General features: G+C 42.5%; 5 protein-coding genes, 2 long non-coding RNA genes and 2 other non-coding genes across 13 annotated transcripts in view; 4 read left to right on the forward strand and 5 right to left on the reverse strand.

Annotated features, from left to right (window-relative positions):
- Positions 1–22,593: 22,593 nt before the first annotated feature.
- LOC132210747 (uncharacterized) lies at positions 22,594–28,378 on the reverse strand. The gene is made up of 3 exons (XR_009446917.1): positions 28,008–28,378; positions 23,566–23,679; positions 22,594–23,283 (listed from the first exon to the last, which is right to left on the reverse strand). It is a non-coding gene; the product is annotated as an uncharacterized LOC132210747 (long non-coding RNA).
- edem2 (ER degradation enhancer, mannosidase alpha-like 2) lies at positions 28,092–67,040 on the forward strand. 2 transcript variants are annotated; one of them, XM_048550582.2, is made up of 11 exons: positions 28,092–28,302; positions 34,624–34,734; positions 37,405–37,444; positions 40,041–40,146; positions 44,222–44,347; positions 47,674–47,885; positions 50,957–51,098; positions 56,497–56,621; positions 60,554–60,698; positions 63,954–64,075; positions 66,483–67,040. In XM_048550582.2, exons 1-11 carry the CDS (start codon positions 28,199–28,201, stop codon positions 66,969–66,971), a joined length of 1,722 nt encoding a protein of 573 aa, XP_048406539.1. In that variant the 5' UTR covers positions 28,092–28,198; the 3' UTR covers positions 66,972–67,040. The 2 variants fall into 2 exon arrangements, with proteins under 2 accessions (XP_048406539.1, XP_048406540.1); XM_048550583.2 differs by lacking the exon at positions 28,092–28,302 and adding an exon at positions 28,338–28,468.
- Positions 67,041–72,951: 5,911 nt separating this feature from the next.
- trnam-cau (transfer RNA methionine (anticodon CAU)) lies at positions 72,952–73,024 on the reverse strand. The gene has a single exon. It is a non-coding gene; the product is annotated as a tRNA-Met (tRNA).
- A 1,086-nt stretch (positions 73,025–74,110) lies between these two features.
- Positions 74,111–74,183, reverse strand: trnam-cau (transfer RNA methionine (anticodon CAU)). The gene has a single exon. It is a non-coding gene; the product is annotated as a tRNA-Met (tRNA).
- Positions 74,184–82,530: 8,347 nt separating this feature from the next.
- LOC125461514 (microtubule-associated proteins 1A/1B light chain 3A) lies at positions 82,531–121,471 on the forward strand. The gene is made up of 4 exons (XM_048550377.2): positions 82,531–82,674; positions 86,119–86,174; positions 92,338–92,444; positions 120,413–121,471. The coding sequence occupies exons 1-4, from the start codon at positions 82,635–82,637 to the stop codon at positions 120,573–120,575; spliced, it is 366 nt and encodes a 121-aa protein (XP_048406334.1). The 5' UTR covers positions 82,531–82,634; the 3' UTR covers positions 120,576–121,471.
- Positions 121,472–133,155: 11,684 nt separating this feature from the next.
- pigu (phosphatidylinositol glycan anchor biosynthesis, class U) lies at positions 133,156–161,249 on the reverse strand. Its single transcript, XM_048550532.2, has 12 exons — positions 161,068–161,249; positions 156,431–156,495; positions 154,186–154,245; positions 154,034–154,096; positions 151,746–151,855; positions 146,955–147,055; positions 145,891–145,988; positions 142,385–142,539; positions 138,763–138,906; positions 136,840–136,964; positions 135,461–135,603; positions 133,156–134,100 (listed from the first exon to the last, which is right to left on the reverse strand). Exons 1-12 carry the CDS (start codon positions 161,195–161,197, stop codon positions 133,987–133,989), a joined length of 1,308 nt encoding a protein of 435 aa, XP_048406489.1. The 5' UTR covers positions 161,198–161,249; the 3' UTR covers positions 133,156–133,986.
- Positions 161,250–161,284: 35 nt separating this feature from the next.
- LOC125461606 (uncharacterized) lies at positions 161,285–171,816 on the forward strand. The gene is made up of 3 exons (XR_007249516.2): positions 161,285–161,461; positions 168,309–168,408; positions 169,139–171,816. It is a non-coding gene; the product is annotated as an uncharacterized LOC125461606 (long non-coding RNA).
- A 10,244-nt stretch (positions 171,817–182,060) lies between these two features.
- Positions 182,061–182,901, reverse strand: LOC132210762 (uncharacterized). The gene is given in 3 exon segments (XM_059652894.1): positions 182,061–182,422; positions 182,425–182,565; positions 182,568–182,901. Coding segments are annotated over 3 exon segments (837 nt in total).
- A 77,725-nt stretch (positions 182,902–260,626) lies between these two features.
- LOC125461196 (tumor protein p53-inducible nuclear protein 1) overlaps positions 260,627–288,358 on the forward strand; it is a 39,768-nt gene continuing 12,036 nt past the window's right edge. The window contains exons 1-3 of one of the 4 annotated variants that reach the window (XM_048549683.2): positions 260,627–260,924; positions 275,916–276,221; positions 287,136–287,481. In XM_048549683.2, the coding sequence (XP_048405640.1) occupies positions 276,104–276,221; positions 287,136–287,481 (464 nt within the window). In that variant the 5' untranslated portion in view covers positions 260,627–260,924; positions 275,916–276,103. Of the gene's footprint in view, positions 260,925–261,012; positions 261,040–261,607; positions 261,664–275,915; positions 276,222–287,135; positions 287,482–288,358 lie in introns of those variants that run through there. The other 3 variants (XM_048549686.2, XM_048549685.2, XM_048549684.2) reach the window with 3 other exon arrangements.

Here is a 288,358-nt window from a genome sequence, read left to right on the forward strand (position 1 = left end):
TATCCAGATTCGAAACTCTAGCTTGCTCTCTCTACACGGATGCTGCCTGACCCGCTGGGATTTCCAGAATTTTTTGTTCTCAGTACAGATTCCAGCATTGACAGAAATTTGCTCCTAACATTTTTAAATGTGTGCTGTACTCTTGAGGTATGGATAGTGATGATGAAGGCCCCAATGGTTTAGCAGAGCCCATGACACAGTCAGCATCACTCAGAGTATGCAGTGGCCTGAAAGACTGAAAACAGCACAAGAGGAGGTGTCTCTTCTAGTTGGCTGTTACTTCTGTAGAAGGGAGGAAGCTGATTTGAGAACAGTCATAAGGTTTTCTACTATTCTAGCTTGGAATCATTAGATTTTAAATTTGCTGGACGGCAGGTCAGTTTGGCCAAGTGGGGTGCACATCCTGCAACTTGTGCCAATTGTGCCAATCTTCACAAAATATCACTGGTTGCACAGTTTGAACTTCAGGTTTCGGAACTTGAATGGTGGCTTGAGTCAAGGTGTGCATCTGCAAGGCAGAAGATGGATCGCATGTTTACGGAGTTGGTTACACTGCAGGTTAAAAATGTACAAGGAATGGGTGACTTCAGGGTAATCTAACAGCACCAGGCAGCAGTGCAGGACACCATTGCATCTATGCTGCTTGGTAATCAGTAACGCACTTTGCATACTTTGGGCAAAGATTCCCCAGGAGAGTGCAACTAGAGCCAAGTTGGTGGCATTATGGGTGCCGGGGAGCAGCCTGAACCCAGAGCATCAGGCTTAGAGGCAGGGACATAGTGCATTTAGTATAGGAGTTGTGTTGTACAGGACATTAGTTAGGCCACTTTTGGAATACTGCATTCAATTCTGGTCTCTCTGCTGTAGGACAGATGTTAAACTTGAAAGGGTTCAGAAAAGATTTACAAGAATGTTTGCAAGGTTGGAAGATTTGAGCTATAGTGAGAGATTGAATGGACTGGGGCTATTCTCACTGGAGCATTGGACACTGAGGGATGACCTTACAGAGGTTTATAAAATCATGAACAGCATGGACAGGGGGAGTAGAAAAGGTTTCTCCCCCCTCTAGGGGAGAGAATTCCAAAACTAGAGGGCATAGGTTAAGTTGAGAGGGGACAGATTTATTTGGGACTTAAGGAGCAACTTTTTCACACAGAGGGTGGTGCGTGTATGGAATGAACTGCCAGAGGAAATGGTGGAGCCTAGTAAAATTACAACATTTAAAAGGCATCTGAATATGGGTACATGAATAGGAAGGGTTTAGAGGGATATGGACCAAATGCTGGAAAATGGGACTAGATTAATTTATAATCGATAAGGATATCTGATTAATATGGACAAGTTTGACTGAAGGGTCTGTTTCCTTGCTGTACAACTCTATGACTCTATGATTACACACTGCACCACTAAGTCTCTGTGTGGCAAGATGCCACAATATTAATCAGATGAATTGATTTGCTTTTGCTTTTGCTTTTAAGAAAAATGTTGGCTGAGATATTAAAAGAATTCCCAATGGTATGAGGTTCAAGCATAGAAGGAGGTCACAGCTTCTTGTATCCAGGCTGGCCCTCCGCAACAGCAACAATCCTGGTCCCATACCTTTGCCTTTTCTCTGTAACCCTGCAATAATTTGTTTCTATTCAAATAATTATCCAATAACTTTCTTGAAAACCACAATTGAATAGAGTATCACTGGCTGCACAGTTTGAACTTCAGGTTTTGGAACTTGAATGGTGGCTTGAGTCATGGTGTGCATCTGCAAGGAGTGGGTTACACTGCATGTTAAAAATGTACAAGGAATGGGTGACTTCAGGGCAGTCCAAGAGCACCAGGCAGCGAGTCCCTTGCATCTTTGGTGCTTTCATGCTCTGAGGCAGTGCATTTCGGTATGTAACTACTTACACCCTTATGTTGCTTCTGCTTCTTTGGCCAGCCTACCATTTGGTTTTTGACTCCTCACCATCTTTTCTATACATATGTTGCCAGGCTTCTTTGTTCTTACGTCCCTTTGAAAATTGTATTCTTTACTTTAAATTGTCTTTCCACATTCTTCTTACCAAAATGTATTACTTCAAACTTCTCTGCGTTGAATTTCATTTGACATGTGTACAGCCATTCCATCCACCTGTCAATGCCCTCTTAAGGTCTGCCTTCCTCACAGTTCACAATACTGCCAAGTTTAGTGTAATTAGCAAATTCTGAAATTGCACCCTGCACACCCAATTCAGAGTCTTTAATAAAGATCAAGTAAATAAATGGTCCTGGTAAAGATCCAGGGGACCAATGTTGTGCAGTCTGAAAAGCAACCATTCACTCAGTTTCACATCACTTGGGTTATTTTCATACCCATTTTGTGTTGCCACTGTCACGGTCCTTTCTATTCCATGGATTTTGACTTTGCTGGAAAGCCCGTTACTTGTCAAATGCCCTCTGGAAGTCCATATGCACCACATTAACCACGCTGCCTACATCAACACAAAAATCTCAATCAATTTAGTTAAATAACATTTCACTTTTAACAAGTCTGTACTGGCTTTCCCTGTCCACAATTATCCTTTCTGAAAGAGTTCCCACCACCAAGATTAAACTGTGCTTGCGGGGCTGGTCCATACAACCTTTCTTGAAGAACGTGGAGGTTAAAGGGAAGGTAAACTCAAGAGCTGTGGGACCCAAAAAGAAGGTGCAAAAACTGGCATCAGGTCACTTTATCCAAATGCTCGGAGCATTTGAAACAAGGTGGATGAGTTAATGGTGAAAATCATGGCAAATGGGTATGATTTAGTGGCCATCACAGAAGCATGGTTACAGGATGGTCATGACTGGGAGTTAAATATCCAGGGGGACCAAACTGTTCGGAAGGACAGACAGGAAGGTAGGGAGGTGGTGTTACTCTGATTTTTAAGGTTGATATCAGGGCAGTAATGAGAGATGATATAGGTTCTACTGAACAAAATGTTGAATCCGTTTGGGTGGAAATTAGGAATAGCAGGGAGAAGAAGCCACTGACAAGTGTGATCTATAGGCCACCAAATAATGACATCGTGGTGGTGCGGGCAATAAACATAGAAATAGCTAATGCATGTAAAAATGGTACAGCAATTACCATGGGGGATTTTAATCTACATATCGATTGGTCAAACCAGGTCGGTTATGGCAGCGTTGAGGAGGGGTTCATAGAATGCATCTGCGATAATTTCCTAGAACAATGTGTGTTGGAACCTACGAGCGAGCAAGCTATCCTAGATCTAGTCCTGTATAATGAGACAGGAATAATTAATGATCTCACAGTTAGGGATCACCTCGGAAGGAGCGATCACAGTATCATCGAATTTAAAAGGCAGATGGAGTGTGAGAAGGTTAAGTCCAATACCTGTCTCCTATGCTTTAAACAAGGGAGACTACGAAGGAATGAGGGAAGAGTTAGCTAAGGTATAATGGGAGCAAAAGCTTTATGGTGGGTCAATTGAGAAACAGTGAAGGACTTTCAAAACAATTTTTCACAGTGCTCAGCAGAAGTACATTCCAGTGATAAGGAGGAACTGTAGCAAAAGACAGAGCCAGCCATGGATGTCTAAGGAAATAAAGGAAAGTATCAGATCGAAAAGAAAACACATACAAAAAAGCAAAGAGTGGTGGGAGACTAGTAGACTGGGAAATCTTTAAAGGCCAACAGAAAGCCATAAAAAAAGGTAAAATAGATCATGAGAGTAAACTAGCTCAGAATATAAAAAACAGGCAGCAAAAGTTTCTATAAATATGTAAATTGTAAAAGAGTGGTGAAGGTAAACATTGGTCCTTTAGATGATGAGAAGGCCAATTTAATAACTGGGAATGAGGAAATAGCCAAGACATTAAACAGTTATTTTGTGTCGGTCTTCACAGTGGAAGATACAAATAACATGCCGAAAACTAATGGCAAGAAGATTATAGGATTCTGTTTTGCCCCCTCATCCTCACGTACCACCCCACCAACCTCCGGATCCAACACATTATCCTTCACCACTTCCGCCATCTGCAATCCGACTCCACCACCAAAGACATTATTCCCCACCACCAAAGACATTATTCCCTCCCCACCCTTATCTGCTTTCCGGAGGGACCACTCTCTCCATGACTCCCTTGTCCGCTCCACACTCCCCTCCAGCCCTACCACACCCGGCACTTTTCCCTGCAACCGCAGGAAGTGCTACACCCTCCCCTACACCTCCCCCCCCGACCCTCATCCCAAGAAGACATTCCACATCACATAGATGTTTGCCTGCACATCTGCCAATGTGGTATACTGCATCTGCTGTTCCCGTTGTAGCCTCGTCGACATTGGGGAAACCAAGCGGAGGCTTGGGGACCACTTTGTAGAACACCTCCGCTCGGTTCGCACTAAATAACTGCACCTCCCAGTCATGAACCATTTCAACTCCCCCTCCCACTCCACAGATGACATGTCCATCCTGGGCCTCCTGCGGTGCCACAATGATGCTACCCGAAGGTTGCAGGAACAGCAACTCATATTCCGCTTGGGAACCCTGTAGCCCAATGGTATCAATGTGGACTTCACAAGCTTCAAAATCTCCCCTCACCCTACTGCATCCCAAAACCAGCCCAGCTCATCCCCACCTCCCTAACCTGTCCTTCCTCACACCTATCCCCTCCTCTCACCTCAGGCCCCACCCCCATCTCCTACCTACCAACTTCATCCCGCCCCCCTGACCTGTCCGTCCTCCCTGGACTGACCTATCCCCTCCGTACCTACACGCACCTTCACTGGTTCCATCCCCACCTCTTTGAACTTCCTAACTCCTCTCCACCTATCTTATCCTCTATCCATCTTCTATCTGCCTTCTCCTCTCTCACTATTTATTTCAGAAGCCCCTACCCCTCCCCCATTTCTCAAGAAGTGTCTAGGCCCAAAACATCAGCCTTCCTGCTCCTCTGATGCTGCTTGGCTTGCTATGTTCATCCAGCTCTATACCTTGTTATCTTAGACAAAAAGCAGGTAACTATAAATCAGTTAGCTTAACTTCGGTAGTGGGGAAAATGATTGAATCTATCATTAAGGAAGAAATAGCAATACATCTGGATTTAAATTGTCCCATTGGGAACACCCAGCATGGGTTCATGAAGGGTAGGTCATGTTTAACAAATTTGGTGGAATTCTGCAGTGGGACTTGGGTGTCCTTGTGCATGAATTGCTAAAAGTAGGATTGCAGGTGCAGCAGGTGATTAAAAAAGCAAATGGAATTTTGTCTGTCATTGCTCTAGGGATGGAGTTTAAAAACAGGGAGGCTATGCTGCAGCTGTATAGGGTCCTGGTGAGGCCACACCTGGAGTACTGTGGGCAGTTTTGGTCTCCTTATTTGAGAAGAGATATACTAGCACTGGAGGGGGTGCAGAGGAGATTCACTCAGTTAATTCCAGAGTTGAGAGGGTTGGATTATGAGGAGCAACTAAGTAGACTGAGATTCTCCTCATTGGAATTCAGAAGAATGAGGGGAGATCTTATAGAAACATATAAGATTATAAAGGGAATAGATAAGGTGGAGGCATGGAGGTTGTTTCCACTAGCAGGTGAAACTAGGACTAGAGGGCAACACCTCAAAATAAAGGGAAGCAGGATGTAGGACTGAGGTCAGTAGGAACTTCTTCACCCAAAGCTGTGGAATTCTCTGCCCAGCGGAACGGTTGAAGCTACCTCGCTGAATGTTTTTAAGGCAAGGCTAGATACATTTTTGAACAGTAAAGGAATTAAGGGTCAGGATGAGTGGGCAGGTAAGTGGAGCTGAGTCTCAGAAAGATCAGCTATGATCTTATTAAATGGCAGGGCAGGCTATTCCTGCTCCTAGTTCTTATGTTCTCATTACATTCTTATGTTCATTTGAAATTCTGCATCAGCACAGCTACATCTAAGGAGGACTGGAAGATTATTGGCCGAAATTTCCAACCTTAATTCACTCAGTATCTTCTGATACATCCAAGCTGATCGTGGTGCCTTGACAACTTTGAGTATAGCCAGGCTTTTTAATACTTCATATTTCTCAATAATTTGTCCACCCAGTGTTTCAGTAACCTCTTCTGCAAAGACTTTGGCGCACCTTCTGTCTCAGAACAGACACATGACATATAGTACCTCGGTCATGTCCTCTACCTGTATGCATAAATTACCTTTTTGATTCCTGATCAACCCTAGCCCTCCTTTTTCTACCTTTATTTAAATTTAACTATCTATAGGTGAAATTTCAGGTTCCTTTTATGTTAGCTGCCAGTGTCTTCTACTCTTTCTTTGCCTCTGTTAATCATATTTTCACTTTCTTTCTGAACTTTGTTTACTCAGTCTCATTTGTGCTTGTATTAACTAGTGTTAACATATCATAAACAAACTTTTCCTGTTTCATTTTACTATCTACATAGGGAGCTTTCATTTTGTTTCTTCTGCCTTGAGGTATTTACCTCAAATGAATCCGAACTATCTCTTCTTTAAAGGTAGTCTACTCATTCCATTACAGTTTCCCTGATGCCAGTTTACTTGGGTCAGATCCATTCTCATCCCACGGAAATTGGCACCTCGTTATTTGGACTTTGGACTGCACCTTTTCAATATTTAACCAAGATGCTTATGGTGAAATGACCACTGTCATGCAAATGTTCTACGACTGACATTTGATCTGCCTCATTCTCCAAAACCAAGTTCAGCAATTCATCCTTCCCCATTGGAGGAAGTGTTCTGATCTAGAACGTTCTCTTGAACATATCTCAGAAACTTTGCCCTGCCTGCAACAGTAGTGGACTCGCCAACTTTAAGGGTATTTAAATGGTCATTGGATAAACACATGGATGACAATGGAATAGTGTAGATTAGATGGGCTTCAGAATGGTTTCATAGGTCGGCGCAACATTGAGGGCCGAAGGGCCTGTACTGCCCTGTAATGTTCTACGTTCTTCACATTTTCTTTGTCATCTACATGCAAACTATCCCAGTGTATATGAGGAATTAGAGTCCCCCGTCAACACTACTGAATAGTTCTTAAACCTCTGTAATTTCTTTGAATTCCTGTTCTTCTATATCTTTCCACTATTTGGTGGCATCTGGAATATGCACAACTAGTTTAATGGAACCTATCTTGTTTCTTAAGCTCTAACTATATAGATTCAAGCCTTAACTATCCCAAGTCATTCCCTCTCTGGAGTACTTTAATCATAACTGCCACTCATGCTCCTTCCATTCCGATCTCATTTTTACTGAACACCTTGCACTCAAGAATGTTCAATGCCCGATCCTACCTCAGGAAATAATCTTACATCCATATACCAGTGGGGCAGAACTGAGCCAAACAACAACTTGCATTTGTGTAGCACCATCAATGTAGTATATTGTACTAGGACACTTCACAGGAACAAACCTGGCCTCTGAGCCACAAAAGAAAACATTAAGTCAGATGATCCCATGCTTGGTCAAAGACATAAGTTTAGAGGAGGTCAGAAGGGAGGGTTAGAGGGACTTTTAGGGAGGGAATTCTAAAGACCAGAGACAAGGCAGGGCCCGGATCTGTTTGAACAGCAGAGGGTACATCATGATTGTCCTCCGCAGAGACGTAAAATCAGCAAAAGTTCCCAATCCTAATTATTATCTAGTAAAGCTGAAATGGGCAGTTTGCATAATTAATACAAAAGTCAACGTAGTGAAACAAACAGTTTGGGCACACACTCAAACGATGGTTCACTCGGCTAAGGAATGGAAGGACCATCCATCGTGAAAGAACTGTGCTCCAGCAAAAGACACCACCCGCAGGAGAAGAGGGGTACTGCGAGAACATTTTTGAAATGTATACTTTATTACTATTTCTGTGACAATGCAAAACATTGTTAGCATCTGCAAGGCTAGTTTGTAAACTTTTTCCACTTTGCAACCCTTATAGCTGTGTGGGTGCATTATAGTGCCTCTGAGTGGCTGTCCAATTTTCCTTCATATTTAATGGAGCTGATGGAAGATCACTTTTTGGTGTCTTGCTGAGATCAGAACCTTACCATTGAGTAAGGGGCCAGCTTGCTCACTGCAACAATTTATATCATAGAATCCCTGCAACAGAACTTTTATAATTGTCAAGGCTGCTTATGTTTACCCAGTGCTGAATAGTCGCCTGATGGACAGAATCCTTACCCATCATGGACCATCATCCTGCTTTTGAGCTTCAAAAACAACAACAACTGTTATTTCCCTAGCAGCCTTTAATGTAATTAAACATCCTAAGGCATTTTACAGAAGCATTATAAAACTAAATGTGACACTCAGCCAAATAAGGCAATCTCAGGTCAGACGTTCAAAGGCTTGATCAAATGTGGCATGTTTTAAGGAGAGTCATGGAGGAAGAAAGTGAAATAGAAAATCAGAGAGGGGTAGCAAGGGAATTCCTGAGCTTAAGACCAAGGCAACTGTACTTGCGGCCACGAAAGCTGAAACATTAAATTCTGCCCATTGAGAGAGATCAGAACTTGAACAGCCCCTAGGAAGTGGTAACAGTGGCACCAGTAGAATATTGAGGAGCCATGTCAGATGAACCATGAAGTGCCATCAGGAAATTTTAACCAACATTAGCAACAGGACTGATCAGGATGCCTACCCACAGACTGGGCAGCTAATTTAAATTCATAAAGTCATGTGGTTGGTTTGCAATGCACAGCAATGCCAACTGTGCGGGTTCAATTCCCATACCAGCTAAAGATTACCATAAAAGGACTCACCTTCTCAATCTCTCTCCTTGCCTGAGGTGCGGTCACCCTCAGGTTAAACCACCACCAGTTGTCTCTCTCTCTCTCTGATGAGAGAGGGTTCCTATGGAACATTGTGACGATGGTGACTTTAAGTTTACTAGCTAATAAACAGCCAGGGCAAACTAAAATTGTAAAGTTTTGAAGCCCCACTGGACTCAGGCTTTTGGCTCTGTTTCTCCCTCCACAGAAGCTGTCAGACTAGGTGAGTTTCTCCAGCACTTTGTTTTTATTTAAGATGGAAATGCACTTTTTGAGTAAAGAGGAGACAGAAATCCATTAAAAAGCTGGCCACACTTCATAGAATCCCTAGAGTGTGGAAGCAGGCCATGTGGCCCAATGAGTCCACACTGACTCTCCAAACGCCATCCAACCCAGACACATCTCTCTACCCTATCTCTGTAATTCTGCATTTACCATGGCTAATCCACTTAACCTGGTTTAGTCCAGAACACCTGGACTAAACTCACACAGATATGGGGAGAATGTGCAAACTCCACACAAGACAGTTTCGCAAGGGTAGAATCAAAGCCAGGTTCTTGGCATTGTGAGGCAGTGGTGTGAACCACTGAGCCACTATAGCACCCTTCCTCTGGACAGCTTGGCTCAATATCCACAACATTCTGGTTAGAGACAACACAGTGTGGAGCTGGAGGAGCACAGCAGGCCAGGCAGCATCAGATGAGCAAAGATGTTGATGTTTTGGTTTGGGACCCTTCTTCAGAAATGTGGATGGGGAAGGGAGCTCAGAAATAAATAGAGAGGGGGTGTAGGCCTGGCGAAGGTAGGTGGGATGGTGATAGGTGGGTGCAGGTAGGCAGTGGTGGGGATTGGTCAGTGAGATGGGAGGAGCAGATAGGTGGGGGAGAAGATGGACAGGTTGTGTCAGGTCAAGGGGATGAGACGGAGGGGGAGCGTGGGGAGATTTTGAAACTGGTAAAATCCACATTTGGGAGGCCTGGGATGGACATGTCACCCAGGGAGTGGGAGGGGCGAGTTGAAATAGTTCATGACTGGAAGGTGTTGTCGTTTGTTGCAAATAGAACACAGGTTATCGACACAGCTGTCTCCGAGCCTCCACTTGGTCTCATCGATGAAGAGGCCACTTCAGGAGCAGCGGATGCAGTAGACCAAGGCTTCATCCCATGACCAACCCTCCCTCTCATCTCTGCCTCCTTGACCTATCACAACTGGTCCATCTTCTCTCCCACCTATCCCTTCTGCCCAACTCACTGACCAATCCCCACCACTGTCTACCTGCACATAACCGATCACCATCCCACCTACCTTCCACAGTCCCACCCTTCCTCTCTCTATTTATTTCTCAGCTCCCTTCCCCCTCCGCCATTTCTGAAGAAAGATCCCGACCCAACGTGTCAGCTTTCCTGCTCCTCTGATGCTGCTCGGCCTGCTGTGTTCCTCCAGCTCCACACTGTGTTAACTCTGACTGTAGCATATGCAGTTCTTACTATCTTCAGTCAAAGTTAACACAGGTAGGTAAAAGCAATGCATTTCTTCAACCAGTCAGCCAGACAATGGAGTCTGAAGTTGAATCTTTGACAGGTGCAATTATTAACAACAGCAGTTCTGGGATACTCACCAGTCATTGCAGCCTGATGCAGGGCTTAATCGCAGTGTTTAAAACTGGATTATAATATGGTGCTCAGCACATTGTTCAAATCAAGCAAACAAACCAGATGGAACATTCAGCAAAGCAATTCCCCCAGAAGGCACGAACTTTCTGAGTAAACAAGGAGCAATCAGTAGGCAATTGGCCTAGACAGACTTGGGTGTACAGGGTTAATAAAGGAGGATGAGTTCTGTACATAAACAATTAAACACAAGGGATTTGAAGACAGAGTGCAGTAGATCTTCAGGGAAGCACTTGGAGTGTTGAAAAGAAATGCATTTATGTTTCATAGCTTCAATATACCCAAAAACATTTTACAGCTAATCAATGTGTAGTCATTGTTTGGAATGTAGGAGATTTGGCATTTAATTTGTTCACAACCAGCTCACTAACACAACATGGGTGATAATAACCAGGTAATCTGTTTAGTGATGTCACCTGAAGGCTATAGAATCCCTACAGTGTGGAAACAGGCCCTTCAGTTCAACAAGACCACACCAAACCTCAGAGCATCTAACCCAGACCCATTCCCCTATAACCCACCTAATTTACACATCCCTGAACACTCTAGGCAATTCAGCACGGCCAATCCACCTTACCTGCACATCTTTGGACTGTGGGAAGAAACTGCAGCACGCAGAGGAAACCCACGCAGACACGGGAAGAATGTGCAAACTCCACACAGACAGTCACCTGAGGCTGCAATCACATCCAGGTCCCTGGCGCTGTGAGGCTGCAGTGCTAACCACCGAGCCACTGTTATGTATTGGGATCCTTTGCACTGCTTTGACAGTTAGTTCTTTTATACATGTCATTTATATAAGTGATTTGGTTGTCAATATAGGAGGAATGGTTAGTAAGTTTGTAAATGACACCAATATCGGTGATGTAGTGGACAACAGAGAAGGTTACCTCTGAGTACAATGGGACATTGATCAGATGGGCTGAGGAGTGGCAAAGGAGTGTAATTTAGATAAATGTGAGGGGCTGCATTTTGGTGGGGCAGGACCTATTCACTTAATGGTGGGGAGTGTTGCCAAGAAAAGGAACCTTGGAGTGTAGGTTCATAGTTCCTTGAAAGTGGAGTCACAAGTAGACAAGTTATTGAAGAAGGTGTTGGTATGCTTGCCTTTATTGGTCAGTAAATGGAGTATTGTAGTTGGGAGGTTATGTTGCAGTTTTACAGAACATTGGTTGTGCCAGTTTTGGAATGCTGCATTGAATTCTGGCCTCCTTGCTATAGGAAATTTGTTGTTAAACTTTAAAGGGTAAAGAAAAGATTTACAAGGCTGTCGCCAGGATTGGAGGACTTAAGCTACAGGGAGAGGCTGGAGAGGCTGAATAGCCTGTGCCTATTTTCACTGGTGCGTCAAAGGCTCAGGGGTGACCTTATAGAGGTTTATAAGATCATGAAGGACAGGGTGAATAGACAATGTTTTATCCCCAGAGTAGGGGAGTCCAAAACAGGAGGGCACAGGTTTAGGGTGAGAGGGGAAAGATTTAAAAGGGACCTAAGCGGAGACCTTTTCACGCAGAGGGTGGTGTGTGTATGGAATGACCTGCCGGAGGAAGTGGTGGAGGCTGGTACAATGACAACATTTAAAAGGCATCTGGATGGGTACATGAATAGGAAGGGTTTAGAGGGATATGGACCAAATGCTGCAAATAGGACTAGGTTAATTTTTCGGATATCTGGTCAGCATGGATGAATTGGACTGAAGGGTCTGTTTCTATGCTGTACAACCCAATGAATCTATGACCTAACCGAGATGGCAGATACTATCTTTATTTAATGCCTTTCCCAGTGCTACGTTCTCTCAGGATTGCACTAAGTTGTGTCCAAAGTTTGTCTTCAAGCCCCTGGAACAGGCTTTGAACCCATAACCTTCATGAGTACAACCAACTGAGCCACAGCAAACATTGAAAGAGGAAAATAAGCTCACCTCCCAGGTATTTTGCTCTTTTAAAAATATTCATGCCGGGGACATGGGCACTGCTTGTGTGCCCCTCCCTACCTAATACACTGAGCTGAATGGCTTGCTCAACCATTTCAGAAGGTGGCTAGGCGTCAACCACAGTCATGTGGATCTGGAGTCACATGTAGACCAGACTGGGCAAGGATGACAGAGTTCCTTCTCTAATAGACAGATGTCAAACTGTTAATTCCAGATTTTACTGAATGAAATTGTACCCTTTGCCACGGTGGGATTCAGCTTATGCCCCCAGAATATTTGAAACGTAAGCAAAAATTGCTGGAGAAACTCAGCAAGTCTGGCAGCATCTGTGGAGCGAAAGCTGAGTTATTGTGACTCTTCTTCAGAACTGATTTGGAAGAAGAGTCACTGGACCCAAAATGTTAACTTTGCTTTCTCTCCACAGAAGCTGCCAGATTTGCTGAGTTTCTCCAGCAATTTCTGTGTTTCTTTGCCCAGGCCTGGGCCTCTGGGTTTTGAATTCAGTGACATTGATACAATGTCAATGCCTCCCCATCATTGGATACCTGTTAAGCTGAGAAGTCTTAATGGCCTGGCACCAATGAAGGAATCCCAGAATTAGCTTGTGCAGTTACCAGAGAACTTTTCCAAAACAGAGGTGCCCCCAGAGACAAATTCTTTCAACTGGTGTTCAGCAAATATGACATCATGCTGTCAATGTGCACAGGCTCAAAGGTTTTGTCACAGTATGATTCCACATCTGCCTGGTACAGTTCTCCAGCAGAGGCTGCAGAACCTACCAATTCTCAAAAAAAAACCCAAGGCTGGAATATCCATTGTGACCATGAGCAGAACACCATGGCAGGTTGGTGTGCTAGTTGTGAACTCAAATCCAGGGGTACAGAAACTTGAGGCTCATTCTTTTTCAGATTGAGAAGAAAATCACAGTTGAGCTGCATCTTGTCTCCATTATATGTGGAGACACCCACTCAGAGTCACAGAGGTGTACAGCACAGAAACAAACCCTTTGGCCCAACTTGTCAATATCCTAACTTAATCTAATCCAATTTGCCAGCAGTTGGCCCAAACACCTCTAAACCCTTCCTATTCATATACCCATCTAGATGCCTATTAAATGTTGTAATTGTACCAGCCTCCACCACTTCCTCAGGCAGCTCATTCCATACACACAGCATCCTCTGCATACAAAAGATGCTACTTCGATCCCTTTCAAATCTTTCACCTCTCACCTTAAACCTTTGCCCTCAAGTTTTGGACTCGCCTACACTGGGGAAAAGACCTTGGCTATTCACTCTATCCATGCCCCTCATGATTTTATAAACTCCTATAAGTTCAGCAAGGTGCTGTCAATAGCACTGAGGGACCTAAGCTGAAGCCTTCTCCCCCTCCAGGCTAGGGGCATGACTACAGAAGAAATTTAACTGATCTATCAGCTAATTCAATTGGCACAGTTATGATGCTTATGAGATTATTACAGTCAATTCCACCCATTCACAGGAGTTGGACAGATTCTATGATTTTATGAGTTGGATTCCTGGAAAATGGTGATTTTGCGATTAGCGTACATGTTTTATAATGGGAGTCAATTCATAAGATTCCAACCATTCAAAAGTAGAACATAGCTTTAATATAAAATTCAATTTAAGAAAATGTCTATAAACACATCAGGATGGTTCTTCCTGGAGGGAGATTTTCATAAGTGCTCCATCATATTTACTGATTCTAAGGCACACAACTAACAGTCGTGCAATGCTAAAGTAATTAGCATTTCTGCTAATGCTAACTGTACAGTGAGATGGGCCAACATGCAACCTGGCAGAGGACACAATTTCCACTCCTGGAAATAATTTCCTGTCATATCACGTCCATCTCTTAGCTTTTGTTTAGGCTTTTCACTGGCATATTCTGCAGGTTTCCTTCCATATTCTGTTTCTGAAAAGCATGGGGCTGCACTGCATGAAATAGTAAAAGAATGCTTTGCATAGATGAGCAAATTCATCAATGGCAAAGGCTCTAATTGGCGGGTCTTAACGGCATATTTTGGACCTTTGTCTTTATGCCATGTTAAAATGAAGGGAGGTAGTGTGATTATTCCAAATTCTGCCTGTCATCAAGCCTGGCTTAGTCAATGAACTTGCTGAACAAGGTGCAAAGTTCATGGACTAAGAACACAGGACAATGTGCTAACAGTAAATGGACTTGTTAGTTCAGTATTTTGGGGGCAGGAGGGAAAAAAGAGCAGTTGATATAGTCAGAGATAATGGGAACTGCAGATGCTGGAGAATCCAAGATAACAAGGTGTGGAGCTGGATGAACACAGCAGGCCAAGCAGCATCTCAGGAGCACAAAAGCTGACGTTTCGGGCCTAGATCCTTCATCCTTGATATAGTCAGCAGAGAAACAAAGCTTCGTGATCTTTGTGGCTTCCAAATCCAGATGTGTGAAGGGAGCCAGTCCCTTGTTAAAGAGATGTAACCCACAGCCATCTGAGTATTGCAGAAGATCCATTCTGGCATTCAACATGGGGTAAAAGAAGCATCCTCACTGCTGGCGGTGGATTTGTAGAATTCTCTGAAAACTAAGGAAAGTGCCTGGAGATGGTCATAACTCGGTGAGGTTGAAAATATTGAACACATTAGAAGCTGGAAGTGATTGTGGGCCCTTTGCTGTAAGGGTTGTAACTTTATGAACACTGTAAAATGTATTAAGATAAAAGGGGAATATCCCTTTCTGTAGTTCAAAGCATGAGTTGCCCAAAAACAACAATGACTGGTTAATAGTATTTTATTCTGATTTGTTATTATAACAATCTTTTATTTATTCACTCGTGGGAAGTGAGTGTCAGTAACTCGGCCAATGTTTATTACCCATCCCTAGTTGCCCTTGAGAAGGTGGTAGTGAGCTGCCTTCTTGAACTGCTGCAGTCCATGTGCACATCTTAAAATGTGAAACCTTGTTGCGTCATCATTTTCAGCCATTAACTAAAATTTAAATCTTATTTTTAAATGTTATCGGACTATATGCGAACTGAAACACAGCAATGGCTGCAATTTGAACCTATGATTATTTTTTAAAACTATTTTGTGTTTCAGAAATCCCTTACAGTTACCTGCCTGCTGTGCCTGGCTCATACCATCTGCTACCGGGTATTAGCATCATATAGCAGAAAATGAGACTTTTCCATCCAACATACTTCTGCTTAATCTTTGTAACAGTAATTCAATTAGTCCACTTCCCTCACATGCAAATTGTAAATTTTTAAGTATATAACTAATTCAATTTTGAGAGGTTCTATTGAATCTGAATCTACCACCCGATCAGGCAGTGTATGCTACATTATGAATGTTAGACTCTAAATGGGTAGTATGAAGGATAAAACTTTGCGGGGAGGTGATGGCCTAGTGGTATTGTTGCTGGACTGCTAATCCAGAGGCCCAGATAATGTTCTGGTGACCTGAGTTTGAATCCTGCTGTGGTGGAATTTGAATTCAATAAAAATATCTAGAATTAAGAATCGAATGATGATCATGAATCCATTGTTGATTGTCAGGAAAAATCCACCTGGTTCACTGATGTTCTTTAGGGAAGGAAACTGCCATCCTTACCTGGTCTGGCCTACATGTGACCCCAGACCCACAGCAATGTGGTTGATTCTGAACTGTCCTCTGGGCAATTAGGGATAGACAATAAATGCTGGCCCAGCAAGCAATGCCCTCATCGCATTAATGAATTTAAAAAAATGAAGCCAATCTTTGTTTAACAAGGATGTATTACAAGTATGCATCTCCTGCAGTTTCAGTCTTTTGGTAGAGTCACAGAGAGATTTTCTGATGGGTCCACTCAGAGATGTTATTGCACACCTCTGGAGCAAGTGGGACTTGAACCTGGGTTGAACCATATCAGCGACACTACCACTGTGCCACAAGATCCCTGTAGAGGCACTGATGAATCTCCAGTTAATCCATCGCATCCATACTTACAATAAATAGAATTACCCTTGCATCTCCAATCCTAATGCTTTGTGCATTTACCTTAAATCTGTTGTACCAGGTCTGAGGAAGGGTCACTTGACCTGAAATGTTACTCTGATTTTTCTCCTCAGATGCCACTAGACCCGCTGAGCTTCTCCAGCAATTTCTGTTTTTGTATCTTAAATCTAGCTACTTTGGACACGGTTTCTTGATAGCTATTCCATCAAAACCTTTCATGATTTGAGCTACGCTATTAAATCTCTTTTCCGCTCTCAGCAGATCAGTTCTGATTCTCTAGCCTTTTTATTTGTTCATAGGATGTGAGCAGCATTGACAAGGACTGCATTTATGCCCCATCACTAACTGCACTGCAGAAGCTGGTGTTAAGCCACCTCTGTGAACTGCTGCATTCTGTGCAGTAATGCTAGGAAGGGAGTTTCAGGTTTTTTGGCCCAGTGATGATGAAAGAATGTGATAGCATTCTAAGTCAGGACTAAAAACAGCAGTAAATCTTCCAGATTTAGTGGAATTGTGACAGCTTCATTAGTGACACGTAAACTTGTGCCAAGTTTCTTTTGGATTTTCTGAGAGCTGCAGAGAAGCAAAACTGAAGCTTGAAAGTCCCTTATATCACAATCAACCATCTTGTCTACATTTTGAAATATTTCCATCTCCTTTGGTGCTTTTGCTTCCAATTTTGCCTCAGTTATTTCCCTAAGGTCAAGAATTCTGAAGGTGGTGATTGATCCACCTCAGAGAAACAAGCCAAAATGATGACTGATCAGTGCAATATTAAACTGGGTGGGGAGTAGACATAGGGGAACCTTTCCTTGAAACCCTATCTCCATAGCAGACTGTAATTAACGACAACTAGCCTCACCCTGCGGGATTCCAAGACACATGGCACTAAATTGGGTCATAGTAACAGCTAAATTGGCTGATTCTGCTGACAGTAAGATTTCACAGATCTTAATTTGTCTCGTACATGGGATTGGGGCATTGGAATGTGGGGACATTAAACTCTGATACAGGGCTGGACAGATAGAAAACAGGCAGTGGTGTTTGACTAAAGGATAAGAAAGGCTGGTCAATCCAATTGTGCCATGACCCCTAACACGCTTCACTTACTTAGTCTCTCTCTCTCTCACTCACTCACACACACAGAGAGCAATTGATCCTAAAGTCTGTACACAGAAAAAAAACTTACATTTATTTAGCACTTTTCAAAACTTCAGGACACCCTACAGGGCTGTTGATGTAACAAATGCAGTGCAACCAACAATTCACACACAACAAGCTCTCACAAAAACGCAATACATTGTTAATCTGTCCCAATTACATTGAGAGATAAATATTGATTTGAACTCTGTTGCTTTTCTTCAAGAGATCTTTTGCATCCACCTGGGAAGGTTTTGGTTTTTGATCATATCTGAAAGAAAGTCTCTCACTTCTGCAGCATCAGATTATATTTTATACTGAACGCTCTGAAGTAGGTTTGACCCTTCAACCTTCTGATTTGGCAGCACTGTACCACTGCTGGTAACATCCTTAACTATGCATTGAGTCATCAGGTCAGCAATGTTCAGAATCCCCATTTACAGTCTGAGGGGCAGCAAATGTTTCAATACCTCTGTACCACATTATATATCCTTCATCGATTAATGTGGTTGTGGGGGGGATAAAAATGGGAAATACAGATGAATAAAAATGTATTCAATGTGTAAAACTAACATTGATATTCTTCCATGTTTCGTAGTGAATAATTCATCCTTTAGAAGGATGTCTGGGTGATAATGGGTATTCTTTCTGTGTCCATTTTACTGACTGCTGAGTGTAAATGTAAATATAAGGTCAGTCATTAATGAGAACATTGTCAGCCCAGAACCATTAAAAAACTAATATAAACAGGGATTAGGAATATTATAAAAGGATGTGATCCAAATATTTTTAAAAAGATTTTTGAACCTATAGAAATGTATATTGAATTTCAGACAACGGACATTCTGCTAAGGAAATGACAGTAGTTACAAGAGCATCAATGATGCACTGCAAAGAGCAGGAAGTTTGGACGGCGTCTTACATCAGAGAAAGGTTATATTGCCCGGTGTCAGAACAATAAAATTGCTGCATTGTTAAAGTCCCTGTGGGAGAATTTGAGATCTGCCTGAGAAGCAACAGCCCATTGTTGACAAAAGAAACCTGGCTGACTTGTTCCAACTCTGAACGTGATACAGTCTGAGATCCATGTAACTGGCAACATTGCCAATCTGGCTATATTTAAAGTTTGTTGGGATGTGTGGAAGAATGGGACCAGAAAAGGAAACAGTCATCCTGCCTACCTCAGTTGTAACAGGGAGTGAAGAACTTTACAAGCTCACCCATTGCTGTTTTCTTCAATTCTTGAGACAATTTCAGCTTTTCATTATTTTAAAGCTTCATCAACTCACAACCTGAATGTAAACCATGTGATAATGGGAACTGCAGATGCTGGAGAATCCAAGATAACAAAGTGCGAAGCTGGATGAACACAGCAGGCCAAGCAGCATCTCAGGAGCTCAAAAGCTGACGTTTCGGGCCTAGCCCCTTCATCAGAAGCATCAGAGACACATTTTGGGCCTAGACCCTGATTAGAGATAACTTTGTTATCTCTAATGTCCTGCGGACCTGGGTTTAAATCCTACCATAGCAGACTTTGAATTCAATTTGAAAAAATCTGAGATTAGGAACTTACTGATGACCATGAATCCATTGTTGAATTTTGCTCATTGCTCTTTGCCCATCTACCACCCTCACACCCTGAAATATATGATGCGCTTTAAGATATATTTTCTCATAGGATGTGGGCGTTGCTGGCTAGGTCAGTATTTATTGCCTATCCCTAATTGTTGGCGGGATTCAAACCCAGAAACAGGATTAATATTCCAGCGATAAAACCACTAGACATTGCATTTCTCCAGCATGACACCTGAATAGCCCCCTCTCCCCAGTGTGTGAACCTGATCCTCCTGTTAACATCTTTAAACCTGAGCCAAGGTTGACCTAATAGACTTGAAGCATCTGCAAGTTCTCCATCTGGAGTTTTCTTGGAAAATCTTCATGGTCACTGTCTCCTTTAGATTAATGGATCATCCAAATTCATCAAAAGCTAGTAAAAAGCTGGTGCAGAGTTATTTGAGCTCCACTTCACGCTTTAGATGAACACAGTAGTTTCAGTGAAAAGTGACTCTCCTATCAACGTGCTTGTGTTTCACTTGATTCCTTTACTCCGTCATGGGATTTAGGTGGCACTAGCTGGGTCAGCATTTATAGTTCAGCCATGGTAACATAGAGGCAATTAACAGCCAATCAAATCTTTGTGGCTCTGGTGCCATCACATGTCACCCAGATTAGGTAAGAACAACAGGTTTTTCTCCCTAAACGACATGAGTGAACCACATGAGTTTCTCTGACAAACAATGGTTTTGTGGTCATCATTGAGACTCTTAGTTCCAGAGTTTCACTGAATTCAAATGCCATTATCTGCTGTGACAGGATTTGAACCCAGGGTCGCCTGAATATTACCTACGTCTCTGGATTCATAACCAAATGCTAATGCCAGTACCTCCCCTTATTGTCACAGAGTCAGAGATATGCAGCACAGAAACAGACCCTTCGGTCCAACTCATCCATGCTGACCGGATATCCTATATAAATCTCTAGTCCCACTTGGCCAGCATTTTGACTACATCCCTCTAAACCTTTCCTTTTTATGTATCCATCCATGCGCCTTTTAAACGTTGTAATTGTATCAGCCTCCACCACTTCCTCTGGCAGCTCATTCCATACACACACCGTCCTCTGCAGGAAAAAAGTTGCCCTTAGGTACCTTTGAAATCTTTCCTCTCTAACCTTACACTGATGCCCTCTAGTTTTGGACTCCCCCACCCAAGGGAAAAGACCTTGTCTGTTTACTATATCCATGCCCGTCAGGATTTTATAAACTTTCATAAGGTCACCCCTCAGCCTTTGACGCTCCAAGGAAAAGAGCCCCAACGTACTCAGCCTCTCCCTGTAACCCTCAAACCCTCCAACACTGGCAATGTCCTTGGAAATCTTTTTTGAACCCTTTCCAGTATCACAACATCCTTCCCATGGCAGGGAGACCAGAACTGCACGCAATACTGCAGAAGTGGCCGAACCAAGTCCTGTATAGCTGCAACATGACATCCCAACTCTTATACTCAATGCACTGAGCAATAAAGGCAAGCACAGTGTTTAGTGATAATGGGAACTGCAGATGCTGGAGAATCCAAAATAACAAAGTGTGAAGCTGGATGAACACAGCAGGCCAAGCAGCATCTCAGGAGCACAAAAGCTGACGTTTCGGGCCGAGACCCTTCATCAGAGAGGGGGATGGGGTTAGGGTTCTGGAATAAATAGGGAGAGAGGGGGAGGCGGACCGAAGATGGAGTGAAAAGATAGGTGGAGAGGAGAGAATAGGTGGGGAGGTCGGGAGGGGACAGGTCAAGGAGGTGGGACAGCGTTTAGGCAATTTTTAAAAGAAGAGTTTTCCATGAAATGTTTTATGGACTAGTACACTCCCAGGAAAGGTCACAAAAGCATAATGAAAAATTAAAACGCGACTCTATAGATCTGGAGGGGAGCGTTAACGTGAAATATTTATAAACATTTCTGTTCAATCGAGCATGGCATTCTTGACACCACTTTTCAAAAGTTTTGAAGCCTGCTGAAAATCCACATGGTGTTAATTACATCCATGTAGGAAATGGCAGGATTCCGTGTGGAATTGCTCACAGCATGTCCAGCTTAAACAAGAAATGCAATGCTAAGAAGGTAAATGCTATTCTATGCACTCAATGCTGCAGAAGACTGCAGAACTCATGAATTATTAAGTGGAGCAAAGATAGGATTAGTTTCCCTCTGATATAATCATTTAACAACAGAGCTGTCTGATAAAAGTATTATTCATGCCAGTTCTTTCTTATATCCTCTCCCAGATTTTGTTTTGAATTCTCATCTGTTTAAGTAGTGAGCTTTAATTTGGAATGCAGTGTATTGTTTGGAATCTAAATACAGTTCATTCCAGGACTTTACAACTTATTTGGCTTTCACGGAAGGCCAGACAGGACATGCTGATTTACCATCCAAGTAATTTTCACTAAACAAAATTCTATTCCTTTGACAAACCACAGAACAACTGAAGCAACTGGGCCTATTGTTCCTACGCTGTCTGTTTGAATAAACAATCTAAATACCCGATTTACCTTGCTCTTTCCCAAAAGCCTGTTCATTTTTGGTCTTCAAGTCCACCTCCATTTTAAACTTTATTATTACTGAATCTGTTTCTACTGCCCTTCCAAACGGTCCCGGCCTTTCTTCCTGGCATTTTGCCAATTATCTTCAGCATTGGTAATGTGCAGAAAGAGGCCATTGAGTCCATCACATCTGCACCAGCTCCAAAATGAGCATTTCACACCATGTCATTCTCCTGTCTCCTCCTCATAACCCTGCACATTCTTCCTTTCAAAATAATAACCCCCTAACCCCTTCCTGTGATGATCCTTGCCTCCATCACAATTTTCGACAATACATTCCAGATCTGATCTGCTACTGAACACTTTACCTCATGGCTTCTTTGCATTGTTTGCCAACTACTTCAAATTTGTGTCTACTTGTTGCTGACTTTTCCATGATTGGGACAGTTCTTCCTGAGGAGATAGCAAGAACAGTGGATGCTGGAGCCAGAGTCAAGGCACTGTGGAGTTGGAGGAACACAACAGGTTAGACAGCATCAGAGGATTAGGAGAATTGATGTTTCGGGCTTGGATCCCCTACATCAGAGTCCTGATCGAGGGTCCAGGCCCGAAACGTCAATACTCCTGTTCTTCTGATGCTGTCTGGCCTGTTGTGTTCCTCCAGCTCCACACTGTGTTGACACAGTTTTCCCCTATATACTCTGTCCAGACCTCTCAAGGTTTTGAATAATTCTATCAAACTTACTTTCAACTATCTCTTCTCCAAGAAATGCAGCCTCAACTTCTCCAGTCTATCTACATACCCGAATTCCTCACTCTAGAATTATTCTAGTTAATCTTTTCTGCATGCTCTCTACTGCCTTCACAGCTTTCCCAAAGCTTGGCACTAAGAACTGGATGCCATATTCCTGCTGGGACCAAATTAGTATTCTTTACAGGATCCTTGCTAATGTATTTTCTTTTGCACAAAGTTTAAAAGTTTATTATAAAAAAGACAATTTGCAAAGATACAGCAAGGCCATTAAAACATTAGATTACAGGTCATGTATTATGAAAGATTTCATCTCATGTCCAATCTCATCCATCAACTTGAGCAGGCGTTCAAAAGATGTAATGTAAACAAACATAACGTAGATTGCAAGCCTTATTTAGCTGAGGGACCACCGGCCCTGGACCAAAATATTTATCCAGTAACATTTGAATTGGTCCAATAATTATGGCTTCTAATGATATTTAACTTTCTGTACAAGACAACTAAGAAATCCATACTACATAGAAATAGACATATGTACAAAAATACATGTCAAGGGAGGTCTATTCAAGTGGTAGATGGTCGTGGATAAGACATGTTCAGTTTTCTTTGTCTAAAGCAGCTTCCTCCAAATCATTTCTTGAAGCTTTGCTTGTTTCAGCCTTGCTGCTATTGACTTTATCTTCTGAGAGTTCTGTATTCTCCTTTTCAGGCTGTTTGGAAGGACCAAAGAATTCTCCAATCCATTTCTGCCTTTATGGGATAGGTCTTGGGCGCCGTTGATTCCCACCAGTACTTCCCAGGAGACGGCAGAGCGACACTAACTGTATTTGCGCACCCCAGTGTCTTCCTTACTGCTCTGGCAGCAACAGCTTTGCAAAAGGAGCTGGAGGGGGTGGATGGGCTTGGTGTGGACCATCACCGTCAAGAAGTTGGAGTGTCTTTTATAAACTGCATGATACTAAATGTACAATGCAATTACAAAAAATGCCAGCCATTGATAAACTGAAGCACAAACACTATTGCTATATGAAATGCAACGTACCATTAAAAGCACAACCATTGAACTAAACTGCACGAGATTGTTGCAATATGAAATGTGTCATGCAAATTACAAATTAATGCAAAACGATTGAAAAACTGCAGCTCATGCAAAGTTGCAATATGAAGTGGACCATTCAAATAAAGGAAGCACAATCATTGAAAAACTACACCATATCCATTGTTGCAACATGAAATATACCATGCAGTTGGACATCAGTCATCTCAGCTCCATGACATCTCTGCAGGGGTTCCTCAGGGTAGTGTCCTAGGCCAAACCATCTTCAGTTACTTCATCAATGACCTTCCCTCCATCCTTAAAATCAAGATTGCACAATGTTCAGCACCATTTGCAACTCCTCAGATACTGAAGCAGTCCGTGTTCAAATACAACAAGTTCTGGAGAGTATTTAGACTCAGCTGACAAGTGATAAGTAACATTCATGCCACACAGATGCCAGGCAATAGTGGAATGAACTGCCACTGGATGTGGTAGATGCAGGTAAAGTTACAACATTTAAATGACATTTGGATAGGTACACGAATAGAAAACGTTTACAGAGATAACATCACAAACAAATGGCACAAGTTTAGTTAAGACTTTATGACTCTATAAGAGGTGATCTAACCACTGCCTTTGACATTCAAAAGATGTCACTCCTAAATCCCAAAGCCTGTCCACTCTCTGCAAGGCACAAGTCAGGAGTGTGATGGAATACTCCCCACTTGCCTGGATGGCTGCAGTTCCAACAACACTCAAGAAGCTTGACACCATCCAGGCCAAAGCAGCCCACTTGACTGGCACCATATTCACAAGCATCCACTCCCCCCAACACCAATGCTCAGCAACAGCAGTGTGCATTATCTACAATAAAAACCACAAGAACTGTGGATGCTGTAAATCAGGAAGGTAAACAGAAGTTGCTGGAAAAGCTCAGCAAGTCTGGCAGCATCAGCGAAGAAAAAAATTAGAGTTAACGTTTCAGGTCTGGTGACCCTTCCTCAGAACTGCTTAGTCTTTCCATCAATTCTGTTTTTGTACTATCTACAAGATGCATTGCAGAAATTCACCAAAGATTCTCAGACAGCATCTTCCAAACCCACGACCACTTCCATCGAGAAGGACAACAGCATCAGACATAGGGAACACCACCACCTCCAAGTCACCCACCATCCTGACTTGGAAATATATCGCTGTTCCTATGCTGTCACTGAGTCAAAATCTGGAATTTCCTCCCTAAGGGCACTTTGGGTCAACCTACAGCAGGTGGACTGCAGCAGTTCAAGAAAGCACCTCACCTCCGCCTTCTCAAGGAGAACAAGGGACGGGCAGTAAATACTGCCCAGCCAGCGATACCCACATCCCACAAGTGAATTTAAAAAAAGTTAAATTAAAAGAAGCACAGCCATTGAGAAGCTTCACCATGTGCATCATTTCAATATGAAATGTATTGTGTAATTTCAAATTAATACACAGCCATTGAGAAACTGTACTACATGCAAGCTGCAGTGTGAAATATGAGAGGAGAAGGTTTTAAAGGGAACAGACAGGCAACATTTTCACACACAGGGTGGATCAGGCGTGGAATGAACTGCCAGAGGAAGTGGTCGATGCAGGTACAGTTACAGCGTTTAAAAGACATTTGACAGGTACATGAATAGGAAAGGGTTAGAAGGAAATGGGCTGAATGCAGGCAAGTGGGGCTAGGTTAGTTTGGGAAACTTGACAGTAGTATCGGCCTTCTAATCAATACCTCGTGGTGCTCAGATGTGGTGACCGTGGCGAGTTACTGTTCCCCGGGCCTAGAATATCCTCCAGTAAAGTGTCGTCCCTACTACCTTCGGCGTGAGTGATCTACATCCAAACCCATGTGCAAGCGAAGAGTGCAACTGACAAAATATGCAACTCTACAAACAGTCTTGAGACAGAATATCCCGAGGCCTTGTTCATCATAGTCGGTGATTTCAACCAGGTCAACTCTAAGAATATGATACCAAAAATGCCATCAATACATCTCCTATCCCATCAGATGTCTGAACATCCTTTACCATTGCTATGCAACTATCAAAGATGCCTACTGTTCCATTCCCCGCCCACATTTTGGAAAATCAGATCACAACGCCGGTGATCCTCTACCCTGTTTACAAGCAGAGATTGAAACGTGACGGGCCAGTACAGAAAGTAGTGCAGTTTTGGTCTTGAGGCAATGGAAGACCTGCTATGGGACTGCTTAGAGTTATTGGACTGGTCCATATTTAAGAACTCAGCAGCCAACCTAAAAAAAATGCCACTACTGTTACAGATTACATTAATAAGTGTGTAGATGACTGAATGCCGAAGAAGTTTATCCAGATGTTACCCAATTGGAAACCATGGAGATCCACTTCCTGCTAAAGTCCAGGTCTGGGGCGTACAAGTCGGGCAACGCTGACCTGTACAGGAAATCCAGTTGTGGCTTCCATAAGGCCATCAGAAATGCCAAGTGGCAATACCAAACTAAACTTGAGATGCAGACTAACCACACGGACACCCATTGTTTATGGCAAGGCTTACACAGCATAATGGGCTACAAATCTATGTCGGCCAGAATCGCAGACAGTAGTACAGCCCTAACTGACAAGCTCAAAGCATCCTTTGCTCACTTTGAACAGAAGGTTAGTTAAACAATGTCACCCTTCCCAACAGCCTCAGACGTACATGTACACACAGTCACTGCCATAGGTGTTAAATCAGCCTCCTGTGAACCACAGAATGCATTTGATGTGGATCGAGTCTTTGCTGTGCACTCAGGTCCTGTGTGGACCAACTGGCAGGAGTATTCATAGAGATCTTTAACCTCTCCTTACTGTGATCTGAATTCCCCACCTGCTTCAAGAAAACCACCATCATCCCGGTGCCAAAGCAAAACCATGCAGCATGCCTCAACAATTACCACCCGGTGGCCCTGACCTCCACAATGTCATGGCTCATATCAACTCCAGCTACCAAACTGCCTTGACCCTTTGCAATTCGCCCACTGGCGCAACAGGTCCACAGCAGACGCCATTTCCCTGGCCCTGCACTCATCCCTGAACATCTCGAAAACAAGGATGCCTACGTCAGGCTCCTACTTACTGACTACAGTTCCGCCTTCAACACCAAAATTCCAAACAAACTCATCTCTAAGCTCCGAGACCTAGGTCTCGGCTCCCCCTGTGTAACTGGATCCTCGACTACCTGGCTCATAGACCACAGTCAGTAAGGACAGGTGACAACACCTCCTCTCCCATAATCCTCAATACTCATGCCCCACAAGACTAAGTACTCAGCCCCGTGCTATACTCCTTACAGTCTCATGACTATGCGGCCAAATTCCCCCCCCAACTCTATTTGAAAGTTTGCTGATGACACAACCATTTTAGGTCAGATCAAACAACGACGATACAGAGTACAGGAAAGAGATTGAGTCCTTAGTGGCATGGCGTAAAGACAACAATCTCTCCATCAACATCAGCAAAATGAAGAAGCTAGTCATTGACTTCAGGAAATGAAGTGGGGGGCATGTCCCTTCTGCATCAATAGTGCTGAGGTGAAGATATTTGAGACCGTTAAGTTTCTGGAGTGATGTTCACCGTCAATCTGTCCCGCTCCACCCATGTCAACGTGACAGTCAAGAAAGCACAAGATCTCTACTTCATCAGGAGGCTAAGGAAATTCAGCATGTCCACAATGTCTCTTACCAATTCTTAGAGATGCACCATACAAAGCATCCTATCTGGATGCATCATAGCTTGGTATGGCAGCTGCTCTGCCCAAGACTGTGAGAAATTACAGAGTTGTGAACACAGCCTAGTCCATTACACAAACCAGCCTTACATCCATTGACTCCATCTATACTTCCCACTGCCTCAGGAAAGCAACCAACATAATCAAAGATGCCTCCCACCAAGGTCACACTCTCTTGCACCCTCTTCCATCGGGCAGAAGATATAAAAGTTTGAACGCACGTACGAAGAGATTCAAGAACAGCTTCTTCCCGGCTATTATCAGACCTTTGAACACATTCCTCAAATGTTAATCTTGATCTCTCTGTACCTTCTCAGCAGCTGTAACACTGTACTCTGCACACTGTTCTGCTACCCTGATGCACTTTCTAAGGTACAGTCCGCCTGTAAAGCACACAAAACAAACACTCCTCACTGCATCTGGTACGTGACAACAATCAATCAATCAAAACTTGTTCCGGCATGGACAATTTGGACTGGACGGTCTGTCTCTATACTGTTTGATTGCATGACTCTGAAACAGAGCCAATGAGAAACTGCACCATGTGCATTATTGCAATATGAAATATATCACGCATTTAAAAGCACAGCCATTGAAAACAGCTCTACACGCATTGTTGCAATAGGAAATGCATCACGTAATTAAAAGCAGACATTTAGAAACTGCACAACATATATTGTTGGGCTGACATGAAATGTATCATGCAATGAAAAGCAGACATTTACAGTTGCGCTAATATGAAATATATTATGCAATTAAAAGCAGACATTTAGAAAGTGCACTACATCGTTGTAAATATGAAATGTATCATGCAATTAAAAGAAAGGCCATTGAGAAACTGAACCACATGCAACGTTGCAACATAAAATACAACATACAATTAATACCAGCAATTGCGAAACTGAAACACAAGGACTGGGTGAGCGCTGCTGAGTCTGAGGCGCAGGCGCAGTGAGGTGTTTGCTTCCGGGTTTGCAGAGGGGCCGTGCGAGGGGACTGTGCCCCGGGAACAGCAGCTGTCAATCAAACCGTCCCGGGAAGAGCGGCGCCGCGGAATCAATACAAATCCATGTTCGGCATCTTCTATACCGCCTGCTTCTCCATAGTTGTCGGAGCGGGAGGCCATAATGCAAAAGGCAAAGAAATCCAGGCGGAGGAGATGGCTCAGTACAGGTCAGTGCTGCTGGCCTTGCATTGCCTGAAGGAAACAGGGCTGCAAAAGGGAGTTCCTGATTAGTCGTGGGCAAGATAAACCATGGCCGCAAATAAGTGCACCTCCTCCTTAAGTTTCCGGGGAGCAGAAGTTCTGCTGTGGCGTTTTTTTATTCGTTCACAGAATGTGAGTGTCTCTGGTTATTACCCACTTGCAGTTGTCTTGCAGAAGTTGGGACTTCAGCCTTTACACTGTCTGCCCTGGTGATGGGGAAGCATTGCATTACATTTGACACGATGGAAAGGTTTGAGAACTGTGCTTTAGCCTTTCACGTTTCTGAACAAGCGTTGGGCTGCTTAGACAAAGCACGATTGCAACCCCAAACCTCTGCTGATAAATAGGGGTTTAGTAGTTTGTTCTACCTTGACATCACTTTGCCTTCTGACAAAAAGTTATAGGTGGTGGTTGAGTTTAATTTCCTGGTGCATTTCTGAATTATGGTTCCCGATGCAACAGTAAACCTCTGGCACTTGAGAAGCTAACACAGAAAGATGTACAGTAAAGAAAGGGTAGTTTAGCCCACCATATCAATGTTAACATAGAACATAGAACATTACAACACAGTACAGGCCCTTCGGCTCTCAAATGTTGTGCCGACCTGTCATACTGATCTCAAGCCCATCTAACCTACACTATTCCATGTACGTCCATATGCTTGTCCAATGACGACTTAAATGTACCTAAAGTTGGCGAATCTACTACCGTTGCAGGCAAAGCGCTCCATGCCCTTACTACTCTCTGAGTAAAGAAACTACCTCTGACATCTGTCCTATATCTTTCACCCCTCAATTTAAAGCTATGCCCCCTCGTGCTCGCCGTCACCATCCTAGGAAAAAGGCTCTCCCTATCCACCCTTCCTAACCCTCTGATTATTTTATATGTTTCAATTAAGTCACCTCTCAACCTTCTTCTCTCTAACGAAAACAGCCTCAAGTCCCTCAGCCTTTCCTCGTAAGATCTTCCCTCCATACGAGGCAACATCCTAGTAAATCTCCTCTGCACCCTTTCCAAAGCTTCCACATCCTTCTTATAATGCGGTGACCAGAACCGTACACAATACTCCAAGTGCGGCCGCACCAGAGTTTTGTACAGCTTCACCATAACCTTTTGGTTCCGGAACTCGATCACTCTATTAATAAAAGCTAAAACACTGTATGCCTTCTTAACAGCCCTGTCAACCTGGGTGGCTACTTTCAAGGATCTGTGTACATGAACACTGAGATCTCTCTGCTCATCTACACTACCAAGAATCTTACCATTAGCCCTGTACCTTGCATTCCGGTTACTCCGACCAAAGTGCATCACCTCACACTTGTCTGCATTAAACTCCATTTGCCACCTCTGAGCCCAGCTCTGCAGCTTATCTGTGTCTCTCTGCAACCTACAGCATCCTTCGTCACTATCCACAACTCCACTGACCTTGGTATCGTCTGCAAATTTACTAACCCATCCTTCTACGCCCTCATCCAGATCATTTATAAAAATGATAAACAGCAGTGGACCCAACACCGACCCTTGCGGTATACCGCTAGTAACTGGTCTCGAGGATGAACATTTCCCATCAACTACCACCCTCTGTCTTCTTTCAGCAAGCCAATTTCCGATCCAAACTGCTATATCTCCCACAATTCCATTCCTCTGCATTTTGTACAATAGCCTATTGTGAAAAACCTTTTCGAACGCCTGCTGAAATCTATATACACCACATCAAGCGGTTAACTCTCATCGACCTGTTTGGTCACCTTCTCAAAGAACTCAATAAGGTTTGTGAGACACGACCTACCCTTCACAAAACCGTGCTGACTATCCCTAATCAATTTATTCTTTTCTGGATGAGTATAAATTCTATCCCTTATAACCTTTTCCAACACTTTACCAACAACTGAGGTAAGGCTCACTGGTCGATAATTACCAGGGTTGTCTCTACTCCCCTTCTTGAACAGGGGAACCACATTTGCTATCCTCCAGTCGTTTGGCACTATTCCTGTCGATAATGACGAGTTAAAGATCAACGTTAAAGGCTCTGCAATCTCCTCCCTGGCTTCCCAGAGGATCCAAGGATAAATCCCATCTGGCCCAGGGGACTTATCTATCTTCACACTCTGAAGGATTTCTAATACCTCTTCCTTGTGAACCTCAATCCCACCTAGCCCAGTAGCCTGTATCTCAGTATTCTCCTCGACAACATTGTCGTCTTCTAGAGTGAATACTGTTGAAAAATATTCATTTAGTGCTTCCCCTATCTCATCTGACTCCACACACAACTTCCCACTACTATCCTTGATTGACCCTAATCTTACTTTAGAAAGCCTTAGGGTTTATCCTGATCCTATCCGCTAACAACTTCTCATGTCTTCTCCTGGCTCTTCTGAGCTCTCTCTTTTCTTTGGCCAAACCTTTTCTATTCTGTGCCCATTTTGTCCATACTCCTGCTGTTTGCAGCACCTCAATTTGTAAAATATGATGAGGGTCTCTGCTTGTACCAGCCTTTCAAGCGGTGAATTCCAGATTCCCAACTACCCACTGGATGAACTGGGACCCTTCTAAGAACCTTCAGTTCTGATGTAGGGTCTCCAGACTTGACACGTTAATTCTGCTTTCTCCCCACAGATGCTGCTTGACCTGCTGAATTTTGCCAGCAATTTTTGTTTTGTTCCCCTGTAATCTGTGCCTGCAAGTTGTTGCTTTCAATGCTAAAGGAGATAGGTCCTTCCTATCCATTCTTATCTTGAATCCTTAATTTTCTACACCTAAATTTACATCACACCTTATCCTCATATTCGAAAGAAAACAAATTTAGCCTGTCCACGTGCTGAAATTCTCCATTCCTGGCAACATACTTGCAGATCTCTCTGTACTTTCTCTGTAGTGCACTCACACCCTTTGTGATGAGATGACCTGGACCGATGGGATATAATGTGCGCCCGTGCTATGATACAAAAGACACCTTTGCATTGTTTTGTTTAGTTCATTGTGCCACTTGTGAGCAACTGCTGATGACTGCTATCTGCTTTGAAAGGGCCGGATCCTGTGTTTGTCAGTAATTTTGTGACCAAGTTTGCCATTGAACCCATCTGATTTCATAGTGGCCTCTCTGCGGTCGAGGTGGCACTAAGATGGTCGATTTAGTTATGGAAGGTTGGAAACAAATTGAGCCTCTGTGGTAGACCATCTAACATGGGGGCCATATGTCCACGGTGTTGCAGAGTACAATTGGTGATTTGAGTAGACGGACATGGCTCATTATTGGAATCCAGGCTTTACTCCTCACTGTCCTCATAACCAAGGAGATCAGTGGAAAACTGTGGTGTTATGTGGTTAAACTAGAACAGGATCCCAACCCAAACCTCCAACCATGTGCACTTGGAGGACTTAGTATTTGCCAAACTGAGCAGGACTGCCTGGATGTAGCTGATCAGAAGAAGTAGGAGCAGAACTAGACCAATAGGTACATCATGCCTGCTCCCTCATTCAGTAAAATTATGACCGATTTAGTTTACTCACTCTTCCCCATGTTCCTTGATTTCTTCAGTATCCAAACTTTATCAGTCTCAGTTTTGAATATCCTCAGTGGTTAAGTACTCATTAAGTTTTTGGGATAGAGAATTCCAAAGATTGACAACTCTGAGTGAAGAAATTTTTTCTCATCCCAATCTTAAATGACAGGCCGCTCCTTCTGAGATTGTTTGTCTTGACTGGGATGACATTGTCCCAGTATCTAACCTCTGAAATCTCTCAAGAATTTAAATGCTTCAAAAACCTCTAATTCCTCTGAGCTCAAGAAAATTTAGGCCTAATCTGCTTGGTTTCCACATTGAAAAATTAATTCGTCCCCAAGTCAATCTTTCTGTCAGACAGTGTGACCCTTCCTTGGGTAAAAAGACCGACATTACACATAACTCCAAGTGTCACCTCACTGAGGCTCTATTTAATAAAGTAGTGCTTATTTTACCTATAGTCCAATCCCTTCATAATGAAGGCTAACAAATTATTGCTTGCCGCTTCTGCATGTTCAGTTACAGTCTGATCTGCTTGAATACCAACATATTCCAAAGTACTTGACAATGTTAAAAAAAATCAGCTTTTCTGATTTTCTAAATAAAGAGGATAACTTCACACTTCATCTTGTATTCTATCTGGTATATTATTGCCACTGACTTATCCAGTTTAATCCTTACATGTTGTGCTACATAATAGGTAGAAAGTGTACCCTGTCAGCCAGGTAACTGTTCCTCAATAGATTTATGCTGATATTTCGTTGTATTATTAAGGTGAAGAATCAAGAGATGGAGGGCACTGATTGAGCACATTTAGAGAGCAACTTCTGTGGTGATGGCTGTTTGTTTGGGTCGAGGAAGACATCTGTAATGTTGCATTTTGTAATTACATGAGGACGCTGATTTACAAGCATTTGACTTATGAATGCTCGTATTTATGAATTTGATCCCATGCGGGGATGTATTAATATTAATGTTAAAAGTCTAACATTTGAACATTGCCTTGGATTTATGAACAGCTATGTCCTGCATTGTGCCCTGATTTATGTAGAAACCTGTTTGCAATCTGGTGAGTAACTTGTAAATCCAGTTTTAGGTTAAAGCTGGTTTATGGTTTGCTGCTTCAGAGAGAATTAGTGTAGATTTCTTGGTAGCCTAGTTTGACATATCATGATGTTTCCATAGGTGTCAGACAATAGCTGATAGACATCAGCTATTGAGCGTATGATCATAAAGGAAATTTTTGCAGTGACCTGCTGTTGCTGTTTGGAATTTTTCTTTTATTCAGAGTATACTGATCAGGTTACTGTACAAGTAATCTAAAGACTTGAACTCCAGACACGTGAGCTAAAAAGATTGCCCTCGAGATGGAGTATGCTAGGCTTATATTCCCTGGAGTTTAAAAGAATGAGAAACTGATTTGTTTGAAACATCTAAAATTCTTGATTGGTAAAATTCAATGAATCATTTTCTGCCGTTTCCACCACCATCAGTATGATGCTGTGACCAAAATCTATCCTTGCCTTTCAGCACCCCAAGAGTACCATTCCTTCTCTGATTTCCTGGCCGTCTGGAATAAAAGGAAAGCCTCATCAATAATGATCATGAAACTACTATTTTGTCATACAATCCCACCAGGTTCACTAACCTCTTTTAGGAAAGGAAATCTGCCTAACCCTAACCCTAACCCTCTCAACGATTTCCATATCCCTGTAATAGTGTTGACCTGTTACAGGAAATCTGCCGTGCTTACCTGGTTTGGCCTGCATGTGACTCCAGACCTACAGCAATGTCATTGACTCTTACTTGCCTCTGAAATAGCCGAGGCAGTCACCCAGATGGGAGGTAGAGATGGGTAGAAAAGAACTGGTGGCATTTTCAGTGATGCTCACATCCCAACAACAAATTTTTTACATACTTGAACAAATTCCATCTGTGAGATTTGAAAAATTTAGCGGTGGACCAGAGGCACAAATGTAATTGTCAGAGCAATGTGAAGAAGTCAAATTACTGGCCGTGGGAAAGTTGGAGTCACACTTGCTAACTGAACGGGCCGGTTTATTAAGGTGGAGAAGGTTCAGAAGAGATTTACCAGGATGTTGCTGGGTATGGAACTTTTAAGTTATAAAGAAAAGTTGGATGGGCTGGGACTTTTTTCACTGGCATGTAGGAGTTTGAAAGATGACCTTCTAGAAGTTTATAAGATCACAGTAAGATGAATGGATGTATGGATAGGAAAAATCGCAGGTGTCTTTTCTGTAGGTTGGTGCGTTTTAAGACTGGGGTCTATTTTTAAGGTGAGTGGGAGATATTTTAAAAAACAAGAGAAGGGGGCAAATTTTTTTACACCGTGGGTGGTTCACATGTGGTATGAACTTCCAGAGGCAGTGGTGGATGCGGGAACAGTTATAACGTTAAAGACATTTTGATAAGTACAAGAATAGGACAGGTTTGGAGGGATATGGACAAGGAGCAGGCAGGTGGGACTAGTTTAGTTTGGGTTTATGTTTGACATGGACTGGTTGGACTAAAGGGTCTGCCTCTATGACTCCTCACCTCTATGGTCTCCCAGTCTGCCTTTGGTCTCCCCATTGTAGAAGAGACCACTTTGTGACCTTGCTAATTTAATTTCCTTCCAACATAAGCACTTCTATATTTCTAAGTGTTTGGGCTTTGTGCTTCTCTGGGGTTTGGTTGGAAAATTAAAATAAACTGCATGGAAAATCTCTAAGCGATGTTTGTTTTCTTTCCTCTCCCTCCCACATTCCCCATTTCCGGTCACAGACAGCGAGTTAAGGATATGTTTTATCATGCCTACAACAATTACCTGGAGAACGCTTTCCCTTATGATGAACTGCGACCTTTGACCTGTGATGGTCAGGATACATGGGGCAGGTAAGTTTTAATTGACCTCCAGCTGCATTCATTATCCCATGAATAAAGGATTTTTCAAAATAATAGATTTATACTAAATGTTTTGAAGTGGATGGAAGAACCCAATCCCAATTCAAGCTATTCAAAATCAGCAATCACTAAGCTTTGGATTAATTTACTTATATCTTTGTGTGAATATGCAAGCACATTCAGGGGACAACAACAACTGTGTAGTGAATACTTTTTGACAAGTTAAGGCATTTTGACGAGATAGCTCAGTTGAGGAAATGCATAGCAATTAGTTTGGCAAGTCCCAAGTTTAGTCTCTGTTTTGATAAAGTATAATGTGGGTAAATGTGAGGTTATCTACTTTGGAAGCAAATACAGGAAGGCAGATCATTGTCAGAATGGCAATAGATAAGGAAAGGGGGAAATACAACAAGACCTGAGTGTGTTGTACACCATTCTCTGAAACGAAGCATGCAAATGAAGAGAAAAATCTATGTTGGCCTTCGTAGCAATAGGATTTGTTCACTGGAGCAAGGATAATCTTGCTGCAAATTTACAGGGACCTTGGTGAGACCACACCCTGGAATATTGTATGTGGTTTTGGTCTCCTTAACAGAGGAGGTATGTTCTGGCTATGGAGGGGGTGCAATGAACTGATTCCTGGGATGCTAGGACAGACATATGAAGGGAGGCTGGATCAGTTAGGACTTTAATCACTGGAGTTTAGAAAAATAGAGAGGTGGGAGAGTGGTGTGGAGGGCGATTTATTTCATAGAAATCTATAAAGTTCTAACCAAATTAGACAGCAATGATCATATTGATAGCAGAGCAGGCTTGATGGGCTAAATGGTCTGCTCCTCCTATTTTCTATGCTTCTGTAGTTGAGTTGAGCTGCAGTTAACATTTGGAGTAAGCCAAGAGGTTTTGCATTTCTAATTGATCCAGGTTTTGCATATGACTATACTTAAAGGCAGTGTGTCCACACATATAACTGGAGATGCCTTTGCTTTGTACAGATGCGAAACAGTCATTAAATGCTAGCTCCATGTGAGCTGGAGCTGAAAATTTACACATGTAGCAGCTAAACTCTGTGCCATTACGCAGTGCTACTTACAGCAAATTGACTGTGTGCCTCTGAATGGTTAAGGTTTCTGAAAATCATACTTCTTCACCCATCATTGGGCCAGCGTATCCGTACTGTAGCTACGCATGCCAAAATTATTAATACATCAGCAAAGGCTGATATGCTCCACGCCGATTCACATTTATAGGAGCAGGAATTAGTGGAGTGGGGCCCACAGTAAATCCATGAGAACTGGAATTTCTAAGGTACAGGATTTAGAAGGGGTCTGTTAGGTGCTGTCTTCAGAAATTTTACTTTTAGCATCTTCTTCTGCTTTTTCATGTCATGGCTATTGTAGTTTTTAAGTTAATGTGGGTGTGTCAATATGGTTTAATTTAAAGCTGCTGCCTGTTTGCTACTTGAAAATATTATTTTTTCTTTCTTTCTTAAATTTGCCCTCGGTATTTGAGTAGCCAGGTTTTGGGGGCTTCCGAAACAGCACATAAGAGTATTGGGAGAACAGGGCATATATAAAGCCATTTGGAACAGTTCACAAATCATAGAATATTTACAGGAGAGAAGGTGTCCATTCAGTCCTTCATGTATGTACTGGGTTTCTGTAGGACTACTCAACAAGGTCCACTCTCTTGCCTTTCCCCATAACCCTGAAAAGCTTTAAAATAATTGGCAAAAGAAACATTTGCAATAGGAGAAATGTTGTCCCTGGCAGTGAATGAAGAATTTCTCATTGGGAGGGGCAGCACTGAAAAGATGGAGTGAATGTCTTCATTCTGCTCCATATCCATTTTGTGCTTCTTTACTCAACAGCAGCAACAACACCAGGTTTGTGCCACAGCAGCATTGTGGAAGTGTCATCCTCATAGAAACTGGAGTGGTTCAAGAAGGTATCTCACCACTGCATTCTCAGTGGCAACTAATGATGGGCAATGGGTTCTGGCCCTGCCAGTAACACTTCAGGGTTAATAGAAACGAATTGGGGTGGGTAGGCATTGTGTTTTAATTTGCAAACAGGAACCAGTCCCCAAGCCTAGAGAATGTCATGTATCCTGTAGTACTTGCCTTCTCAGCTTACAATAGGCTTTAATTCAGTTTCTCTCCCAGTTGGCTTTGCTGTCCTCAAGTGGAGGTTGTAAGGCCAGAAGTGAGGAATGACCAGTTACTCAAAGGCTGAAGAGAACTACAGTATCAGAATTCCGCGGAATTTGCACTTTCTCCCTGTGTCTGCATGGAATTCCTCCAGGTGCTCTGGTTTCCTCCCACAGTCCAAAGATTTTCAGGGTAAGTGGATTGGCCATGCTAAATTGCCCGTAGTATCCAGGGGTGTGTAACTTAGGTGGGTTGTAGGGGTGTGGGTCTGGGTGGGATGCTCCAAGCGTTGGTGTGGACTTGGGCTGAAGGGCCTATTTCCACACTGTAGGTAATCTATGAATTCATCCTGGTCAGATACCGTTTGGGAGAGAAAGTGAATAAAAATTCTCTGGAGGTTAAGCGCGCACAATTTATTTTATAGCCACTAATCCCAGCAGGTTAGCAGTCAGTTTGGTGGGTCAAACATCCATTGCTGTGCGAAAAGGTAATTTTATTTTCTGCATTTGCAGCTTTTCCCTGACATTGATCGATGCATTGGACACTCTGTTGGTAAGTGTACGTTCATGCCTCAGTTGATTGGATTGTCTGGACCCAACATGTTCAGTCCATGCCAGTTTTTTGCCAACCCTCCTTTTTCAGCCAATCTTTCTCCCCGCCAATGGTTTTGTTGCCAGTTAAAGAATGCAAGAGCAGGAGAGCACCATTGGGCCATACATTGATGACATCGTCAGTGCTGCTTCCCTCTCTCGTCCCAAATTGGAAGAGTTTATCAGTTTCACTTCCAGTTTCCATCCTGCCCTCACCTTCACCTGGTCCATCTTTGATTCCTCCCTTCCCTTCCTCATCTCTGTTTCCACTTCTGGGGATAAGCTGGCCACCAATATCTATTACAAACCCACTGACTCTCACATTTACCTGAACTATACATTCCTCACTCCCTGTCTCCTTTAAACACTGTATTCCATTCTCCCAGTTTCTCCGCCTCTGTCCTGTCTGTTCTGATAATGCCAGATTTTACATTTTGGAGCCTCCAAAATGTCCACTTTCTTCCTGACCAAGGATTCCCCCACCCCTGTGGTTGACAGGAGCCTCAGCTGTGTCTGACCCAACTCCCACACTTCGGCCCTCACTCCTTCCTTTCCCTTGCACAACAGCAATAGGCATCCCATGTCCTCATTTACCACCCCACCAGCGTCCAGATCTAGAGGATCATTTGTCACCATTTCCGCCACCTCCAGTGAGATGCCACCACCAGACGCACATTCCCCTCCCCTCCCTTGTCCGCCTTCTGCAGGGACTGTCCCCTCTGGGACACCCTGGTCCACCCCTGCTCCATTCCCAACACCACCCCACAGCCCCGTGGCACCTTCTCATGCAATTACAGAAGGTGTAACTCCTGCCTGTTTACCTCGTCCCTCCTCACTAACCAAGGACCCTTCCTGGTGAAGCAGCAGTTTAGGTGCATTTCACTCACTCTAGTGTGTGCTACTCACAGTGTGGTCCCCTCTACACTGGGGAGATGAAACATAGACTGGATAACTACTTTGTAGAATGTGTATTGACCACAAAAATGACCCTGACCTACCAGTTGCCTGCCACTTCAATACACCACCTTGTTCCGTGGCCAACATCTCTGTCTCAGGCTTGCTGCAATGCTACATCGAAGCTCAGTGTAAACTGGAAGAACAATGACTCATTTTCTGTTTGAGGACCGACAGCCACCTGGTTCACTAACGTCCTAGGGAAAGAAACTGCCATCCTTATCTGATCTGGCCTACATGTGACTCCAGACCCACAGCGATGTGCCTGACTCTAAACTGCCTTCTCGTTGATTAGGGATGGGCAATAAATGCTGCCTGGCCAGCAACACCCTCATCCTGTTAATGATAAAGAAAAAAAGATAATTAAGGATGGGCAACAAATATTGCTTTGCTGTTAACACTCTCATCCCATGGGGCATTTAAAAAGCGTGAAAATGTTATTGATTGGAATTGAAGCTTGTGCTTTGATGTGAAATGGATACTAATCTGATGCATTCTAAGTCAGGGAGGCTCATTACTACTGCTATTTTTTTTTCCAATGATTGAGGTCTACAGTGGTTCTAAAAAGGATGGGGAGACCCGTTCCCATGGGTCTTTAAAAATCAAGATATACATTTTTTAAAAAAGAGTTCATTCCCTTTTGGGCAAATGATGCATTCTTTTTCAAGAATGAGATTGAGGAATATTGTCGACAGAAAATAATCAAATTTAGCATTTCTTTTCATGGCATAAACATACTTTCAAAGTAAAAAAACTCTAAAGGAATGTAGTACAAGGACAGGAGTGTTGGTATGATGGAGTTAGCTTCCTATCCCTTCACTTTAAGAACATCAAATCCAAATCCAGCCAAACCTTAACGATCCCAAGTTAAATGAGACCTCCTGTTCATATAGAGAAATGGAGTCTAGCCCATTGAGTGCACCTGGACCTGCGAACAGTGGTTGAATGAGATCAGAATGTCTCTGAAAAATTAACAGTTTTCCCCTTAGGGGTCCAAGCAGGAAAGCAGCTGAATTGCATGAGGCCAAAGTTATGGTCACAATCTGTTTCTTGCTCTCACTGTTTTGCTGGGGAAAACATGCTTTGGAATCTTCTGTTCAAGATTAGTTTGCGTGTGGAAATCTGATCTACTGGTGGTGGGTGTGGGGTTAGGCAAGTAGACATGGTATCCTTAACTAACAAGCAATAAGAGGAATGATTCACTTGTGAGGGATTACGTGACAAACTGCCCCTTTTATCCATGATCTGCAAACCAGACTGAGACGACAGGCCAAATACTGCCTCTTCTTAATGTCTGGAAGGATCCTGCGTGAAGTAAACCTTGTGGGAGTCCTAATCCAGCTTCAGTCAGGTGTTGAGAATTAAATGGATGGGGAATGGCCCTCCTCCATCACCAACACCAACCAGTCCTCCATCGCCTCACTCTCAAAGTGGTTTGTGTGTTGTACAGCTCCACAATAGTAGTCACTCTTCCATACGTACCTCAAGTGGCAATTGCTAATGACTTCCCCACAGGTTTGCTGCCGTGATCGTGCTGATGGGGGAGGGAGGAGGTGCTGCATGGGCAGGTTCTCTCACACTGTCCCAATCTCTTCTGCATTCAGGTGCTGGGTAACGTTACCGAATTTCAGAGGGTTTTTCACGTTCTTCAGGAGGGAATGGACTTCAACATAGACGTTAACGCTTCGGTATTTGAGACCAATATTCGAGGTTAGCCTGCATTGCACACTTTAAGCTAATAACGTGTGACCCCTCCCTAAAAATACCCTACACCTGATAAAACATCTGAAGTACACCTGAAGTAACTGACATGGTATGAGGAATATGACAGTCTGTGATGCTGCCACAATAAAAGCAGAAGGCAAGTGGTACACAACAAGATCCCAAAAATGGCAAAGGGATTACAACAAGATCCTCCGTTTTTCTTCATGCTGTTGGCCAGGACATCAGGGATATCTTCTTGGCTCATTTTCAGATAATGTTGTATTTTATAGAAACCAGAAGAACTGCGGAAGTTGTAAATCAAGAACAAAAAGAAAAACAAAGTCGCTGGAAAAGGACCCCAAGGAAGGGTCACCGGACCCGAAACGTTAACTCTGTTTTCTCCTTCACAGATGCTGCCAGACCTGCTGAGCTTTTCCAGCAACTTTGTTTTTGTTTTTGTATTTTATGTTCGCTTGTGTTGACCTGAGAATGCTTTAATTTAATAAAACCATCCCACCAGCATTCACATCCAAAGGATCATTCCCAACCATTTCCGCCACCTCCAGAAGGATGCCACCAGCAGACGCACAATCCCCTCCCTTCCCTTGTTTGCCTCGACAGGGACTGCTGCCCCAGAACACCCTGGTCCACTCCTCCTCCACCCCCCAGAACCATCTCACTCCCTCATGGCACCTTCCCATATAATCACAGAAGATGTAACACTTGCCCAGTTACCTCCCATCTCCTCACTGTCCAAGACCCCAGGCACACCTTCCAGGTGAAGCAGAGATTTACCTGCACTCCACTCAGTCCAAAATAAAAACCGAAAGAACTGCAGATGCTGTAAAATAGGAACAAAGGCAGAAGTTGCTGGAAAAGCTCAGCAGGTCTGGCAGCATCTGTGAAGAAGAAAACAGTTAATGCTTCAGGTCTGGTGACCCTTCCTCAGAACTGATGGTGGGTGGGAGAACGTCACTTTATGTGCAGAAAATAAGGAGGTGGGTGGGGTAGGGAGAGGAGAGAGGGGACAGGATAGAGCCCAAAAAGAGAGAAGAGCAGTTGGATAGACAAAGAGTTGATAACGATCATGCTGGGAGGATGAATAGTTGTTAATGGGGACTATGTTTTTCTGCAGATAAACTGACATTTTCGCCCCCACCATCCGTTCTGAGGAAGGGTCACCGGACCCGAAATGTTAACTCTTGATTTTTTTCTTCACAGAGGCTGCCAGACCTGCTGAGCTTTTCCAGCAACTTTGTTTTTGCTCTGCTCAATCCAGTCTACTGTATTCACCGTCCCCGCTGTGGTTTCCTGTACAGCGGGGGGACGAAACGTAGACTGGGTAACCACTTTGTGGATCACCTACGTTCTGTTTGTGAAATATCCTTGCTGCCTGCCACTTTGACACACCACCCTGTTCCCTGGCTGATATCTCTGTCTCAGGCTCGCTGCAGTGCTCCAGCAAAGCGCAGTGCAAGCTGGAAGAACAGCACTTCATTCCAGGAGGAGGAGGAGGAGGAGTCCTGTAGCCTGCGGGGCTCAGTGTTCAGTTCAATAATTTTAAGGCCTGACCACTTTCTCACTTGACCTTACCCCAACCTCACGCCAAAGGCCTTCTCAAATTATGGGCAGTTTTCAGCACGGGCAACCCATTTGCACTTAACGCTGGCCCCCAGTGTTAACTTTTCTTACCCTCTTTCTTCCGAATAAGTTCCAAAGAAGGGTCAAGAGACTCAAAACATTATCTGCTTTCTGTTTGCTGACCTGCTGATTTTCACCACAAATTTCTATTTATTGTTGTTGCGTCAATTCAAGATCCTCTCCAAAGGAATTGTTGCTCGTGACGTGTAGGACTCCCTCAGTGCAGTGCTCCGAGACAGGACTTGATCTTACAGTCTTCTAATACAGAAACCAACCTAGACCTCCCAGGTCTGCTATAGCTCCTCAGTAGCAAAGCCTGAAAACTAGATTATTGCCCCATCTGTTGTGATGTCCAAGTCTGGTGTATCCTACCGACAATGGCTTACATTGCTTGTTTCTTTTTCATTACTTCAGCAATAGGAAAAGAGTCACCATATGACAGGATTATTTCCTTCTGTGAGCTGCACCATCTTTACAGCTGTTTTCTGAGCCCGTTCATTTAGAATTTCTGTCGACATTCACGGTTAGCACTGCTGCCTCACAGTGCCACGGGCCTGCGTTCGATTCCAGCTTTGGGCAATTGCCTGTGTGGAGTTTGTACACTTTCCCAATGTCAGCATGGGTTTCGTCTGGATACTGTGGTTTTGTGCTGCAGTCTAAGATGCACATGTTAGGTGTTCGGCCATGGTGAATTACCCGTAGAGTCCAGGGATGTGCATGCTAGGTGGGTTAGCAATGGAAAATGGAGGGTTACAGGAGTGGGGTGGGATTGGGTAGGGTGCTCTTTGGAGGTTTGATGTGAGTTTGATGGCCTGAATAGCGTGTTCCACTCTGTAGGGATTCTAAGATTTTGCTTACCTTTCCCATTTTCATAATCTTTCACTCCAAAACTGACTTTCGTCCGACACTTTACCCTGTTCCCAATCCAGTGGAAGTCCATGGTCACCAAACTGTGGGCACTATACTGTAATGAACTTCTGCAGCGCAGCTGACTGGGAAATTCACTTCCTACATTTGCTGCCCACCATCAGTTATTAAACTCTGTAAAAGGTCCCATTTTCAAAGAAGAACAGAGAGGTTATTGCCAGTGTCCTGGCCAATATTGATCTGTCAGTCAGCAAGGGGAGACAATGGCCTAGTGGTATTATCGCTGGACCATTAATCCAGAGATCCGGATGACATTCTGGGGACCCGGGTTCCAATCCCACCACGGCAGATGGTGGAATTTGAATTCAATAAGCTATTTGGAATTAAAAGTCTAATGATGTCCAATAATTGTCCATTATTGGGGAAAATCCCATCTGGTTCACTAATGTCCTTTAGGGAAGGAAACTACTATCCTTACCTGGTCTGGCCTACATGTGACTCCAGACGCACAGCAATGTGGTTGACTCTGAACTGCCCTCTGGGTAATTAGGGATGGGTGACATCAGCGACGTCCTCATCCCATCAACGAATGGAAAAAACCCCACAAAAACAGAACAGATTGTTGTCACATTGCTGTTTGTGGGAGCTGTGTGTAAACTCACTGTCGGTTTCCCATGTGCGTAAACGTCAGTAAGGTTGATGTACCTGCTTCAGCAAAGTCTGCCTATCCTTGGTGTAATGTTCAGCTTACTCAGCTTCTACTTGCTGAGCAGGCTGCAATAGTACTGCCATGTTATTTAATAAATAACCACCTCCCAGGAAAATCACAACAGAACCGCAGGGTCCGTGCTGTGTACTTGGTGTTCAACCAAACCGTGTGCTGCTACTGTACTACGCAGCGCTGAAACACGAGACCTTGCTGACAGCAACGCTGCTGTAAAAGCAATAGAATATCCGGCAAAATTCCTCCATTAGCTGTAAAGGTAAAGGCATTGGTGTATCGCACCAAGCGATACAGATCGGGCAAATGCTGCTTTAATTTGGGTTTAAAAATAATTATAATTCTATTCTTTAATTATAAATATAATTATATTCTTTACATAGCTTGTCTGTTTGAAAGGGACCCAAACAGAATTTTCCGTTTGCTCGTTATTGTTTCGTGTTTTCTCCTGTGTGTTTTATCAACACAGCATTATGTTGGATATGTGATACAGAAACAGGCCATTTGGCTTAACCAGCCCAAACTGGTCTTTTTATGCTGCACTTAAGCCTTCTCCCATCTAAATCTATCATTATAATTCTCTGTTCCCTTCTCTGACATATTCTTATCTAACTTCCTGTAAAATGCATTAATACAGTTTGCTACAGCCACTGCCTGTGATAGTGAGTGCCACATTTTCATCAAATAGTCAAGTGAAGAAGTTTCTTCTGAATTCCCACTCGGATTTCTTGGCGACTGTCTTGGCTCGACGGCCTCTCATTATGCTCTGCCCTGCAGGAGAAGACTTTCAGTCTCTGCTTGTTCTGTCTGCGAGTCCTAATGGTTTTGTTGTGTGCCTGTTCCTTTCTGCAGTGGTGGGAGGCTTATTGTCTGCTCACTTACTCTCCAAAGAAGGTGGAATCCAGGTCGAGCCAGGATGGCCCTGTACTGGACCTTTGCTCAGATTGGCGGAAGAAGCTGCTCGCAGGCTACTGCCGGGTGAGAGGCCCTCCCATGCCATACTGATATGGGCATGTTGGACATGTACCATCTTCCTTTCCTCTTGTTGCTGTTGCCTTTGTTTCGAAACACTCTTGCATTTGCAAACCGCACCTCACTATTCCAAACATGTGCTGTGCTTTACTAGGCTGGGGTATAGGGTATAAAAGCAGGCAGCTAATGCAAAGGGTGGCACACTGGTTAACACTGCTGCCTCACAGCACCAGGGACCCAGGTTCGATCCCACCCTCAGGCAACTGTCTGTGTGGAGTTTACACATTCTCCCCGTATCTGCATGGGTTTCCTCCGGGTGCTCCGGTTTCCTTCCTTCCACAGTCCACAGATGTGCAGATTAGGTGGGTTGGCCATGTTAAATTGCCCATTTAGTCCAGGGATGTGCAGGTTAGATGGGTTGGCCATGTTAAATTGCCCATTTAGTCCAGGGATGTGCAGGTTAGGTGGATTAGCCATGGGACATGCAGGGTTACAGAGATAGGCTAGGGATGTGGTATGGGTGGGAAGCTGTTCGGCGGGCTTGTGTAGACTTGATGGGCCAAGTGGCCTGCTTCCACACTCTATTCCAAACTGTGAATTGCTGAATGTAGCATCAATTAGAGAGGAGGCGCTAAACTCAGCCTCCATCCCGATCACTTACTTGTAAACTTTTCCAAAACCAGAATTGCACCTGATCTCGGAATTTCAGCTTGGCTATCATTCATAGAACATGTCACAGAGAGAGTCCAAGAGTCAATGGTAATGTGCAGTTTTCCTGAAATGAAAGCTGAAAGAACTGTGGATGCTGCAAATCAGGAACAAAAACAGAAGTTGTTGGAAAAGCTCGGCCAGCAGCTCTGGCGGCATCTGTGAAGAAACCAATCAGTTAATGATTCGGGTCTGGTGACCCTTGAGTTCTGAGGAAGGGTCACCGGACCTGAAACATTAACTGATTTGTTTCTTCACAGATGCTGCCGGACTTGCTGAGCTTTTCCAGCAACTTCTGTTTTTGTTGCACTTTTCCTGATGTGTTGTGGTTGGAGAAACGGAAAGTGATGGTAGAGGCTCCAATGTCCTTTCCATCGAACGGATCTGTCCCAATCTTACCTCCTGTCACTGGCTTGTGTTGGAAGGATTGACTATGAGCCTGATTGGTAGGATTGTTAACTCACCTTCCTCGAGTCCTGGAATGGGCCCTGAGCCCAGAGTTTCTGGCTCCAGGGTAGGCTTGCTACTCACTGTGCCACAAGATCTGTTCATCATGGGGTAGTAGTGGGCTACAAATGTGAAAACAACACCAGGAAATATGCATTTGCTTCTGGATGTTAAAAAGCTCCTCTAGCATCACCATGTTCGTCATTAAAAAAAGGGTGAAATACCATGTTAAGGGCTCTTTGAGCCACCTGGTGGCTGCATTTGTATGTAATTGTGAGCTAAGGTACACATGTTCTGATTCCATTGTTTATCCACCCTGTGAAAAGTAATCAAGTTCCTATGTATGACTGAGGAAAAAGAAATTGTTTCGTGTTAGGATCACCAGCAGGACCATGTCTTTTGCCCATTTCTGTATTTTTATAGCATCTTTCACAGAGCTGGGTTATCCCTCAAGTCACTTTAGAGCCAATAAAGTACTTGTAAAGAATTCAAAATCTTGAGTTCAGACAGAGCAGGTAGATTGAAACTGGTCGAGAAGCAGGGGACATTTATTAAAGGTGCATGATGAAGGAGTTTGTGGCAACGTGAAGGTAAATCGTTTCGTGTGGTGAGTAGCCAGGATCCGGAGTAGACAATGTGCGGGTGTGATGGAATCAGGATCAATGATCCTTTTCCAAAGTGGGAGTCGATAAGCGACTGAATGGAAAATATTAGTAGGGAATAAAAGCAGAGGATTGGGAATTAGCTAACCTGCCTTTACTGGGAGCCAGCAATAACATGACTCATCTCCTTTGCTCTAACCATTCTCTAGTTTTGTTTGTTCAAAAACATCAGCAGGACACAAAAGCAGAGGAGTGGGGATTAGCTCATTTTTTATTGAGGGATAATTATTGACCAGAACTCTCAGGATAACTTCTGTACCCTAAGAAGCTGGGTGATCAGACTTCCCTGACCATTACCATCATTATGTTGTTGATATTCCTCCAGAGATGTTGGGCCTGGAATTTGAGAATATTGATGTGCAGTGGTGAGGCAAGAATGTGTGACTTGGAGCAAATACTGAGTGTTCTCACAACATGGCTGCTGTTGTTCTTCCCGATGCTGGCGGTCGCAGGGGGTGGGGAGGTATATACTCTCAAAATAACCTTGGTGAGTCACTCCTGGGATTCTATATATAATCCACACTTCAGCCACAGAGTGCTCGTGGTGAGGTGAGTGAATGCTGAATCAAGTGGGAAGTGTGCCATTCAAACCAGGATCCACATTGGAAAGTTTCGAGCTTCCTCTCTGTTGTTGCAGCCACACCCTGGTGGACATTTTATCTGACCTGACATGAGGATTTGTGATTCATGAAGGGGTTTTGACGTATCTGGAAGTGAGCCACTAATTGCAATTGCTTCCAAGTTTCTCTCCAGGCCACACATTATCCCACCTTGTGTATATATTCTGTGTACGTATAAAACCCTTACTTTTATTAGTACGGCATTCACCCAGATCTATGCGTCCTGGTCAATATTTATCCCTCAGTAATTTATCAATAAAAATATATTATCTAGTTATTATCATATGACTGTTTATGGTGGTCTGCATTGCACACCTTAGCTGCCATCTTTCATACATTAAGATGATAAAATAAAACTAGAGAATGGTTAGAGCAAAGGAGACGAGTCATGTTATTGTTGGCTCCCAGCAAAAGCAGATTAGCTCATTCTCATTTCTCTGCTTTTATTCCCTGCTAATATTTTCCCTTCAGCTGCTTATCAAATCCCCATTGGAAAGGCATATTCACACTTACGAGCTTGAACTCCAGACCTTGATCACTCGCAGTTTACCCTCACATTGCCATGAACCCCCTTTATCATCTCTCTTTTATAAACCTCTCAGTTTTGACACAATTTCAAGCTACCTGCTCTAGGTCCGATTTTGAACAACGCACGAGTTTTTAAAAAAAAGTACAAAACAAATATACTTTGTGAGAACGTCAGTACAATCAGGATGGGATAATATTCTGAGATGGTGGGAACTGCAGATGCTGGAGAATCTGAGATAAGACGGTGTGAGGCTGGATGAACACAGCAGGCCAAGCAGCATCAGAGGAGCAGGAAGGCTGACGTTTCAGGCCTAGACCACAGTATTCTATCATCTTGAAGTAACCATGTTTGTATCTTTATTTAAAGCTTTCCAGACTTCAACGGGAATGCCTTATGGAACAGTAAACCTCATGAACGGAGTTAATCCCACTGAGACCCCAGTCACTTGCACTGCTGGTATTGGCACCTTCATTCTGGAATTTGCCACTCTCAGCCGCCTGACAGGTGACCCTGTATTTGAGGAAGTGGCAAGGAAAGCACTGGATGCACTGTGGAACAGCCGCTCGGACATAGGCCTTGTGAGTGTTTCTAGTTGCAGGATTTTAGCCATTCCCCGCTACCCCTTTCCCCCTCCTCCACCTTCGCCTCTTCTTCATGCTACCGCTGATCGTCAATATGTAATTACACGGAGGTTTAATTTCTCCCAGTAGGGGTGGGTGCTTTTTTGCTTGGCATCTTTGCCACGCATCTGTGCATGCTCTCGTTGATATCAGCACCCAAACACCGAACCAGCAGCTGCTGTGAATTCATTAACCTTCACACATTCGCTCTGGAATTTTGCACTCGCATTCTGACCTCTTATGCATCCCACTTTAAATCACTCCACCTGTATAACTGTATCTTCAGCTGCTGAGGTCTATAAGCTTTGTGGTACCCTCTGTGCTTCTCTTTTGTCCTTTTAAGATGCTCCTGGAAACTTGTCTCCTCATCCACCTGCGCAGATATCTCCACATATGGCTCTGTGTCACATTTAGTTTGACAACATCCTGTGAAGCACTTTGGGGTTGTTTCAGTAGATTTAATGCAATTTGTCATTTTTCTTCACATGATGTTGTCTCTGCAAGTTTGGCTCTCTGGCTTTCACATTCGGACGGTGATGAGCTAAGAGATTGTTGGTTGATCACCGTGAGGGTATAGGAGCAGAGGCAGCCCATTGAGTCTACTCTGCCGTTCAATTAGATCATCACTAATTTGATAATCCTCAACTCCACTTTCTTGCCTTATCACACAACTTTTAATTTCCTTTACTAAGTAAACGTTTATCTGTCTAAGCCTTGATGTGCTGAATGACCCAGCTTCTACAATCCTCTGTGGTAAAGAATTGCAGATTCAGAGAAGAAGTTCCTTCTTATCTCCGAGATTGTTAGAGCTAGGAGCAGAAGTAGGCAATTAAGTCCTGGAAGCCTGCTCCACCATTTAATATGATCTGGGCTGATCTTATTTTGGCTTCAACTCCATTTCTGGCCTGCGCCCCCATAACCCTTTAACTCATTAGTAATTATAAGATGATGTCCTTTGAGGCCCAGATTCTTCCAAACTAGGAAACAACCACTCTTATCTTTTCATGTTTCTTAAGAAATCTTAAATGTTTCAACAAGGTAACCCACATTCTTCCAAACGTCACTGAGTACAGACCCATCCTACTCAACCACTCAGTAGAAAATCCCTCCATATCTGGGATTATTCTAGTAAACCTTCTCTTGGGCTGCCACCAAAGCCAGTATATCTTTGCTTGTGCAAGCTGAGCAACAGTGGGTGGGATGATCTTTAGAGGTTCAGTGCAGACTCAGTGGGCCGAATGGCCTCTTTTTGCACTGTGGGGATTCTATGATTCAAAGCTGTTCGCAGGGTTCTAGGTGTGGTCTGACTGATGCCCTGCATAGCTTTAGCAAGACCTCGTATTTTTACACTCCATTTGCTTTGAAATAAAGGCAGACATTTCATTTGCCTTCCCAATGACCCACTAACTGATACAGTCCAAAGTCAAATACTGACATGCATTAATATACAGAGCAGCATGTGTACCACACACAACCATTTCGTTCCTGTTCCACAGCGAACTTAATTGTAAATACAAGTTAGAAGTGAACTATTCCAGAAATTACTGTAGGTTGGACTTTGGTCCACAAACAGCAAGTTATCAGTTGCAAAGTCAGATTTGTCATTAATGCGATTTGACCCTGTTTCTTTGCAGGAAAGAGTTGATTTTTTTTGTTTTTTACAGTTAATCAGCCATCCGTTGCTGCTGTCATGCCTTTACTGTTGCTGCAGTCGATGGTACTGACAAAGAATCTACCCCCTTTAAATTCAGGAATGGCACCCTCAACATTGCTCCCTCTGCCTCCACCTTGTCTATCTATCAAAGCTTACCTCTTGCACTAGTGCCTCCCTGAGCAACTCGGTGTTTAATTTTGTTCAGTGACGTATTTTTATTCATTCATGTCATGTGGGCACTTCTGGCACGTGCTTGTTGGCCATCTCCAAATGCCCTAGAGAAGATGGAGGTGAGTTGACTTACTGAGCCCTGGCAGTCCACGTTGTGTTGAGACATCCACAGTGATGTAGGGAAACACATTCTGGATTTTTGACCCTGTGACAGTGAAGGAAAGATGATGTAGTTTTTGTGAAGCACCTCAGGGTGTGTTATTATATTGTATAGGTGCTAAATCAATACCAGTTGATGTTGACCAATAGTTTTCCACAGGCTGGTTTGCCTTTGGTTTTAAGGAGCCAGATCTGGAGCTTTGTGTAAAGAGAATTCATTTGCTGTTTTTATAAAATCCGTACAGTGTGGAAGGAGGCCATTCGGTCCATCGAGTCCACACCAAACCTCCAAACCCCCTACCCTCTCCTTGTAACTCTGCTTTTCCCATGGCCAGTCCACCTAACCTGCACATCTTTGGACTGTGGGAGGAACCTGGAGCCTCCAGAAGAAACCCATGCAGATACAAGGAGAATTGACAAACTCCACATTGTCACCTGAGGCTGGAATCGAACCTGGGTCTCTGGCCCTGTAAGGGAGCAGCGCTAACCTCTGTGCAGCACCTTTGCTGAGCTGTTTCAAGAATGTGGAGCTGTGTAAGAGATGTTTTACAGAACTTTGTGACCCTGCAAAGAGGTTGGTCTGACAGTGCTGCAGGTGTTGCAGAGCCTTGTTTCTACAAAAGTCTACAAATAATGAGATACTTCGCTTTTAAATACTTGCAAAATATTCCTTGTCTTGGAGGGAATAGGCTGACTGGTACGTACAAAAGGGAGGGTACCACTGCCTGCAAGGCACATCCCACCCTGACTTGGAAATATATCACCATTATTCAGTATCACTGGGTTAAAATCCCGGACCTCCCTGCATAACTGTACCATGGGTGTACCCACAGCCCAAGGGCTCCAGTGGTTCAAGAAGGCATTCAGCACCACCTTCTGAGGGCAATTAAGGACGGACAGTAAATGCTTTGAACGAACAAAAACAAATCTCATTTCTGAACTTGCACCACTTCATTTGTTTCAGTGACTGTAAAACCCGGATGTATTGAACTGGATCTTGTCTTTCCCTTGCTTCGTCCACACCCACACCCCTCCTTTCTTATAGGTTGGAAACCATATTGATGTGGAAACATCAAAGTGGATAGCACAGGATGCTGGAATAGGTGCTGGGATTGACTCCTACTTTGAGTATCTGGTGAAAGGAGCCATCCTGTTGCAAGATGAGAAGTTGATGTCTTCCTTCCTTGGTAAGGATTGTTGTCTATTAACTGAGCTTCTGTCGCGTGATTTCTTCAGCCATTATTTGACGCTCTGGACAAAATATATGGGTGGCATGTTGGCTGTAAAACTCATGTCTTGGTTTATGCCCGTCTTACCGTGAGGCAGAGTAACACGCAGTTTTCCCCTCTATCCAACCTGAACTTTTATCTCACCTGATCAGCTCAGAAGCTTGATCAGACAGTAGATAGCTATTTACTCTTCAGTTGCACTTATTTGACTTGGATTATTGAGTGCTGTCCTTTTCCAAAACAAGAAGAAAGGCGTGCGGGATTGAATTTGAATGTGTTTTGTTCAGAAGGTCGAATGTGCTTTAACTCTGTGTGGATTGAAGCACGAGCCCGAGTTTCCTGGATTGCGACGTTTACATTGAACTTTATGTTGGCTGGTCTCTGTACCAATCTGGCCCGGATGAAACTTGCATCAAAACTTCTGGCTGATTTTCCTTGCATCCGCGTAGACAAAGCGTAGGTGCATTCCTGAGGGCAGGAGTAATGGTGAAGGCTGTGCTCTGATTCCCAGCACTCTCCCAGCCTCTTGCTTCTGCTGCACCTCTTCCAATAACTACATAGAACAGGAGCATTTCCGTTGCTGAAGGCCATTTCATCTGTACAGTCATTGAGTCATGGAGTCATTGAGATGTACAGCATGGAAACAGACCTTCAGTCAAACTCATCCATGTTGACCAGATGTCCTAAATTAATCGAGTCCTATTTAGAACATAGAACAGTACAGTACAGAACAGGCCCTTCAGCCCACCGTGTTGTGCCGGCCATTGATCCACATGTATGCACCCTTAAATTTCTGTGACCGTATGCATGTCCAGCAGTCTCTTAAATGACCCCAATGACCTTGCTTCCACAACTGCTGCTGGCAACGCATTCCATGCTGTCACAACTCTCTGTGTAAAGAACCCGCCTCTGACATCCCCTCTATACTTTCCTCCAACCAGCTTAAAACTATGACCCCTCGTGTTAGCCATTTCTGCCCTGGGAAATAGTCTCTGGCTATCAACTCTATCTATGCCTCTCATTATCTTGTATACCTCAATTAGGTCCCCTCTCCTCCTCCTCTTCTCCAATGACAAAAGTCCGAGCTCAGTCAACCTCTCTTCATAAGATAAGCCCTCCAGTCCAGGCAGCATCCTGGTAAACCTCCTCTGAACCCTCTCCAAAGCATCCACATCTTTCCAAAATAGGGCAACCAGAACTGGATGCAGTATTCCAAGTGCGGTCTAACCAAAGTTTTATAGAGCTGCAACAAGATCTCACGACTCTTAAACTCAATCCCCCTTTTTAATGAAAGCCAAAACACCATATGCTTTCTTAACAACCCTGTCCACTTGGGTGGCCATTTTAAGGGATCTATGTATCTGCACACCAAGATCCCTCTGTTCCTCCACACTGCCAAGAATCCTATCCTTAATCCTGTACTCAGCTTTCAAATTTGACCTTCCAAAATGCATCACCTCGCATTTATCCAGGTTGAACTCCATCTGCCACCTCTCAGCCCAATTCTGCATCCTGTCAATGTCCCGCTGCAGCCTACAACAGCCCTCTATACTGACAACGACACCTCCAACCTTTGTGTCGTCTGCAAACTTGCTGACCCATCCTTCAATCCCCTCATCCAAGTCATTAATAAAGTCATTTATCAGCATTATCAGCATTTGCCCCATATCCCTCTAAACCCTTCCTATTCATGTAACCATCTAAATGCCTTTTAAATGTTGTAACTGTCCAGCCTCGACCACTTCCTCTGGCAGTTCATTCCATAGATGGACTATCTTCTGCATTAAAAGGGTCCCTTTTATATCGTTCCATTAAATATAAGTCCTGACCTGATTTGCCCTACAAAAATATAGCACCTGGCATTTATCTAAATGTAATTCCACCTGCCACTCATCAGCCTATCAGTCCACGTGATCAAGGTCCTGTTGTACTCTAAGGAACCTTCTGCACTGTCCCCTAGGCCACCAATTTTGCTGTCATCTGCAAACTTACTAGCCATATCTCCTATAATCACATCCAAATCATTTATATAAATGACAAAAAGCGGCGGACCCAACACTAATCCTTTTTGCACACCGCTGATCACAAGTCTCGAGTCGAAAAAAAAACCTTCCACCACCACACTCTGTCTCCTAACTTCTAGCCAATGTTGTATCCATATGGCTAGTTCTGCCAGTATTCCATGTGACCTAACCTTGTTAACCAGTCTACCATGTGCCTTCTGGATGTATGGAGTTGGGGTGGGGAATGAAAATTCACTGCTACATTTATAGAGACAGCACCTTTGTTCAGAATGTAGGAAAAGGTAATTTTTGCTATTAAATTCTCAAAAACACAAACTCTCACTTAGGCCAATATTAGGTGCCTTTGAGCCACATTGCACCTGAATTGATAGATGTAGACCCACACTCCTGATTCTTCATGGGGAATTTCAGGGAATTTGCATGAACTGATATTGAGGTGCTAACAGAGGTTTTCAGTACAATTCTCTTGCAATTGATACACATGATTGAAGAAATGAATGCCTTTTGTCATTTCTGTCTCAATTGATTAAATGCACATTTTCTTCAGGAGCTGAATAGTTGCTCTTAAGAAATTGGAGGGTTTGAGCTACGGGGAGAGGCTGAATAGGCTGGGGCTGTTTTCCCTGGAGTGTCAGAGGCCGAGGGGTGACCTTGTAGAGGTTTATAAAATCATGAGGGGCCTGGATAGGTAAATAAGCTAGGTCTATTCCCTGGGATAGGGGGAGTCCAAAACTAGAGGGGCTTAAGTTTAAGGTGAGAGGAGAAAGATTTAAAAGGGACCTAAGAGGCAACTTTTTTGCACAGAGGGCAGTGCCTGTATGGAACGAGCTGCCAAAGGAAGTGATGGAGGTACAATTGTAGCATATAGAAGGTATCTGGATGGGTACATGAATAGGGAAGAGTTAGAGGGATATGGGCCACGTGCTGGCAAATGGGACTAGATCAATTTAGGATATCTGGTTAGCACGGACAGGTTGGGCCAAAGGGTCTGTTTCCATGCTGTCTATCTCTATGAATCTATGACGGTATAACAATGAGAACAAAAATACAGGCTACCAAGACTTTTTCAACTCATAATGCCTTTCTAAACTAAAAAACTTTTGCCTCTACGTGGTCCATATCCCTCTGTTCCCTGCCTAATCATGTATCTGTCAATATTAAATATTGCTATCTCCTCTGGCAGCACATTCCAAGCACTTACCACCTTCTGTGTAAATCAAAAACCTGTCAATGTCACATTTCCTTTAAACTTATCCCATTTTACCATAATCTTATGCCGGCCGGTAAATGACATCTGTACCCGGGAAAAAGACTCCTGACTCTACATTCTTCCTGTGCCTGTCATCATTTTGTATACTTCTGTCAGGTTGCCCCTCATCCTTCACTGCTCAAGTGAAAACAAACCATGTGATCGGAGCAGAGGAAAGTTTAAGGGAGATATGTGTGGTAAGTTCTTTACGCAGAAGGTGGTGGGTGCCTGGAACGTGCTGCCAGCAGAGGTGGTAGACACAGACACGTTAAGATGTGTCTGGACAGGTACATGGATGGGCAGGGAGCAAATGGACACAGGCCCTTTAAAAAATAGATGACGGGTTAGACAGGGGATCTCGATCGGCACAGGCTTGGAGGGCCGAAGGGCCTGTTCCTGTGCTGTAATTTTCTTTGTTCTTTGTCCAATCTCTCCTCATACCTAATCCCTTCCTAACTAGGCAACATCCTGGTAAATCATTTCTGTACCCTTTCCAAAGACTCCACATCCTTCTTGCAGTGTGGCGACCAGCACTATACACAGTATTCCAAATATGGTCTAACAAAAGTTCTGTGTCTTGCCACTCTCTCTGTCCTGACCAATGGAGGCAAGCATGCCATATACTTTCTTGACCACCTTATCCACTTGTGTTGCCATTTTCAGGAAACTGTGGACGTTATGCCTGGATCCCTCTGTACATTGATGCTACTGAGGGTCCCACCATTTATGCTACAAAGAGTCCCACATTAGATCTTCCAAAATGCAACACCTTGCATTTGTCCAATATAAACTCCATCTGCTGTTTGTTTTCCCAAGACTCCACCCTATCTATCTCCTGCTCTATCCTGTAGCAATACTCCTCAGTATTCTCACCTCCCACAATTTTTGTACAAACTTATTAATCAGGTTGCTTACGTTCTCCTCTGAATCATTTATGAATATGACAAACAACAGGGTCCCAGCTCTAATCACTGCAGAACACCACTGGTCGCAGAACACTACTGGTCACAGATCCCTAGCCAGAAAAACACCCTTCCACCACTACTGTCTTCTGTGAATAAGCCAGTTCTATATCCATCTTACTGCAGATCGCTTGACGTCACCCTCTGTATTAGCTTGCCATGAGGGGCCTTGCTAAAGTCGATAGACAACATCTCCAGCCCAACTCTCATCAATTATCTTTGTCACTTCCTCAAAAAACTCAATCAAGTTTGTGAGCACAACCTACCCCACACAAAGAGATAGCAAGAACTGCAGATGCTGGAGTCAGAGATAACATAGTGTGGACTTCAGTAGAAGGGTTCCAACCCGAAACGTCAACTTTCCTGCTCCTCTGATGCTGCCTGGCCTGCTGTGCACCTCCAGCTCCACACTATGTTGTCTGTACCCCTCACAAAGCCATGCTGCCAGTCACTAATAAGAGCATGTTTTTCCAAAATCTCTGAGAATCTTCTCCAATAATTTCCCTACCATTGACATAAGGGTCACCGGCCTGTAATTCCCCAGATTATCCCTGTCGTCCTTCCTAAACAAGGAGCAACTCCAACTATTCGTCAGTCCTCTAGGACCTCCCCTGTGACAAAAAATGTACTTCGTACAGTGCGTCTCTTTTTAGACATTCCACTCTGTTGTTATGCTAACTGTCTAAATGATCTCCTCATGAGTAACACACACATATGCAGGTTTAATGTAATATTATCCTCTGGTTAACGTGTGAAATTAGACAGGTTGAACACTAGATTAAAAATGGGTCACATTCGGTATAAAGAATTGTACTCCCAGGAGAGATTAAACCCCTTTGAGAAGTGGGCATCTGTACAATGCGTACTTTCAAAATTTTCCTTGTACAAGTTGGAACATTAAGACAGTGATTGCTGTCACAATGGTGGGACACGACGTTCTGGACTGAAATGTAATCTGTCAGTGCAGCCACTAAATGAGTGACTGTCATTCTTTGTGGTAAATACCAGTTGTCATGGAAATCAAGTAAGTTTTGTTCTGGGATGTCTCCCTCTTGTTCCAAGGGAAAAAAAACCCCATCAATTTAGCTCCTTCCTATAATGTATTTCTTTTTCTTTTGTAGACTATGAGAAAGTTATTGAGAATTACACAAAGTTTGATGACTGGTATGTGTGGGTTCAAATGTACAAAGGTACCGTCTCCATGCCTGTCTTCCAGTCTCTGGATGCCTTCTGGCCAGGACTCCAGGTCAGAATCACTGGGCTATCGGGTTTAGCTCAGTCCTCTCACCTCCTGTTTTACGGTTTTCTTTCGTGATTGTGTTTCCAATTCTGGTCACTGAGGAAGGATGAGAGAGTGGAGAGGAAATCTGTCTGAATGTCGCTGGGAAATAGGGAAATCAGGTCAGATTGGAGAGGCAGCAGAGATAGCAGGACCTGCAGATGCTGGAGAATCTGAGATAACAAGGTGTGGAGCTGGACGAACACAGCAAGCCAAGCAGCATCAGAGGAGCATGAAGGCTGACATTTTGGGCCTAGTCCCTCCTTCAGTAAAAGGGTCCAGAAGGGTCTAGGCCCAAAATGTCAGCCTTCCTGCTCCTCTGATACTGCTTGGCCTGCTGTGTTTATCCAGCTCTACACCTTAGATTGGAGATGCAGTGGCTATACCAGGACTGAAGGAAATAGAGGGGAGACTGTGAGGTGTACAAAATTTATATGCTTAGATAGAATAGACAACAAATGGCTGTTCTCATTAGCTGATCATATTAGTCTTAAAATCCTGTGCAAGAAAATCTGAAGGGAGGGAAGCAAGAATGTTCTTACACAGCAAGTTGCAATCACCTGCAACTTCCTGTCTTACCAGGGTGATGGAAGCAGTGACGATAAATTATTTAAAAAAGGGGATGGGCACTTGAGGGAAATTAAACTACAGGGATAGTCTGAAAAAATGGACCTGACTGTTTGAATTGCTCTCCAGAGCAATGGCTTAGACTCAAAAGGACAAATGGCCTCTTCCTGTGCGTTTATGACTCATTTTCTTTATTTCTTATCAGCTCTGAAGTTGGCTGTATTTTCGCTGCAAAATGCACTTCTACTAACTACAGCTTGGTACAGATATCAGATCTGTAGTCATGGCTGGCCCAGTCCAGACAGAAGAAGGCTTTTGAGGAGCGATTAGGGAAGCTTCGATTGCTCTCCTTTAAGTAGAGAAAGTCAAGGGGAGATTTAACAGCAGTGGTGGAAATTGAGGGATGGTGCTGAAGCTGAAAGATTCCTAATGGCTGAGGTTAGATTCAGCTCAGCTAAAAGAAAGACTTGCATTTATATAGTGTTTTTCATGACCTTCATATGTCTCTGAAGTGCAGCCAGCTCCAGCAAACAGCAGTATGACTGCCACCAGATAACTGTGTTTTTAGCAATGTTGATTAAGTGATTAATATTGACCAGAGTGATGGGATTAACCGCTCGGCTGTTCAAAACAATGCCATGGGATCTTGTACGTCAGTCTGAGAGGGCCTCATTTTAAACTTCCTTTGTAAAACGGCACCTCTGACAGTACAGCACTCTCTCATACTGAAATGTTAGCCTAGATACTTTTGCTCAAGTCCCCTCCAATGGGACTTGAGCCATCTTGATAACAATGCAGCTGAGATCATCACTTCCCAGACTGGGATAGAATCCATGCACCCACACCGCTCAGCAGGCTGGAGTTGTAGCAACATGAAACCAACAAGAGCAGACCAAGCTGGGAATTCTGTGGCAATAGCTCACCTCCTGATTCCCCAAAGCCTGTCCACCATCTACAAGGCACAAGTCAGGAGTGTGAAGGAATACTCCCCACTTGCCCTGGATGTGGACACCACTCCTGAAGTTCAACACCATCCAGAAAAAAGTGCCCGCTTGATTTGTAGCCAGCTCCATCACCTTAAACTTGTATTCCCTCCATCACCAAGCGGGACAGTGTTTCCTGTCTACATGAAGCACAACAGCAAATCAGCAAGGCTTTTCCAACAGCACGTTGCAATTCTGCAAACCAACTTGAAAGACAATGGAGCAGATGCTTGGGAACAACAGCCACTGGCAAGTTTCCCTCCAAGCCACGTGCCGTCCTGACCAATTTGTCATTCCTTCATTGCCACTGGATCAAAATCTCAGATTGCCCACCCTTAACAGCATCATGGGTCACTTAAACATACAGCCTATAGCAGTTCAGGTGACAGCTCCCCACTACCAGTTTTTCAAGGGCACTTAGGAATAGAATGGGCTGGTTTGGCCAGCAATGCCATGTCTAACAAACAAGGAAAAGAGAGAAAGATTATTCTATGAAACATTAACTTGTACAGGTAGTTCTCCTATAACACAGTAGTTATGTTCTTGTGTGACCTTGTGCTATAGAAAATTGCAGTATAGATTATAGGGAAATCGCTAGCCCTGTACAGCGGAAAGTTCATGTTATCCAAACAACCTCCGCTCTTCATCAGTTGCGTTACAGCCAATTCCCGTTAACAAAACACATTATAACAGAACTACCTGTCTTTATAAATAAAGCTTATGATGACTAACTCCATTATTGTTATAACATGCAACGACCAAAATGGTAGATGGCCAACATATTAAATATATAATATAGGAGCAATTTATTGCTGATGCTGGAATCTGTACTGAAAACAAAAAACGTTGGAGATCACAGCGGGTCAGGTAGCATCCATGGAGAGCACAGGCTAATGTTTTGAGTCTAGATGACTCTTCGTCAGAGCTTGTGTTAAATGGACAATAGCTTAGCATCTAGAAATTCCTAGATACCTGCTCCTTTTTCAAAGGGCTCCGTTGTAAGATGAGGAACGGGGTATTGGAGCAACCAATAAATAAACACCTTGGCTGTAAAATTTCTACTATGTGGCTTGTTTATTGTGGTACAGACTTGGCTTTTAAGGAACTTTAATTGTAGAGCTGGGCTGCCATTTTAAAAGGAAGAGGTTGCTCATTTAAGATAGCAATGAGGAGATTTATTTTCTCTGAGGGTCTGAGGTCTTAATGAGGGTCTTGATAGATTCTTCATAAACAAGGGGGTGAAACATTATCAAGGGTACATGGGAATGTGGAGAAATTAAATCAGCCTTGATCTTATTGAATAGCAGAACAGGCTGAAGGGCTGAATGGCCTGCTTTTGCTTCAAATTTGTACCTTTCTAAGAGTCAAGGAGTTCAATTATCATAGAATCCTACAGCACAGGAAGAGGCTATTTGGCCCATTATGTCTCCGTTTTTTGAATGAAATATCTAATTAGTTCCAATTTCCCAGAGCACTGCGTTGTTTTCTTTTCCAAACATATGGAAATAATTTCTAAATTTCTAATTTCAGTCTAATTTAAAAAATAATTATCTCCCAGTCTATTGTTTTACTTCCCACACTAATTTCCTCTCCTCCTTCAACTGTTGTCACTCTGCATTTCCTGGTTACTGACCCTGCTACCAGTCTCTCCTCCTTCACTTTGTCAGAGCACTTTGTACTTTTGAGCACCTTTTATTAAATTACCCCAGTGCTTCCTTGTTCCAAAATTCACTTTGTAACACACTCTACCTCTCTAGCCTGCCTCCTTGACCAGTGGACCCCTGTCCTACACAGATTTATGAAATGGATGCAGCAAAGCAGGAGGGTATTTTGGTGTCTGTTCTGGCCCCCCTACTCCCACCATGACTGAACCAGTCTGCACTATGCGCTCGGATCCCAGCCCCTCACTGTGTCAGGGAAGCTTTCCTCATAGCCCCATCAGCCAGTCCTCCTCTAGTGACCTCTGGTTTTTCCATCCTTCCACCAATGGGAACAGTTTCTCCCTCTCTGCTCTGTACAGCCCCCTCATAGTTTTGAATCTTCACATGTAACTCAGTTTCAATGTATGCTCCTATTAAGAACTGTGGGGATCATTCCATGACATTAAAGATGCTATATAATTGCAAAATATTGCTGCCCAGATGTAAAATAAGTGATTGAAGGTACTGTACCATGGATTAATTTGTCAACAAGGACGAGCTTGTCAGTCCCACTGGCTATTAATCTGTGCATCTTGATATGACTCTATGTTACTGCTGTAAAGAAATTAAGAGTCGTTTAAAACTCCTCTGTCTTATGCTAGAGCTTTGTTGCCTTTTAGTTGATACTGATACATTCTTTTGTTTGTAGAGCCTCATTGGTGATATTAACAACGCCATGAAAACATTCCATAACTATTACCAGGTCTGGAAACAATATGGCGGCCTCCCTGAGTTCTACAGCATCCCTCAGGGTTCAACTGTGGACAAGCGAGAGGGATATCCACTGCGACCAGGTGAAGAAAGAAAGAAAGCTTTCATTTCACTAGCACCCTTTCACGTCCTTGGAAAAGCACCTCACGACCAAGTGTGACCGTTGGTTTTGATGTAGGGAAATGCAGCACTTGTAAATGAGATAAATTAGCAGCTAATCTGTTAAATACTCGTAATATGGTCCCATGACAACCATTACTGACATTCCCTCCTCATAACTTTGTTGTGGATACATAATATGTTTTCTCGCCAACTTTTACCCACCGGTTCGAAATCATTGATTCCATGCATTTAGGATGTCATGTGATACTTTGACCATGTGGCTATTATTCTGTGGGAACTTGACAGTAGAGCTATTTAACTGCGAGGGGCAGTGCAGCTAAACCCTACCTTGTTCTTACTTACCAATCCACCACGAGCCTCTAGGTATCTCTAATTGGGGGTTAGCACTGCTGCCCCACAGCGTCAGGGACCTGGTTTTGACTCCCCCCCCCTCAAGCAACTGTCTGTGCAGAGTCCGCACGTTCTCCCTGTGTCTGGTGGGTTTCCTCCCACAGTTGGATTGGCCATGCTAAGTTGCCCATAGGTCAGTTCGCTATTGGAAATGCAGGAGTAGGGTAGGGGGTAGGACTGGGAGGGATGCTATTCAGAGGGTTGGTATGGATGCAGTTGGCTGAATGGCCAGCTTCCACATTGTAAATATTCTCCTGTTATTAACCAACAATTCTGGTTGACGTCTGCCTGAAAGGAAGGCATAATTACACCAATGATTGCAAGGTGATGGCCGCCTCCAGCTCTTTCAACTTTTGAGTGGATTTTTCATACCAATATGACACAGATAGGCCAAACCTACAGGGCTGTGAAAGGGGATATGGTGAAGCAATGGTAATGTCACTGCTAACCCAGAGGCACTACTCTTTAATAATAGTGACCATGAAACTATTGTCTTTCGTTACATACTTTTTAAAAAAATCAGGTTTGCTCATGTCTTTCAGAGAAGGAAATCTCTCATTTTTATCTGGTCTGACCTACACCTGAGCCCAGATCCGTAGTAATGTGGCTGACTATTAACTGGCCCCTGAAATAGCAACCAGTTAGATCAAAGGGCCACCAGCACGCACATCCTAGGGAATTGTTCTCAAAACTAAAAGAGAAGAAGGTGCTTAAGAGTTTGTGTGACACTCTGAACAAGAAGCACGCAACTGCCTAACTTTATTTTGGCTACTTCAGTTTTTCTTTGCTAGACAAACTAAAGTGGATTTCCTTGGGTATTTGTGGGGGCATCACAGTTGAACCTGATTGACGTGTCCCCACTTTTTCTCTAACTGCATGTCTTCCAATAAAGATCATTTCAATGGATGAGATAGCAAGTTGTGGAGCTGGATGAACACAGCAGGCCAAGCAGCATCAGAGGAGCAGTAAGGGTGACGTTTCGGGCCTAGACCCTTCTTCAGAAATGGGGGAGGGGAACGGGGTTCTGAAAGAAATGGGGAGAGAGGGGCAGGTGGATGGAAGATGAATAGAGGAGAAGATAGATGGAGAGGAGACAGATAGTCAAAGAGGTGGGGATGGAGCCAGTAAAGGTGAGTGTAGGTGGGGAGGTAGGGAGGGGATAGGTCAGTCCAGGGAGGACGGACAGATCAAGGGGGTGGGGACAAGCTGGGCTGGACTTGGGATACAGTAGGGGGAAGGGAGATTTTAAAGCTCGTGAAGTCCACATTGATACCATTGGGCTGCAGGGTTCCCAAGTTGAATATGAGTTGCTGTTCCTGCAACCTTCAAGAGGCATCATTGTGGCACTGCAGGAGGCCCAGAATGGACATGTCGTCTGAGGAATGGGAGGGGGAGTTAAAATGGTTCGTGACTCTGAGGTGCAGTTGTTTAGTGCGAACCGAGTGAAGGTGTTCTGTAGTGTGGTCCTCAAGCCTCCACTTGGTTTCCCCGATGTAGTGGAGGCCACAATGGTAACAGCAGATGCAATATACCACATTAGCAGATGTGCAGGTGAACATCTGCTTGATGTGGAAAGTCTTCTTGGGGCCTGGGATGGGGGTGAGGGGGGCTGGTGTAGCACTTCCTGCGGGTGCAGGGAAAAGTGCCGGGTGTGGTGGGGCTGGAGGGGAGTGTGGAGGAGACAAGGGAGTCACGGAGAGAGTGGTCTCTCCTGAAAGCAGATACTTGTGGGGAGGGAAAATGTCTTTGGTAGTGTTGTCAGATTGCAATTGGTGGAACTGTTGGACAATAATGCGTTGGATCCAGAGGTTGGTTGGGGTGGTATGTGAGGATGAGAGGGATTCTGTTTTGGTGGTTATCGTGGGGAGGGGTGTGAGGGAAGAGTTGTGGGAAATGTGGAAGACACGGCCGAGGGTGTTCTCGACCACTGAGGGGGAGAAGTTGCGGTCCTTAAAAAATGAGGACATCTGAGATCGCACTAAACAACTGCACCTCCCAGTCGCGAACCGTTTCAACTCTCCCTCCCATTCCCAGACGACATGTCCATCCTGGGCCTCCTGCAGTGCCACGATGATGCTGCCCAAAGGTTGCAGGGACAGCATCTCATATTCCGCTCGGGAACCCTGCAGCCCAATGGTAACAATGTGGACTTCACAAGCTTCAAAATCTCCCCTTCCCCCGACCGCATCCCAAAGCTAGCCCAGCTCGTCCCCGCCTCTCTAACCTGTCCTTACTCCCACCTATCCCCTTCTCCCACCTCAAGCTGCACCTCCATTTCCGACCTACTAACCTCATCTCGCCCCCTTAATCTGTCCGTCCTCCCCGAACTGACCTATCCCCTCCCTAACTCCCCACCTACATTCACCTCTACAGGCTCCATTCCTGCCTCTTTGACCTGTCTATTTCCTCTCCACCTGTCTTCTCCTCTATCCATTTTCCGTCCACCTCCCCCCCTCCCTATTTATTTCAGAACCCCCTTCCCCTCCCCCATTTCTGAAGAAGGGTCTAGACCCAGAACGTCAGCCTTCCTGCTCCTGTGATGCTGCTTGGCCTGCTGTGTTCATCCAGCTCCACACCTTGTTATCTGACATAGATTCAACCTTATTTGGAGGCTGTGAATCCAGCCCCTTGTCTCATCCAAGAGTTTGGAGATTCAAGCATTGTACTAAAAATATTAAGTGTTTGAATTCATGTAACCACTGGCTTCTCAATTTCAGTTGCAATCTTTGTTCCCGGAACAGTGGGTGCCATTCCCAAAGGGAGTGTATTTTATTTTTGCCCGTCGGAGCTCACACATCCTTAAAGGGGCTGGTTTGTTGTTACAGAGCTGGTGGAGAGTGCTATGTATCTGTATCGAGCAACTGGAGATCCGACTCTGTTGGAGATGGGCAGGGATGTTATCGAGGCCATTGAGAAGATCAGCCGTGTGGATTGTGGTTTCGCTACAGTAAGTGCCCGATCTGTGAACATTCAGCAATGACTGTCAGCACACTGCCTTGTCACTGAGTTTATTCCAATAAACAGCACTGGAACATACAATAATAAAATGTGAGGCTGGATGAACACAGCAGGCCAAGCAGCATCTCAGGAGCACAAAAGCCTCTGATGAAGGGTCTAGGCCCGAAACGTCAGCTTTTGTGCTCCTGAGATGCTGCTTGGCCTGCTGTGTTCATCCAGCCTCACATTTTATTATCTTGGAATTCTCCAGCATCTGCAGTTCCCATTATCACTGGAACATACAAGTCTGGATTGAGAGAATAATGGTGTGGAGGAGAGTTACCAATTTATCACAGGTGGGGTGCAAGCATCTCGGGGCTTTTTCAGGTATAGTCATGAGGAAATGCAGGAAACTTGCTTTTCCGCACAGTCAGATCCTTAATCCTGGTCAGTTTGCTTTCAGCTGCAAGCCCACATTGATCAGAGTTGGCTACAATGAGCCCATAATTCCACATTGCATTACCTACATAAGTACACTTTGCAACTCGTTGGGCTCTACGTAGAACTGTAGACTGGTTACATAACAGAAGGAGGCCGTTTGACTGGTCATGCCTGTGCTAGCTTTTTGCAGGAGCAACTCAGCTAGTTCTATTCCCCTGCCTTTTCCTGTAGCCCTGCTAATTTGTTCTGATAATTAGTGACTTCCTTTCAGAAAGCCACAATTAATCCTGCCTCCACTGTACTCTCAGGCAATACATTCCAGACCCTAACCACTTGCTGCATTCAAAAGATTTTCATTTGTTTTGCGTTTTAATAGTTACCTTAAATCAGTGCCCATTAATTGTGGATTCTTCCACCAGTGAGAACATTGTCCCCTTGTCCACTCTGTTTAGACCATTAATGATTTTGAATACTTCTAAGACTATAATCGCACAAGGAATCAAGGGCTACAGGGAGAGTGCAGGGAAGTGGAGTTGAAATGCCCATCAGCCATGATTTAAATGGCAGAGTGGACTTGATGGGCCGAATGGCCTTACTTCCACTCCTACGTCTTATGGTCTTATAAGATGGAGAAACAGAAGTAGGCCATTCAGACAGAACAGTGACAGGCCCTTCGGCCCACCATGTTGTGCTGACCTATTATCTTACAAAGATCGATCTACCCTGCATACCCTACATTTTACTATTCTCCATGTGCCTATCCAAGAGGTGCTTTAAAGTCTCTAGAGTATCTGACTCCACTACCACATGCCCACCACTCTCTGTGTGAAGAACCTACCTTTTCTCCACCATTCAAGGAGATCATGGCTGATCTAATAATCCTGAACTCCACTTTCCTGCCTTTGCACTATAACACTTGATTCCCTTCCAGATTTTAAAAAAAAATCTGGGCCTTGCATACACAGAACAACCCAGGCTCAACTGCCATCTGTATTAAAGAACTGCACAGCATCTTTGAGTGGAAAAGAAACCCATCATCTCCATCTTATATGTGCAAGATGTGATTATACCCTCTGGTCCCAGATTCTCCCATCTTCTCACCTACCCTGTCAAGCCCCTCCTAACACTCTGATAAGTTTCATATCTCCATCAAATCACTGCTCAACTTTGTGTAGGAGAAGCAACTATTTCTGTTGTTTCATTCCACGCCGCATAGGTCAGTGTTAGACACCATCCTGTGTATTTACACAGTGGTCATTGTGTTGGGATTGTACGTTTATAGTGTTGTGGGATTCAGTCTACACTTCCTGCTGCCTCGAGAAGGCAGCCAGCATAGTCAAAGCCTCCTCCCACCCCAGTTACACTCTTTTTTTCCATCAGGCAGAGATATAAAAGCTTGAAAACACGTACCAACAGATTCAAGAACAGCTTCTTCCCTGCTGTTATCAGGCTTATGAACAGCCCTCTCCTATATTAGAGTTGATCTTTCTCTGCACCTTCTCTGTAGCTGTAACACTATATTCTGCATTCTGTTCTAATCCCCTTTTGTACTTAGGTAAGGTATGGGGGTGGCGCAGTAGCTAGCATTACTGCCTCACAGTGCCCTGGGTTTGATTCCACCCTTGGCCAACTGCACGTGTGGAGTTTGTATGTTCTCACTGCGTCGCTGTGAGTTTCCTCCAGATGCTCCGCTTTCCTCCTACAGTCTAGAGTTCTGCAGGTTAGGTGGATTAACCATGGGAAATGCAGGATTACAGGGATAGGATATGGGGGGGGGTAGGTCTGTGTGGGATGCTGTTCAGAGGACCATGTGGACTTGATGGGCCCCGTAGGGATTCTATTCTATAATTTGTCTGGTAAGCAATACTTTTCACTGTATCTTGGTACACGTGACAATAATAAATCAGATTAAGTCAGTGTTTGAGCACCTGCTGATGGATTCACTGATCAGCTGTGACTGTTTCCACGCCGTTTAGGTGCGGGACTTGCGGGATCACAAGCTGGACAATCGTATGGAATCATTCTTCCTGGCGGAAACGGTGAAGTATCTCTACCTGCTGTTCGACCCTGACAACTTCCTGCACAATGACGGCTCCACTTTCCGCACTGTCACCACGCCCTACGGCGAATGCATCCTGGGAGCTGGCGGCTACCTGTTCAACACAGAGGCACACCCCATTGACCCCGCGGCCTTGCACTGCTGTAGCCAACACAAGGAGGAAAGGTGGGAGGTTGAGGGGCTCATGCAAGACTTCCGGGCCACGCAGTATGCCAGGATGGGAGTGCATGCAGCCAGTGCTTCAGATCAAACTCCTCAGTACAGCCAGAAAATACAGACTACACGTGGTGGCAAGAACACAAACAAGAGGACACATAACAAAAGAATTCCAGTGCTGAGCTGCCCCCACCAGCATTTTAGCTGGAAACTTGCGGTATTAGGTCAAGTGTTTGCAGACTCTTCCTGATGTGAACACCTTATGTTCTAAAGGGACTTTATTTATGAAATACTGAGGAATAAAGTTTGATGTTTTTCACAGGAATTCCAAAAGGGTTTTCTTCCTCCAGAGGATGGGAAGAGCAACGGCTGTCACATAAATATCCCAGTGTCAGCCTTAGAGGCACAGCACAAGGTTGTTTACCCCATTTCTCCCTCCCTACCTCCCTCCCTTAATCTTTTACTGATACGAATGTCAGGAATCACAAGGGTAACTGGGGATGGGCAATAAATGCTGGTCCAGAAAGTGTCACCCACATCCCATGAATGGATCAACAATTTAAAAAAAAGGACACTGCATTTGTACAGTCTTCCATCCCCTCCCAATGGACCAAAGCGTTTCACAACGGATGATTTCCTCCTGATGTGTGTAACAGTTGATGTGCATAGAAAGATTCCAGAACTTCAGCAAATTGCTTGAGTGACCAGTCAGCCTGTCTTTGGTGCAGGAGGAGGCAGAAACATTGATCAGAACGCTGGAGAACTACATGATCTTCCCATAGTGCTGTCTGATCTTGGACAAATAACCAAATGGGTAGGGAAGGGGTCTTCCTTTGAAAAGCAGTGCCTCTTAATAATTGAGCTCTCCCTTCATATTGTATCACCAATGCATCAAGAAGCCCAGTAGTCCATGCTCGTTTCTTGATCCACACACATCTCTGTAACAGCTCTGGGTGGAAATCTCAAAGTGTGCCTAGTAATGCAGCTTAAACACAAAACTGAAGTAAAGAGAACAGAGGAGCAGGTCCGGGAAAGGCAGCAAACTGCTCTGCAGATTGTTACAGAAACAGAGGAGGCCGCTCAGTCAATAATGCCTCTACTAGCTTTTTGAAAGAACTGTCCAACTACTCCCAATTCTCTTTCTCCCAAACACGTTCATTTTTCCCTTTTGTGGGCACGTAACCGGACTCCTTTTGAAGCTGCTTCTGCCAAATTTTCAGGCCATGCATTCTCGATTCCTACAGCAAGGTGTTGTAAATAGAAATATTTTCTCATATGACCTCCAATTCATTTAGTAGTCACTTTAATTCTGTGCCCTATGGTTATCATCCCTTCTGCCATTGGAAACCAGCAACCAGAACACAGCAAAGGAACAGATTTGGACAGTACGGCTCATTGAGCCTATACTGCCATTCAACGTCATCATGGCCAATCTCCTGGCTTCAACTCCACTTTCCCGTCTGCTCACCATATCCTTCAATTTACTGAGAAATCCCATCCATGCGCAATGACTGTCTCCATCTTAAGTGTATTCTAAAATAGGGGATCCATTGGAAGTGGTGGTATAATGGCAATGTAACTGGGCTAGTAATCCTGAATCCCAGGCTAATGTTCTGGGGCAAAGGGTTTGAATCCCACCATGACAGATCGTGAAGTTTGAATTTAAAGAAAAGCTGACCTAATGGTAGCTGTGGAACAAGTTTCCCTTTTAAGAAAGAAAAGAAATCTAAATCAGTCATGTCCATTAGTGAAGGAAATCTGCTGTCCTTTACCTGGTCTGGGCTAAATGTGACTCCATACCCACAATGTGGTTGACTCTTAACTCCCTCTGTGCAATTAGGGTTATACAATAGATGCTGGTCTAGCCAGCAATACGCACATTCCATAAATTAATAAAACAAACCATCTGGGATTCAACACTGCCAAAATTTTCAACTCAACAATTTTTCTCTCATCTCAGATTCCCTCTTATGATCAATCCTAACGATTGAAATTCTCATTTTTTAAAATCTGAAACTACTTCTCATTTTCAGTTTGTGACTTTATTAAAACATGTTTTGGTCTACCTATTTGGTTCTAATGTATCTGTCTAGCAAATAATCCATCATCCCTGCAGACGTATTGTTTTAACTTCCAGCGTTTCTGTGTTAACATCTAAAAATTTTGTCACACTTTCTGGCAGGTTTTGACTCAGGCTCAGAATTATCACAGAAAGGATTCTTCTTCCTCTTTTGTATTAGCTTTGGAGGAGAAGCTGTAATTACAGTTTTAACAGTTTGATGCCACACTGGAGAGCAAGGATGACTGGAGCAAATCACTTACAAACTGGAACAAGGGACAAAACACAACTGTGTCCTCATTGATAAAGGGTCTAGGCCCCAAATGTCAGCTTTTGTGCTCCTGAGATGCTGCTTGTCCTGCTGTGTTCATCCAGCTTCACACTTTGTTATCTTGTGTCCTCATTGATTTGGTCAGGGTTTTTCAGTTGCAGACAACTGAGGTTTTGAGGGTACACTTGAGATCAAGATGGCCATGCCCAGATGATTTCTATTGAGGCAATTCGAAGCCTGGTTGTTGTGATGGGTTGGAGGTGATGTGTTTATTTGGGAAGGTGTTTTTTGCCAAAGTTTTCCACCAGGTTTCATCAGTGTTACAGAGTTGGGGACATTGGATTTGTGCCTGGAAAGCATTTTGCAGAGACACGCAGTGGTTTGGAATTCTGAGGGTCTCTGTGGATGATGCAGTCGAAGGTGCAACTAATAGAAGTGATTTCTCTGAGTGTTGCAGTATTCTGACAAATGGAGAATATTTGAGAAGACTGATAACCATTGGCTTTTGAAGCCCAGCTTGTGCCAATGAGCTCACAGAGATAATGGGAACTGCAGATGGAGAATTCGAGATAACAAGGTGTGGAGCTGGATGAACACAGCTGGCCAAGCAGCATTATAGGAGATATGTTCTCCCTTGATCTTTTCAGTAGAGTATCAGGGAACGTAGTAATGGTAATTAAAGAATAAGCGATAGTCAAACAAAAAATGTAGAAATGGTGAGTACAGTAATTAGGTTAAAGAAAAAAAGGTTTGTTAATTTAAATAATGACTATATTTCAAGAGAGAGATGCAAATCAGATAATGAAATGAAGCCTTCCCATTGAATACATAAAACTTGCAGGAAGTCACTCATTATAATTCAATGAAAGTAACATCTCAAGAGGAAGACAACAAATGATTTATAATGCTATCAACTCCCAGACATTAGATCATTGTATGCCTGAGAGCACATTCGAATGATTGCTTTTTCTGATAAAGATTGCATGACATGTCTATGAAGTTCTTTCTTTCAATGTGAGGGTGCACAGAGGTTATACTAAAACAGTTGCAGGGATTTGGGAATTTAGCTATGAGTAAGCTTGGAGTAGCTGAGACTCTGCTGCATGAAGCAAAGGAGATTTAAGATTTGATCAAGGTGAACAAAGTTTTGAGTGGTTTGGAAAAGGTAAATGAGAACCTATTGTTCCCAGCAGCTGATTGTATTATGGTTCCGTAGTAGTATCCCCATCTCTAGCCTAGGATATTCCAATTCTCAGCCCATCTGCCTGGAGATGTGTTTTAACATGTCCGAACAGATTGGTTAAAAATAACGAGAAGTAGACTCATTGAGTTGTACAGCACAAAAACAGACCCTTTGGTCTAACTCGTTCATGCCGACCAGATATCCTAAATTAATCTAGCCCCATTTGCCAGCATTTGGCCCATCTCCCTTTAAACCCATCCTACTTATGTACCCAGGGACAGAGAGAGGATGTGAAGAGGAGCTTTTTTTTAACAACTGAAAAGGACTGGGAACTCGCTGTCTATGAAGGTGGTGGAAGCAGATGATGAATGATTTCAGAAAGACATTGGATGGGCACTTGAAAGAAATTGAATTTCAAGACTGCATAGAGTAGGGGAATGGTGTCCTTGGAGAGGGAGCATGTCGTTACATGTCATGCTTGCAGTGGGGATTGGGGTGCATCACCATTGCAAAACAACATTAAAATTTAAAATTAACAAAGTGTGAAGCTGGATGAACACAGCAGGCCAAGCAGCATCTCAGGAGCACAAAAGCTGACGTTTCGGGCCTAGACCCTTCATCAGAGAGGCTCTCTTTCGGGTTTAGGCCCAAAACGTCAGCTTTTGTGCTCCAAAGATACTGCTTGGCCTGCTGTGTTCATCCAGCTTCACACTTTGTTATCTTGGATTCTCCAGCATCTGCAGTTCACATTACCTCAAATTAAAATTTAAAATTTGTAGTTTTCTGAATTGGAAATTTGTCTCTGGAATCTGTAGGGACTGTCCATTTTGATTTAGACTTTAATTTGGTTAAAATTGCTTTATTTAGTAAAATAGTAGAGCAGGGGCAATGGGTAGTCAATATGGTTTCAATGGGGTGAATGGTCGTTGTGTCACAATGACACTCTGACTCCCTCAACCCCAGCGTGTGGGGAGGTGATGGCCTAGTGCTATCTTTGCTGGGCCTCTAACCCAGGTAATGTTCTGGGGATTCTTAAGGGCTGCAGATGCTGGAAGCCAGAGTCTATAGTTGTGAAGCGAGAAAAGCACAGCAAGTCAGACTGCGCCAGAGGAGCAGGCAACGAAACATTGACTTTCCTGATCCTGTAATGCTGTTTGACCTGCTGTGCTTTTCCAGCATCACACCTATAGATGAATGGGAGCTGGGTTGGAATCCTGCTATGGCAGATGATGGAATTTGAATTCAGTAAAATTACGGAAATAAGAATCCAATGATGACCATTGCTGGGGGAAAGACCTGTCTGGTTTTTATCGGGAATCCTTTGAGGAATTGCCAATCTTACTTGATCTGGCCTACATGTGTCTTCAGAGCAATAGCCATGCCTTCTGGGCATTTAGGCAATAAATCCAGTGTCGCCTTTTGTCCTAAATTAAACATTTAACCTAATGGCCTTGAATTTAAAAAACACCCATAAACATAATAACCACAAATCTTATAACCTGATACTGCTTTTAATCTAGGAGTCAAGAACATATCAGAGGTCCAATGGTGTGCCTAGAATTTCAGGCAGAATCACAAAGAATTCACAGTGAGGTTGGAAAGAGTGAGAAAGGAAATGAAGTAACTTGAAAACAAATCTGCCAATCCTCATCCTGTTCCACATGCTTCCTAACAAGGGCATCCAACTGCCAACTGGAGCTGGAGGTGTTCTTGGGGTTTACATCAGCCTTATTACCTCACCCAACTCCAGTATTTCTATAAAACAAACCCATCCCCACTGATGCTGCTCGACCCGTTGAATATTTCCTTTTTATTACTGGTAATGTCAGCTAGTCTCTTGGAAGAATTCAGCTAATTTTCTTAGGATCATAAAATCTTTGCAGCACAAGAGAAGGCCATTCAACCCATCATGACTGTCCCTTAAGGAGCAATTTGCGAACTGCCTGCTCTCTCCCTGCTTTTGCCCTACATTCTTTCTCTCTGGATATTTAGAAAATGTAGGAAAAAACATAGCCAGAGAAAGGCCAATCTGTCTATTGTCTGCTCGGAAAACGAATTACCCAGGATGATCCCATCTTCCAACACTTGTCCGTAATCCAGCAGGTTATGCAATTCCATATTTCTATTTGTTTGTGGGAAATGTTCGTTGCTGTCAAGGCCAACATTTGTTATCCATCCCTAATTTCCCAGAGGGCAATTAAGAATGGGCACATTTCTGTGCATTAGGAGTCATGTGTAGGCCAGACTAGATAAGAACACCAAATGTCTTTCACTAAAGCACATTAATGAACGAACTGCATGCCTCTCCAGACATTTCAGATGAGTTGAGGAATTCTGGCTCCACTATCCTTCAGGCAGAGATGCAGAACTGTCCCGTCTTTGGGTGAAAACATGTTTCCTCATCTCCTTGTATCAATCATTTCAAATCAGTGATAATTTCAAATCACTGATGAAGGGTCTAGGCCCGAAAGGTCAGCTTTTGTGCTCCTGAGATGCTGCTTGGCCTGCTGTGTTCACCCAGCTCCACACTTTGTTATCTTATTTCAAATCAGTGCCCACTTGTCACTGACCCCTCTGCTATGAGGGTTTCAATTTGGTTAAACCCTGGCAATAATTGTAGATTGAAAGGCTTTACTACACGCAACTGATTGACTCCCTTCCATGATAAGGGATTAAACAGCTGAAATAATTGGGGCTGATCTTGAATAAAAAAGTAGTGCCCCGTGTGAGGATCGAACTCACGACCTTCAGATTATGAGACTGACGCGCTGCCTACTGCGCTAACGAGGCTCTGCCAGCGGCACTCACAGAGGATTTCCAGGCTCTGGGATTGTCAATGCAAAAGGAGGTAATTGAAACAGTTTTAGTGATACTGGGGGGGCAACCCTCAGCTGGTGTTTACAGCAGGGACCCCTCCCCAGCGCCTGTAGCAACTTCTGTCGCACTCCGGGAGCAGTGCAAAGGTCAATTAGCAGCTGGGGACAGGGTATTTAGAGTGGGGGGGGTGGGGGCAAAGGGGATGTTTTAACAACAGCTGGGTCCTAGCGCCCGCATGAATCATTAGATTTTGGGAAAAGACTGATATAAGCGATTTCGGGGATGGTACAGCTCGAGGTGGGGAAGGAGGTGGTGGTGGTGGGGGGGAAGCAGTGAGGAGGCAATAGAGATGGCACCGGGAAGGTTGGGGGGGGGGCATAAAGCGGGTGATTGGGAATGGCAATAAAGAGGGGGCATCAGGGAAGGTGTATTGGGAAGGGGGACAGAATTGGATTAATGGGGTGAGAGTGTGAGGGTCATGGAGGTGCGGCATAGTGATGGTTCCCGGGAAAGGGGCAATGTAGTGGAGGGGAGGTGGCATATGTGAGCTAATATCGTGAGACAGTACCAAGACACCCGGATACTTTACACCCTCCGAGGAAGGGTCACTCCACCCGAAACGTCAACTCTGTCTTCTCTCCGCTGATCTGCTGAGTTTCTCCTGCAATTTCTATTTGTGTTTCTGAATCACAGCATCCGCAGTTCTGTCGGTTTGTATGCATTTACAACCTGATGCTTCCTCTTTTTCGATCTTTGCACGAAACCCATTCACTTGATCAAAGACGTTCTCCACCCCAGCGCAGCTTTAAAGTACGATGCGATGGGCAAACTGCAGACTTGGTGTCGCCGGTAAATGAACGGCTCAGTGAAAATAACACATTGTAAAACAGCAGAGTAGAAGAGCGAGTTTCACAATTCTGCATGTTTTAAGAAAACACGAACCTACCGAAGAGAATACCACGTAGGTACAAAGACTCGAAACACTATTGCAGTGGGCTCTTGCTAGAAACTGAGCCTTCCCGACCTAATCCCACAATTTCAGATTCCCGTAAAACATAGTGCCCCGTGTGAGGATCGAACTCACGACCTTCAGATTATGAGACTGACGCGCTGCCTACTGCGCTAACGAGGCTCTGAAACTTTCGCTTACCCAATGGCAATCAGATTCTAAGATCGAGACATTCAACGCCTTTTTTTCAGTGTTACAGAAGTTGTGATGGTTAATCAGAGGTTCGCAACTACGGGATTTCATTTTTACACAACAAGAGGCAAAATAAGGAGATTCACAAGATGGTTGTGGCACAGAAAAAACACAAAAATAACCTCTGGAGGTCTCACTTAGAATCATACTCTATAGAGGAACTCTTTGGCCCATCATCTCTGTACTGCCAAAAATATACTACTACCTACACTGAGATAACAAATGTGTGGAGCTGGATGAACACAGCAGGCCCAGCTGCATCTTAGGAGGACAAAAGCTAACATTTCAGGCCTAGACCCTTCATCGGGAGAGGGTTCTGAAATGAATGGTGGGGGGGAGGCGAGGCAAATCAAAGATGGATAGAGGAGAAGGTAGGTGGAGGGGAGACAAATTTGTCTGTATCTTCTCCTCTATCCATCTTCAACTTCCTCAAACCCCCTATTTATTTTAGAACCCTCTCCCCCTCCCCACTTTCTGATAAAGGGTCCAGGCCCAAAACGTCAGCTTTTGTGCTCCTAAAATGCTGCTTGGCCTGCTGTGTTCCTCCAGCTCCACACTTTGTTATCTTGGATTCTCCAGCGTCGGCAATTCCCATTATCTCTCTACTGCCTACACTTATCCCACGTTCCAGCTCTAGACCCTTAGCCTTCAATGTTATGACATTCCAAGTGCTCGTCCAAGTACTTTTTGAAGGCTATGAGGTTTCCCACCTGAACTACCCTTCCAAGTGGAGCATTCTAGACACGTACCACCCTCTGGGTGAAAATCCTCTTCCTCAAACCCCCTCTAAACCTCCGGCCACCTGCCCTCCAACTTAAAAGTGCACCTCCTTTGACAATGGGGAACAGTTTCTTTCTGTCAACCATGTCCGTGCTCCTCATAATCTTGTATGCCTCAATCACCACACCTCCCCCCCCAACAAAACCTTCTCCATGCCAAAGAAAATAACCTGAGTTTATTCACCTTCTCTTCCTAGCTCAGATGCTCCATATCAGACAACATCCTGTTGACTCTCCAATTCAATCACATCCTTCTGATAATGAGGTGGCCAGAACTGTACACAGTACTCCAGTTGTGGCCTAACCAAAGCTCTGTACTGCTTCAATATAGCCTCCCTGCTCCTATAACCCATGCCTTCAATGATAAAGGCAAGTGTCCCATATTGCCTTTCTAACCACCCTCATAACCTGCCCTGCCACATTCAGGGTTTTGTGGACAAGATCATTCTGTTCCTTCAAACCTCCTAGTGTCCTGCCATTCATTAGCATCCCTTTCACTTGTTACTTCTTCCAAAGTAAACAGGCTCACATTTGTCAGTGTTAAATTCCATCTGCCACTGATCTGCCCATCTGACCAACTCATCTATATCTTCCTGTTACCTAAACTCTTTTACTTTGCTGTCAACCATCTGACCATCCCTATCCCATATGGAAGCCCATTTATCCATGCTTCCCCAACCACACTCTCATTTACATGGTTTAAATATATCATAAAGAATAAGTGACCCAGTACTGATGCCTTTGTTATATCACTGAGCACCAGCCTCCAATTACACTAATGGCCTTCTGCCATCAATATCTGTATCCTGCTACTAAGTCAATTTGAATCTGTCTTTCCCATGCTGTCAAGCAGTACATTCCTAATCACTTACTATAAAATAAGTGCTTCTTAAACCTTTTCTCACCGTGACCCCATTTCAAGGATTGAAAATTGTTACTCAGTGAGAACAGGTTGGGGTACTGTGAGAGCAGGCGCCTGTTAGAGTAGGAGCACTGCTATTATACCTCAGTTGGATATCCACAGTTGTCATTGCTACCTCAGAGCCCAAGACCACAAAATTTAAGCTTGTGACCCCACTTGAGATTTCAGCTCCCACTGGTAAGCCCGAGAACTCTGTCAATGACTTTGAACACCTCTATCACTTCAGTATATCTGTCCTCTAATTCTGGATTCTAATGCATAGAAACATATTTTCTGAACAGGCTTCTCCTTAAACGTTCTATTCCTCTTACTTTGGCCACCTACTCTTCCCACTTTCTTTCACTTCATCATTGTCTCCAGCTGTCTCTGACCTATTCTGTAGAGCTCCATCTCAAAAGCTTTCCACTTCTCCCCCACTCTCTCCAAGTCTAAGAACCCCTTGCAAAATCCATCCTTCTAACTGGGCCTCCCATAGAGCGTTTTCCTCCCTAGCTTGGCATTTCTGTCCAGATATTTGTTTCTAAGTATTTACAAATATAATGCTAAATATATTATAGAAGTGTTATTATTATCACTGCCACAGCTTAGGATTGGTTAGCTCAGTTAGGTTATATTGTAGAGTGCTGTCGATAGTGTGGGTTAATTCCTGTACCTAGTGGAGGCCACCATGAAGACCCTGCCTTCTCAACCTTTCCTGATCCTCACGTTATACCTTCTAATGAGAGAGCATCCTTTTGCTCTCTGGGACTATAGTAACATTTCACAGACTGGCCATGATGCAGTACAGTGACCAACTTGGTGTGCATCCCAGGGTGAAAATGTTCTGAAAATGCTGGCAAAACTCAGCACATTAGGCTGTCATTTGTGGGGACAAAATTAGTTAATGTTCCAGACTTGGCTGAGTAAATTTAGCATTTTCTATTTGTGTTTCAGATTTCCTACACCTGAAACATTTTGCTTATGGAATGATTAATTCACTGTTTCCTTCTAATTTATACAGTAAGCAGAAAAAGCACCTTCCCCTGAGAAACTCAATCTGTGAGATTGGAATGGCATGAGAATTTGATGCCTACTTCAGGCCTTTGTGGCACAGTGCAAATGCTTCAGTATTACTCTGTACCAATTACTGTATTCAAGCATACACATTAATGACTGTAACTTCAAACAATTGCTCCCTTTTTCAGGATTGATGCATTAGAGGAGATTACTCTTTTCACAATAATATTATTATGACCATACTCCAAATATAATTAATTCTCTTAAGTGTTTTGATGTAATAAAGTGCAATATAAATATCATATTATTAATCCATTGATGGGCATAACTATCACACTACACTGGACATTGCAAGCAGAATTTTATTTGCAATTTTATTTTTCATCAGCAGCTTTTTTCTTCCCTCTCATCTTTCATTTCTTTCCTCAGATTGGTAACATGCCATGACATTGTGGTGATTCTCAGTAAAATTCCACTCCCAGTTATTCTCTACAAGTAGCTATTCCATTCCCAGTGGTACTGTAGAATCAGACTTTCAGATGAAGTGTTAAACCAAGACTCTTGTCAGTCAGTTCAGATAGACGTAATGAATGCCATTACACTAAACAGTGCAGAAAAGATTTACTAGGATGCTACCCGGACTAGAAGCTTTGAATTTTAAGGAGAGGTTGGATAGGCTGTTACTTTTATTCCCCGGAGTGTAGGAGACTGAGGGATGATCTTACGTAGAGGTCTATAAAATCAGGAGAGGCATAGATAAGGTAAATGACCAACAGCCTTTCACCATGGTAGGGAAATCCAAAACTAGAAGGCATATGTTTAAGGTGAGAGTGGAGAGATACAAAAGGATCCAGAGGGGCAATGTTTCGTACAGAATGTAGTGAGTGTCTGTATCAGGCCACCAGAGGTGATGGTGAAAGCAATTACAGTTTTGTCATTTAAGAAACATTTAGACATGTACATGGATGGGATGGGTAAAGAGGGATACGGGCCAAATGCAGGCAAAAGGGTCTAGTTTAGTTATGAAAACTGGGTGGCGTGGGCAAGTTGGGCTGAAGGGCCTGCTTCCATGCTGTACGCTCTGATGACCCTATGACTCTATTTTGAAGAAGAGTAAGGGACTTATCTCTGGTGTTTTGGGCAATATTTATTCATCAATGCACATTGCAACATTAGATTATCTGGTAAGTATCACCTTGCTGTTTGTGGGAGTTCGCCGTGTGCAAATTGGCAGGTATATTTTCTACATTACAGTAGTGACCATATTTCAACAATTCCTGTGAAGAGCGCTATATAAATGCAATAAAAACAGAAAGTGCTGTAGGACTTAACGGGTCAGGTAGCATCTGTTGAAGAAGCATCACAATCCAAAGAAGATTCGTCTTGGACTCAAAATATTAACTCTGTTTTTCTCTCCGCAGATGCTGCCTGACAGTTCTGCAGCATTTCTGTCTAAATTTCAAATTCCCAGCATCGGCAGTAGTTTGATTTTATACAAATGCATTTAGCTTCTCTGCCTTTGGCGAAGTTATCTGTGATGAAACATTACTCTGTAGCTCTAGCTGCCAGACAGGAGGGTGTAAAAGATCCCAGAGTACAAACTTGATGAAGATCAGTAAAGTTATCACTCATATAAAAACATTGCTGGGAAACTCAGCAGGTTTGGCAGCTTCTGTGCAGAGGCAAACAAAGTTAACATTTCAAGTATGACTCTTGCCTCTTCTTCAGACCCAGGTGTCTTGTCAATGTTTACACATCTCTCAATCAATATCACAAAACACAGGCTATCTTGTCATGTTCAGAGTGCTGTTTGTGAAAGTTTGACCCACACAGGTCATTTGCCATTTTTCCCACAATTTCTACAACAGTGAAATTGGTTCAGAAGTATTGATTTGGCTGTAAAGCTCTTTGATACTTTCTGTGGGTGGGTGTAAAAAGCATTACATAAAAGCAAACATTTTTGAGTTCTATCCCTTTGAAGCTTTTTGTTGACCATTTTTGCCATTTGTGTAAGTTATGAAGATGTTAGGGATGTTCTATTTGTGAAAGCCAGTTGAAGCAAGATAGAACTGGCACCAATGTTCACACACTATTATATTTATTTACAGATTTATACAGAATGAGCATACAACACACTGCTTTTCATCATTTATACAAATAGGAGGCATGGTTAGTTAAGTTTGCAGATGACACCAAAATAACTGGTGTAGTGGACAACGAAGAAGATTATCTCGGAGCACACTGGAACTTTGTTCTGATGGGCTGATGCGCAGAGGAGTGGCAGATGGAGTTTAATTTAAACTCGAGTGTTGCAATTTGGTAAGCCAAAGCAGGACAGGACTTGTACATTAATGTTAGGGCTCTGGGGAGGGTTGCTGAACAAAGAGACCTAGGGCATGCAGGTGCATAGTTCCTTGAAAGTGGGTGGATAGGGATGGTGAAGAAGGCATTTGGCACACTTGCCTTCAGTTGTCAGAGCACTGAGTATAGGATTCGGGACATCATGTTGCAGCAGGTCAAGTCATTGGTGAGACCACTTTTTAGAATACTGTGTGCAGTTCAGGTCACCCTACTGTAGGAAAGATGTTATTAAACTTGAGTGCAGAAAAGATTTACAAGAATGTTGCTGGCTCTGGGGAGTTTGAGCTATAGGGAGAGGCTGAATATGCTGGGGCTTTTAACCCTGGAGTTTCGGAGGGTGAGGGTGACCTTATAGAGGTTTATAAAATCATGAGCGGCATGATTACAGTGAATAGCCAAGTCTTTTTCCCAGGGTGGGAGAGCCCAAAAGGAGAGGGCATAGGTTTAAGATGAGAGGGAAAAGATTTAAAAGGGATCTAAAGAACAATTTTTTCATGCAGAGGGTGGTGCGTACATGACACAAGCTGCCAGAGGAGGTGGTGGAGGCTGTTGCAGGTACAAGATTTAAAAGGCATTTGGATGGAATGAATTGGAAGGGTTTGGCAGGATAGGGGACAAATGTTGGCAAACAGGACTAGGTCAGAGTGGGATGTCTGGTTGGCATGGATGAATTGGACTAAAGACTCTATTTCTGTGCTGTATATCTCTATGACTTCCAATGAAAATCATGCAGCATTAGTCTGTATCCATACAGATTCAATTCCTGTCAGAGTTAATGCCCATCATCTGAACACAATTAACACACAATTAATCAGAAAGATACTTCTGAGTCTATTGCGCAAAGAATTAAAAAAAATCATAGTTCCACCTGAAATGAGATCTCACACTAATTCTATTGTACAGCTGCTAACACACATCCTGCCTCACATGAACGACGATTAATCATGGAGGGTCTGATATTGCCAAGTTATTTCCAGATGACGATGCAAAATTCAACTAAGCATAAGTGCCACTGTGAATGTGGTAAAACATTGCAGTAACCTGCTGTAAAATCCAGTATATGAGATACAGGTTAATTTCATCTGATATTTATCGTCTGGGCTTTACAGCAGAGAAACAAACACTGGTAAAAATGACATATAAAAATACTGTTTCAGAGACAGAAGGAACTGCATATGCTGGAGAATCAAGAAGGGTCTCTCTGAAGAAGGGTCTCAGCCCGAAACATCAGCTTTCCTGCTTCTCTGATGCTGCTTGGCCTGCTGTGTTCATTCAGCTCTACATCTTGTGATCTCTGTGTAAAAATGCAGCATGGACAAAACTATTCCCTCCTGGTGAGTTCTCATCCTTCATGGAGTTAAACAAGAATTACACTTCATGGTGAGAATGGTGGTTTAGTCTGCACCTGGGGTGGAATTTGGGCAGTGTGAGGTGGGTGGGAGCTATAAATGGAACAATAACCTGACTCAGAACTACCCAGTAATGACAGCACTGAAATAGATCATTTGATCCAATTGGGTTGTGCCATTGTTTCAACTTCAAATAAGCCTCATCCTGCCCTGCTTCATCTTCCCCATCAGAGAGTCATTGCATTCATTTCTGTTTGAGCAGCATATCCCGCTGCCCCTTCGGGGCCTGCTCCAATAGTATGATTTCAGCCTTGGTAACCAGATTTTAAATTTAATTAATTTGTAAGTCTTTATTGAAATTGTTAATAACAAACATGAAGCTACTGTTTCGCTATATTAAAATCAAATTCTATTGAAGAGTCATCTAGATTCAAAACATTTTCTCTCCATGAATGCTGTCTGATCTGCTGTGATCTCCAGCACTTGTTTTCTGTTAAAAGGAAATATGCTATTTTTCCAGAGGAGGGTATATCTGCTGTCTTAACCTGACATGGCCTAGCCTACAGACCCACAGTACTGTGCCTGATTAATCTGCCCTCTGAAATGAATTCGTAAGCTACCAAAATAAAACAAAAAAACTGTGGATGCTGGAAATCTGGAACAAAACAGGAAATGATTGGAAAAAAACTCAGGCCTGGCAACATCTGCAGAGAGAAGGTAGAGTTCACACGTTGAGTCCAAGCTGCTGACGCTGCCAGACTTGCTGAGTTTCTCAAATAATTTCTGTTTTTGTAGCAATCTAATAAGTTGCACAAAACTGCTACAGAAAAACAGCACAAGTGGTGCACCTCTGCAATGGTTCAGGAAAGTGGTGGTCAGAAACAATTGGGAATTGTCAATAAATATTGGCCTTGTTAGTGACTCTCATCTCAAAAAACAATTTCATAAAACCCTGAGTTAATTGCTTCCTTTCGGCTCTGCATGCTCTGGATAAAGTCATTTCTTTTTAATTATCTACTGGAGTGGCGATGATCTTATATTTAGGATCTCAATTTATGTCTCCGCCACATCTTCTCCATGTAATCTTTATCAAATTTCGTTTTAAGGCAGTCCGCGGAGACGGCGGATGAAGGTTTAAACCACTTCAGCAATGTCAGTTCTCAGTATCACATCAAAGCGTTAACTAATCTTCCGAATGGACCTGTGACCTCACCCAAACACTGAATCACCAGGGAAGGAAAATAAACTAAAAACAAAGAACCGCGGATGGTGAGGAGCTGAAACAAACAAAAACAGAGAATCCCAAGATCTCTGACCGAAAACGGAGAATGCTGGGGAAACTCAGCAGGTCTGGAAGCGTCTGTGGAGAGAGAAAAAGTTAACATTTCGAGTCCAGTGACCTTTCTTCAGACCTGCTGAGTCTGTCCAGCAATTTCTGGCTTTGTTTTTAAAAACCCTACCACGCTTTAAAGGTGAAGTAAACAAAACTATTCCGTGTGTCCACTAAGATCAACGAACGGCGTGATATTTTATCATTTATCACTGCAAGCGGACATAAGTCCACACCTTCTGCCGAGCAATTCCGTAAAAATTAAAATCGACACCTCATGATAACTGTAACAATCTTTTGTCGTTGAATGTAAATATGATCTAAGTTGAGATTGTTGTGTTTCGTTCGAATGCCGTTCAACGGCTGGTCTTCAACCGAAAACAAAGCGATGAAGTGTGCTGCTCCCTTTGTGTGTGTTTGGCGGGGGGGGGTGGTGGTGTTTGTGAGAGGAATGTGGGGTGGGGGTGGTGTTTGAACACTGGAGAACTTGTCACTTTCTTCCCCGGGTCCTCCCCTTGAAGTATCTTTTGCGTTGACGTCAAAGTGTTCACGTGATGCGGTTTGTTACATCGCTCTGTGCTTGGACACATCAGGAACTGCACCGTCCGCTTAAGCTGATTATTCTCGGGTTCTCCTGCTCAGAAAATGCCTTCTGACAAGTCATTCAAACAGAGAAGAAGCTTCGGTAGGTGGTCGAGCAGCGCGGGGAGCAAAGAGGAGGCCGACCGAGAGAGAAGGGGGAGAAATATACCACTTGGGGAAGAGTGTGACTTGTGTATGTGTGTCCCTGTCTCTCCTCCTCCACGCAGCACCACCCTCCCCCCTTTCTCTGCGGGACTGTTGCTGTTTTTCTTTTTCTCTCCAATTTGCCTTTGACCTTCTCTCAGCTGACTGGGGTGGGGGCGGAGGGGATATACCGGTGTGGATTCTTTTAAACAGCTGCGAGAAGGACACAGGCAGATCAGTGAGAGCGAGAAGGGGGAGGGGGTAGCGAGAGGAGAGATAGAAAATAGGGATCGGTTGCAGGCAGCAAGGATGGAAACGTCGCCAGTAGTTTAACAAAGGGAAAGCGCGCTGGAGATCGGGGTGGCCTGAGGACAATGCGTGCACGCACCCTAATCCTCAGAATCTTTGTACTTAAAAGATGTTTTTTTTTGTTGGTGTTGAAGTGAATTTCAATTATTTCCTCACTTTTTCTCAATGTCAGAAATGAATCTGCCTAATATTTGTGAATCATTGATCGATATGTCGTTTTTGTAACAGTGTCTGAAGCTATCCTTATGATAATTCGTGGGATAGGGCTTCCTGAAGGACGTGAAGGTTTATTGTTGTTCTGTTCATATTTTGGAAGCCATTTTTACAGGAAAATCGCCCCTTTTTAAACCCTGTTTTGGTAACAATGGAAATTCATCTCCTGCCTCCAACTTTACAGATCTTTACGTTTTGAATTGTTGGTTAGAAAACGAGTTAGAACATTTTGACATTCTGTTTTGAGTTTGGATAATCTGGTCGTTTTATGTTTAACAATAGATTCTTTTAAAAAGAAACGAAATGATTTGTCATTGAGTACTGCAATAAACGTTGGGGGTTTTAAAATATTCAATCGTTAAATTTTGGCCCAGATATTTTTACAACTCTACAATAAACTCCGAGGATAACTCGTTCTGTGTTTGGCGAAAAGAAAGGCAGAAATCATTATGTTCAGTTACATGTTTGGCGCTGACAAGATTTTTTTTTCTATTATCTGTTTAATGGCTGAGTCACTAATTCAATTACCATTAAAGAAAAATGACAGTTTAGGTTAAGAGTGTGACAAATGGTGAATATGCAATAGGTTATAATGTATTTATTAGTTAAAATAATAAGAGCTAATTAGGGTTCCCTCAGAGACTCAGATTTCAATGTGTTTTCTTCATTTGCAATGTGCCAACTTTGAGGGAATAAAATGTTCTGGCTTTCCCACACTAATATTGCAGATATTGGAGATAATTGAAACCATCATTATTTTATGACAGTTACTGAGTTGAGGCCTAGTTTGAGATGGGTTATCACCAGGGCAGTTGAACCCTATTTGTTTCTCTAAGGTGATTTCAGATTTCACAAAAATCTGTAATTTCCTTCTTTTTAGGTAAAACAAGACTTAGTGGAATGGCTATATGTAAATTAACATCTTTTTTCTGACCAGTATCACTATGTTGTAGTTTTCAATACTGCATTTTTTCTCTCCTTCAACATGAGTGTATACGTATTGCTCCTACCTATAAAATCTAGATGCTCCATAACATTGACCAGAAATATTGCAGAAAAACACAATGATCTAATAAATCAATTAGGAGACACTTAAGTGTTACTACATTTTATCAAACTCACTTAAGAAACTACAACTTTCTTAATGTCTTAAGACGTGGCCTTGTTAATTAACTTGGAAGCTGCAATCATCTTTGCCAAAACTGAAAGTCTTGTTGGGCTCTTATTGTTCACCACCATATTCTGTTGATTTCCCTGGCTTCAGTTTTTCTGAATGAAGATCTGGAGGTTACTGGACCCTTGAAGGACTTTCCTTCCTTCACCTTGCTTTCAAATGCATTGACTATACTGTTTTGGAGTAACACTGCACCTGGTCTAGGGAGATATTGGTGCATAGCTAATGTTAACTCATGATGCAGAAGCTGTATACAGTACTGTGTTGTGCACCCTTTCTGCAGATCCACCTTTCTCCCCCATTTGAATTGATCTTGGACAGCCTTGTCTTCATTCACGGGAGGTGGGCATCAAGCATTTCTTGCCCATCCCGAATTGCTCTGGACTGACATTTCAGAGGATAGTAAAGAGTCAATACTGTTGTGGGTCTTTAGTTCATAGAATCCCTGCAGTGTAGGAACAGGCCATTCAGCCCAACAAGTCCACGCTGACCCTCGGAACATTCCGCCCAGACCCATCCCCCTAATCTACACATCCCTGAGCACTATGGGCGACTTAGTATGGCCAATCCACATAGCCTGCACATCTTTGAACTGTGGGAGAAAACCCACACAGACACGGGGAGAATGTGCAAACTGCACACAGTCGCCCAAATGTGGAATCAAACCAGGGTTTCTGCTGCTGTGAGGCTGCAGTGCTAACCACTGAGCCACCGTGGTTTGGAGACCAAGTGTGCCAGACCAGGTAACAATGGCAGATTTTCTTCCCCTAAACAGCATGATGAAATAGATGGGGTTTTTTCACAGAAAACTGACAGTGCCTTCATGGTCAGCATTAAGATAACTTCCAGATTTTTGTTGAATTCTAAGTTCACCAACTGCTGTGGTCAGTTAGAGCATGGGGTTCTAGATGATCAGACCAGTAACAACAACACATCGCCACTATCTCCCCATAATGATGTGTTTGACCAAAGGAGACCCCCAACCTCACCCAGTGCCTGGAAAGTCTAACAATGTCTAACCCTTATCCAATACAGTGACCTTGCTGGACTACCCACTTTACCTTTCTCCAGGAAAGGACGTTGGTCCACTCAACTAGTTCTAGAGAATTCTACTGAGCTCATTCAATACCCTGATTCAGTCAAGTCACCACAGTCCCAGAGGGCCATAGGGCTGGCCTTTCATTTGCGAGAGACAGACCATTGGTGGTTTAACCTGACTGTCACTGCCCCTTTATTAAGGTTGAGTAAGTGGGATCTTCATTACACATTGTGATGATCCCAAAATGGCATCTAAAATACATCAATATCATCTCAAATACATCAATGTCATTTTTCTAAGTGTATACTTACAATGGGATGTGGGTTTCACTGGCATTGTCATTTGTCATGGTGGTGATCTGCCTTCTTGAATGACTCCTGCCTGTGGGCTGCAAGCACACCCACAGTGCAGCAAGGAGGGGAGTTGCAGGATTTTGACCCAGTGCCTGTAAAGAAACACATATAGACTTTCCAAGTCAGGATGATGCGTGACTTGGCAGGAACCTTTCAGTTAGGTGGTGTTCCCATGTACCTGCTGCTGTTGCCCTCCTAGATGGTAGAGGTCATGAATTTGGAAGGTGTGGGCCAAGGATTAATTGAAGAGATCAGCTCTCCCAGTGACAGATGTGTTCCGAATAATATCTTTCTTTTCTTTCACTTGTGGTGCAGCTGATCGAATTAAAGAAGTTCAGCAGATCAGAGACCAGCATCCCAACAAAATACCAGTAAGTGACTACCATTGCTACCATCAAAGAGGGATTGTAAACTGTTTGCATGTCACCACATTATTTCTGTTAAAAAAGATGTCTTTAATGCCTCGTCTTAGAGCCTGGCTGAAGAGGAATAAATAACTGAACTTTAGGGAAAGGAAAGGGGAGGGGAGTGGGGTTAATTCGATAGTTTTTGAAACAAAGACAGAAACTGCTGGACAAAATCAGGTCTGGCTGCATCCGCGGGGAGAGAAACAGTTCAGGTTCCAGTGACCCTTCTCTGCTTTTGTTTCAGATCCTCAGCATCCATAGCTCTTTGTTTTATGCTATGAATACTTGCAGGGTTGTTTCTTTTGCTGCCAGTTTTAGTTTGCTGAGCACGGATTGCATGGAAAGGGTGTGGCAGGCAGGGGGCGTGATCCCGCCCTTTGCCTATGCTGGTCTCGAGTGCCGGCTATACACTGTGCACTAACCGGGCGCGCTCAGGCTGCGCTCTGCAAACTTGCTCTTTGCCGGGGCGGGTGGAGAAACTGAATCCCTGCCTATCAATAAATCCCAGACAGCATTACCTCATTGCTTTTTACCGCATTGCGTTTCGGGAAGGAAGCTTAAGGCATAATAGCTCGAGTGCAAACTGAACTAAGTGATAACCAAACCCTGTCAACCCAACACAATCAATCAAGCTGCCAGCAACAAAGCTCCTCTAATAGGCTACCGAGCGCAGAATTTTAACATTTCACAGCGTGGGCTTGCTGTATTTTTTTGTGTGTGCTTTGGGAGCTAGTCTTAAAGACACACAATGTCAGACTGTGTTAGTTTTAAATCGAGTTTCATATAACAGTGTGTTCTTTTGGAGGAACTTTGGGAGTTGGGGACGGGAGAATTGACATTTTAGAATTTGTTCAAAAGCAGAAATAAATAAGAATTTGTTTGCAATTAGCCTTTTTCTTTCCTGGAGAGGGGACATTTGGTGACGAGAACTCGGTTTCTGTAATCCTTGCTGGTAAGCATATGTAATCTTTGAAATAAGATTTTAAAACCCACCCTATGTGAATTTTTAAATCTGCAAATGGAGAATGGCTATTTTGTTCAGCTGCTGGATAATTGCCAGTGTTTATAGAACTGAACTCCAGGGTGAGTAGGTATTGTTAATGGGTATCTCCATTAACATAGCAGAGGCTGAGCTGATATTTTACTGGGGCCATGACCTGAGTGAGTGTCAGAATGGGCTAGAGGAGCTCAATGGCATGCTCCCTATGCAATTATATTTGTGTGGTATTAATGAGAATGAGGTGAATAATTAGCAATGATGAGCAAAGGATAGCATAGTGGTCTACAGTTGAGTGTTCGTTGCCATTGAACATATCTAAGTTTGATATCAAGAGGTGTGGTTGCATAGCTATGCATCAGAATAAGCCAGATGCGTGAAAGTACCACTCTTTGTAATAATCCATAGAATCCATGTTTACAATAGAGAGTAATGTGACCAACTGGTCTTGTGTGTTGTCACATCTCATCTCAGCTTTTCAGTCACTTTCATTACACATCTTTATCACCAATTTTCAAACCGCAGGAGGATAATGTTTTAGTGCAGTACAGTGTCAAACCACTTGTCCCATGCATATAGAGTCCTACAACACAGAAACAGACACTTCAATCCAACCAGCCCATGCAGCCATGTTCCCAGAGTAAACCAGTCCCATCTGCCTGCTTCTGGCCCACAGTCCTTAAAACTTTTACTATCATTTATCTGTCCAAATGTCTTTTAAATGTAATTGTGCCCACTTCCACTACTTCCTCAGTAAGTTTATAAAAAATGTTGCTTTTTATTTCTCTGTTAAATCTGTCTCCTCTCACCTTAAAAGTTGTGCTCCTGGTCTTCAAATCCTCCATCCTAGGGGAAAAATCATTACCATTTACCCTATCCATACCTCTCATTATTTTATAAACTTCTATGAGATTGCCTCTCAAACGCCTACATTCCAGTGATAAAAGTCCCAGCCTATCCAATCTTTTATAACTTAGACCTTCCATACCCAGCAACATCTTGGTAAATCTTTTCTGAACCCTCTCAGTTTGATAATACCCTTTCTATAACTAATCAAACAGAACTGGACACAGTGTTCAGAAGTCACAAACGAAAACAGAAATTGCTGGAAAAGCTCAGCAGGTCTGGCAGCATCTGTGAAGAGAAATCAGAGTTAATGTTTCAGGTCCGGTGACCCTTTCTCAGAATTGATTGAACAGTCCAGACCCTATTAATAACAATAATGCAATAACATTCTCAAACTTAATTTAAATGAAAGTTTCCAAACTCGACATCATTCTCTGATCAAACTTTCTGCATGTCTAAAGAGATTGAAAATGACTTGGAACAGAGTATTAGTTCCTTTCCTTCCTTTAGTCTGTCGAACCACCAGCAAGTTTGTCATCACTTAGTTGATTGGAGACATTAAGACCATAACATGGACTAAAATAAGGCCATTCTCTCTCAGTTGGAATATCCTGCAGTGCCCACCTACTCCCAATTGTGACTATAAAAATAATTTGCAACAGATTGGTCATTGATAGAATCACACAGCATGGAAACAGACCCTTCGTGTGCAACCTGTCCATGTCAACCTTAACTTCAAACTGAACTAGTCCCATATACCCCCCTAACATTTCTTCTTCATGTACTTACCTAAATGTCTTTTAAATATTGTCACTGTACCTGCATCTGTCACTTCCTCTGGAAATTCATTCATTTTTTAAAACAAATTATCCCTCGTGTCTCTTTAAAATCTTTCTCCGCTAACCTTAAAAATGTGCCCCCTGGTCTTGAAAACCCTACCCTAGGAAAAAGACATCTGCTATTCACTTCATGATTTTATAAACCCCGATAAGGTCACCCCCTCAACCTTTTATGCTCCAGTGAAAAATGTCCCAGCCTATTTAGCCTTTCTATTATAAGTCAAACCCCGCCCCCGACAGCATTCTGGTAAATCTCTTCTGAACCCTCTCCAGCTTAATAATACCCTTCCTCTAATAGGGCAACCAGAACTGGATGCAGTACTCCAGAAGAGGCCTCACCAACGTCTTGTACGACCTCAACATAATGTCCCAACTGCTATATTCCAAGGTCTAGCAACGAAGGCAAATGCATCACACATGCCAGACAATGACCATCCTCAATAAGAGGCAATCTAACCACTGTCCCTTGACATTCAGTGGTGTTACCATCACTGAATCCTCCAGTATCAACATCCTGGGGGTTACCATTGACCAGAAACTTAACTAGGCTCGCCACATAAATACGCTGGCTACAAGACCAGGTTGGAGGCTAGAAAACTGTGGCAAGTAACTCACCTCAAGACTTCCCAAACTCTAGGCACAAGTCAGGAGTATGATACGTCTCACCTACTTGGATGGATGCAGCTCCAAAAATACTCAAAACCTTACACCATCCAGGGCAAACCAAACTGCCTGATTAACACTAATATACCACCAATGCTCGATAGCAGCAGTGTGGACAGTCTGCAAGATGCAGTGCAGAAATTCCCCAAAAGATCCCATGACAACACCTTCCAAACCCACAAGCACTTTCATGTAGAAGGACAAGGACAGCAGAAACATAGGAACGCCACCACTTTCAAGCCACACTAACTCTTTACTCTTAGGTTGTCTAATTTCACTACATTCTTCCACTCGAGCTCTGGTCCATACAGCTGTCTTCATCCAAAGATTTCACAGGACTGCTCAAAACTCAAAATGAAACTAAACCAAAAAAAACTCTTTCTAAACTATGGTTTGTTTACCTAAAGCTTAAAAAAAATTTCCTGACCTTCTAAACTGGAGTTTGTTTATCTCGTTTGGTGATAAAACTCTACAAAAGCACACAGAATTAATTAATTAATTCTAAATTGAAACCTTGAAGACTGTTTTGAAAGAAATCACAATGGCTATGGAAATATTTAAACTTCAGACATACATAAAAACCCATCTCCTTTACTAACCCAGAGTCCAAGAACTCAAACTTGAAACACCTATGAAACTATCCTCTCCAGTAAAAACAAATGCTGGAGAGCTGCATGGGCTGTATAACATTGGAATAATTTGATTTGCAATTTCAGTCTTCTGTCAATTCTAAATGCAGATATAGGATGAGCTACTAATTTAAGAATAAAACACAGCCCAACCAATTTAACAGGGCAAACAAAGCCTATAAACAACTCAGGCAATGTTTCCAGTTCTTTGTGAACTGAATGTCAAGACCGGTAGTCCCATTAAGTCCAAAGACCATTGTTTGAACCCTACTATCTCCAAATACAAATAGTGAGATCCTCCAAGCTTTTGCTTCAGTCACCTGCCTATGGTTTCAGGGAATGCAGCGGTTGCACCTTTGTCCAACGGTGAGGAAATTGCTGCAAACAACAGATGGGACTTTACTGTGCCTTTGTTGACCGGACAAAGATCTTTTGATATGGTAAATAGAGAGGCCTTTTGTAGAATTGTAGAATCAAAGAATCCCTACAGTGTGGAAACAGGCTATTCAGCCCAACAAATCCATACTGACCGTCCAAAGAGGATCCCACCCAGACCCATCCCTACCCTGTCCCCGGAACCCTGCAATTCCCATGGCTAATGCACCTAACCTACACATCCCTGAACGTTATGGGTAATTTAGCATGGCCAATCCACCTAACTTGCACATCTCTGGACTGTGGGAGGGAACTGAAGCATCTGCGGAAACCCACGCAGACACGGGGAGAACATGCAAATTCCGCACAGTCGGCCGAGGGTGGAATCTTGTGGGAAGTCTTAGCCAAACGTAGGTTTTCCCTGATAGAACTGTAAATCAGATATAGCAATTTCATGACAAAATGTTGGCTAGTTACTCACTGGAAAATACAATGATTTCTCTTTAATGTAGCCAATGTGATGTTTAGTGGTCTATCATGGCCCCTGCGCTCTTCAATATATCCTTTGCTATTCTGCATTCTGGGGCACTTGACAGAATGTAAATGCAATTCAGAATAAATGGCAATGTCTTCACTGAGACAATTTGAAATCCTCAGCTGTGGTATTGGAAACGATGACATGAAAATTGCTGTTTGCTGATTTTGGTCTTGGGTCACACTGAGCATAGCCTTCAAAGGATTGCAGACTGTTTTTGAAAAACAGATGATGATTATAGGCTAACCATCAGCTGAAGGAAGACTGACACTTTGGCAGCTGCCACTACCAAATACTACTTATTGCCTACCTACCTAAACGATGAACCCTGAAGGCTCTAGGTAACTTCACGGATCTCAGAATACCAGTCTCCCGATGATTTCTTCGAAAGCAAAGTGGCAGTAAAGCCAGGGCATGCTTAGCAGTTGTGGTTTGTGAAGGAGATGGCAGAGAAAGCAATATGTCAAACGTACAACAAAAGTTGTGGTAAAGCCTGTCCTTTTTGTGTACCTGTGAGATGTGCAGTGTTACTGTGGATGTATGAAAACTGTCCAACTGCTTAATGTGAAAGGCATTCAGACCATTATGGGCCTCAGATGGCAGGATACAGTGCCTGAGGTACTTCAAAGAGCAGAAATGTCTGGAATTGGAGCACATCTATCAAGACCCAGCTTGGATGAAGTGGATGTGTAGTAAATGTGACTGATGATAAAATCCTTAAAGTGGTCATGCTTTCGTAACTTGGATACTGCAGGGTGGTAAGTTGAGATTAAGATTCATGGTGAACCTTGGGGAAATGTGGCACGTCCACCGTGGACTGAGGGGTAAAGATGCGCAAGAAAGAACTGCCTGACTAGCAATCTGAAATCGTGGCATTTTATACCTTCAAGCGGTTAAGGGGGTGAAAAGGCAAGCCAGAAAGGCTGGGCAGTTCCAACAGAATCGGGCAATTCATCCTTGGCTGTAATGTAGAAAGCCAAATAGGTCTTTAATTGGTCTCCAGAGTCACAAAGGAATCCAAGAAATGACAATCATTGAAGGGGAACAGACAATGAGTGGTGGCGGTTCCTTCATTGCAATGGGGAATGGAGATTCTGCCTCAGCCTCTGAATATATTTTTATTCAACATTAGTTAAAAGACCAATCTAATGCATGGGCACTCCTGCAACTTTGATAAACATTTTGTTTTTTGTTTAAAAATGCATATATATGTATCTTCACCTTGGATCTGTTTTGTTGATAGGTGATCATCGAGAGATACAAGGGGGAAAAACAGCTGCCAGTGCTGGACAAGACCAAATTCTTAGTTCCAGACCATGTCAACATGAGTGAACTTGTCAAGATTATTCGGTGAGTGTTATCCTCCCAATAAAGGGTAGCCAAACCACCTCTGATGTGGAGGCTAAGGATGTTAAATGGTACCTTGGTTTGAAATACCAATTTCTTTTTTTAACAAAGCACAGTGGATGTTCACTGTATATCATAATGCCTTTTGTTTTTGTTCTATGTATACATATGGAATGTTTCATTCTAAGGGGAAGTGATGAGAGGAAAGTGAACACAAGTGGGTGTGGAAGAAGAGATAACAAGGTGTAGAGCTGGATGAATACAGCAGGCCAAGCAGCATCAGAGGAACAGCAAGGCTGACGTTTTGGGTCTGGACCCTTCTGAAAGAACCCTGGACCCTTCTGCTTTCCTGCTCCTCTGCTGCTTGGCCTGCTGTGTTCATCCTGTTCTACACCTTTGTTATCTCGGATTCTCCAGCGTTAGCGGTCCCCACTATCTCTGGGTGTGGAAGAGGTTTGGACGTGACCATACAGCGCATTCATGAAACATCTACTGTTCACTGAATACTAGAGTGGCTCCCCTCCTCACTTGGGGCTGACAGTAATTGTGGTCTGTGCTGTAACGTAGAGGTCAGCATAAAGATACTTGAACCTCCTCTCCCTGCCAGTAGGGGTCGCTGGGTTATCCTTTTGTTGTCCAAAAGACTGAATGTGGTTGGGTGTCGTGATACCACCTGCTAATGCTTGCTATTTTAATGCGTCAATGCCGCTAACGCAGGCAGAAGGGGCTGAATGGCCAAATTGTTTGTATAAATAGCAAGCTCCATTGGATGAAATACTAGAGAGTGCCTTTGAAAAGATTTGCGTTTATGATGTGTATCTATCTTTTTAATCTCTCCATTCAGAATCAAGACAGCTTCATGGTTTCATACTTCTGTTCTTTGTTCTGACATCTGTCCAGGATAACAGATTATGTTTCTTATGTTTAGTGAGGGTGTGGTGGAAGTTGTCCTGTATCCAGGAGCAGTACATTGACTCTGCTAACAACTTTCATGCCGTCCTCAAATTCACTTGGTCTCAGACACCTCCATCTCCTTTCTTGACCCTGGAATTCCAGTCTGGTGACAATTTACCTACTGACTTTTACTATAAAACCACAGACTCCCATAGTTAACTGGACTGCACCTCCTCCCAGCCTGTATCCTGCAAAAACTCCATCCCGTTTTGTCAATTCCCCCCCACTCTGTTGCACCTGCTCTGATGAGATGTTCAAATCCTCCTATTTCAAACAATGTTCTCCCCACCCCACCCTGTCATCCAGATAGCCCTCCACCATGTCTTCTCCATTTCCTGCTTCACGGCTCTAAACTCCTACCCGCTCCAAACATAATGAGGATAGGGTCCTGCTTGTCCTCACTTTCCACCCCACCAGTCTCCACATCCAGCATGTCATCCTCAAACACTTCCGTCAACTCCAATCAGATCCCACCACCTGGAACATCTTCCACTCCCCTCCCATGTCTGCCTTCCGCAAGGATCATTCCCTTTGCTATTCCTTAGTTCGCGCCACTCCAATGCACCCAGTACCTTCCACTGTAACTGTAAAAGATGCAACACCTACCTACACACCACCTCCCACACCTCCATCCAGTGCCCTAAACAATTTTTTCAGGTGAGACAGAGCTTCACCTGCATCTCCCCCAACCTAGTCTACTGCATCCAGTGCTCCTGATGTGGTCTTCTCTACAGCAGTGAGATCAAACATAGACCAGATGACCATTTTGTCAAACATCTCCACCTGGCCCATATCAGCCAGGCTAACCTCCCGGACACTGCCCATGTCAACTGCTTGCTCCACCTTCCGCTCTGACATGTCCGTCCTCGGCATCCTCCAGTGTCACAGTGAATCAAAACACAAGTTTGAGGAACAACACCTGGCCTCCTGCCTAGGCACCCTACAGCCCGGAGGATTTAATTTCAAATAGCCTTCCCACCCATTCTCTCTTCTACTCTTTTCACCACCCCCCCCCCCCCCCCCCGCCCACACCATTCCCTTTCCAGCTGCACTCTTCCCATCCGTTCCACCCAGCGACCCTTCCAGATACCAACTGGATTCAACCCTCCCATCGACCAACCAGGTTGTACTTAATACCAGTGTCCACCTATCACCACCATTCCACTGCCCCCGCCTTTCTCTCTACTCACCCCCCCCCCCCACCACCCCCACCCTTTATCTGTAGCTCCCCCTACCCCCACATCTAGTTCTGAGGAAGGCTTATAACTGGAATGGTGACTGCTCCTTTCCTTCAGATTCTGACTGATCTGCATTCTCCCAGTCTCCTGTTTGTCCACTTTGGATTCCGGCATCTGCAGGGTTTTTTTTGTCTATAATCAAGATTGTTTCTGTCCTTTTTTAAAGCTCTTCTTGCTCACCTCCTCTTTCAATGTTGACTGTTTCAAACTTGGCTCTCTGAGCAGGCCCTGTAGATCAATTATGTTACCTTGAAGCTAAATACCTGGGTTCACACAACATTGCATCAGAAGAATAATTTGATTTGACCTGCAGTTGTTTCTGTTGGGTGGGGGGTGGGCAAAATCTGGGGGAAAGGCAAGAGGAAAGAAGGGAGAAAATTGCGTGTCCTTGGAATTCACCCCATCAACATGTGAGTGATTGATCCCTCAGTGGCACTTTATCCCCAAGTCATTGTCAACATTGGCCTTGATCATAATGCCTTGTGCAGGATCATTAAGATTCTGCTGTTAAACTCTGGTGTACTATTCCCTGCGTGTGTTATTGGCTAGTTGGAGCAGTGCATTGTTTTCTTTAAAATAAACTTGTGCTCAAAAATGGTAAGAGGTCAAACAAGGAGGAGTTTGGAAACTGACTTGATCTCCATTTGGATTTGGTGTTAGATTCAGTTCCCTGAAGAGTCTCCAGATTTTTTTTCTGTTTGTTGATTTGGTGCCCAGTTGAAATGACAAACCGAGATTCGGAGGGACCTTTTATTTGTGTACACCAGGAGTCATCGTCCAGTCAAGTCAAGCAGCTATTTGCTTTTGATCGTGCCAATATTTCTTTGTAAAAGATTACTCACTCATTAGAGAATCATTTGTGCTGTTTGTATTGAGAACCAGTGTTTTTGTTTTTGGGTTGTTAATGTATAAGCTTGGTCTTGATTCAAGACCTAAAGCAATATTAGACCAACCTGTTTCCAATCTCAACTGAATCATTTTGTCCTTAAATATTATCCAAATTTTAGAAAGATTTGTAAATTTTATCATTATAAAATGTTAATAGGCAGGTGGATTTGGCTGCTCTTGTTCAGAAATTATAGACAATTAGGTATGTAAGTACAGTGTGCCTTTTGAAAGATAAGTGGTGTGTTAGCCTATACAGTAAGGGGATTGTCATACTGGAGTAAAGAAGTCTTTAATGCAATTGATGAGAGTACTGTGTACAGTTTGGTCTCATTATCCAAGGAAGGATGCATTTGCCTGACGAGGGATTGCAATGTATTGAGTCCTGAAGTGAGGTGATTGTGTTCTGAGGAGGGATCAAGTAAAATGGATCTCTACACTCTGGCTTTTAGAAGGAGAGAGCATCTAAATGCATGCAACTATATTTCAAAGGCCTTGATCAGGAAGATGTTGAGAGGCTACTTCCTGTCACTGGTAAGATTAGAATTAAGGGTTTAGGATTGAGATGAGCAGAAATGTCTTCACTTCGTGGGTTTTCTATCTTTGCAATTTTATACACCAGGGACCTATGGGTGGTCATTAAATTAATGTATGGTTGAAGGTTAGGGAAATGAAGGGCTAGGTCAAGCCAGTAGAGATGAAGAGGATGATCAGCCATGATCTTGCTGAATGGCAGACTCGGCTGGAGGATGAGTATGTACTCATCTTATGTCCTGTTCCTTGCAGTCAGACTATGCACTTTGAATTTCCCAGCTCTCTTGTTGCCATGTATAATTTTCCTTCTTTCTCTTTTTAAGGACTCATCAATTCTATGGTGAATGTTAATTGGTGCTGTCAAATTATTGGATTGCTGGAGTTTTCCTCGTGATTTGGGAATTGAAAAGCAGATAAGTTATAGGAAACTTGGATGGAACCCTGGTTACAACACACTGATAGTACAGTGCACAACTGTAGTCATTGAGTTGTACAGCACAGAATCAGACCCTTTGATCCAAATCGTCCATGCAGACCAGAAATCCTAAATTAATATAGTCCTGTTCCCAGCGTTTGGCCCACATCCCCCTCAACCCTATTTCTGTACAGTGTAAAGAATTGCGAGGCACTGGAGAAGAGGCAGATAATGTTTTTATGGATGATACCAGAGCTGATAGAAGTTATACCAAAACGCGGCTGAGGCTCTTTCTAGACAAGAGAAGGGTGATAGATATCCAGAAGATTGTGTAAAAGATTTGATATGGTATACCCCAGAGAGGATTGGCTGAATTTCACAGGAAACATTTGATCGGGGATGGTTGGGGGGATAGAGTTGTATGATGCTGTCCCATTTCCAGGCAAGTTTCCAAGGGGAAAGCTGTCATGGGAATCTGCAACCTGCTCCATTGAGATGGGCAACCCACTGAGACCTCCACTCAATCTCTGAACCTGCCTGCATTTTACTGACTGTGCACAACCCTATTTCTGAGTTCAGGGACAGGCAGCAGCTCAGGGGTGACCACTGGCAGGTCAGAGAAGGTCTTTGGTATGATATTCCTCAAATGACTAAAGCTTGCCCAAACAATTGTAAATGTACAGGTGGCCTTAGAGTGTACCTCTGTTTGGGGATGCCCTCATTCCTCAGCTCCTCAGGTGGGGCTGCTGGTCAGGTCGTGGTGTGGTCCCCTTCATCAGGACTGCCCTCTGGAGGGTGTAAAATGGAATGGAAGAAACAAAGTAATAAAAGGGATGGTTGGTAGGGTTAGATACAATCAAGCAGGAGGTGGCTTTCTGTAATCCCTCAAGGAACGTAAGTGACACTGACTGGGTCAAGTTGCCTCTTGAGAGGTGGTGGTGAGCTGCTTTCTTGAACCACTGCGGTCCACATGCTGTAGGTAGACCTGCAATATGGCTCCCGTGGTACATAAACTTTGCAACATTTGGGCTGAATGGTTTCTTTTATTGTTGCACACTGCACTCCATGTCTAAACCTAACACTTGCGCCTACACTTCTGTTCAAGGTCATTGGATTGTGCTCCCTGGATTTGTGCTTTGTACCTAACAGCAGTGCTGAGGGTTATTGCACCAAACTTCATAAAGGCCAAAGAGTTAGATGTTGTGACAAATCACTGGAGCAGGTGGGATCTCTTCTGTTCAGGAGGCAGGGACACTCCCACTGTGGCACTGAGTCCTCTTCCTAAGAGTTAAGTCAGCATTGACAAGTACCATCCTCACTGCCATCGATGGTCTTTCCTTCATTGAACATCCCCACAATGAAATGTATATTGACTCCACATGTATGACAACGACAGAGTATCTGCTAACAACCAGATCATGCGTAAACGAAATGCATCATCAAGTGGCAAGGGTGGGAATTCTCTGCCAAGTACCAGGAGAATGCTTTTAGTTTAAAAACCGAAAGAACCATGGATGCTGGAAATTGGAAACATAAACAGAAGTTGCTGGAACAGCTCAGCAGGTCTGGCAGCATCTGTGGAGAGTAATCGGAGTTAACGTTTCGGGTCCGGTGACCCTTCCTGAAGGTTGAACACTGGACCCGAAATGTTAACTTTGATTTCTCTCCGCAGATGCAGCCAGACCCGCAAACATTTTAATTTAGCATTCTGTATCTAACCTTGAGGGCACTTTTAAAATTTGTTGGTGAAACTGCAGAGTAGCTGACAGAAACTAAGTAACTGAATAGGTGCTAATTACTGTGAACAAAGAGCTGGGACAGCACCTGTAATTTGGGTGTGGCTCAAATGTGCACGACTGAAAATAAACTGTATCTGCTGACTCTATCACTAATGAAGGATAACGTTGGCAATTTGCAGTAGAGGAAAAGGTACTGCTTTTTGTAGAAGTACTTTAATAGTATGTGTATGTTAATGCGTATGTTTGAGACAGTATTTAAAATTGTACAGGCCAAAAGAATGAGTACAAATTGAAAAGTAGGTTGGAGTTTGTAGATGGTGAGGCTGTGCCTGTCTGGAATGAATGCTATTTTGGTAGACATCTTTGTACTGAGTCTGGAGGAACACAGCAGGCCGAGCAACATCTCAGCAGCGCAAGAGCTGAGGCCAAGGCCCGAAACGTCAGCTCTTGTGCTCCTGAGATGCTGCTTGGCCTGCTGTGTTCATCCAGCTTCACACTTTATTATCTTGGATTCCCCAGCATCTGCAGTTCTCATTATCTCTCTTTGTACTGAGTCTTTCAGCTCAAAGTGCGGACTCCCAGAATCTGACGTGTTTTCTCTCTCTCTCGCACTCTGTCTCTCCCTCTCCATTCCCACCTCTTTCCCTCCACCTCTCGACCCTGAAATGCAAACAGTGGATTCGAGATTTTGGCCAGGCTCACTTCAATAGGTTAAGATGACGAATGTTCATAGAAAGCCAGGAAGTAGGTTAGTGGCTATTATGACAGATTGGTTTGGAAAATAATGTGATCGAGAACCAGATTATACCTCTGAGGTGTCAGTACATTAGAACATAGAACATTACAGCACAGTACAGGCCCTTCGGCCCTCGATGTTGTGCCGACCTGTCATGCCGATCTCCAGCCGATCTAACCCACGCTATTCCATGTACGTCCGTATGCTTATCCAATGACGACCTAAATGTACCTAAAGTTGGCGAATCTACTACCGTTGCAGGCAAAGCGTTCCATTCCCTTACTACTCTGAGTAAAGAAACTACCTCTGACATCTGTCCTATATCTTTCACCCCTCAATTTAAAGCTATGCCCCCTCGTGCTCTCCATCACCATCCTAGGAAAAAGGCTCTCCCTATCCACCCTATATAACCCTCTGATTATTTTATATGTTTCAATTAAGTCACGTCTCAAGTCCCTCAGCCTTTCCTCGTAAGACCTTCCCTCCATACCAGGCAACATCCTAGTAAATCTCTGCACCCTTTCCAAAGCTTCCACATCCTTCTTATAATGTGGTGACCAGAACTGTACGCAATACTCCAAGTGCGGCCGCACCAGAGTTTTGTACAGCTGCAGCATAACCTCTTGGTTCCCGAACTCGATCCCTCTATTAATAAAAGCTAAAACACTGTATGCCTTCTTAACATCCCTGTCAACCTGGGTGGCAACTTTCAAGGATCTGTGTACATAGACACCGAGATATCTCTGCTCGTCTACACTACTAAGAATCTTACCGTTAGCACTGTACTTGCCTTCTGGTTACTCCTACCAAAGTGCATCACCTCACACTTGTCTGCATTAAACTCCATTTGCCACCTCTCAGCCCAGCTCTGCAGCTTATCTATGTCTCTTTGCAACCTACAGCAACCTTCGTCACTGTCCACAACTCCACCGATCTTAGTGTTGTCTGAAAATTTACTAACCCATCCTTCTACGCCCTCATCCAGGTCATTTACAAAAATGACAAACAGCAGTGGACCCAACACCGACCCTTGCGGTACACCACTAGTAACTGGTCTCCAGGATGAACATTTCCCATCAACTACCACCCTCTGTCTTCTTTCAGCAAGCCAATTTCCGATCCAAACTGCTATATCTCCCACAATTCCATTCCTCTGCATTTTGTACAATAGCCTACTGTGGGCTACCTTATCAAACGCCTTGCTGAAATCCATATACACCGCATCAACCGGTTTACTCTCATCTACCTGTTTGGTCACCTTCTCAAAGAACTCAATAAGGTTTGTGAGGCACGAACTTCCCTTCACAAAACCGTGCTGACTATCGCTAATCAATTTATTCTTTTCTAGATGATTATAAATCCTATCCCTTACAACCTTTTCCAACACTTTACCAACAACTGAGGTAAGGCTCACTGGTCTATAATTACCAGGGTTGTCTCTACTCCCCATCTTGAACAGGGGAACCACATTTGCTACCCTCCAGTCATCTGGCACTATTCCTGTAGACAATGACGAGTTAAAGATCAATGCCAAAGGCTCGGCAATCTCCTCCCTGGCTTCCCAGAGGACCCGAGGATAAATCCCATCTGGCCCAGGGGACTTACCTATCTTCACCCTCCTGTTGTTCCAAAGAAAAACCATAATCGATGATTAAAGACCTAAGTGAGAGCGTAAAACAGAACTAAAGGAAACCAAAACAAAAAAATTACGAAGGGCCACAACACAAGCAATAAGAATTACAAATGGGAGAATGAGCAGACTGTTGGAGATTCCAAAATCAGCACCAAAATATTTTATAAAATTTACATTAAGAAGGGAACCCAGCAGCAGCGCGAGCGGGATCTTGGAGCAGGAGCCTGTTGGGAAGCCGGTGAGTCACTATTTTTGAAACTGAGGGAGTTGTAGACAAGGGTGAACTGCTCAAGCTGCCTCTCAAACAGCTCAGTGTGTGTTCACTTACACCAACAAGGATTGCAGCACTTCAAGAGCAAATTGAGGGCAATTTGCAATGAGCCAACTAGTCCTGCCCTCGAATCCCTAGAAAACAAATGTGATCTTTGCAGTTCACTTTCTCACGAGGCACAATCGCCAAGCTGTCGGGCATCTTGCTGGGAAGAGCTTCAATGCAAAATAACTTTTCTTGGCAGATGGTTGCCATTAACTATTCATTTTAAAGAGGCCAACAAGATAGCAACATTCCAAACCAACACAAATGCCAGAGAAACTCCGCAGGTCTGGCAACACTTGTGGAGAGAGATACAGGTTGACGTTTTGAGTCCGATAATCCTTCAGAACTGAAATTGAAATGTTAACTCTGTTTCCCTCACTGCAGATGCTGCCAGACCCGCTGAGTCCCTCCAGCATTCTGTGTTTGTTTGAGACATACAGCACTCAATTTTGCTTTTATAGTGATGTACCAAAACCTGCTGGCTCAAAGCACCAGAGAGCCAGGTTCGCTTCCACCCTCTGGCGACTGTCTGTGTGGAGTTTACACGTTCTCCCCGTGTCTGCGTGGGTTTCCTCCGGGTGCTTCGGTTTCCTCCCACAGTCCAAAGATGTGCAGGCTAGGTGGATTGGCCGTGCTAAATTGCACCACAAGTGTGCAGGCTCTGTGGATTAGCCATGGTAAATGTAGGGTGGGGGCTTAGGTCTAGGTGGAATGCTGTTCAGAGGATTGGTGCAGATTCGATGTGCCAAATGACCTCTTTCCACAGTGTATGGAGTCTGTGAATTTAACCTTCCTTTTGAAAGGTTCCAAATGAAAGAGCGACGGAGGGTCAAACAGCCCGCTGTAGTTGTATCCAAGCAGTCTTCATTTATCAGAATAGGAGACTGTCATAAACAGAAATGATACATCACTTCTGGGTCTTCACTGCACAAACCACTGTCTGTGCATTAGCTGCTAATGCAGTATTAATCTGGGCATCAATTTTTACAGGAAATGCTCACTTCATCCATATCTCATTTCACGTAAGAAGTCTAAAGAAGTTTAACCCTTAAACACATCGTCGCTATCTATAAACTTTTTATTTTCAGGCACTTGGTTAACTTGGCCTGCTAATAGTTTTAACCTGGAAATTGCATGGAGAGGCAATTGAGGTCAACAGAAAAGAACAAGGGCGTGGAACTGCTGATCAAGTTTTAACATTTTAGTTATTTTATTATTTGCTATTTTATTTTATAAATAAGTCAATAATTAATGAGTTATTTTATTTGCTGAATATATTTGTTCATGATGTGAAACCCAGAATGTGGGCCACTTATTGAATTATGAACAGGCCATTTAGAGGTCAAGCATTTTTCCACAGAAATCTGGAACTTTCTCCCAAAAAGCTGTTGAGGGGGAAACCTTTTGTTTTGAAAAATGAACCTGATGTGGTAGACTTCTTCTTCCAAACTCCAGTGAGTACAGGCTGCTTCAGCTGTATGCCTCCTTCATGACCACACCCTTTCTTTGCACAAATACTTGTACTGCTCGGCGTGAGGCCTCTGCGTGTTGATCAGCTCATGAGAAATCTCCATCATCAGCAGTTTGGCTTGTTGTTACCACTTCCAAGAGGCTTAACTGGCTCAACAGTGAGGCAGCCTGACCCGAGCAAGCCTGCCCAATGGCCTAGTGATATTATTGCTAGACCATTATTTCAAAAACTCAGCTAATAGTCTGGGGACCCAGGTTCAAATCCTACTCTGGCAGATGATGGAATTTGAATTCAATAAAGAATCTGGAATTAAGGGTATAATGCTGGCCATGAAACCGTTGTCGAATGTTAGAAAAACCCATCTGGTTCACGAATGTCCATTTTGTAAGGAAATCCGTCTTCCTTACCGGTCTGGTCTACACTTGACTCCAGACCCACAGCAATGTGGTTGACTTCTGGGAATTAAGAATGGGAAATAAATGTTGGCTTAGCTAATGATGTCCACATCCCATTAGTAGTTTTTTTTAAATAGAATGGAGCTGTACCCTAAAGGTGCTTTAGGATCAGATGGGCCAGCAGGCTGAAGAGTAACAGATGGCGTTTAATTTAGATAAGTGTGAGGTGGTGGATTTTGGAAAGGCATTATACACTTAATGATAAGGTCCTGGGGAGTGTTGCTGAACAAAAAGTCCTCCCAGTGCAGGTTCATAGTTCCTTGAAAGTGACGTTTCAGGCAGACAGGGTAGTGAAGAAGGTAACAAAGTGTGGAGCTGGATGAACACAGCAGGCCAAGCAGCATCTTGGGAGCACAAAAGCTGATGTTTCGGGCCTAGACCCTTCTTCAGAGAGCTCTCTGAAGGATCTAGGCCCAAAACGTCAGCTTTTGTGCTCCTGAGATGCTGCTTGGCCTGCTGTGTTCATCCAGCTCCACACTTTGTTACCGTGGATTCTCCAGCATCTTCAGTTCCCATTATCACATAGTGAAGGTGGTGTTTGGTATATTATTCTTTATTGGTCAATGCACTGAGTATAGAAGTTGGGAGGTCATGTTATTGGCTGTACAGGACATTGGTTTGGTCACTTTTGGAATACTGCATTCAATTCTGGTCTCCCTGCTCTCGGAAGGATGTTGTGAAACTGGAAAGGGTTCAGAAAAGATTTACAAGGATGTTGCCAGGGTTGGAGGATTTGAGCTATAGGGAGAGGCTGAATAGGCTGGGGCTGTTTTCCCTGGAGCATTTGAGGCTGAGGGGTGATCTTATAGAGGTTTATAAAATCACGAGGGACATGGATAGGGTAAAGGAGTCCAAAACTAGTGGGCACAGGGTGAAGGTGAGAGGGGAAAGCTATAAAGGGGATCTGAGGGGCAAGTCTTTCACATAGAGGGTGGTGCATGTATGGAATGAGCTGCCAGAGGAAGTGGTGGAGGCTGGTACAATTACAGCATTTAAAAGGCATCTGGATGGGTGTATGAATAGGAAGGATTTAGAGTTTTGAGAAGATTTGTAGCTCAGGTTGAGTTTCTGGATGTGAGTTTGCTCGCTGAGCTAGAAGGTTAGTTTTCAGACGTTTCGTCACCGTTCTAGGTAACATCATCAGTGAGCCTCCGACGAAGCGCTGGTGTTATGTCCCGCTTTCTATTTATCTGTTTAGGTTTCCTTGGGTTGGTGATGGTTAGTCCAGGATTTAGACAGATATGAGACAGATGCTGACGAACCGGAGTAGATTAATTTAGGATGTCATGTTGGCATGGACAAGTTGGACTGAAGCATCTGTTTCGATGCTGTACAGCAGTATGACTCTATGACTGGGGCCATCTGAACTAACTCCACAGAGGCTGGTGTCCTGTCACCAAGCGACCCTTTGTTTACAGGTGTAAAGTCCTTTACCCCTACACAGCCTTGTCATAGTCAGCATCCTGAATGTCAGGCACTCCTGTTTAAAATCTGTCAGCCAGGGCTCCCTGATTGGGGCTGTACATCTGGTTCAGCCAGAGACTTTGTATTCTGTGATATCCAGCTGGCTGACCTCATTACAAATCACTAAGCTATCTTTTCTAGTTATGTCTTTGTCCCATGCAAGCCTTTGGTGAGAACCTGTGAAGGTTGTGAATTCTGAGAGACGAAGCTGTGAGCTGCTGACTGTAGACCTTGACGTGATTGAAGTGTGAACTCTGGCAGATTGTTGAGAGGCAGAGCCTCATTGACGCAGCTGGTGCTATGTTGGAAGCTGCAATGATGCTGATTGATTGAACAGGAGGATCTGATGGAGACATCTGGAACCCAACCCCTTGGGAAGGTCCTCTGCAGTGTCAAACTTACAACACCAACTCACACTCGTAGGGAGCAGCAAGTGTTGAGTAGACAGTGGCAAGTACCCTGATGGGGCTCAGATCATTCATCCGCTTTCCGCACAGAAGCCAGGATCTCTCGAGCCACCAATGGATAGGCACCTCTGCCTTTGTCAGTTGGGATTGCCCCTTGTTGCTATCTCCTGGGAAAAGAATTCCTGTAGGGGAGACCACTAGGAAGGTATTGCTAAACTGTGGCATCACCTTTTGACAGGTTTCTGAGGGGGGAACAATTTAAAAGGAACCTAAGGGGAAACTTTTTCACGCAGAGGGTGGTGCGTGAATGGAGTGAGCTGCCAGAAGAAGTGGTGGAGGTTTACAATCACAACATTAAAAGAATGTGGATGGGTATATGAGTAGGAAAGGTATAACTTTACAGCAGGCCATTTGGCTGGCAGGGTACCATGGGCCAAACGGTGGCAAACGGGACTAGATTAATTTAGGATGTCTGCTTGGCATGGATGAATTGGACTGAAGGGTCTGTTTCCATGCTGTGCAACTCTCTGACCCAGTCTCCAAGAGTGGCCAAGGTGATGACCAGAGATTGAGGTGGGATTCGGGTTTCATGATTAGAAATATGAGAGTCAGCCCGGGGTGCTCACCTGGTACTTATTATTACTACGTGCAACTTTAACAACATTTCCACCCCCAGAGCTTATTCACTGAGTATTGTGCCCGAATAGATGGATGATTTTCAGTACAGTCTGACTTGGCTATACGACAAACTGCAAGAGCAACAGTAATCTAACGCTGAAGGTTTTAGAGTAGATTACCTACAGTGTGGAAACAGGCCATTCAGCCCAACAAGTCCACACCGCCCCTTGAAGCATCCCATCCAGACCCATTTACTTTGTTTTACTATCTTGCAATGCACAATTGGAGCCAGCTATTATTTATAAGCTCCCGAGTACTCCTCTCATGGGATGGTCCAGGAGTGTGCTGTCTGCGGCCCTCACATTCCGGCTGCAGCATCTAAATGGGAATATCTGACAAGGGGCTGCAGCAGACCCACTGAAACAATGGACCATATGAGTGAGTTGAAGTGAAAATCATAGAATCCCGTAAATTTACAGCAGGCCATTTGGCTGGCAAGGTACCATCCAGCTTAATTCCCATAATCCAGGACTTGGTCCCAACCAGCATTTGGTTGCTGTCCTTATTGCTCTTGAACTGAGTGGCTTGCCAGGCCACTTCAGAAGGCAGTTCCATATTGCTGTTGTTGTAGGGGCAAATGTAAGTAAAGATAGCTGAAGTCTACCTAAAATGTCAACGTTCATGAACCATTAAAACTATTGTTACGGTCATTATTAGACTCGCTTTTAATTCAAGTCCTACCATCTGCCATGGCGGGATTCAAATCCATTTCTCCAGGACATTTGTCCCGCATTCTGGATTACTATTCTAACAACAGTAACACAACGCCAAGCCTCTCCCTGTGTTTATGATTTGTTCAAGTGCATATCCACGTTTTGAGAAAGGATCACTGGACCCAAAATGTTAACTTGGCAAATCTGGCAGAGTTTTTCCAGCAATTTCTGTTTTCATTTCCATGTTTTTTTTTCCCTAAAGAGTTTTGAGTGTTTCTACCTCTGGCACACTCTCTTCAGGCAGTGAGTTCCAGGTGCCCTGTTCTTTGGGGAAACAACTGTATCTTTTGAATTCTCTTCCAGATGTCCTAACTCCATGGCTCTTGGTTATGGAGCACTCAACTAAGGGAATTAGGGCCTTTCTATACTCTAGACCCCTCATAAACTGCTACGCTTCAGTGAAATCTCCCCACGGACTTTTTTCCACTCACTCGTGGGTCATCGGGTGGCACTGACTGGACCAGCATTTATAACCCGCTGCTATTCCAAAGAAAACAGCCCTGGTGTACCCAGTGTTTCATTCTTCTCTTCTCCAGACAGCGTCCTCATTTTCTTTCTTGTAAAGAAAGAAGTATCTGTGTATAAGAGGAATTCTGGTCAGTGTGCGAGCATCTCTGTTGGTCTTTCATGGATAGATGGATGAAACAGCTAGAATGGAATCTCCAACTTTGTAGACTTGTGCCTTCTTTTGACAGGGGGTGTGTGTGTGTGAGAGAGAGAGAGAAGGATCAAGTGAGTAATAGTTTTCGCTGCTCATCTGTGGATCCACTTTACCAGGTGTCCAACCACAATCATTCCTGCTGTATGGCAACTGAGTAGAAGATTTTGTTTGAATTTATTCATTCATGGAATGTGGGCTTTGCTGGCTGGGCCAACAATTATTGCCCATCCTGAACTGCCCTCGACCAGGTGGTGGTAAGCCTGCTGAAGTCTGGCAAGGGTCAGTATGCTCCCAGTGCTGTTGGGGAAGAAGTTCCAGGAGTTTGGCCCAGTGGCAGTGAAGGAACAATGATTACAGTTCCAAGGGCATGTTCCTGTGCATCTGCTGCCCTTGTCTTTCTACATTGGTGGAGGTCACAAGTTTGAAAAATGCTGTCAAAGGAGCCTTGGTGAATTGCCTTTTGTCAATGGTGCATCTTGCTGCTTCTGTGCACCAGAGGTGCAGGGAGTAAATGTTGAAGGTGGTGGAAGGGATGCCAGTCAAATGGGCTGCTCTTTCCCAGATGGTGCTTGAGTGTTGAAACTGCACTAATTCAGGAACATGTGGAGATTTCTCACCTTCCTGACTTCCACTTTTCTGGATAGTTGGCAGGCTCTGGGGGAGTCAGGGCGTAATTCAAAAATAACCATAATTTACAACCAGTTAGAAAGATGAATCATCAAGGACTATGCATTTCTCTGGTTTATTTTAATCTTTTACACAGTTGCTCAATTTAAAAAAAAATCTTGAGTTTGTAATGTTTACAGAAGGAGTTTTTAAAACTATATAATTCTGCCTTGCCTCAGTGGATTGGTGTCTCTGCCAGGTTTGATGGGGGTGGGGAGATCTTACGATGTCTCGAGGCTCACATGTTGTGCCTGGAGTTAATCCAAATGAACACATGTTCAAAGTGCTGGTCACTAGATACTTGTTATTGATGGAAGAAACCCTCCTGGTGTAAGGAACAACTATTAACCCATTGTGTGAATCAAGAGCTGTGAAAAATTATGAAAATAATGGAAAAGAAAATTTAGAACTAGCTCCACAGAACTGGAAAACTAAATAAATGAAACTTGCATCTGAAGCTATTACCTCAAACCTATTCATATTGTAGTCCGATTTACAGCAAGAGGGTATCTGTGCCAGGTATTTGGTAGAACTAGCCAATTAATTCAGAGCCCTGTAACCTTTTTTTACACTTGATGCATTTAACCTAATTCTTTGAAACTATCAGTTACTTGGTATTTGCCACCCTTATTGGGCAGTGTATTTTAGATTACAACAGCTTGCTGTTTTGTTTTTGTTTGAGGAAAATACTTCTATATGTTGCCCCTTTTGTTCTTTTGTCCTTTTTTATTAATTGCTTTAAAACAGTGAACTTCCACCATTGATGTTTCTTGGATTGGAATTTGGTGTTCCCTGTAAACTGCACCCGAGTGCGCAATTTGGCCCCTAAAGCTACCCCTGTACACGACTACGTTTAAATTTAAAAAAGGCCTGTGTACATAGTGAAGCAAATTAGCCAGATGCTTCAAAGAAAATGGAGAATTTGTTGCTGAACACACTTTCTATATATAACCTCTATCAAACTTATCGAAGTGTTCAAAGTCATTAACTTCATTTCCCCAAGCCTTCCTCTTCAAACGAGAATGCTTGGGTATAAATAAATATATCTAGTCACAAACACATCCCGTTCAACCTATGGGTATTTTTAGTTGATTTGTTCAGACATGTTACGACACGTGTGGGGTTGGGGGACTCGAACCCAGGCTTTCTGCCCTAGAGTTAGGGACATTATCACTCTGCCACAGAAGTCCTAAACCCCACTGATTATAGTCATACAGTATGGAAACAGATCCTTCAGTCCAGCTTGTCTGTACTGACCAGATATCCTACAGTGATCTACTTCACATGGTATTCCCAGGCAGTCTCCCATTTTAATTACTAACCAGGTCTGAGCCTGTGTAGCGTATGAAATTGGACAAGATCGGGTGTTTACAGGCTGGAATGGCTGTAAGTAATGTCATGGTGATACCTTAAATCCTGATCTTTCAATCCCCTCTGTAAAACAGGAGAGACTTATCTCCACGATAACAAAGTGTGGAGCTGGTCAACACAGCAGGCCAAGCAGCATCTCAGGAGCACAAAAGCTGACGTTTCGGGCCTAGACCCTTCATCGGAGAGGGAACTGAAATAAATAGGGAGAGAGGGGGAGGCGGACTGAAGATGGAGAGAAAAGAAGATAGGTAGAGAGGAGAGTATAGGTGAGGAGATAGGAAGGGGATAGGTCAGTCCAGGGAAGGCGGACAGGTCAAGGAGGCGGGATGAGGTGGTAGGTAGGAAATGGAGGTGCGGCTTGAGGTGGGAGGAAGGGATGGGTGAGAGGAAGAACAGGTTAGGGAAGCGGAGACAGGCTGGGCTGGTTTTGGGATGCAGTGGGTGGAGGGGACAAGCTGGGCTGGTTGTGAGATGCAGTGGGGGGAGGGGAAGAACTGGGCTGGTTTTGGGATGCGGTGGGTGAGGGGAGATTTAGAAGCTGGTGAAGTCCACATTGATACCATTGGGCCGCAGGCTTCCCAAGCGGAATATGAGTTGCTGTTCTTGCAACCTTCGGGTGGCATCATTGTGGCACTGCAGGAGGCCCATGATGGACATGTCATCTGAGGAATGGGAGGGGGAGTTAAAATGGTTCGCGACTGGGAGGTGCAGTTGTTTGTTGCGAACCGAGTGGAAGTGTTCTGCAAAGCGGTCCCCAAGCCTCCGCTTATCCCTTGCTCCACCTCAAGTTGCATCTCCATTTCCTACTTATCACCTCATCCCACCTCCTTGACCTGTCCGTTTTCCGTGGACTGACCTATCCCCTCCCTACCTCCCCACCTATACTCTCCTCTCTTCCTATCTTCTTTTCTCTCCATCTTCGGTCTGCCTCCCCCTCTCTCCCTATTTATTCCAGTTTCCTCTCCCCATCCCCCTCTCTGCTGAAGGGTCTAGGCCCGAAACGTCAGCTTTTGTGCTCCTGAGATGCTGCTTGGCCTGCTGTGTTCATCCAGCTCCACACTTTGTTATCTTGGATTCTCCAGCATCTGCTGTTCCTATTATCTCTGAGACTTATCTCTACGTATATTCAGTCTTTGATCAACAAGCTGAACAGTAAACAGACTGAAATCTGACTTGACATTCCAATGAGTTAGTGGGGGTGTGTTGCACTGTCAGAGGTGCCAGCTTTCAGAAGAGACCTTCAACCAAGGTGCCAGCTGTGCCTACTCCAGTGAGGGTGAGAGATCCTGTGGCACTATTCTGAAGAAAAGCAGGAAGAGTGCTAAAGAAAATTCAACAACCTGAAACATTAACTCATTCCTCTCTCTCCCCAGATGCTGCCAGACCTGTTCTGTTTCATACTCTCTTGTCAATATTTGTGTTTTGATCAAATGTTAGAGATTAGCTGGTTTATTTATCACATTACAGTTTACAGAAGTTTGCTACATGCACATTGTCAGGTAGGAAAGAGAAGCCGATATGACAACACTTCAAAAGTACAACTCACTGTAGAGCAAGTACTTTCTGATAATCTGCAGTCAACAGATGCTATATAAGCCTAAATTTTGGTGCAGGAGGTGTTGCTGAATTCTAGTTTCTAGGTTAGGCTGTGGAAATGTTCTTGCTGGAGTGCTGTGTGGCTGAAGAACAGTATGTTCACCAAGTCCTCGCCTTTGTTAAATACCATACGTTGCAGTGCAGCAAACAAATTGGAGAAATATGCGTTGGAAAAAAACTGGCAACTTGCAACACTGAAATGTTTTCGGGAACTTGTGGAGTGGAGGTACATTCCTCTGACCCTCTGCATTGCCAGGAAAATTAAGATTTTAATATTTGTTCCCTCATTTTGCTGCATTTTTGTGAACCAACTTGTATGCACATACAGGCCAATCTTATTTTTAAAAAGCAAACGGATACTGGCTTTTACCATAAAACGGTAAAAGAGGGAATTGCCAATGTAATCTTAAATCCAGAAATACACCAGCTGAATTGCTAAGCATTAGTCTTAGATTGTTCTCCTGGAGAGAGTTTAGAGGTAAAGAGAGAAGGTGTAGCACAGACTCCCTGGGAATACTGCTTTAATTTGAGGAAATATGGGAAAGAACATGGAGCTAATTTTATTACAACAGAGGAGACTACTGGATGATTTGAGAGAGAAGTTTGAAAATAAGAAGCATCAGATGTGGTTGCGCTGGCTGGTGACATAAAAAGGTTGAATTTAAAAGAATTTAGGCGAGAATTGGATGAAACCATTTGGTGTAGACCCACCACGAATAAATTATGAAAGCATGATAGGGACATGGGCTTCGGACCCATGAGGATAAATACAACACAGACTGATTATACCGGATAACTGGTTTCTATTTTACGATTCTTGCAGGATTTTGAGTCAATATACATCAACAAGGTATTGCTGACATCTCAATTCATGTTATCCAACATCGTATTCTGATTTCATTAAATTGACCAGTTTAGTTCTAAATTGGACTGTTGTACTATGAAAAGGATTAGTATTCAAACTATACATAGATATGCAATTCTTATATTTTGATTTGTATTGACTTGCCAACAAGAAAAAAAGAAAAATCATTTTGTTTTTCCTGTCCTGGATTAAAATACTTTCATGCTAATAAGCTTTTTAAAAATTATAGTGTAAACTTCTGTAACTAAAATAATTTTGCTTGTTAACAAAGTTGTGAAATGAGAAAAGTCTTCAGTGTTTGATAATTGGCTTGATCTCACTTCAGATTGCTTCTTGCGTGCTATCACCCCCATTCTCCCACTTTCTCCCTGGTAACTGTTGATCCTCTTGACAATCAAGAACCTATCTATCTCTGTCTTACGTATACTCAATGACCTGGCCTCTACACATTTCTGTGGCAGTGAATTTTGGCTGAAGAAGTTTCTCCTTTCCTTTTATCTCCATTCTAAGAAGCCTTCCCTTTTTCACTCTAAGGCTGTGCCATTGGGTCTTAATCACTCCTACCAGTGGAAACATCTTCCCAACATCCATTCTGTCCAGGCCATTTGGTATCCTGTCAGTTTCAGTTAGATCCAGTGCACCCCCCCCCCCCACCCCCCAAAATCTTTTTAAACTACATTGAGCATAGACCCAGAGCCCTTGAATGTCCCTCATGTTAAGCTTTTCATTCCTGGGACCATTCTCGTGAACCTGCCCCAGGGCCAGTACCTCTTTCCTGAGATATGGGGCCCAAAACTGTGCACAATACTCCAAATATAGCCTGAGCAGAGCCTTCTAGAGGCCCAGAAGTACATCCCTGCTTTTATATTCAAGTCCTCTCAAAACAAATATCAAAATTGCATTTACCTTCCAAGCAACTGACTCACTCTGCAAGTCTACATTGAGAGAATCCTGGACTAGAACTCCCAAGTCCCCTTGCACTTCAGACTTCTGACTTTTTTTTCCTCCATTTACAAAATCGTCTATGCTTCTATTCTTCTGACCAAAATACATGGCCTCACACTTTCCCATGTTGTACACCATCTGCCACCTCTTTGCCCACTTTCCTAACCTGTCCAAATCCTTCTGCAGCCTCCCTGCTCCCTTAATACCACCTGTCCCTCTCCGTTTTTTTTCCCCTTCATTCACAGGATGAGGGCTGGCTAGGCAGCATTTATCAGCCATCCCTAATTGCCCCCAGAGGTCAGTTAAGAGTCAACCACATTGCTGTAGGTTCAGAGTCACATGTAGGCCAGACCAGGTAAGGATGGCAGTTTCCTTCCCTAAAGGACATGAGTGAACCAGATGGATTTTTCCGACAATCAACAATGGATTCATTGGCGTCATAGACTGTTTAATTCCAGATATTTTATTAAATTCAAATTCCACCATCTGCCCCAGAACATTATCTGGGTCACTAGATGAACAGTCCAGTGATAACATCACTAGGCTATCACCTCCCCATATCTTCGTATCACCTGCAAACTTAGCAAGAAGTCCTCAGTTCCTTCATCTATATCATTAATTTATAAAATGAAAAGTTGTGGTCCCAACACTGACCCTTGTGGAACACCACTTGTCACTGGCTGCCATCCTGAGAAAAACCCCTTTATTCCCACTCTCTGCTTTCTGCCAGACAGCTAATCTTCTATCCATGCTAGAGCCTTGCCTCTGACACCATGGGCCCTTATCTTACTCAGCATATTTAACATTGTATTAAATGAGAAATCTATGCTTTACAAGTATTTACTGTGATGACTTGTACATCTAAAGAGAGGAGCTGCTTTCTTCAAAATTCCCATTTGTTTTGCATGTCAATGAAACACTGTAATCAGAATGGGATATGGTGTCAGACAGACATGAGTAAAGATATTTCTGATCATTAAATAGCTGAATAATCTTGGCTAAAAGTAAAACCTTAAATTGGTGTGCATGTCACTAAATATTCGGTGCTCAAGTGTTGCAAAATGGACAAAATAAAGTGTGGCATCTGTAATCTGGGAAGTTGTGGCTTGTCTTCAGTCAAGGGCAGTGCTGTTAAAACTGCAGAAGCAAAATCCTAAAGATGCCAAATTATTTTTAATTGAACAGTAGATAATCTGTCATGGTGCTTTGCTAGTAGAAATTGGACTGCATAGCAGTTGATTTACAATCAAGGTTCTCTGGAAAGCTCTGCAATAATTATTTAAGTGGCCTACAGTGTAATTTTAAGGTTTGAAAATTGTAACAGATTTTTTGAGAGCTATTGTTCTTGCATTTCATGAAAAATATTCATTAAAGATTTTTGAGCTTTTAATTTGTTCATTCAACAATGTTTAACTTTGTTAGTCGAGGGTTGTGGGGAAAAGGTGAGAAAGTGGAGTTGAAGATTGAGATCAGCCATGATCTCATTGAATGAATGGCAGAGCAGACTCTGGGCTGAATGGCCATCTTCTGATCCTACATCTTATCTTTTTCGTTTACATTGTCTTGCATATACTGTGTAATGTGGAGGTGCCTGGGTTGGACTTGGGTGGACAAAGTCAAGGTCACATGACACCAGGTCCAATAGGTTTATTTGTAATCATAAGCTTTTGGAGTGTTGCTCCTTCGTCAGGTGAAGTGAGAGAGGGGCACACGCACAGAATTTATGGGCAGAGAGAGTAAAAGACAATACAATTGGTGTGAATGCTCATGGTATAAAGGCGAGACTGTGCAGACGATATGACATTGGATGAATGGACACAGTGCAATAATTGCCAGACAGGAATGTTTCCTCCCAGTCGGGGAACACTTCAGCAGTCACAGACATTCGGCCTCTGATCTTCAGGTAACTATCCTTCATAGGAGGCAGACTTCAGGATATTCAACAATGCAGAGTGGCCGAGTAGGGAAACTGGTAACCGAATTCTGTACCCATGAGGATGGCTTCAACCATGACCTTTGGGTTCATGTTATGCTACCTGTGACCCCACCACACTGTTCTGTATCTGTAAAATCTCCCTAACTCTCCTGTTCTGTCACCACCACCTGGATAAATTGTTATGATCCCTCTTTACCTGAATTAGTTTGTACAGTCCTGGATTATTTATGACTTTGGTTAGACCTTTGGCATGTGATTCTTATCTATTCTGTTATTCCACTCATTTAGTTTGTCTCCTGCATCTTATGTCTAATTTTTTGTAATTATGCCTATCTGATTCATTTGGATTATAGTTCATCCTCTTGCTTGTTATTCAGCTGTTGGCACTTCACTCACACCATCTAATACTTTTGGATCACCTGTAGGGACTTATTATGTGGCACTCCACTTACACCATTTGTAAGGACTTTTGACCTCTCTGCCCAATGATCTCTCTCTGTCCTCACCTGACGAAGGAGCAGCGCTACGAAAGCTTGTGATTTCACACAAACCTGTTGGGACTATAACCTGGTGTGATGTGACTTCTGACTGTATTTTGTGGGATTGAAAGATTGGGGTTTTACACAATTTCACAAGATATCATCTGTTTCCTTTAACTGTAAAAAAAATTAAAACCATGCTATATGGTATCCAGAATAGCCTTCCGAGAGATTCTGCATTATTTCCTCATGTTCTTTTTAATAACCTGGTTCAGTTAGTCATCACTTTTTTTTCAGTCAGAATGTTTGGGATTCTGAATCAAATCAAGGTTCTGAAATCTGACTGACTGATAATGTGAAAGTCCAACAGAGTCACCAATAATTGGATAGCACTGGTGAAAGAGAACTCTACATTAATCCAAGCCTCCCTTCACAAAGCTGACTTTGTCCACTGAGTCACATTGTTGATTCACAGCCCCACTGTAGGATTAGAGCAAAAACAGAATTTTCTAAAAAAATGCTCAGCAGGTCTGGCAGCAGCCACAAAGCGAAATCAGAGTTAATGTTTCGGGTACGGTGATACTTCTTTGAAACTGATGGTAGCAGGAAAATGTCAATTTATGTGCAAAAAAAAGGATGTGGTTGTGGTGGTGGGGGGGGGGGGGGGGTGCGCAGGCTGGAAGCGTGGTCAGGAGCAAACGATAGGTGGGGATAGAGCTCAGAAAGAGAAGAGCAGCTGGATAGACAAAGGAGTTGATAATGATCTGGCTAGGAGGGTAAATAGTTGTTAATGGGGACTGTTAATGACTAACAATAGGTAGTGTGTAATGGCAGGCTATGTGATAACCACGCCTGGTGTGGGGTAGGGGGCTAGGACATGGGAGAGTGTAGGTCCTAAAATTATTGAACTCGATAATGAGTCCACAGGGCTGCAAGATCCCCAAGCGGAAAATGAGGTGTTGTTCTTCCAGCTTGTGCTGAGGTTCACTGGAACACTGCAGCAAGCTTGAGCCAGAGATGTTGGCCGGGGAATATGGTGGTGTGTTAAAGTGGCAGGCAACTGGAAGCGCAGTCATTTTTTTTGCGGGCAGAACGTAGATGTTCTCTGAAGCAGTTGCAAAGTCTATGTGTTGTTTCCCCAAGGCTGAGGAGACCATATCGTGTGCAGTGAATGCAGTAGACTAGACTGTGAAGTGCAGGTGAAGTGTTGCTTCACCTGGAAGGTATGTTTTGGGCCCTTGGATACTGGGGAGGGAGGAGGTAAATGGGCAGGTGTTGCCTCTTTGGTTGCAGGGTAAGGTGCTGTAGGGATGCGGGTGACTTTCACCTGGTCTGTCTCTGACTCCTCCCTTCACTTCCTCGACATCTGTTTCCATTTCTGGGCATAGACTGGTTATTCATATCCACTATAAACCCACCAACTTCCACAGCTACCTGGACTATAGATCCTGCTTCCTGCAAAGACTCCATTCCATTCTCTCTGTTCCTCCGTATATGTTCAGATGAGGCCAACTTTGACAAATGTCCACCTTCCTCCTCAAGCGAGGACTCCCCAGCACTCTTTTCTTCAGGGTCTTCGACCGGGTCTGACCTATCTCCTGCACTGCCACCTTTAGCCCCTCTCTTCCCTCCAACAGCAGTAATAGGGTTTCCCTTGTCCTTTTGTACCGTCCCACCAGCATGCACATCCTGGGAGTCATCAGAAGCCATTCTGCCACCTTGAGTGAGATGCCACCACCAGACACACATTACCCTTCCCTCCCTTGTCTGCCTTCTGCAGGGACACGCTGCTCTATTCTTCCTTCACTTCCAACTTACCCCCCCCCGCCCACACAGCCCCAGGGCACCTTCCTCTGCAACTGCTGCAGGTGTAGCAACTGCTGCAGGTGTAACACCTGCCCATTTATCTCCTCCCTTCCCAGTATCCAAGGGCCCAAACATACCTTCCAGGTGAAGCAACACTTCACCTGCACTTCCCACAACCTAGTCCACAGTATGCTTAGGGACGGAGCTGCAGGATTTTGACCCAGTGACACTGAAGGAACGGCGATGTATTTCCAAGTCAGGATGGTGATAGGCTTGGAGGGGAGCTTGCAAGTAGTGGTGGCTCCCGCTACTACATTTGGGAAGGAATTGCGAAAACACTTGAAACTGAAATAAGTTGTAGGGATATGGGGGGGGGAAAGTTAGCACAGACTTGATGAGCTGAATGGCCACCTCCTGTGCTGTAATATTCCATTAAATCTTTTCCCAATGTTGTGTGCGTACAGCTTAGCACAGCAGTCAGAACTAGTTGCTGTTTACTTATTTGAGTAGGTAATTCAGATTGACAGCAGCTGTAAAGTCTGTAAGTCTCCTGTGCTAATGTCCTTTTACTACTTCTACAAAGCAGTCTGATAGTGTTATCCTACTGCCTCTTAAAGACCCAGGATGAGCATGAGGTAATTTCACAAACCCATTTACAGAAGTGAAATGAAAAAGGTTCCATCTTCTGTTGTTGTTAGTTAACCCTTTCACGGGATATTTTATATTCACCTGACACAATGGTGAAGAAATAAAAGGGAGTTCTCCTGGTTGTTACTTATGCCTCAATCAGTATCTAAACATGGATCGTTTGGCCTTTATCATAGTGGTATTGTGTGATCTTGCTGTGCACAAATTAAGCTATTTTTATGTGTCTCCTTGTAATTATATTTCTTTTTACAAAGTAGTTTACCATGAAGTTGTGAAACACACCTTACAAATACCAGCTCCGTGTTTTCAGCTTGATCCCTTGCACACCAGATCGCAATCTCTAGATTAAAATGTTAGTTACCTCACCCATCTCTAAGGCAAATTTTCAAGCACGTACATAAAATTTCCCGTGGTGTATGTTCAGTGTTTGAGAACACATATTTGACTAACATTCTAAAGCTGTACCGCCAGAGCTATCAGTCCTCAAATAAGCTTTGAGCGGTTTGATATGCATCATGGGAAATGGAAGAGGCCATTCATCCTTTGAACCTGCTCCATCATTCAATGAGATCATTGGCTGATCTGTGATCATCCTAAAGGAACTTTATGGAGTAGGTAGATAGCGAAGGTCTATGGCACTATTGGAAGAGGATAATAGGGTTCTCCCTGTTCCATGGTCAACAGTTTCTCACTTTTATAACCAAACACCAGAAGCAGCTGCTTATTCCTCCTGCTTTGCTTTTTGAGATCTTGCTATGCACAGAAATTATGTCTGCCAGCATAATAAATTACTTTATTTTCAAAGTAATTCATTGTGGCAGGCTCGTGACATTTCTGACTGATGTGAAGTGCTACAGCAAATACTGCTGGAAAGAGAGACTGGCTGTGGTGCCTTTGTGCCTTGCATTCGTCAGGCCGGATACAACAATACCAAATTACAAATGTTCCCAGCAATTTATATGCTGCAGGAGCAAAGGGGTAGGGGGTCGCTGATAAGTTGCCAAGTTGACTCTGATTGGCCAAGCTGTTGCCATGACAACATTAATGGGGAATTACCAGCGCTCCAAGCCCTTGACTCCATGTCACTCTTTTCAGCAATGTTCAGTTTCTGCCCTGCCTGACAACTGTTTATAAAGAAAAAATGTAAACCTTTTAATCTTAGATACAAAAGCGTATCAAATGCTGGAGCATCCAAGATAAGAAAGTGTGGAGCTGGACGAACACAGCAGGCCAAGCAGCATCTTAGGTGCACAAAAGCTGATGTTTCAGGCCTAGACCCTTCATCCCGAAACGTCAGCTTTTGTGCTCCTGTGATGCAGCTTGGCCTGCTGTGTTCATCCAGCTCCATGCTTTCTTATCTTGGGAACTGCAAATGCTGGAGAATCCATTATCTCTGATACATTTTTAACCTTTTAATCTTGCTGTCTCACTTATTGGCTTGTCTTGCATGTATTTCATTCCTCACCTTTTTAGAAGTGGCTGATGTTGAATGGAAAAGGCCCAGGATTCAGTGAGGACTGACGGACAATAATGCTGTTCCCCCACCCCCCGATCCCTGGAAACCTTATGTCACTTTTCCAAGTGACTTTTCCCATATTATTGTTTTGTTCACAGAAAAATAAACTCTTGAACAGAAATGGCAACATAATGCGCACACACACGTTTTCAAAAATAAATATTTAACAACAATAAACATTTGCAGTCTTCATCCTGAATATAATTTTTCTTTGTTTTTCTACCACTGACCCCATCTAGTGATTGTCATCTGCTACCTTACACCCTGCCGATATTTATTTATCTTCTGACATCACAGACTCTCTGATTATCATTTCATTTGTTCATATGCAGCACTGTAATAAAAATGAATGAACAAATGAAAATGTACAGCACAGGAACAGACCCTTCGGCCCTCCAAGCCTGTGCCGACCATTGTGCCCTAATTAATCTAAAAGCAAACCTGCTGTTTTTTGATCCGTATCCCTCTATTCCCTCCTATTCATGTACCCATCTAGGTGTCTCTTAATATCTTCAATGTGCCTGCTTCCACCCCCTCTTTCTGGTAGTGCTGCTACCACTCTCTGCGTGAAAAACATCCCTTGTATATCCCTGTTAAACTTACGCCCTCTAAGCTTGAACCTGTGCCCCCTTTGTAAATGAAACTTCAATCCTGGGGGAAAAGCCTCTGACTATTCACCTCGATCCACCACCTGGGAGTTGGCTGTGTGTAAATTAATTTGTAGCAAAGCTGGTGTTGGGATAAAAGACTATTTGGTGTGTTTTGTGATGAAGCTTCCAGAAATATGTCCAAGTGAGAACTCTAAATGGATCCCTTAAATTCAGCAGCAGGGAAAAACTCCAGTAGGCTTGTTGGATGAGGTCCAGGCCCTTGCTATGAAAGAAAAATTTATTTTTGGATCATTTTTTGTATCCTCCAACCTCAAACTGACTTTGCCAGCATTTACCTATGCACTAATAGGAGCAAAATACTGCAGATGTTGGAAATCTGAAATGGAAGCAGAAGGTACTGGGGAAACTCAACATCTGCAACAACGTGGTGTCCTCTACATTGAGAAGATGAGGTGCAGAGTGGACAACCACTTTGTGGAACACCTACATTTGGTCTGTAAAAATGACTCTGGTCTTCCATGTGCCTGCCACTTCAGCGCACCGCCATGTTCCCTGGCTAATGTTGCATGTATTGGACTCGCTGCAGTGCTCCAGTGAGAGTCCGAGCAAGTTGAAAGAACAGCATCTCATTTTCCACCTGGGGACCCTGCAACCTTTGGGACTCAAATCAAGTTCAACAATTTTAGGGTCTGAACACCTTGTTCCATGTCCAGCCCCACCCTCCACACCAGGCACTATCATGATACAGGCTGCTTTTAGCACAGCCAACCCATTTTTGCTTCCACACCAACTCTATTATTAACTTTTCTCCTTCCCTGGTGTACTATTATCCACACCTTTTCCTGTCTAACTGTATTTGTCTGTCTTTCTCTCTCTCTCTGGGCTTCATGTCCATCAATCCTTTCCCCAACACCCAGTCTTCACCATATATACTACCTTTTCCTGGCTACTGAGAAGGGTCACTGGACTCAACAGTCAAGCTCCTCTAATACTGCCTGACCTGCTGTGTTCCTCCAGCTCCACACGGTGTTATCTCTGACTCCAGCATCTGCAGATGTTGCTATCAATGTTAACTCTGTTCTCTCTCTACAGATGCTGCCAGACCTGCTGACTGTCCCCAGCAACTTCTGTTTGACAATTATCTTTTTGGAATGGATCGCTTAGATTATTAACTGTTGCTTCTCCCCATTCTCTCTTCCCCCCCCCCCCCCCCCCCCACAAACCTCCACGCAGGCGCAGGCTCCAGCTGAACCCAAATCAAGCCTTCTTCTTGCTGGTGAACCAACGGAGCATGGTCAGTGTCTCGACTTCGATCTCGGAGATCTATGAGCAGGAGAAGGATGAAGATGGCTTCCTCTACATGGTTTATGCCTCTCAGGAAACCTTTGGCTGCTGAAATCAGCAGCAGCAGTACCATCACTACATTGAGGATCCCTGCACTTCGTTAACTGGTCAAGGCTAGAGAGAAGAGAGAATTTCACTGTGTTTTTAAAAAGCAAAACAACAAAAAAAAATCCAAACCACCGGGATTTCTATCCTGCATTCTGTCACTCTCACACGTACTATGAACGCATGGTGTACCGGGGTCATGTAAAACATTGAACAATAGCCTTCTCTCACTTGTAACTATATGATTGGCAATTGTTTATTTGTTAGTTATTGGTCTTTTATCCCTTGTGTTTTTATTTTCATTTTGTAATTAAAAAAAAATGTGATTAATGCATGGTCCACCTACCGAAGCAATGAGGAATTTCAAGGCCTTAGGATGACTGGTACTGAATGATGAGATGGCCTTGTATGGAGAGGGTGAGATATATATTATAATCTATATATATATAAAATCTATATATATATATATAAAATGTACCAATGACTTTAAAAGTGATTTTAAGTGCATATCGAATTTCGGTGCTACAAGTCAATAAGTAGGGAGGGGAGAGGACTGGGGATGGGGGGATTTGGAGAAGTGGGAGGAGGAAAGCAATCTAGAACTGTATAATGCTCTTTCCTGGTTTTCATGATCAGCTATAGTAGGTAGAATTTGCTTTTAATGCACTTTATAAACAGCACGGGTGTTTAGGAAAACCTTAGTACTGTCACATTGTAGCCTATTCAGAGGTAGAATTTTAATGTAGGTGGTCAGATCCCGTTTTCTGTGACTCTCTTATAATTCTTTATGTGTGTGTGTGGCTTTCTGATTACGTTGGCTATTATTTTAGTTTTGGTCATCAGTTCTGTGTAGTTATGACACCTGTTTAATGTTTGATAAAAAGGGAATGGCATTCACGGAAATTCTCATAATTGTTGATTTTTCTTTATTTCTTCTTTTTGAACAAAACTTGCATAATTTACAGAAAAAAGGTCCAATACAAAAGTTATGATTTAAATGGGCCCATGTCTCCTTAATGCATTTTGTACTTTGAACATTTGGTTTGTCTTTGATTTGTAAAACCCAGACCAGCCTGTTGAGAGTGGGGTTCCCAAATGGAGCGTGTGCCTGAACCGTATCATCCTGTGCAGATCTGGCTTTGATCTCAGCTCAGTTTGATGATCTGTGCTAGGGTGCAGAGTGTTGGTTACAGTTAGACAAGGAGGAGGTATTACATTGCCTTTGTTACTATCTGCTGACCCCTACTGCACTAATTCAGGAGAGAATGGAGACGGTCATAGACACTTTGGGTATTCAACATTGAGCTTCCTTCGTGAAGAGTAGATCTTCAAACAAGATGGAGATTAAGAGCAATTCACTTCCACAGAAACGGAAGGGTCTTCCGAAGGGGGCTAGACGGTTAGGGAGATGGAGAACTAAAAGTATCAAAACAAAAGGAAAACCCACTTCATATAATAGCATTTACGTACAATTCCAACCTACCCCCTTTTTTTTTGACTAGGAGAGTGACCTAGTGCTCCTGGATATTTAGCGCTGGAAACCAAGCCGAGATCCTTTTGAGCTACAAATTCTCTTTGATCCAGAAATGGCTAGAATTGACTTTTGAGTCTTACTGCATCCATTTCAATTACTTTTTGTTGGGGTCATGCACACCTAGTGTCTTATTGTAAACTTATTCCATTCAGTAATTTGCCTCATTTGTAACTTCACCAGTGAAAGATTTTGCCAGCTTGCTTGATAGGATAGACCTCACAATTTCTCTTCCAAAGAAAAGAAACTCACATCCGTAATCTTTCCAAATATTTTAAAATTCTCAATTCCTGGAATTATCTTTTTGTTACTCGCCTGCATGACCTGTCCAGATTGAAAGTTGGTTCTGGAAATAGTGTTATGCTTGCAGGTAGAATAGAGAAGCACTTGGTAAGCTTTTAAGAATCTGCTTTATCAGACAGTGTGTTGTTCTGTTGAACGGTTCTAGATTCTACTACCCACTCATCCTTTATTTGCTCCTTACAAATAACTGTATGGTTGCCAATTCAAGCTGATCAATTTAAGGATCAGGGATGCTAGAAAAGATCATCATTGCAACATTTTTGGTAAATCCTGTAACTGGAGGTTTGCAAGGCATACACCCTCCCGTGTTCTGCTGTCTTTTTGTTTAACATTTTGCCTAATAGCCTATGAATTCTGAAATAAAAAGAGAAATACTGAAAAACAAAGCAAGTTTGCAGTGACAAGGGAGAAAATTATACAGTTAATGGGCAGAATTTCCCCAGCCAAATGGAGACAGTTTTCTGAAAACCCAAGGGTTAGAGACTCCCAGAAAACCACATTGGGTCAGATGCAAATGACATCCTGCCCCTTACTAGTTTTCCCTTTGGAGGGTTCCAGGTCCTGTGGGCCTAGTGGGAAACACTTCTCAGTGATCGAAAGGGCAATAGAGGGAGCATCTTAACCATGAAATCCTGTTTCCTCCATAGGGCGTGGTTTCCAAATTGTCTCTGCAGGTCATCAACATCACTGATGCATGTACATAAGTTTTTTTCAGTGAATCAGCAAAACTGGAAAGACCCCACTTGGAGCCAATCTACCATCTTCTGAGAAAAAGAACAGGAAATGACATCAGAACCCAAGGAAACCTAACAGAAAGCGGGACATAACACCAGCACTTCGTCGGAGGCTCACTGATGATGTTACCTAGAATGGTGACGAAACGTCTGAAAACTAACCTTCCAGCTCAGCAAGCAAACTCACATCCAGACCCCACTTAATTATAATGAAGAGCTCTTGCCATGGCTAGTGAGAATACTACTGTTCAAAGTAATTTTTTTCCCTCCCCTGAGAGTGCCTTCACTTCTTATGTGATTGTCAACCTCTTCAAAGACCTTCATCCATCTAGCATTTCACTCAACTTTACCAGTTGTGCTGTTGCATTTCCCAGCTCCACTGAGGGACAAGAGTAGAAGGTCACAGAAAACCAGTAGGAGCATAGGAATCAAGCAAGGGAATAGAATATTCAACTTTTCCAGACTGTTCTGCCATTCAATAAGTCCATGGCTGATTTCAATCCAATCTCAAAATTATATATCCACCTACCCTTGATCGCTCACCCCTTGTTTCACAAGAATCTATCTACCTAGGTTTTTAAAATATTCAATGGCTTTGCTCCCACTACTTCCAAAAGGTCTTCCAAAGACGTGACTTTATTAAACAGTGACCTCTAGTTTTAGATTCTCCCATTAAAGGAAACATCCCATCACAACTCCTGTGACAAGACCCTCAAGGATTGAAATATATTTCAATCAAGTTCTGTCTTTCTGTTCTGAACTCCAGCAGATACAAGCAAAGCCGGACAAATCTTTCCTTATAAGACAACTGCTCATTCCAGGTATTAGTCTGGTAAACCTCTGAACTATATCCAATGTATTTATAGCCTTCCTTAAATAAGGTGACCAATACTATGCCTGGTACGCCAGACATGTTCTTACTAGTGTCCTGTGTAATGGAAATACAAGATCCCTATTTTACTATTTGGTTCCCCTCATGATGTACTATACCATTCCATTAGCTTTCCTGGTTATTCCCTGCACCTGCATACTAATCTTTTGAGATTCATGCACGAGAACATCCAGATCCCTTACCAAGGACTTGGGACTTGTCATATGCTGAGAGGTTGAGGACTTTGGGTCTGTATTCTGAGTTTAGGAGGATGACAGGGGATTTTACTGACCTGGATAGAGTGCTCATTACATGTATTAGCCTAGTAAACTTTCTTGAACTGCACTCAATGCATTTACATCCTTCTTTAAATAAGGTGACCAATACGGGGCACAATATTCCAGATGCATTCTGACCAATGCCCTGTATAATTGAAGCACAACCTCATTACTTTTGATTTCATTTCCCCTCATGGTAAATGATCACATTTTAATAGCTTTCTTAATTACTTGCTGCAGGTGATCACCAAAATCTCTCTGGAATCTCTCACTGCATAAGTAAAATGCTTTTTAATTCTTGCTGCCAAAATGGACAACTTCACATTTTCTCACGTTATAGTCTACTTGCCATATCTTTGCCCACGCACTCAACCTCCTCGTATTATCTTCACAAATTAGTTTCCTGCATTCTTTTTTGTCATCAGCAAATTTTGCAATCGTACCTTCCATCACTTCATTTGACATTTATATAAAATTATAAACAGTTGAAAACCTAGCATTGATCCAAATGGTAGACCACTCAATACATCTTGCAAACCAATCCTCCATGACAATATGCTACTCCTGACACTGTGAAATGTTATTTTCTGCAATAATCTTTGTGGCACTTTACCATACGCCTTCTGGAAATCCAAGTACTATACATCCACCAGTCCCTCTTTATCCACAGCATGTGTTACCTCCTCAAAGAATTCAAATAGATTGGTCATATATGATTTTCCTTTCACAAAACAACACTGTCTCTGCCTGGATAATAAAGTGTGAAGCTGGATGAACACAGCAGGCCAAGCAGCATCTCAGGGGCACAAAAGCTGACGATGAAGGGTCTAGGCCCGAAACGTCAGCTTTTGTGCTCCTGAGATGCTGCTTGGCCTGCTGTGTTCATCCAGCTTCACACTTTATTATCTTGGATTCTCCAGCATCTGCAGTTCCCATTATCACTGACTCTACCTGAATAAATTTAACTTACTCAATGCCCTTTTTCCCTTCTTCACTTTTTTGGTTATTTCTGTTGTTGAGATCCTCCACCTCGTGCAACAAGATCTCCTTCCAGTGGTGAGCTCCTTCTCTCTGTCACTCACTAGGTAGAGTTCTGTTGTAAGAAGAAATGTTAGACAGTGTCTGTGCTGACAATATCTTTTGTGGAAAGGAATGAAGGACACCTTTTTTTTAATTAAAAGTGAAGACAGATCAGAGTGCAAGACTCAACAGGCTGAGGGTGAGTGCAAATGTTGGCTGTTCAATAGGAATGAGGTGCCAGCAGAGAATGAGTGGAGCTTTAAGGTGTGATATCTTGAGAAATACACAGAATACTGAACATGTTAAAGGGATATACCAGCCATCTTTCCCATCCTCTTGAGGTCGTTGGTCCTCGGTCCTCCTGGTATACTGTCTTCCTACTGGAGGGAGAATACTTCTACTGCTGACTTGCTCAGCCCCTTTCATCCAATGTCTGCCTGTGCGGAGAAGATGTTCTCTTTCATTTGTGCTTGGGAGAACACGTTTTACTACAGAGCCTCAGACCCCTTCAGTAGGATCTCCAGGTAAGAGTAAGACACCCAGGTACCAGCCCTAACAAGTCTCCTTTCACTGCCTGTGGTTGTTCAGCCCTAAAAAAAATCCCACCATGGTAACGCCCTTGTATATCATAAGATGTTTCATTAGAAATCCTTTTGTCTGATCCTTGACCATCCTCCCTAACTGGCTGGGGAACCGGAAAGCAGGATGGTATTTGCTTTGGGAAACAGCAAGCCAGACATGTAAACAATGAGTCAGGTATCAGACCTGACATTGTCCCACTGTTTAAACAAGAGATCAATATTTCGAGTCAAAACAGGAAGAAGAGAAGAGATTATATACAAGGCTGAATGGTGGGAACAGTGAGGAGGAGGAGGAGGAGTGAAAGTGAAGGCCTTTTAGGTTTGTTGTCAGCTAATGATAATATTATTTCATAGCAACAAATTACAAAAGAAAAATGAACAACATGGGCAAATGAGTAACAGTATTTCTAAAGTACTGTTGCACTTAGGAGAAGAAAATTGTCCACAGTTTGATCACTTTGGTCCATCAGTTTACACAATCCTGTTCTGAATTGAATGGATTTTATCACATTGAATAGTTTATGCTAATGTGTTCAATACCAACTTCATGGATGTAATCTTCCAAGGGTTAGAAACCTCAGCTGCTTTGCTAATACTGTATTTGAATGTACCTGACATTACTTAGGTACTTCTGAAGTACGCTCGTTACAATGCAGACACATCAGCTAAATACGCACACAGCACAAACTCATCAACACTAGTGTGATGAATAGTCAGTTGCTGATCTGCTGTGATGGTTGCAGAAGTACACACTGCACAGGAGAACATTTTTGTCCCTGTCCGACCAATGACGACAGGGGATCTTTTCCATTCAGTGGAATCAGACTAGGAGTTCTCTCTGTATTTTACAATGATTTCAGTCCAGCACAGGAGTTGAAACAACCATAGTCCAAGACAAAAGTGTCGCCAACCGAATCTAGAAAGCATTGGTAATTATACAGCAATTTTTGAAGACTTTGTGCACCCCAAAGCATTGTACAGCCAACACATCTTACTTCCACTCTAACACTGAGAGCCTCTGCTCTTGCTTCAGGCCACTGACTGAAGAAATTCTCAAATTTGCAATCATTGCCACCAGACTTGATTATTTAAATGCTTCCACATTCCACCCTCCAATAAAATGGAGCTCATTCAAAATCCCCCACCTGGATCCTAATTTGCACAAAGTCTTGTTCACCCGTAATCTTGGTGTACCAATCCCAGAATGCCTCAAATCTTGGAATTAACATTTCTTGCAGTTAAAGCTCCCCCCCCATCTCCACAAATTGCTCCACTCCAGAATTGGCAGTTGCATCTTCAACCATTTTCGGGCCCAAATTCTCTTTCACTAAATGTTGTAACATTTCTTATTAAAACCTACCTCTTTGACCAAATATCTGGTCACCTATCCCAATATGTCTTTATGGCTCGCGGTCAAATAATGCTTTTTTAAAAAAACATCATGCAACATTCATTACATTAAAAATGGAACTGCATATTGTTTTGAAGTGGAGTGACTTATGCAGAAAACAGTGAGAACTGAGCAAAAAATTGGACCCGAGACAGAAAAATTCGCATATTGAGTGAAATATCAGGCTCAGGGGACCATACTGTCCACTTCTACTCCAATTTCTTATAACAGCCAATTAGTTCTTAATACGAGAGATAATGGGAACTGCAGATGCTGGAGAATCCAAGATAACAAGGTGTGGAGCTGGATGAACAAGTTCTTCAAGGACCACAACTTTGTTCCCCGCAGTGGTCGAGAATGCTTTTGACTGCGTCTCCCTCATTTCCTGCAACACATCCCTCACACCCCGCCCCTGCCACAACCGCCCAAAGAGGATACCCCTCGTTCTCACACACCACCCCACCAACCTCCGGATACAACGCATCATCCTCCGACACTTCCGCCATCTACAATCCGACCCCACCACCCAAGACATTTTTCCATCCCCACCCTTATCTGCCTTCCGGAGAGACCACTCTCTCCGTGACTCCCTTGTTAGCTCCATACTGCCCTCCAACCCCACCACACCGGCACCTTCCCCTGCAACCGGAGGAAGTGCTACACTTGCCCCCACACCTCCTCCCTCACCCCCATCCCAGGCCCCAAGATGACTTTCCACATTAAGCTGAGGTTCAGCTGCACATCTGCCAATGTGGTATACTGTATCCATTGTACACGGTGTGGCTCCATCTACATTGGGGAAACCAAGCGGAGGCTTGGGGACCACTTTGCAGAACACCTCCGGTCGGTTCGCAATAAACAACTGCACCTCCCAGTGGCGAACCATTTTAACTCCCCCTCCCATTCTTCAGGTGACATGTCCATCATGGGCCTCCTGCAGTGCCACAAGGATGCCACCCGAAGGTTGCAGGAACAGCAACTGCAACTCATATTCCGCTTGGGAACCCTGCAGCCCAATGGTATCAATGCGGACTTCACCAGCTTCTAAATCTCCCCTTCCCCCACCACATCCCAAAACCAGCCCATTTCATGCCCTCCCCCCACTGCATCACACAACCAGCCCAGCCTGTCTCTGCTTCCCTCATCTGTCCTTCCTCTCACCCATCCCTTCCTCCCGTCTCAAGCCGCACCTCCATCTCCTACCTACTAACCTCATCCCACCTCCTTGACCTGTCCGTCTTCCCTGGACTGACATATCCCCTCCCTACCTATCTTCTTTTCTCTCCATCTTCGGTCCACCTCCCCCTCTCCCTATTTATTCCAGAACCCTCTCCCCATCCCCCTCTCTGAAGAAGGGTCTAGGCCCGAAACGTCAGCTTTTGTGCTCTTGAGATGCTGCTTGGCCTGCTGTGTTCATCCAGCTGCACACTTTGTTATCTTTAGTTATTAATACGGTTATGTTAGCAGCAGTGACAAATAACCAGATAACAAAAAGTGTGCAGCTGGATGAACACAGCAGGCCAAGAAGCATCTCAGGAGCACAAAAGCTGACGTTTCAGGCCTAGACCCTTCATCAGATTATCAGTTTTAGTTGAGTGATCAATACTTGGCACGATTGGCAACATTGTTTACTCTTCCACACTATCATGGGATCTTTTACATGCCCTTGAGGCTTTAGCTGAATGGCTTATTCAAAAGATCACACCTTGGAGAATGTAGAGTCACCTTAGCACTGCGCTGAAATGTCAATCTAGATAATATGATGAAGTCTCCAAAGTAGGCCTTGAAGCAAATCTATAACTAGTACCTACTGTCTATAGTCAACCTATTTTCAGATCTACACTGAAGCTAGTGAAGAAAGGGGCTCGAACAAAACTGCTCAGTCAATGCTACTCATTCAGTAGCTGAGGGATAGTAGGAACTGCCAATGCTAGAGTCTGAGATAACAAGGTGTAGACTTGGACGAACACAGCAGGCCAGGCAGCAACCTTGTTATCTCATTCAGTAGCTGCATTTCTTTGGTCGAAGGTGTGGCCACAAGCTCCCAGATGCCCCCCTGCGCCTGCCTATGTAAGGTGTGTGGAACATTCCTTGTTCCAATCTGACTCAATCCTTTCCTCACAACTTTTCCGCTGGTACATCAATGACATCTTTTGCTTTCCTCATTTGTTCCGAACTGGACAAATTTATCTATTTGGCTTCTAACTTCTATTCTGCCCTCACCTGATCCATCTCCAATGCTCCCTTCCCTTCCTCAACATCTCTCCATTTCTGGGGATAGGCTGGTCACCCGTATCCTTGACAATCCCACTGTCTCATACAGTCACCTCACTCCCAGCTTCCTGTAAAGACTCCATTCCATCCTCCCAGTTTCTCTGTCTCCGTCATATCTATGCTGAAGATGCCAACTTGCACAGGGTGGCATCAGAAATGTCCACCTTTTCTCACAAACAAGGATTCCCCGATGCCGTGGTTGACAGGGCCCTTAGCCATTTCCAGACTTCTGCCCTCAACCCTTCCCTTCCTTCCCACAGCACCGAGATGTTGGTCCTCATTTACCATCCCAGCAGCATTCAAAGGATCATTAGCTGTCAATTCCATCATCTCTAACAGGATGCCACAACCATAATGTATTCTGCTCCCCTCTTTTGGAAGGAAAATGCAGGGACCATTCCCTCTGGGACACCCTGGTCCACTCCTCCTCCATTCCTAACATCTCCCTACACAATCACAGCACCTCCTCATAACACCTGCCCATTTACCTCCTCCCTCTTCACTATCCAAAGTGCAAGACACATCTTCCAAGCAAAGAATGATTTATCTGTGGAGTTCTAAAGAGCCATTGGATCCCAACATAAATTCTACTTTCTTCCTATGGATGCTGCATGACCTGCTGAGTTTTGTTAGTAATTTCTGTTTTTGTTTCATTTTCAGTAGGGTTACTTCTGAAAACATTCCTTGTTCCTACTCAATAGACCAGAGTGGGAGAATACTTCTTCAACAGAATGGTACTTGGTGCTCTAAAGCACAAATACCAAAGTCCACTCACAAGGAATATTTCTGGAACATTTCAATGCAATATACCCATGATATCTGAGGTACATCACATTACCACAAGAGATTTGCTTGAGAGATTGATTGCATACAATGTTTAAAGACATTCAAGTACAATGGAATTTGGACTTGCATTCCAACACTGACTTCAACTCATACTGGGGAAGTATGGACCATGAGGTCAGTTACATATACATATATAATTTTGGAAGTGTAAGTGGGACAGGGAATGTCAATGGATTTATTTTATTCATTCATAGAATGCGGTTGCTACTGGCTAGGCCAGCATTTACTGTCCATTCCTAATTACCCTTGAGAAGACAGTGATGCGTCACCCTCATGAACTGATGCAGTCCACGTGGTGTAGCAACACCCACGGTGCTGACAGGGAGGCAGCAGATACATGAATTTAGATTCCAGAAATCTAAAATGCCTCCTGTCACATCACTTGACTAGTCATACATCTGTGTGTTCTGCCCTCCTATTTCAATACATATCAGTGTATGACACCAGGGGTCACAGAAGATTACTACCTTTGATGTCTTACCAAGGATCTATTCGCCCCTCGTGCCTCATTTCTCATCCCTCCTCCTACCAATATGGACCATGACTGTGGGCTGTTGACCGTCCTGGTGGGATACATTAGGAGCAAGAATAGGTCACTCAATCCCTTGAGCTTGCTCACCAGTCGGCATGACCATATCTGATCTGACTGTGGCTTCAACTCCACTTTCCTCCCTACCCCCAAAATACCCTCTGCCTCCCTTGTTAGCCAGGAATTTTTCTTCTGCTGTAAAAATGTTCAATAACGCTGTATCTACTGCTCTCTAGGGAACAGCGTTCCACAGACTGACGACCTTGCGAAACATAGAGGGATGTGAATTATGTGTAGACAGATGGTATTAGTTTAAAATGGCATCAATGATTGGCAGATGTGGTGGGCTGAAAGGGCCTGTTCCTATGCTGTACAGTTCTGCGTTCTTCAGAGAAAATATTTCTCCTGATCTCGGTTTTAAATCAGAAAATCCTTTTCTTAAAGTAGCATCTCAGTGTGCTTCACAACTACTCAAGTGATATCCTTGACCCTGGCATCAGGGAGGCATCTTACCACTCCTAGATTGATGTTTGTGGCCATGGAAGCATCTACCTGTTTCTCTAATCCTTTTGCTTTCCCAATCTCCTTCCTGGTTTGTCTCTATTAAACACATCGTTAAAATACAGAAAGATTTCCCAGTTACTCAGCAAATCAGGTACTTTTCTTATCCTGATGTTATTTCATTTTATTGGGTGCTTACAAAATGCTTTTTAGTTTGTGGGGAAGGTGGTGGGCTAGTGGTATTATTGCTGGACTGTTAATCCAGAGACCCAGATAATGTTCTGGGGACCGGACCCAGGTTCAAACCCTGCCAGATGGTGGAATCTGAATTCAATAAGTATCTGGAATTAAGAGTCTAATGATGACCACAAATCCATGGTTCATCATCGGGGGAAAAAAAACGTCTGGTTCACCAATGTCCTTTAGGGAAGGAAACTGCCATCCTTACCTGGTCTGGGTACATGTGACTCCAGACCCACAGCAATATGGTTGACTCTTAACTTCCCTCTGGGGAATTAGGGATGGCAATAAATGCTGCTTCGCCAGCAATGCCCTCATTCCTTGAATGAATATAGAAAAAAAAAATACCTATTTGAAGTTGATTGGCTTGCTGAGCTGGTTTGTTGTTCCTCAAACGTTTCGTTACCATGCTTGGTAATAGCCTCAGTGCAGCCTCTGATGAAGCACCAGTGTTTTCCCGTCTGGTTTTTAAAACTCTGGCGTCCGTTGAGACGGATGCCTGACTTCCAGTTTTCCTTTGTAGTGGAATGTATATGGGGTCGAGTTCAATGAGTTTAATAATAGCCTGCTTCCGGGAATTCTCGTGCCCGTTTCTGCCTAGCCTGTCCCGGGATCTTGGTGTTGTCCCAGTCAAAGTCATGGTTCTCCTTGTCCATGTGGATTGAGATGAGTGTGTATTGGTCGTGTCTTTTTGTAGCCAGTTGGTGTCCATGTATTCGTGTTGTTAGTTTCCTTCCTTTTTGTCCGATGTAGTGTTTCTCGCAGTCTCCGCAGGGGTTTTTGTGTCATCTTACAAAATCCTCTGCAGACACTGCGAGAAGGAAACCTGGAAGTAAGGCAATCCATCTCAACGGACCCCAGAGTTTAAAAACCAGGCGGGAAAACACACGACGCTTCATCGGAGGCTGCACTGAAGATGTTACCAAGCACGGTAATGAAATAGCTGCTAAACAACAAACCAGCTCAGTGAGCCAACCAGCCTCCACACCCACACCCCAAGCTACAGACCTACTCCAAAACCTTAATACCTATTTCCAAAATATCTTGGATTTCAATTTCCTACAAGTTTCAGACCATTTAATGCATTTAACCAAATTAGTGCTAAATTTTATGCTAATTAATTTATCTGGTCTTATTTTAATTCTGATTAATTAAAATCATACAGAAATAAAAATTCTAACCTTACCGGTGTACTTACCCGTTGAGATTCTAGTTCTGCGATAGCACATCATTGGCTATCCTCTCACTAGTGCTCCTCTCTCCTGTTGTGTTTTGCTGCTTTTAGAAATTACCACATATTTTATAAGCATTCTCAATGAGATGCATAATACCAACTATATTTATTTAAACTTAATTTGGGAGCAAGTGCAAATCCTATACCAGTCCATATATTTCCTTATGACCAAAGCATATTGCTCACTAGTTTGAGGTGTATGCTGAACAGTGGTAAAAGTATTCCATAACACAGGTTAATAATGTAAACTGAACATTGTAGAATCCAAAGGCTTTGATTAGCTTTATCAACAGAATCTTACAATCATTTAGAGGTATAAAGCAGAGTGTTATAACAGAAGTTTATATTGAAAAGAATGTATTGTACATTCAGTTACTGATTTAGACTGACAGTTATATTTTTAGCCCATATATTACACACTTCACCCCACCCATTTTTAGATTTCTGACAAGACTAGTTCCACTTCTCAGAAGTGTGGTCAAGCATCCTGAGTGAGATACATGCTATGTGAACCCATCAGAAAGGATAGTCTCTATTCCAACACTTGTGTAACACAGCCTCAAGCCAGGTACTGCTAAGCTCCATGGTAACAAAGTTGGGAACCAGTGCAAGGTAAGTCAAACTAAATACACCGGGAAGACGGACCCATCAGTAGTTAGCCAACATTCCACCTTCATCTTCAGTGAACCATTCCCAGCTAAGGGCTGCAGAGGGAACAGAAAAAACAGGAGCATATCTCAACATGAACATTGAGCCACGAGCATCTGAATTCCCAGGCTAGCACAGCTCCAGTGCAATATGACATTTACTGTTTAGAAGTAAGAAAAAAAATAAGAATTAACTTCCAAAAAAAACTTAATATTTTTAAAACTTTGTGTTAAATTGACAGTACTTTGAACTTAAAACTCCTGTCCTCCTGGTGCTTCAAGCACCATAAAAACAAATGCTTTTAAGTGATTGAATCCTGCAATCTGTAGCTGTATCACAATGAGGAACACTGATGTCCTGAGCAACAGTACCTTTTCTACAAAATAAAATGGGAGCGTGTTGGGATTTTAATATTAATACATGGCATTAATTGATCCCTTATTTAAGAACAACGTGGGCCTCTTTGCCATCCTGGGATTTCAAATTAAGTCCCTCGATGAGATGATACTCTCTCCGAATGTAAGCATAGAAGTAATCAGAAACCAAAAGGATCTGTGGAGGAATATCAGACAGTTTCAGTCATCGAGCCATACAAGGATCAACATTAAGTAAAGATCACTCAGATTGTCTTGTTAACAAACAAATAGATGATATAGCAAGCATAAATGGAGTTAGGGCTTCAGCAATTTGCATGGTGCCTTAACAGTTACTGGGAGTTATTCAGAATGTACCTTTCTAATGAATGTCTGTCACCATTTTTCATTGACTATTAAAGAAAGTTGGATGTCTTTTCTGCTCAAGACAGTTTTGGGGAATACATTGTTTTAAAACCTCTGAAGCATCTTATCTGATACTGCACATTATGCTAAAGTGCAGCTGTATTCAGTATAGAGATCATGTGAACTGCAGATGCTGGAGAACCCAAGATAACAAAGTGTGAAACTGGATGAACACAGCAGGCCAAGCAGCATCTCGGGAGCACAAAAGCTGACGTTTTGGGCCTAGACCCATCATCAGAGAGCCTCTCTGATGAAGGGTCTAGGCCCGAAATGTCAGCTTTTGTGCTCCCGAGATGCTGCTTGGCCTGCTGTGTTCATCCAGCTTCACACTTTGTTATCTTGGATTCAGTATAGTACAGCTGTGCATTCCTCAGATGCAACAGTTCTCGCCTGCAGTGTACTTGACAACATTTATCTCTTAGCCAACAAAACTAAAAGCAATTAGTTGTCCATTATCACATCACCACTGTCTGCGGAGGACCTTGCTATGTACAAAGTGGCTGTCATGTTCTGCAAGTCACATGACTTCAAAAATATTTATCTGGCTGTAAAACACTTTGAGATGCCTTAAGGCGTTGCAAAAAAACAAGTTCTTTATTTTTATTACAAACTTCTGCCTTAAAGAGGGGCTGCTTCACTGAAACAGCAGAATAATACGTTTCATAGAACATGGTTCTAATAAGCTAAGTCAGCCACCCAAACTACAGGAGCTCTACAAACTTCGCATTTTAGGTGCACTTGCAGGCCTCGATTATTTTTTCTTGCGGAGGCAGGGAAAGCTGTCTTTGTTAAGCACACCAAAATCATGACTTTGTCTGTAGTAATGATTAGTAATATCTTAAAAATAATTAATATATTCTACTGATATCCCCAACAGCAATTTCACGTATGACAAGAACCTGGATGTACACTTTGTGATTTCACACAGTTACGTCATTCCATTTTATGCATTAGACTGGCAGATTAGCAGCAAGTGAAATGAATCTTTTAACCTTAAGTCCCATCTTGTAGTTGAGAAAGTGGTGGGGACTGTGCCTACACATTTGTATCCCCATTCACCCAGGCAGGTCAGCTGCTTTAACATTAATCCACACAGCAGAAACCCACAAACTAATTTGAACTATTATACTGACCTGACCTACATTGAAAGCCAAGGTAATGGCATAGTAAAAGTTAGAATTTGCACTTCCAGCATAAATCCAAAGGTGCCAGAGAACAGGGAACAACACTGAAGATGATATCAGCATGCAGGTCACCACAAAGATGTTGCGAAGGACTGAAAAATACAAAAAATTAATTTGGTCACTTTGGTCTGGTACATTAAAGGTATCTTCCAAAACAAGGAGGCAGATAGAACCTAATTCCAGCCAATAGGACAGGAATGTTCTCATTCCACAATTCCCTGTGTAAACATTGTGGAAAGCAAGAAAGAGTATGCTAAACCTTTAATGGACCTCAGCTGAATTCAAGAATTTGGCAGATGTATCTCAAACTCTAAAGGAGTAGTATGCCACAATTATCCATCAACTCAAGTCCCCATTTTCCACTGGCAGTTTAGTAGATAATATTTTTGTCTTGTTGGAGTAGATAATTGGAAATTCCCAAATTCAAGAAATGATGATCAATCAAGTAAGTGACTTGGCTCATAAAGAGATCTGACTCTCATTTGTGATAATTTGACAGATCTCAGCTAGAGCATCAATATTTCTGTTGTAGTCATTCTTAGTTTATGGGCACTATTGGCAAATTGACAGTAAATGCCCATCCCTAGTTACCAAGTTGGTGGGCCAACTGAGTGAGTTATGAAGCCACCTCAGACAGCAGTTAGCCACATTGTGACTAATCCCATGGTAAACTGTCTAGACCAGGTAAGGATAGTAACTTTCGCTTTTTAAGCCAACATTGGCAAACCAATTGGACCTCAAGTTCATTTGCACACAGATAATGTTCCCTCTAATTTCTGTGCCTTTAAGATGATCATACTAGAAGTTGCTTCTCATATGCTGCCTTGTGTATATGTACATCTTGGAGAGAATCAAGGTCATTTTAACTATGTCAGTTCCTTTTAAAACCACACTGAAATTTTAACATCACTGTGATGGGATCAGAAGCCTTCTCTCTTGCATTATTAATTGCATACCTAGGCCAGTAACATACCACTACAATGATGAATCCCCATCACCCAGCTGATTGTTGTTTGGAGTGTCTATAGATGATAAATAGCAGGGTTTACACACTGCCATTATTATCCTCTGTTAGTAGGTGCAAATCTGACAGTGATGGCTGATGAGAGATACAGATACCACAGTGATGCATTCTAAAGCCAAACAGCCCATCTATTAACCATTAACTCAAATAATGGTCACATGCATGAGGGACCAGAGTTCTGCTAGTAATGGTGCAAATATCTCTCAGTGAAGGGGAATGCTGCTACAGCACAAGAAAGAAAGTCATTAAAAAAAAATATATATAAATAAAATAATCATATCGTTAGCTCCATTTGTATACTTACATCTGTAAAGATGATTCCACATGGGGAGGAAAGCCATGTACAGTGCTACATCTCCTACAGTAGGATAAGACTTAAAAATTGCAATGATTGCAAGCTGAACGAACATGAAAAACATGGGATGATCCCTGCGAATGGAATAAAGAACAGTATATCAATCTCAAATAAGTCATTAAAAAGACTGCAGGCCGACCAGTATCTAAGCTTACAACATACATACTGCAGAGTCAGCACAGAACAAACTGCTCGATAGCTAGTATCATGCTTCACAAATCTGGCGTCTACTGGAGCTATTGTTAAAATTCAACCCTGCATACCAAAGCATGCTTAAATAACCAGGGTTTTGGCAAGATGATCTCAGCTTTGCATATTAAGTGGTCCTTTCACCAACAGAAAAAACAAATGAGACCAGAAATGCTTAGGACCAGATCTTCAGCAGAACCACTGACTGTAGTTACAATATGAGATCCTTAGGTATTTGGTTCCCAGCTGTGATTCCCTTGCAGTCACATCTCCACGATATCTATAACATCAAAACTGCCAACTTCAATCTGCGCTACAAGTTCATTTACCTTGTTTCATATACTGCGTGCATTTAAGCACTAATGTGACTGGTCTCTTCTCATAGTTGTCCCTTTATCTGCTGTGTCTGAAGTTAGATTCCTGACCTTTTCCATACTCTGTCCTATCATGTGTTCTGGAAACAATAATAACGTTGACTGAGTGCTCTCCGCTTTTAGCTTCTTCCATTATTTTCCATGCAACTGAACCCAACTGCCCCACTGTTTAGTTTAAAGCCCTATCCACAGCCGGAATGTGATTCATCAGAACTTTGGTCTCAGCATAACTTAGGTAAAGTCCACCCCATCGGAACAGCTTCCTCCTTCCCCAGTACTAGTGCAATGTCCCATGAATTTGAACCAGTTTCCTCCACACCAAACTTTGAGCCACGTATTTACCTCTTTGATCTTGTTGACCCGGTGCCAATTTGCTTGTGGCTCAGGTAGTAATCCAGAGATTGCTACTTTTTTGGTTCTGCTTTTTAATATTGCCCCTAGCTGTTCATATTCCCTCAGCTGAACCTCCAGAATCTTAAATGAATGTATATCAGTCAAGCAGCACTCTATATCACTGAATAAATAAAAGTAAATGACTGCTGATGCTCGAAATCTGAAATAAACAAAGTGTTGGGAGGCACTCTGCAAGTTTGGCAGCATGTGTGGGGAGAAATCCAACACAACTGGAATCATTAACTCTTTACTACTGAGAACATAAGTTACTAGGGCAAGGTAGGTCTAGGTTCACAACTCGCAATTAGAAGCTATTGGTTCAAGTCCCACCCCAGAGACCAAAGTATACTTCAAAAACACTTGAATTGGCTTCAAGGCTCTTTGAAATGTCCCGACTTTGTCAAAAGTACTATTTGAACACATATGTTTCTTTCTATCAAGGTTTGGGAGAGGCAACAATTGTGAAGTACTGGTTGCCTGCATCTGCTAGCCAAATGTAGTAACCAAAGAGGAAGTGAGAGAGAGGCTATTGTGCAAGGAGAGGACTGGAATCAGAAGAAATTTTCCCAAAGTTAAGCAGCTGGAACCGTTCATAGTCTTAGACAAACATAATAATGTCTGCTTGACCGAGGTATCACACGATCATTTGAATTAAGAGCAGGAGCAGGCCAGTCAGACCCTATAACCTACTCTGCCATTCCATAAGATCACTGATCCAAAGCCTGCCGATCCCTGAAAACGACAGTTACAGTCTTAAGTTAAGAACCCATCCATCTCAGTCTTCAAAATATTCAATTTATCCGACCTCTGTTGCCCTCGAGGCTGGAAGTACGGCATGGTGGCAAAACCTAGTGAGAGAAGTAATTAAAAGACAAAAAGAGGACATACAGAAAAAGCCAATTTTAAACAGTCTCACCTTAATTTCACCGACAGAGGAAGTGTGTAGAAGAACACGTTGATTTGAAATACGCACACAAAAAACAAGCGAAAGTGTTCAAACATCTCAGCAAAGAAGTACCAGAAAAGGCCAATGTTTGGTGTAAGATCTGGAACAGAAAGACTAAAGGAAAATAAAAAGATTTAGCCAAAAACAATAGCATTTAAATTTTTCATAAAACCTATACTGAGCACTACACATTTAGGATGGGCAGGTTTTATCTCAACTTCAAACAGCTGAGTTTTTAACATCAGTTTATTGATTAAATTGTTCGGAGTCAATAATTATAAATCCAACTAGATTTAAGCTAGTTAATTTGACACTAATGTTAATGCATTCCTAAGAGAACACTGTATTGTCAGAGGTGCTGCCTCTCAGACAAATAAGGTCTGCTGCTTGTTCAAGTGGAATGTGAAAGGACCCACAACCGTTTTGGAGGAGAGGGATTTAAATCTCACCAGGATGGGATTTGAATTCATGACTACAGTTCATTAGTCTAAAACTTTGAATCGATATCTTGTAACATAAACACTGTGCGATTCAAATTTGCAAGGTGAGTTGCGCTTTACAACTGTGGCTTTAATAATAGGTTAACATGAGAACCAGGAGCAGGAGTACGTCATTTGGCCCTTCAAGCCTGCTCCGCTATTTAATAAGAAAATGGCTGATCTGTTTGTGGCTTCAGCTCCACTTACCCGCCCTCTCACCATAATCCTCAATACCTTTACTGTTCAAAAATTCTCTTAGCTGTAAAAAGATTCATGAGGAAACCTCAACTGTTTCACAGAGCAGGGAATTCCACAAATTGACAACCCTTTGGGTGAAGAAGTTCCTCCTCAATTCACTCCTAAATCTGCTCCACCTATTTTGAGGCTATGCCCTCTTGTTCCACGTTTACCCACCAGTGGAAACATTCTCCCTGGTTCTACCTTATCTATTCCCTTCCTAATTTTATGTTTCTATAAGATTCCACCCCGACGCCCCCCTCCCCCACCACACTCTATTTGTCTATATTCCAATGAATATAGTCCCAGTCGACTCAGTACCTCCTCACAAGTCAACCACTCAGCTCCAGAAGCAACTTGGCAAATCGCCTCTGCACTCCCTCCAGTGCCAGTACATCCTTTCTCAAGTAAGGAAACCAAAACTGTACACAGTACTCCAAGTGTGGCCTCACCAGCACCCTATACAGCTACAACATAACCTCCCTGCTTTTAAACTTAATCCCTCTTGCAATGAAGGACCATATTCCACTTGCCTTCCCAATCATCTGTTGTACCTGCAAACCAACCTTCTGTAATTCATGCACAAGGACACCAGGTCCCTCTACACAGTAGCATTCTGCAATTTTTTCACCGTTCAAATAATAGTCCTTTTTATCGTCATTCCTACCAAATTGGATGACTTCACAATTATCAACATTGTACTCCATCTGCCAGACCTCTGCCCATTTACTTAAACTATCTACATCCCTCTGCAAACTTTGAGACCTCTGTACACTTTGCTCTACCACTCACCTTAGTGCCATCCACAAACTTTGATACACTACATTTGATCTCAACTCCAAATCGTCTAATAGCTTAAGATAACACGGAAGGGATCACATTACTGCCCCAAAGTCTGTCTGACAACAGGTTTGGGTGATGCAGTGGCAGATTAAGGAGATTTTTCTCCTGTAGAGAAGCTGTAAATACATTAAAGCACCAAGTATCATAGTTGGAGACAATGGCAGCAGTATTTATGTTTATAATAATTCACCTGCTAGCTTCTAAAATCCCAGGAAGGTTTTGGGAATGTTAGGTTATAAATAGTTATGTCCTAAACTATTTAGGTCTAAGATAAAATAAGATTTAGGTCTAGGATAGAATGAAACTTAGGTCTGAAGATGTAATCGCATTTTTACCTGGATATAAGGCCCAAGAAATTCACATTGCCATGGACAGGCGTTAAAAGAAGGAAGATTTCCAGACATCAGGATTTACAGACATGGCTCAACTGGCCACAACCAGAGGGGAAAAGAAGGCAGATAGAGGCTAAAAGTCCCAAAGGTGCTCCCTCAAGGAATACAGGCAGCAGCTCACTCCCAGATTGAAACGATCAAACTTGTGAAGATGTGAAAGAAGGCCGGTAGACTCACTCAGTTTGTGCTGGAGGGGAAAACTCTAAGAGAAATCCTCGCCATGGAAGACAATCTGAAATTAAAAGTTATCCGGCTTGGAAGGGGAAGAGGCAGAAGTAAACCCTCAGCAGTTAAGAATCATTTTGGATTAACAAGTTGATAGGGTTGTAAAGAAGGCGTATGGTGTATTGGTTTTCATTGGCAGGGGAATTGAGTTTTTGAGCTGTGAGATTATGCTGCAGCTCCATAAAACTCTGGTTAGACCACACTTGGAACACCGTGTTCAGTTCTGGTCGTCTCATTATAGGAAAGATGTGGAAGCTTTAAAGAGAGTGCAGAGGAGATTTACCAAGATGCTGGTCTGGAGGGCAGGTTCTATGAGGAAAGGTTGAGGGAATTAGCGCTTTTTTATTGGAGCAAAGAAGGATGAAAGGTGACTCGATAGAGGTATACAAGAAGATGAGAGGCACAGATAGAGTGGATAGTCACAGACTTTTTCCCAGGGTGGAAATGACTATGAGGGGATATAATTTTAAGATGATTGGAGGAAGATATAGGTGAGCTGTCAGAGGTAGGTTCTTTACACAGAGAGTGGTGAGCGTGTGGAATGCGCTGCCGGCAGTGGTTGTGGGGACAGATACTTTACACACTTTTAAGTGACTCTTGGATAGGCACATCCAAGAGGATAGTAAAAAGTAGGGTACGCAGGGTAGTTTGATCTTAATAGGATGACAGGTCGGCATAACATCGTGGGCCGAAGAGCCTGTACTGTGCTATGTTAACTACTTAGGAACAGTGTAAATATACTGGGAAGTGAGCTAAAATTAAAAGGGGAGCTCTGTTCTGTAGTTTAAAACACAAGCTACCTACCAAAGTAGTTTTAATCAGTGGTGATTTTAGTTTATTACAGTAGAAGGTGAAATCTTGTTGTGTCAACTCTTTAGCTATAAATAGGAAGTTCAAATTTTTATTGAAGTAAAGAAACATTTTAGGCCTTTATGAAAACTGTAACACAACATACTTCTGGGCTAAGCAGCAGCCTCTGCTAGGTGAGCGAACAGTTATGTATAATTTCCAATCTCATCTCAGCTGAGCACTGACTTGGCTTTGTCGGAAAAATATTTGATAGAACAACCTCTCTTGTTCATGCTTCCAAATAGCCAAAGGAGTGAAACTAACTGATCATAAAAGAGAGAATTTGTGGGGTGGCAATCAGGTTTAACCAAATTCAACTTTATTCCAAATATCTTTGTAAAGTTTATCAAACTGTAAAAGTGCATGGAACCCTTGAAAAAGTTGTTCATTCTTAAAAATATTTACTTAAAATTTAATTCTCTTCCATTTCCCTTTTGCTTTTAGGAAGCACAAATACTGCCATGACACCCTTCTCTGTAAGAATGTCCTCAACATGCTACAGCAAGTCTCTAACAATAAAACACTGAGAAAATATTGCTTAAAAGATGCTTTGGATTGACAACTCACATGAAGCCATAGGTAGAGGGAATGAAACTCCACGAATTCAGCAAGAAAAATGATAAGCATATGACGACCATCAGGCAACCCAAAAACATGACTGCATACTTGAGCAAATGTAGCAAGAAAGTAGTGCTGCGTAGGCTCACGAACACGCAGTGTTTCTGTGGCAAGATTTTAAAAAAAGGTATTTATAAATTCTCAATGAATTTCAAATGGTTCCTATTAACCCTTATTTTCTCACCAGTTAATGAGCAAAATGGTTCCAAATATTGAGCATCTGCTCCACTCCTCAGTTCTGCTATAGCAGTGAGATACTTTGGCTGACCAGACATGTGCTTTAGTATCAGAGATAATGGGAACTGCAGATGCTGGAGATTCCAAGATAATAAAATGTGAGGCTGGATGAACACAGCAGGCCAAGCAGCATCTCAGGAGCACAAAAGCTGACGTTTCGGGCCTAGACCCTTCATCAGAGAGGGGGATGGGGGGAGGGAACTGGAATAAATAGGGAGAGAGGGGGAGGCGGACCGAAGATGGAGAGTAAAGAAGATAGGTGGAGAGGGTGTAGGTGGGGAGGTAGGGAGGGGATAGGTCAGTCCAGGGAAGACGGACAGGTCAAGGAGGTGGGATGAGGTTAGTAGGTAGCTGGGGGTGGGAGGAAGGGATGGGTGAGAGGAAGAACCGGTTAGGGAGGCAGAGACAGGTTGGACTGGTTTTGGGATGCAGTGGGTGGGGGGGGAAGAGCTGGGCTGGTTGTGTGGTGCAGTGGGGGGAGGGGATGAACTGGGCTGGTTTAGGGATGCAGTGGGGGAAGGGGAGATTTTGAAACTGGTGAAGTCCACATTGATACCATATGGCTGCAGGGTTCCCAGGCGTGTGCTTTAGTATCACTATTAGAAAATAGTACGAGCTGCATTAACTCACAGTATACCAATATCAGTTGCATTAACTAACCAATACACCAAGACTATTGATTTAGTGTGGAACTTTGAAACAAGTTTTATATGTTCTTGGGATATGGGCATCACTATTTAGGATGGCATTTATTGCCCATCCCTAATTGCCTTGCAATTTTTCCCACCAATAGCTAGGAATTCAGTGGCTCAAAACATAGCAATACTGACTTGATGTTACAATGTTATCTGTGTTTTCAATGCAAAATATTAATTTCTCTACTTCCATAGAGGCCTGCATTTAAAATGTCTCTTGAACTCTGCAATGTTTTAACTGTAGAAGCAGCTTTGGAGATGTCACCCAGTGGAAAATTTACTTATGATATAAAAGGTAATGTCAAATAATTGGCATCAACTGTAATCAGTCTATTTGCCCATTACCAATCACAATCATTCCCTTTCACAAATTGTGCTTCAGCCACAAAGGCAAGATGGGTGGAAGTGTGAACTCCAACTCTCCTAAGACAAACATTCTACTTTTAGCCCACTCAGAGGTGTTAGTTTATCATCTACCACCAATGCCCAGATTTATGTTCCTTGTAGAAGCCAGTCTATTCTGCTCTTCAATAAATTAACAATGTGATCTATTGCTTTGTGTTTCTGGTTTACAATTACAGCAAGGTGCAGTTCTGCTTGGTGAAAGATTAGAGGAAAGCTAAAGTTTAGTTATTTTGGAAAGGCCAAATGTTTGGACTATGCCATGTAGGGAACAGCCTCGTAGATTGAAATTGCTACTTGAAAGTATCACAAGATGACAAAGACGACCAACTGACCAGAATTAACATTTCAGGCCAATAACTATTTATCAGAGCAGTTAATGTTTCAAGTTGATGACCTTTCATTAGGCCAGCAATCTGGCAACATCAGATGTTTCACTTTTGACAGATGTTGCCAGACTTTTGGTTTTCCCAGCGTTTTCTGTTTTTATCTCATCTCTAGCAACCATGGTAGCTTAGTTTTTAATGGGTTAAGGTGCTGGTTGAAACCAAAAAGAACGTTCCTTTATGTACGCTTACCTCCAAATTATTAAAACAAATTAGGTTCAAGCCCCACTCCAGGCTTGGGCACAAATAAAATCAAAGCCAACACTTTGATGCAGTACAAAAGGAGCAATATACTGTTGGACTTGCTGCCTTTTAGATGACATATTAAACAGAGGTCCTGCTTGCCTTTTCAGCTGGATGCAAAAGGTTCCATTGCATTACTTCAAAGGATAACAGGGAGAAAATATCCCTGGTCATTTTTTAAAAATCCCTCAAAGAACATCATTTGGTTATTATCGCATCGCTGTTTATTGGAGTTGTTAACCGCAAACTGATTGCTGTGTTTCCTACATCATAACAGCGGACTACATATGTAAAAATACTTAATTGGCTGTAAAACGCTTTGAAATGGCTGGTGGTTGTGAAAAATGCTGCAGAAATGCAAGTCTTGGTCTTTTTATTTCTATGTCAACCCTCAGATTACAGAGCTAATTCATGATCTAGGCATAAATTCCAGCCCACACAATCATTTCATCTGAAATGAAGAAGTCTGGCTACTATAGGCCAAGATAAAGACTAATTCCCAAAGCAGACATTGCTTATGTAGGAGCCTTCATGATGTAATTGTTACATCAGCCTAGTTCAATGCAGGTATCAGCCAGTGCTCAAACATGTACGTGTTCCAGCACGTCACTGAATTTCAGGTGTAATCTGGAATTCTAGTTGTTTCACCCGAGCTCAGAAACAGGAGCAAGCAGACACAGCTGATATAATTGATCCCAATGGTCTAGATAACATTCAATTTCTTGTGTATTTCTAACTCAAAGCTTCCTGTCATTTGTAAATACATAAGTAAGTGTTCTTTCTCTCTTACACATCCGTCGCTGTCCTCGAGATTTGCTAACTTCGATCAAACCAAAAACCTTTATGGTCTGTTTAAGTTTAGGACTACACCACCTTGTGCTTTTACAACGAATATTTAAAAAACATATTTCTGATAAATACTACAGCAATCATAAAACATTAACATTCCAAATTTAGATTACATGATTTCAAGGTTTATTAACAAAAGCACATTACTATCCCCGCATTAAATGGACTATTCCATTGACCATTATCACATGTTTATTCTTAGCCAAACTCCTTTCAGTCATTTGAATAGGACATTTTAAAAAAATATATCAGGGGGCATTAATTTTCCAAAACATAAAGGGTGTACATCACAGTTAAATTCCCTGTTCCTAAAGGACTAATTCAGGATGCGGTACAGCTCCATAGACAAGGACAACTCTTACACAAGTGGAGAGTCTTTATGGCAAAGTGCATGTCCTGGCAAGCTATTTGATCAATGTGTGGACAACATAAGTAAGCCTGATCCTTGGCTTTGTGACTCAGCATAGTTCAGACAATAAACTTGCCCCTGTCTTGATCTGCTTGGTGCAGAACCACACAGTTCAATCATTCACTAGCTCACCAGGGGAGGGAATGCTTGATTAATGACGTCAGTCTTTAGTAAAGGGTTTGCTAAAATTTAATTCTGCTCTTTAATAACAAAGCTATGATTAAAAATAATCACCTGTGCAAGGTATAGTAATGCTGGAGCAAACAATGCGACAGGATACAAGGATTGGTATGCAGCCAAAGCCAAAAATACCGCACTAAGAAAGGCACTTCCTAAAACAAAGGCAAACAGAAAACATGTCAATTCAAATCTACACACTAAACAATCTTCAAATTGACTTAAAGAACAATATGTTAAAGAGTAAAACTGGCCAGTCTTTTCATGCAATTTTTCAAGGATCTCTCAACAAAAGACCTGAAAAAGACACGTACACAAGTTGTCCAAGAGAGCTATTTTTATAACTAAATACTGTCTTATATACCTTTAATTATGTTTCCCATATCAGTTTTTCCACCTTCCCGCCTGAAAGTACTTCCTTCTTCCTAAAAATTGCAGATCCCATAGGTCATGATTGTGCTCCATAAACTCACCCAACTGACTAAGCCAAAGGATCAGCAAGCTATTCAACTGTGGAAGGCATCAGAGTTCAGCAAAATCCTACTTGATCTGATGTCCACAACTATGGACATCCAGAAATTGAGTAGCAGCCCTGGTTGATCTTCCCACTCCCAAAAATGACAGCACAATATCCAACTGTTGCATCCCAGCAAAAATGTGGTAACTCAGGGGGGCATCAGAGATTAACCCAGGGACTTTGCGCCATGTGGCTTGATGCTAGATTCAGCAGTACCTTTACCCACCTGCCCCTCAGGAGTGGCACTCTTCCCATAGTTCATGAGTAAGTTGAGATAAATCTTTCTCTGCGGCAAATTAAAACAGAATCAAACGAGACTTATTCCTTTGTCTCTAACTTTCTTTCAAAAGATTATCAAAAATATTGCAAGTGTTTGTTCAAATTTTCCTCTGCTGTTGTTGTTCCATTTCTTTGGCATGTTCCATTGTATTTTAAAATGTCTAAGCTCTAAATCTCGAATTTTTCTTGTATGCACATACATGATGACAGACAAGCCTCATTCAAACATCTTTTGTATGGGATCAATCACCAAATCAGACAGACAGTTGACACATGAAACAGTCATAGCACGCTACCTGTTTTGCCATAAAGAAAGAAATCTCACCTTTCGCAGTGGCTAAAACAAAAATTGCAATAATTGCATTGTTGATGGCACAAGTAGACTTTGCCACACAGGTGAGCACAGCAAATGGATTCAGGAGATAGCTGGAACAAAACAGAAAGCTCTCTTTTTGTATTTCATTTTGAATCAGTTGCAAAGAACAAACTCACATTTGTGTGCATGCAAAGATGTTAGATATGCTGATAATGGTTTTCATATATATGAATCAAAGGTGTCACATGTTTTACTTCTAAATCTTTATAGATTAAATAGTGGTCATCAGTTGCTTATTGACACCTAGTTGATTTATAATCAGTCACTTTGTCACTTCACTAAGTTACTTTGAATGCAAAGGATACTTTATTGCTTATGCTGTTGATTAGGAGGATTATACTAAATTACTTCATCACTGTGATTTTCTGGGCCTCCAACCAGTCATTTAGGATACTGCATAAAATAATCATGTTGCTTCAGAGAACAAAGTCATGGCAAAAGTTTCCGAGCTCCTTATCAAACCATATTTTGTTAGTTTTTTTTGTTCATCAGGGGTCTATATAAAGAAACAGAATCAAATTGCTGAACCTCAAAATACGGAACAAGGGGAGGCCATTGAGCCCCCTGAACCTTTTTCACCATCCAGTTAGATCCTGGCTGATCTGCATTTTAATGTAAATGTACTTGGCTTGGTTTATTTTACATTTAATACTGTCGACTAACAAAATCTATCAATCTTCGTTTTAAATTCATTCAATAGACACTAACACAAATAGCTTTATTTTGGACAGTCAATGCAGGGAGTGGAAAGTGTTCCAGATATCTACTACCCTATGTAATTAAGTGTTTCCCAAGATTTCTTGTTAAAATCCCATCTTTAATTTTCAGGTAATGCTCTACCTAAACCCCTCAAACCTAAGGAATTAGTTTCATTCCATAGCCCTTAGGATAGCTTGTAACCAACCAGCAAAGGCAGGGCATCAGCTGTCTTGATAAGGGAAAATTTATAAAGGAAACATGTAGGGAAGGCAGCGTGAAAAAATTATCACAGATTGCAACTGTGTAATGATGAACAAGAGGACCTAAGCACATATGAAACAGGAAAAGGCAGCAAAAATCCCTTCACAAGGACAGATTTAAATTGTAAACAGCAGCTAGAAAATTGGAAGTGTTGGCCTTTGAACAAAAAGGGGGTTAACTACTGCCATTTACTGTTTAGTCATTAGCAAGCAGACAGCTGGTAAAATTCATCCCAATGAATTCCTATGTATACCTATCTCAAGGCCTCCTCTCATATTTAAATACACACGCAAGTGTTCTCAACTTCTCACTTTCAGATTAAGTATTTGGATTTACTAAATTGTGTCCATGTTCTCTGGAGATCAAAAAAAAAGACAGGCGATCTCATTGTAGTGGATCAAAATTCTGAAGGGTTTGACATGGCTAGGGAACTAGAACACTCGGTATTGTCTCAGAATAAAAAGAATGATGATTTAGGGTTGCAATTAGGAGAAATTTACCTGCTCCTATTTTTTACATTACATAAAAAGATTAATCATTCTCACACAGATTAATCAGATCAAACATAGAACTATGTAAAACGTAAGATATTTTGATCATTCTCTTTATGTTGGGTGGGGATTGTCCAAATTATTCTTTCCATTTCAATTCAGGGATTGTCTCCTCAGTTCCATTTCACACCTTCAACATATTCTCTCCATGCATCAGCAATTCCTTTAGCTGCCAACAATGCTAAGAGTTGCCAAGTCGCAAGCATTTTATTTTGCATGCACATGTAATATAGATATTGGAAAATAACAGATTACATATTCTTACCTCACACTTATGTTTATTCAAGCTTTGCAAGAAGTTTGCATACAAGAATGTAATAACACATGAGGTATGTCGAAATTCATTGCAATAATCTGCATGTCTAGTCATGCTACACCTATCACTGGCACACCAGGCATTTACCATCTGGAGTTAATTACTCAAATATTAAGAAAAGTTTGAGTTTACAAATGTTTCAGCACTGGACTTGCAGAGAAGCAATTACAAATTGTGGAGTTTTTTGTTTTGAAAGGATATCACAATATCACAGCTTGGATGAAGAAGTGCAGGATGCTCAGGTTGGGATGAAAGCACTGCATAGCAACTGAGTGAAAAATGCAACATTAGGCAGAAAGCAGAAGTTGAGTAGAGTAGGCAGCTGAGTGGTGATGAAAAGGTCAAAGAGCTGAAGTATGAAATGGATTCTATTTGGTGTTATGTAGCATCGGGGAACAGAAAAATACACAGGGCTGGGATTACGTTGAAGAGCAAAGACTGGTGAGCAACATGTATCGTCATTATTAGAGATTACAACTGGAGTTTGGCACAACATCATGGGTTGAAGGGCCTATTCCTATGCTGTACTGTTCTATGTACAATACATTATTTAATTACATTAAACCTCATGTCAAGGGCAGTGTGAGACAAATGGAAGACCTGAGAGTATAACAGAGAAAAAGTAGTAGCATCAGGGAGAGAGAGAAATTAGAAGAATGCAACAAAAATAAAATCAAGGAGTGGTAACAAAAGACAGTAACATGGCAGGAGCAGAGAAGACAGAAAACTTATAAACAATAGTGAGGTAGCAATAACCAGAGTGGCGCATTACTCAAAAACAACAAGTCAACCAAAAAAAATGGTTAACTGATAGGCAGTTGGTGACTGAATATTGTAGTTCTCATTTTGCTCTTTAAGTTAGGATAGCTTATCAAACTTAGAATCAGGAACATGTAACCCATTGCAAAATGAAATAAACCAAATAGAAAGAAGAAAGTAATTTTTGTGTTTTATAAAACTTAAGTTATTTCTGTCAAGCTTAGTTGATCTAACAAATTGAGGCATGACAGATCATCTCAGTTTCATACAATGCATATCCTTGCCACAGGGGAACTCTAGGACATGCCACATTTTCAAGAAGTGCCATCAGCTGTAGCAGTGATAATGGGAACTGCAGATGCTGGAGAATCCAAGATAACAAAGTGTGAAGCTGGATGAACACAGCAGGCCAAGCAGCATCTCAGGAGCACAAAAGCTGACGTTTTGGGCCCTGACACTTCATCAGATGATGAAGGGTCGAAGCCCGAAACGTCAGCTTTTGTGCTCCTGAGATGCTGCTTGGCCTGCTGTGCTCTGGAGCAGTTCAAGTTCCAATACTTGAACCTGCAGCTGTTGCTGACATGATGAAGAAAAACTGAATAGACTTGAGTTGTTTTCTTTGGAACAGAGGTGGCAGAGGGGAGACTTAATTGAGAAGCAAAAAGGAAGAATGGAGAGAGGCCAGCAGCTACCACAAAAGGGAAACTCAGTCTTCTCTAATATATAAATAATGAAGGGGTGATGAAAGGAGGATTACATTCGAGTAGGGACCAGCAGGGCATTTACAAATGGAAGCAGAGAGCACAGCTAAGGCATTAAATGAATATTTTGCACCAAGCAAGATGCTGCCCAGGTTTTACAGAAAGGCAATGTAATTCAGATACTAGAAGCTTCGACAATTGATAAGGAAGAGACACTGGATAAGCTGTCTGTACCTAAAATGGATCAAGCACCAGGACCAAATAAGATACATCAATAGGATGCGGATAAAAGTGCAAGTGAAAATTGCAGAGGCACTGGAGAATTGCAAACTTTATACTCTTACTCAAAAGACGTAAAGATAAATGTTGCAGCTATAGGCCGATCAGTTTAATTACAGTGCTGAGGAAAATTCCAGAAACAATAATTTGGATTAAGTTAACAGTCACAGAGAGAAATGTGGATTTATTAAGGAAAGCCAGCCTGCATTTGTTTAAGGGTAAATCATGCTAGTTTTCTGGAGAGGTAAAACAGAGAGTTGATGAAAACAATGCAATTGAGGTGGAAATGGATTAGGGAAACTTCCTTCGAAGAAAAAGTTGAGAGGACATTTTATAAGTGGAAATCAAAACCATGACAGGCCTGGAGAGAGCAGTAAGGGTGAAACTATTCTCACTCATGCAGAGATCAAGAATGAGGGGCAAAGATTTAAAGTGATTGATAAGAGAAGCAAGAGTACAAAATTAAAAAAATACGCGCAACAAGTGGTTAAGGTTCGGACTGCAATGTCAGAGGCAACCGAAATATTTAAAAAGCATTAGACTGAAATCTGAAAAGGAAGAACATGCAGAGTTACGGTGAGGAGAGAGAATGGTGGTAAATAATTGCACACTTGAAGAGCCGAAGCAGACAGGATAGGCTGAATACGTTGTTTGTGCTGTAACAATTTTGAGATTCTGTAACTGTAATATATAAAGTGATGAGGGACCTTGATCAAGTGGTCAGGAAGGAGACAGTGTAGACAGGTTTAAAAAAACAGGGACTTCGAATAAATCGATTGGCAGCAGAATTAGAGGGGAGTTGAGAATTCTTTTCACCCACTGAGTGCAGTGGATGTTGAGAACTTAAAGATTGGCAGAGAGTGGATCAACCACTGCATTTAGATCTGAGCTTGACATACTAACTGCAGGAATACAGATCAACAGCTGTAAAGTGGGATTAGTCCCGATTATTTATTTCTCACTTGGCCAAGCACAATGAACCATACGGTGTCCTTCTGTGATGTAAAGTTTCTATCGAGCCAAGTAAGGTGTCAATGTCAGTGAGGTCATAGCTGGAGGGTTTCCCAATCTTTGTCACGATGTACAAACACACTGTGCTACGTGGCCATACATGCAGCCATACCTGAGCACAGGTATCACAGTACTGATAATGGCAATGTGCTTTCTTACTTACAACAGTGCTACCTTAAGAGGAATGTGATACATTTCTTTAGGAGTCCTGACCAGCGTGATAACATCAGGAGCATACTTCTGGAATTCAAAAGCAATCCGCTGTTTTCTAAACTGAGAAGTAAAAATTACATTAAAAAGATGCAATGCCAAGTTTATATTTCAATTCTACACATTTAATTTAGAATATCTCTAAATTCTGTTCTCTCAAGCTGCAGGTCTCACAGTATGCAACGTGAAATGTGCAAATTTCAAAACTAAAGATATAACGTTTTATTACAAGGCACAAAAGAATTTTTTAAGCTCAAATTCTGCTTGACATTTTCTCAAGAGTTAGTTTTGATTTTCGGGGACTATTTCCTCATTCTCATTAGCTCATTCATTAGATGATACTTTTACTTTTGGACTTGTGTTGACAGGTTGGGTATTTATTCTCATACAGAGACAGAATTAGAAGAATTAACAAGCAATTGCTCCACTAAATGGAAAGTCATAACACAAAAGAAAGCATTAATTTCCTATACATCACAGTACTTTTTTTAAGTTGACTTTGGCCAAACTTATCCAAGCAAATGAAGACTATTTCATCACACTTTTGAATAGTGTGTCATCGATGCTAGACAGGCTTTAGGAAGACAAGAGAGGGGTTACTCACTGCAGAATTCCTAATTATTGACCTGCTCTTGTACCCATACAGTAATAGGTTGTTTGGTCCACTTCATTTTTTGGTATGCCCCAGAATCTCGATAGCAGGGGATTCAGTGATGGTCATGCTATTGAATATTAGTTAGTTAGGTGTTCTTTTGTTAACAGTTCACCCTGTTTTATCCTTCTTCTCTCTTCTCAACCATCTCACATTATCCTTCTCTCTTCCCAATCTTTTTGTAACCTCCTTCTCTCTCCCCATGCCTTTGCAGCTTCCCCATCTCTTCTCATTCCCCATTTTTGCTACCTTGTTTTCCGAAAACTGGAGTGGAATTCCATCGATCCTCTGATAAGCTGCCATGGTGACTACGTTGTTCATTAGTCAACACACTGTCATGCGCATTGCTCAGCATTTTCCTCTTTCATTCGTGCAATGTGAGCACTGCTGGCTGGCCAGCATTTATTGCCTGTCCCTGGCAATGGTAGGTTATCTTCCTGAACCACTGCCATCCACCTGTGATCAGCTGACCCACAATGCCATTAGGGAGAGAATTCCAGCAATTTGACCTATCAACACTGAAGTGACAGCGACAGATTTCCAAGACAGGATGGTGAGAGGCTTGGAGGGGAACTTTCAGGTGATGTTCCTATACATCTGCTGCCCTTGTCTGTATAGGGGATAGTTGTCATGGGTTGGAAGATGCTGTCTGAGGATCTTTGGTGAATTTCTGCCATGCACCTTGTAGATGGTACAGGGTGCTGCCACTGAGCATCAGTGGTGAGAATGGAATGGTGCCAATCGAGTAGGCTGCTTTGTCCTAGATGGTGTCAATCTTCTTGAGTGTTGTTGGGGCTGCATCCATCTAGGCAAATGGGGAGTATTCCATCACACTCCTGACTTGTGCCTTGAAGATGATGGATATTTGAGCATACTGGGCATCACTGTTGAGCTCAATTCGATTTTCATCCAGTATACAAATCTACATTTATTTCTCAGCGGATGCCACTTGAAAGCAGTTGGAAATTTGGGAGTTTTCATTTTCCTAGGCCAAAATGTGACATTTGCTGTACACAGTATTCCCATTAAAATCATAAAGGCTTAGTGTCTTATTCATCTGTATAACTTTAGGCAGTAAACCACCAGAGCTCTCAGATGAGACATTTGTTTAAGCAGTTATGCAAACTGCTTTTAAATTACTGACAAAAATAATCTTGGTTACAGAAATACTCAATCTAAAATTGACTGATGCAACCCTGGTGAACATTCTCATGCCTTATTGTAAGATAAGCATCTCTTGTTAGGACACATCCTAGTTTGCAAGGAAAGCTCCTGCTTGGATCAACATACTTAGAAACTAAAGCCAGGAACTGTTAATTTCCACATGGTGGCATCATAATTTATTCATTTCAAAACGGTTTTGTTTTCACAACATGCTGATGATTTTTCAGAGCTTTCAAGCACTAAAAGATGCTGGATAATCACTGATTGATTAGGATAGGAACCTATGTCGCTAATTAAATATGGGATTTTTCTTCTGTGAAGAAATATATGCAACAGCTGTGAATAAAGTGGCTTTGGCCTTTGCACAGTATCAACACAAGAGCCTTGCATTATCATAATTCTGCTTTTAATTACAATTTTCTTACCACAACTTTGTTGAAATCATCAGCAACAATATACAGTGCAACGGCAGTTATAACATCCATTGCCTGTGGAAACAAAATTCATTCAATGTCAAAAAGCTACACAAAAATTTGGATGTTATTTTAAAAATGTAGTTTTCAACAATATTACTTACCATAAAGACAAACTCTGCATAATCGATAAGGAAATGAAAGAGGTATAATATAAGAGGTGTCTGTAAAATAAAACAATAAAAGCACAAGTTAACGTATGCAATTAGACTGTAAGAAATACGAAGAGGAGCAGTCCATTTGGCCCCTCAAGCCTGCTTTGCCAATATAGATTTTCACCAAATAAACAGGACGTAGCAATAAAGACAGCAACATTTAGAGGAATAGTCTCACAAAGTTTTAGGTTCTCATTCGCAATTTTTACTATCTTTATAGAAGGACAACAGAGACACATAAATGGCAGACAAATAAGGTTTTAGGGCAATTCCTACTGAAACAAACTTCACCACTGTAGTTTAAATGACAAAGAGAGGATCCAAATTTACTAAAGTATCAGATCTCCAAGGCTGTTTGACTTGGAAGGTGCTTTTTCTTTTTCAATAATAGCTGCTTAATGTGAATCATGGAAGACAAACACCACAGTAACCTTTCCCAGCTTTTACATGGCTAACTTCCTTCTCTCGCAGCCCAATAGCATGACTGCAGACGTGCCAGAAAGGCCAGCGGGATGACAGGGGTAAGGATTTTTGCAGTGTGCTGATCTTCCATGAGTTAACTAAGTATCTGTATAAAAACCACTGCAAGGAATCAACTTCATTGCTGTAAGTTGGTCAGGCTCTGCGTGAAATGAAGAACGAAGCTACCATGTTAAAGCTTAAGAGACATTTGGTCTGCCATTGCCTGCTGCTGACTGATAAATCATTCAGTGGCTATTATTAAGGTGGAAACCTCCATTGAGTGTTAGCAATTCTTTGACTGTGGAGCGATTCAATAAGCTTTAATAGCATTCTTCAGCAAAGATCACCGGATAACGATCAGGTATTTAGTTGATTTGTGTTTGCCCCAACAGACCAACGATATAAAGAAACTTTCCATTTTTCCAATATCTTAGCTGAGTTCAGCAAATAGTGATGTTGAGCTTGGTTTTGTGCTTACATAGCTCAGTCACATATCTGCAGTGTATTTATGAGTGAGCTGGCCTACTACGGGGACTTCAATAAGATATGTTATACAATTAAAAACACCAAAGTTTAACTGTATATTCAGTATAACATCTCTTCCAATCCCAGCACACTTGTGATATAGTTCATTGTTCAACAAAAAACTGAAAAGCTCAATAAAGATCATTGGCTTCGTGGGAAGCATCCATGCCTTAGTCAGAACAATACAACTTCAAGTCCCACTCTAGATACTTAGGAACATCATAGAATTCCTACTATGTGGAAGCAGACCATTCGGCCCATCAAGTTCACACAAATCATGCAAAGAGCATCCCACCCAGATCCACCCACTACCAAATCAGCGTAAACCTGCATTTCCCATGGCTATTCCACCGAAACACTACGGGCAATTTAGTATGGCCAATCCACCTAAACTGTACATTTTTGGACGGTGGAGGGAAACTGAAGCATCTTGAGGAAACCCATGCAGACAGGGGGAGAAAATGCAAATTCCTCACAACTGAGGGTGGAACAGAACCCAGGTTCCTGGTGCTGTGAGGCAGCAGTGCTAACCACTAAGCCACCGTGCCAGCCTTGTGCACACAATCCAGACAGGAGTTTGGAGTGGTTGCACTTTTGGGGGTGTCAATTTTTAAACAAGACACATCCCCACCTGCCTGCTCATATGCAATCGAAGATCCTGTGGCAACAGTCAAAATATTAGCAGGGGAGCTACCTGGTGCTCTGGACAAGAATTATTTCTCAACTGATAAGAAGTTATCAGGTCATTTTCACACTGCCATTTGTAGGAGGTTATTGAGTGCAGATTGGCTGCTGTGCTTGCTACATTAAGTAACTACATTTCTAAAGTTCTTAACAGGTAAAATGCCTTTGCTCATCTCAGGGTCATAAACAGCACTTGATAAATATAAGGCTTTCTTTGGTACTCAGTGAAAGCCATTTAATCATTAATGAAATGAATGCTTAAAAACAGACTCCCCAATACATTATGAACAAATGCATTTGCTAAATTTGGAGAAGGCCTGTGTAGAAAAAGGCTTATCAACAGGAAAAAGCACTCCATGTGTGCACTGGAAGATCAGAAAACATTCACAAAGAAACTTAAGTGCTGCACTCCTCCTGTTCTACCTTTGCTACTCATTTAGCTATCAATAGATTGACGTTGAATCCTGTGATATACAATTAACTGAGGTGACCAGAAACACACAGCTGGTAGTATGATACTTACTTCATGGAACACATTTCCAGAATATGGCGACACTCCTAGATCCAACAAAGCAAGCCCTTCTACAACTAAAACATAAAAAGAAACAAACATTACAGTACTGCAAAATTACAGTACATGGTGCAAAATATGGGACTAGAAAAGGCAATGAAAAAGGAATTAATTTCAAAGCAATGCCTCCAGATAAATTTATTAAAAAATTCTTACATTTTGTGGCTGTAGGCTTTTGTATAGTTTCAAAGCTGATCAGAAATCTTCCAAAGTGCCTTTGTGTCAGGAAAGGGACTTAATGTATAATTCAAGTTAATCCCACCATAAAACAGCAACTACTTCTTGCTTGGAGATGGAAATCCCTGAACACACCATTTACCTGGTATTAGCCCACTTCATTATCATGTCCCAAACTTTGCTAAGTAGACCCAGACAATCCAGTTATCTGCAACGAAGAGAGCCGGTAAGAGGGGAGAATAAAATGTCCACAAAACAGGCTAGTTTCTTCAACCATATCCACCACACGGGCGAGATGCACAAATCAAATTTCAGATTCAAGAAAAATTGTTTCTCCCCCCTTTCTCCCCTTGATGAAATGCATAATTTGGATACAGTATATAATAAATTGGACACCAAATATTGTCACACAACTTTAGTACTCCTTGTTATCACATGTAATGTTCAACCAAGAATTTCCTTTCCTATACTTATCATTTTTGGGAAACTTTTAATTGCAAGAATCATTTCATGGTAATTGCTAAAAATTGGGCCTTACTAGTCTAAATTGCAAAGTAAATATTATATACCATAAAAAGCCTTTATTGCAGACTTTACAAATAACCTCAAATTTAAAGCTATTAACATGATGGAAGAGGAGGATAATGACCAGGAGACCACTGTTTAATGAAATGCACAGGTATAGTTCAATGCAGATAAATTCAAAATCATGCAAGAGTGACAAGAACCACACAGCAGAATTAGTACTCAGAGTTGGAAGAAAACAGTCCCTTCAGTCCAACTAGTCCATGCTGACCAGATATTCTAAATTAATCTAGTCCATTTGCCAGCATTTAGCCCACATCCCTCTAAACCTTTTCTATTCATATACCCATTCAGATGCCTATTAAATGTTGTAATTGTACCAGCCTCCACCACTTCTACAGCAGCTCATTCCATACGTGCACCACTACGTGTGTAAATGTTGCCCCTTAGGTCCCTTTTGTGTCTTTCCCCTTTGACCTTGGACCAATGCCTTCTAGTTTTGAGTCCCCTACTCTGGGAACGAGACTTTGGCTATTTACCCCATCCATGCTCATGATTTTATAAACCTCTATAAGGTCACCCCTCAACCTCCGACACTCCACAGAAAATATCCCAGCCCATTCAGCCTCTCCCGAGAACTCAAACCCTCCAAACCTGGTCACATCCTTTTCAATCTTTTCTGCACCCTTTCAAGTTTAACAACATCCTTCCTACAGTAGGGAGACCAGAATTGAACGCAATTTCAAAAGTGGTCTAACCAATGTCCTGTACAGCTGCAACATGACCTCCCAACTCTCGTCCTCAATGCACTGACTAATTAAAAACAGGCATACCAAGTACCTTCTTCACTATCCTGTCTACCTGTAACTCCACCATTAAGGAGGCACAAACCTGCACTCCAAGGTCTCTTTATCGAGCAACACTCCAGTACTCAGACCTTGGAATGTAGGAATTGAGATGTTATGTTGAGGATGTATAGGATGTTGATGAGGTCTCCTCTGGGGTGCTGTGTGCAGTTCTGGTCACCCTGTTACAGGAAAGATATTATCATTCTGGACAGAGTTCAGAAGAGATTTACCAGGATGTTGCCGGATATCAAAGATGAGTTATAAGGACTGTGACTTTTTTCACTAGAACGTAGATTGAGATTTATAAAATAATGAGGGGCACAGTGAATAGCAGGTGTCTTTTTCCTAGGGTCGGGGATTTCAAGACTAGGGCACATACTTTTAAGGTAAGAGGAAAAAGATTTTAAAAAAAATGAGGGGCAACTTTTTTGTTTTTTTACACAGAGAATGGTTCGTGTGTGGAATGAAATTCTAGAGGAAGTGGTGGATGTGACCACAGTTACAACATTTAAAAGACATTTAGATAAGTAACAAATAGAAATGTTCGGAGGGATATGGGCCGAGCGCAGTCAGGTGGTACTGGATTTGTTTGGGATTATTGTTGGCATGGGTTGGTTGGACCGAAGGGTCAGTTTCCATGCTGTATGACACTATGACTCGCCAGGACTCGAGGATTAAGTGTTAAGTCATGCCCTGATTTGCCTTATGAAAATTGAACACGTCACATTTATCTAAATTAAACACCATCTGACACTCCTCGGTTTGTCTGATCAATGTCCCATAGTACTCTTCAATAATCTTCTTCACTGTCCACCACACTACCAATTTTGATGCCTTTTGCAAACTTACTAACCATTCCTCCTACATTCACATCCAAATCGTCTAGTGAATGGGAAAATTGAAAGCAAAAGGGATCCGTAAATTTTACAGCAGTGACTGTGTGACCAAAGGCTGGGATGGAAGCAATTCTCTTTAAATTTCCTTCAGGTTTCCTATAGGATTTTTTGATGTATCTGAATTATGCTGTCAATTCTAAAATGTATAACCACCAAGGCTGCCTACACATTTATCCAATTTCAGTCAGCCATATTCCCCCATTACTGGCAGGCATCTTGACACAGTTACCAAAACAAGACATCAAGATATTTAATAGTGCTGTTTGAAAAGTAAAATTGGTAAATAAGCATTTAAATACATGGTTAAAACTAAGATTAACAGAAAGAAGGATTAATCATGATTGTTCTTCATGGAACTATTGACAGCCCTAACAACAAGTTAAACTGCTTCCAACACAACCGACCATAAATGTATCGTCTTAAGTGTTAAACAGCACAAAATTTCTCTTGCCAGAAACAAGTCAAAAGTAGGGTTAGCAACTGTCTGGAAATGTTCTAAAGTTGAAGGGCTTGGTAGTTGAGATGGGCTCAAGGCACACACAACATAGATACCTGACAAGCATGGGTACGTGCTCAGGTGAGTACACGCGATGCATTGCAATGTCAGGATTATCCTTCATAATGAGATGTAAGTGATTTGCCTGTGTCTGTGATTCATCCAGAGTCCTAATGAGTAAATCTACCTCTGACTCAAACTGATATGGATTCAAGTCCCACACTAAAACTGGAGCTTAAAACTGCAGGCTGATCATCCAGTGCAGTATTGAGGGAGTGCTGCAATGTCAGAGATGGAATTGGCTAGATAAGATATTAAATGAAGACGTGGCATACTCTCTCTGATGTACCTTAAGAATCCAAAATCATTTTTTCAAAGAGGTGGTGGCAAGTTTCCCACTGGTATTTTGGCCTATATTTATCTCTTCATTAATATTACAAAACAGAAATTCTGGTCTTTACACTACTGTTTGTGGGAATTTGCTATGTACAAGTTGGTTGCCACTTTTCTTGTATTACAACAGTGACATGAGTGCACTGAGTATAGGAGTTGGGAGGGCATTGGTTAGGCCACTTTTGGAATTTTGTATTCAATTCTGGGTCTCCCTGCTGTAGGAAAGATGTTGTGAAACTTGAAAGGGTTCAGGAAAAGGATTTACCAGGATGATGCCAGGGCTGGAGGGTTTGAAAAATAGGGAGAAACTGAATATTTTCCTTGGAGCATCGGAGACTGAGGGGTGACATTGTCGAAGTTTATAAAATCATGATGAGAATGAAAAAGGTGAATAGCCCAGGTCTCTTTCCCAATGTAGGGGTGCCCAAAAGTAGAGTGCATCGGTTAATGATGAGTGAAATAATTTAAAAGGAACCTAAGGGGCAACTTTTTCCATACATAGGGTGTTGTGCGTATGGAATGAGCAGACAGGTGTGGTGGTGGAAACAGGTACAATTACAATATTTAAAAGGCATCTGGATGGGCTTGTGAATATGAAAGGTTTAGAGAGATACTGGCCAAATACTGGCAAATGGGACTCAGTCTGATTGGAATGTCTGGTTGCATGGACGAATTGGGCCGAACGGTCTGTCGCTATGCTGTACATCTCTACGACCACAAATCAAACGTACTTCACCTGCAGTAAAGTGCCTTGTACCATCCCAAATGGTGTGAAAGGTATGACTGATTATTTTTTTAAAAAGAGAGAACACAACAAAAAAAAATCAAAAAAGTTTGATCCTGCAGCTCACTGCTGACCAGTAAGTCCTGCAAAACAAGAATAACTGCAGCACCTGCTCACAGAGGTGCCACTACATATCTGTGGCTAGAAATTGCAGGGGGAAAGGTTTTGCAAAGACGGGATGTAGAGCTGTTTAAATGCAAGATCTCAGCAATAAATTTGATCGCCGTTGTTATACTTTCCTGAGATCCTAGCAACAGCACTGGAATGCGCATTTTTGCGTGCCACACGTTATGAATTAAGCATTAAACATTTAAAAAACGGATGGCAGTGCTGATGGGGGATTCCTGCAGCTTGCAAATGAAGTGACAATCAGAAGCCCTTAGAGCCCAATCCACACTGACAAGAGAGGGGCGGCGGGAGGGAGGCTGCAACGGGCCAAACGAATGGTTAAACATACACGAAACAGATACCTCGCTTCCACGAATTCAGAGGGGAGACCACTTCCACTCGCTCTGAGATAAAATCCACCAGCGAAGAGCGGAACAGCACAGCCCTGACTGTCACGGCCACAACCAGCACCAAGAGCAAGGAAGCGGCCATTGTCCCAAACACCGGCCCGGCGGGCGGGCGGGCGGGCGAGAGGGGGCGGGAAAAAGGGAAGAACGGAAACGGATGTGACGCCGCCCCCCCCACCACACACACACACACAAACGGCCGCTGCAGTCCTCGCCCCACACCGCCTGGACTACAGGGACCGTGGTGCATCACACGGCTCACGTCCCGAAGCCTCCGCGACGGTGGCCGCCGAGGGATGGGTGGTCTCTGCTTTCGCGGAACGCCCCGCATCAGAGTGGGGCCGAACAGGTATTGTGGGGATGCTGCGGTGGAACGCGTTTAATACCCTCCTTTAAGACTTTTCCTTTGAGACTCATTAGCAAAAAGAAACATTTTAAGTAACAAAAGAAAAAAAAATCCAGAAAGTGTTGGGAAAGCTCAGCAGGTCTGGTAGCATCTGTGGAGAGAAAGCAGAGTTAATGTTTTGGGTCCAGTGTCCTTCATTAAAAAGAAACTGGGCAGATAAAGGAATGTCTGCTAATGGAGACCATTACTGGCTGATAGTGGGGTGGTTTGTGGTAGTACCCCATGTTGACACCAAGGCCTGGCCTCTGAGGGTTGAGGTAAAGGACATGGAAGAAGGTGCTCAGGCCCTACAATGATTGAACTTGATATGGAGTCCTGAAGGCTGTAGGTCCCCAAGTGGGAAATGTTCTTGGCTGGAACACTGCAGTAAGCCCGAGACACAGATGTTGGCCAGGGAGCAGGGTGGTGGGTATAAATGGCAGCCAACTGGAAGCTCCCAGCAATTTTGCAGATAAAGTATAGGTATTGGATGTCTAGACTTTTTAGCATCTTGTAAGCTGATAAATTGTGCCACGATGGTCGACTCTTTGCCGTGATGGTGCCATGACTTTTCAACCCTGTGTTAACCTTGGCCTAGCTTTTTTTTCCCCCCAGGTGCCCCACTCAGGCATGACTGCCTCTGCCCTATTTTTATTCATTCATGGAATGGAAGTGTCACTGGCTTTTTTTGTCCATTTATTGTCCACCCCTAATTGCCCAATCTGGAGAGCAGTTAAATATCAACCACATTGCTGTTGGTGCACTTGGTGGGTTTTCCCAAAAATTGACAATGGTTTCATGGTCGTCATTAGATTCTTAACCTACGTTTGCTGCAGAATAAGATGCTGGGCTACTTTAATAAGTACAGAAAGTGCTGGAGAAACTCAGCAGGTCTGCCAACATCTAAGGAGAGTGAAATAGATATAATGGTTTGAGTCTCATACTTGCAGACCTGCTGAGATTCTCCAATGCTTTCTGTTTTTTTTTAAAATATTCAGATCCCCAGCATCCGCAGTATTTAACCTTTTACTGGGCTACTTTCTCCTTGGCCAATTGAGTTTTCCTTCACTGGAACGCTGCAGTAAGACTGAGACAGATGTTGACCAGGGAGCAGAATAGATCAACTCATATTAAAGTTACATTTCTGCAGGAAGACCATTGTCAGAAGGAAATGTGTCTTCATCATCCAACAGGGACATCAAATGCAGTGGGGTCAGTCTGGAAGATGAATGAAAGTGTACAGTACATTCTGTCATATTTAAGTTGGGTTGGCTTCAGTTAAAAGAGACCCTGCCATGTTTTATTGGTGTCATGAAGGGCAGTTTTCGGCAAATTTGTGATGTATGTAGATTTTTATTTGTGGCATAATAGCATTAAATTTGAACACATTGTCATAAATGGGCATAAAGCAGAATTCAAAACTAGAGTTTAGGCTTTGAAGTACATTGGTTTGGAAATCATTTATAATGGATTAAGTGTCACTTTACATCAGCAGTCTTATTTAGAAAATGTTAGCTGCATTGATATTTGTCAGATTTAGGCTTCACAAAAGAGACACAATAGCTTAGAAAACTGAAGTGAAGGAATTTCAAACTCTAATTGGACAGTTGAATTGGCTAGGTACTGAAACAAGGTCACATTGCCATTTTGAATCATTAGAGTTGAGTACAGCTATGAAGGTGGAGGATATATAGGCAAATAAAGGATTGAAAAAAGAAAGCAAAAATGAAGCCTGGTGTTTTGAAGTTTCCCTCATTGGAGATGTCAGGATTGTGAAACCTTTTTTTTTCTGGTGCCAGTTTCTGTGGTGGGTTCCAAATGCGGAAGAGTTTATCATTTCTCGTGTGGGTAAGCAAGGTAAATGTTGACTTTTAGCTTAAGCTAAAAAGAGCATAAGTATAGTAAAAAGCGGATTCTTGCTCTCAGTGAGCCAGTAGATGTGGCATTCTCCTTAGTGAAAATATTGGAAGAAATTCGAAAAAAGAAATCAGGAATATCTGTTGAGTGCTGCATTGATACTGAATCACTGTAGGATACAGTACACTCAACAAATGTGTTTTTGAAAACAGACTGAGAATCAATATTGCAGTTTTAAAACAGATGGTGAGAATGGAGAGACAGTAAGAACTGCCGATGCTAAAGTCAGAGATAACAGTGTGGAGCTGGAGGAACACAGCGGGCCGGGCAGCATCAGAGGAGCAGGAAAGCTGATGTTTTGGGTCAGGACTCTCCTTCAGAAAATTTGTTGACTATATTGCCGTTCCTTCACTGTTGCTCATTCAAAATGCTGGTATTCTCTCCCTGATGGTAGTGTGGGTCAACCTACAGCAGGAGGACTGCGGCAGTTCAAAAAGGCAGCTCACTGCCTCCTTCTCAAGGGCAACTACGGACAGGCAATAAATGCTGGCTGGCCAGCCAGTGATGTTCAACATTCCCACAAATGAATTAAAAGCTGTTCTTTTTTGGAGTATAACATCTCTATTTGTATTTTACACGCCTTGGCATTTCTATCTATTGTTACTTCTTCACTCCCATGCCCCTGCCTCCTTAGTTCAAATCCTCCACATAGCAAGCACCCTGTAAGGAAATTGGCCCTAGCTCTGTTTAGATGCAACCATGTTGGCTTTTATAGGATCTGTGTCTCCCACCGACTTACTCCAATGTCCCAGAAGTCTAAAGCCCTCCCTCTTACACCATGTTTCCTGCGATATTTCATCCCTCTTTCTACCTGTGCTGCTGTTACCACAACTGCTGGCACTTGACTCTTCCCACCCTCTCAGCTGTTCATGGATATCCCTGCACAAGAAGGGATCGTTGGGAGATGAAGCATTTTATCTTTTGTGGTGGTCCGTACATAAATCTCTGTGATGGGTTTGTACATTTTGGAGAGTTTGTAACTTCCCGTGTAGGTAAGTAACGTAAAGGTTGTTATTTAACTTAAGCTAAAACGAACAGAAGAGTGGCCAAATAAAACCTTAGCAGTGGATTCACATCTTTGAATCATAGTATTACACAGTGAAGAAGAGATCCTTCAGCCCATCAGGTCTGTACTGCTGAAAATACTACTAGCTATACTTGTCCCACTCTCCTGCACTAAATTTCCTGAATGTTATTATGCTTCAACTGCACATCCAAGTGGAAGTTGTGAGGTTTCCCACCCCAATTACTGCCCCAGGCAGTGCATTCCAGACCACCACCACCACCCTCTTTGGTGAAAACGTTTTCCCTCACATCCCTATAAACCTCCTGCCTTTTCACTTTACAAATATGTCCCCTTGTATTGATGCTTAAATTAAGAGGAACTGCTGCTTTCAGTTTTACATGACCATGCTGCTCATTATCTTTTACGTCTCTGTCAGGTTCTCCGTCAACTTTCTATGCTCCAAAGAAAACAACCTCTACACCTTGTTATCTCAGATTCTCCAGCATCGGCAGTTCCTACTCTGCCTGACCATATCCAGCCTCGCTTCATATGAAATGCTCTGTGGTTTCAAAAAGACCTTTTTTCTTTGACTGTTATACCTGTCCACCACGTTTGTAGTTGGCACTCTGTTCTGCCCTCTCACACTTCTACCAGCCAAACAAAATCATCTGAAATTGTGGCCCCAGACCTTAAATGTCAGCAATGCTCCCTACAAACTGAAGATGTCCTCAGCATTTCACTGAACGCTGAGAGGAGAGATTGATACAGTCAAACACTCCTATGCTCCCTTGTACTTCTGCTACTTGTTTGGCTTTCCTAATTATCATAATTATAATTGCTTTAGTGTTCAGAGCATGAATTACTCCTGCACTTTACACCTCCAGAAAGTCAACAGAATTTCTGGCATTCTGACAAAGTATTTAATTGACTGTAAAGGGCTTTGGGGCAGCTTGAGGTAGCAATACAGAAACGCAAGTCCAATTATCCTGGGATCTGGTTGTTTTCAACATTTTGGTTTGATAGAACATAGAACATAGAACAGTACAGCACAGAACAGGCCCTTCAGCCCACAATGTTGTGCCGACCATTGATCCTCATGTATGCACCCCCAAATTTCTGTGACCATATGCATGTCCAGCAGTCTCTTAAATGACCCCAATGACCTTGCTTCCACAACTGCTGCTGGCAACGCATTCCATGCTCTCACAACTCTCTGTGTAAAGAACCCGCCTCTGACATCCCCTCTATACTTTCCTCCAACCAAAAATAGCGAGAGAGATTTGTGAGCAAAAGCTAAACAATGACAAATGGAGCTCAATTTGGATAAATGTGGGGTACTGCATTTTTGTACAGCAAGGGTAGGGCTTATACAGTTAAAATGGTAGTGCCTTTGGTAGTGTTACAGAACAAAGGCACCTAGGAGTTCAGGTACATAATTCTTTATGTCACATGTAGACAGAGTGGTTGAAAAGGCATTTGGTACACTTGCCTTCATTGCTCAGTCTTTTCCAGTATGGAAGTTGTGAAGTCATGTTGAGGTTGTGGAGGACATTGGTGAGGCCTCTTCTGGAGTACTGTGTCCAGTTCTGGTCTCCCAGTTATAGGAAGGATATTATTAAGCTGGAGAGGGTTCAGAAGAAATTTACCAGGATGTTGCCAGGTATGGAAGGTCTGAGTTGTAGTGGTAGGCTGGGACTTTTTTTAAACTGAAGTGTTAGAGCTTGAGAGGCGATCTTATGGAAGTTTATAAAATAATGAGGGATATAGATAAAGATAATGGTAGTGGTCTTTTCCCTAGGATGGGGGAATTTCAAGATTCAGGTCCCATTTTTATGGTGAGAGGGGAGAGTTTTGGAAAAGACATGAGGGGATAGCAGACATAGAGGATGGTTAGCATGTGGAATGAACTTTGTGAGGAAATGGTGGATATGGATACAGTTACAATGAAGTGTATGAATCGGAAAGGTTTGGAGACATATGGGCCAGGAGTAGGCAGGCGGCACTAGTTTAGTTTGGGATTATGTTTGGCATAGATTGGTTGGACTGAAGGGATGTTTCTGTGCTGTATGACTCTATCTGTGGGGGAAAACCGAGGTCTTTGAAATTTGGATCACACAATCTTTACAATGTGGTAGCAGGCCATTTGGCCCATTGAGTCCATACCAACCCTCTGAAAAGCATCCCACCAGGACCCTATCCCTGGAACCCTGCATTTCCCATGGCTAATCCACTTAGCCTACACATTCCTGGACACTAGGGCTAATCATCCTAACCTGCACATCGTCAGACTGTGGCAGGAAACCAGAGCACCCAGAGGAAACCTGCAGAGACATGGGGAAAATGTGCAGACACCACGTAGACAGTTGCTTGAGGCTGGAATCGAACCTGGGTCACTTGTGCTGTGAGGTAGCGGTGCTAACCATTGAGCCACTGTGCCGCCCCAATGGATGGCAGAATGTATACTTAAAATTCCTTATGCAGACCATAAAACAAAGGAAGAGGTGCATGCAATTGCAGAGGAAAAATAACTCTTGAGGGGGGAGAAAGTGTTTCAGCCATTTGATCAAAGATGAAAAGCTAGAGAGATACCTTGTGGACAAAGTGGAGGGCAGTAGAAAGAGGGACTGACTAAGGTGCAGTTGGATGATGGATATCATGGAGCGGTTACATATGGTAGACGTGTGAGAATGGCAGTGTACAAATGAGTGTTACATACTGTGACACAGTAGCAACACGCAGCAATTTTGTGTCTCAAAGACGGAAATTGCTGGAAAAGCTCAGCAGGTCTGTGGAGCATCTGTGGAGCGATATCAGAGTTAATTTTTAGGATCCAGTGACCCATCAGCCAATTTGTGTACTTAATTGAGCAGCACATTGTGCCAGCTCATAAAGCACATCCACAGATGATTCAGAACTATATTTGGTACAGTAGGGGGCTTTAACATTGTGGATGTAAATAATTGCCAATATATAGCCATAGTGCAAAATGCTGAGTTGGAGTCTCTCATCACCCCCACAACCAACTATCCTGCACCCCCCACCCCCCCCCCCCCACCCCCCCCCCCCCCCCCCCCAACGTACCACGTGTATGCACATCCCAGTCACCATTTTGAAGCATTAGTCGTACAAAGTTCCTTTTGGAGGCTAGTGTTCCGAATGGACAAAGGTGATTGACTAATATATTGCCTTGTCGCACCAAGCAGGGATATATGTTACCCCACCTTGCTCTGTGCAAGGAGCACTCAGTGAAAATTAACAAATTAATCATCTTTTCCCGTACCCACCCCACAGCATACATTTTACTGCTTAAGTGAATAACTCAAAAGAATACAAGGTTTCAGGGAATAAATTGTTGATGCACACATCCCTTTTCCACCTTTTCTGACGATAACTCTGTGTTAAATGATTAACTATTAAGTTGATAGTGCCTTCTTGTTTCTGTTTGTAATCATGTACATACCAGAATAAACCAGTTTTTAGTTTGGTATTGACTCAACACCATATAAGGTCTTTCTGCCAAAGTTAAATGGGGATCCGTTCAGTTATCATAGCTTTCCGGTGCCTCAAATATATGTAAATATAATCTTGTACAAGTAACAAGTGCCTTGGGTTTGTTTGCTGCATAGAATCAAACTCCACTGTTTGCTTCTTTGTTCATATGCTACTGTACAGAACCAAACTGCTTTAGTGACTCTATATGATTAGAAGATATTTTTATGAATAAAGTATATTTTTGAAATAAAAAACAGTTGACGCTATTGTTTCAGTCTGCTCTGCAATAATATCAAGTTTTGCAACATTTAGGATTGTGTTTATCTTCACCAGATTAAATTTGGGTTAGTTTATTTTACTGAGGAATTATTTTAAAAATCTGATTTTCCTGTTAAGGCTGATTGTACAATTGAGTGGACTGACTTTGGAAGAAATTCTGCATCACCAGGTTTTATTAGAAGACTGGGAGAGGACTGTCATGATCAAGAGTCATTTGGTATGTATCATTGAATAACATGGTAGAGAAGAGGCCGTACCGACCTTCAAGTTTGTCCTGACAAAAGATACTCTAAGTTTACATCTGTCCCATATTATGACATTTCAAGTGCTCACTCAGATTCTTTTTAAAGATTGTGAAGTTTCTCACCTCACCCACTGTGCCAGGCATGCATTTTAGATTTCCAACAGCCTCTCGATATTTTCAACACAGAATCCCTACAATGTGGAAACAGGCCCTTCGGCCCAACAAGTCCACATCGACTCTCAGCACATCCTACCCAGGCCCATCCCCTATAACCCACCTAATCTATACATCCCTGAATACTATGGGCAATTTAGCATGGCCTATCCACCTACCCAGCACATCTTTGGACTGTGGGAGAAAACCGGAGCTCTCGGTGGAAACACACAGACACGGGGAGAACATGCAAACTCCACGCACTCAATCACCTGAGGGTGGAATTGAACCCAGGTCTCTGGTGCTGTGAGGCAGCAGTGCTAACCAGTGAGCCATCATGCTGTCCCTGAATGAAAATGTTTTTTGTCAAACCTCCTCTAAACCCTCCTGCATTTTACCTAAAATTATGCCCCCTTTTCATTGACCCTTCAACCAAGTAGGACAGCTACTTTCTATCTACCTCATAATCTCTTACATCTCAGTTGGGTCCTTTCTCAGCCTTCCCTGCTCTAAAGAAAGCAACCTAAGCTTATCAAGCCTCTCTTCATAGCCAAGCTGATCCATCCAACACAACATCCTGGTGAATCGCCTCTGCAACCGTCCAATGGAATCACCACCTTCCAAGAGGTGTGAGGTGACCAGAACTGCAGCAGTACTCCAGTGGCCTAACTGAAGTTTTGATCGGCTCCAACATAATCTCCCTGCTCTTTTAATTGATGCCTTGACTGATAAAGGTGTGTACCATATGCTGCCTTAACTACCCTACCAACCAGTCTTACTGCCTTCAGGAGTTTGTGGACAAGCATCCTAAGATTCCTGTGTTCCTCTGAGCTTCCAGTGTATCTGGAGAGGCTAGATGTTTTTCACTGCTAATAATAATCTGGATGTTCCCAATAGTCTGGCTGTTAATAAGATAGGAAGTGGGTGGAGGGAATGATGATTGGACTTTTAAAATGACAGTGGGTGGGAAGGGGGAGCGGGGGTTGAAATGATGATATATCTGACCAAAGTAGGACCAAAAGAGCATAAAACATGCCTACCCTGCTAAGCCATATAACCAGATAACCGACAACCTGACCTGGACTTCCCACGTAAATGCGACAGTCAAGAAGGCACAACAATGCCTCCTCTTCCGCAGCTGGCTCAGGAAATTTGGCATGTCCGTAAGGTCCCTCACCAACTTCTACAGATGCACCGTTGAAAACAAACTGTCTGGGTGCATAATGGCCTGATATTGCAACTGTTCTGCTCAGGGCTAAGAAACAATTGAAGATGGTGTGCACAGCCCAGACCATTACAGAGCCAACCTTCCATCCATGGACTCTATTTACATGGCTCACTGCTGCGGAAAGGCGGCCAACATCATTAAATACTCATCACACCCTGGTAGTGACCTCCTACAACCTCTTCCATCAGGCAGAAGAACAGAAGCTCGAATACAGACACAAGCAGGTTCAGGAATGGCTTCTTTCTAGCCATTATCAGACTGTTGAATGGACTCTAGCCTCAAATAATGTAACCTGTATGCCGCTGTTTTTTTGATCTGTACAACCTTTGCTTGCTGTAATCTGTCTGTACTGCTCGTAAACAAAACTTTTCACTGTATTTTGGTACATGGGCCAATAAAATCAAAATCAAATCATAAGACATGCTGCTACCAGACCACAACTGGATCAGGGCATCACTGGCTAGGCCAGCATTTGTTGCCCATCCCTAATTTCCCAGAGGGCAATTCAGAGTCAACCACATTGCTGTGGGTCTGGAGTCACATGTAGGCCAGACCAGGCAATGATGGCAGTTTTCTTCCCTAAAGGACATTCATGAACCAGATGGGTTTTTCTGACAATCGATGACTGATTCATGGCCATCTATCGACTCTTAATTCCAGAGTTTTATTGAATTCAAATTCCACAATCTGCCATGGAATGATTCAAACTCAGATGATTCAATTCCCAGAGCATTAACCCGGGTCTTAGAGTCATAGAGTTGGACAGCATGGAAACAGACCCTTTGGTCAAACTTGCCAATCAGATATCCCAAATTAATCTGTCCCATTTGCTAGCATTTGGCCATATCCCTCAAAACCGTTCCTATTTGAGTACCCATCCAGATACCTTTTAAATATTGTAATTGTCTGCACCTCTACCATTTCCTCAGGCAGGTCATTCCATACATGCATCACTCTCTGTGTGAAAAAGTTGACATTGAGATCCCTTTTATATCTTTCACTTCTCACCTTAAACCTATGCCCTCTAATTTTGGATTCCCCGTACCTAGAAAAAGCCCTTGGCTATTCATACAATCTATGGCCTCTATGATTTTATAAACTTCAATAAGGTCATCCCTCAGTCTCTAACACTCCATCACTGGATTAATAATCTAGTGAGAATACCAGTATGCTATTGCCTTCCCTTAAAGCTGGATACAAACTGGTGGAAATGTGAGATTTCACTGAATCACAGATTTTTGTTTATTTACCCTTAGACACTTTGCAATATTACCGGTTGAACATTTCTTAGAAGGCAATCTAGAATAAAATTTTCATTGCTGAAGCTATATTAGGCACAGTCTGTAGAAGGAAAGTAATTTGAACGGAAACAAAGCCACGATAGAGGTGAAGAGAGGAAAGAATTCTGAATGTGAGCCAGAAAATATGGTGAAAGGACATCATTTTTAGTGGCTAGCAGGGAGAGTTGTAAAAAGGCGTGGCCCTCACATATATTTAGCCAATATGTTAGGTTTGTACATGCAGGTCATATTTTACCTTCAGAGTTTTGTGAAGAAAAAGGGAGTTGGGAATAATTAAATGAATCTGATGAATTAGAAGATTGAATAGAATAGAATAGCTTTTTATTGTTACGAATAATTCATCAATTCAATCTTGACTCCAGCGCAAGTTATACCAGAAACGAGTTCAGGTCTGAGTCAAGCAGACACGTGATGAAGGGGAAAGTTCAATTGAAGATCAAAGACAAAATCAGCCCTTGTAGGGAAATTGTCCTTAGTCACAAGCCAAGATGGTTCCAGGTCCTTCTAAAATTCTGAAAGGTTGAGTCAGGAACATTCTTAGGAATAGGAAACCAAATTAGATTTGTAAATAAATGGACAACAACGTAGATATAAAGGTTGTATGGAATTTTGAGCATTGTGTAATGTATTAATTTAGATGAGAAGAGAGTAATAACAGCCTCTTGTGGCTATTTGTGTATATGTTTGTTCCAGAATAAACTTTCAGTTTGGAGTTAAATCCACCATGTGCTACATATGTTTTAGTTTGTTCTGTGAAGATGTCAAACTTTTGTTAATAATTGTGGCAAGCACTTTAATTTGATTTTGAAAGCCATCTCATTAATTGGTACTAAACGTGTACATTATGATGCCTGTACCTTACTGTGTTTTGCCTGTGATGTACAAACAGGTGGCAAAAAAGTACTGTGGCAGAAATTCCATTCTCTGTGAGAAGTGAAAATGGTGCCTATGAAAAATAAGATTCCTTCTTTTGTGGAGAAGCTGAATGCAGTTGCAGCTGGTGTTGTTTATTTTTGCTGTAGTCATTTCCATTTTTAAACCTTGCAGGCTTAGACCTGCTTTAATGCCTGTTTGTAGCTTCACAAAATCGCATTGTTTTATTGGTCTCCTGTGACCCCAATTTCGACAGCCCAGACTTTAAAACCACCCTTCCCCCGCCGACCTGCCCCACAGAAATTGATAAAAACAGGGATTGAAATTATGGTAAATACCTTCATATCCAACACAGTTTGCATCATTTTTACTATTTTAACCAATTCTCCTCCAGCTATTTCTTATCAGCCTTAGCCCAGGTAGTCCAAATGTAATTTGGTGACAATGATGTGGTCACGCAGACCCTGACGCTATTTTAACAGTTTCTCTGCAGGAACCAAGAAGTGGCTATCCCAAAACAAAGTTGACCAGTTTGTTCAGTTTTACGAACCCGAAGGATTCCTGGTGCTCTGATGCCGTAACGCTTATCCTGCTTTGCAAGAAATGAATTCCCAAGGGTTTGAATTGGTGACTGTCTCTCAGGCTTGATGGCAGGCCCCAACAGCAGAACAGTGTCAACCTATTTTATTGATGTTTTAAAATGGCCTGATTCACACGATGGGGGATTGGGGAGGATCCTGTGAGGAGTGAGGGTTAGGATTATACTTATCCCATGGCCCATTTGAAATCAGGACTGACGTCTTCACCTTGTGGTGACCTCTTTGATAAGCACGTGCTAACTCTAGTGAAAACAAGTGTGGAGCTGGATGAACACAGCAGGCCAGGCAGCATCAGAGGAGCAGGAAAGCTGACGTTTTGGGTCTGGGCCCTTCTTCAAACCCGAAACATCAGCTTTCCTGCTCCTCTAATGCTGCTTGGCCTGCTGTATTCATCCAGCTCCACACCTTTTTATCTCAGACTTCAGCATCGGCAGTTCCTACTATCTCTCTTAACTCTAGTAAACTTGTCTGCTTTTTCAATCTGAATCAATATTAACTCAATTCATTCAAATAGTCACAGAGTCAGAAAGTCTCACCACACAGAAAACAGACCTTTTGGTCCAATCAGTCCATACCGACCATAACCACAAACTAAATAAACCCCAACTGCTCAGGCTTGGCCCATATCCGTCCAACCCTTTCTTATTCACGTACTTTTAAATATTTAAACATTGTAACTGTACCCGCTTCCACCACTTCCTCTGGAAGTTCATTCCACACACGAACCACTCTCTGTGTAAAGAAGTTGCTGCTCACATCCTTTGTAAATCTATCTCCTCCCACCTTGCAGATAATTGGAAACCATGAAGATGTATCAATACAACAATGTATTCTGTGATATATACATAAGATACTACTGAAGTATAAATGTCAGCCATGTGTCACCAATGAAGCAGAAAATAGTGGAATTTAGCATGGATATTCCCTCCAATGTTCCCACCAATAGATAAATCTCTCTCCCCTACTTTCTAGGCTTAAAAAGTGGAATAGTTCACTTCTATTAACCATTATGATTACTATCCGTACCTCTAAAACTTTCACTCTGTTTCTGCCTCTCTCACTTATCAAGTTTGTCCTCCTTTGCTTTTCTATCTCTCACTCGGCATCTCTGCTTTTGTGACATGCTTTCTTGTGCCTTTTTCTCCTTTTCCTCTATCTAATTCACTTTGCCTATGTCTGTGTATCTCTACCTGCCATCTTCTCGTTTCTTACCCACCCTCACTATTTAGGACAAATTGCTGCAGATGCTGAAATCTGTACTGAAAACAACAAATGCTGGTGCTCAGAGTGGGTCAGACAGCATCCATGGAGCGAGAGCAAGCTAATGTTTCAAGTCTAGATGACCCTTTTGGAGTATGGAGGGTACAGTATTTATGTTATAGTTTGGGGCAGTGGTATGGGAGTAATGGTGTAGGGTGCTGGTGCAGAAAAATGTTGATGGTTCAGATTAAGTGATCTCAATCTGAGAATGGCAGAATAATGGTGTGTCTTCTGCCAGACTTGAAAGGACAGACAGGTCCACTGGGATGGCGGAAGGGGGAAGAGAGGACGTGATTACAGAATGTAACAAACTAAAAGAAAGTGAAGAAATGGCTCACAATTTGAAGGTGTGGAAGTCAATATTGAGTGCAGAAGGTTGTAAAGTTCCTAGTCTGAAGATAAGGTGATTCACTGGAACACTGCAGCATGCCGAGGACAGACAAGTGGAGCTTGTGAGCAGGACGCTGTGTTAAAGTGACCGGCTACGAGAAGGTCAGGGTCATGCTTATGCACAGACCAAAGGGGTGATCACAAACCGGTCACTCAGTCTACGTTTGGTTTTTCCAATGTAGAGTAGGCCACATTGGGTGCAGTGAATACAATACACAAGATTGGACAAGGTACTGAGGAGGTACACACTGCCTCCCCCGTCCAAACTGTAGTATAAATACTGGCCCCTCCACATTTCAGTTCAGTTCTGATGAAGAGTCATCTAGACTGACCCATTGTGATATCCAGCATTTGTTGTTTTCACCCTCAACATTTGTTTGTCCCAATCTGTCTTTGTCTCATTATCAGTCTGTTTCCCCATTCTTGGTTGAAGATTTTTGCCTGTTTTCTGACCAGTTCATAGAACCCCTACAGTGCGGAAGCAGGCCATTCGGCCCAACTAGTCCAACACCAATCCTCCTGCTACCTTATTCCTGTAACCTTGCATTTCCTCTGGCTAATCCACCTAGCCTACACATATTTTGTATTGTGGGAGGAAACTGGAGCACTCAGAAGAAACCCACGCAGACATAAGGAGAACATGCAAACTCTGCAAAGACAGTCACACGAGGCTGTAATCAAACCTGGATCACTGGCACTGTGAGGCAGCAGTGCTAACCACTGAACCACCATGCCACCCCTTTCCCATAATCTATCTGTAATCTCTTTATATTTTTCAGTTTGATAATCTCCCTGTTCTTGCCTCCCTTCATCTGTCTCCAATTGTATGGGTGTAATTTTAACTAATGAACTGGGGAAAATAATACCGTGGGATCAGATAGAATCCAATCCCACTATAGGGGGGAAGTTTTAATCCATCAATTCAATGTTAGCTTTATACCTTGCTTGATATCATTCTCCATTTTAAGTCAATGTGTAATTAGTCATTTGATTGTTTGGAGCTTGATTACTGCTGAACAAAAACACATTTTGTTGAAGGTTTTCACCTTGTATGCAGCAGGAATATTTGCAAGAGTACCATTCATGGAGGGGAAAAAAACAGTATTTTTACTGCAAGAGACAGTGCTGATTGGTTAATTAGTGGACTCTGCTTAGTAGAGATGATGTCATGGAGACTATCAGTTAATGACGATTGACAGTTAACAGCCAGATTTTGTTTAAATTTCGAACCATACAGGATAACTCTGGTCATAGCATTGCCCTGAAAAATGAGCCAACATTTGCTGTCACCTTTTGTTGAAGTGAAACAGGTGCAAAGTGTGTTTGTTTTTCCATCTGCAAAGAACAGAACCCTGTGTATTAATATATGTAACTTCTGATACATTTTCTGGTAACTGCATCAGATTATGCGCCTGTTAGTCCAAAACTGGTCATTAGTGTAACTTTTCCCACATTTGGGATTATCAAACAAATGTTCAATTGCAGAATCACATCTAATATTGGGCATTGTGTTGAGAATTTTGCGAGCATGGGCTGGTTGGCTATGGTCAGTACCTTGCTTGTTGCAAACACCTGAAGGGACATATTGCTTAATACAATTTGCCAATCTTTGAGACTTTGGGCGTACATATCTGGCACCACACTGGCACTGAAATTCACATACCACATTACTTACTTATTTGATAGACAGACAATCTTTTGTCTTAATGGCAACATCCAGTTAGTGGCCATCACCACTTGTGTCATTCCTGCATCAATAACCTCTGGACATTGAAAGCTTCACGTACCTTGGACCATTGATTGCTATCAACCTGCTTGTTGATGTTGAAATCAGCCAAAGCCATCATATCAAAGCTGAGACAGCGAGTCTGGACCCAAAACAAGCTAAATGAAAATGCAAAGCTCTGTATGTAGCCAGTCTTTAGTTCTCAGCACCCTCCTTTCAGCAGCAAAGCATGAATAGTTTAGGTAAGCCAAGTAAAAGAATTCAACTGCTTTCACCTCCAATGCTTCAGATGAATATTGTCCATCTCCAGCTAGGTCAGGTGGCCAAATGCAGAAGTGCTCTGGTGTTAAGGATGCCAGCTTGTTTTCTCTCTTAAGTCAGTGGTGACCCTATTAGCCTGGGTCACAAGAATGGAATGGAGCATGGCATTATCTCTGAAGGCAAACTCCCATGATTAGCTCAGTGTCAGTGCCAGACCAACAAATCAATAAAACAAAGAACTAATGATGTTGAATTTCTGAAACAAAACAGAAATTGTTGGAGAAACTCAGCAGGTCCTCCAGCATCTGTGGAGAGGAAGCAGAGTTAACATTTTGACTTCAGTGACCCTTTTTCAGAATATCAACGGATCAATGTCCGCTGTACAATGTCACCTTTGACCAAGAACTCAAGTTGACTGGAATCAACAGCTGGAAAATCCTTGCTGCTGACCGAAATACCTGGTGACAAAGGTTTCTGGAAGGAACTGGCAATAAAGCAGAAGACAAATGACCAGAAAGTTGAAAAGAAAGCCTGGGGGTTGGAGTGAAACATCAGATGACTATGCAACTGCAGAAGGGACTTCTACTCGTAAAGCAGCCTGTATGGCCAATGTTCAAACTACAAGTGATGCTTACCCATGGCATGGTCCATCAACTCTAAAGATGAGCAGATGCAATACATAATAATAAAACTATAATTTTATTCTAGATTTCATTGGTTAATTTTACTTATACGTCTGTATGGGTCTTTGAATTCATATTAAGAATCGAAAAGACAACCTGTTGCAAAGTTTAAATTGTATTCCATATCATTCATCATTTGGAATGGGGTGGGGAAGTGAGGACCAACATGGGAAACTAGGAAGGCAATGGCCTCGTGGTGTTATCGCTAGACTATTAATCCAGAGACTAAGGTAATATCTTGAGGACTCCAGTTTGCATTCTTCCACAGCAGATGATGAAATTTGAATTCAATTTATTAAAAAACTGGAATTAAGAGTCAAATAATAACCATTAATCTGTTGCTGATTGTCAAGAAAATTCCATGGTTCATTTACAAGATTAACTCTTCCTGCTCCTCAAGCAATCTTCTCTGCTGCCTGTGGATCTCTGGCTCAGTAAATTCCCTGTCCAATGCTCGAACACTAATCTAGCTCCCCTGAATTTTGTGGGCACAGTTAGTCCTCCCAGCCAAAAATGTTAGCATTCACAGGCTAATTTTTTTTTTTAAAAGTTAGTCATAGTAATGAAAAATAAAGTTTAAACAGTATTTTTTTAAAGCGGTGTCAGTGGAGAAACACTGTCTTTGATATAGGTCCTGGTGGTGATGCCTTCATATTAAATATCAACTTTTTTTTTAAGCAGCATTCACACTGCCTACTACTGTATAACTTCTACATAGTTTGCTGGGTATAGTCCAATGCGGCCTCCATCAAGATAACCTTTACACCATCCTTGCTCATCCTCGTCCTCTACTTTAGTCAGTTCCTGACCTGAAAACCAAGCACAAAAAGTCTGATGAAAGCAGCATTAAGAATCGAAAAGACAACCTGTTGCAAAGTTTAAATTGTATTCCATATCATTCATCATTTGGAATGGGGTGGGGAAGTGAGGACCAACATGGGAAACTAGGAAGGCAATGGCCTCGTGGTGTTATCGCTAGACTATTAATCCAGAGACTAAGGTAATATCTTGAGGACTCCAGTTTGCATTCTTCCACAGCAGATGATGAAATTTGAATTCAATTTATTAAAAAACTGGAATTAAGAGTCAAATAATAACCATTAATCTGTTGCTGATTGTCAAGAAAATTCCATCCAGTTCACTAATGTCCTTCAAAGGAAAGAAACTACATTCCTTACCTTGTTTGGCCTACTTGTGACTCCAGACCCACAGTAATGTGCTTTACTCTTAAGCTGTCTGCTGGGCAATTTGGAATTACCAATAAATGCTGACTTAACTATAAACACCCTCATCCCATGGATAAATGTATTTTTTAAAAAATTGATCCAAGGAATGTCCACCCTGAAGAAGTTTTGCTCTTCCAGCCTGATGAAGAGTCAGTTAGACTTGAAACGTTAGCTTCAGAGATAACGGGAACTGCAGGTGCTGGAGAATCTGAGATAACAAAGTGGTCTAGGCCCAAAACGTCAGCTTTTGTGCTCCTAAGATGCTGCTTGGCCAGCTGTGTTCATCTAGCTCCACACTTTGTTATCTTGAAATGTTAGCTTGCTGTGTCTCCAGGGATGCTGCCTGACTTGTGATTTCTAGCATTTTTGTTTTGTTTTTGTTTGACCCGTGGTGTCATCCTGGTCCTTTGAAAAATGTCTTATTCAGTGAAGACCCACCTTTTCCACGTCATGAGGAAAATCTGTCCTTCACAAGTATATATCCAATCCCCATTGGAAGTGCATCTCAGATCATAAGAGCTACTCAAAAATTATCATCTTGTCTCATTATTTTACTCATGACATTAGATCTTTGTCCTCAAGCTGTTGATCCAGTGAAAACTGTTTCAATTTATTTAATCTACCAAAGCCACCTCATAAGATCTCCTCTTAAACTCCTCTCTTCTAAACAGAGCAGCTCCAACTTGTCTAGTCTCTCTAAGTAGCTGAAATCCTTCAAATCTGGTATAAGTTTGGTAAATCTGTTTCCCCTTCAAGCCCTTGACATCTTTCGTAAAGTGCATTACCCAGATTAGGCACTACTGTAGTTGAGGCCTAGTTCTGTCTTTAGAAATATAGTGTCAGAATAGTTTTACCATTATTCCAACAATCAAGTGAATGAATGTGCCACCCAGCCACTAAACAATGTGGGTCTGAATGCCATAGACTTTGTTTCTGATATGTGCTGTTCTGGTGATCTCAGCCAGTGGAAGTGGTTAGGTGGCTCCAGTCCAACCTTAATGAAATGGTGGGATTGAATCAGGCCAGGGGTCTCCATTACTTATTACCACCACTATCTTTTAGTTAGAAGCTGATGTCTCAGGACAACAGGTATTCTGACTCTGCTGTGAAGCATAATGCTTCCAAATAGCCCACAACCATTTCCACGTTCATGCATGGTGGGTACGGTAGGAGAGAAAATGTCACCATCTATTCAACTGTACCCCCAAGTCTAAAGGAGATGATTTTGAAGAGTACAATTTCCAATTTTTTCTGGTAATCTAAATGTCATAGATGCAGACTGACTTTCAACCGTGGGGTGTCAATTTTGGTTAGTAAATATGGCCAGTAATTTTATAATCTGCCATTGTTGGCCTGTAGATTTTGATTGTGGTTTTGCTATGAGCCAGTTTTTTTTTCCTGTTTGTTTGAAGTACTCCTATTTTATTGTCTTTTTTTAAACCCTGTCATTCTGTCTTCCAGACCACCACCACAACTCTAGCAGGAACTGCATATGGATGATGATGAGATAGTGAAGGGGAAGGGGCTTGGATTAGTTCACAGGTTGGCACAACATTGAGGGCCGAAGGGCCTGTTCTGTGCTGTATTGTTCTCTGTTCTAAAGCACCTATCTCTGGATTACTAGTGTAGTAACTCTGCTCCTGTGCTGCTATCTTCTTACAAATGTTTATACCATTTGTTCCCTTACACTGTCAACATCAGCATGTAATTCTGACCAATTTATGCAGTGATTTAATTGGCACCTGCTGCTTCTTTTTAATAGCTGATAGGATACGTAAATAAAAAATAATTAAAGAGACACTTTAAAGGGGTATTGCGGTGCAGTAACTGTGCTCTTGTCTGGGATCCTGTGTTGAAGTCCAACCTGCTGCAGTTATTTGTAATAACATCTTGAAATAAGTTGATTAGAAAATATATAAAAGGACAATATAAAACTATGCAATTTTGGTGAAAGTGATTTAATTCCTAGTCTTTAAATGAAAAGCTAATAGAAATGTTCACTCAGCAGTTCCATTACATAATGCAGAGTAATATCCCAAATATTTTGTTCCTGACCTTATCCTATTGTTCCTCATTATTTTTCTTCCATATCCTCACTCACTGCTGGTGAATTTAGGGAGTGGCTTGATTTCTTTAATTGCAACATTGTGAAGAGCAGATTAAAAACAAGGTGCCCGAATCACTAAATTGGTCAATCTGCATCACTGTGAAGAAACATTTCACTGGAGTGACAATGAAAGTCAGTGCTATCACTGAAAGGGAACACATAAAGCAAAGAAAAACCAACACAGTATGTGAGTCACAAACTTTTGATGCAGTGTGTGACATGCTGCCCGTAAGGAGCTTGTGGAAGTTGGAGGGCTGTCACCAGGCTGCTCTCACTCTTGCCTGAGTTTGTAAATTTCTTCACAATGCCAAGTGCTGTCACCGTCTCATATTTCCAAATTGTTCCTTTAAGTCTTCTTGTTTTGTTACCTGCCTTCTCTCATGGTAGGGTTGGGGATGTGGATGGGGAGGGAAACTTTGGGTCACAATGGGTGCAATAATTTCTCCTCCCATTCCATTTCTCTTCCTTACCTTCCAGCTATCAATGGTGAGGCAAGATAGCAATTGATAACCTGTTTCAGATGAGATATTTGTAAAATCCCACCACAGGCCAATAGGTGAGTTCAATAGGGCATGAACGTGACAGAAATAAGGTGCAAACAGGACTTTACTTATATAAACTTACAAAGCAAAAGGATATGGCACATTGCATAGTAACTATTGGATAATGATACCCAGAGTGGACAGGAAAGGATAAAGTATGAACATAAAAGTGGCAAAAAGGGTCAAAGCTTAATTAAGATGGATAAGCTTTACTCAGCATTCTGGTGATAAAGGTAGCCCTTTCGAAGTGTGATAGGATTGATGATCTATTTCAGGACTAAGGCATGTGGTCGTCCTTGTCTCATATTTATTGGCTGAGTTCTCTGTCCTGTGGAGAGATAGTAGGAACTGCAGATGCTGGAGAATCTGAGATAACAAGGTGTAGAGCTGGATGAACACAACAGCCAAGCAGCATCAGAGGAGCAGGAAAGCTGATGTTTCGGGCCTGGACCCTTCTTCAGAATTTTTGTTTTCTCTAAATGTTCATCAGTGTTCCTGCTCCTCTGATGCTGCTTGGCCTGCTGTCTTCATTCAGCTCCACACTTTGTTTTCTCTGTGCCGTGCCTGGGTTTCAGCACTAGGACAGTGGACAGCTCCTGAAACCTGTGGCACAATCTGTGTTCGCGGATGCAGTCACTGCTGGAATTCGGGATCCAGAAGGTGTAGCAGGAAAGCTTGCGTCAGTGCATTCCGCAGCACCACCACAGGAAGGTGATGGCCTAGTGGTATTATAGCTGGACTGTTATTCAAGAGATCCAGATAATGTTCTGGGGATCCAAGTTCAAATCCCACCATGGCAGATGGTGGAATTTGAATTCATTAAACATCTGGAATTAAGAATCTAATGATGTCCATGAATCTATTGCTGATTGTTGGGAAAAATCCATTGGCTCACTAATGTCCTTCAGGGAAGGAAACTGTCACCCTTACCTGGTCTGGCCTTCATGTGACTCCAGGTCCATAGCAATGTGGTTGACTCTTAACTGCTGTCTGGGCAATTAGGGATGGGCAATACATGCTGCCGAGCCAGTGATACCCTCGTCCTGAAAATGAATAAAGAAAAAAGAAACAGCATGGTGGAACAATCCTGAAGAAGGGTCTAGGCCCGAAACGTCAGCTTTCCTGCTCCTCTGATGCCTCTTGGCCTGCTGTGTTCATCCAGCTCTACACCTTGTTATCTCAAATTCTCCAGCATCTGCAGTTGCTACTATCTCTCCACAGGACAGAGAATTCCACCAGGCAGCCAATAAATGTGAGACAGAGAGGACCGTGTGCCTTAGTCTTGAAATAGATCATGAATCCTACCACACTTTGAAAGGGCTGCCTTTATCACAATGTCTTTAGCCGCAGTGATGTCTGAAAAGCAGATATTTGGCTGGGTAATGGTGAGGGGCTGAGAAGTGCATTCAGATTCAGCTAAAAGTTCTCTATGTCTGCAGAATTGATGGATAGAGGAGAAGGTCAGCACTTTGAACACCACGCCACCCAGGAGGAAGATATTGAAGGTAGAGAAGAGGAATGTGATCTTCTAAGCCAAGATCTGGATCCTTCTGCTGAATATATAGATGCATAAGTTAGAGGAAGGGCTACACTGGACGACAATGCCATCCCCGGAGACCACTGGCATGAAGAAACTAAGCCCCAAGACAAGGTGACCAGGGAGCACATTCTCCTCATCGTGATAAGCAAATTCTTGTGCAAGTGCTTCAGCATTGTGATGCTTCTCAAGATGTACAGCGGGAAGATTGTGGTGACGGCGATAAAAGTGCAGCTGGCAAATGGGGTCCAGTCAGCAGACAAGGCTGGAAAATGGGAAGTGTCCCCTCAGGCTTTCTCAACTTACCAGGGGTCCCTCTAGTACTTAATGTGATCTGACTGTAGATGGAATCAGGGACCACTAGCATACCAACACTGAGATCTACCAGGGCTAGGGAGGCTTTCAGATAACTTTGAGGAGTTTGTGTTAAATTCTTGGAACCTAGAAATACAACCAGACTCAGGACATTGCTCAGAATTATAGGAAAAGCCAGTAGGATCATAAATGGGACGATAACTGTGTCTCCCACTGTATGTTCACTGCAACTAGCTGGTTCACTCTGGTTGCGTGGTACCAACATAATGTTCACAGTTTTAAATTATTATTTTGGATCAATCAGCCCAGTCTTTTCCTTTTGATCTGGTGAAAGGCTAGTTGAGAATTCTCACAGGTGGCATCACAATTCTTGGGAAGAAATTGGAAAACAGTTCAAATGCTTGAGGGCAGCAGTCTGATCTCTGTTCACTACCCTTCCCCCTGTTACTGTACCCACACCCTTAATAAAGCTGCCAACCATTTATAAAAATAATACATTGCACCTTCCCAAACTCCTGCTCCATGGTAACCCAATTTTCAGGCTTTTAAATTGATGCAAGAGCACAATGGAAGCCACAAAGTGGAGATGTTGTGAGAGAATGGGTTGTGGGATGGGAGAACCTGTGAACAGTGACTGGGGGAACATACGAGTGAGGTATTGGGAGGAACCCGTAAGAGGGAAGTTGAGACATCCCTGAGGGAGAGAGTTTGGGAGGAGTGGTATCAGTAACATGGGTTGCGGAGGAGTCCTGTGAGAAGGGAGTTTGGGGAGTCAGAGAGATGGGGCTGTAGAGACCTTATGAGAATTGGATGTGATAGGGTGCAATCTATGAGAGTGGGATGATGGAGGGTGTAGAAAAGTGGTGTCCTGTCCGTTAGATCAGGAGAACAGCCTTTATAATTTCATATTGCTGCCTAAACTTTCAGCTCACCAATTCCCCTTAGAGGTCTGACTCCATACTTTGGGAAGTCCTGCATTCTGCGAAAGGGAAGCCACTTGTTCCAATGCTAATAAGGAAGCCCAACTTGTGAAAACTTACTGAGGGACCTGGGACCATCATTAGCCCCAATCTTCTTCACCAGAGTCATGGCCAATACAATATCACAGTAAATATATTTACCTGGAATACACCACACTGAAACAGGCCATTCAGCCATGCAACCCACTGAAGCCTCCTGTCACCCCCCCCCGCTTTGTCTAACCCCATCATATTCCTTGTAATAAAAACGGAAATTGCTGGAGAAACTCAGCAGGTCTGGCAGCATCTGTGGAGAGAAAGCAGAGTTAACATTTCAGTTTGAGTAATCATACAGTCATAGAGTAACGCAGCATTGGAACAGATCCTCTAGCCCAAACTGGCCCATGCTGACCATGGTGCCCACTCAGCTAGTTCCAATTGTCTGCATTGGGTCCATATCCTTTTAAACCCTTCCTATCCAAGTACCTTTCCAAATGTTTTTTAAATGTTGCTTTTGTACCTGCCTCAACCACTTTTTCTGTCAGCCCATTCCACATATGCACTTCGAGATAACAAAGTGTGGAGCTGGATGAACACAGCAGGCCAAGCAGCATCTTAGGAGCTCCTAAGATTCTGCTTGGCCTGCTGTGTTCATCCAGCTCCACACTTTGTTATCTCAGATTCTCCAGCATCTGCAGTTTCCATTATCTCTGACACATATACACTTCTCCCTGTTTGAAGAAATTTCCCCTCAGGTCCTTCTTAAATCTTTCCTCTCGCACCTTAAATCTATGCCCTTGAGTTTCCAATTCCCCATCCCTGGGAAAAGATTATATGCATTCATCCTATCTATGCCCCTAATGATTTTATATACCTCAATAAGATTCATTCTCCTATGTTCCAAGGAAAAAAGTCCTATCCTGGCCAACCTCTCCCTATAACTCAGGCCTATTAGTCCTGGCAACATCTTCGTAAACCATCTTTGCACACTTTCCAGTTTAACTATGTCTTTCCTATAACAGAGTGACAAACTGTGTACAATACTCCAAGTGTGGCCTCACCAAAGACTCATACAACTGTAACATAACGTCCTAACTCCTCTACTCAATGCCTCGAATGATGGAGGCCAGCATGCTAAATGCCTTCTTCATCACCCTGTCCACCTGTGACACCGCTTTCAATGAACGATGTACTTGTACTCCAAGGTCCCTCTGTTCCACAACACTCCACAGGACCTTACCATTTACTGTATAAGTTCCAACTGGTTTGACTTTCCAAAGTGCAACACCTCATGCATATCTAGATTGAATTGCATTTGACAATCCTCAGCCCATTTCCACATCTGATCAAGATCCTTCTGTAATTTTTGATAACCATCTTCACTATCAACGATGCCTCTTAATTTTTTATCATCCGCAAATTTACTAATCATGCCTTTTACATTCACATCCAGATCATTTATGTAAATCGCATTTATATAAATGAATCCTTTTTCCATTTCATGGCTCTCTGGTACTCGTCTCCAGTTTCTCCTTAAACATATCTATATGACTCACCCCTGCTGCTGCTTGTTAGAGTTCCCCATTCAAACCATAGGTATAAATGGACAATATCAGGACAGTTTCCATTCTGACCAGTTGCTTCATATTTGGCAATAATTAGTATTGGAAAGAAATGACGCCCTCGGTTAGTTCACCATGAATGAGATAAGGTGAGGCAGTTCTCTGTCCTATTTTGACCCCAATTCAACTCTATTTTCTAGAGCAACTATAGTTCATCCTAAATTGCACCCTTGATCAAGACCATCTCCAAGCTCATCCTACACAGGCTTCAGTCTCACCCTCAGCAGCAACTTTCCAACAGCTCAGTGAAACAATGAGAATGCTGTGTACTGTATCTCACCATCACAGACCACTCAGAAAGTATTTAGGATGATGGGTTTTCTTGTGTGGAAGTGTGCATCAGTTATTGTGAAAAAAGCACTTTTGTTAACTATCTTGTATTAATTTAAATCTGTGTTGTGTAAAAAATTAAGGGTGTCTCTGTGCTGTGGCTTTAGTTTTATTGGTGACTTGACATCAAATTTGGTGACAAGGCAGGATTGTGGACTTCTCCAGCGGATCAAATTTGGGTTGGGGGTTAGTTTCTTTTACTGAGGAATTATTTTAAAAATCTGATATTCATTTAAAGGTTATTTTTACAACTGAATGGACTGACTTGCAAAGAAATTCTGCATCACCAGGTTTTATTGAGATACATATTGAGGTACACCTGTCATGATGGAGGGTCATTTGGTATGTATCATAGAATCACACAGTTTCAAAGAGGCTCTTCAGCCCATTAAATATGCATCAACAAAAATTATTCTAAATTTACAGTAGTCCCACTTTCTAGCTTTTGGCCACAGCCTTGAATGAATGCCATTTCATAGCACCATAGAATCCCTACAGTGTAGATAGAGGCCATTCAGCTCATCAAGAGATCACTGTCCCTCAGAAGAGTATCCCACCCAGACCTACTGGTAACAGATCATGGAGGATGGGACAAAGAGCTATTTTAGGTCGCGAGTGTTAATGATCCAGAACTGATTGCCTATAGAGGTGATGGAAGAGCAGGTGGTCAATGATATCAAAAGGAAATTAGATGAGCACTTCAGGGAGGAAAATACTGGGAATAGAGCAGGGGATAGGACTGGCCTGCTGCACAGAAAGCTATCATGATTGGTCTGAATGGCCTCATTTCATTCAGGGATCATAGCCTTCCTCAATTATATCCAGAAGCATTATTGCATTTATTCATTTAAAGTCAGTCACATCAGCTGCAATGTTGCAATGTGTAAGAAGAAGACAACCTCAAAAATTCCACTGTTCTCCCAAATGTACAGGTTGAACCCTCGACATTTCTGGCCCCTAATGGTTTGCATTTCCATTTGACTCATTGTTAAAGAGCTCCACTGTTTGTTCCATTCTACTCCTTCCTTATTGTCCTGTGTTTTCTCCTTCAAATATTTATCTCAACACCTTTTGGAAGTTTTTACTGATTGTTACTTTCATCACCATTCCAGGCAGTGTACTCCAGATTATAACCAGTCATTGTATGAAAGATTCTTTTTTCCTTATTTGATTAATAGTTATTTTGCCTATCATCTTAAATTATCTTCTAGTTGCCAACATGCCCACCTGTGGAAAAAAAATTCTACAGTGAAGTATCAAAAGTCCTTCACTGTTTTCAATGTATCTATCTTAATTTCCTCAACTCTAAGAAAACATAACATTTGTTTTGGTTTGATTTGAATGATCATTGTCACGTGTTCCAAGATACAGTGAAAAGTATTATTTTACTTGCTATTCAGGCAAAACATACCTTACATAAGTACAACAGGATAATTGGACAGAATACAGAATATAGTTTGTAGCAATGAAGAAGGTGCAGAGAAAGATCAACTCTAATATACAGTTATGGATGAGAGTTATACAGCATGGAAACAGACCCTTCAGGATGGATTGGCCATGCTAAATTTCCCAAGTGTTCAGGGATATGTAGATTAGGTAGGTTATAGGGATGGGTCTGGGTGGGATGTCTGAGGTCCAGTGTAGACTTGTTGGGCTGAATGGCCTGTTTCCACATTATAGGCATTCTGTGATTCCATGAATGTCTCCATGCTGACCAGATATCCTAATTTAATCTAAACCCATTTACCAGCATTTGGCCCATATCCCTCTAAACCCTTCCTATTCATATACCTGTCTCGATGCTTTGTAAGCATTGTAACTGTAGCCACTTCCATCACATCCTGTTTTGGTCTTGAGAAGAGCATGCTGTGAAACATCCAGATAGGATGCTTTCTATGGTGCATCTATAAAAATTGGTAAAAAGTGATTGTGGACATGCCAAATTTCCTTAGCCTTCTGAGGAAGTAGAGGTGTTGGTGTGCTTTCTTGACTGTAGTGTTGACTTCGATGGACCAGGATAGATCTGTTGGTGAATGGGCTACTTCTGTCCCCATGTACTAAATTGTCAAAGCATTTGGCTTTAAACTTGAGCTAACATTTGCAATAGCTTTCCCTTTTTGATCATCCGAGATTTAGCTTAAACATCTCTGTTACTGAGTCCCATTTCCAAAGTCAGGTATCATGAAAGCTCTCAGTTGTGGGATCCTCAGCTCCCTGATTGCTCCTGAAGAGGTTTGACTTCTACTTGATCATGTACTTCACACAACAGTAGGGACTATTGCCAATGTCTGTCTTCACAGCTTAATATCATGCTCTTTTTTGAAGAAATCTAAATTGTTTGGCTTTGTCTTCAAAATATTGCTGCAACTCTGTTGACTCTGCATAATAAACTTGATTGACGCAAACATACAAATGAAAATACCACATTTGGTGAGGTTGCATTCCTGCCACTATTGAAATTACCTTAACCTTCTGACATCTCCTACCAAAGCCAATGGTAATGACTTTTGAGGTATTAATATCAATGACTGACGGGAATTATCACCTCTGGTTTGACCTGTTTCTGACGGATTTTACCACATTCTACTGTGAGATATTGAATCATGATTCTTTTTACCAACTCACTCACAAACGCTCTATGTTTACTATACTGCGCTTTCATTCCCTCATTCACAAAACCGTGTTTTTGTAGTACATTTTACTCTTACAAGATATACTAAATATCCCTTCCGACGCATTACTGTTTCTTTACACGTTTCAATTCTTATTGGCCCCATGCTGCAAGCAGTGTTTAGACCTGTTTCTGTATCAAAGACTACCCCTGAATAAGTGTTAATACCATAACCTACTCAGAACAGTGCCATTCGCACCATCTTGTCTCCATTACTCACATGAAGCTATGGAAAGACTATAATATTAATTAGTCCTCAGCAACCATCTCTTGGAACCTGAATAGGTTGCAGAACATCAAACGGTTTCCTCCACTACTATGTACTTTTAAAATACATATTAAATAGGGTCACTACCCCCTTTAAGAAACTTACTATCAAAACAACGCTTCCATGACAACTGTCAAAAACCAGCAATAGTAAATGAAATCCATGACTCAACTGTGGGTGATCAGTTTGGTATCTTCTATACTTTTATTTAGCACACGTATAATTTCTCACTTATTTAGATCATATATGTCCAATCATTTTACTAACATTACTAACTTTAAAGACAAAACGACTAACACCTCCTAATTATGCAAGCTCAGACCGGACAGACATTCTAATCCCATCAGGAGTAACAGCCAGCATTTAGCAAGTGCTAAAACCATCTCCTGCTTCCCCAGGATAGATGTTGCAAACTTTTGTGTACAATAAATACAACTATGAGATTCCAAAAAATTTAATGTATGTAAAAACTGTGTGTAAAAGAGGCTACTGTAAAACTGTTCTTTGGATTCCATCGCCATCTTGAACTGTGCTACTGTGGACGCTTAATAAAGAAGCTTTTTTCATCACTCACCGATCTCAGTTATTATTGATTATGATCCCATACTGCTCACTATTCTCCTCATCCAGTTAAGCAATCTTTTCTCACCTGCCCCCAAATCTAACAGTTTTAAAACTAATGCACTAGCTATTTTAATTACCACCATGGTTTATCTCTGGGTTTTACTAGTAGGAGAGTCCTGCAAATTATCCTCTAATCATGAGAGACTCTGGAACATTCCTAAAGGAGCTGGGCTGCATTGAAAGCATTTGCAAACTTGTTTTGAAATATTCTGCCCTGTTAACTTTCAAAGTACGATACATATGAAAATAGCTTGCACTTTCTAAACATAAAATAAACAAAAACTGCTCCTTTCTCATGGCATTTCCCCAGTTTTAGATGTGATGGAATGTGAGACTGTGTTGGAGTGGTTACTAATCCAATGGGCCAAACTAAACCTTTGGGGCATGTCCCATCCCATGTCAGATCCCGTCATGGCAGCTGGTAGATTTTAAATTTCATTTTTGAAAGAAAAAAGATCTCGAGCTTAAAGCTGGTCTTAGTACTAGAGGGCACAAAACAATCATTGTGGTAAGCAGTTGTTCGCTGATGTCCTTTTAGAAATCTACTGCCCTGACATGGTGTACGTGACTCCAGATCCACCGGAATGTAGTAGATCCTGTACTGAGGTCTGAATTAGGCAAATGAGTTCAAGGGCAAATAGGGACGGGCAACATATGTTATCTTGTCACTAACACCCACATCCCATGAAAGAACAAAAATGACGCTGAAAGCTGAGTCCTTCTTTGCTCTCTATGTTACTGCTCAGTACCATTATAATTGACAATATCAGTGTATTTGATCCAGATCCCGTGCAGTATTGAGGGAATCCTGTTGAAGGTACCATCTAATAGAGGGGATGTGAAACTGAGGTCCCACCTGCCTGCTCAGCTGGATTCAAAGATTTCGTAACTCTATTTTGAGTAGGAGCAGGGGAGTTATTCCCAGCATTTTATCCTGTATTTACCTCTCTATCAACATCTTGTCATTATCCTGATGCTGCTTTTTGGGATCTTGCTGCACCCAAGTTGGCTGCAGCATCTCCGATGTAACAATAGTCGCTGCACTCAAGAAAAGCATTTAGTTCGTGGTTATGTGCTTTGAGATGTCCAGTGGTCACGCGATGTAAGTGCAAGATTTTCTTTTAAAGCTGAAAAGGTGGCATGTTGGCTCAGTGTTTAGCGCTGCTGTCTCACAGCCCCAGGGACACAGAATCAATTCCACTAATGGGTGGCTGTGTGGAGTTTCATTCTCCCCATCTCTGCGTGGCTTTCCTCCGGGTGCTCTGATTTCCTCCTATAGTCCAGAGCTGTGCAGGTTGGATGGATTTGCTATGCTAAATTGCTCATTGTGGTCAGGGATGTGGAGGCTAGGTGGGTCAGCCACAGGAAATGCAAAGATAGGGTAGGGGGCAGTTCTGGGTGGGATGCTCTTCGGAGGCTTGGTCGGTGTGGACTTGCTGGGCTGAATGGCCTGCTTCCATCCAGTAGGGGTTCTATAGTTATGGTATGAAAACATCTGTGATGCTGAGCAGGTCCTATGATCTGAGTTCACACTGACTCCTGATAGTTACGCTAGCATTGCAGGGATGAAGAACAGTAAGTAACAAGCTGGAAAAAGTCAATTTCCCTCTGTTGAAGCAAATGCAATGGCTGTGCTCATTTAAGGGGCAACACTGCCTCTTAATTTTGATCCCAAATATTGGAGAAGAAGTTGGTGTTCAACTCTACACTCAACAACAACTCAAGGATTTGAAAGGAACAGCAAGGCAATGGAAGCTGAGGAAGATAATCTCAACACCATCCAGGGCGAATCAGTCCCTGCTTGATCAGTGTCCCACCAACCAATCCAAGTCACTCCATCCACCACTTGCTCACCCAAGATGTATTGATTACAGGATGCACTGCACTTATTCACAAAGATTTCGTAGGCAACACCTTCCAAACCCACAATGACAAGAACAAGGGGCAAATGCGGACAACATGACATACATGTTCCCTTTGAAGTCACACATCATCCTGCCCATGGAGTGCAAAGCTGTCAAGTTCACGTGAAAATATCGAACAAAGGAAGTAAAATAGAGTCATGTTTGGAGACTCAGGGCCAAGAATAGGCTGAAAAGATGGGCAGCCCAACTTGTCAACGCAGGAAGGCAGAAGTCAGCTGTGTCTGCTGGAGGAAAGATCTTCAGAGAAGATGGGAAATAATGACTTGGTGGTGGGGTCATGGCCCTAAGGATGTAGGAGATCAGACAGTTGATGTTTAACTTTGCAGAGGACAATTCACTAAACAGTGCACAACTCATGTCAGCAGACTTAATGACAATGTTGGGGTTGAACTTGGGAGAACACAGTGCGGCTCAAAATTCAAACAGAAGTAAGTTAGAGTGGCTGAGGGCAGTAGAAAATTTAATATGGCCAATGTCACATTAAGAGTTCCCAATGAAAAGGCTTATAGAGAATAGGAGGCTAAGGGCAGAGATCCACTGTGCTCAAGATAGTGATCAAATCATCAGATGCTTGTCAGGGACTAATTAACTCCATGGGTCAGTTTATTTAAAACAGTAAAACACATTACAAGCTCTGGAGCAAAACATTATAGTAAATGAACTGATGTGCGCACACGAGTTGCAAACCCAATGCAAAGAAACAGAATTGCAACATTGTATACATGCTGCACATGGAATCCTTAAAGGTAAGCTTTCTTAAAGGCAAGGTACACATACAGCAGGATTCAGGGGATAAAATCATCCTTAAATGGGACAAGGGTGCAGGGCAGAGACCCCTGATTGAATGCAGAGGTGAAGACATTGGATGAAAAGTTCAGTGTCATTTTGTTTTTTTATTCATTCATGGAATGTGGGCATCACTGGTTAGGCCAGAATTTATTGCCCATCTCTAATTATCGGAGGGGTAAATAAGAGTCAACCACCTTGCTGTGGGCCTGGAACATATAGGCCAGACCAGATAAGAACCAGTTTCCTTCCTTCATTAGTGAACCAGATTGGATTTTCTGATAATCAGCAACAGTTTCATGATCATCAATAAACTCATAATTCCAAGTTTTTATTGAATTCAAATTCCACAGTTTGCCATGGTGGGATTTGAACACATGCTGGGGTGAAGTGTGATTGAGGTGGGAGCATATGGGGTTGAAACTGAGGCCTCAGAAAAGCATGATCATTCAGGGTTAGAGAGGGAATATTGAAAACACGGTAAAGGGCTGTGATTTGAAGGATGGATGGAATTGGATGAACGTTTAGGGGAGGCAATGGCCTAGTGGTATTATCGCTGGATTGTTAATCCGGAGACAAAGATAACATTCTGGGTTTGAATCCTGCTACAGCAGATGGTGGAATTTGAATTCAATAAATATCAGGAATTAAGAATCTAACGATGACCATGAATCCATTGTCGATTATCAGGAAAAACCCATCTGGTTCACTAATGTCCTTTAGGGAAGGAAACTGCCATCCTTATCTGGTCTGGCCTACATGTGACTCCAGACCTGCAGCAATGTGGTTGCTGCCCTCTGGGCAATTAAAGCTAGGCAATAAATGCTGCCTAAAAGTGATGCCTCATCCCACAAATTAATAAAGAAAAAGAAAATCAAAGATGCAGAGGAAATCTGATAGCCAAGTGCTATTGAAACATGACAACTGATTGGAAGAAAAGTAGTTGAAAGTTTACATTCCTGATGAGGTAAAACATGAAATGTAAGTGCAGACTAGGATTGACTCTGAAATAGATGGACTTCAGTACCTGAGTAGAGAGGTCACATGTGGTAGCTCATGACATGAAACCTGGATCTGAGGATGTGACTCCAGTTTGACGAACACTGACTGTCTGTAATCAGGAGTGAAACTTCAGTTGGAATAAGTCAGAGCCAGGGATAGTGACTGAAGAAGGAGATGTTGCTGTGAAAGCGAGTTTCAGTGAATACCTCATCAAATATGAGAAAGGAAACAGAAACCAAATTAAACTGTCAACACCCTTGAACAGCTGCCAAGTGTGTAATGAGGGTAGTTCCTAAACCATTCCAGGTATTTAATGATGGTGTGGCTACAGGAGGTTTCATAGGGATGAATTGACTAGTGAATCATGGGGTGTGTTTTTTCATACAAGAAGATAATAACAATATACAAAACACTGAGAATTAAAGTCATCTCATTGTAATTAAAATACGCATTGTGGCAATGTAAGCAAATTAGGTGCCCGGTGAACTGATTTGAGCCTGACTGATTTCTTGCTAAAACACTGAGAGAGGGAAAGAGACACTGAATGAGTTCTTTAAACACAGCCTGAAAGATCCGATAGAAAAAAACTGACCCGAACATTAGCTGACTAGAAGCTAACTTCTATCCTAAGGCAAAACGTGTAGTCTTCCCCCTTCCAGACCATTCGACTCCTAAACAATTCAAGAATTTTTGCCTAAACTAATCTCAATCAGTGAATTATTCCAAGTGTTCATCAGTCTTCATGTGGCACAATTCTTCCTGGTAACAAACTTAAATTTATCTGTATCCAGTTTGAACATTTGTTTTCACTTCACACTGACATAACTGAAGTTGGATGCTGAATTAAATCTTCCTATAAAAGCTAATATGAGTTGTAACTGAAATAAGAGAGAATTTATTTCTTTTCCCAGGGAAAAACTATAGAGGGAAATAGGGAAGGGAATCAGAAGAATATATAAAACAGGATCGCAAGTAGACCGCTTGGCCCATCAACCCTGTTCCGGCAGTTAATGAGATCGCGGATGATCTGATATGGCATCAACTCCAATATCCTGCTTGCTCTCCATTTTCCTACTCCCTCCTCCCCATAAACCTTGACTCCCCAGTCAATCAAAGATCAGCTTTGAATATATTCAATGATCCAGCCTCCATTGCTCACTTCTGACAGAAGAAATTCCTCCTCATAAAAACCAAAAGAACTGCAGATGCTGTAAATCAGGAACAACAGAAGGTGCTGTAAAAGCTCAGCAGGTCTGGTGGCATTTTTCTCTTCACAACTTCCTCCTCATGTCTCTCTTAATTGGAAGATCTTTTATTTTGAAATTGTGCCCAATATTTCTCTCAGCATCTACCCAATCAAGGCATCTCTGATTCTTATAAGTTTCAGTAAGATCACATCTCTTTCTTGTAAACTCCAATGAGTATAGGCCCAAATTTCTCAATCTTTCTTCATAAAATAAATGCGTTTGCCTCAAAAATTACCCCAGTGAATCTTCTCCAAGCTGCTAACTATAAAAGTACATTCCTCCTTAAGATGACAACTACTTCACAAGGTACTTAATGTGCGGTCTCACCAATGCTTGTAGGAAGGCTTCTCTGTTTTTATATTCCATTCCCTTGTAAATAAAGTGCATTGTGAGATTTAAGCACATGGATGGCTGCAAGATTACAAAGCAGGGAATCTTTGTTCCACTACAAACATTAAGAAAAAGTAAGGCTAAAATTAGGAAAACAATTATTTATAGTGGATTAAGCCCATACTTGCACATCATGGTTGAGGAAACTTTATTTCTATTTCAACTTCCACAAACTTCTCTTTCCGCTCGTAGCCTGTCAATGAAGCCTTTCTCCAAAGAGGGTCCACAGGGATCAATCTAGCTCCCCTGCATGATGTCTTTTCTCAATGTCACCACTAGCTTCTAGAGGCCTTGCTACAGAAGGCCAATATTCTGTATATGTTTAGAGTTTGATATAGGATACTTTCTAATCAAGCTGCTCAGATATGTTATTACATACCTCTAGAGCAGGTGGGACTTTATCTTGGGTCTCCTGGCTCAGAGATAGAGACACTACCACCGCACCATGAAAGGACGTGATATAAATAGCTTACAACCTTATCTGATATTGAGCTCGCCTGAACCAAAATGAAGAAGCATTTTAATGCAACAAGTTGTGCTGTGCATCACTCTGCCTAAAACAGCAGTTGAAGCAGATTCAATGACATTGAGAAGAGAATTTAGGTAAATACTTGAAAGATAAATTACGCATGGCTAATGGAAAGATCATGTGAACAGTACTAATTGAAAGCTTTAACATTGATGCGATGGGCCAAATGGCCTTCGAACATAAGACCAGAAGAAAGAAGAATAGGAGTAGGCATTCAGCCACTCAAGCCTGCTCCTCCATTCAATAGGTACATTGCTGATCCGACACTCCTCATATCCATTTTCCTGCCCTCTCCCCAGAGCTGTAGGTTCCTTGACTGATCAAGAATTTATCTCAGCCTTCAATATATATAAGGACTCTGTCCCCACAGCTCTCTGTAGCAAGGAGTTCCAAAGACTCAAGCCTCTGAGAGAATAAATTCCTCCTCATCTCAGTCTTGAATTGGCACCCCTTTATTCTAAGACAGGTAACATCCTCTCAGCAATTACCCTGTTGAACCTCTTAAGAATCCTATATGTTTCACTGAGATCACCTCTCATTCTTCTAAACTCCAGTGAGTAGATTCCCAATCTGTTTAACCTTGCTCATAGGACAATCCTCCCATAGCAGGTATTATCCCAGTGAACCTTCTCCAGTGAAATGTGAGGTATTGCATTTTGGTAAAACAAACAAGGGTGTGACTTATACAATTAATGGTAGGGCCCGGAGTAGTGTTCTCAAACAGAGGGACCTGGGGGTTCAGGTACAGAGTTCTTTGAAATTAGTGTCACAGGTAGACAGGGTGGTTAAGAAGGCATTTAGCGTGCTTCATGGCTCAGACCTTTTGAGTATAGGAATCAGGATGTCATGTTGAGGTTGCCCAGAACATTGATGAGGGCTGTTATGAGTACTGTGTGCAATTCTGGTTGCCTTGCTAAAGGAAGGAAATTATTAAATTGGAGAGGGCTCAGAAAAAGGATGTTGCTGGGAATGGAGGGTTTGTGTTATAAAAATGGGCTGGGATTTTTTAACTCGAGCATAGAAGGTTGAGTGGTGATCTTATGGAGGTTTATGAAATCATAAGGGGCATAGATAAGGTGAATAGCAAGGTTGTTTTTCCTAGGGTGGGAGAGTTCAAAACTAGGGTCATACTTTTAAGGTGAGAGGGGAAAGTTTTAAAAGTACACGAGGAGCAACTTTTTTACAGACTGGTTTCAATGTGGAATGATCTGCCCAAGGAAGTGGCAGATACAGGTACTAAGTTACAACATTTAAAAGACACTCGGATAAGTACGTGAATAGAAATCATAGAAAGACCATAGAAAGCATTCTGAGATAATAGGAACTGCAGATGCTGGAGAATCCGAGAGAACGAGGCGTGGAGCTGGATGAACACAGCAGGCCAAGCAGCATCATAGGAGCAGGAAAGCTGACGTTTTGGGCTGAGACCCTTCCAAAACGTCAACCTTCCTGCTCCTATGATGCTGCTTGGCCTGCAGTGTTCATCCAGCTCTACATCTTGTTCTCATAGAAAACATTCTGTCTGGTTTGGCAACTGCCCTTCCCAAAACTGCAAGAAACTACAGAGAGTTATGAACACAGCTGAGTCCATCACACAAATCAGCCTTCCATCCTTTTACTCCATGTGTACTTCCTGGTGCCTTGGGAAAGCAACCGACATAATCAAAGACCCATCACACCCTCTTCCATCAGGCAGAAGATACAAAAGTTTGAATTTGAATAGATTCATGAACAGCTTCTTCCCCACTGTTATCAGACTTTTGAATGCACCTCTCAAATGTTATTTCTGATCTGTCGTTCTCTCTGCAGCTGTAACACTGTATTCTGCCCTCTGTTCTGCTACCCTGCACTTTGTATGGTACGATCTGCCTGTAAGGCATGCAAAACAACACTTTTCACTGTATCTTTGTACATAAGACAGTGATCAATCAATCAATTAATTAGGTAAGGTTTGGAGGGATATGGGTCAAGGGCAGGCAAGTGGGACTAATTTAGCTTGGGAATATGGTTGGCATGGACTAGTTGGACTGAAGGGGGTGTTTCCATGCTGTATGACTCTATAAAATGACATTTTCCTTAAATAAGGGGACCAAAACTCCAGATGAGGTCTAACCAGCACTTTGCACATTTGCAGTAAGACTTCCTTCCTCTTATGCTCCAACCCTCTGGAAATAAGGCCCAACATTCCATTAGCCTTCTTCAGTGCAGTACATTCCATATAAAAGGCAGAACTGTACATTGGAAATCTGAAATATGAATAGAAAATGCCATAGTAAAATCATCAGGTCAGGCAGCATGGAAAGAAAAACAGGGAATGAATGGTATATTCAATGTCATAGCTAGACACTGTGACAAGCTTATCAGTTACTAATAAGTGATAGGCACATGATCGCATATACTGTTGGTTCTGATATAAGTGTGTGTCTTCAATGTGAATTGACTTTAATGCGGCTGAAGAGTTTAGACTTATTTGTAGAACACAAACTTTCCTCACCCGTATTGGCTATAACGCGATTCCAGTCCCATTACTTGGTCCCATAAGTGGCGCGGCTGTTGTGCCATTTTCTTATAACACGATATCACACGAGAACGGAACTATCCCATTATATCAGAACCGACTGTACACATTTTTGACTTAGACTAACAACAACCTTGTATTAAATGCTGATCGCCTCACTGAAATGTGTAATGTGCAAATTGCCTCCATTCACCAACAAAATGGACAAATATCTTTCTTCTCATTCTCATTTGGGACATGATCAGTACTGGCTGGACCATCATTTAATCCCTGTCTCTAGTTGCCCTCTAAATACTGAGCTGCTTTCTTGAACCATTATAGCCTCTGTACTGTAGGTTAATCCACAATGCCATTAGGGAGGGAATTCCAGGATTTTGACCCAGCAAACCTGAAGGAACAGCGGCATATTTGCGAGTGAGGATTATGACTGGCTTGGAGGGGAGCTAGCAGTTGCTGGCCTTCCCATGTATCTGCTGCCTTGTACTGTGAGATGCTGTTTCAAACATGACAGGAAAGTAAATAAGAGGTCACATTTTAAACATATTTCTCAGTAATTAAGTTAATTTAGTTAAATTAGGAATGAAGTAACAATAGAAACACCTTGGAATAGCAAACGGTTGAAGCATTGCTTTATTTCGTTAGTAAAGTTTAAGAATAATATCTATTGATGACTTTGTGTGTAAATGTCCTTATGAGTGGAGCCCAGGAATGCAGATCATTCATAGTTATTCAAGATTTGGGTATCACTGGCTTAGTCAGCTGCCTGCTAGGCAATGAATACCAAGAGCCAACCACATCGTTGTAGGTCTGGAGTCACATGTATATCAAACTTAAGACATTGGTGAACTAGAGTGATTTTTACAACGATCAGCTCACATGGTTACTATTAGGATAGTGTTTCCTTTAATGAATTCAAGTTCCAGTATTTTCCCTGATGGGGTTTGAATGCATGTCCCCAGAACATTAGCTTGAGCCTCTCGATTATTCATCTAGTGACATCACCACAGCTCCCCTGCCTCCATTATAGAGGGAGATTCTAAATGTAATCCCTTGGTTCAGTTGGTCAGTGTTGGTTAGTGTTGCTCTGGGAGGAGAAAGATGCATGATCACTTCAGCCCCGGGTCAGAAACAGGAATACCTGCCAGCCTTCTCACGATCTCTTCACCACCAGGTGAACCCAAAAGGTCATCAGAGAATCTTTTGAGGACAGAAGTGGGACAATGTGCAGCTGAATATTCTGTTATTTCCCGTTGATATTACACTACTTGTTTATGAGCATCTATTCAGAAATTTGAAAATCTAGTGGTGCAGAATTAACATTCCTCACGTCATATATGTGTTCAGGTCCCAGGCAAGGGCATGTTGGCTTTAGAAGGCATGTTTGTAGTGGTGGTGGTCCTGTAGGTTGTCTATCAGCCTGATGACCCTACCATAGGCCCAATGGCTAGTGGTAAGAGTGGACGAATCTCCCTGCAGAACGCTGTGGAAAGCCACCGCAGTACCAGACCCTTAACTGTGGACCAACCCAATGAAGGCCACTGGTCCAAATCAGTTCAGGAGATGAGACAGACGACATTCAGAAACTGATTTCAGTAACTTTACGTACAAAGGCCCAAATGAGGAAATTAGGAAAATGAGTAATACTGACAATAATCTCATGCAGGGGATATACACAGTTTGAATACAAGGATCCAATATTTACACAGACTGATACATTGATAGGATTAGCTGAAGTATAGCTGGAGGAGGTTCATGTGTAGAGTAAACATTGTTTATGCAATTGGGTCAGTTGATATGTTCCTGTGCTATAGGCTTTCAAAAAATAAAAGTTTAATCTCAACCTGTTCAGACATGTTATGAGTCATTTCTGTAACTGGAACCTGGACCTTCTGCCCCAGAGATAAGATCATTACCCTTGCACTACAAAAGCCCTTACTACTATAGGCACTATGTTGACCAATAAATCTAAAGCAAATCTCCGTCACCATTTCAAATCATTGACACTTTCAAACTCCTTCGCTTGATTCTAATTCATAGAATCCCTACAGTGTGGAAACAGGCCATTCAGCCCAACAAGTCCACACCATACCTCTGAAGAGCATCCCGTCCAGACCCATTCCCCTAACCTTGTATTTCCCATGTCTAAACCATCTAGCCTAAACATCCCTGGGCACTATAGGCAATTTAGCATGGCCAATCCACCTAGCCTGCACATCTTTGGACCGTGAGAGGAAACCGGAGCACCTGGAGGAAACCCACGCAGACAGACACCCGAGGTTGGAATCGAACTCGGGCCCCTGGTGCTGTGAAGCAGAAGTGCTAACCACTGAGCCACTGTGCTGCCCCATTATTCTAATTATAATTATAATTATAAATATTCAATGTGTAACTATTTCAATTTATAATGCAATAGCAAAGTTAGATTGAAAACTTCACTAAACTACACCAATAACTATTGTTTATCTGGCCCCCTCAACATAGTCAAATGCCTCCTGCTTTATGGAAGTGTTTATCAAACAAACTTTGACACCAAGACACATCAGGAGATGTTCAAGCAAATGACTGAAACGTCAATCAAAGAAAAAAATTTTTAAGGAGCATCTTAAAGAAGGAAATTGAAGAGAGAGCTCTATGGAATGAATTTCACAGTGTGGGGCCATGTCAGCTGAAGATGTGTTTCAGTAGTGAAGTGATTAAAACGAGGGATACACAAGAGGGAAGATTTGGGGAAACATAGGCATCTCAGAAGGTGTGGGGCTGGAGGGCATTACAAAGAGAGGAGAGGGACAAGACGATGAAAGCACATGGAACAAAGAGTTATAATTTAAAATCGAGGTAATGTTGAATGAGGAGTCAATGTAGATCACCAGACACATAGGGGATGAGCGAAAGGGATTTGGGGTGAGTTATGATTGGGGCAGCAAAGTATAGACACAGGTTTCTGATACGTAGAAAATGCCAGGAGAGCTTTGGAATAGTCAAGTCTGGAAGTAACAAAAATATAGATGAATGCTTCAGCAGCACGATGTTTATAGCTATGAGAAACAATTAAGTTCCCCATTAGAATCACAATTACCTTATAAAACTGTCACTTCCTCACATTTATGTAATGGCAATGTACTGAGATTTATTCCTTTTTGAAAAAACAGGTCTTTTGAGTGCTGCACAACTGTCCACAAGTGACAGTGTAGTGCTACTGTCAGAGAATTAGAGGTTCCGAACCCCAGGCTAATGTCCCACAATGGCAAATGGTGAAATATGAATTTAATGAAAATCTAGAATACTAAATGGTGACCATTGCTGATTGTCATAGAAACCCTTCTGGTTCATTTTACGTCCTTTAGAGAAGGAAATCTGTCCTTCTTACCTGCTCTGGTCTAAATGTGTTTCCAGACCCCGCAGCAATGTGGATGACTCTTAATGGTCCTCTAAAATAATGCAGTAAGCCATTCAGATTGTGGGAATATGTCTCATATTTAACACAAAGTATGTATTTCCAGCTTGAGAGCAAACAATGAAAAGACCTCTGATTAACTTGTTCCTTTTTAGCTGAGGTGGAATGAGAGCCAATTGTAGCATACTTAATGCCGCCCCTAGCTCAGACGACCACAAACCAGGGATCAAACTCATGAGGAAAGGAATAGATGTATATGTTTGATGAACATAGATAAACTGTAGAACAGACCTGTGTTTCAGACTAACACCAAAATGTAGTGGAAGTTCTGTTTCTGTGCTGTGAAAACTGAGGCCTCCCAGTAGGTTTGGGGAGTTACTGGATTATTCCTTTGAGTCAATGGTAGAATGGCACAATGCAAAATGGAATTTTCCGAAACTGTGGGCTGCGACCTTATATTCATCATCAAGGGTACTTGGGGCTCGGCATTAAGAACATTAGAACTAGCAGCCGAAGTAGACAATTCGGCCCCTCAAGCCTGCTCCATAATTTAGCACAATCATGGCTGATCTCATCTTGGCCTTAACTCCACTTTCCTGCCTGCTCCCATAACCCTTTACTAATTAAAAATCTGTCCTCTTCCTCCTTAAATTTTCTCAATGTCCCAGCATCCATTGTACTTTGTGAGGGGAGTGAATTCCACAGACTCACAACCCTTTAAGAGAAGTAATTTCTCTTCATCTCTGTTTTAAATCGACTACGCCTTAGACTAATACTAATAACATCTCTTTCTATATTTCCCCGCATGGAGAAACATCCTTTCCACATCTATTTTATCAATCCCCTTTAGTATCTTATATACATTGATTAAAACTCCAGAGAGCGTAGGCCTGTACTGCTCTATCTCTCTCATAAGACAAGCACCTCTTCTCTGGAATCAATCTAGTGCACCTCCTTTGAACTGCCTCCAGTATAACTACATTCCTCATCAATTAGGGGGAACCAAAATGTCTCAGCCAACAATGCCCACAACTCATGAAAAACCATAATGAAACAATAATTTCGTGATAAGCATTGTCAAATGCTAACTTTTTATGTCAGATTTATTTCGTAATTTAAATTTCGCAGCTGCCATGGTGGGATTTAGACTTACACCTCCGTCTTACTTGTCCCGGCCTCTGGATAACTAGTCTTGTAATATCACTGCCTGACTATCAAATCTAGTAAAGTGACTGCATTGTTACTTTATGAGGAATTACATCAGAAAGGTGAATTATCTATTTTTGGAGTGTGCAGTTTAGTCACACTTGAGGTGTGGTACAATGATATTAAGGAAATAATTGTACATTCTCTTGAATTCCTCTTCAGTTGTTGGTGACTCATGTCAAAGTACAATCTCACAGCTCAAGTTGACAATTTTCATGATACCATCTTAGTTACTTGAAGGTGAGAAGTATTACCTTACATTCTGTTTACCAGGCACAGTTCCTGGTTACGGATGTTTAATAGGTGTAAATAGGCTGCATCTAGCACTACAGCACACCTATGATGGGATATTTGCTTTAATTGAGCCACTGTTTGCTACAATTCCTCACCATATTTTGTTAAAATACAAAAAGGCGTAATAATTCTGCATTGTTGAGGCGGACCTTTCACATTAATGTTCTGCAAAAGATGCCAATTGCTGTGAAAGTTAATAACTGGATGATGCTGGATTAAAGCTACATGCACATGTACATCTCTTAATTTTCATTCAAAACCTCTTACTTTACCAATGAACAACCATGGAACGGTACCAACTACTGATGACTTGTGGTTGGGGTAGACTGATGCCTCAAATCCTCTTCCTATGCTGAGTCTAAGAACCCATCTAATTAGCCTCATTGGAGGATAAATCACTGTTAAGTTTTAATAAGAAGAGGCACTTGCCTTTCACAAAATGAAGTTCGTTGTATGAATACTATACATGGAGTCTGAGATGCCGCATCTATCTCCATTGGGACCTTGTTGAATACTGTTCCTTCTCCACCCAAAGTCTAGTACTGTGTTCGATGTTGGCTTCCCTGCTGTAGAAAAGTTGTTGTTATACTTGCAAGTGTTCAGAAAAAAATTTACAAAAATGTTGCTTGGGTTGGGGGTAAGAAATATTGGGAGAGGTTGAATAGGCTGTGGATATTTTCCCTGGAGCATTGGAGACTGAGGGGTGACCTTACAGAGGTTGATAAAATCTTGACGGGCATGGTTAGGGTGGATAGCCAAGATCCTTCTTCCCCGGGTAGGGAAGTCCAAAAGTAGAGGGCTTAAATTTAAGGTGAGAGGGAAAAGATTTAAAAGAGGCTTAAGGTACAACATTTTCACACAAAGGATGTTGTGTGTATGGAATGAGCTGCCAGAGTTAGTGGTGGAGGCTGGTACAATTGGAACCTATAAAAGGCATCTAGAAAGGTACATGAATAGGAAGGGTTTAGAGGGATATGTGCCAAATGGTGGCAAATGGGACTAGATTAATTTAGGTTGAGTTTAATACAGCTTCAACATTAATTCCTTCAGAGCAATTACATTATACCAAAGTAGTAAGGTACCTGGAAGTTTAATTGCATTATTCCAACTTTACACATACTCACAGAATGGTATCAAGTTCTTTTTTACACTGTATTTTGCAGCTGAGATGGGATGGAGAATCAATGGTACAGATATTCCTCGGAGCAGCAATCACAATCAGATTGATAATGCAATCCTATTTCTCCCTATAGTGCTGAGCTCTGCCTTTCAATTCTAATTCTGGTTCCTTCAGGAATGAGATGCACAGCTGAAATCGACACAGCTCATCCTTGGTGTAGGATAGTTGGAGGAAGTTAAACCCTGCCTGCTTTTTGATTTGATTTATTATTATCATATGTACCTAAGTACAGTGAAAAGTTTTGTTTTGTGTGCAGTACAAACAGATCATAACATACAATGTCAGTCAGATCATAGGATGATTGCAGCAATTGGTTGCCATCTTGCGAGATTGTCAGCATTGCCAGATAGTTTGACAGCTGCTGGGAAAGGGGATGTGTGGCCATATGTGTGGGGTTAGGGCAGAGGTTGGTTAAGAAATTGGGGTGCCAGTTGGGTAGAGATGCACTGATGCCAAATAAGCAGGGTGTTAGGTGGATAGGGTGCCAAGTAAGGGATGGATTGAGTAGGCTGTGGGCGGGGGAGGGGGTTTGGTGAGCCAGTGCTGGAGTCGTGGGAGGGAGGATTTGTTGAGGGGTGAGGTAAGGGTTGTGTTCTCAGATCCAGTGGAAAAGAAAGCAGTCTGGCCTGGTGGCGGGATGGATTGTTGTGGCCGGAGATGGTTCAGGCTGACACCTTCTGAATTCTCTGATGCTAGGATTTATTTCTGAGACACAGGACATTTGCCCATTGGAATCGTCATTTTCCCAGACATTTCCAGTGAATCTGGGATTTTGCAAGGCCCCCATGCGCAATTCCAGCGCAGTTCCAAAGAATATCTCGTCATTGGAATCTTCCAGTCAAATTTTATTTGAAAAATATTCTTAACGCCCAGGCCCTGTTAACCGGTCACCTATTTTCTCATGGGCTAGATAGGCTGCCTCATTCTTTCTGAACATTTAGGCACATTCACAGACAGATTGCAAGCCACAATGACATTCAAAAATGAACTAGCATTCTGCAGTCATTGATCTGTAGATACAAATGTAAGAACAGTTCCAGTTCTCTGCTGGTGGTCCCACTTCCATTAAGGGTGTGAATAAAAATATTTATTTCTTTTACCATCTGTTAATCTATTTCATGTGCATTTATTTTCCAGATCATCTGAAATTCCACTGAGGGGGTGCTGCGTGGTCAAAGGCATTGCTTTTTGAATGAATAATTAAACCAAAGACACAGGATTCAGAAAGTTGAATAATAACCCTGGTATCCTGGCCAGTATTTACCCTTTAACCAACGTCATAATGAACAGATTACCTGGTCGTTGTTGCATTGTGAGTTCTTACTGCCAGAATTTGACAGCAATGACTATACATTGAAAGTATCGGCTGTAAAATACTTTGGGTTGTGCTGACAGTGTGAAAGACGCCGTGGAAATCTAAGTCCTGAATCTTACGTATGTTTCTGTTTTGAGTTTTCGGAAGGGTTTGTCACCATGAGGCCTAACGTGTTTTCTCATCCTATTTTACCAAACTTACCCCATCAGTTACCTAACATGCCCTCTCTCATGTCTGATTCCACGACCCTCTCCCACCCCATCTTCTAACATGCTATTCCTAGAACAATTGCCTGCTCAGTGGATATCGGCCCAAAGGCTGGTATCCTCTGAGACAATGCCGTCTTTAAAATGCTACAAATGAGCATTGGCATTCAATTACTGCTCTATTTAATCAAAGACATGTGCATTAGATGTTGGAGAATGGGAAGATGATGCTGTGATGACTCCAGCCTGGAGGCCCTGGTCGAATGGGCCTTGCAACCAAAAGGTAACATTTTCCCTGAGGACCAGCAAGAGGAAGTTGTGCCAACAGAACCTGACAGCCTAGTCCAAGGTTGTCAGCTGAGTCAGTGCCATTGTCGGTGCAGAGGAAGGGCCAGGAGTGCAGAAAACAAAGTCAATGACCTTCTCCATTGTCCCACAGTAAATATCCACTACTCTGCTACCTCACTCTCTCACTATCAGTGCTACTCTCACTAAGGTTCATACGCTCCACCACTATCATTGTGCAGTAACACTTCCCTCACTCTCACTTTCCCCCTCAGCCTTCCACACCACTTAACCTGTGTTTCCTCCGTACTGCCTCCTCAGTCTTTCAGAACCTTACCCTCATGCACACCAGTAACAGCTATGCCACCCATTATCATGTCATGCATTCCCTTTTTTTCTCAATACAAGAGAAGTCAGCTCATAACAGCCTGGAGAGAGCCTGAATGGGTGGAAGTGGGGAAGGCAGCTGTGTTCTCACCCCCTGCAAGGGAACAAATAGGGCCTCAGAGGAGGAAACAGGGATTAATCCTGCAGAAACATCCATGTCATGCCGAACGAGTGAGTACCACCCTCTCTGCATGCCGCTGCCACTCTCCCATTAACTCCACTGTCACCCTCATTCATTGCACACAGTTTGCATCCATAGGTAATTACTCCTTTTCTCTCTATTGTCATGCATGTTCCACAAGCCTCATAACGATATCTCTGGAGAAGCAGCCACTGAGGAGGAATCACCTGCTTCCAAGGATGAGTGTACCAAGGACTTAGAGGCAGCATCAGCAAAGCAGCTTCCTGTACTGTTCAGCAGCCCCAATACTGGCATCTCAATGGGAACTACAAACATAGAGAGTGTGGCCCACCCAGTATTCACAAAATTATAAATGATTTTGTTGAGGGAGCTAAATGTAACATTTCAAAGTTTGCAGATGACACAAAGCTGGGTAGGAGGATAAACTGTGAGGAAGATTCAGCGATGGTCCAGTGTGATTTCGACAAGTGAATGAGTGAGCAAATACATGGCAGATGAGGTATAATGTGGGTGAATGTCAGTTTTCCAATTTGGTAGCAAAAACAGGAAGGTGGGTTGGGAAACAGGGAGGTACAATGAGAGCTGGGTGTCCTTGTTCACCAGTTCCTGAAAGTAAGCATGGAGGTGCAGCAGGGTGAAGAAAACAGTGGTATATTGGCTTTCATATTGAGAGGATTCAAGTATGGGAATAAGAATGTTTTGCTGAAATGAAACAATACCTTGGTGAGGACACAACTGAAGTATTGTGTGAGTTTTGGTCTCCTTTTCTGAGGCAGGATGTGCTGGCTTTGGAGGGAGTGCAACAAAAATTCACCAGCCTGATTCCTGGAATGGCAGGACTGACGTATGAAGAGAGACAAGATGAGTTAGGACTATATTCATGGTGTTTAGAAGAATGATGGGGGCATTTCACAGAAACCTATAAGATTCTTACAGGACTCGACATGGTAAATTGAAGGAATGATGTTCTCAATGGCCGGGTGTCCAGAGCCAGGAGACACAACATTAGGATATGGGGTGGAACTGAGCTAAGGAGAAACTTCTTTGGCCAGAGTAGGGAGCCTGTGGAATATTGGAGGAATATTCGAGATTCTCAAGACTAATAATTGAAGCTGAAATCACAGCTAAGGCAAACCATTTGCAGGATAGAGGAGGACATTCTTTCAGGTGTTTGAGTCCTGTTAATGAATTGCCAATGGGATTAATGTCTCTTTACCATGTGTTTCAAAATCTTTAACCATGTATTTTATGTGTTGGTTTGGTCTATTCTTTTTTATTTCATTTCTTTTGCATCATAACATTTTGTTATTTTGTTAAAAACCTAGACTGCAGATTTAAATGTTTGTGTTGTGAAAAACTATTTTGTTAGATCAAAAAAAACAACAAAGAATGATCTATCAGTGATAATGGGAACTGCAGATGCTAGAGAATCCAAGATAATAAAGTGTGAAGCTGGATGAATACAGCAGGCCAAGCAGCATCTCAGGAGCACAAAAGCTGACGTTTCGAGCCTAGGCCCTTCATCAGAGAGGCCCAAAACGTCAGCTATTGTGCTCCTGAGATGCTGCTTGGCCTGCTGTGTTCATCCAGCTTCACACTTTATTATTAGGTATGAGCTATCAAGCCAGATTACAGTTAGTGAACAGACTTGCCCAGTAATAATATCAGCTCGGACCATAACAGTTTTGTACTGCCACTAGCAGAAGAATTATCAATAGTGTTCAATCATTTGTCCCAGGAACAAACTCATTGCTGCACACCCAACATCACATGAGGTTCTGTGCTGAAATAAAGGGGATCAGAAGAGGCTAATAGGATTTCAGAATGAAGTCAGTTCAGGCTTATTACCAATTAGGATACAGGCAGCCGAGTTTTGAAGCAACTGAAGTTGACATGGAATATGTCAAACCAATCAATAGAGAATTGGATTGTTGGGAAGAATTTAATGCTCTAATTTTTTTGACTATGTTCGTATTCTTTGGATCCTCAGCCGCAATAAATATTTTCTTTCCATCCATCCACACAATACGTTCCCCTGAATATCCTGAAAACCTTAATCAAATCTCCCCTCTATCTTCTAAATTCCAAAGGAATACAATGCTAGTTCACTGTAATTTAACACTTGGAGACCTGGTATTAATTCACTTCCCTCAAGCTGTGGAACCCAAAAATAGTCACAGTGTCGCAGTGTAGTGATCTAACCAGGGATTGGAACCTAAGTAAATAAGAAATAGGGGGAAAAGGAGGCTATTCAGCTTCTTGGGTCTACCCTGCTATTCAAAATGATTACAGCTGATGTCCTGCCTCAACTCCACTTTCCAATCAGCACCCAGTATTCTTTTGTCTCTAAGGGATTATAAACCTATCCAGCTCCGCTTTGAATGTACATATCTTTTCACACATCTCTTAGGTGGAATGATTCTCCAGCCTCATCTCAGTTCCTAATGATTGCGCTCTTGCCCTGGGACTACAGCCCCATGTTCTAGCTTCCCCTGACAAGAGAAACAACATTATTTGTTCTGAAGTCATCTCGCATTCATTTGAATCTAGAGATTATAGGCCCAATTTAGTCAGCTTTTCGTCATTGGATAACTGCCCTACCCCAGGAACAATCAAGTGAATCATTGCGATACCACCTCCAGGGCAGAAATATCCTTCCTGAGATAGAGAGACAAGCATTGCGCACTCTATTCTGTAAGTACCTCCTCAAACTTCATCATGACAAGAGTTAACAGGAGGGGAGAGGAAAAACTTCCAAGATGCTCTAAGAGCTTCCCTGAAACAAATACGATATCCATGCTGACTTTTGAGAGCCTCGAACCCAAGACTGCTCAAACTGGGGATGAAATATTTGTCAAGTAGGCAACAAGTTCAAGTGTTTCCAGCAGGCCAATTGCAAACAGCAGAAGGAGGTATGAAACTACAGGCATCAGACCCACCCATAAGATTATAAGAAATAGGAACAAGAGTAGGCTGTTTGGGCTTGTTAAGCCTGCTCCACCATTCAATAGGATCATGGCTGACACAACATTCCTCGCATTCACTTTCCTGCCCTTTTGCCCATAATCCTTGATTCCCTGACTGATCAAGAATCTATCTCATCCTTAAATACACATAAGGATCTTACCCCACAGCTTTCTGTGGCAAGGAGTTCCAATGACTCACAACCCTCTGAGAGTAGAAATTCCTGCTCATCTCAGTCTTAAATTGGTGCCCTCTGGCCCTAGCTTATGTGGAGAAATATCCTCTCAGTATTTACTCTGACAAGCACCTGCAAACACCTCTTCAAACACAACCCCACCCCACTTGCACAGATCCAGCATTAAACTGTTTAGTCAGGACCCACAGCTCTCAAGTGGGAGAAAGTCATCCTTGATGCCAAGGACCTGCATATGAAGAAGATACAACTGTGGCAAGACTGCATTATTTTTGTACTCCAACTCTTTCTCATTTAGAGCCAATTTGGGGAAGGTGGTGTCATTCAACTGGGATTGCAAAACCTCAGGTTGGTGGTCTGGGGATATGTTTGAATTCTGTAATAGCAGATAGTGTAATTTAAAATCAGTGATAATCTGGAATATAAAACAAGCCCAATGGTAATAATGTAACCACTGTTGATTGTCTGGAAAGAAATTTGCCATCCTTATCTGGCCTGGGTTACATGTGACTCCAGACACACAGCAATGTGGTTTATTTTTAACTGCCCTTGGGCCACACCGCATTAATCAATAACAAAATAAAAAATGCCTTCCAAATTGCTTGAGGCATTCACTCGTTAACTTTCAGTAATCCTCACCTTTTTGATTATTTTTGATTCAATTTTTAATTATCTGCGTACTTGGTCTCTTTGCACCATTGTTTCTTATTATTTGAAAAGTATCCTGTCCTATCTTTTCAGGTCCAAAGTGAATGACGGCACATTTACACTTCCAAATTTGAAGCTAGATACAACAGCATCACAGACCTAATAAGACATTTACGTTAAATAACAAGTGAAAGACTGAACAGCTGCACACTTCTTTTGGGTTACAGAGTCAGAATTGCATTGTGAATCATATAGCTGCCAAAACTTAGTAATGGCATTTGTTTAGAAAGGCATGTGCCTCAATTGGAAATAACAGCATTAAAGTAATGCAAAAGATCATTGTGGCAGGAGTTCAGAGAGTGTCACATCATAGATTAGTCTGAATACATAAATAGTGCAAACTGGCTCTTAGCCACAGACAACCAAAGTGCAGAACCATTGAGTAAACAACAAGCCTCAATGCCAGCTCTGCAAGTGAACTCCTTCATGTCTCTTGCAGATGTGCTTAAGTCAATTGTAGTTTATGAGTTAATTGATAACTATTGTTTTGAATCAAGAAATTAATTGCACTAATCAACAATTTAAAAGAGCAAAAATACTCAAGCAATGCCAAATGTTCCAATTTGCTGCATTCTGTAGCATCACGAACATTTGAAAAGGATTAGAGATACAACATACATCTTACATCAACTGATAGAAATCACATTAATCCATTCACCTTCAAAACCACAAGAGAGTATTAAGTTCCCTAGACAACTTACTATTGGTTACTCTCACCATTCTACTCAATCTATTGCAGCTCTTGTGAAAATGTCAAGGTTAAGTGATCTCTTGAACTCTCCATTCTCTCAATATAGAGAGAGAAACCAGCCATAGACGATTCACTTGTTGCAGTCGAAGGACAATTCAAGAGTTTCTGCTACCATGCGATGGTCGCATTCCTGCGCAACGTTGCATTATAGAAAATCACAGTATAGAGATAACGGGGCCTGTGGAAAAAGTAGGGTTAGGGGCAAACAACCAAAAAAATCACTCAAAATCGCACAAAAATCACTCGAAAGCCTAACACGAAGGATAGCATAATTTTAATAAATGTTGAATTCATATCTAATAATGACAGAAAAGTAAATTTAACACCTTATCTTGAAAAAATGTCAAGATGACTTGATGGGGGAGGAGGTTTTTGAGGTTGCTCTGTTGTTAATGCAGGGGCTGAGGGCTGTCATCATCATCATCATCACCTTCAGATGCAGTCGTGGTTGCAGGGTTAGGGCGAAAAACAGTTAACCCAGAAGTGGATGGCTGTGGTTCTTGTTTTCTGACTGTTTCTTGGGGGTTGGCTTAAAAAGAACATCCAGTTTTAGCTGCTTTGCCCTTTTTCTTCTTTCATGAAGAAGCTGTTCACAGGGTGCCAAATAAGATCTTATTAATGTGTCCTGCATTGTAATCTTTGTCCTCTAAGAGCTGCAAATGCTTCTTAATTTCCCTCAGGATGGAAGACAGAAGTGGAAAGCTGTCGTGGTGCTGCAACCTGTACTTCATCTTCTTCATCACCAGCTTCCACTCCCCCCTCAGCAACAAGTTGCTGTAGATTAGCTGCAGAGATGTCTTCATATGTGAGACTCAAGCAGCTCTTCAACATCCTCACTCTCCATTTCTTCAAATCCAACTTGCTTTGCAAGATCACCATAACGTTCTTTGATTCTTGAGAACTTCTCTGATGGTTCAATGGTTTTAAAACCTTGAAAAAAATCTGGGAGAAGCTTCCACCAGACTACATGCAAGCAGTCCTCTTGACATCATCCCAGGCCTCCATGATAATATCAATTGCATTCTTGATGGTAAGGCTCTTCCAAAGCTGAAGAACACCGTCCTTATCCTCCTCAGTGGCTGCAATCAGCCTCTTAGACTTGCGCCTTAAATAATAAGCTTTAAAAGCTGCAATTGCATCCTGGTCCATGGTTTGAAGGAGCGAGGTTGCAATTACGGAATTGGTTACAGCCAACACATGTTCACATTTTAGAAATAGCGTTATCCTATTCATCAGTCATGTTATAGCCAATTCACATTTGCCAGAACATGCGTTATACCAGAAGCCTGTATTACAAATGAACACTTTTCTATCAAGGGGCTAAATTGAGATATGATCTACTTCTAAGCCAAGATCTCACAGTTTACATTGAGAACTTAGGCCCTTACAGCATTCAAGGCTGCACAATCAGTGCACATTGAAAGTAACAGTTGAGAAGAGTTTACAGCTAATGTTTGAGATGTGGTCACTTTTGTCATGTATTATGCATGTTAACCTATATGATCACAGTACGCTCAGTAAATAACAATGTGATACAGAACAGATAATTTGTTGGTTGCATAAAGATTGTGTCTATTTTAATTTTTCTTTGTCTTTTAAATGTGGACTAAAGTGGGAAAAGAACTGTTTTAAAAACCAAGAGTTGGTGAAGGATGTTTTTCACGAGAGTGTAGGAGGTTGAGAGGTGACTTTCTGGGGGTTTATAAAGTCATGAGGGACAGAGAAGCATAGGTAAGGTGAATAGCAAGGGTATTTTCCATTGGGTAGAGAGTTTAAAACAAAGGGGCATATTTTAAAGAGAGTGGGAAAAGATTTAAAATGAATCCAAGGGGCAACTTTTTCACAAGACGGAGTGTTTCATGTGTGGAATGAGCAGCTGGAGGAAGTGGTGGATGGAGGTACAGTTACAACATTTAAAATACATTTGGACAGGCACTTGAATAGTAAAGGTTTAGAGGGATATGGGCCAAGTGCAGGCAAGTGGGACTAGTTTACTTTGGGTAACTTGGTCGGCACGGATGAATTGGACCGAAGGATTTGTTTCCATACTATACAACTGTATGAAGGATTATTGCAGTCTTTGAAAGCAAGTAACCTAATACTCATTGTTAGTACCATTTGCACAGCTGCTTGTTTGATCAGTAGTTGAAGTGTAGTTTGCGGATGAGCTGAAACTGAGGGGTGCATACAAATGGAGATTCAGCCAGCAAAACTTAGCTGATTGGTCTGTGGACTAACCAGTTATTGGTGACAAAAATGTTCTGCCTCCCAACAACTTTATAGTTGGTTTTCAGGCAGCTGAACAACTTGCTATCATGAACATGATAGTGAGAGGCTTTCAGACCTCCACCAGCTGAGGAGTTCTCTCTGTTCTCCAGTAAAAGGGCAGCATGGTGGCTCAGTGATTAGCACAGGTTCGATTCCAGCCTTGGATAACTGTTTGTATGGAGTTTGCATGTCCTCCCCATGTTTGCTTGGGTTTCCTCCCACAGTCCAAAGATGTGCAGATTAGGTGGATTAGACATGCTAAATTGCCCTGTAGTGTCTAGGGATATACAAGCCAGGTCATTTAGCCATGGGAAATGCAGGGTTACAGAATCTGGGTGGGATGTTTAATTGGTCAGTGTAGGACTTGATGGACTGATTGGCCTCTTTCGCCGCTGTAAGATTCTATAGTGAAAACCACTTCAAGCCTGAAGACAAGCAATTTATTTTACTGTCAACAGTTACTGTAAGATATGAATTTTTTTCACTAGTCAGAGGCTTTCTATAAGTGAACCAGTCACTCTGTGCCTCCTGAAGTGAAAGCATCTGGAGAAAGATGATGAAGAAGCAGTGGTCTGACCAGTTCAAGTGCCATTTCCGCAGAGAAATTTCCTGTGAACAGAGATGACTGAACTACATTCCCTGTTTATCCTTCTGTCCATAACACCCATGATATATTTTCCTGTCTGTGTGTGTATATAAGGGGGTGTTTATAAAAGGATTAGAGTTGTAATTATTAGAGTCGTATGCTGATGGTTCATAATTGTTGAACTGTAGCTAGAATCTACTTACTGTTAATAAATAGTCATTCTTGTTAAGTATAGAAATTTGGTCTGTGCTTTCTGCAAAATTGGTCTGTAAATCAAATAGAATAGGGAATTCTGCATTTTAAAAAAAAATCTTTACATTTAAAGTTTTTGAGAAGATTTCGGGACAGAACACCAATGCTTCACCAGAAGCATACTGATGATGTTATCTAGCATGGTGACAGAATGTTTGCAACTAAACCCACCACCTTGGCGAGCTTGTCTACAACCTCAATCTTTATGGTTCGTGATAATTCTGGGAATTACAGAGTTTGATGTCTAGCACAATACCCCATTGATAAATAGCAGTTGAAAAATAAGTACAGGCTGGGATAGCAGGAAAATCTCCCCTGCTCTTTTTCAGTGTAGTGCCATAGGATCTTTTATAGCACTTCAGTTCAATGTTAAATCCATAAGGCATCACCTCCAACAGTCCAGCCTAGAGTGTATCATCCTGGACCAGCCACATTGATGCAATGGCCAAGAAGACACATCAATGCCTCCTCTCTCAGGAGGCTAAGGAAATTCAGCATGTCCATAATGACTCTCACCAACTTTTACAGGTCTACCGTTAGAAAGCATTCTATCTGGATATATGATAACAAAGTGTGAAGCTGGATGAACACAGCAGGCCAAGCAGCATCTCAGGAGCACAAAAGCTGACGTTTCGGGCCTAGACCCTTCATCAGAGAGGGGGATGGGGAGAGGGTTCTGAAATAAATAGGGAGAGATGGGGAGGCGGACCGAAGATGGAGAGAAAAGAAGATAGGTGGAGAGGAGAGTATAGGTGGGGAGGTGGGGAAGGGATAGGTCAGTCCGGGGAGGACGGACAGATCCAGGGGGTGGGATGAGGTTAGTAGGTGGGAAATGGAGGTGTGGCTTGAGGTGGGAGGAGGGGATAGGTGAGAGGAAGAACAGGTTAGGAAGGTGGGGGTGAGTTGGGCTGGTTTTGTGATGCAGTGGGGGGAGGGGACAGGCTGGGCTGGTTTTGGGATGCAGTAGGGGAGGGGGAGATTTTAAAGTTTGTGAAATCCACATTGATACCATTGGGCTGCAGGGTTCCCAAGTGGAATATGAGTTGCTGTTCCTGCAACTTTCAAGTGGCATCCTTGTGGCACTGCAGGAGGCCCATGATGGACATGTCGTCTGAGGAATGGGAGGGGGAGTTAAAATGGTTCGTGACTGGGAGGTGCAGTTGTTTATTGCGAACCGAGCGGAAGTGTTCTGCAAAGCGGTCCCCAAGCCTCCGCTTGGTTTCCCCAATGTAGAGGAAGCCACATCAGGTACAATGGATGCAGTGTACCACATTGAGAGATGTGCAGGTGAACATCTGCTTAATATGGAAAGTCATCTTGGGGCCTGGGATGGGCGTGAGGGAGGAGGTGTGGGGGCAAGTGTAGCACTTCCTGCGGTTGCAGGGGAAGGTGCCGGATGCGGTGGAATCTGGATATATCATGGCTTGGTATGGCAGCTGCGCTGCCCAGGTCCATAAGAAACTACAGACAGTTGTGAACACAGCCCAGTCCATCACACAAGCCAGCCTACCATGTACTGTCTCCATCTACATTTCCTGCCGCTATGGAAAGACCCATCCCGTCCTGGTTATAATCTCTTCCAATCTCTTCCATCCGGTGGGAGAAAATGTAAACAAATGTACCAACAGCTTCAACAACAGCTTTTTCCTACTAAACGTCTGACTAGACCTCTCAAATTTCAAGTCTAATGTTGATCTTGCTTTTTGTGCACCTTCTTTATAGCGGTAACATTGCATTCCTCATTCTGTTCAATCACCCTATGGTCTTTGTGTGGTATAATGCCTGAACAGCACGCAAAACAAATCTTTTCACTGTACCTCGGTGGCAAAAGTAAATCAAATCAAATCAAATACTCAAGTGTCAAGAATCAGACTTGACTCCAAGGGGAAAGTGCCACCACTGATTCACCACCTGTAAATTGTACACCAGTTGTTTTGATTTTATTTTGTAAGCGCTAAACTTTCCACTTTGAGTGAGTTTACAGAAAGAAAGTTGAGCTTGGAAGAATCAACAATCTCTGCTGGAACTTTCATGTTAGGACCCAATTGAAGAATTAGGGTGAGCATTAAATGGTCTGTTGCTGTTCATTGGAAAAAAAGATAAACAATTCATCAGTCCCTGCTTGGTTAATGCATAAGTAGTAAATTGATCAATTAGTTAGGGGTTCATTATATAGTGATTGTAACAAGTCAGCCAGATGGACCTCATAGAATATGAGTTCCCTGATTGGGGCTGTTAATCTGCTCCAATCAGGGACCCCTGGCTGACAGATATAAACAGGGTGTCAGAGATCCTATTCACTCTGAGAACTGGCTCTGAGGAAGCCAAACCAGTGTCAAGTACTATGCACATATAAATAAAGTGTGACTTGGTTGTAGGATACCAGACTCTGTGGAGTTATTTCACACTACAACATTTTTTAAGACTACCCCTTATAATGCCAAATATCACTTTAGAGAGGATAGGTGAAAATGGACAAACATTTTATTTTCTCTTTATTCTTTCATGGCTTCTGGGCTCCACTGATCTGACACTACCACAGTGCCAACATCTCCCTACATTTTCAGCCACATCTCTGTGAGATGTGCTCATCAGGTTTCTTGTCTACAAATCCCTCAATAAATGGTTCATATTTCAGCACAATCCAAGATTTGCCCATGTGCTTCTTAATGGAGACTGGATAGGTGTCTAGGTCGAGATTGTTTTAAAAATCAAATGAAGAGACATGGGTAAGTGTTCTCTGAGCCATGGCCCACAGGAAGAAAGAAATAAAGGATCTGTTGAATTTATATAACACTTTTCATGACTTTGTTTCAAAGTACTTTTATAGCCAATTTTGCAACATGTCACTGTTCGACATGAGGAAAAATTGGGAATTTTCCTGTGTGCTGTCAACTAACATCACTAAAGCCCTGGTCATTATTGATTTTGCTAACGAAAATTCACTGGTCCTTTTCCTTGCGTTAAATTGGTGATGAAAGTTCTAAAATTCTCCAACTACCATAAAACACTCTGCAACATCCCTCCCTTTATTAATCAAGGCATTAAATACAAGAACAAAGTGGTGTTGATGGAGCTGCATATAATGTTAGTTAGGTCATGGCTAGAGCACTGTGTGCAGTTCTGGTTGCTACGTTATATATGATGTGAATACACTAAAGAGGGTGCAGTGGAGATTCACGAGGGTGCTGCCTGGCCTGCTGTGATTCAGCTATCAACAGACACTAGATAGGCTGGGGTTGTTATCCTTAGAGTAGAGAAGATTGGAGGGGGGGGGATCTGAATGATGTGGACAAACCTATGTGAGGCACAGATAGGACAGTTGGAGAGAAATATTCTCATTTAGTCAAGGGATCAATAATTAGGAGTTGTGGAAGGGGCAGGAAGTTTGGAGGGGATTTGAGGAAAAGGTATTTTACCAGAGGTTGGTGGATATCTGAAACTCACTACCTAAAAGGGTGGTAGAAGTAGGAACTATCAAGATATGTAAGACATATTTTGATGAACACTTGAAAATCATAGCATGTATCATTTTGGACAAAACTGCTGGGAAATGTGATTAGAATAAATTCTTGAGGACTAGCACAGGCACATCAGGCCAAAGGGTCCTTTCCTATGCTGTAAAAGTGCTATGATTTTCTATGACCCTACCCTGAGGTCATGTACAGAACTAAACACACTGCCTTTTCCTGGAAGTAGTTGGGGGTAGGGGTAGAAAAGTTGAGGACCGTGTGACCATTACTTCTCTTGTATACACTATTAAAACCTTTTAATTACCTCAAGGCAATGACTAGAAAGAAGTTCTGGGACTGGCATTTTAATCAATAGAAACCTACCTCTCCTTCCTGACTGATTAAAGATTCAACAGGAGACAGTCAGCCAGCCATTTTTAGGATTGTTGCATCAGTGCAATTAAAGAGGAAGTGAAATACCGAAAAGAGCATAAAATTGGAGGAAATGCTGACAGATATTTTTAATCAAGCTGTTCAGATATTATTCAACTGCTCTGAGTGTGGGAAGGATTTAAAATGGACCTAAGGAGCAATTTTTTCATGCAGAGGGCGGTGCACGTATGGAATGAACTGCCAGAGTAAGTGGTGGAGGCTGGTACAATTACAGCATTTAAATGGCACCTGAATGGGTATGTGAATAGGAATGGTTTAGAGGGATATGGGCCAAATGCTGACAAATGGGACTAGATTTATTTAAGATATCTGGTCAGCATGGATGAGCTGTACATCTCTTTGACTGTATGTTATAACACATCTCAGCAAGTAGGGATTTGAACTGAGACTGTTCTGGCTCAAATATCGGGATATTACCACTCTGCCACAAGACCCTTTAAGGGCATGCTGATATAATTGGAGAAAAGGAAATGAGAGGAAGCTCATTTTGTACATAAACCTATTTCTGCCCTGCAAAACATGTAATTTTATGTAATACGCAGGATATTGAATAATACAGTGATGGTCAAATATTTGAGGAACATGCCAAACAGAATAAGTGTTGCTATAGTCTTGCCTTTTTCAAGACTTTGAGAAATTTTACACGCCAAGACGGGAGGTGACCAACATATGAATAACTAATTATAACGCAGTTCGGAGATTAAACTGAAACAGGGTGTGCAGAGGTGGTTAGATATTTGCATTGTAATCTGAAAGCATGCATGCATTATTTGAATGTAATTTGAATACTCAAATATTATCTCTACTCATGTAATGTTTCAAACCTCGTGAAGGCTTTGCAATGTGGTAATGTAATTTGTGCTGAACTAGTTGAAATAAATTCCTTACTGCAAAAGAAAGAAGCAGACTCTCAAACTCATTTGGACGATTATCTTTGGAACAGGGCCATTTGACATATTGAAATCCTTGACTGTTGATTTTAAACATGAGCAAAATATTCTCGTAAACCAAACATGCTTAGAAAGTGACTTTTTGATGGGGTCTTTAAAATGGTAATGACACAACAGTACAAATATGCAGAGAAAGATACAAAAAAAACAAGGATTTTATTGCCATACCTTGGTGTCGCCCTGTCTGTGTGGTATGGTAGAATACTCCCCGCATGCCTGGATGAGTGCAGCCCTAACAACATTCAACAAGTTTGACCCCATCCACAAGCATCCACTCCCTCCACCACCAGCCCTGAGTAGTAGCAGTAGTGGGCACTATCTGCAAGATCTACTGCATAAATGCCCCAAAGACATTCAGACAGCACCTTCCAAACCTACAACCACTTGGATCTAGAAGGACAAGGGCACAGATAACATGGGAACACCACCCCCTGCAAGCTCTTCTCCAAGCCACTTACCAACCTCACTTGGAAATACATTGTCATTTCTTCAGTGTCTCTAAGTCAAAATCCTGGAATTTCTTCCCTTATGTCATTGTGGGTCCATGTACAACATATGGACTGCAGCATGGACTCAAGAAGACCACCACTTTCTCAAAGACAACTAGGATGGGCAACAAATGCCATTACAACAATGCCCATATCCCACCAATGAATTAAAAGATGTTTTTTTCAACTGTACACTTTAGAAAGGCTCTAAATTATTCAAATAAAAGCTATGTACAGTTGGTACTTCTTGTCTTTTACGATTTTATTTCTGTGAATCCTTTTGTTCCTAAAAGTAGTGAGCTTGAAATTTGTGTGTTCCAGGTTTTTGGCAAAAATGTCGCAAACCGGTTGGCCGAAACCAAGGAGGACAGTAAATGAATTCAATGTCAGAGATAATGGGAACTGCAGATGCTGGAGAATTCCAAGATAATAAAATGTGAGGCTGGATGAACACAGCAGGCCAAGCAGCATCTCAGGAGCACAAAAGCTGACGTTTCGGGCCTGGACCCTTCATCAGAGAGCATCATCAGAACCTTGTCTGCATCATCGCAGTGTGTGAATACATGGGTCCTACACAGCCTCCTTTATCCTCAGGTTGCTGGCTGACTCTTTGCTCAGCAAGGGACTCTGCAGCATTTAGTAGATACAAGGTAGAGCAGCAAAACTGTTCTTAAACATGGGCTGCACCTAATCATATTGCTGGGATTTAAATATAACAGAGTTGAAAACGGAAATTTAGTGGGAGAAGCTTCACTGTGAAAGGATAAGAAGCTGGAGGCAATAGAGATAGAGTTAGCCAGGTAGAGAGATGTCATGGTTCCACCAGGGGCTAGAGCCCCTCGAGGACCAACCTCTTTGCCCTGACTTTGAACAGGGTGGTGCAAATAGGTGGCCAGGGATTTCCCATCCTAAGAACCTGGCAGCAGCAGTCCAAGAGTCTAGGACCAGAGGGCAGACTCTCGGAATAAGGTTTCATCCTTTTAAGATGGAGATAAGGAGGAATTTCTTCTCTTGAAGGGTAGTGAATCTGAAATTCATCACCACAGAAGGCTTTTGAGATTGGGTAATTATGTATATTTAAGAATGAGATATGTAGTTTTTGATTATAAGAGAATCAAGGGTTATGGGGAAAAGGCAGGAAAGTGTTGAGAATTGTCAGATCAGCCAGGGACGACCAGGCTCAATGGCTTGAATGGTCTACTTCTGCTCCCATATCTTAGGTTTTTACGATACCTCACGATCTCATCTGGATGGTCAAAAGACATTCCCACCTAATATCTCCCATCCACCACATCACCAACCATTAATGTATCACACTCTCCCAGCAGCATTTCCTGGCACGTATCCAGATACGCTAGCTCACCCTCACACACTTATCAATGTTGCCAGACTCACACCTTCCTCTTGCTTCCTTCATAGGCAAATTCAATCACCTTTAAGTAAGTTTATAAGTAATTTAACAACCAATCGTCATTCTGTTCTCTGTGAAAACAAGCAACTTGTACATCATCAGGAACTATACTGTTGTTCCTTCGCTGTTACTAGACCAAATCCTGGAACTCCCTTCCCAACAGCATTGTGGGTGAACCTACAAACCACAGGCAGCAGCGGCTCAAGAAAACAGCTCAACACTGTAGCCCAGCCACCGACACTCACGCCCTGTGAAGGACTGAGAAAAACCACTATCACTTACACTCTGTCCCTTTTTTGGGCAATAACGGAGCACACAATAGACGGGGTAGAATGGATTAGGGGTTAGTGTCACCTTCTGTGTCCCATAGTTCTCAGTATGAGCAATGGAAGGACCATATCATTTGATATCACTGCCTGAGAACATTGAGGATGATGGGATGTTCCTCGTTTATATTCCCAGCTCCTCCTCATTCTACTACCCAGCCTTTGCAAGCTGCCAATGGCAAGGTCATTGCTTCCCACTCTGACCTCCTTCGATGATGCCAACATTCCCTTTCTACTGCTGCTTCCCTTTGCTGCTTTCAGATTCCCAAGAAATGTTGTCTGCCCAGTGACAACAGCCCGAGGAGGAAGGGAGATGGCAACAATGCAGCCCTGATGTAGAAACCCTGTCATCTGATGTGACACTCACCCCTGGTAACTCATAAACTGGCACAGAGCAAATCTCAGAGGCTAATAACAGAGTTGGAAATCATTGGGTAGCAGGTGAGCTGCAAGCAGACTCGGGATAAAGGAGGTTTAGCTTGCCAGATCCCCACAAAGCGAGATCCAGGCTCAAGTAAGGACCTTGATGCCGTAACAGACAGGAGAGCACATGGGTATGCACATGGGTTTATTTGGGAGCATTGGCTGGCCTTTGGTTACTGTCTGTTGGGGAACTCGGTTCCAAGTGAGTAGAGGATATGACACTCCATCTGCCATCTGCCATCTCCCTCTCCATCTGCCTCTGCTTCATTTCCTGCTGTCGTCCAGCAGCACTACTGCTAGTGAACCCACTTCCCCAATCCGTCGCAGGCTTTCCCCATGCACAGGACACGAAATACTGTTCGAGTGCAGCAGAGCCTGGACAAATCCAGAAACCCCCTGCAGCAACTCCAGAGTAATCAATCCACAGCACTCCCACAGGCACTTTGCACTAGACTTTCTGAAATAATGATCTTAGCTACAATTTATGTGCCTGTAGCTTTAAGGAATGCTGGTAAAGAGTTCACCTTGCATCATTATACCTACAGTTTGCAGAGTAATGTCCAAGTTTGCTGATTGAACTGGTGTGATCCAAATAGGCAATCCCCATGTCCAACCTGCCAGTTCAGCTTCCAGCACGCACTGGGGAATCCACACAGATGATATGTTGAAGCAGCAAAGCTAAGCTGGGAGGTGGTGCAATTCCTCCCCTGTGTCTGCAGGGCTTTTGCTATGTTTCTGGATAATGGTCTTCCTCGCAGCATGTTATTGTTCTGGTATTTCTGCCTGCAGTCACCAACCATCTGTTCCCTTCGCTCAATGGAGTCGACTTTGTACCAGGCTCAACAGTTGGCATTTCGTAAGAGTGCACCAGTAGCAAACAATTGACAAATTTGCATCACAATCAGCATTTTGCTATCCACTGTCAGACACATATTTTGTGCTTGATTTGACTTGTATAGATCATGGATTCAAATGCCATGGAGTGGTTCTTTAATTTATCAGCCAGTCGCTTCTCTGTAGCAAAAACTAACATAGAATCCCTACAATGCAGAAGGGACCATTTGGCCCTCCCTATCCTCACATTTACCATTGGCTAATCCACCTAGCCCACATAACCCTAGACACTACAGGGCAAATTAGCATGGCTAGTCCACCTAACCTGTGCATCTTTGGACAGTGGGTAGAAACCAGAGCACCTGCAGGAAACCCACACAGACACAGGGAGAATGTACAAACTCCACACACACAGTCACCAGAGGTTGGAACTGAACCCAGGTCCCTGGGACTGTGAGGGAGCAGTGCTAACCACCATGTTAATAGGAAACCAAGGGCCATGTAGTGATAAAGAGAAAAACTGACAAAAAGACCCTCCTTAAATATATAAAAAGGAAGAGAGACGTCAAAATGAACATACATCCCTTAGAACGTGAATCTGGGGAGATGATTTGGGGAACAAGGAAATGGCAGAGGAGTTACATCCCAGTCATACTAAAAGAATGTGGGGGTGGAATTAAATATGATCACAATCACTAGAGAAGTCCTCTTCAACAAATTAATGGAGCTAAAGGCTTTGAAATTTTGTAGAATGAGAAATGGCTTAACTGAAACAGATAGGATTCTTAAGGAGATTGACAGGGTAAATGCTGAGAGGACATTTATCCTCATGGGAGAGTCTAGGATCCAGGGAGCATAGTCTCAGGATAAAGGAGCACCAATTTAAGACAGAGATGAGGAGCATTTTCTTCTGTCAGTGGGTTGAGAGTTGTCGGAATTCCTTGCCGCAGAGAGCTGTGGGGTGCAGAGTCCTTGCATATATTTAAGGCTGAGCTAGATTCTTGATCAGTTGGGGAATCAATGCTTATGGGGAAAGGGCAGGAAAGTGGATTGAGGAAATTCGGATTAGCCACGATCTGATTGAATGGCGAAGCTGGCTTGAGGCTCTGAATGATCTACTCCTTTTCCTATTTCTTATGGTCTTACGCACTTTTCCAGTTCAAAGTCACAATAGTAGTAGTAATTTATTGTTAAATGTACTTATGAAATACATAACAAGTCTATGAGTTGCCATAAGCTGGCACCATTTTAGTTACATAACTTATAAGAAGGAATAATCATATAATGTTAGGACAAATTACATGCAAATTACAACTTGCAGCAACTGCTGAAAGGAAGATAAGCTGCTTTTCTTCAGGTTTAAAGTAGTGGAGAGTGACAGAGAGAGGTTTTGGCTGCAGTAGATCTGCTGGTTTCTCTTCTGGTCTGACTAGATTCTCACAGTTTGGCTCATAGCTCAAACTATTCAGCCAGTTAACAACCAATCTCATTGAGGGTGGCCAGCAGAGGAACTTTATCATTGATAATTGGTCCCTAATGCACTAATCAATCAGGAACAAAAACAAAAGTTGCTGGAAAAACTCGGCAGAGAACTGAGGAAAGGTCTCTGGACTCGAAACACTAACTCTGCTGCTTGACTTACTGCGCTTTTCCAGCAACTTCAGTCTTGATGAAAGGTCCCAACCTGAAACGTTGACTTTCCTGCTCCTCTGATGTTACTCCAGCTCCACACTGTATTGAATCTGACTCTAGCATCTGCAGTTCTTGCTATCTCCAAACTTCTGTTTTAATCCCTGATTTACAGCATCCGCAGTTCTTTCGATTTTTATCCACTTCAGCTTCACTTGTGAACAGAGCTTGCCCAAAGCATATTGCTAGAACCAACAGCTACCCAAACAGAGAGTTTCCTATAGGAATCAAGTTCATTGCTTTCTGAACATACAGCCATCCTTGTAATTCCTTGTGTTTCAAAATAACTCTTTCTCATTTGAGTCGTCTATTTCAAACGAACAAGGGCAAAAAATAAAATGACTCAACATTAAAGATATTATGTAACGGTAAGTTGTTTGGTAAGTGAGGGCTTTCTCAATCTTGGGAGCAACAAGATGCATTTTCCACCAAATGATAGATACCCGAAACATCAGCTTTCCTGCTCCTCTGATGCTGCTTGGCCTGCTGTGTTCATCCAGCTCTACTCCTTGTTATCACAGTGTCCATCAAGTTCCCTCATTAGCAGTGACAGCTTTTTTAAAAGAGATTATCACTCATTATTATCCTCATTATTACTTAATCTCAATTTATTTATGTACATAATGCCTAGTCCGCCATTCGCAAGACAGAAACGGGACAGTGACAATTTCTGACATGAAAATCCAAGTGGGTGCCTGGTGACAACAGCTCGCCATTCCCACCTACAGTCCTTCCTCTTGAGCAGCTGGCACCAACATCTCAGGGTATGGTCCGTGGGCAGTGACGGCATATATCCCACATCTAAGGGCACTGGCATCCAATATGTGCCAGCCTCTCCACATCATCATGGCACATCTCCGCTCCACTTACACTGCGCGTCTGCACTTTAATGCTGCACTAAAGTGAACACACCAGCATCTTGCAGTACAATATTACAATACTGCAAGGACAATTCCTGTGTAGGGACAGGCACTCAGTTCACGTTAGATTAGGCTGTGGCTCAGGGCTGTCCACTTGCCATCTAAGCACACACTCAACGCTGTGGCTTTAAGAGGAGTATTTTCTCCTGTTTTTAGTTTAAATGAAGAAAGGTAGAGATCAGAGGTTCCGAGTGGCCTGCTTTGAAGCCCATAAAGTAAACAGCTTATGGGGCCTTGGGTTATTTTTTCCCTCTAAGGTTGGAACAATAGAAGCAGCCTGAAATTACAGGGGGCTCCTATCTAACCAGTATTTTTAGTTTTAGTGTCAATAGTAGTTACTGGGGCCTTGAAGCTGGGTTTGGAAGCTACAGTACCTCTCTTCCTGCTACTCTCGCACTCAGAGTTTTCCCTTGATTCTTTTATCCCTCCAGGACAGGGATTGCCTGTGAGACGATGTATTTTACTGAATTTGCCTTTGTCAAAGGTGTGTTTGTGAGATGTTACTATTTTGGAACAGTTGGCGTTTAGTAGTTAAATAAACTATTACTCTGTTAAATTGTCCAGCTGAGTTGTTATTTCAATTTCTTTCTTTGTTGTATTTTAACTATAGTGCATGAATAAAGTGTGTTTTGCTTCAAAGCTGGTATTTTGGCCAGTCAAATTGTATCTGGATGCCATGCCTAGTATTTGCCTATAAGATAAGTAAAAGTTAGTGTCTAGACTACCTTCTTAGAATATTTTGAGGGAGTTTGGTCTGGTCTATAACACTACCTGAATATTAATAACATCCCTGCATTTTGTGGGTTTTTTTTAGTGTTTTACCCCCTCAGTCAGAGCTAACAAGCACACACTACTTCTGTCTTGACTTGCCAAACTAAATGCCATGCAGAGACCACTGACTCCCTTGTTCGCTCCACACTGCCCTCCAACCCCACCACACCCGGCACCTTCCCCTGCAACCGCAGGAAATGCTACACTTGCCCCCACACCTCCTCCCTCACCCCTATCCCAGGCCCCAAGATGACATTCCACATTAAGCAGAGGTTCACCTGCACATCTGCCAATGTGGTATACTGTATCCACTGTACCCGGTGCGGCTTCCTCTACATTGGGGAAACCAAGCGGAAGCTTGGAGACCGCTTTGCAGAACACCTCCGCTCAGTTCGCAACAAATAACTGCACCTCCCAGTCGCAAACCATTTCCACTCCCCTCCCATTCTCTAGATGACATGTCCATCATGGGCCTCCTGCAGTGCCACAATGATGCCACCCGAAGGTTGCAGGAACAGCAACTCATATTCCGCCTGGGAACCCTGCAGCCTAATGGTATCAATGTGGACTTCACCAGTTTCAAAATCTCCCCTTCCCCTACTGCATCCCTAAACCAGCCCAGTTCGTCCCCTCCCCCCACTGCACCACACAACCAGCCCAGCTCTTACCCCCCACCCACTGCATCCCAAAACCAGTCCAACCTGTCTCTGCCTCCCTAACCGGTTCTTCCTCTCACCCATCCCTTCCTCCCACCCCAAGCCGCACCCCCATCTACCTACTAACCTCATCCCACCTCCTTGACCTGTCTGTCTTCCCTGGACTGACCTATCCCCTCCCTACCTCCCCACCTATACTCTCTCCACCTATCTTCTTTACTCTCCATCTTCGGTCCGCCTCCCCCTCTCTCCCTATTTATTCCAGTTCCCTCTCCCCATCCCCCTCTCTGATGAAGGGTCTAGGCCCGAAACGTCAGCTTTTGTGCTCCTGAGATGCTGCTTGGCCTGCTGTGTTCATCCAGCCTCACATTTTATTATCTTGGAATTCTCCAGCATCTGCAGTTCCCATTATCTCTAAAAGCCATGCAGCTTGTCCTGGTTGTCAGCAGTCGTCAGTTAAGGGAATAGACATGTTATTGCACAGGCACTGTGCTACGTCAATTTCATATCCAGACCACGTGGCAAACACAGAATGTCCCTCAACCAAATAGCCATGAATCAAAGTCTAAGGGGAGCAGTCCTCAGTTAATTCAAGATAGACTTCCTTCGGTGAGGGTTTCCGGGCACTGTCAGACATGGGCAGCCTCCTATATCAGTCCATGGGTTTGGGCATGGTCAGCCAGTCACTCAGAACAGTCAGGATCAGGATCCTCTTCTTATGGGGGATGGGGTTGAGCAGTTGACTGCTAGACCTACATTTCCTCTAATTTTTGCTGCTGCTGTGCAGACCTGAGAGGTTGGCGCACAGAGAAGATGTGGCAGGTGGCAGTGAGCGTGGTAGACCATAAGCCTTGATGGCAGATTGGGGCAGTAGTAGACATAGAGTGAGCATATAGAAGTAGATGAGAATGTGGTGGGACCTTACCCCAACAAAGTGGAGAATGTCACTAACCTTCTTCCTGTGTGTTCCTCCTGTGAAACCCCTGGTAGCAATCTTGGACCAGGCTGATGTCATGGCCCCTTCTGTTGCTCCAATGAGAAGAGGGTGCCTCTCTCCTGCACCCCATCATTCAGCAGAACCTCCATGTCCATGTCCACAAAGTGAGGCACCAGTTCCCTCTTACCTGCCATCTTCAGATCAAATGTCATGAACCATGCAGGGCAGATCCAGGCTGATGAAGCATGAAGGCTTTTTAAAGATGGCACCGGCACTGGGTGAGAGGGGTGCCTCAGGGAGTAAAGGGGGCGGATTTGGGAATGACAACACAAGAAAACTCTCCGGGCCTCACCGAGAGAAACTTAACAAAAATGACATTTAGCCAAAACATTCAGCTGAAGGATATATTCCAATCCAGACTGAGGTTAGTCCCACTTAGCTACATCAATCCTCAGCATCTAAAAATTAATTCATTGGAAAGTTCTCTTTATAGAAAACACTAAAGGATAATGGATAATACAGCTGGATCTGTTTTGGATAGAGTATAAAAATACTGCAACAGTCATCAGCACTTCACAGAGTAGCGACATCCCCCAGACAGGAAAATTTGCATGGAGGGAGATTAGGCAACAAAATTTCTGATTCTCTTATTACATCCAAAGAGGTAGACATTGTGACACATTGGGATAAAATCTCTCCCACTGAGCCAGAAACTCCAGGTTCAAGTTCCACTTCAGAACCTACTGGACAAAGCAGGGTTGTTTATAACATGGCTATGCGGCTTGAGCAGATGTTTGAATCAACCAGTTCAGAGATGTTATGGCACATCTCTGGAGCGAGTGGCACTTGAATCCAGGTCTACTCGCCCAGTGATAGGGACATTACCACTGCGCTGCAAGATCCCGAAATCTTCATTACCTAACCAGGAATTGATATGGCAGCTATAGGCTAACTTCTAGATGACTAAACCTTTCCACTGTTAGTGCTTAATTCAGAAACAATTGGATGCTAAATATCAAGGAGTAAAACATGATAAGACAGTCAAGTGTTAGGAAGGAAATAGTTTGAGAGGGTGACATGCAAAGGGTCACTTAGTTCAGTTGGCTGGATGTCTGGTTTGTGATGCAGAGTGAGATCAATAGTGTGAGATCAATTCCTATACTGGCTAAGGTTACCATGAGGGATTTTTTCGCACCTCACTCCTTGTCTGAGTTATGGTGAGCCTCAGGTTAAATCACTACCCATTATCTCTCTCTAGTGAGAGAGAAGCTTTATGGTCCAGTAGGACTATGGTGATTTTACCAGTGTGTCAACCTCTTCAGAAGAGTGGTTAGATAGTTCAGTTGGCTGGACAACTGGTATACAATGGCAATTAACGCTAACAGTGTGAGTTCAATACTTGCATTGGTTGAGGTTATTGTAAAGGGCTCTCCTTCTCAATTTCCCACCTTGCTTGAGCTGTAGTGACCCTCAGGTTAAATTATCACCAATTAGAAGGGCTTTTGGGGCACCGTGGTAGTGTCCCTACCTCTAAGTAGAAGACCCAGGTTCAACCAACCACCTGCTCCAAGGAATGTAACGCATTTCTGAACAGACTGATTAGAAAATATTAAGAGTCATACTGGACTCGAAACATTAACTTTGTGTCTCTCTCCACAGATGATGCCAGGCCCCACATTGTCAAAATTTGTTTCAGATTTCCAGCACATGCAAAGTTGTTATTTTCAGGTCCATGTTGTGTATCATCAAAGAGACTCCAGTGGTGGGAGGTTAGAGTGGGAGAGAGTCTTGATCAGCCAAGTGCTGGAAAGAAATTAGAGTTTCCACCATCAGTATTGATGGTTCCAAACTGTAACAGATGCATGTAAAATGTTGGCACAGCAACTATGGTGGCACAGAAGCTCAGTGGTTAGCACTCCCGCCTCACAGTTCTAGGGACCTGGGTTCAATTCCAAACTTGGGTGACTGTGTGGGTTTTGTCCGGGTGCTCTGGTTTCCTCTCACAGTTCAAAGATGTGCAGCTTAGGTGGCCTGGCCATGGGGATTATGGAGTGATGGAGATAAGGTCGGGGCTTGGATCTGGGGTGGATTAGTGTTAGTTTAATGAGCCAAATAGCCTCCTTCCACACAGTAGGGGATTCTATGATTTCTTGGAGAGGGGTGTGAATGTGGCAGTTGGCTTGATGGCAATGGTGCGGATCAGGATGTTGCCAACAGCATGCTGTCTCTGCTCCACCTGGGTGGGATTCAGGAGCTGTCAACTTGTTCCACATATGATGGAGATTGGGTTGCTGTGCGCTGAACCCGCCTTTGGGCAGATAATTCAAGAAGAAGTAAATCCAGTTTACATTTACAATGACACTGGGGGACAGTGTTGACCAACAGCTCAAAGGGGCTGGTTTATCCTCATGCTGCTGACAACTGGTTTGATGCTGGTGCTGCAAACTATAACACACAAAGTCTCTGAGGAGGCTTCTAGCAAGGTGAAGGCCTGTGATTTTTGAACAACTGAACATGATGGACTGTGGCAATGGGGCTGTACTTCTGGTGCTCTGGGATCTCACCCACATCCTCCATTTCTGGAGCACTGTGTAACCAATTCCTACAGTGAAGCAAACACGGCTACGCAAACACGCCATAAGGTGCTAACAGCTGCGACTGAGGCCCCAGAAATAAGTGACGCACAGACAAGTTCTAAATTTAAATTTAAATTTTAATTTTAATTTGCCGGGGCTGAAAATAGTTCTGTTTATAAAGACTAAAAATAAGAACCAGCCTGGGAATTATAAATATATTTTTGAAGTGTTTAAAACCATGTCATTCCCTACTAGAAAAAAAAGTTACAGTTGAAACATTGTGGTATCATGCCAATGCCTAGTATTGTGATCATGGAACCCGCAACCCATTGATAAACCACCCCAGTGGGAGGAATTTCCTCTTCGATTCTCTCCCAGAAGTTTGCTTTCCTTTCGCATTAACATTCCTGAATAAGCATTGGACACATCAGAAGTTTTCTAACTCATTCACATAATGACGGCATCGCTGACCCTTCCCTAATTACCCAGGGGGCAGTTAAGAGCCAACCTGTTTGGTCCACAGTCACATGTAGGTCAGACTAGGTAAGGATGACAGTGTCCTTCCCTAAAGGATATTAGTGAACAAGACGGGATTTTCCCCAAAGATCAGCAATGGCTTCACAGTCATCATCAGACACCTAATATTAGATTTATTATTGGATTTAAATTCCACCATCGGTCATAGGGTGGTATCGAACCCAGGATATTAGCTGGGCCTTTGGATTAACAGTCCAGCAATAACACTACCAGGCCATCGCCCTCTCTTTATTGCAGACTGAGGGGTAATATTTTCACACAGAGGGTGGTGCACGTATGGAATGAGCTGCCAGAGGTAGTGTTGGAGGCTGGTACAATTACAACATTTACAAGGCATCTGGATGGGTATACGAATAGGAAGGGTTTAGAGGGATATATGCAAATGGGGCTAGGTTAGATTATGACGTCTGGTTGGTACAGACAAGTTGGACTGAACATACAACACAGAACATTGAAGATTACAGCACAGTACAGGCCCTTCGGCCCTCGATGTTGTGCCGACCTGTCATACCGATCTCAAGCCCATCTAACCTACACTATTCCATGTACGTCCATATGCTTATCCAATGACGTCTTAAATGTACCTAAAGTTGGCGAATCTACTACCGTTGCAGGCAAAGCGTTCCATTCCCTTACTACTCTGTGTAAAGGAGCTACCTCTGACATCTGTCCTATATCTTTCACCCCTCAATTTAAAGCTATGCCCCCTCGTGCTTGCCGTCACCATCCTAGGAAAAAGGCTCTCCCTATCCACCCTATCTAACTCACTGATTATTTTATATGTTTCAATTAAGTCACCTCTCAACCTTCTTCTCTCTAATGAAAACAGCCTCAAGTCCCTCAGCCTTTCCTCGTAAGACCTTCCCTCCTTACCAGGCAACATCCTAGTAAATCTCCTCTGCACCCTTTCCAAAGCTTCCACATCCTTCTTATAATGCAGTGACCAGAACCGTACACAATACTCCAAGTGCAGCCGCACCAGAGTTTTGTACAGCTTCACCATAACCTCATGGTTCCGGAACTCGATCCCTCTGTTAATAAAAGCTAAAACACTGTATGCCTTCTTAACAGCCCTGTCAACCTGGGTGGCAACTTTCAAGGATCTGTGTACATGGACACCGAGATCTCTCTGCTCATCTACACTACTAAGAATCTTACCATTAGCCCAGTACTTTGCCTTCCGGTTACTCCTACCAGAGTGCATCACCTCACACTTGTCTGCATTAAACTCCATTTGCCACCCCTCAGCCCAGCTCTGCAGCTTATCTATGTCTCTCTGCAACCTACAGCATCCTTCATCACTATCCACAACTCCACCCACCTTAGTGTCATCTGCAAATTTACTAACCCATCCTTCTACGCCCTCATCCAGGTCATTTATAAAAATGACAAACAGCAGTGGACCCAACACCGACCCTTGCGGCACACCACTAGTAACTGGTCTCTAGGATAAACATTTCACATCAGCTACCACCCTCTGCCTTCTTTCAGCAAGCCAATTTCCGATCCAAACTGCTATATCTCCCACAATCCCAATCCTCCGCATTTTTTACAATAGCCTACTGTGGGGAACCTTATCGAACGCCTTGCTGAAATCCATATACACCACATCAACCGGTTTACTCTCATCTACCTGTTTGGTCACCTTCTCAAAGAACTCAATAAGGTTTGTGAGGCATGACCTTCCCTTCACAAAACGGTGCTGACTATCCCTAATCAATCTATTCTTTTCTAGATGATTATAAATCCTATCCCTTATAACCTTTTCCAACACTTTACCAACAACTGAGGTAAGGCTCACTGGGTCTATAATTACCAGGGTTGTCTCTACTCCCCTTCTTGAACATGGGAACCACATTTGCTATCCTCCAGTCATCTGGCGCTACTCCTGTAGACAATGACGAGTTAAAGATCAATGCCAAAGTCTCAGCAATCTCCTCCCTGGCTTCCCAGAGGATCCGAGGATAAATCCCATCCGGCCCAGGGGACTTATCTATCTTCACCCTCTGAAGGATTTCTAATACTTCTTCCTTGTGTACCTCAATCCCACCTAGTCTAGTAGCCTGTATCTCAGTATGCTCCTCTACAACATTGTCGTTTCCTAGAGTGAATACTGTTGAAAAATATTCATCTAGCGCTTCCCCATCTCATCTGACTCCATACACAACTTACCACTACTATCCTTGATTGGGCCTAATCTTACTTTCGTCATTCTTTTATTCCTTAAATATCTATAGAAAGCCTTAGGGTTTACCCTGATCCTATCCGCCAACAACTTCTCATGTCTCCTCCGGGCTCTTCTGAGCTCTCTCTTTAGGTCTTTTCTGGCTACCTCATAGCCCTCAAGTGCCCTAACTGAGCCTTCACATCTCATCCTAACATAAGCCTTCTTCTTCCTCTTGACCAGAGATTCGACCTCCTTCGTAAACCACGGCTCCAGCACTCTACAGCTTCCTCCCTGCCTGACAGGTACATACTTATCTAGGACACACAGGAGCTTTTCCTTGAATAAGCTCCACATTTCTAATGTGCCCATCCCCTGCAGTTTCCTTCCCCATCCTATGCTCCCTAAATCTTGCCTAATCTCATCGTAATTGCCTTTCCCCCAGCTATAACTCTTGCCCAGTGGTATACACCTATCCCTTTCCATCACTAAAGTAAACATAACAGAATTGTGATCGCTATCACCAAAGTGCTCACCTACTTCCAAATCTAACACCTGGCCGGGCTCATTACCCAGTACCAAATCTAATGTGGCTTTGCCCCTTGTTGGCCTATCTACATACTGTGTCAGGAAGCCCTCCTGCACACACTGGACAAAAACTGACCCATCTATAGTACTTGAACTATAGTGTTCCCAGTCAATATTTGGAAAGTAGAAGTCCCCCATGACAACTACCCTGTCTCTCTCACTCCTATCGAGAATCATCTTTGCTATCCTTTCCTCTACATCTCTGGAACTATTCGGAGGCCTATAGAAAACTCCCAACAGGGTGACCTCTCCTTTCCTGTTTCTAACCTCAGCCCATACTACCTCAGTTGACGAGTCCCCAAACATCCTTTCTGCAACTGTAATACTGTCCTTGACCAACAATGCCACACCTTCCCCCCTTTTACCATCTTCTCTGTTCTTACTGAAACATCTAAATCCTGGAACCTGCAACAACCATTCCTGTCCCTGCTCTATCCATGTCTCTGAAATGGCCACAACATCGAAGTCCCAGGTACTAATCCATGCTGCAAGTTCACCCACCAGACTGAGGGTCTGTTTCCATGCTGTTTGACACTGTGACTTGATGACTGCTCTTGATAAGATGCTAATTGCCATAAGATGCCAAAGGTGATTGACGAAGTAGATGTAGACCAGATGCTTCCCCTTGTGGGACAACTAAAACGAGAGGTCATAGTTTTAGGCTGAGCGGGTGCAGATTTAAAACAGAGATGAGGAGAAATTATTTCTCTCAAAGGGTTGTGGGTCTATGAAATTCACTTCACCTGAGTTCAGCAGACACCAGGACACTGGATGTATTTAAGGAGAGTAGGCAGGTTCTTAATTAGTGACAGAGATAATGGGAACTGCAGATGCTGGAGAATCCAAGACAACAAAATGTGAGGCTGGATGAACACAGCAGGCCAAGCAGCATCTCAGGAGCACAAAAACTGACGTTTCGGGCCTAGACCCTTCATCAGAGAGGGGGATGGGGTGAGGGTTCTGGAATAAATAGGGGGAGAGGGGGAGGTGGACCGATGATGGAGAGAAAAGAAGATAGGTGGAGAGAGTATAGGTGGGGAGGTGGGGAGGTGATAGATCAGTCCAGGGAAGACGGACAGGTCAAGGAGGTGGGATGAGGTTAGTAGGTAGATGGGGGTGCGGCTTGGGGTGGGAGGAAGGGATGGGTGAGAGGAAGAACAGGTTAGGGAGGCGGAGACAGGTTGGACTGGTTTTGGGATGCAGTGGGTGGAGTGGAGGAGCTGGGCTGGTTGTGTGGTGCAGTGGGGGGAGGGGACAAACTGGGCTGGTTTAGGGATGCAGTTGGGGAAGGGGAGATTTTGAAACTGGTGAAGTCCACATTGATACCATATGGCTGCAGGGTTCCCAGGCGGAATATGAGTTGCTGTTCCTGCAACCTTCGGGTGGCATCATTGTGGCACTGCAGGAGGCCCATGATGGACATGTCATCTAAATTTGGGAGGGGGAGTGGAAATGGTTTGTGACTGGGAGGTGCAGTAGTTTGTTGCGGACTGAGTGGAGGTGTTCTGCAAAGCGGTCCCCCAAGCCTCCGCTTGGTTTCCCCAGGTTCTTAATTAGTAATGGGTTAAAATGTCAGGGGGTGTGAGCAGGAAAGTAGATTTGAGGCCGAGATGAGATCAGCAATGATCATATTGATTAGAGGTGCAGGTGTTAAATTACCTACTCATTTGTTCTTATGTTTGACACAAAAATAAAAACTGAGACTAAAGCAATCTGGAATACCAAAACGTTCGAGCCGTCGAATTTAGATGTAACACACTTTTTCTCAAAAAACAGGAACAGTGGGAATCTGGAAATCTTTGTGCGATGACAAGAGGAGGGCTGGGGACAGTGGCGTTTTAGATGGACATCGCAAAACCAAGATTTGTATATTTTTCTGTGCAAGTGATATTAAGGGATTTGAAGCCAAGCTGGGGAAATGGAGTTAACTCCCTTCAAAGAGCTAGGCCAGAAACAACGGGCTAAATGATTTCCTCTGCGCTAACTATTCTGTGTTTCTGTGAAGATCAGCTATGATCTGACTAAATATCATTGCAAGAACACTGTGAACATGTGACAATTAGCTACTTAGCTGACATGAATCTAGAGTTGCATGGCACAGAAATAGACTCTTCAGTCCAAAACATCCATGTCAACCCAGATATCCTAAATTAAATTAGTCCCATTAGCAGCATTTGGCCCATATCCCTTTAAACTCTTCCCATTCATACATAAATCCAGATGCATTTTAAATATTATAACTGTACCAGCCTCCACCACCTCTTCTGGCAGCTCATTCCTTACATGCACCACCCTCTGCATTGAAAGAGTTGCCCCTCAGATCCCTCTTTAATCTTTCCCCTCTCACCTTAAACTTGTGCCCTCTAGTTTTGGACTCCCCTACCCTAGGAAAAAGACCCTGACTATTCACCATGTTTATGCCCCTTGTGATTTTATAAATCTCCAAAAGCTCAGGCTCTGGTGCTCCCAGGAAAATAGCCCCAGCCTATTCAACCTCTCCCTATAACTCAAACCCTTCAACGTCAGCAACATCTTTGTGAAAGGTTCAAAAGCAAGATTTCATACGTCTCAGGCTCAGTGGGCCATTTATGTTTTGGTCTGAAAGTAGTCATATTGGGAAAAGGTCAGTTGGGATCTTATTGAGGTGAATTAGAAGCTGCCATTTGGCCCTTCTGTCTGCTCTGTCCTGTAATAAGACCGTGGCTGATCCAATTTTGACCTCAACTCTAACTCCAATAACTTTTTTAGTCAAGAATCTATCTACCTCTGCCTTAAAAATAGTCAATGGCTCAGCCTCTAAGGAGAGGAGTTCCAAAGACGAGCAACCCTTGGAGAGAAAACAATACTCTTCATCGCTGTCATAAATGTGAGACCCTTTTGTTTTTAAAGTGTGTCCCTCTAGTTCTCGGCTGAAGGACTTGAGGGGCTGAAACGTCCCCTCTTGCTTCCCTGTTGCGACAATGCATGTACTCACAAAGATCATTGTGTCCCAAAATGTAGTCAATTTGATTATTCTTATTAGTTTTTTGTGATCATTTTCAACAGTAAACAGGGCAGAAAGATTAATTTTAAATGAGAGTAGTCTGTTGATGTCAATGGAATTATAGAATCCCTACTGTGTGGAAGCAGACCATGCAGCCCATTGAGTCCACACTGACCCTCCCACTCCCCGACCCTATCCCCGTAAGCTACATTTTCCAATGGCTAATACACTATTGGAAATTTAGTATGGCCAATCCACTTATCCTGCACATCTTTGGACCGTGGGAGGAAACCCACGCAGACACGGGGGGAGTGGACAATCTCCTTGCACATAGTCACCCAAGGATGGAATCAAATCCAGGTCCCCGGTGCTGTGAAGCAGCAGTGCTAACCACTGAGCCACCGTGCCGTCCCAAAGACAAACCTTCCTATCAATAAATAATTTGAAATATATAAACACATCGGTCTCTCTAAGCAGGCTAATGTCTCCAAGGATTAATTGTTACTCAAAACAAGTTAGATTTGTTGCCATGAAAAACTGGAGAAGTACATACAATTCTCTGTGTTTATACCACATTAAAGTTAAAGGTTTTTATTTTGCTTGCCATGGCGTAGAATTTTAGGAGAAAATATTTATCTTGGGCAGCAATACAAAAGCGCCTCAAATGCTTAAAGAATTTCTTGTAAAGTTCTTCCACCACTGGGAAAGAAAGGAGGTTTCAACTGCCCAGAAAAGTTCAGAACAAAAGGAAGATGAGGAAAATAGTTTTTAATAAGTGAGTAGCTATGATCTAGAGTTCATTGTTTGAAAAGGGTCATGGGAACAAAAGTAGCAACGACTTTCAAAAGTCAACTGGGATCTAGGCTTTAAAAAGGAAACATTCACAAGGGAGCAGTGGAAGAGTGGGGAAGTGGGGCTGATTTAATCGTTGTTGCAGAGTCTACAATGGCAGGATGGGCTGAGCGGTCTCCTTCTGTGCTGTACTTCTTTTGTTTATTCACAAAATGTGGGCTTAGCCAGCACTTATTGCCCATTCCTAGTTATTCTTGAAAAGTTGATGTTGTGTCTATTTCTTGAACCACTTCAGTCCACAATACCATTAGAGATCAAGTTCCAGAATGTTGACACAGCAACATTGAAAGATGAGGGATACAGCTCCAAGTCTGAATGGTGAGTGACTTGCATGTAGCTGTGTTCCAATATATCTACTGCCCTTGTTCTTCTAGTTGGCAGAAATTGCGGATTTGGCAAGAGCAGATGAATAAGCGTTGTTTAGTTATTGCAGATCATCTGGTAGAAGATTACACCCTCCTGATAATGTTCATTAGTGGTGAAGTAAGTGAACATTGAGATGGTGGATGTGCTACTAATCAAACTTTATCCTGGATGGCGTCAATTTTCTTGAGTGCTGTTGGAGCTGCACTCATCCAGGTGAATGAAGAATATTCTATCACTCTCCTGATTTGCCTTGTAGACGATGGACGGGCTTTGGGGAGTCAGGCAGTGAGTAATTCACCACAGAATTCCTAGCCTCTGACCTGCTTTTGTGAAAATGTTTAAAATATCACTCAGCACAAAGATATTTATTGGAGAGATAGTAGGAACTGCCAATGCTGGAGAATCTGAGATAACAAGGTGTAGACCTGAACGAATACAGCAGGCCAAGCAGCATCAGGGAAGGAGGAAAGCTAATGTTTCAAGTCAAGACCCTTCTTCAGAAATGATTTACTTGATTTCTGAAGAAGAGCCTCGACCTGAAACATCATCTTTCCTGCTCCTCTGATGCTGCTTGGCCTGCTGTGTTCTTCCAGCTCCACACAAAGATATTTATTAGTTTAACTTATAACTTATATGAGTCTGTCAACCAAGCACAGCTTCCTACTAGTTGACCTGAAGAGTTCTGGTTTCTCCATAATGAGTAAAGCACCAATTTCATTCCAACCACCTGCTTAGACTAATTCACAAGCAGCCAAAGTTTCCACCTAACAGTTTACACTGTGCTGAAAGGACATTATGTTATCCACAGTATCACTCATTTATGTAGTTCGCCTTTAAAGGAAAATTAAATAGAGATACTAGCATTTCTCAGATACACTTGAAAACTCTGCTTAGAAAAATGTATGTATGCCAGCATGGAGATCCCACAAAGTAGCTATTAGCTCCCAAAAAAAAAGAGCCAAAGAAAAGGGTGACATCTCAAAATAACTCTGAGATTTGGCCTATAATACTACAGGGACTGAATGAGTTACATTCTGATTTGACACATGGGGATTTGGCAACTTAACCAATGTTGTTGTGGGATCAATTTTCACAATGGGGCCTGTTTGGAATTTGAAAACTATATCATGTCGAGTGGGTAGTTATTCTGAGTTAGGCCTGAATATTCCACCCCCTGTTCATCAACCGTAACCCCTCCCCACCCCATGCTCTAGCCATTGGCTTTCCAACATCTTCCATTCTTCATGTGACAACTGGAAAGCAGTTGTCAAATGAAACTGGAAAACAGGACTCTTGCCTGTCAAAGCTAATTATCTTTCTCATCCCCATAAGATTTGAATCTTTGGAGCGGAAGCGTTTGAAGAAAATTAAAATAGAAACAATTTTTGTTGCAGTTTTGATGCAGTTCCTCCCACCCCAGGTTGCAAATGACAGTGGCTTGGAGAATGATTGTAAGTTCCTGGGACTCCAGTACAATTGTGACTGGATAGCAACCCTACTCTGAGTATAGTGCAATGTGAACTAGTCAGAATTTAAGCTATAGATATACAGCTGGCTAATTCTACATTCCCCGAAGCAAGTTCCACTCCCAGGGCTCACAGATTGAAGAATTGGGGCTTCTGTTGTAGCCTTATCTCCAATCCACACTCTGTTGAACTGCAGCTCCCATGCTGGGAGTACAGAACTCCAAAGTCCATAACTTATACTGTGCATAAATACTATTTTTACTGTATGTGATTAAAATATCTTTTAAATGCATTAATTATTTTCACGTGGGCACTGGGCACAACAGGAAGTCTTGATTTTATTTTTATAAATTTGGTGCAGTTCCATAATTTTGTAGCTTGCGATAAATCTGCTTTGAAGGCAGGAAACAGTTTGTTCTAGAATGCTACAAATACCTTAAGTACTAAAATAAAGTTACAATTGGTTCTTGATCCTTGCAGCAACACAAGGTGAGTCAGACACAGCAAGTCTTACAGCTGAATAATGTAAACAGTTAATGGTCTTAGACTTCATACACGAGTCGAGAGGAAACATTTGTATTGCATGCCTGTGAGTATTGAACCATAAAATGGTACAGCTTGTACATGTCTTCTTTAATGCAAACTTCTCTAGTAGACTCCTTGTTATTCAAGCACATCCAAGCAAGTAATTGTTTTCTGTGGGTCTCCTCAATATTGAAGAGTCCAATATGGGATTGAAAAGGCCATCCACAGAGCGAGTAGTAGAAATTACCATTGTCAGTGCTACCCCATTTCTGGTCTTCACCTGTTGCATGTAGCAAGTAGATGCTCCTCAAACCATGTTCAATGTTTGCATCCACATGGGCTGTAGTGTTTTTTCAGGAGAGATAGTCTGCAATGCAGAAGTTTGTAAGATCTTTTTTCTTAAGTGTCCTCATGAGTGATTTAAAATGACTACCCAGACATTGTTTGACTCCTAAACAGCCCCCCATAGAAGGTCTGCTTGGGCTTTCGAATCTTCCATGCAGGAGGCTGTTTTTTTTGGAATTTCTACTGGATACTTTCATGCTGTTGAGCCTAGAAAGGCGAAGGAGCTTTATCCTGACACTGAATTCCCATGAAGGACCAGCCATCAATGGCAGTAGCATTCTAGAGTTTTGATATGTCTCGTACAGTAGACCCTTGATTCTGCACAATATGCAACAAGGATTGGGGTTAAGGGCATTGACCTGGTAAGAGGTTTCTTTTAATTTTCAGATTAATGCCATGCTGCTTACAGACATGATTCTGCAGTCAGCTATAGACAACCCTGATTTTCTAGACGAACGGACAGATGTCTTCATCAGGAGTGGCATCCCTACACAGCATAGTCCTAAGGAGTGACGATCTTTCTACCATCTTGAGACCAGTGCCATCAACAGTTAAGTCTGTCACTTCACAGTGTGTGCTTGGTTCTGGATGAAGCACAACCTTAGTCTTAGAGACACTGATTTGGAGACCAAAACTCTGAAAATTTGGCTGGTTTTCTGAATCTTCATGAATTCTGACAGAGGCTTAGTCTGCTCTATGACACTGCTGTCCCTCAAGGGAGGGGATGAAAGAAACAACGTGTTTCTTACCCCTTTCCACATAGTTATGAAGGATTACATTCAGTCTCTGTTGGGAATACCGAGTACTGATATTAATCCACCACTGAAAGGATGCAGCTGGAAGACCCAAGATGTTTAGTTCCACTCAGAACAAAGCAGCCTGCTTAGTAAACAAGATCAACTTAAACTTCCATGTGCCAACACCATAAGAGCACCATGGCTGCAGTACCTGCTTATCTATAGGCTACACTCCAGCAATTCACCAACGTTTTTCTGACAGCATTTCCCAAACCTGTGAGTTCTACCCCTTTGAGGGACAAAATACAAGTCATTCCCCAGCCTAAGTTGGAGATGTGCCAACTTTCCATCACCATCGTCTTGTCAAAATGGAGTTCTTATTTTCCTGTGGGAATGCCTTTACCACATACACTGTAGTGGATCAAGAAGGAGCATCAGTTTCTCAAGGATAAGGAAGGATGGGTAATTAATTTGATCTGTTTGGAGTTATACAAAGCTTTAATATTGTACTTGAAGTGCTCAGGGCCTACAACCTACTGTGAAACTCTTTATTTAAGAGAATGAGCTGAGGATGGCTAGATGGGTCTACCAATGAGAAACTGCCATCAGTAAAATATACACCTCATAAAGCTTTTAGAAATGCTTCTATACCATCTTTTCATGCTCACAGGAATTACATAAGACAGCTGATAATAGCCAACTATGACACAGTCTTCTCCACAGGTTTCTTGGAGCAGGACACCATACCACAGAATCCAGGAAGCTATGAGCCAGTTATCCTAACACGTGTGATAGGCAACTTCCTAGAACGCATTAATGAGGTGGTTTCACAGCAAAATACTTAGAAAATGATGCAATCAGGTAGAATCATGGCTTTGTGAAAAGGAAATTGTTTTGAACTCATTTACTTGAGAAAATAACAAGCAATAAAGGGAAACCCAAAGATGTGATGTACTGGGATTTCCAAAAGGTATTTGATAACGTGCCACGGTAAAAGTTACTGTACAAGTTCCGAGCTGATGCAGTAAGGATAATAATAATTGTTTGGTAGTACAGAACCTAAACATTGCCAAAAAGAAACACAATGTAAAAGCTTTTTATCTTGCACTCATCGGGATTAAGATACAAGAAACCAAACTTTAAAAGTGAACACGGATTAATATAACATAAGAAGAGGATGATGATTGGGTGAACGATGATTGGCATGGAGATACAGCAGGATGAATTAACCAATGTATACGCTTCAGTGCCAGTGTGATGACAAATATATAGGCTGCACATCTCAATGACTGACAGACCATACCAAACATGTCCCTTTGACTGTCTGCAGCAACAGTGTACCAATAGGGCATAACCAGCTGGTACATGCACACCTTAGAACATTGGATGACATTTACTAAATTATACTGAGTATGCCAAGAATTACACCAGAAACCACTTTAAGCTTATCAGTCTGGCTTGCAGTGTGATCCATTTGTGCATGCTGGAAGTTAATTTAATCATTTATAGTGCTGTGTTCCTTGTGGTTCATACATTGCATGTTTTTCATTGAGGAAAGGATTAAAGAGCCAATGAAACCCTATTACATTCCCGATGGCAATGCCCAGACACCAATCAGAGTCTACCTGCCTAGTCTGATTTTAATTAGCCAACTAAACTGTATTGCATGTTGTATTAGTTGGTGACCCCTTTCCAAGTTTAGTTTCTTGTGCCCCAGTCTTGACGATTGCAAAATGACAAGGCTTGTGTCTCTTTTTGACAATGACACACCAAATCGGATAAAACATTGGTCAGCTAACAGGAGGCGGAGAGTAGAAAAAGTCTGTTTTTTTTAGGCTGGCAAGCTGAACGTGATGGAGTGCCATAGAGATCAGTGCTAGAGCCTCAGCTGTTTACAAATTATATAATGATTTAGATAAAGGGACCTAGTGTATGGTAACTAAATTTGCCAATGACAGCAAGATATTTAGGAAAGTAAATTTCCAAGAGAAGGTAGAGAATCTGCAAAGGTATAAGCAGGTCAAGAGATTAAGCACAAAATTGGCAGTTGGAGTACAAAATGGGTAAACGTGAACTGGTCAACATTGGCAGGAAGAATAGAAAAGTTGTTTACTATTTAAATTTAAAGGGAGAGAGATTTCTGAAATCGTTAGTATGGGTGGACCTGAGAGTCCTGATACATGAATCACAAAACATTAGTACGTGGGTTCAGCAAATGATTAAGAAGATCAATTGAGTTGTATTTATTGAAAGGGAAATAGTATATAATAACAAAGAAACTTTACTGCAGCTGTACGGAACATTAATGAGATCACATCTGGAGAAACGTGTTCAGTTTTGATATCCTTAATTTTAAAAAAATCATTAGGAGCCGTTTAGAGGAAGTTCTGATGTATTTGTGGGATGAAGGACTTATCATAGAATCCCTGCAGTCTGGAAAAAGGGCATTTGGCTCGTCTAGCCCACACTGACCTGCTGAAAAAGCATCATGCCCAGACCTGCCCTGGTACCTTGCATCTCCTATGGTTAATCCTCTTAAGCCTGCACACTCCTCGGCACTATTGGGCAACTCAGTTTGGCCAATCCACCCAACCTGCACATCTTTGGACTGTGGGATAAAAAGTGGAGCACTTGGAGGAAACCAACGGGGAGAACATGCAAACTCCACATAGATAGTCACCAAGGGTGGAATCAAACCCAAGTCCCTGGCACAGTGAGGCAGCAGTACTAACCTCTGAGCCACTGAGCAGGCTTTTGAAGGAAGGTTGGGCATGATCTACTTATATCCATTAGAGTTCAAATGAATGACAGGTGATCTTATTGAGGGGACATGATAGGATGGAAACAAAGAGAACAAGAGCTCACAGTTTATTAAGAGGTCCCACTTTCAAAAACAATATAAGGATATATTTGATTTTTTCTCAGACTGTCATTAGTATGTGGAATTCAGTGGAGACAGTGGAGCTTGATATATTAAATTTATTTAAGGCAGAGTTAAATAGATTTTTGGCAGACAAAGGAGTCAAGAGTTATGAGGAAATTGGAGTTCGAGACCACAACCAGATCAGCTACGATCTTGCTGATTGGCAGAACAGTCATTAGGGGCTGAATGGACTATCCCTACTCCTAAGTTTTATGTTCCTATATTTGGTCACCAATTCACATAGCATCGTCATTTCAGGTAGAAAGAGGGTCTAACTCAGAAGCTTTTCGAAAGTCAATGGAAGTGATACAGATAGGATTCTCCAGAACCTCATATCACTGCAAGAAAATAAAGGGAGACTAGATGTTTCGATTTAGATTTAGATTTCATTGTTACGTGTGTATTCAAGTATGGAGTACAAGAGTACAGAGAAAAATTTACAATGTCACCACTCATGGCACTATATTAGGTACAAGGTAAGTAGGTACAAAATCTTAGTTATAGAAGTAGAAAAATAAAGTTTAAAAAGTTCAGCACTACAGTTTTCTTACTATAAAAGTAGAAAACTAAAGAAATAAAGTTAAAAAGTCCAACATTACAGTCCTTTCTCAAGCCATGGGCCTGGAGAGGGTCCCAGCTGGGATTTCCCCAAGAGGGCTTGCTGTCCGCTGCACTGGGCATGCTTTCACCCGCGCTGGGCTAAAACCGACCTTTGCTCATCAACCACCTTCACTGCTGCTGACCTCTATCGGGCATGCCAGGCTTTGCCGCCACTTGCACGGTTCCAGCCCAGACTGCCACTGCCACCATACTTTGCTGCTTGCCGCTGCTTCAATACTGCCACTGTCCGGGCGCACACCGACCCCCAGCCATTACCGCCGCCTGCTGCTGCATTTTTCGCCTTGCTGCAGAGTCCCCTTCATGACTTCATGTCCAGTGGGCTACTTCTGAAATGCAGTCACTGTTAAAACGTACCATAACTCCAGACATTACAGGAGCTGGTCAGAGGCTGGGATTTTTGCAGCATGTAACTGACCTTCTAGCTCCTCAAAGCCTGCCCACCAGCTAAAAGGCACAAATCAGGAATGAGATAGAATGTTCTGCACTTGCTTAGATGAGTGCAGTTCCAACAACTCTCAGCGAATTCAACACCATCTAGCATAAAGCAGCCCGCTTGACCTGCACATCCACCACCTTCAACATTCACTCCCTCCACCAGTAGCTCTGTAGCAGCAGTGTGTACCATCTACATACTCAACACAATAACTCACCAAAGTCCCTTTGACAGCACCTTCCAAACTCCTGACTTCTATCATCTAGAAAAGCAAGAGAGGCAGAGAAAAGGGAGCATCACCACCTGGAAAATCCCCTCCCAACCACACACCATCTGAACTCAGCAACATATCACGGTTCCTTCTGTGTTGCTGGGTCGAAATCCCGGAAATCCCTCCGCTGCACTATTGTGTGTGTACTTACCCCATGGGCTGCAGTAGTTGAAGAAGGCAACTTACTACCAACATTTCAAGTGCAATAGATGACGAAGCATCCACATCCTATGAATGGATTGTAAAACCTGTCCCCAGCTTCCTACAATTGTGGTGCAGTGGTACTGTCCCTACCTCTGAGCCAGCAGACCTGGGATCTAGTCCCACCTACTCTGAGCATGAGCCACACAATGTCTCAATAGGTAGTTTAAAAAAGACCTATGTATTCTAACAAAGTTGTCTCCAGATTCTGATCAATACTTAACACTCAAGTGACATTACGAAAACAAATGTACTGTTACCTTGTTTGTCAGATAATTAGCTGCTATATTTCTCCATTAAAGTTCAAAATGACTTTGTTGGCTGTAAACCTACAATGTCGTAGGAACGTAAGAACAGGAGTAGGCCATTCAGCCCTTCAAGTCTGTTCTGCCATTCAATGAAATCATAGCTGATTGGTGACTTAACTCCACATACCTGCCTTTGGCCCACATCCCTTAATATCTATCTCATATTTAAAATTACCAACTGATCCTCCATCCATTATCATTTGTTGAAGAGAATTCCAAACCTCTACCACCCTTTGTGCATAGAAGTGCTTCCCAACAGTTCTCCTGAATGGTCTGACCGTAATACCCAGACTATGCTTCATAGTTCCAGAATCCTCAACCAGTGGAAATAGTTTATTTTTATCTACCGTGTCTTTTCCTGTTAATATCAACTTTAAATTAGATTACCGCTTAACTTTCTAAATTCCAGAGAAAACAGACCAAATTTGTATAATCTCTCCTCCTAACTTAACCCCTGAAGTTCAAGGCTCATTCCTGTAAACTTATTTTGTACTCCCTCCAAGGGTAATATATCCTTCCTAAGGAATGGTACCCAGATGTGCTCACAGCACACAATTCGAATCTAAACACAGTTTTGTATAACGGTGGCGTAACTTCTGCATCCTTCTATTCTACTCAGGCAAAGCACTATAAAAACACAAACTTCCTCTTGTCTTTTCACTATGGATTGGAATCACAGCTTCATCGCATGTCCAACAGAATTCTTCTACGCCAGCCTCAGAAGAAACCACTCCAAAATGCTGTTTTGATGATTCCTGTTGCTGTTCAATTCCACCACCCGGATGAGACCTGCAGCTCAGCACAAAGATTTGGCATGTCTTCCGAGATCATACCTCTTGCGTAGCAGCATCCAGGATCCGATTTAAAAAGCACCAACAATCGTGTGAAATGCTGAAGGCGCACTTGTACATGTTGATCTTTTGAGGTTTATATTCAAGCCGATAAGAAAAAGCTTAAACTATAGAAGACAGACAAGCATTACAAAATTTCTCCAGCAAATTTTTTTAGAAATTGAATATAAAACTAAAGCAGTGCAGAATAATAATAAAGGCAGTTAAAAAATACAAGCACTAGTTATTAGGAGATAATAAAGCGTGAAGCTGGATGAGCACAGCAGGCCAAGCAGCATCTCAGGAGCACAAAAGCTGACGTTTCGGGCCTAGACCCTTCATCAGTGAGGGAGATGGGGTGAGGGTTCTGGAATAAATAGGGAGAGAGGGGGAGGCGGACCGAAGATGGAGAGAAAAGAAGATAGGTGGAGAGTAGAGTATAGGTGGGGAGGTAGGGAGGGGATAGGTCAGTCCAGGGACGATGGACAGGTCAAGGAGGTGGGATGAGGTTAGTAGGTAGGAAATGGAGGTGCAGCTTGGGGTGGAAGGAAGGGATGGGTGAGAGGAAGAACAGGTTAGGGAGGCAGAGACAGGCTGGGCTGGTTTTGGGATGCAGTGGGGGAAGGGGAGATTTTGAAGCTGGTGAAGTCCACATTGATACCATTGGGCTGCAGGGTTCCCAAGCAGAATATGAGTTGCTGTTCCTGCAACCTTCGGGAGGCATCATTGTGGCACTGCAGGAGGCCCATGACGGACATGTCATCTAAAGAATGGGAGGGGCAGTTGAAATGGTTCGTGACTGGGAGGTGCAGTTGTTCATTGCGAACCGAGTGGAGGTGTTCTGCAAAGCAGTCCCCAAGCCTCGTTCTCACACACCACCCCACTAACCTCCGGATACATTGCATCATCCTCTGACACTTCCGCCATCTACAATCCGACCCCACCACCCAAGACATTTTTCCATCCCCACCCTTGTCTGCTTTCCGGAGAGACCACTCCCTCCCGGACTCCCTTGTTAGCTCCACACTGCCCTCCAACCCCACCACACCCGGCACCTTCCCCTGCAACCGCAGGAAGTGCTACACTTGCCCCCACACCTCCTCCCTCACCCCTAAACCAGGCCCCAAGATAACTTTCCATATTGAGCAGAGGTTCACCTGCACATCTGCCCATGTGGTATACTGTATCCATTGGACCTGGTGTGGCTTCCTCTACATTGGGGAAACCAAGCGGAGGCTTGGGGACTGCTTTGCAGAACACCTCCGCTCGGTTCGCAATGAACAACTGCACCTCCCAGTCGCGAACCATTTCAACTTCCCCTCCCATTCTTTAGATGACATGTCCATCATGGGCCTCCTGCAGTGCCACAATGATGCCACCCGAAGGTTGCAGGAACAGCAACTCATATTCCGCTTGGGAACGCTGCAGCCCAACGGTATCAATGTGGACTTCACCAGCTTCAAAATCTCCCCTTCCCCAACTGCATCCCAAAACCAGCCCAGCCTGTCTCTGCCTCCCTAACCTGTTCTTCCTCTCACCCATCCCTTCCTCCCACCCCAAGCCGCACCTCCATTTCCTACCCACTAACCTCATCCCACCTCATTGACCTGTCCGTCTTCCCTGGACTGACCTATCCCCTCCCTACCTCCCCACCTATACTCTACTCTCCACCTATCTTCTTTTCTCTCCATCTTTGGTCCGCCTCCCCCTCTCTCCCTATTTATTCCAGAACCCTCTCCCCATCCCCCTCTCTGATGAAGGGTCTAGGCCCGAAACGTCAGCTTTTGTGCTCCTGGGATGCTGCTTGGCCTACTGTGCTTATCCAGCTTCACGTTTTATTATCTCGGATTCTCCAGCATCTGCAGTTCCCATTATCACAGTTATTAGGAGAGTTTTCTTTTCTGACCTTGCACTGTTAAAAATACCATAATTTATTCCCCATTTATATATGTGTGAAAATTCTTGATACTGCTGCATATATCTATCTGGAAGTGAAGCTTTTGAATCCCAATAACAATTAGATTTCAGCAGTGCATTTCCAACGGCATTCTTCTTGGTTGACTGTTGGCTCCATTTTCTTTTTTCTGAAAGCCTTTTTTGTAATTCAATTCCTGTGCCATTTAAGCTGCTAGTATGTCATCAAACAGACTTTACTTCCTGCTAGCACCAGTGTTTAAATCAAGATTAATTACACTCTGGTCGAGCCTAATTCAGCATTTCCCAGGATTACAAAAACTGCAGTGCTTCTCGACTTCTTAGGTTCTACAATATGCAAGCTCTGGAAACGCAGCCTTATCATCATCGTTTGTCCCCTGATTTATCTTGCATGCACTCCCATTTGTTTCCTATCTTCTCGATACCTGCTGTGAGATTCCACCTATTTCTCAACTGAATACAAATACAATATTAACTTCCTGTTTCAGAGGAAAAGTTTCGCTTACTACAAACAAAAATAGAAGGCACACTACATTAGTTTCCAGCCACCCTTAATTATAGTTATCTCACAATTTATCACGATCACTGATAAACATATCAGTCTGTTGCTGTATTTCAAAGCTCAACAACAAGTCACTCTTATTGAAATAAATAGGCAACTCATCACCATTTTCTCAAGGGCAGCTCAAGACAGGCAATAAAGGCCGGCCAGACAGCAATGTACATGTCCCACAAGTGAATTTAGAAAAAACTTTTCTGCTGCATATTCATGCCTCCACTTTCCATATTCTGTTGCAATAGGCTGGAATTGTAATGCCCTATGGTACAGAAGGAAGATATGTAGATCATTGTATCCATTCAGGCACTTTCAACTTGTCTCTCTCCTCAGCTGATTATCACTGTATCCCTGAAATCGTGTCATGGCTAAAGACACACCAATGTCTAAATGGTTGGTTGCAGTGGAGAAAACACCCAATTACTTCACCCAATGTTTGGTTTCAAGTGAGTGCTGAACTTGTAGATTTAACAAATAACCAATGTTACCAATGATCCCCCTTTTCCTACTTTACCCTTTCTCAGGATTGTGTTATGAACCCAGATGTTGCTAATAAGTCAGAAGTCAGATCCCAGAGTGAAACTTGACTTGTTAAGTCCTAATATTTTTTAATCCAAGGAGATCAGACACATATTCACAAGATAATATGTCTGTACTTTTAACACAAGTAATAAAATTTGTATTAAACAAGAAATATGTATAATTTTTTATTTGTTCCTGGGACATGGGCATCAATGGCTAGACCATGCTAGCGGATGGATAAGAATTAATTATATTGCTGTGGGTATGGAGTCATGTTGAGCAGGGGGTGATGTTGTGGCTTGGTGGTTAGCACTGCTGCTTCATGGTACTAGAGATCTGGGCTCAATTCCAACCTCTGGTGACCGCCTGTTTGGAGTTTGTATGTTTTCTTGTGTCTGTGTGGGTTTCCTCCAGGTGTTCCAATTTCCTCCCACCGTTCAACAGGTTAGGTGGATTGGCCGTGCTAAATTGCTCAATAGCGTCCAGGGTTGTGTAGGATAGGTGGATTAGCCATGGGAAATGCAGGGGTAGGGTAGAGGGGGTGTGTTGTTGTGGATTTTTTGGGCCAAATGGCCTGTTTCCATACTGTCGGTATTCTATGAAATTTTAACAGACCAAGTAAGGATGACAGATTTAAAAAAGTAGCCCAATATATTTTTAAAAAGGGTAGCTTTTTAATTCCAAATTAAAAAGAAAATTGAATTCAAATGTCACTGTCCAGTATAGTGTGATTTAAACGCATACCCTCCAGAGCTGTGATTCAGACTGGGATTCTGAATTACACATCCCTTTTGCTCTTACATCACCTGCGTATTATATTAGTCAAAACAAAAAGGTGGAAAGATTAGGCCTGTGCTTATTGGAATAAAGAAGTCTGAAAGGCAACCTTATTGAAACATATAAGATTCTTAAGAGGACTTAACAGGAGAGATGTGGAAAGATTGTTTCCCTTGATTGGACAGTGTAGGACATGACGGCATAATTGCAGAGTGAAAGGTTGTAAATTTAAGCTCAAGATAAGGAGGATTTTCTTCTCTCAAAGGGTTGTGAATATGTGAAAATTTTTAAACCACAAGGAGCTGTTGAGGTTGGGCCACTGTGAATATTCAAGGCTGAGATAGACAGATATTTAATTGATAAGGGAATCAAGATTATTGGGAAAAAGCAGGAAAGTGGAGTTGAGGATTAGGCAGGTATATGGAATTTGGCCACAATTCAGCCATGATTTCATTGGATAGTGGTGCAAACTTGGCGGGCCGAATGGTCTATTTCTGCTCCCACGTATAGTGGTCTATTCCACTACAGACATCAGAAAATGATTCAAGTTTACAACATTCCTTTTATCCTAGCGATATCTTTACAAACACTCAAGCCTTGGGGAACAGCTACCGTTACCTCCACACTAAGTCTTGTAAATGATGGACAGGCTTTGAGGAATCAGGAGGTGAGTTGCTCACCACAGTATTTCTAGCCTCTGACCTGCTCTTATACCCACCGTATTTATGTGGTGAGTCGAGTTGAGTTTCTCGTCAATTGTAACCCCCAGGTATTTGATAGTGGGTGATTCAGTGAAGGTAACGTCACTGAATGTCAAGGGGCAATGGTCAGATTGTCTCTTATTACAGATGGTCATTGTCTGATATTTGTGTGGTGTGAATGTTACGTGCCATGTGTTAGCACAAGCCTGGATATTGTCCAGATCTTGTTGCATTTGAACATGGGCTGCTCTAGTATCTCAGGAGTTGTGAATGGTGCTGAGCATTGTGCAATCATCAGCGAACAGCCCCACTTCTGACCTTATGGTGGAGGGAAGGTCATTCAAGAAGCAGCTGAAAATGGTTGGGCCAAGGACACTATCCTGAGGAGCTCCTGCAGGATGTCCTGGAGCTGAGATAACTGACCTCCGACAATCACAACCATCTTCCTTTGTGTCAGTTATGACTCTAACCAGCACAGAGTTTGCATATTAATTCCAGTTTTTCTAAGGCTCCGTGATGTCACATTTGGTTAAATGAGGCCTTGATGTCAAGGGCTGTCACCTCTGGAATTCACTTCTTTGTCCATTGTTCTAACCAAGGCTGTAATGAGATCAGGTTGAGCAGGTTATTGCTGAGCAGGTGCTGTTTGATAGCACTGTTACTGACACCTTCCATCACTTTACTGATGATTGAGAGTAGGCTGATGGGAGCGATAATTGGTTGAAATGGATTTGCCCTGCCTTGAACCCCTGTTCTAAACAACAGCACATTTTTTTTCTCTACACTTTTTTTGGGTGCACCAAACTGTTCACTTCAAGGATTTAAAACCTCATTAAAATGCTTGTCAGCAAAATTGGTACCAACTCACAACAACACTCAAAAATGAAACTAAACCATGGATCCCTCTTCTTAATATGCCAAGTATAAACTCAACTTAACGTTACATATTGTTCAAAACAGTTGCCCAACTTATTACTGTTTCAGATGCGATAGTTCAAATCGTCAAGCATGACTGAACAGGTACACCTCCTTTATTCACCCAGCTTCCTCAGTTGGTCACGAGAAGGCTAATTAAAAAGGATTCTCTCCCTCATGGATATTTTCTCCCAGACTGAATTAAATTAAGCTTTAAATAGAATCAATTCAACCAGTTTTTCGGAAAATTAGAGAGTGAGTTTATTAGTTACTTAACACGAGAATAGACGATAGTAGAACAAGCATACACATGGTTTAGAAAGGAGAAGTGAGTCCCAAAAAATATAAACATTAAAAGATGCATTTGTGACAAGTAGTCAGTGGAACATTGAGAGCTAAATAATTGATTTGAGATTCTTCGCTTTGTAATTCAGTCAAAATCCTTTTGTCCTGCTTCCATTTAAACTAACTAACTAACCAACTTCCAGTAGTCAGAGAGAAACAATACATTTCCTGCAACACTGAGGAGGTTTGTGGATGTGACAGTTGGATCTTCGACTCCAACTCTCAAACCCATGCTAAAACATATGACCACCAACACATAGAGGTACTTTAGCCCATAAGCACACACAGAGTAGGGTTGAAACTCACTTAGAATTACTGTGTATTCTTGAAAGGGGAAAATGCAAAGACATCTCTTTCCAGACAGCTGCCTTCCCAGCATGTTTGCAGTCTGAAATACCCGCAGGAAATTGTAGTTCAGTTCGAAATGCACTTCCACCTTTGAAGCTTGTTTGACACCTTCAAATGTGACATTCCAGAATTCCTCTCATGACAATACATGGATTTACGTCAATCCTTCTTTGATTGTTCATCTTTTTTTAAATTTTACTACTAATTCAATCTGTGAACTGAGGTTATGACCCATGGCAATGACATTAACAATAATGGTTTATATCGAGGGTCAATTTTCACAAGCATGGTGAACCTGTAAACAGCTGACAAGCTGGCCAGCTATAGGGAGAAGGCAGTATCACAACTTAGTCCAATTCTAACTCAGCCACACACATCGACTTACCAGCGAGTCTTCTTTTCTGAAAATAGGTGGCTGAAGTCATTCCATAATGAGTATACAGACAACAGAGAATATTGAATGGTATAGATGAATAAAGAAAACTAGGTATCCTAATACATGGTTTCTGAAATACAATTATGAAATAGGCCTATTATAATTTTATAGAGAGAGGACAAGTGCAAGGGAAAGGCCATTATTCAGACAAAGCCCTCAGTTATTGTGCGTAGTTATGTGTGTTGCATTGTGTAACAAAAATTAAATCCGTATAGTGTAAACAATGTGGATTGCCCATGATGGATCTAAGGATGAGAAATGTTAGCAATAAAGAGAGACTTGAAATAGAGGTAACAGGGACTGCAGATGCTGGAGTATCTGAGATAACAAAGTGTAGAGCTGGATGGACACAGCAGGCCTGCTCCTCTGATGCTGCTTGGCCTGTTGTGTTCAGCCAGCTCTACACCTTGTCATCTCTTGAATTAGAGGGACTGGTCCCATTATGACAAACTGCATATTTATTAAAAAATATTTCAAATTTCTGAAAGGATGATACAGTAAATAGGGAAAGACTAATTCTTGCTTTACAGGTGCAAGTACAATGGGGCAAGTGGCTTTTTTTCTATGTGATAAACATTTTATTATTATATGAAGAGTAAGTGATTAGAAATAGCAAATTCAGTATGATTGTGAAGAAAGTGAGGTGAAAGTTTTTTTTGTGAGGATGATTGTCAGAAGGTAGAATACTTTAGCACTGGAACCAATTTTTAAGGAGTTGTTTAATAAATATTTGTAGCAATGGAAGATACATTGTTATAGGAAGAGAACTGGGGGGGGCTATGATCAGCTTTGGATAGCTCTGCCAGAGTTGCAGCACAGACTCACTGGCTGAATGATCTCCTTATGTGTCTTAATTTACTGATGTTTATTCTACTTAGCCTAGAAGTTTTAAGGCCATTTCTATTACTGTTCATAATGAGATGAATTTATTGTGAACTGCAAATCACAGAATCAATTTCAGATGAGGAGGCCAGTAAGTACAATTTGGAACTAGAAAGACCTCGTTCTCTCAGTATATATTGTTTTAATTGCTTAAATAATTCCAAGGTTTTCATCATCACTGCTTTACCCAGAAATGCATTTCATGTATTAATCATTCTTTGCGAGACGCACGAGATTGTCGACATTTTCTGTGTGCAGAATGGCTTCAGTGTTTCTTGTATTACATTAGCAACTACAGTTAACTTTCAAAGCACTGCTTTGACTGCAAAGCACTTTGGATATCTGCTGTTACCAAAGGTACTATTTAAATGAAAAATGGTCTATAAAACTACCTCTTTGACCAAACATTTGGATAGCTGCTCAAGTATTATCTTATGTAGCCTAATGTCTAATTTTACTGCACTGCAATTCTGCAAAGTAAGTCAGATGTTTCATTATGTTAAAGATACTATACAATCTAAATTGTTGTTGTTGTTGACGTGTCTCCAAAGTGAGACAGAGATCATTACTCTGTTCTGAATGAATTCCAATATTCAAATGTTCCTCTTGAATGTAACTCCTTTTATTTAAAGAACTGGATAATCCTTTGGTCTGCTTGACATATTGATCATTTGTGTAGCTTACATGACAGTACTACAGTATTTTGGCATCTTGAACTATTATAGAGCCCCAAAATCATGTATTTATACAGAAGTTCAACACAACATAGCAAGAGAGCGGGGTCGGGATGTGAGGGAATGCATTATATTGTGCTTTACAGGAATCTAATTCAACTTGAATCAGCCAAAATATTTTCTAGTTCTGAATATTCTTCTGCAACTTATCTTGAATATAATAAAAGAAGGTCACACTGACCAAGGGGCCAAATTGATTTCTCTTACACTTATTGTTTGTCTTTAAAATGGCCATTTGTTTTGTGTATTTAATTGTTTTATTAAAATGTGAACACTACATTATTTTACATGAATCATAAATACCATCATTTTAAAGTTTCTAGAGTACAATTTACAGATCAGTGCACTCTCACGATAGAAACTGAATCTGAATGGTAAAATGGATCCAAGCAAATTTACTTATGTTTTCATAGTGAGGAAGTTCACCCATTGCACTTAATGTGATTTGCAACTGGACTGGAATAAACCAGCGAAGGATAACCACACTCTTTAGGGAGGCTTGCTCAGCTCCATGACCTCAGAAGCACTTAAAGTACTTGTCTGCTAGACCAATGTTAATTGTACAAAGTATTGAAATCATGGCCCTTTCAAAAATCTATTACCACAAACTAATGCCCATCAAATGTTTTTAGTGGCAGTACCTTTTTTCAAACGTGTTGTAGCCAACTACTACTGCATCGAAATTATAATTTGCATGACGTGAAAGTGTTGTATGTGCATAGTACGCACACATACTTTTAAGAAAACATATTTGCTCAATGCTTCTCACTGCAGAAAGATAACTGCCCTCATTAAAACATACAACACAGTTTAGTGTGGAAAGAGATAATGGGAACTGCAGATGCTGGAGAATTCCGAGATAACAAAATGAGAGGCTGGATGAACACAGCAGGCCAAACAGCATCTCAGGAGCACAAAAGCTGACGTTTCGGGCCTAGACCCTTCATCAGAGAGGGGGATGGGGAGAGGGAACTGGAATAAATAGGGAGAGAGGGGGAGGCGGACCGAAGATGGAGAGTAAAGAAGATAGGTGGAGAGAGTATAGGTGGGGAGGTAGGGAGGGGATAGGTCAGTCCAGGGAAGACGGACAGGTCAAGGAGGTGGGATGAGGTTAGTAGTTGGCTGGGGGTGCGGCTTGGGGTGGGAGGAAGGGATGGGTGAGAGGAAGAACCGGTTAGGGAGGCAGAGACAGGTTGGACTGGTTTTGGGATGCAGTGGGTGGGGGGGAAGAGCTGGGCTGGTTGTGTGGTGCAGTGGGGGGAGGGGACGAACTGGACGGGTTTAGGGATGCGGTAGGGGAAGGGGAGATTTTGAAACTGGTGAAGTCCACATTGATACCATATGGCTGCAGGGTTCCCAGGCGGAATATGAGTTGCTGTTCCTGCAACCTTCGGGTGGCATCATTGTGGCAGTGCAGGAGGCCCATGATGGACATGTCATCTAGAGAATGGGAGGGGGAGTGGAAATGGTTTGCGACTGGGAGGTGCAGTTATTTGTTGCGAACTGAGCGGAGGTGTTCTGCAAAGCGGTCCCCAAGCCTCCGCTTGGTTTCCCCAATGTAGAGGAAGCCGCACCGGGTACAGTGGATGCAGTACCGCTTTGCAGAACACCTCCGCTAAGTTGCTGCTCAGTTGCCTACTCTTGACCATACCACCAGATGGTCACCACATTGCCCATCCATCTCAATAAGCACTTTTACATGATGGACCTTCAAGTATCCATAGACGTCAGCTCAAGAATCACTGACATAAACATTTAATTGATGTTTTATGTCCATTTCCTGAGGTTTATTACAATAATTTTGAACAATCGTGTAGTGATTGGAACAAGGGCCAGGCAGATCTTATTAACTATGAGATCACTGATTAAAGTTGTTTACCTAGGCCAATCAGGGACCCCTGGCCAACAGATATAAACAGGAGATTCAGAGAGTCTCTTCATTCTCAGGAAAGGCTCTGAACTAGCTGGTCAGAATCCAGGTACTGTGCACATGTAAATAAAGGGTAACTTGGATATCAGCCTCTGTACAGTGAGATCAAGTTGGTAGACAGCTTGAGAAGTGCTGAAATAAGACACATTTTGTAAAATCTTTTCATCTTCTAATCATCAGGATAATTTGCAAGAATGCCAATCACTCAGTTATAATTATGATTGTCCACCTAGGGAATTCCTTGTCACTGGTCATGGCTGTGGGTCTTGGGGTATCTGCTGAGCCCAATCTTCAATCGTCCTTGGCCTTGAGTTCAATGGCATGTCTTTCCATAGTTCTTTCTCCATACTTTGTCTTGCCAAAGGGTGTTGTCTAAGAATTGTGTTCCTTCATACAGGAGATTCCTTCAAGCCAGTTTCTTCTGAGCAAGGCTCTCTCATGTGTTGACATCTATGTTGCATTTTTTGAGGGTCGCCTTCAGGGAGTCTTTGAAACACCCCACTTGTCCTCCTCTCATTCAAATACCTTCCTTGAGCTGGGCAAAGATGATTTCCTTTAGCAGTTTGAACTCAGGCATCTTAGGCACATGTCCGGCTCTGTGGAGGTTAGATCATCACAACCTCGAAGCTGCGATATCAATGGCTATGCCTCTACCAATCAGAGGAGGTGATGATCTAGCAGCATTATCGCTGGACTGTTAATCCAGAGAACCTGCGATAGAACCCAGGTTCTAATTCTGCCACAACAGATGGTAGAACTTGAATTCAATAAAAACCTGGAATTAAGAGACTAACGATGATCATGAATCCATTGCTAACTTTTGGGGAAAAATCCATCTGGGTCACTAATTTTCTTTAGGGAAGGAAACTGCCATCCTTACCTGGTTTGGCCTCCATTTGATTCCAGACCCACAGCAATGTGGTTGACTCTTAATGTCCCTCTGGGCAATTAATGCTGGCCAGTGATGCCCACATTCCTTGAATGGATAAAAAAAAGTCCACTTGTCAACCAACAAGCACTCTACTCTCATGCAGTATAAATTTTGTCTTGCCCCTTGAATTAATATTTCCTACAAATAGTCTCAGTGAGTGCAATATAAAGAGCCTCAATAAAATGTCTTTTTAAGCATTAATATTTTTGTCTAAATAATGTCAGATCATTGTATATCAACAGTGTATCCATTGGTACCATCCTTGTCTCTGAATCAAAAGGTTTGAATTCACATGCCACTGCAGGGCTTGAATACAAAAAAAAATCAAGACTGTTGCTTCAGTGCAATTTTGAGGAAGTTCTGCAATGCTAAAGGTGTTGTCTTTCAGATGAAATATTAAAGTGAGGCTGTAATTGCCTCCTCAGGAGGATGTAGGAGATCATGAGGCAATGTGTCCGAAAAGCATGGAGAGTCAACTCCAGCATTCTAGTCAATATTTATCTTCAGAAAAGCAGATGACCTGGTCATTTTCACATTCCCATTTGTGGAAGTTTGCCGTGTCCAAACTGATTACTATGTTTCCTCCATGAGAACAGAATCCATACTCCAAAAGTATTTCATTGGCTGTAAAGTGTTTTGAGATGTTTAGCAGTCATATAAGCAGCTATATAAATGCAAACCTTTTTTTCACATTAATTGGGACACTAGTAATGGCAATGATTTTCTGTTTCCTGATACATCATGGTATTCCTTAGTTTGCTCCTGAGGGAGTCAGGCAGGATCTTCTTTGGCGTTTCACTGATAATTTTCCATGGATTTGTGTTCTTTGTCTGCTCCAACTAAAATTCAACTAACAGCACCCGCTTCTCAGATCGAATAAACTATTGTTCCTTTCCGAGTTGGTTTTCTTATATGTCAGTTCTCAGGAGCGTATGATGAAGCGCTTTGATTTCACATCTCTCTCTAGCAATTTTTAAGTTGATAGCAAGTGGTTTCTGATGCTCTAAGCTCTGCTCTATGATTCTCCTCAGCACAAAGTTCTGCTCACAGCATGTCCTGCTACCCCAGTCAGCTGCCTGTTTTTCACAAAGAATACCATCTTACTTCTGCTTCCAAGCTGTTGGGGAGAACTGTACTGAAGAGCTTGACAGGTACTGACAGCAGTATTATGCCCCTCCGGTTGTTGCAGTCACAAGCTTCTCTTTCTTTGGCAGTTTGATGCTTAATCCAGTCATCCAGGAAATCCTCCACAGACCAGGTCTTGTTGGGCACATCATGAACTCTGTTAATTCAGGTGTGAGCCCTTGAAATTCTCTATCTAAGGAAATTGTGGGTGTTCAGTAAATAGTTAATTGCAGGTTCAATTAATGGTGAAGTAATCCAGAAAGATGGAGGAAAATGCGGCTGATGTAAAATATTGGACATGATCTAATTTGATGAGGGACCAAATGATCTGGCCTGTTTGCATTTCTTATGTTCTCTGGAGATATGATGAGAGATGGGTCTTTTAAAAGTGGCACTGACAGGGCAACTTGACCCAGCTGTGCAGTGCATGGAGATTCTGGCTTTAATAATGAGGTGAATTTTAATGCATTATAATATTAATTATTAATTATAGGTAGGACATTGAGCATTACACCTTTTACTGCCAATTACTTCTAGATTATCAGTGAGCTTTTTCTACTGTAATTATTCATAAGGGGAATTAAAGTGTTACCAGTAATGGAGTTATTTACAGGAAGAGCAGGCTATAGATCTCAAAACTACAAGTAAGAATTTCGACAATAGACAGAATCAATCTTTGAGAAGGTGAGAATATAGGGATGGAAACCCAACTCGGGGTCAAATAAGATACCAAAATTGTGAATTGCTTGGTTAAGGCTGGCATGGAGAGGGATCGAATCAGTGATCATCACATGGAGTGTGTAACAGAAATGGAGGATGATGCCTTCAGACTTTCAAATGATGACTGGAGGCAACTGTGTTTGATCCAAGATGAATATCATACAAACATCTGACAAAAGAAAGATAGTAAAGAAGTTGAGAAAGATCAGGTATTGTTGAATGCTTTCAGTATGAATGTGAAATTAAGGGTAGAGGTTAGATTTAGGAACACAATGGAAGATTGGTAGTAGAAAGTCATGTGTTATTTTTGTATTTAGATTGTTCTTGGTTTGAGGCAATGCAAAGGAACATAAGGTGAAAAGTGACTACAAAAATATAGTAGGAAAAGCCAGAAGGTGATTTGAAGATTTGAAGCAATTTTAGTTTTTGGGAAATAGGGAGTCAACATATGGCACCACAGTGCAGAAAAGATTTAGTAAGAGCAGAAATGTGAGATGTTAAGCAGAGAATTAGCCTAAGTTGTGTGGAAGAAAATCAATAGTTTAACCTCTAAATATGAAATGACTTTCGACGTTCATCTGTGGACTTATCAGAATACCAATGTTTTGCATGTTCTGGCTGGCCCTTAACAATTGGCCTGAAAAATTAATGGATTCACTGGTAAGAAAATGAATGTCCCCGATGCTTAATCAATGGATTTGAAGGTGGTGACAATAGCGAGGCAAAATGTAAAGAAGGTGACAGTGAATTATTCTAAAAGGACATGGCTTTCTTTGAGGGGACAGTTTAATCTACTACAGTCAGCACTTGTGTGGTGATGGTATAGAGCCAGAAGAGCAAGAGTTTGGAGATTGAGTGAATTTGTGAGGAAACTAGGGGTGAATTGCTCATATCTCCACCTTTGATAGTGGAACTAATTTGGAATAATGGATGGAATTTGATAGGATGGGATGAGATGGAATGCTTGGGTTGCTGCATCAGAGATAGCCTTGCCAGTGAAATAATCTTGGGAGCCAAGGAGCGATGAGGCTTCATGAGATCAAAGACGGATTTGTGGGGAAGGGGAACTTCGCAAAAAAAACCCAATGGGAACAAGAGAAGCAACAAGGGAAGTTAAAGCACCACATGGCTTTATGTCCTTTTTAAGCAACAAACAGATCCACTCTTTTGCAACCAATGGACTGGCAATCTGTGTCATTGTTTCTGTCCACTGCATTTGGCAGAAATATGACCTTGACATATGCTACCTTCTCTCAGCATTGGCACACACCTGGGCAGAGGTCACTTGCCTGCCCTGCCATAACAGAGAATGAGTAGGACAGGAAAGGGAAAGAAATGGCTCCCGGTCTTAGACTACTCCCCAAAACCCTCGACCTTTTGATGAATTAAAATAATTTCGAACTGAATGCCGCAGTCACACGATTCCAAGTCAAATGTGAAATTAAGTCTGCTGAAACGGTTCGGCATTAAATAGGGTGGACAAACGTGCAAAATGTGTTGGTATAAAAACAGGCAAAAGAAACCTTTTACAAAATAGATGCGCAATTATTTTTTTCAAGTTTGCCCTCCCAAGGACTCAGCACAAAATCAATGCAAGGAGCTCCCATTGACAAAAAAAAATACATTCATGGAAATCTATTCAGGGTTGGAGTGTCCTGTCACTCGCTAATAACACCGCATCGACGCTGGCCTAGATATCTGAACAAATTGTTCTTCACTCCACCGCCTACAAACAGAGCTGGGGGCTGGGAGAAACCCACAGCACCTCTGACACTGAGTGACATTGCTGGGTAGCCAAAGAACAATCTATTTATAGGGAAAGAAAGGGACAACAATATAAAGATTCCTATACGCTAAAAAGAAAGGTTTTTTAAAAACACTCTTTTCACATTGACTATTGCATTAAAAAACCTGACAGGTCTCAATGAAAGTGACATCAGACGTGATCCTTCATTTACGCATAATCTCCCTTCAGTAAAGAGGAAAAAAAATGCTATTGCAAGGTCACGTGGGGATGGATGAGTTGGACGCTGATTGGTGGTGGTGTGGGTTACGTCACAAAGAGGCCCCGCCCCCGATCAGCTGTTCAGTCAATTCCAAAATCTGATACACTTCGTGGGACCAACTAGGTGCAAAATAACAGCGGCACTGGCCGGGGGAAAGTCTTTCTTCTGAGAAGAACGAACGCCTTTTTAAAGACAAAATACACAACCAGTCAGTGCTTCACTCTTCCCCTCCCTGCTATATTTACAGATGTGTTCTACCTCACTTGAACGGCCCGTGTAGTTTCTTTTGAAAATTTTGTTTTTCATCTCGTTTTGTTTACAAACTGACTGCAAAAATACTTGACACACACAGGAAGAGAGAGAGAGAGACAGAAAGAGAGAAGGCAGGTAAGTATCCCTCCCCTCCCTCATTGTGACATCTTTCCTTGTGTTATAGGTCAGCTTTTCTTCTCATTACAACACTGGTGCCGCTTGGGTTAGTTGAGGCTGCAGTTGCTGTCAGGTATTTAGTGGTTATGCTGTTGGACCTGTATTATCCTGTTTTTAGTTTATTTCCTTTTGGAGAATTGAGCAAATAATTTGTTCTCTCGGAGATATATTAATGTTCGCCACTGAACAATACCTACCGCATTTCCTCCTTGTAAATTGTCATTGCTGTGACTTCTTAACACGCCTTTTCGGTGTATTATGCAAGCCTCCTTGTTTGGCCAGTCACTTGTACAACATCGACCTGAAATGGGCATTGATGTACGAGTGTGTGTTTAAATATGTAACTATCTGCTTTTCCCCAGAGGGATGCTAACTAAGAAACGGATTAACTATTCTGTTTGTTTTTTAAAAAATGAAGTGAGGGAATCTGCTCACTGTAGTTCTGAGTCTCCTGTGCGGAGCCTTGCGTTTGTCATTCTTATTTTCTATCTGTTAGTTTGTTGTAAACCGGACTTGCTGTCAATCTATTGTGAAAACAGCTGATTTTGCTGGTATTGGATAGTTGGGATTAGTCAATAAGGTGACGTGAAGGTTATTAACATAAAACACAACCGTACAATGACGCCATTCTTCTTAAAGGGGCCACTTCGATTACTCTAGCCCCGAAACTGCTTTTGTCTGTCTTTGCATCTGAACGGTAGGTTTATCCGTAATTATTTAAAGTAGGGCAAGGAGCCAGTTCTTTAAAATCACAGCTATCAAGGCCTCTTACCGGTTAGGAATTGCTTTGGACGTTGAAGTAATTTAAGCTTTTTTGAAAGTGACTTTTTATTCTGAAAGTACATTTTATTGTGCTGTTGAATACCATGTGTCGTCAGCTTCTGTACGAAAATTTGGAGGACGGTTTGCCAACATACATCAACTCCCAAAATAGATTTAACCGAAATCTGAAGCAAACGCAGAAATTGCTGGAGAAACTCAGCAGGTCTAGTGGAACATTTGTGGAGAGAAAAATGGAGTTAACGTTTCGAGTCCAGTGACCCTCTGTCGGTGCTGTGACTGATACAGGGTCACTGGACTCGAAAGATTAATCCTGTTTTCTCTCTCCACAAATGCTGCCAGACCTGCTGACCTTCTCCAGCACTTGTACCTTTTTTTCGGTTTCACTAACCGAGGACTGTGCAGTAGCAATGCATCTACCCATCCAACCCCCGAAACTCCTCCAGAAAAGTTTAAAATTTGTAGTAGATTTCGATCCCAAAATCACATCGCCTAGTGGAAAGTAATGTTTGCTATTTTGGAAAATGTAAAAGTTAAATGGAACAGTCTGGATTGAAGAAGCAATCGGAATGCAGCTTGAATTGTATGGCGTGGTACAGGTTTCCTAGTGTAATGCCCCCCTCCTGGAAAGCTCACAGGGAATGCTAGTCAAAGAGGAAATATGAGGGGCAGTTCTGCAATTAAGTCCAGTGAGAAACTCCTGCTTCCTTCTCAATTCTCCCCACTTTGTTGTACCTGGCATTGGGACCCAGTGATTCGAATCCCAGTAAGGAATTACTTTGGCAACTCCTCAGTGAGAGGAAATCCTAGTGAGGCAGGGGGCAAAAAAAAGTGGTGGAACCCTGGCCTGACTGTATTTGCCATTGCCTGTAATGATAAAGTAAGTTCCGTTCTGCTGTTGATTGACTTGTAACCTTACTGATGTGGTAAGAATTCTGCAAATTTGTGTGGTTATGACTGGGCCTATTGTATGGTGATTCAAATCAAATTCAATTTATTAAATTGATCTCTGGATTTTTCAGATCTATTTGGAGGTGTCTCGGGCATCCACACTTGATGATCCTGTCTATTTTTACCATCATAAGAACATTTTTCTTGTCCTCTAATCCCCTCACAAAGAAAGGCCTATATGCTATTTGCTTTCCTAATTGTTTGCTTTTCTTGCTAACATTTTGTAAATTTTTCGATAAGTGCTCTCCAATCTCTCAACACCAATGCTTACAGGTTTGGCATTTTAAATGCACTGCTTCTCTATTCTTACGAGTTAATAGGCTTCATTTTATGCTGGTTGCTACGTTTTTGCCCATTTTCTTAACTATTCTGAGTGTAGATTGTAAATAGATGAGGATTTAATGCCCTAGTGATTGCAGCACTTTTTAGTGTAAATGGGCACACTGCGATTCGGGGTGAAAGTTAGCACACCAGTCTGCTGTCTCTTCCCATGTGTACTGACTAAGTTTCCCATGATGTCTATTCAGTCCTGTGAGCCATGTATTTTTTTCATAACACGAGTTCTCTTAACCTTATTCTCTGCACCTGTTGAATGGGTGGCAAAAATCCTACTGAGATTTCCCTCCTGAATAACTTCGCCAATGTTTTTTAACGTATTTATTTTCAGGATGCTGTTAAAGTTGGCAAGGCAGCAAAGAGCTGTTTTATTGTAAGTGTACAACTGAATAGTTTCAGGGACTCTATCCAGGGCTAGAGTTATGTAAAGGTGCCAAATTCCTTTCAGTAAAGGAGCTGAATGAACTGGTTTGACTCTTGCAACAACAGCAGCTTTATTGCTGACAGTCCATGATATAGGGCTTGATCTATAAATTTGTGTTTCTAGTCTAGTACAAAACCTCCCCAATTCCATTGATCTTTTGGAATACTATTGTCAGAACTCAACGTTATAGCACTCTGCGGCCCAACTGATACTTTACTAGGTATATTGACTGTTCCTTCTGGTATAGAAAGTATTAATGGAGCTGGCAGTTTTCTATTAAAGTTGTAATACATAGTTTTCAATGATGGGTTAATTGAGGCATTAGTGTTTATTGCCCCGCTTTGTCTTTTCTGTGAATTATATGTATTTGGAAGAGAACTGAATGCTTTACTTGTTCTTTTTGTGGCCTTCAATCATCAAATGATGCAACTTCCTGCAAGCAATATTGTGATTCAGAGCAACATGTAACTTGGTTCAGATCTTTCATCATCTAATACTAGTGGTAGGCATACTAAAGCATCTGTGATGACTGTGTCCCATAAAGGTCAGGATAAACTGTTCTATAATGAGAAATGTTACTAAATTAAAATCCTGTAGCACTGTTCACTGACAAAAAAATAGGAAAACAAACTTTCTGTATACTTACAACAAACACACAACACTGGAGAAAGTCAGGTCTGGCATCTGTGGAGAAAGTTACCATTTGGGGACGAGTATGACACATTTTCAGAACTGTAACTACCTTTTACTGTTATTCTCGATTCTTTTGTCTTCCCTTATTTAATCTCATTTTTTCCAATTTCACTCGCAGTCTGTTTTGTTTGTGTGTAGTCTCATTCTCTCAGCTATGCTTTTTAATACACATGGTATTTTCTCTTCCTCTCTCTGTCTCATGCATTCTTCTTATCTGTCTCCTTTCCTTAATATTCTCTGTCTTCTATACACTTTGTTTGTTTTGTCATTCAAGTGGGGAGGCAATGACCTAGTGGTTTATCACTGGACTATTAATCCAATGACCCAGGTAATGTTCTGGGGACCTGGGTTCAAATCCTGCCATGGCAGATAGTGGAGTTTGAATTAAGAGTCTGATGGCCATGTACCTGTTGCTGATTGTTGAAAGAAAAACCATCTAGTTCACTAAGTGTATTTTAGGGATGGAAACTACCGTCCTTACCTGGTCTGGCCTACTTGTGACTCCAGACCCAGGTTGACTCTTAACTGCCCTCTGGGCAATTAGGAATGGGCAATAAATGCTGGCGACACACTCCTCCTCCTGTGAATGAATTTTTAAAAAAGCTCTTGCGGCTGGAAAAATGAAGACAAAGTCCATTCCTCGTTCTGCAAACACTCCGGACACCCCATATCCCCGTGCATCGCTACAGCCAGAATGCCATCAACTGACTGCTGTACAGTCTTGGTTGAAGGCAGCAAGATCTATGTAATACTGAAGTCTATAAACAGTACTCTGCATATAAAATTAGTGCACTGCCAGTATGTATGCACAAGGCCCTAACCCTGATGACTACTTTGCAGTATTATGGAGGAAAACAACAAGTGAGTGCTTTATCAAGTTCCCAGGGATCGCCTTAAAAACCTGCTTCACACTGTGTTGTGTTATTGGAACATAGAACAGTACAGGCCCTTTGGCCCACAATGTTGTGCCAATCTATTATCTCACTCTAAGGTTAATATAGAGATAGTAGGAACTGCCGATGCTGGAGAATCTGAGCTAACAAGATGTAGAGCTGGATGAACACAGCAGGCCAAGCAGCATCAGAGGAGCAGGTAAGTTTGACGTTTCAGGTTGAGACCCTTCTTTAGAAATGGGCGAGGGGAAGGGGATTTCTGAAGAAGGTTCTTGACCCGAAACGTCAAACTTTCCTGCTCCTTTGCTGCTTGGCCTGCTGTGTTCACCCATCTTCACACTGTGTTATCTAAGATTAATATACCCTACATTTTACTATCATCATCCATGTGCATATCCAAGAGTCGCTTGAATGTCCCTAATGTATCTGACTCCACTACCACCACCAGCAGTGCATTCCATGCACCCACCACTCAGTGTAAAGAACCTGCCTCTGAGAGTTCCCCTAAACTTTCATCCAATCACCTTTTAAATTATGCCGTCTCGTAACAGTCATTTCATAATAGTCAATGTGGATACAATTCCAAGTCCAAATTCTATGAAACCAGCGTTTTGTTGGGGGTCTCAATTTTACATTTCCAGACTTTGGACAGAAGTCGAACCTGAAGCTCTAAAAGGGCATATAGCACTTTTCGTGACTACTGGGGGTCTCGGTGCACTTTGCAGACCATGAATTGCTTCTGAAGTGTAGTCACTCAATGCAGGAACACTGCTGTGACTTCCTATTAATATTTCATATGTGGTTGCAAAATCTACTGGTGCTGAAATTGATTCATGGCCTTTTCCAAAAAAGATAAACAGGAAGTGACCTAAATGTTAAATTTATTTAGTGTGTTCTTGAAGATAAAGTTACTGCTTCACCAAGTGCACAGGCAAGTACAGCATTTTCACGTGATGCAGTCACCACAGTTAAATCAAGTCATTTTAAATGTGCAGACCTTTGCTCATGTTGGTTTCAAATAAATTTTGTACAGTGACAGTTGAGTTGCAAAAGATTCTGTATCCTGACTGAAGTTGTAACGGGTGGGGTTTGTGCACTCAAGGCGGAGAAACTGATATTGCCCTTCCTGATGTGCTAATTGCCCTTTTTCTAATTTTGGCAAAAACTGCCTTTGTTTTCTTAAAGATTTCCATGCTTCAGGGTGGGGCTGTGAATCTGCTGCCAGAATGAAGTAATGTTAGAAGCTGAATCTGGGAACAGTGATGATGCCGAAGACCTTGAGGGAGGCTAAACTTTCCTTGTGTGTCAAGGCCCTAAAGGCTTTATTGCTGAGCAGAGTATTAAGCACTGCTGGACTCCGGGAGATGAACAACTTTGGATCTAGGTGTAAAACCTGATTGAGGTTTCCCTAATAATCTCTGTGATTCTGTCTATTGTGCCATTATAACTTAGTTTATTGCATGATAGCAACTAGTTACATCTTGTTTTAGGATGTGAACCTCTCCCATGAGACGACAAGATATTTTCCACTGCCAACCCCCAACCCCAGCCAGGCCAAGTAGTCCCTGTGGATCCCTACCAGGAATAAGGATAGTGGCAGTAAATCTATCAAATTGATCTTGTGCTCCGATAAATGTGGGACAACAGTGGGACAATGGCAGGTGCTAGTCTGTCCTCCTGACCTTCTGTGTTTACATTAGTACACTCGCCTTTAATATACAGCCTGCAGTCTCGGCATATTCTGCTTTATTTTCATACACCTGCTCTATTCACCCCTCCTCTTTCACTTTTCATCAGTTCCTTCCCCCACACCCAACTATAGCCATTTAATCTTCCCCTTTTATCATTTTGTCGATCCTGCTTAAAGACAACTCTGCACTGTTTTAATCAACCCGTTCGGAGATGTTATTACACATCTCTTGAGAAGGTGGGGCTTGAACCTGGTCCAGAGGAAGGGACATTACCACTGCAGCACATGAATCCTTAACTTTTTCTCTTGCTTCTCACCCCCGCTAATGTACTGGACAAGCTCTGCTCTTTTGAATGGCCCTGGAGTAGACCCAGGAATTAATCCCAGTAATTGGGACATGAATCACCGGCTGAGTGAAGGAGGGTAAAGCAAGATTGAGGGCCAGAGGGAGTTTCATACAAAGCATTTGTTGGTTGGCACATATATTGGAAATTCTGTCTGCAACAGGCCAGCAACAGGACATTTTTGAATTCAGCTGTTGAAGCTAGTTTTTGGTGTTTTATCAGATGTGGGTTTCCAATGTGAGGTTTATTCACCATTAAACCTTGTAGAGAATGTGGAGGGAAATTTATTAGGTTTTGCTAATTCAAAGAAATTTTTCAGAAAGGGTAGCAAATGTATAACTTGTTTAATATTTGTACCTGCTTAAATATTGCAAGTTCCTTGTGATTTTTCTGTTTTACTATATACCTCATATTCAGTCTGTAAAGGTTTCATGAATTCATATCTACTTATTACCAGAATGAATAGTGTCGCACGTCTGCATTTACTCCAGTTAGCAGCCCATGTAACTAAAATAATCATCAATCTTTTGGGTCTCTGCATTCTATAAGGGATGACTACCTAAAGTACAGTTTTAAGGTTTGATTGTGGAGAGGATGGGGTGAGGAAAGAAATTTTTTGTGTAGAGGAGCTGATGCGAGATCAGTGCAAGTGAAAGCAGTTCATAAGAATTCTCGAATGTCTTCATTTCTACTTTTTTTTTGAAAAAGAGAGAAATGAACAGACAGCCTCTTGTCAACTAGTGTAAAATATTTGTTGAGAGTTCTGTTGAAGCTATTTTAGGAGCTGAACTTGAGTGAAAACTTTCCACTGGTGCAATGAGTCACTCTGGATTTTCCTTCGGATTGGGCTGCAGATTAAGGTTGATTGTTTGGGACACGACTAAGGTGGTAAACCACAGGAAATAAATCAAAAAAGGAGTAATTTGGATAACATCTTATGCTGGCTCTTAAAGCCTGCAGATTGTAGGAGTAGTAAAGTATAGAAGGACATTTGGAATACCATACCTAATGGAGTTCCAGGGAAGAGTGAGTGTGGGACAGGAAAGCTAGTTCATGAAAACGAGTCTCATTACAACAGGAAAAAAAACGCTTGTTTTTAAAATGCACCAGCTTCCTATCTGAACTATGCTGGACTTGGCCTGGAGAGAATCATGTGGTTGAACTGTGCGGTCAGTCAGTGTAGCATTGGGTTCAGCTGAACTTTCTGTGCAAATACTACTGCAATTATACACTTACACAGATCATTTCACAGTTAATTGCATGTGGGATTCTTGTAGTTTTTAAAGTTTGGAACTGAACTCTGTACTCGGTCTTGTTTTAAGCACAGTGATGTTTTATTATAGCAAAAAGTTCCTGAAAAGATTTTACCTGTAACTAGTTGGTAAGAAGCTTTTCTGCAGGGTAAGTGGGTCAAAACACACTGGTGTAGCAGTTGCCACAGCTACAAAGCAGGTCCTTGGTTGATTCTTAACTTGGCTGTAACTGTACAATAATGCATAAAGGTTAGCAGAAACCTAACAGATTCAGACAGCAGTCACTCACGTGGATAAAGGAAGTCATCCTATCCCACAAACTCCAGGACAGAGAAGGATGGTCATGCCTTTTATTGTGTAAACTAGAGCCTAAAGCCATAAGTCCATTAACCGCAAATATCTGGGTGAGGGAAGGAAGCGAAAGTAGATGAGTGGGTATCATTGGAGGAAGAGTTTGGACTTTGCTGCAAAGTCCATAACACTTCCATTGGGCAGCACGCTTAGATTTCCAAATTGTGATGCCAACAGTAAACCAGGTGGTTGTAGGTGCTGCAGACTGAGTCACAATGCTTTAGGTTTGTACTGAGGGGAAGGGCATCTGAGATGAGCATGAGGGTCTTGTATTAGAACAGGAAGGAATAGGAAATTAGAAATGAAGTAAGGAAAATAGCAAAGGGAGCAAAATGTAGCTTTTCTGCAGTATTTTGATTTAAAAACAGATTCATTCTATATTGTAGCAGCGCACTGCAGCTGGGCACCTTAGTTTGTGGCTTATAACTATGTAAAGATTCCTGTGTCAAGACCATGTATGACTGCTCATTCCAAAAAATCCTTGAAATTTATTTAATTCTTTAGAACACTGAATGTCTCAAACCACCTTTCAGCTTGTGAAGTACTGTTGAAGTGCAGTCACTGTTGGAGCTAATCTACATAGAGGTTGCTTCCCCTTTTATGGGAGAGTCTAGGACCACAGGCTATAACTTCAAAGTAAGGAGTGGCCCACTTAAGACAGATGAGGAATTTGTTCTCTGAAGATAGTGAATCTGTTGAATTCTTTACCCTAGAGGGCTGTGGAGGCTGGGTCATTAGGATATTCAAGACTGAGATCGGCAGATTTCTCATCAGTGAGGGAATCCGTTGTTATGGAGCAAAGGCAGGGAGATGAGTTGAGGTTATTAGATCAGCCATGATCTCAGTGAATGGTGGGTTGGACTCTGGACCAAACAGTCTGCTTCTGCTCCCACATTTTTGTGGTCTAATTTGCAAGCAGAAAGAAAACACCCACAAACGGTAATAATAACCAGATGATCTGTTTTTGTGATGTTGATTTGACGGTTAACCAGGACTCCAGTAATAATTCCTGTACTCTTCAATGAGTGACTTGTCACTTGTGTCCACCTGAGAGGAGTCTACCTCTTTAAAGTCTCCTCCAATATCCACTATCTCTGGCAGTGCAGCACTCACTTGGTACTGCACCAAAGTGTCAGTTTTAATCCCTTGATCACGACAACAGGGAGTTAGTACATACAACACTCTGTGCATCTTTGGAATTCTCCAGCCCAATCATTTCAGCAAAGTACTTTCTCCTCATCTCCATCCCAGATGATTACCCTCTATCCTGAGGCTCTGCCTCCATATTTTATATTCCCTGATCAGTGAATATAGGGTCAGTCATGCAGCATGGAAGCAGACCTTTCGGTCCATCTCATCCATGCTAACAGAGTTTACCAAACAACGCTAGTCCTGTTCACCTGCATTTGGGCCATATCCCTCTAAAGCTTTCCTAATTGTGTACCTGTCCAAATGTCTTTTAAATGCTATGACTCGTACCTGCATTTACCACTTCCTCTGGCAGTTCATTCCACATATCCTCCATGTGAGGAAAATAATGCCTGTCACATCCCTTTTAAATCTTTCTCCTCTCGCATTGAAAATATGCCTTCTAGTTTTGAGCTCTGCTGCCCTAGGGGAAAAGACCTTTGCTACTAATTTTATCTGTGCACTAATGATATAATAAACCTTTATGAGATCACCCCTCAATCTCCTAGGGAAAACTGTCCAGGCCTATCCTGCTACTCCTTGCAACTCACCCTACAGTCCTGGCAACATCTTTTTGTAGATTTTTTTTCCTGCACCCTCTCCAATTCAATAGTATCCTTCCTACAGCAGGACAATATCTCTCAATATAATCTCTCGGCTTCTACCCATCCATCCCTTCAGAGCCTTTGAATTTCAATAGGAGAGGCTCTCGTTCATCTAAACTCTAGAGAATATGTACCCAATTTACTCAGCCTCGTCATTCAACAACTCCACATCCCAGGGTGTAATTTAGTTGATGTTTTCCAGAACTGCAGTAAGGCATGGAACTTGGTGAGGCACCAGGATGCCAATGGAGCTACCCATCAATTCATAGCCATTCAAAAATGTCTGTGTGCAGGCTAGAAGATAACACCTCCTTTTAAAAAAAAAATTGTTTTTGTTCTTTAAGAAAATATTTGCAAGGCACACATGCAAAGTTTCTCTGCACTACTTTTGGATCACGGCTGAGTTTAACCCTGTGATATTTGGCAGTCACCATGGCAGTGTCACATAGGGAGTGGTTGAATTAATATAACAATCTTTCTCCTGGAAAGAATTAGCTTTGTTAATCAGATTTAACAGCATGTGAAACTCTTTGTGCTGAAACAAAGTGCTACTTATTCTAGGATTTTACTTTTGTTTGAGTCTTCAACCAGACTGTGCTGAAATCATTCTTTGTACAAAATATCGTAAATAGTCTCTCTGTCTTATTTTATTTTCACTGCGTTCAAAATCCAGATATTGTCTGGAGTTTCTAGGCAAGTAAGATGGCTTTTCTTAAATGAATGTTGTATATTAAATGCTTGCATAAATTCTTTAGTTAAATTCCTGTGGTCTTAGTACTGTTGAACATAAACCAATAGTGACCTTCTAGACATATCTTGAGGAAAAATAACTCCACTGTCTTAGAATTTCAATGTGTTGTGGCTGGATAAGGTCTTGTGCACTTAATTCCCAACATGTTGTTTCTTGGCTGGTCATGCTTCGAGCAGAGGAAGAGTAGAACCTAATGGCAGTGTACGAACCTGCCTTGTTACTGCAGCTTCAGAGGCCCCTGTCCTAATGTGTGTAGGCAACAATTCACGTGCTTGCTAATCTTCAATTCGATTAAAATCTCCCAAATGCTAATGCAAACACATGGGACCAAGCTCCTCCTCTGGGAGTACACAGCATTCCTAAGGATAAAAGGACAGATGTGCACAATTGTCGTTCACATCAAGCTGGAAGATACTAGGAGCTGAGGTGTTTTTATGCACCTCTGAGAGCATGTGTGGCAGGGAGCAACTAGCAGAAAAAGCTCTGAAGAAGGGGATCGTAAGCTATAAATTACAGATGTGGTGTACAGATCACTATACATGTGGCACGATGGATAAGTGACAAATGTGGAGAGGCAAAATTATCATCAACTGCAATGATTTGAACATGCATTCAAACAGTTGAGGCATTTCCGGTACAAGAGGTGTTCTTTGGGATAAGTTGGGGGAGATAGCGCTAGATAGCGACAGTGAGTCTAATATGGACATGTGTGGAGAGAAAGGCAAGTAGAATTTCTTGCCTAAACAGTCTGTTGTTTTCAAAAACAGAAGTTGCTGGAGCTGAACTGGTCAGTTCTAAGGATCCTTCTGAGGAAGGGTCTCCGGACCCAGAACGTTAACTGATTTTTTTTTTTTCCCTTCACAGATGCTACCAGACCTGAGCTCTTCCAGCAGCTTCTGTTTTTGTTCCTGATTTACAGCATTTGCAGTTCTGTCGGTTTTTAGTCTGTCATTTTCTCCAACGCAAGCTCGCTCTCTCATCCTCCTTCATTTAATCCACTGTGTGAGACTCTCTATTGCTATGTCTTTTACGTACATACTTTTGCTCAGAAAACATCTTGTACTGTCTGCCTCAAACTACTCCACATAGGGCCATGTTCCACATTCCAACTTTTCTCTGGATAAAAAAATTCCCTATTTATTAGTTATTGTCTTTGGTCATCCATCCAAATATAGAGGGCATAAGCAGTCAATGGGTGACACTGCTGAAAGAAATGGCAGTCCTTTGGATTTCTGATAGTTGACTGAAATTTTGTTCAGATTTCCATCGGTGTCTGAGGCAACGTGGGAAGATATTGTGCAGGCCTAGAATCTTTCAAGCATTTTTCTAAGCAAAAAGCTGAAGGGAGCATCCTTGCTTACCAGTGTGTCACTTCTATTTTTCAGAATACTCTCACTTTGTAATGATTACCACTTGTGGGGTTTCAAAGGCACTTAAGTGGACTAAAACTGACACATCTTGTTCAATGAAGTATTGTGCTTAGTGCCTACATATCCGCCATTTTCGAGGGGGTTTTTTAAAACAAATCATCCACGAAACGTGAGCATCACTAGCTAAACCAGAATTTATTCCCCATCACAATTACCCAGAGGGCAGTTAAATGTCATTCACACTGCTATTGGTCAGGAATCTCACGTAGGCCAGGCCCAGTAAGGATGGCAGATTTCTTTTCCTAAATAATATTACAAAATGGGCTTTTCAGAATTCAAACTTCACCATTTGCCATAATGGAATTTAAAACCATTGCCCAAAGAGCACTAGCCTGGGGTTCTGGATTGCTGGTGAACTTACATTAGCCCTACACTGAGATTATTGGGTGTGCATGGGAATGTAGAGTTGCCATTAAAATCTGTTCAACCACGATGTTATTGAATGACCGAGTAAGCCCAAAGTGCCAAATAGCCTGTTCTTGTTCAATACTCATAAATACACTACTGTCTCCACAAACATGCACATCTCTTGAGTATTAAACGTGTGCCAAGCCTGTTGTGTATTCCTTGAACTAATGCTAACATATTATATGCTCCATAATTGTATCTATAAATTGTTACACTCAGATTTAAGCCTATGGGGTTCTCCCTTAAAGGGCTGTATTGACCATGGGCATTGGGTGATGTTTCTTCACTGGGACTGCATTATCGAAGTAGAATGCTCCTGTGCTGCATGTCTACTCAAGTCAGGGATATGATTACCCTCTCTATCTCTCAGCAAGTGTTTAAAAGAGGGATTGAGAAAGTGTACATACAGCTGTCTCGTGCAATGTTTACATTCTTCACTTCAATTTCTGTGATAAGAGTAGCATCATCATCGTTAAAGTATTCACTTCCCGCTTACGCTACAGCACAGCCACTTCCTGATGATCCACAATTGCAAACCTCTGATATCACATCCCCAATGAATGATGGCGCTTCACTGTAGTTTTCAGACTGATAATGCCAGTCTGAGTTTGACACTGGCTGCCTCTTTGGCAATTTCTTGATGTTTCAGACCTTCTGAAACTTGCAGGAGAGAAAACTCTCGACGCAACACGTCAAGTGCACCCCATTTCCCACCAATGGGTGATCTCCCAGTGAAATGAGAAATGAGTCCCATCTTGAGCCATGGGCTGAATTATTAAAAAATCACCTTTTTGATATTTTCTTCAAGACGGTGACCGGTTGGACAAATCCAGCTTTTTTTTCCGTTCACAGGAGGAGGGCATTGCTGCCAGGCCAGCATTTATTGCCCATCCCTAATTGCCAACAGGGCAGTTAAGAGTCAACCACATTGTCATGGTTCAGGAGTCACATGTAGGCCAGACCAGGTAAGGAAGGTAGTTTCTTTCCCTAAAGAGCATTTCCAACAATTGAGAATGGATTTGTGGTCATTAGACTCTTAATTCCAGATTCTTATTGAATTCAAATTCCTCCATTTGCCAATGGTGGAATTTGAACCCGGGTCCCCAGAACATTACTTAAATCTCTGAATTAAGAGCCCAGTGATAATAGTATTAAGCCATCACCTCCCCAAAAGTTTACAGTTAACTAGTAACAATTGTAACTACTCTTCAGAAGTGGCAAAGTGTTTTGGGATATGCTGAGGATGTAAAAAATGCTGTGTAAACAGCAGAATTTAACCCAACTTTCTGACATCTTGCACTCCATTTGTAACTCTAGGTTGATGGAATTTGAATCTGTCTATTACATTTCCAGTTTGTGATTCACTACCAGCTATCTCAAGTGTCTGGATATCTCAGTAGATTTTAATCTGCAACTCAATTGGTTGGGTACCGTTATTACATTCTACATCCATTTGGCAGTGATGCCAGGTCACAATGATAGCATGGAAACAGTTCTCTAACTGGGAAAATATAATGTCTGTTTCCTAAATTACAACCTCAAACCACAAGCCTCTTATTTTGGTCGTTGTTTTTATATCTTCACTCTGCCCTTGGAGAATACAGTAGAGGAAAGGCTGACATAATGTGATGATATAGGAGCTATGTTATCTGAGCAAAAACAAAGCACTTGTCCTACTTTTATAGGTGAAGTCCTGTAAGTGTTTGGGAATGAACTATAAAGCACAAAAGATGATTTGCTAGTTAACTCCCACCTGGAAGTTACAGCTCTGCTGATCACACAGTCAGCTAAATACCAGCTGTGGGCTCTGTTTTATCCTGCCTGTCCATTTTGAGTTTCAACATTCTAGGTTCAATCTCCCTCCAGAACCTCAGCACAAAAATAGAGGCTGGTGTACAGAGCCCAAGCTGTTCTGCCAGACAAATGTTAAACCAAAGCTGGCCTCTCCTCTGCCTCAGGAGGATGGAAAAGACTCTGTAGTACTAGTTTTGAAGCAAATTTTAAATTCTGCCCTGTGTCCTCAGCAATGATTTTATCGCTAGATCAACATCAGTTAAACAGTCTGGTCATTATCACGCTGCTGATTGTGTGAATGTGCAAATTGGTTGCCATGTTTCCTACATTAGAATCCTTGTTAACAGTAATGTTACTTTGTGCACTTCCTGCTTTACATTTTTGTATATTTGTTCTCAAAATTATTTGAGATGGCAGGAAGTTAGTTGTCTGGCCACAAGGTTGAGTTTTACCCATTGGTCAATCAGGAAGTAATTTTGGTACGGAAAGAGGCCATTCAGCCCATTGAGTTCCGGTGTTCTTGCGCTGAGAGGATTGATCATGGGTATTCAGTGTTTGGAGTGAGAGGAGAACTGTAAATCTCCATTGCAGCATTAAACCCAAGTCACCACCCCAATTAACATTGAAACTCTCCATCAAAAAAACAAAATACTGTTGATGCAAGAAATCTGAAATTTAAAAAATGCTGGAGAAAGTCGATGGGTCTGGCAGGATTGTGGAGAAAGAAAGTTTTAATTTTTCAAGTCTTCAGAAGTAGATGCAAAGCATTAACTGTTTCTGTCTCCTCAGTTGCTGTCAGATCTAAGTTTCTCCAGCACTCTCTGCTTCTTTTTGATTGTGTTCGTCAAAATAGTGAGGTCAGTTACATAATTAAGTGAAGTTTTCACTGACACATTTAATCTAACACTTTTAAAATGGAAACACTATTTGCTTCCTTCGTCAACTATGTTAACCTGCTGGGGGACAGTAACTCTCAATTAATCAGCATTGTTGGGTAATGACTGAAAGATATAGTAAAGTGTCTCTTTTTTTTCTCTCCCTGCCATGTTTTCTTCCAGGTCGTCTTTGCATGTAAACCCAAGTGAACGACCACATGACAGCACTTTGCGTTGTGGTCTCTGTTCAGCTGAACATTGCCTGAGCAATCATTGTGCACTGTTTGCTCACCAGCCTCTTCTCTTCCCCTAAGAGATTGGTTGTCTGCCTGTGCATTTAAATTGCAGGCCAGCTTCACAGTCAGACCACCATGTTCCACCGACTCACCAGCCTTTTCTATGGGGAAACAGAAGAAGTCTGCACCCAGGGTCCTGATCCCAGCTTGACTGAAAAGGAGGATGATGGCTGGCTCATTGTTGACTTTCCAGGTAAGTCCAAAGCTCCCCAGATTTTCTCCTCTCAGTGTCATTTCATGCTAGCAGTGTATACCAAATCTCTGCAGTAAATTTAATTCTGACATTGTTTAATCTAGTACAGAACAGTTTGCCATCGTAAATGGACCACTTGGTTTTTGTATTTAGAATATATCAAAGCAATACTTTGCGTAAGAAAATCTGACACCAAAAACAGCTCAGCAGTAATTACAACATTTTAGATGAATTCTCAAAGATCGCGGGTGTTGCTTCTGCAATCAGGTCTGTGGGTACAAGAATATGCATTTTTAGAAAGATGTGAAGGTAATTTTTTTTATATAAAAATGGAAGTGTCTTTTTAAAACTTGTATTGAGCTGTACTAAGATATCACTGCTGCAATGCATTCAGGTTTTCCTGTATTTCACCAACTGTGGCCAAACTTGTGACTTTTTAAAAACATAATAAAAGCCTCAACAGCATTCAGCTGAGGACTGAGACTCAACTTGAGGTTCCCCTATGTCTTCAGGATTGGGTACTCTATTTGTCATACACCACAGCATGAAAACAGACCCTTTGGTCCAGCTCATCCATGCAGACTAGATACCCTAAATTAATCTTGTCCCATTTGGCCCGTATCCCTCTTCAACCCTTCCTATTCATGTACCCATCCTGATGCCTTTTAAATGTTGTAATTGTACCAGCCTCCTCCACTTCCTCTGGCAGCTCATTGCATACACTCACCACCCTTTGTGTGAAAAAGTTGCCCATTACATCCCTTTTAAATTCCACCCCCCCCCCCAAACCCTGAACCTATTCTATAATCCTTGTAACTTTCTAACCCTTGGTGCTGCTAGGTTGTACCCCAATCCATAAAATCTCTGCTTCCCATTGTGTAGAAACAAGCAAATGGATAGGACCACGTTGCATTTGTGTATTTTAAATCTTTTCTTGCCTGGAGGTGTGAATTTCTTGAGGAAGGAGAGGGTTGGCGAAAGAACTTTCCTACAAGTCCAAGATTTTTTTAAAAAATAAGGCCACTGAGTCAAATCTCAAAGTTACATGACATGCACATTGTTGAGATCTTTATGATGAAAGATGGTGCAATTGTGTCATTGGGAATAATTATGTAGTGTCAATAATAGGAACTTTGCAATTTGTTTAGATCAAGTTCAGTCAGCAAATCAAACGAACTGATATTCTGTCCCATTTCTACATCCCCTGTACGTAGGAAAATGTCAGAATCTAGGTCTTGACATTTTAGGACAAAAGTGCAGTCAGAGTTTACGTTTCATGGAAAAGGCGGCCATTGGTCCACTGTGTCCGTGTCAGTCATCAAAATTCCTTCTATTCTATTCCTTTTTTTAAAGCACTTCAAGCCAGAGAACACTTCTGCTTGTGAATGTGTCCATTGAAGAGTGAAGATTTCTTTGGCTAGGAAACTCTTAGAGTGACTGGTATTGATCTAAGTTAACCCCCAAGTAGTAATGTCTGAATTTAAGAATTCTCATCCTTGCTTTCATATTCTCCAACGGCCTCTCCTCTACCCATCTCCAATTGTATTCAACTCCAAAACTCCATGCTATCATCCTGTAACTCAATCCTCTAATTCTTGCGCATCACTGATTTCCACCTTCCCGTAAAGTCTTGCCTTCAGCTGCTTCATGCAAAGTGCTGGAATTCTTTCCCTCGACCTCTGTCTCACTGCCACTCAGCAAGCTTTTGCAAGAGAAAATGATAGGGCAGATGTGGAAAGGTTGTTTTGCCTTGTGGGAGAGTCTCGGACCAGAGGGCATATTCCCAGAGTAAGAGGTTGCACGTTCAGGACAAATGAAGTATTCCTTCTGAGGGTTGAGAATATGTGGAATTTTTTAGTGCCGGGGGGCTGTTGAGGCTGGATTATTAAGCATATTCAAGGCTGAGATAAGCAGACTTTTAATCGAAAGCAAACCGAGATTTATGGGAAAAGGCAGGAAAGTGGAGCTGAGGATTATCAGGTCAACCAAGAAGTCGTTGAATGATGGCGTAGACTGGATGGGCTGAATGGCCTACTTCTCCTATATCTTATGGTCTTAAGATGTTCCTTTTGAAGCTTTCATCTTTGGCCAAAAAACTCTTTATCTCTAGCTAGTAGCTCCTTGTATAACTTAGAACATAGAACATAGAATACTACAGCGCAGTGCAGGCCCTTCGACCCTCGATGTTGCGCCAACCTGTGAAACTAAACAGAAGGCCATCTAACCTACACTATTCTATTATCCATATGTTTGTCCAATGACCATTTAAATGCCCTTAAACTTGGCGAGTCTACTACTGTTGCAAGCAGGGCATTCCATGCCTTTACTACTCTCTGAGGAAAGAACCTACCTCTGACATCTGTCCTATATCTATCACCCCTCAATTTAAAGCTATGTCCCCTTGTGCTAGTCATCACTATCTGAGGAAAAAGGCTCTCACTGTCCACCCTATGTAATCCTCTGATTATCTTGTATGTCTCTATGAAGTCGCCTCTTAACCACCTTCTCTCTAAAGAAAACAGCATCAAGTCCCTCAGCCTTTCCTCATAAGACCTTTCTTTCATACTAGGCAACATCCTGGTAAATCTCCTCTGCACCCTTTCCAATGCTTCCACATCCTTCCTGTAATGCGGTGACCAGAACTGTACTCAATACTCCAAGTGCAGCCGCACCAGAGTTTTGTACAGCTGCAACATGACCTCGTGGTTCCGAAGCTCAATTCCTCTACCAATGAAACCTAACACACAGTATGCCACCTTAACAACCCTATCAACCTGGGTGGCAACTTACAGGGATCTATGCACATGGACACTGAGATCTCTCTGCTTGTCCACACTACCAAGAATTTTACCATCAGCTCAGTACTCTGTATCCCTGTTATTCCTTCCAAAGTGAATCACCTCACACTTTTCCACATTAAACTCCATTTGCCACCTCTCAGCCCATCCCTGCAGCTTTTCTAAGTCCCTCTGGACTATCCACATCTCCACCGACTTGTGTCATCTGCAAATTTACTAACCCATCCTTCTACGCCTTCATCCAGGTCATTTATAAAAATGACAAACAGCAGTGGCCCCAAAACATCCTTTCAGAATACCACTAGTAACTGAACTCCAGGATGAACATTTCCCATCAACCTGTCATCTTCCAACTCGTCAATTTTTGATCCAAACCGCTAAATCACTCTCAATCCCATGACTCCGTATTTTATGCAGTAGCCTATGGTGGGGAACCTTATCAAACACTTTTTACTGAAATCCATATACACCACATCAACTGCTTTACCCTCATCCACCTGTTTAATCACCTTCTCAAAGAACTCAATAAGGTTTGTGAGGCATGGCCTACTCTTCACAAAACTGTATTGACTATCCCTAATCAAATTATTCCATTCTAGATCATTATAAATACTATCTCTTATAATCCTTTCCAACACTTTACCCACAACCGAGCTTCCCAGAGAATCCTAGGATACATCCCATCAGGCCTAGGAGACGTTCCTATTTTCACATCTTCCAGAATTGCTAACATCTCCTCCTTGTGAACCTTAATCCCATCTAGTCTAATAGCCCGTATGTCAGTATTCTCCCCAACAATACTGTCGTCTTCCTCTGTGAATACTGACGAAAAATATTCATTTAGTGCCTCTCTCCATGCACAACTTCCCACTACTGTCCTTGACTGGCTGTAATGTTACTTTCGTCAAGACTTTTATTCCTGACACACCGATAGAAAGCTTTAGGGTTTTCCTTGATCCTACCTGCCAAAGACTTCTCATGTCCCCTCCTGGCTCCTCTTAGCGCTCTCTTTTTAGGTCCTTCCTGGCTAACTTGTAATTCTCAAGTGCCCTAACTGAGCCTTCACGCCTCATCTTTACATAAGCCCCCCTCTTCCTTTTGACAAGAGATTCAACTTCTTTCATAAACCACAGTTCCCTCACTTGACCACTTCCTCCCTGCCTGAAAGGTACATGCTCATCAAGGCCTCACATTAGCTGTTCCTTGAACAAGCTCCACGTTTCAATTGTGCCCAACCCCTGCAGTTTCCTTCTCCATCCTATGCATCCTAAATAGAACATAGAACATTACAGCACAGTACAGGCCCTTCAGCCCTCGATGTTGTGCCGACCTGTCATACCGATCTCAAGCCCATCTAACCTACGCTAACTTACGTCCATATGCTTGTCCAATGACGACTTAAATGTACCTAAAGTTGGCGAATCTACTACCGTTGCAGGCAAAGCGTTCCATTCCCTTACTACTCTGAGTAAAGAAACTATCTCTGACATCTGTCCTATATCTTTCACCTCTCAATTTAAAGTTATGCCCCCTTGTGCTCGTCGTCACCATCCTAGGAAAAAGGCTCTACCTATCCACCCTATCTAACCCTCTGATTATTTTATATGTTTCAATTAAGTCACCTCTCAACCTTCTTCTCTCTAATGAAAACAGCATCAAGTCCCTCAGGCTTTCCTCGTAAGACCTTCCCTCCATACCAGGCAACATCCTAGTAAATCTCCTCTGCACCCTTTCCAAAGCTTCTACATCCTTCTTATAATGCGGTGACCAGAACTGTACGCAATACTCCAAGTGCAGCCGTACCAGAGTTTTGTACAGCTGCAGCATAACCTCTTGCTTCAGGAACTCGATCCCTCTATTAATAAAAGCTAAAACACTGTATGCCTTCTTAACAGCCCTGTCAACCTGGGTGGCAACTTTCAAGGATCTGTGTACATGGACACCGAGATATCTCTGCTCATCTACACTAAGAATCTTACCATTAGCCCTGTACTTTGCCTTCCGGTTACTCCTAATCTTGCCTAATTGCCTCATAATTGTCGTTCCCCCAGCTATAACTCTTGCCTTGTGATATATACCAATCCCTTTCTAGTGCTAAAGTAAACGTAACCGAATTGAACCACTATCACCAAAGTGCTCACCTACCTCCAAATCTTAACACCTGGCCTGCTTCATTACCCAGAACCAAATCCAAACTTGCCTCACCTCCTTGTTGGTCTATTGACATACTGTGTCAGGAAACCCTCCTGCACACACTGGACAAAAACTGACCCATCTAACGTACTCTAACTATAGCATTTCCAGTCAATATTTGGGAAGTTAAAGTCCCCCATGACAACTACCCTGTTAACTTTACTCCTATCCAGAATCATCTTGGCAATCCTTTCCTCTACATCTCTGGAACTTCTTAGAGGCCGATAGAAAACTCCCAACAGGGTGACCTCTCCTCTTCTGTTTCTAACCTCAGCCCATACTACCTCAGGAGATGATGCTCATCAAACGTCCTTTCCGCCACTGTAATACCGTCCTTGACTAATAATGCCACACCTTCCCCGCTTTTACCATTTTCCCTGATCTTACTGAAACATCTAAACCCTGGAACTGGCAACAACCATTCCTATTAACAAAGTGTGGAGCTGGATGAACACAGCAGGCCAAGCAGCATCTTAGGAGCACAAAAGCTGACATTTCGGGCCTGGACCCCCCTCCAACTTTTCTGATGAAGGGTCTGGGCCCGAAACATCAGCTTTTGTGCTCCTAAGATGCTGCTTGGCCTGCTGTGTTCATCCAGCTCCACACTTTGTTATCTCGGATCCTCCAGCATCTGCAGTTCCCATTATCTCCGAAAACCATTCCTGTCCTTGCTCAATCCATGCCTCCAAGATGGCCACAACATCAAAGTCCCAGATACCAATCCATGCTGCAAGTTCACCCACCTTATTCTGGATGCTCCTGGCATTCAAGTAAGCACACACTTCAAACCACCTTCCTGCCTGCCGGTACACTCCAGTGACCTTGAAATCTTATTTATGACTTCACTGCAAAGGCCCCTGCATCCATAACTGGCAAAACAAACAGTGAGCTGAAACAGACTTCAATCCACTTCATGATAATAAAATGTGAGGCTGGATGAACACAGCAGGCCAAGCAGCATCTCAGGAGCACAAAAGCTGACGTTTTGGGCCTAGACCCTTCATCATCCAGCCTCACATTTTATTATCTTGGAATCTCCAGCATCTGCAGTTCCCATTATCTCTCAATCCACTTCATCTCTGTTCAGTATTACCTGTGGCCATGATGTTACTGTGCATCTGTGAATTTGCAAACGTTACTACCCTCTTTAGCTAAAATCAGGAATTTCCCATCTAGGGAACTGTGCAAGTGTGGGAGCAGCCACTTGCCACTCTATTTGACGTTCTTGCATTGTTTCTTTCTTAGTTTTGTGCTTTGGAACAAACTGTTTGGAACAATCTGTACCACTGTTCCTAAGGTCATTAATATGCAAACTAGTGAAACTTGTTTTGAGACTTTTTTCTCAGCTGCCTGTTAGCTGGCAAAAACAGTGTACCGTTTCTCAAAATATTTTATTATACAACTCGGGAGACTATTCAATCCATTGTGACTGTGTACTATCAGCGCTATTTCTCCGTTTCTTTACTTTCTGTTCCCCCACGCCTTTCCCCTTGATTATGTTATGTCTCTTGGTCAGTACCACTCATTCTCTTAAGGGACATGCCCCTGATACAATTACGGTATGAGGCCTTGAGGTAAGAGTATAAAGGTCACATACTCCATCTTAACTCTGATCACTTGAAGCATGACTCATTACAAGAAGCATGCTGCCTTTGTTTAACTTATCATCATATTAGCCCAGACACTCTTAGGTCTGTGAATATAATGTCTCTATATATAATAGCTAGATATAACAAATCTCTTGGATTTTTCAATAACAATGTCCAGCTTCATTTCCCATTTTGCAATGGGTAACTTAAGCATTGCCACATCCGGGTAAACATACCCTGCAGGAAACGAGTCACATCCCACCCACCCGAGTAACCAGCTAAAATTATCTCTCAATAATGCATTTAGCTGTTATTTCCAATTAATAAGCCTGCTTGGATTACTTGGCCAGTTTTTAGATGAGATATTTGTGTAACTTGCAGGTGTCTGCCAGTTCTGGACATTGAAGGTTGCATTTGTGTGTCTGAAAATTTGGTGGGAATGCTTTTTGTGCTGCGGACAACATTCCTGTCTTCCTTAAGCCAATTAATTACTCATTTCTGCTTGTGAGATCTTATTGTATGTGTAAATGGCTGCTGATTGTCTCCCTATGGTACTATACTTTGAGGTTATTTCAAAATGTGTTGCCCCTGAAGGTGTAAAACTCAATAGTGGGTTACTACTGGAGGGCACAGTTGGTAGCCAACCAGCTGGATTCAAGCACATTGGACTGTACCAATAATGAATTAGGAGCAGGAATAAGCCACTCTGCCCCTAAAGCCCAATCTTCTATTCAATAAACTCCTGGCCAATTTGATTACTCATGTTTTTGTCTACCCCAGTAGCGCTTTATCCCTTGTTTATCATGACGGTATCTATCAGAGCATAGAATATGTTTAAGATTCTGTTTCCACTATGTCTCTTCTTTTTTACAGAAAAGAGTCCCAAAGACTCCCAACCATCCGAGGGGAAAACATTCTCCTTTGTTTTAAATGGGTAACCCCTTATTTTTAAACATTCTTTGGAGGGCCAGTGCTGACTCAATGGGTTGAATGGCCTCTTTCCACACTAGGGGTTCTATGAATTTCTATCCAAACACACATGGCAGTTCAAAGTCATTACCACATCATGCACTTCTTTAAAAATAAAAAAGCTTCTCCCCCCATAGCTTGTCAAAAAAAACCTGCACAAAATATTTTACATTCTACAAAAAAAAATTGATCCCCAGCTAACATTTGACTTGACGCTGAACTGATTTTGAAAGTGCCATGTCCTCCATTTCTCTTGACCAGCAATAGCTCAAGGTTATATCTGCAGTGTAGAGAAACAGTACTTCACAGCATTTTTTGTTAAAAAGGGAAGAGGAATATGAGCCAAGGAGAAATGTCATCAAAGTTTTTATCTTGGACCTCTTGCATCTCTCATGTATAATTCACTCTCCCTTGATAGCCTTATCTTGTTCTATACTTTGTAAAGTTAACATACACAATCTTCATGATTTGTATTTGTTTATTAATGTCTTACTTAGTCCAGTTCCAAGTGTAGGTGTGATATTGAAACTGTGTCAAATTTAGGTTTGTGATTAAAAATTGTTTGTGCTAATACTGATTAGAGTGAGTGAGTTTAACCAATGTTGACAAGGGTGGAGCATGCTGCTAAGACTTCACAGTTTTTAATCATTTTATTTAAGCCGTCCCATTGTGATTCCATTTCCATTCCCCATCTCGGCAACATACGCTGTTCAAAGACTTTAGGAAATAATAGTGCCAGGATATGTCATCATAAAGTTTCATGTGTTAATTCTTTGCCAAGGAGCGAAGCAATCCTGGGGTTTTACTGTGATGTTTCTCCAAGTCTAGCTCCCGTGTATCTAACATGACTGTCTCCAGGAGGACCTGAGGTACATGGCAACACCATTCCCTCCAAGAGGTTCATCATGGTGACTTAGATATACATTCTCATTTTCTACATTGAGATTAGGCCATATAAACATAGAAACTAGGAGCAGGAATAGGCCATTCAGCCCTTTTTGAGGTTGCTTTGTCATTCAGTGTGGTCATAACTGATCAACTCTGTCCTGCTCCTACTTTCTCCCCACTTTTGATCCCTTTGGCTCCAAGAATTATATCTAACTCTCTTTCTTGAAAACATTCAATGTTTTGGCTGCAATTGCATTCTGAGGCAGTGAATTCCATAGACTCTCCACTTTCTGGGTGAAGAAATGTCTCCTCATCTCTGTCCTAACTGGACTACTCTGAATCCTTAGACTGTGACCACCAGTTTGACTCACCAATTGATGGGAAGATCCTGCATTTGGCAAGTCAAAATACTTGACTCCTTACCTAATAGCCCTGTGAACCACCTTCAGTAGAGACACAAATGCTGCCTTTGCTGTTGATCAACATACCTTGGGAATGATACGTATATTGTCACTGTATTTGCAGCAAAACAAGATGAAGAATAGATGCATATCGTTTCTTGCATTTTGGGTAGAAAACATTGCTTCTTTTATTTTCTTGTTTACCCTGGAATAATAATGGATGGCAGCTGATTGAGTAGCATCACATTAATTGGAGATCTTGCTTTACGTACATTTTTAAGGAAAAGTAATCATTTACAAATCATTATACAGAAAGGGAGGGAGTGCTTCATCGAGTCTATTATACCAGGAGACAGATGAGATTGGCCTTTTTTTAAGTGCAGTATTGCCGTAGGGTCAGTTAGTTCAGTTGGCTGGATGGCTGGTTTGTAAGGTGGAGTGATGCTGACAGAGTGAGTTCAAAGTCTGCACTAGTTGAGGTTACTTTCTTGACCTCTCCCCTCACCTGAGGCATGGTGACCCTCTGGATAAATGACCACCAATTGTCTCTCTTGCAGAGCAGGCCTATGGCCTGGTAGGGCTATAGCGACTTGACTTTTTATTGCTCTGTAGGAATGAATAAGCAAAAAGAAGAAACAGCTTGGTCTAAGTTTTTCCTTAGGAGGAAATTGTAGGGAGTGCCTTAGATATTGTGCAAATTAAAGGCAAGAATAAATAATGATAATGGGAACTGCAGATGCTGGAGAATCCAAGATAACAAAGTGTGAAGCTGGATGAGCACAGCAGGTCCAGCAGCATCCCAGGAGCACAAAAGCTGACGTTTTGGGCCTAGGCCCCTCTGATGAAGGGTCTAGGCCCGAAACGTCAGCTTTTGTGCTCCTGGGACGCTGCTTAGCCTGCTGTGTTCATCCAGCTCCACACTTTGTTGTACAGCAGGAATAAATTGATGGGAGGCATTCATTATTTGAGCACCTGTTTGAGACACTGGGGTGAAGAGCTCTTGTGGCACAGTGGCAATGATCCTACCCCTGAGCCAGGAGGCCTGGATTCGAGACCTACCTGCTCCATAAGTGTGTCATAACACTTCTGAACAGCTTGATTAGGAAATACAAAAACTGACACTGGGAGTAGTTTGACTGTACAAATAAATCTAAACTAAATACAAACTGACTTCTGAATTCCTCCCTCAGTCAAATGGCTGTTAGAAGTTAAACATAACCCCCAATTTTCTCTAATGATGCTACTAAGCATGGCAATGTAGAGCTTTGAAGTGCTGTGAGGAATGTGAATCATTAATTATGCAGAACTATGGAATATGGTTTAAGGGAACATCAAAAACGAGGTGGTAATTTGAAATATTGATTAGAAAAAAGAACCTTTGAAAATGAACTAAATAGTTAATAAAATAAGTGTAATAATTCTGTGAAGGAGAGTTAATGATTTAGCATTGTTATTATGGTGATAATTGTATTCTTTAGTAAATGAGATTCACCAGAATTGGGGGAAGGTGGGGGTATATTTCTTTCTCCTCCCAAGTAATTCATGCACATCCAGATTGGTTGCTTTTTTTTAGTTTTTGGTTCCTTTTAACCCTACTCTCAGCTCAGTTCAGCTTTTCTGGCGAGCCAATAAGATCTCAATTTTGTTTTCCCCATTTCCCCCCCCCCCCCCCCCATTGCCCATAAAAACAAAGCTTGTTCTTTGCCAAGAAGTGAATGTTGTGCCTTCTCACTGAGGCTATGAAAACTCCCCTGACGTTGCTACAAGTGGAAAATTGCTCTTTGGAGGAAATTGCTCTTTAGCAATTTGCTCTTAAGGAGGATCAACGTGTAAACTTTTGAAAATGCTGGACTAGGCCTGTCATTCTGAAAAAATGACTAATCAGTCTTTTTATGTTTTGTTTTGCTTTCTTCCCACTCCCTCCCTCTATTTTCCACCTACCCACTTTCAACATGATTCTTTTGATTTGGTTTTCCTTAAATTCTCACTCAAATTGTTATGACCACGGTTCATGTCACTGGATGGTCGCATGTATCCCTCACCTGCACCCCCCCCCCCCCCCCCCCCCAAATTTAGATGATTGCACTCCCCCCTCAAGTGAAGAAGTGGAAGTGAAGGCAAATGTTGCCGAGTCTAGCTCTTTCCTTTCTGATGCATCCCCTCTATCAGCCTCCTCTTCTCTTGAGAGTCTCTGTCGCTGTGGAAGTGGCTCCAGTCCTCCACAGTCTTTACCCTGCACTTTGGAAGAGAGTTGGTTTGTCACCCCTCCCCCCTGTTTTACTGCAGAAGGCCAGGATGACATCCAAGTGGAGAGCAGCCCTCTGGAGAACCTGCTCATTGAGCACCCAAGCATGTCCGTCTACGCTGCCAGCAACACCCACATCACTCTGGAGGAAGATACCAGCGAGGAAATCAATGATGGGTAAGATATGGAAGGGAAAGAGGCCTAACTAGTTGTTTAAAGAAACGCATTCTCTGTTCTCTTTTTCTCCCTGCTCAGTATAAAGTATCAATGACCTTTTACATTTGTAATTGGGAACAAGAGTCTCTCAGTTTTAAGCTATTAAGTAATCTATTGTGCATCGAATTTATCAGTAGAATAGAATACAAATGTGGTGTGGAAGGAGGCCATTTGGCCCATCGGATCCACATCAACCCTCTGAAGAGCATCCCACCAGACCCGCCCCCTACTGTATCCCTGCATTTCTCACAGCTAACCCTCCCTTAGCCTGGATGTCCCTGAACACTTGCCAATCCACCTAGCCTGCACGTTCTTTGGACTGTGGGGGAAACTAGAGCACCTGATAGAAAGCCACATAGACAATCACCCAAGGGTAGAACCGAACCCAGGCTCCTAGCGCTGAGACACCACTGCTAACTGCTGAGCCACCATACTGTCCATCTCCACTTCAAACATTTACATAGATTTAGAATCCACCCCCCAAGACTCTGGGTAATCAGAGTTTCTAGAGTAAAGAACCCCAGTCCGTTCAACTTTTCTGATAGATTTAACCTTTTAGTTCTGGTCAAATAAAGCTGGTCATTTAGTTTGCATTTTCCTGTTGCCTTTATGATGTCCTTTTTTGAAGAGAGATCAGAATTCTTTACAAGTTAAACATAACATCTCTACTTTTTAATTCTGTCCCTTCAGAAATTAATGCCTGATTTCAGTCCTTTCTTTAGCTTTGTTTTGAAATAATTATTAAGTTTCAAGGAATGTTATATTCGAGCTGTTGACATAATAAAGATCCTGATAAAGGGTCACTGGACTTTAAAAATGTTAGCTGTTTTCCTCTCCA

The sequence above is a fragment of the Stegostoma tigrinum genome, chromosome 19, assembly GCF_030684315.1.
Source record: "Stegostoma tigrinum isolate sSteTig4 chromosome 19, sSteTig4.hap1, whole genome shotgun sequence".
NCBI classification, from domain to species: Eukaryota; Metazoa; Chordata; class Chondrichthyes; order Orectolobiformes; family Stegostomatidae; genus Stegostoma; species Stegostoma tigrinum.

Bases quoted from the DNA above. Each gene is read 5' to 3' on its own strand.
- edem2 (XM_048550582.2), top strand. From the start codon at position 28,199: ATGTTCGGCATCTTCTATACCGCCTGCTTCTCCATAGTTGTCGGAGCG. The intron at 37,445-40,040 runs GTAAGTGTACGT...TTCTGCATTCAG, and splicing joins ATGCATTGGACACTCTGTTG to GTGCTGGGTAACGTTACCGA. The intron at 40,147-44,221 runs GTTAGCCTGCAT...TCCTTTCTGCAG, and splicing joins ATTTGAGACCAATATTCGAG to TGGTGGGAGGCTTATTGTCT.
- LOC125461514 (XM_048550377.2), top strand. From the start codon at position 82,635: ATGCCTTCTGACAAGTCATTCAAACAGAGAAGAAGCTTCG. The intron at 82,675-86,118 runs GTAGGTGGTCGA...CTTGTGGTGCAG, and splicing joins CAAACAGAGAAGAAGCTTCG to CTGATCGAATTAAAGAAGTT. The intron at 86,175-92,337 runs GTAAGTGACTAC...TTTTGTTGATAG, and splicing joins AGCATCCCAACAAAATACCA to GTGATCATCGAGAGATACAA.
- pigu (XM_048550532.2), bottom strand. From the start codon at position 161,197: ATGGCCGCTTCCTTGCTCTTGGTGCTGGTTGTGGCCGTGACAGTCAGG. The intron at 151,856-154,033 runs GTAAGAAAATTG...TTTACTTCTCAG, and splicing joins ATGATTTCAACAAAGTTGTG to TTTAGAAAACAGCGGATTGC. The intron at 147,056-151,745 runs GTAAGTAAGAAA...GTTTTGTTCCAG, and splicing joins CCTCTTAAGGTAGCACTGTT to CTATCTCCTGAATCCATTTG.